We start from the raw sequence: 227,578 nt of genomic DNA, 5'->3' as shown, positions 1-227,578 counted from the left end.
TATATCCTTTTCATGTAAATAAATGATTATCATGTGATCATTGAAAATGTATTAAAAGCACTAATTAATTTCTAAAAAAAAGAAAGATTGGGAGAAAGGGGAACTATCTAGGTAATTTAAACAGCTGTGACAGGCAAGATTTTGTCCTTGCTATTTAATTTTTCTTTCTTCTTTTTCTAAGTCTTTAAATGAGAAACCCTCTCTGCATTGTTTCATGCTGAACTCTTTTGTTCCATTTGGAACTTGACAGGGTTTCTGTAGCTAGTAGCCAAATGCTTACAATAACATGTGTTAGTCACTCAGTTGTGTCTGACTCTTTGTGACCCTATGGACTGTAGCCCGCTAGGCTCCTCAGTCCATGGGATTCTCGAAGCAAGAATACTGGAGCAGGTTGCCATTTCCTTCTCCAGGGGATCTTCCCAACCCAGAAGTCAAACCTGGGTCTCCTGCATTGCAGGCAGATTCACATACAATAACATAGCTCAGTAGGAAAATAATGTGATGGACATTGCATCTTAATCACTTACCTATTTGAACCAGAGACCTTAGGAAGTACATAAATTACCAAACAGGAAAATTTCCTAACTGGTGATCATTTCCTACTTTTTCTCCTCTACAGTGAATATTTAGCCCTTCTGACATGATTCAATTTCCATTTCTGGTGGGCCAGAAGGAAAAACTATGTGCCCTGCTCAACAGTTAAGACTTCAGAGTGCATTCTAAACTAACAGTTGTAAATCCCAGACCAATGCCTGAATTATCTGGGTTCTTATTTTTCATTTATACCACTCACCTGCCAAAACAATAAAGTACAGTAAAACTGTATTTTTCAGAACCCTTAGGGGAGTTCCTTTTGGACACTGAGGCAGGTGCTTACACCTCAGTTTCTTTAGCTCTAAATGAGGCATCCTTTGTGTGAAGCAAGTTGAAGTAACAGCTACACCAATACAAAGTAAGGTGTTCTTTCTACCACTGAGGTTTTGAGGTAATCAAAGCCTATTTCTCTAAACACCAAATATTCTTTAAAAAAAAATTTAGAATAATGGTCTTTCTTTACCACAATATGAAACACATTGAGCACAATTACACATTTTCCTGATGACAAAAGAATTTTGTTACACGCGAGGCATAACATAATAGCATGCTACAATTTTGTGATGATCAGAGCTCCTTTGCTGAATACAAAGGTCCTTAGAACTTGAGTTGAAATACTTTAACCTGTTATCTTTTATTACTTTTATGAATTTTCAGGTTGTCTGCTCTCACGCCTGTATCCATAGCCGCTCTTCATCACCTTCCCTTTGCTTCTGTTTTGTAAACTTGATGTTGAGATAACCAAGCAGGTTAACACTGTAAGGAAAGAGTATATGAATATTGAAGGAGAATTTAAGAATATTTCCTGTGTAAAGTATTACTTACACTTTAGCCCTTAAACTTTTGACATGTTGCATCCTTTTATGTTCTCCTTACTCTTCTCAGCTAAATTCTCAGAGTGCACATTATTGATTCCAGATAGACGAGGTGATGCTTGTATGTATTTAATGACAATACGAAATGTAGTGGTTACAAAGATGGTCTCTGAAGTCACAGAACCCTGCTTGAATCCCATTGCATCACTTAACTAGCTTTGTTACCATGTTCAAACTGCTTAATCTCTCTCAGCTTCAATTTCCTCATCTTCCTACCCCCTTCTGATGTCTATGTCAGAAGCTTTCTCTGTCTCCTTTATACTTTAATAAAACTTTATTACACAAAAGCTCTGAGCAATCCAGCCTTATCTCTGGCCCGGATTGAATTCTTCTCCTCCAGAGGCCAAGAACCCCGGCGTCTTTGCGTGATTCAGCAACAACCTTTCAGTTGGATGGCATCACCGACTCAATGGACATGAGTTTGAGTAAACTCTGGGAGTTGGTGACGGACAAGGGGCCTGGTGTGCTGCAGTCCATGGGGTTGCAAAGAGTTGGACTTGACTAGGCGACTGAATTGAACTGAACTGAGAATGGGAAGAATAATGTTACTGTTGTCAGAGGATTGTTGTAATTTTTACATGAAATAATGTGTGCAGAGCACTTAGCACAATGTCTACCAGAAAATAAAATGGTATTATAGCTATTATTTTGCTGTTTTCTGAGGCCACTGTTATAATATTAATAGAATCAGTATCAGTTCAGTTGCTCAGTCATGTCTGACTCTTTGTGACCCCAAGAACCGCAGCACACCAGGCCTCCCTGTCCATCACCAACTCCCAGAATCCACCCAACCCCACATCTCGTCCTCTGTCGTCCCCTTCTCCTCCTGCCCCCAATCCCTCCTAGCATCAGGGTCTTTTCAAATGAGTCAGCTCTCCGCATCAAGTGGCCAAAGTATTGGAGTTTCAGCTTCAAAATCAGTCCTTCCAATGAACACCCAGGACTGATCTCCTTTAGGATGGACTGGTTGGATCTCTTTGCAGTCCAAGGGACTCTCAAGAGTCTTCTCCAACACCACAGTTCAAAAGCATCAATTCTTCAGCGCTTAGCTTTCTTTATAATCCAAATCTCATATCCATACATGACCAGTGGAAAAACCATAGCCTTGACTAGATAGACTTTTGTGGACAAAGTAATGTCTCTGCTTTTTAATATGCTGTCTAGGTTGGTCATAACTTTCCTTCCAAGGAGTAAGCATCTTTTAATTTCATGGCTGCAATCACCATAAAACTGTAGACATGGTAGCAATTTTTTTAAAAAAAGAAAGTATAAACAACTTTGATAATAAAATTTTAAACTTAAGCCAAATGGACTATTGCCTAGGAAAAAAATCAGCTTACCAAACTTTCAGAGGAAGAAATAGTTTTAAACCCACTAAAGAAATTTTAAAAATTTAAGGGACTTTCCTGGGAGTCCAGTGTTTAAGAATCCATGTTTCCACCACCGAGAGTGTGGATTCTATCCTTGGTTGCAGGACTGAGATCGCGCACATCACATTTGGACAGTTTGGTGATTTCTTATAAAACTAAACATACTCTTAACATATGATCCAGCAATCAACTTTTTGGTATTCACTTAAAGTTGTTGAAAGCTTGTCTCCACACAAAAACCTGCACATGGGTGTTTATAACAGGTTTATTCATAATTTCCAAATTGATTGGAAGCAATCAAGATGTCCTTCCATAGGTGAGTGAATAATCTGTGATAATCCAGATAATGGAATATTATTTAGCACCGAAAAGAAATGAGCTATCAAAACTATGAAAAGGAGGAACCTTAAAAAAAAACTCCTAAGTAAAAGAAGGCAGTTGGAAAAAGCTACCGATAGATTCCAACTGTACAACATTCTGGAAATGGCAAAACTATAAAAAATCAGTGGTTCCAAGGGTTGAGAGGGAGACATGACTAGGTGGAGCACAGAGGGTTTTTAAAGCAGTGAAAATACTCTATGTGATACTATAATGGGAGACACATGTCATACATTTTCTCAAACTCAAGGAATATACCACCAAGGAGTAAATCTTAAACTGTGGGCTTTGGGTGACAATGGTGTGTCAATGAATGTTCGTCAGTTTAATAAACATACCGTTCTGGTGGGGGATGCCAGAACTGGGGGAGACTATGCATGTGTTGGGGCAAGAGGCCTATGGGATATCCTTGTGACTTCCTCCCAATTTTGCTGGGAAAAACTTCTATAAAACAACAAAAAATTATTTTAAAGGGAAACACTGCCTAACTCATTTCATGGGGTTGTTGCTGTTGTTCGGTAGTGAAGTCATGTCTGACTCTTTGTGACCCATGAACTGCGGCCACCGGGGTCCTCTGTCCAGGATTTCCAGTTGAGAATACTGGAGCGGGGTGCCACGCCCTGTTCCAGGGCATCTTCCTGACCCGGAGGTCAAACTTGTGTCTCCTGTGTTTCCTACATCAATAGGAGGATTCTTTACCACTTGAGCCACCTGGGAAGCCCTGTTATGGGGTTAATATAATCCTTAAGTAGACAAGTAAAGTGCAAGAAAGAATGCTTATAAATCAAACTCATTTATGAGTATAGATGCAAAATGTCTGAACAAAATATTAACTAATGAAATCAGGAATTAAACACAGCTTAAAATGACCAAATGGAAATTATATGATAAATGAAAATTTGGTTAACTATTTAAACCAGTAAGCATAACAGTAACAAATTAAAAGAATAATTTAATAAGTGTAGATTAAAGAAATGCTATAAAATTAAACAAGATAAATATTTAAAAACTTAAATACAAAAAATAAAACTTTTAAAGCATTCATAAATTTTAAAAATATACTTTAAAAAGACAGGTAACAGAAGTGATAAAAGTCAGAAGAAAATAGAATAATATATTTAAAGTGTTAAAAGAAAATAAATATATTTCTAGATTCAGCAAAAATATTGGTGAAAAAATGAAGGCAAAAATCAAAACTTTGGATAGCAAAAACAGAAAATTGGACACCAGAAGACATGTACCAGTGGAAGTACTAGTGATTTTTCAGACAGAAGTAAAATGATACCAGGTCTAATCATGAAAATATAAGAAATGAAGAACAATTAAAAGAACAAATATAAAAGTAAATTTAAATGAATAAAGCCAAAAGTTACCCATGAACAATCTAAGTGGCCATCAATAGATGAATGGATAAAGAAGATGTGGTTTGTTTATATAATGGAATATTATTCAGTCATAAAAAGAATGAAATAATGAATCATGTCATATGCAGCAACATGGATAGACCTAGAGAATATCACACTAAGTGAAGTAAGTCAGAGAAAGACAAATACCATAAGATATCACTTATAGGAGGAATCTAAAATATGACACAAATAAACTTATTTACAAAACAAAAGTTAAAGAGAATTAACAAGGAGGACTTGATGTATCAGATATCAGAAATTACATACAAACCAATGGCCATTAAGAAGTGTAGTATCATTGTAGGAATATATTAATAACAATGGACAAATAAAATACAAAATACAGATATTAAAAAACTTGAAAGATGATAGAGTGGGACAGAGTGGCACATCAGTGGGATAAGAATGGAGTATCAGTACATACACCTGAAAAAAATCAGTTTTCTGTACAGAAAATAAGGAAACAAATACCCACTTGACACATTTACCAAAAAAAATCAATCTAAGGTAGACTGTAAACTTAAATGTGGAAGGCAAAGCTATAATGCCTTTACAAACATTTATAGGATCATATTTTAATAACCTTGGGTTAAAGGAAAATCTCTTAAGACCTCAAAAAGAAAAATATCAATAAATTTTAATTAAAATTAAGAACTTTTCTGTTCCTCAAAGCACATCATAAAGAGAATAGAAAAGCAAGGTGTAACTTTGAAAAGAAGCTTGAAATTGACAAAGGATGTAAACCTAGAATATATAAGTACTTCCTAAAAGGAATGAGAGGAAACAAAGAGCAATAGAAAGAAACGCAGGAAAGAGAATGTAGATGTGACCTCAAACCACTGCTTTGAAATGTGTATATTACCATATGTGAAAGATCGCCAGTCCAGGTTCAACGCATGAGACAGGGCGCTCAGGGCTGGTGCACTGGGATGACCCAGAGGGATGGGATGGGGAGGGAGATGGGAGCGAGGGTTAGGATGGGGAACACATGTACACCCGTGGCTGATTCATGTGAATGTATGGCAAAACCAATACCATATTGTAAGGTAATTAACCTCTAATTAAAATAAATTAAAAAAAAACCACATTAAGAGACAATTGAGTCCCTTAGTAACCAGGGAAATCAAACCACAAGGAGAGATCATGTCACTCTCAACCACTGGGAAAAATGTTTAAGTCAGTGTAGTCTAAGTGTTGGCAAGAAGTGTGGAATAACCAGTACTCTCGGCTGGTGGGGTGATAATTGGTATAATCACATTGGCATCACCAAGCAAGTTTGAACCTGTTCATATTTTACAACCTAGCAATCTAATCTGAGATATATATGCTGGAGAAACTCTTACATCAATAACATATCTCAAGGCACATACAGTAGTGTTTATAATGGCAAAAAACAAAACTTGAACCCATATAAATACCCATCGACAGTAATGTAAGAAATTACCATATAGGTTTATTACAGAATACTGTTACATGAAGTACAGATACCCACATGAAAGTGGATTAATCTGAAAAACAGTGTTTAAACAGAAAAGAAAAAATTAAGTATGAAATAATTCCACTATATAAAGTTATAAGCAGGTAAGCTAAACAATATACTATTTGGTGATGTAGACTTATGTGGTAAACTTATAAAGAAAAGCAAGGGAATCATTGGCCAAAAAAAGTTCTAAAGGGTAGTTATCTTTGACACCTGGAGAGATCTTCAGTGATGGGCTCCAGGGCTTCTGAGGTCTGGTTGTGTTCCATCTCTAAGTCTCAGTGGTAGGGACATAGGTATTTCTACTGTTATTATTTCTCTGTAAACTACCCACGTATCATATCACACAAAAAGAGAAAAAAATGTGTATTTCACAGTTGCCAAAACTGTGGGGAAAAAAAAAAAGCAAAACTATTTCAAAAAAGAAATAGTGAAAAGAATACAAAAGAAATTTTCCCTCAATTCTATGGAGTATTTCATGGATTCCAAAGCAGAATTATTCACATTCCTTGCATTTGTCTGGGTTAGGTTTTCTGAACTCTGGATCGGGGAAGCCATGGAGCATGTATGCTGGATTAACATGTTTCTGAACTGGGAATTTTCCTCCACAGTTGGAAGAATGAAGAGAAGCACAGAGTGCTGTTTACCACACACCCTGAACAGTTTTGGCAAATAGAGGGATAAGAAAGAAGAATGAGATAACAGATTATGAAGAAAGAAAGGCTGTGTAGGAGGCAACATATAGAAAAACAAGAAATTGGCATTTGGAGTCTCATAAGAAATTACCTGGTTGGGGATAGTAAAAAATGATGTTTCTAAGTATGATGAGAAGAGTCATTCAAATTCTGGTGATGCAATTTGCTTCATTCTTCTAACACATCTGACCTTTAGCAATTCATTGTTAAGGCTTTCCCCTTAACTTTTAGTTTTTAGATTCTGCATTTCAATTCCTGATGCAACTTTCTGTGTTTGCTAAATTGCTCAGCAGATTCACACAGCATTGCCTATGTTTGGTCTGAGCTGGAAATGATAATGAAGCTGTCTGTACTTCCTGCAATCATGAGATAGTTGATAGGGATAATTTTTAAGCAATTAAAATAGAGAGGGAATCAAGATCACAAATGCAAGAAAGCAGAAGCTTCAAGATCCTCTAACAGCTTTTTTAACTCTCTGAAATATTAAAACCCTTGGAACCAACTTTTGTTCCTTTCTCATTCCAAACTCATAGCTTTCTTTCTGTTTCTCTCTTGGACTCCAAGTGACTTTTTATTCCCTCACAATTGTTACCATCTTGTTATTCAAAAACTGTCATAAAGCTCAGCAGCGTTCTCAGACAATAAAGGCAAATAGCCAAGTCTGGACTTCCATGATCACTCAGATCCCTAAAGCAGTCCCTCTTTGTCTGCTCAAGGACAGAAGAGGGAAAAGAGCCTTTAAAATCCTAGCCCTGCAACTGGACCATCTTAGAGATACAACAGACCCTAAAGATCTTCTAGGTTCATGCTCAAAGTAGGATTTTCTCTCCCAAGTCTTAGAAGAGGGTCTTTGGCTTCAGCTTTCGACTAGAGACTTGTGGTCACAGGGAACTTGGTACTCCAAAAGACAGTTTGTTATACCGTCTGAGTTGTAAGAAGATTCTTCCTTATATGAGCTGTTAACTCATCCACTGGGCTGGGTCTGACATCTAGAAAGACCCATTCTTCATTTAATCCTTAAAATATCAGAAAATAGCATCTCCTTTTCAAACCATGTGTCCTGAGAATCTTCCTTCTCTTTCTTTCTTTTTTTTTTTGACTTTTATATTCAGAATGTTTTTTTTTTCCATTTATTTTTATTAGTTGGAGGCTAATTACTTTCAATATTGTAGTGGCTTTTGCCACACATTGACATGAATCAGCCATGGATTTCAAGAGCCAAATACTCCTGCTTTCGTTGACCATTCCACTATTGATTACGTTTCAGACCTTGCTGACACAGTTCAGACTGTGCCTCTTTGGAGGTCTGACTCCTGGGTGGCAGCATCCTTTTTGATGTGAGAGGCCCAAACTGAACATGCTCGTGCTAAGTCCACTATAGCTGTGTTCGACTCTTGATGACCCTATTGACCGTAGCCCACCAGGCTCCTTTGTCCATGGGATTCTCCAGGCAAGAACACTAGAGTGGGTTGCCATGCGCTCCTCCAACGGATCGTCCCAACCCAGGGATTGAACCTGCATCTCTTATGTCTCCTGCATTGGTGGCAGATTCTTTACCACCAGCACCACCTGCACATCAAAGCATACTCCAGATGTGGCCCAGATCCTGGGAGAACTAAGTGATTTATTTCCCCTTTTGCACTCAGCTTCCTAAATCTTGTTAGTCCTGATAGCAACTATATCAGATGGGAAACATAAATAATCAGGAATTAGAGACTAGCCCTAAAGAAGGGTTGAATGTAACAATGCCACAGGTTACAGGGCATCCATCCGAGATGTGAGGAGAGAGATCTCTGGGTCAGAGGACTGGTCACGAATGTAAGAAGTTAGGCTCTTTCTTAGTCTTTTACCACGGAGGAGCTCCCATCTCTGCTTCTCTCCTCTGCTCTCCCTCTTAACAACGTGGCCTCTTCCAGCCTTTTCTGTTTCCTTGTAACTCTGGCTTGCCTGTGCTCGCTCCACCCTACCCTGAAGCCAACCTAACCCAATTTCTACACAGCCTTTCATTTGAAGTGCCTCTCTCCCCAGCACCAGCTCAGTGTCTCTCAGACTGTCACATCCACCTAATCACATAGAGATCTTTAAAAAAATGCGAAGAATGGTTCACTCAGTCTAGGGAAAGGAGTGTATATTTTAAAGTTCCCAGCTGACACTGATGCTGCTGACCCACAAATCACATTTGGAGAAGCAAAGCAATCGGGATGCAGCTGATCCAGTTTCTTGGTTCCCAGTTCCTGAGAGAGGTAATCTGATTATCCTTGTTTAATTTTTGGTTTGTTCACCCTGGGTCACACTGCTCCAATTAGCCACTGGCAGGAGAATAGATGGTCATGATACAGACACAGCCACCTTGGTTGACCCTTTCACCAGGAGCTGTGGGTAGACTAATTCCAAAGGCCAGAATGCAACTATGGCAACAGTCAACTCGATCCCCAGGTCATTTTTATATAGATGGTTCACTAAGCCAAACTTTACATCTTGCCCTTGTATAATTTTTCTAATGGGAAAGACTGTCATTTTCAACCTAATTGGCATGGTTCTGATTTCCTTTAAACCCTGTCCATGTCGCTAACTTAAACCTGCTTTTGATGTGTGGGGCTTACACCTGTCAAGTTAAAATACTCTAAAAAAGAAAAAATTATCAGCTATTGTCTTAAAATAAATGTTCATACTTTAGATTCTATTCTTCTGTCATTTCTTTGAGATTTTGGAAGGAGACAAAGGCTTCCTCTCATATCAGATATCTTAAAGGAAACCCTTTATGTTGCATTCTTGATCTTTGTACCAGGCCCTGAATTTGGTGCAATCTTGAAATTACAATGGTCAAATGTCCCTCCTCAATAGCCTCTCATGGCCTGCATGGCCCTTCCAGAAGTCTGTGAGTGTGATCTGTAAACAGTGCAGATAATATCCAGATGGAAACATTGTCATTCAGAATGAAAACCTACACCCAATACCCCCACCCACAGACCATGCAGAAAGCTGACTTCCCCACTACATAAAAGATACTGGAAACCATGTCAGCATTTTACTTTTGCTCCCTAATCTAGATGCTTCCTCCTTGGCAGTGATACTACAGTGCTTCAGTATTCCAATTGGCTCTGGAGTCTCTTTAGTCTCTAGTACAAAGGTAGTTTCTAGAGACTGAAGTACTTGAGTGAATGTGCAATGGAGACGTGATGATGAGACAGAAAATGAGAAAGTTCTCTGGCACAAGACTGCAGAGAGTAACTACGTGATTCTACCTTGGGGAGCCTAGGATGAAACCTTATAACCGTTCATTTCAAGCCATTCATTTCAAACCTTATAACCGTTCTGACAAGCTTGGCTTGTCAGAGTTGGTTACTATCATTCATTCAGTTAAAAAACAAACAAATAAAGAAAAAACTAGTCCTAGAAAAACCATAAGATCCAGTTGGGGTTTGCAAGAGGTCGTCCATAATTCAGCAAATTGGCACATTAATTTAATTAGAAACTTGGCTTCCTTTCCATCTCTTCAATTTTGTCAATTAAGAGGCATAGCCACAATGGATGGATTCATTTGGGATGCAAAGAAAATCAAAGTACTCTGGGAGATTTGTTAGGCCAAAAAGACACTCACCTGGGACCACCGTAGAGATCAATTTTCAAGCCTGTTAAAAATAAATGGAAGCGTCTCTGTGTGAATCTGTCAGTATCAGTACCACTGCATTATGCATGATCCCAGCCGTGTTCATGGTGTGTCTGTTTATCACATGGTTTCAACAAGAGTTTTCCATCTTTACCAAATGGGAGATATCAAGACCAAATCCATAGTTTCCTCACTCTGATTTTCTTAGTAGGGATGTCTCTCTTGTTTTTTTTTTTTTTTCTTTTTAGCTATCTGCAATTTATCTTTGGCCATAGCTGCAGAGGTTTGTCCTCTTCCCATAGGAGGCAATTTTGAAGGCTTACAGTCTTAATATGCTCCATAATTTTTCTTTTTGTATCACTGTCATTTTTTAAAAATTTCAAATAAACATCATTAGTTTGTCTGAGTTTATCTCATCTAGGTAGTTAATAAGTATAACTTTCATGTAGATATTATAAGAAGAAACATGGATCTGATTCCTACCTTCTATTAGATTATACACAGATATAAAGTACATAGCAATGAGGGTTTCTTCTTTCTTAATAGCAATTAATTTATTCCTTTTAGTGCTAGATAATGTAAAATGGAAGCTTGCATTTGAATTACAGTTCTAATAAACAGTCCTTATTATTGCCTAATTAGAATAATTTTGGCATTTTATAGGCTTTGAGGTTTTGGATTCCATAGCAAGGCACAAGCCTATGTGCTATTTTTTTTTCCTTCACAAATTTAATCTATGCTAATAGCTATTAAAACTCTTTCAGACTGATGAATATTTGTCTTTGGTGCTTCTCTTAATCAAGATAGTAATTGTATGGCTTTGAAAAATAATCATTTTATTTATTCTGCCAAGCTCCAGATCTTCCATTCTAATTTGGTTTATATTAGCTTGCTCTGCTGTTCTGGCTTTCTTAGTTTATTTTAATGAAGGACTACTGTTTCAACCTTGTGAATGGCAGTCATTAATTTGTCATACAAAAATATTTTAGTCCAAATCAATACTGATTTGGGTTGTTATTGCACTCAAGTATTTGATGGTTGCATACTACAACTTAAACAGTATCTCAGGCAATGGTTTAAGTGGTGACGCTTACAAAACTTACCAAGTTCCATAATGGTCGGCTTTGATTTTTTTTTTCCCATGCTGTTTCCATTTGTTTCCTTGCTAAGTTAGAGACATATTTGTGCAGTGACCAAGACTTCCAAAAGCCAAATCCCTCTCTTTTCCTAAAGAATGACTTTCCTGCAGGAAAATAGAGCTCATTTACAAAATTTTAGTCAGTTGTTCCTTTGTTTCAGAAAAGCTTGGAAAGGAGACAGATTGGAGGAACTGTGTAATTTTTGACATGAAAAGTGGAGACATGGATATGAACCTAAATCATAACTTTCCCACTCAGTTTATAGGCTTAAACAGAGCTGAAAAAAATGTTCTTTTGCAAATCTAGATGTCAAGAAAAAGCAAATTTCTGCTCCAGCGGTGTTTGCAGGCTCCGAACATGGACTACTAGAAGGAGGTGAAGTGCTTTCAAGTGGTAGCTAGGTGAACTGTTTTAATGGTTAGGTATTTACTTTTCATTCAACATTTAATTATGGAAAATTTTGAAATGCAGCCAGTTGTAAAGAATTTTACAGTGAACAGCCATAAACCTGCCATTTCGATCCTCCACTAACATTTCACTGTGCTTGCTTCATCACATATCTAAACTTCCAGCCACCCCTTGATGGAGCCATCAATTCATCTTATTTTTAATGCATTGCAGACAGTGGAGCACTTCTCCTAAAACCCTTCTGTGTGCAGGTTATTAATGAGAGTTCAATACTTGCTTAGGGTTTCTTTTTCCTTTCTTGTTTTTTACATTAAAGATTTTTTAAATTTTATATTGGGGTCTAGTTGATTTACCATGTTGTATTAGTTTCAGGGGTATAGCAAAATGATTATACATATACACATATGTATAATATATACATACACATATATACATATATATACATACACATATATACATACACATATGTTATACATATACACATATCTGTTCTTTTTCAGATTCTCTTCCCATACAGGTCATTACAGAATATTGAGTTGCATTCCCTGTGCTGTGTATTAGGTCCTTGTTGATTATCTAGTTAGTTAATTTTTCTGTATTATAGTAAAATTTACTGAGTAGACAAAACGATTACATACGGTAACACAAACTCCTGTAAAAATACAGAATCACTGCAGAAAGCTCCCTTTAGCCTGGTCCTGCTTCATCTCGGCCCACCCTCATCTCCAGGGAAACACTGTTCTGATTTTTTCACCATAGATAAGTTTACCTATTCTAGAACCTAAAGTAAATAGGATCATGATATGTACTCTTTTGTGTAAGACTTCTTTCACTCAGCCTAATTTTTTATTCATCCCTATTTTTCTGTGCTCATGGGTACTGTATTCCTTTATGTTGCTGAATAGTACTCTATTATGTTAATACACCACAGGTTGCCTCCATTCTCTTATCTGTCTCCAGTTTTTAACCATTATGAATAAAGCCTCTATGATCATTCTTATGCCAGTCTTTTTGTAGAGATATATTTTTATTCTCTCAGGTAGGATTCTAATTCTAGGTGTATCTTTTAGTTTTATAAGAAACTGATATTTTTTCTAAAATGGTTGTACCATTTTGTATTTCCACCAATAATGCATGTGTGGTTTGGCTATCCTTCTGTCAGTCTTTTCAGTTTTAGCTTTTCTGGGTGGTACCTCATTGTCAGTTGATTTCTCAGGTGCTTATTTGTAATATGTTTTAGGAAATACACTTCACGTTTAAGATTATGTTTAATATATTTTATGTTTTGTTGTGCTGGAGAAGACTCTTGAAAATCCCTTGGACAGCAAGGAGATAAAGCCAGTCAATCCTAAGGGAGATCAACCCCAAATACACATTGGAAGGTCTGATGCTGAAACTGAAGCTCCAATACTTTGGCCACCTGATGTGAACAGCCAGCTTATTGAAAAAGACCTTGATACTGGGAAAGACTGAAGGCAAAAGGAGAAGAGGGAGGCAGAAGATGAGATGGTTGGATGGCATCATTTGATCCAATGGACATGAACTTGGCTGAACTCCAGGAGATGGTGAGGGGCAGGGAGGCCTGGCGTGCTGAAGTCCACGGGGTCGCAAAGAGTCAGACATGACTTATCAACTTTACAACAACAAAGGAAGAAGGCAATTAGAACAACATAATTTCAGGTAAGTCATGCTGGTGTCCAAATAGTGAGTCAATTTAAGATCGAGTTCAATAAAAACACCAAGTAAATAATAGTTGAGGTGGTGTATGGGTATGGAAAATTTGTGAACGAGTGAAGCTTGAGAAATACTGTTACAGAGCATCTTTTTTCAGACTTCCTCTATTTCCAAGGTTTTTTTTGATTGAGTCAAAAAATCAACATGTAAAAATCTTTAAGAATTTTTGTCACCATTACCCACTGCAGAGTCTTTGAGTTCTGTGATTAATTGAATTCTATGTAAACCTAGGGAGAAAAAGATTTCAGGCATCACTCTTGCCTTTGAAACCATGCTTTAAACAGTCTAGTTGTATAAAACGGCAATAAAAGAAAAGTGTTATACAAAGGCAAAATAGCAAGGTAGATATTAATATCCACTGAAGCCAGCCTGCTGGGTTTGCCCCTCAGTTCCACCACTTACTAGCGTGTAAACTTGGCAAATTATTAACTTCTCTGTATTTCAGTTTCTTCATCTATAAAATGTGGTTGATAATAGTAACAACTTCATTTGACATTGTGAGGAATAAATGAGTAAAAACATGTAAACAGCATATAGTAAGTATCATAAGGGTGAGATACTATTGTTTTTGTAGGAGAATCAGTCAGCCTAAAGAAGGGAAAGGTTCCTGTATGCCAAGATTATTCAAATGAGGGATGAGGCAGGGAAGTTAATATCTCTAGAAAGCAGAAAGCTCTGTGCCTTCAGGCAAGGGCAGTATCTTATTGTCAGTCTCCTTTCCCCTTTTTGCTCTTTCTTTAGGTAATAGTGAAGTGAAGTCGCTCGGACATGAAGTCGCTCAGTCGTGTCCGACTCGTAGTGACCCCATGTACTGCAGCCTAGCAGGCTCCTCCGTCCATGGGATTTTCCAGGCAAGAGTACTGGAGTGGGTTGCCATTGCCTTCTCCAGGGATCGAACCCAGGTCTCCCGCATTGTAGACAGAGGCTTTACCCTCTGAGCCACCAGGGAAGTCACGGCCCCCTTGTGGTCATATATCCAACCATACTTTGGGGGGCATTTCATGACCATTTTGTCCCGCATTGCTGGGAAGGCTCGTTCCCAGTTCTAAAGAAGGTTTTTGTCGTAAGACACTCAATGTGCTATTACTGGACCAGGTCTTAATAGTCAAAGATCTCTGGACACCTGTCTTCTAGTTATGGTCCAGGAAAGTATTTCCTTTGTTGCATCTTTTCATACCTAGAGTTACCCTGTTACAATCATTGATCATGTATCAAACTATTCATTTGATCAACTGCTTCAAGTCTAGCCATCATTTCCGTTGGAGGCTCAGACATATACTTGGTAATATAAGAAAGAATAATCTTGTGAAACAAGCAAAATACAAATGATATATTAATAATATTAGTGGAATTAAAAGTAAATATTTTAGCCATGAGCCTCCCACACCAGTTTTTTTTTAAACATCGTCAAGACTAGGGAATGAATCACTTAAAGCAGAAATCTGATTTTTCACATGGTTCAAATGTGTTACATTAAAGGATTTATCAGGTATGAAAATACAGCATTCAATTTGAATTATAGAGCAGATATCTCCCTGAGATGCTGTAAGGTGTCAAGGACCTTGCAGTTGCCTAGCACTGCCTTTCTCATCATAGAGACAGAATTCAATAGGTTAATAACCCGGTTACTATCATTTAAAGCTTATGAAAGTTGTTATGGCTTAAATATGGTCAATTACATCCTCCAACACCATTGAAGACACACACACACAAGCTGCTAAGCGGTAGCCTTTCTTAATTCTCAGCATGGGTAAGGTTTAGCCCATTTCTTGGCCTTGTGACCCAGGCCTGGCCAATCAGCATTTCTCATGCCTCAGTTGACATTGACTGGTTCCAGAATGGACACTTGATCTCAATCAGGATAATAAGACTCTCTCCTGGGATTTCTGCTGGGAGTTTGTTGAGAGAGTTTGTGGTTTGGTTGGTTGCTAAGTTGTGTCTGATTCTTTGTGACCCACCAGGCTCCTCTGTCCATGGGATTTCCCAGGCAAGAAGACTGGTGTGGGTTGCCATTTCCTTCTTCAGGGGATCTTCTTGGCACCCCACACCCCCCCAACCCCGGGACTGAACCCTCACCTGCTGCTTGGCAGGCAGATTCTTTACCACTGAACCATCAGCAAATTCCCTGAGATCGAGTTCTTCCCTTTGTTTTTGCAGAGATGCTGAGCTGAGAAGACATAATGATGGTGCAGCTGGGAGTCACCCCCAGGGGAAAGCCTGCCAGAGACTGGATCCCACAAAGAGAAATGCAGCAATTGGGAGAAACGTCTTCCCCATTAGGGCCCTGACTTTGGCCTTTGCTGGGAACCCAACTTTCTCTCAACTTCTGCTGTTCTTACAAGTCTTCTACCTTTGGGAGAGGAGGGTCCCTGTAAACAACTGCCAGAGATTTTTTTCTTTTTTGCTCTCAAACTTTGCTTTAAATTGTTGGTTAATAGATCTGCCAGTCATTTTCTTTTTAAATTCCTCAGGCCTTACTGTTTCCCACATACCCTAAATGCCTAGCTCATTGAACCAGTTAGTGCACAGCTCTCCACCTGAATCTCATTGCAGTTCTCCACAGGTTAAAGTCTCAGCAATCACCCTGCCCGAGAACTAGCAGCCTTCCCCCGCTCCCACCAGTGAAGCGAGCCTCTGTTTCAACCGGCCAGGTAGGGAGGCAGAGCGTCCACCCTCGGCATTGCTTCCTGGGGCCAAACGCAACACCGGGTTAGATTCCCCAGAAGGAGCCTGCTTGGGGTTTCCTGTTCTGGTTGTTTGTTGGAAGAAAGCTTTCTAGAGAAGAGGAGAGGAGGCAGAGATAGGGCAGAGCTAGAGACCGGCTTTCTGGTGTGCAAAATCCAGGGCAGGAATTGCCCTGAAGGATTCATCCCTTCCAAGGTGAGAGGACCGCTCTTTTGTTTCACCTTTAGTCAGTAACTGATGGTTGTCTGGCTTTTCGGTTCACAACCCCCTCAGTACACACCCAGAGAGGAGTGGGAAGCTCTCCACTGAGTTGTTATCAGCTGTTGAATTGAATTTCTAGGCCCAGGAAGGAGCCTGCCTGGGGTACTATACCAAACAGATACTTAAATACCTTGTGTGTCTCTGTAAAATCCTCTCTTGACCAGAAATGCCGTAGGTCCCGCCAACCAATCCCCAAACGCCCAGACGACTCTGGACTGTACTTATTTCCCTGTTCGTTCATCCCAGGTTAACTGTGTGGCCCAGCCAATCATATATTTTCTGTTTTTCTCTTCCTTTACCAAAATTTTTATTTTTTTTTTCTCTGAAAGCATCCCGCCTTCTGATCCATTTTGCAATTCCTCAAGTGGAGACGGTGCCCTGACTTTGTTTATGTCACTGAGACTATTTTCCTTGGTTATGTTTTAACACAGTGACTAGGGGCCTGGGTGGGCCAGGTGGTAAAGGCAGCAGGGCGCCCATCATTAGAAAACTGTTATCCAATGACGTGATGGATAATATTATGGAAAAGGAGTTTGTAGTTTTACAACCAGAAAGTTCCCCAGTTTTATAACTACAAAGTTTCCCTTTAACTGTTGTTGTGAAACTGACACTAGTTTTTTCCTCCTACTAAAGGCTATATTTTCCTTAATGTTAAACAGTGTCCAAGTGGAACAGTCTTTTAATTGGAATGGGAAAAACAAGTGAATTTATTAAACAGAGTGTTAATAAAAAGGTGTATTGTAATAATTTTTTCTTCCCATTCCCCACAGGTCTCCCGACGAATTCCCCCACACTCCTTTCCTAAGCTTGCCTGTCTGCTGGCTTCTGCAGTAAGAACACTTTTTCTTTTTTTTTTTTGGTCAGCTATAATCCAGGCAAAGGTTTTCCATTTGGTGAATTAATCCCCTGTCTCCTGCTTACAGCTAGCTAAGAAGGATACAGTATCACATTATATATTTACCAAAATACATGCTTCAATATGTGAACCAGAATTAACATTTTGGGTAGAAAAATCCATTTTGTCTCAATCATTTCATGGAAACACCTGAGAAATTGCTTTTCTGAAAGCTGCTGGGAAACCTCCAGAGTGATCTATTAAACCAGAAATGTGAATCTATTTATAGTTGACAAGCAAATACGTCTCAGGCATGTTCTCATAGTTTCAAGCTACTCTGACTAGTCCTCACAGCAGAAGAGGGAAAAAAAAAGTACTTTTCTGAAGGTAACCCTAATTTTTTTCCCACATTCGGCATACGTGAAGGAATTTAGGGGAAATTTTGCATTGAGTGAAACCCATTTATAAATTTTTCTTATGAAAATATTATAACAGTTGTAGCAATCGTGAGGACAGGAAGTGCTCAATCTTTGTTGAGGAAATGCTCAATCTTTGTTCAAGGCATTGGTTGTGAGAATTAGAAGTGAGAGCTGCTGAGGTCTGTGGTGTAGGACGAGTAGCCTGAAGAAATCCTGTTAAAAAGAGAGACTTACACATTTCAGTGTAAGTTTAAGGCCACAAGTAGATAATGGCCTTTCAGGGGGAAAAAAAAAAATCCACCAAAGAAGTGGATTGCTTTGCCTGCCAGGAGACAGAATGTTTTAACAGCTCTCAGGAGAGCAATACTGGCTCAGCAGTGGTTTGATTGATCTGCAACTGGATAGGCACTAACTTGAAGAAAGTGTTCTAGAAATATGTGGAAGTTATGGTTTCTCTATTGGACTGCCTTGAAAATTTAACTGTCCCCACAGGTGCTGTATAATCTGTGAAAATGTAGTGACTCATGAGCTTTTGGTGGTGGGTGATGAAGGGTGATGGTGATATGTTGAAAGAAATCACAGTTCTCTTTTTTTGGTCAGGAATGGCAGCTTGGTTTGATGCATACTAGCCAATATTTATTGAGGGCTCAGCCTGTACCAAACACTATCTCAGAACTTAAATGTATTTGCTTATGAGGGATGTACTTTTTAATGTATATTTATTTTTATTTATTTGGCTGCTACAGGTCTTAGTTGTGGTATGTGGGTTCTAGTTCCCTGACCAGGGATCGAACCTGAGCCCACTGCCTTGGGAGCTCAGAGTCTTAGCCACCAGGCCACCAGGTACTTTCACCACCCAGATAGATAAGGAAATTGAGACAAAGAGAGGTTAAGCAACGTGCCCATGGTCACACAGTTAATTAGTGATAGAGTAAGATTTCAGTCCGGATAGTTTAACTCCAGAGCACATGCTCTTTTTCTGTTTTGCTACACAGCCTCCAAAGGCATAACCTTAACCAGGAGGAGGCATTTGTAGGCTTATATCATTCAAATTACTTTGAAGAAAGGCAGTGTCTTAGCAAAAAGGTTGAGTGAAGAACTGGATTATTTTCTGGTGAATTTAGTCAACCCTATTTGGCAACCCATATATTTTGAAAAAGTCAGGTTGCGATGATGGATGGTGTCTAAGTTCTCAATTACTGGGGTTTTTTCCCCACCCATTTTCCTAAATTCTTCATTTTATTGTATCGATTGGGTTTGTACCAACTAAAAAGAACCAGAAGTGCGGTGATGTAAATGAAGTCGCCTGGATCTGACTTTGAGAGTGTTTCTCTTTGCTCATGTGAATTTATCGGATTTTTGAGGGTCAGAGACTTGTGCATAATCAGGGGCCATAGTTCAAAGAGGGACTTCATGGGAGCCTAGGATGCTCGCTTTCTGGAACAGAGCTCTTTCCACAATGGTGCCCTGTGAACTGAAGAAGCTGAAAAGTAACAGTGCTGGTGATAAGGCGTCTGCTGACAGAGGCAGACTCCAGTGGTGAAACTGTCCTGTTGGGAGTCTCCGGGGCCTTTCAGCCATTCCTCTGGGGAGGAATATGTTTGACTCGGGTTTACTCTCTGCTACAATAGATGCCTGACAATGAGGTGGCTGGGGCTGGTTCTGATGGTGATAAAGACAAGCTGGCAACCAAAATGAGAATAACCCAGATTTATAGCTTGAAAACCTTACCCCAACCCACAGTGCAAAACAGGAGACTATCAGCTGCCAAATGCCTAGGGACTCAAGGGATTTGATATCTCCCGAAATTAGACCAATTTCTTCTTCTTGTATCTTGAAGAGATCATGATACTGTAATCCTACCTTTGACAGTTGGGGAATAATTCAAGTGTAATTAAAGTCACAGGAAAAGTATTCTATCTCTAAAAATTAATTTAAAACATCACAACCCGAAAGACTGAAAGTGTTTCATGTTTCTAAGTATATAAATATTTATTGACTAAATGAATGAGTGTTTGCTCTAGCCAGTACTTTACATCCCTGGCTAATCTTTATTTTTATGTGAAATAAAAATTTAAAATTATGCTCAAAACACTTCTTTTAAGTTACTTAACTAACATTTAATGGAAGAACTGCCAGTTAGTATTATTTGCATAATAGTTTTTGGACTGCTTCGTACAATTTCTTTAAAGTCTTGACTAGCTTTTTGTTAATAGTGAGAGGACACGACTCATGCCTTAAGGTTTACATGCATCTAATATTCTGTGCAATTAAGTTTCTGCTTTTCTATTCAGCTCACCTTGTTAGATGGGGATAAAACTATCTTGTACCAAATTAATGGGAATATTGCAGAACCAATGACGAAATGCCCAAAGTGCTTGGATAATCTTACTTGTGTGCCTGGCGATTATTATATTAATTAAAATGTCTTTTGTGAGCAGCACATAAATGGGTTTTTAGTCTTTGAAATAAGTTGATTTTCAAATTGATAACGTAGTTAAATTCAGCTTCATTTTGAAATGTATTTTAGAGTAGAAAAACATTGGAACTTCCCCCCACTAAGAGTAACTGTGACTCCTTAGAGAGATGGTTGATTCTGGATCTGGGTCAGGAAAAGCACCGGTGAGCTTGGGACTTTCTGTTTTGGCCGAAGGAGAGGAAGCTCTCAGAGACTTCTGAGGACATGCTACGGGGACACAGCAGCAGTCCCAAAGGGCACTCACCGCCTAAGATGGGACAAGCTGAGTAGCCAAAAGAGAATAATAACTACAATTGGTTAAAAAATCTGGAAAATATAAAAACCTGTGAGTAATAAAGATAATGAAAATAAGAGAGTGAAAGGGAAAAAAAGATCTCAAAACTCATTTGTCACCTTTGGAAGTCATGGCTGCACCAGACAGATACTCTGAAGATCATTTAAGGATAGAATTAAGAATTTATCCTACCTTTAGTTTCTGACATAAATTGTATTTTAGAGGCCTGAATTACCTGAGTTGATGGAGAATGATTATTTTTTATTTTCCTTTATAGCGTATTCCAAGATGCTGAATATAATTCCCTGTGCTATACAGGAGGACCTTAATGCTTATTTTATTTGTAGTACTGTGTATCTGCTAATCTCAAACTCCTAATTTATCAGTCCTCCCACCCACTTTCCCCTTTGGTAAACATAAGTTTGTTTGCAATGTCTGTGAGTTTGTTTCCATTTTATAAGTAAGTTCATTTATATCAGTTTTAAGATTCCACATGAGAGTGATATCACAATATTTGTCTTTTTCTGTCTGACTTCCTTCACATAGTATGATAATCTCTAGGTTCATCCATATTGCTGCAAATGGCACTTTTCATTCTTTTTTATGACCAAGTAATATTCCATTTTATCTGTATATCTATATACCTCATCTTCTTTATTCATCTGTTGATGGATATTTAGATTGTTTCCATGTCCTGACTGTTGTAAATAGTGCTGCCATAAACATTGGGGTGTATGCATCTTTTCGAATTAGAGTGTTCTCTGGATATATGTCCAGGAGTGGGATTGCCAGATCATATGGCAACTCTATTTTTAGTTTTTTAAGGGGCCTTCATACTGTTTTCCATAGTGGCTTCACTAGCCTACTTTCCCACCAACAACAGTGTCAGAAGGTTCCCTTTTCTCCACACACTCTCTAGCATTTGTTATTTGTAGATCTTTTAATGATGGCCATTCTAATTGCTGTGTGGTGATACCTGCTTGTAGTCTTGATTTGCATTTCTCTAATAATTTGTTGATGTTCAGTTGCTCAGTTGGTTCCAACTCTTTGCAACCCATTGGACTACAGCATGCCAGGCCTTCCTGTCCTTCACCATCTCCTGGAGCCTGGTCAAACTTATGTCCATTGAGTCAGTGATGCCATCCAAGCATCTTGTCCTCCGTCGTCCCATTCTCCCCCTGCCTTCAGTCTTTCCCAGCATCAGGGTCTTTTCTAATGAGCTGGCTCTTTCCATCATGTGGCCAAAGTATTGGAGTTTCAGCTTCGGTTCTTCCAATGAATATTCAAGATTGATTTTCTTTAGGATTGACTGGCTTGATCTCCTTGTAGTCCAAGGGACTCTCAAGAATCTTCTCCAACACCACAGTTCAAAAGCATCAATTCTTTGGTGTTCAGCCTTCTTTATGGTCCAACTCTCACATCTATATATGACTACTGGAAAAATCATAACTTTGACTATATGGACCTTTGTTGGCAAAGTAATGTCTCTGCTTTTTTAATATGCTGTCTAGTTTGGTCATAGCTTTTCTTCTAAGGAGCAAGTGTCTTTTAAGTTCATGGCTGCAGTCACCATCTGCACTGATTCTGGAGCCCAAGAAAATAGTCTGTTACTGTTTCCATTGTTTCCCCATCTATTTGCCATGAAGTGATGGGACCAGATGCCATGATCTTCATTTTTTGAATGTTGAGTTTTAAGCCAGCTTTTTCACTATCCTCTTTCAATTTCATCAAGAGGCTTGTTTGTTTCCCTTCATTTTCAGCCATTAGGCTGGTGTCATCCGCATATTGGAGGTTATTGATATTTCTCATTTGCATATTTGAGATTATTGATATTTTCCCCAGCTATCTTGATCCCAGCTTGAGCTTCATCCAGTATGGCATTTCACATGATGTACTCTGAATAAAAGTTAAGTAAGCAGGGTGACAATATACAGCCTTGACATACTCCTTTCTCAGTTTGAACCAGTTCGGTTCTAACTGTTGCTTCTTGACCTGAATACAGGTTTCTCAGGAAGCAGGTCAGGTGGTCTGGTATTCCCATCTCTTAAGAATTTTCCACAATTTGTTGTGATCCACACAGTCAAAGGCTTTAGTGTAGTCAAGGAAGCAGTAGAGTTTTTCTGAAATTCACTTGCTTTTTCTATGATCAAATGGATTGTTGGCAATTTGATCTCTGGTTCCTCTGCCTTTTCTAAATCCAGCTTAAACATCTGGAAGGTCTTGGTTCACATACTGTTGAAGCCTAGCTTGGAGAATTTTGAGCATTACTTGTTAGCATTTGAGATGAGTGCAATTACGTGGTAGTTTGAGCATTCTTTGGCATTGCCTTTCTTTGAAATTGGAATGAAAGCTGACCTTTTCCAGTCCTGTGGCCACTGCTTTTTCCAAATTTGTTGGCATACTGAGTGCAGCACTTTAACAGCATCATCTTTTAAGATTTGAAATAACTCAGCTGGAACTCCATCACCTTCACTAGCTTTGTTCATAGTAATGCTTCCTAAAGCCCACTTGACTTTGCACTCCAGGATGTCTGGCTCTAGGTGAATGATCACACCATTGTGCTTATCTGGGTCATTAAGATCTTTTTTTGTATAGTTCTTTTATGTATTCTTGCCACCTCTTCTTGATATCTTCTCCTTCTGTTAGGTCCATATCATTTCTGTCCTTTATTGTGCCCATCTTTGCATGAGACGTTCCCTTGGTATCTTGAATTTTCTTGAAGAGATCTCTAGTCTTTCCCATTCTATTGTTTTCTTCTATTTGCATTGATCACTTAGGAAGGCTTTTTTATATCTCCTTGCTATTCTTGGAAACTCTGTATTCAGGATGGGTATATCTTTCCTTTTCTCCTTTGCCTTTAGCTTCTCTTCTTTTCTCAGCTTTTGTAAGGCCTCCTCAGACAACCATTTTGCTTTTTTGCATTTCTTCATCTTGGGGATGGTTTTGATCCCTGCCTCCTATAAAATATCACGAACCTCTGCCTATAGTTCTTCAGGCACTCTGTCCATCAGGTCTAATCCCTTGAATCTATTTGTCACTTCCACTGTATAGTCATAAGGGATTTGATTTAGGTCACACCTGAATGGTCCAGTGGTTTTTCCTACTTTCTTCAGTTTCAGTCTGAATTTGGCAATAAGGCGTTCATAATCTGAGCCACAGTCAGCTCCTGGTCTTATTTTTGCTGACTGTACAGAGCTTCTCGATCTTTGGCTGCAAAGAATATAATCAAGCTGATTTTAGTATTGACCATCTGGTGATGTCCATATATAGAGTTGTTCCTTGTGTTGTTGGAAAAGGGTGTTTGCTATGACCAGTTTGTTCTCTTGGCAAAACTATGTTAGCCTTTGCCCTGCTTCATTTAGTACTTCAAAACCAAACTTGCCTGTTACTCCAGGTATCTCTTGACTTCTTACTTTGCATTCCAATCCCCTATGATGAAAAAGGACATCTTTTTTTTGGTGTTAGTTCTAGAAGGTCATGTAGGTCTTCATAGAATCATTCATCTTCAGCTTCTTTGGCATTAGTGGATTACTGTGATATTGAATGGTTTGCCTTGGAAATGAACAGAGATCATTCTGTCATTTTTGAGAGTGCACCCAAGTGCTGCATTTCAGACTCTTTTGTTGACTATGAGGGCTATTCCATTGCTTCTAAGGGATTCTTGCCCACAGTACTATATGTAATTGTCATCTGAATTAAATTCACCCATTCCAGTCCATTTTAGTTCACTGATTCCTAGAATGTCTATGTTCACTCTGCCGTCTCCTGCTTGACCACTCCCAACTTACCTTGATTCATGGACCTAACTTTCCAAGTTCTTATGCAATATTGTTTTTTACAGCATCAGATTTTACTTCCATCACCAGACACATCCACAACTGTTCATAGTTTTTGCTTTGGCTCAGCCTCTTCATTACTTCTGGAATTAGTAATGTTGATCATCTTTTCATGTGCCCATCGACCATCTGGATTTTTTTGTTTTGGACTATTTATTTGTTTATGACTATTCAGGTCAGGTCTTCTGCCCATTTTCAATTAGACTATAGGGTTTTTTGGTTTTTTTTTTTTTTTTTGGTTGATGAGTTGTATGAGTTTGTTGTATACTTTGGAAACTAAGCCCTTGTCAGTTACACCATTTTCAAAAATTTTCTCCCAGCCCATAGGTTGTCATTTCATTTTGTTTATGGTTTCTTTTGCTGTGCAAAAGCTTGTAAGTTTGTTTAGGCCCTATTTGTTTATTTTTGCTTTAATCTTTATTGCCTTGGGAGATTGACCTAAGAAAATAATGGTATGATTTACATCAGAGAATGTTTTGCCTGTTTTCTCTTCTAGTTTTATGGTGTCATGTCTTTAAGCCATTTTGAGTTCATTTTTGTCTATGGTGTGAGGATGTGTCCTAATGTCATTGATTTACACTTTGCTGTTCAGCTTTCCCAGCACCACTTGCTGAAGAAACTGTCTTTTCTCCATTGTATATTCTTACCTCCTTTGTCAAATATTAATTTACTGTAGGTGTGCAGGTTTATTGCTGGGCCCTCTATGCTATTCCATTGGTCCATATATCATTTTTTGTGCCAATGCTAAACTGTTTTTATTACTGTGGCTTTGTGTTATTGTGTGAAATCTGGAGGATTAAGCCTCTAGCTATTTTTTTTCCCTAAGGATTGCTTTGGCAAGTCTGGGTCTTTAGTGGTTCCATATACATTTTAGGATTACTTGCTCTATTTGTGTGAAAAATGTCATGGGCAATTTAATAGAGATCACATTAAACATGTTGATTGCTTTGGGTACCATGGCCACTTTAACAATATTAATTCTTTCAATCCAGGAACATGGATATCTTTCCATTTCTTTGAATCATTTTCAGTTTCCTTATCAATGTTTAATAGTTCTCAGTGTATAAATCTTTCCCTTCCTTGATCAGGTTTATTCCTAAGTGTTTTTTTTTTTTTTTTGGATGTAATTCTAAAAGGGATTGTTTTTAGTTCCCCTTTCTGATGTTTCATTGCTAGTGTAAAGAAATGCAAGAGATTTCTATGTGTTAATCCTGTGTCTTGCTATGTTGCTGAATTCATTTATCAGTTCTAGTGGCTTTCGTGTGGAGTCTTAAAGGTTTTCTATATATAGTATCATATCGTCTGCATACAGTGACAATTTTACTCTTCCCTTCCAATTTATCTTTTTAAATTTTTATTGAAGTATAATAAATTTGCAATGTTTTAATTTCAGCTATAGAGCAAAGTGACTCAATTATTCATATGTATGCATTTTTTTGGTATTCTTTTCCATCGTGGTTTATCCAGGATACTCAATATGGTTCCATGTGCTGTACAGTAGGACATTCTTGTTTATCCATTCTATGTACAATAGTTTGCATTTACTAACCCCAAATTTCCAGTCCACTTTTCTCCAACCCTCACTCCCCCTTAGCAGCCACAATTCTGTTCTGTACGTCTGTGAGTCTGCTGCTGTTTCATAGATAAGCTCATTTGTGTCGTATTTTAGCTTTCACATAAGTGATACCATATGATACTTGTCTTTCTCTTCCTCCTTACTTCACTTGGTATGATCATCTCAAGGTCCATCCATGTAGATAAAAATGGTATTTCGTTCTTTTTTATGGCTGAGTAATTTTCCATTGTGTGTGTGCTGTGCTGTGCTGTGCTTAGTCACTCGGTCATGTCCAACTGTTTGTGACCCCACGGACTGTAGCCCGCCAGGCTCCCCTGTCCACTGGGAGTTCTCCAGGCAAGAGTACTGGAGTGGGTTGCCATGCACTCCTCCAGGGGATCTTCCCAACTCAGGGATCAAACCCAGGTCTCCCGCATTGCAGGTGTATTCTTTACCATCTGAGCCACCGGGGAAGCCCAAGAGGGTGGGTGGCCTATACCTTTTCCAGGGGATTTCCCAACCCAGGAATCAAACTGGGGTCTCCTGCATTGCAGGTAGATTCTTTGCCAGCTGAGCTACCAGGGAATCCCTGTGTGTATGTGTATGTATATGTACATATATGTGTGTGTGTGTATATATATATATATATGTATACACATATATATATAACATCTTATTTATCCATTCATCTCTCAAGAGATACTTAGATTATTTCTGTGTCTTGGGCATATATTGTCAATAGTGATACTATGAACATAGGGATGCATGTATCTTTTTGAATTAGAGTTTTGTCCAGATATATGCCTGGGAGAGGGATTATTGGGTCCTGTGGTAACTCTACTGTTAGTTTTTTAAGGAGACTGCATACTGTTCTCCATAGTGACTAGACCAATTTACATTCCTGCTAAGTGTAGGAGGGTTTGATGGCCATTCTGACTGATGTGAGGTGATACTTTATTGTAAGTTTGATTCTCTAGTAATTAACAATGTTGAGCATCTTTTCTTGTGCTTATTGTCCATCTATATGTCTTAGTTCAGTATTCTTTTTTTGGAAGGTATATACTTTTATTTTAACCATTGTGTTACAAGTTGTAACATTATTTATATTGGATTCTGAATACAAAACGTCCCTGTGGTAGAAATCTTAACTTCTTATGCCTGGTGCAGTATAATTGTCAAGTGGTACTGTCTACCAAAAAAAATACAATAAAAATTGAAATATGAAAAAAAAAATCTGATAATGGCAATCCTTCACTAAACTTCATTGTGATAAAATTAGTATCAAATTAATCCATTTTTGATTGCTTAAAAAATTCTCAAACTTTTTCAGCAGTAGTACTTAGTGTTGTCAAATATCATAAGACTTCTTAGGCCATAACCAGTTTTGCACTTCAAATATTTCAATAAGAAATATGTAGGGAAACAAAGTGCTTTTTGTTATTGTAATTTTGTTTATTCTGCTTCCATGTAATATGTACCACATAAAATTGTGGTAGTTGTAATCTGTAGAAATTGCCATAATGTGTGTGACATTTAATTTCTGTTCATGAGCAGCCAGTTAGCACAAGGATCCTTTATTTTATTTTTGTGTAATGAACAATTTGAAGATTCCTTTTTATCTTTATCAAAAATAATTGAATTTATACTTCTACTAAAATAGAAAGATGGATACAAAAACTAAACCAGAGAAGAGTGGATACAATTCTATCTTTGTACAATGAAAGCCATATGGCTTTTTCAGTGAGGGTGAGCAAAAGCACAGTTTTAGAGTTTCACATAGGAAAACCACATTGGGTCAAGTATACCTGACTGACTTTGTTTATTTTCTCTGTCCTTTTATCCTTGATTTTTATTTTATATTGGAGCATATTTGATTAACCATGTTGTGTTTTAGGTGTACAGCAAAGTGATTCGGTTATACATATACCAGTATCTATTCTTTTTCAAAATCTTTTCCCATCTAGGTTATTACAGAATATTGAGTAGAGTTCCCTGTTCTATACAGTAGGTCCTCAATGGTTATCTATTTTACATATATTAAGTTGAAGAGAAGTGGTGATGGTGGGTACCCTTGTGTTGTTTCAGATTTCAGCAGAAAGCCTTTTAGCTTTTCATGGTTGAGTATTATATTGGCTGTGGGCTTGTTATAAATGGCTTTTATTATGTTGAGATGTGCTTCCTCTATACCCACTTTGGTAGCAGTTTTTTTTTTTATCATGAATCAACGTTGAATTTTGTCAAATGCTTTTTCTGCATCTATTAGGATGATCATATGGCTTTTGTCGTTTCTTTTGTTGATGTGGTGTATCATGTTGATTTTGCATATGTTGAACCATCCTTGTGAGCTTGGAATGAATCCCATTTGGTTATAGCATATAATCTTTTTTATGTGTTGGATTTGGTTTGCTAGCATTTGAAAATTTTTGTGTCTATATCCATCAAAGATACTGACCTTTAATTTCAGTTTTTGCTATCTTTGTCTGGTTTTGGAATCAAGGTGATGGTGACTTCATACAATGTATTTGGGAGTATTCCCACTTCTTCAATATTTTGAGTTTGAGACTGATAGGTAAAAGTTTTTCTTTGTATGTTTGGTAGAATTTGCCTCTGAAGCCATCTAGATTTGGATTTTTCTTTGTAGAGGGTTTGTTTTCTCTTGTTTTATTTTATTTTTCTAAATTACAGATCGTAAGAATTGGCCTGCAATGTGGGAGACCTGGGTTCCATCCCTGGGTTGGGAAGATCCCCTGGAGAAGGGAAAGGCTACCCACTCCAGTATTCTGGCCTGGAGAACTCCATGGACTGTATAGTCCATGGGGTCGTTGGACACGACTGAGCAACTTTCACTTTTCACACATTTTACTTCTAGTGATCAGCCTGTTCTAATATTTTCTTGATTCAGCTTTGGTGTTTGGTATGTTTCTAGAAAGTTGTCCATTTCATCTAGGTTGTAGAATTTGCTGGTATATAATTATTCATAGTATTCTTTTTTAAAAATTTTTTGGTATTGGTTGATATTTCTCTTTCATTTCTTATTTATTTGTATTCTCTCTTTTCCTTATGGTGAACCTGGCCAGGGGGTCACCCTGTCAAAGAACCAACTCTTGATTTTTATTGACTTTCTTCTATTTTGTTTCCTGTCTGATCTTTATTATTTCCTTCCTCCTACTGACTTTAGATTTTGTTTGTTCTTCTTTTCTAATCATTTTAGGTGGTAGGTTAGCTTGTTGATGAGATTTTTCTTGCTTTCTGAGGAAGGCCTGTAATGCTGTGAACTTCCCTATAGAAACTGCTTTTGTGCATCCCATAGATTTTTTATGGATGTGTTTTGCCATTTGTGTCAAGGTATTTTTTAATTTCCTTTTTGATTTCTTCACTGATCCATGAGTTTTTTGGTAACATATTGCTTAGTCTCCATGTAATTGTTTTTTTTTTTTTTTTTTTTAAATTTCATGCTGTTGTGGTCAGAGAAGATACTTGAAATAATTCCTATACTCTTAAATTTGTTGTCATTTGTGCCCTAGTATGTGGTTGAAAAGTGAAAGTGTTAATCGCTTAGTTGTGTCCTACTCTTTGAGACCCCATGGACTGTAGCCCACAAGGCTCCTCTGTTAATGGGATTTCCCAAGTAAGAGTACTGGAGTGGGTTGCCATTCCCTTCTCCAGGGGATCTTCTCGACCCAGGGATCAAACCCAGGTCTCCTGTGTTGTATGTGGTTAGTCCTAGAGAATGTTCAATGTGCATTTGAAAAGAATATGTATTCTGATTTTTAGCATGCAATATCCTAAAAATATCAATTTAGTCCAGCTGTTCTATTGTATTATTTAGGATCTCTGTTGTCTTTCTTATTTTCTGTCTAGAAGATCTGCGCATTGATGTGAGTGCTGTGTTAAAGTTTCCTACTATTATTGTAGTTCCATCAACTTCTCCTTTTATGTCTGTCAGTATTTGTTTTATGTATTGGGGGCTCCTATATTAGGTACGTATCCCTGGAGAAGGGCATGGCAACCTCCTTCAGTATCCTTGCCTGGAGAATCCCATGGACAGAGGAGCCTGCCGGGCTGGGGTCCATGGGGGCACACAACTGAAGTGACTTAGTGCGCGTGCACACACACACACACACACACACACACACACACACAAGGTGCATGCATATTGATTGATAAGTGTAAAATCCTCTTCTTGTATTTATCCTTTTATCATTTTGTAGTGTCCTTTATCTTTCTTTATGGCCTCTGTTTAAAGTCTATTTTGTCTGCTTTGCATATTGCAACCCCTGCTTTCTCATCATTTCTGTTTGCATGAAATATCTTTTCCCATCTCCTCACTTTTAATCTATGTGTGTCTTTTGCCTTAAAGTAGGTCTCTTGTAGGCAGCATGTTATATATAGGCTCTCATCTTTTTATCCAGTCTGCCACTCTGTCTTTTGATTGGAGCATTAATCCATTGACATTTAAGGTAACTATTGATAAATATGCATTTGTTGCCATTTTAAACCTTGTTTTCCAGTTGATTCTATATTTCTTCTTCTTTTCATTTTTGTAGTTTGATTTTATTTTATTCTTAGGTTCTCTTTTTGGCTTTTGTGAATCTATTGTATGTTTTCAATTTGTGGCTACCCTGTTTTTTAAGCATATGAACTCCTTCCTGTATCTTCTTACCTTAGACTGATAGTCATAAGGCTCAAACACATTCTAAAACAAGAATCTACATTTTGTTACTCTCCTTCTCCATATTTTATGATTTTGATGTCCTCTTTTATATCTTCATGTTTATCCTTTTGCTGTTCCTTGTGTTTATCTTCACTTTCACAAATAGATTATTTTTTCCTTTTAAATCTATATACTGGCTTAAGTGATTTACTTTCTAATTGTGATTTCCTTTTTCCTATATCATCTTCTTTTCTATTTAGAAAAGCTATTTCAATATTTCTTTAAGGATAAATTTAGTATTGCTATATAGTCTTTTAGTTTTTGCTTATCTGAGAAATTCTTTCTTTCCTTCTATTCTAAATGATTATCTTGCTGGGTAGAGTAGTCTAGATTGCATATATTCCCTTTTCAAGAATTTGAATGTATCTTGCCATTCCCTTCTGGCCTGCAGTGTTTCTGTAGAGAAATCAGGTGATAGCCATATGGGGATTCCCTTGTAATTGACTGTCTGCTTTTCTCTGCTGTCCTTAGAATCCTTTCTTTAACTTGCTATTTTTATTATAATGTGTCTTGATGTGGTCTGTTTGGGTTCGTCTTGTTACCCTCTGTACTTCCTGTATCTGGATATCTGTCTCCTTTAGGTTTGGGAAGTTTTCAGCCAGATTTCTTCAAATACATTTTCAAACACCTTTTATCTTTCTTATCCTTCTGAAATCTTTATTACGTGTAAATTGGTAGGCTTTATATTATCCAATAGGTCTCTCTTATATTGCTTTCATTTTTTCATTTGGCTTTCTGTCTGCTGTTCTGATTGGGTGATTTCCATTATTCTATCTTCCAAATCACTTACCCATCCTTGCGCATTATTCATTCTGCTATTCACTACCTTCAGCTCAGCTTTCATGTCAGCAAATGAATTTTCTAATTTTTCTTGGCTCCTCCTTCTAGCTTCTTTTTACAGTAATCTGCATTTATGTTGATAGTCTTTCTTAATTCCTTCAGTATTTTCATTACCTCCTTTTTGAACTCAGTGTCTATTAGACTGAAGAGGTCTATTTCATTGTTTGTTCCTTCGGGGGAATTCTCTAGGTCTCTTAACAGAGAGAGGTTCCTCTACTTCTTCATTCTCCTTGTATTTCTCTTGCTCTGTGACTTTAGGGGAAGTAATTATCCACTGTAGTCTTGGAAGGCTGTTTATACGTGGGAGCGTCCCCGTGTAACTTGTGAGGATTTAGTATTTTGGGGGCAAGGGCTGCTTTTAGTTTGGATGCCTGCTGCCTCCTGTCTTAGTGTGAGCTGGCTATTATCCCCTCGATAAGGCATGTGCAAGCATCAGAGCCTATGCACACTCCCAGAGCCCGCGCTGGGTAGGATCTGTGATTGGTGCCAGCTTGGGGATCCTTAAGCGGCGGCGGCAGCCTGGGCATGCTCCTGGGAAGGTGGGGGCAGTGACTGGAGCGCGCTATGGTCTCTCGAAGGCGGCTGCCTGTGCCTGCCTCCGGAGCCCATGAGGGCAGCGGTGGCTCATGCCCGCTCCTGGTGATCTCCTATTGCCTGAGAGCATGCGCATGGGGAAAGAAGCTTCTATGACAGTACCACCTCTCTCCTCGTGTGCCCGCTAACACTGGCACTTTGCCTCTCTGGCACGCCCAATGTTCTTTCACATACACCCTCAGTTGGCACACTCCAGCCCCTTCAGGCTGTCTCTGCAGAGCCAACCATGGTCCTTTTCCCAGGTCTGACCCCTAAATCCTGAGCTTCAGCATCCAGCCCCCACCTCCACTGGCAGACAAGCGACTCAGCCTGGAGAGTGCCGGGCAGTGGTCCCAACCGTCTGCTCAGGTCACTCTCTGATTTTCCTTCCTCAGACTGATTGCTGTGGTCCCCTCCAAGGCTCCAGAGCTCCACCTTCATCCAGGCTGATCTTCCCTCCAGCAAGGGGTGGGGGGAACTTTCCTCCTTCACGGCTCCCACGCTGGGGCACAGGTCCCATCCTGATTGCTTTTTCTCTTTTCTCTTGTCCTACCTCGTGATGTGGAGGTTTTCTTGCCCTTTCAGAAGTCTGAGGTTTTCTGCCAGCGTTCGGTAGACGTTCTGTAAGAATCATTCACGTGTAGATGTATTTTTTAGACGACGTGAGCTCCATGTCCCACTCCTCTACCATCTTCATTGCTCCCTTCTCTTCCAATTTGGCTACCTTTTATTTCTTTTTCTTCTTTGATTGCTGAATCTAGAAGTTCCAATACTACGCTGACTAGAAGTGCCCTAGTATGGACATCCTTGTCTTGCTCTGATTTCAGTGGAAAGGCTTTCAGTTTTTCACCATTGAGTATTAGGTTGGTTGCGGGTTTGGCATCAATAGCTTTCATTTTGGTGAGATGTTCCCTCTATACTCACTTTAATAAGGTTTTTAAATCTTGAATGGATGTTGAATTTTAAGAAGGGATTTTTTTAAGCAAATATTGTATTTATTATCTATGACTGAAAGATATATTCCTGATTTATTATCTCCATATTCAAAAAAAATTTCAAAGTAACAAAGTAAAAGTTTTATACACCATACAATCCTGGGTAGGGTTGGGCTCAGGGGACCAAATTCATTGTTCACAGGGTGGGCAGAACCCTCTGCTTCCAAACAATGTTTTGAGTTAGTTTAGATTTCAGCTCTGAGTCTTGGTCCCAGGCTTGAAATCACAGAAAGTTAGGGGCCGGAATTACTCAGCTATAGGGGTGACCTTCTAGTTCAGACATGAGGAGAGGGCTTCCTGGAAGGGACCAATGAAGCCTCTGCAGCAGAAATAGAAGACAAGGGCAGAGGGCCCGGGACTGAACCAGAGGGGCCCGGCGTGGAGCAGGGGAGGGTGAGACGCCCTCTCACCGTTTCCCTGCGTTTACCCGTGCATCTCCACTCAGTCGAACAGGGGCTGCATTAGAGCAGCAGCAGTTAGTAAATCTGATGTAAAAAAAAAGTTCTCATAGCCTCCAGAATTTAAGGACAGGGCCGAGGAGGATCCTTGATTGGACCCAGGAGAACCCAGGACGCCAGCATCTGCAAGCCCTTGATGATTGAGGTGGCCCAGCCAGTGGGCCCAGCTCCTGGAAGGCATGGTCACGTTGTTTTACAGGGACAGCCATCAACTAGGTCTGACGGGCCCGCACAATGACACTGGATTGGGACATAGAGACTCCACATTGCTCAGGCCATAGGGACACAAGGCAGATGCCCTTCTTGATGTTGGTGAACGCATGCGTGATCCAAAAGGAGAAACTCTCTGCCACCAGATGGGAAAATGTTTATAAAAAAGTGATGCAGGATGGCATAGTTAGCGTCTAAAAGTTTGATGACTAGCTGATACAGATGGTCACTGACTTGTTGTTCTGTCCAGCAGCGAGAGACACAATCCAAATCTTTGCACTACCCAGGAGTTCCGGCCACTAACCCTCCTTCTTCAAGTCTTACATTTCTCCCTTGTACCAACACCTGTAGGCAAGGCAGTAGCTTGCCTCCCAAGAAGCTCCTGGCCTGACGCCCAGGTTTTCCCCCTCTTCCTCCTAGTCATTGCCACCATTTGGCATCATATGGCTACAGAAGCCTTCTTTGCCCATGGAGTTCTGGATGAATTTGCATCCATTGTTTCTGTACTCACAGAAGCAGCCCAGGATGCAGGGCCTGGGGTTGTTGTTGTCCTGAGTGGGGTGGGGGCGGGGGGACAGACAAGTGTTGATGACGGGCCACAGCTTGGCGTGGTTATAGGGCAGGATGTTCAGCCACATGTCCTGGGTGTCCACTGGGGGCGCCAGTACCAGCATATCTGGCGGCATTGCCAGAGCAGCATGCTTGGCGGCAGGTAGCTCAGCATCCCACTCCAGTGTTCTTGCCTGGAGAATCCCAGGGATGGGGGAGCCTGGTGCGTGCTGTCTATGGGGTTGCACAGAGTCAGACACGACTGAAGTGACTTAGCAGCAGCAGCAGCAGCAGCAGCTCTTTTTAATCCCCCAGTGGAGTAGATGATTCAGGCAACTATTATCAAAATGGATGCCCAAAGGATTAGGTTGATTGAAAGGTTTATTGTTGGACACCACTTAGCAAATGAACAACTCTTTGTGACTCCATAGACTGTTCAGGTCAGTTCAGTCACTCAGTCGTGTCTGACTCTTTGTGACCCCAGGGACTGCAGCATGCCAGGCCTCCCTGTCCATCACCATCTCCCGGAGTTGACTCATATTCATGTCCACTGAGTCAGTGATGTCATCCAACTGTCTCATCCTGTCTCCCCCTTCTCCTCCTGCCCTCAATCTTTCCCAGCATTAGTCTTTTCCAATGAGTTGGCCCTTTGCATCAGGTGGCCAAATGATTACAGCTTCAGCATCAGTCCTTCCAGTGAATATTCAGGGTTGACTTCCTCTAGGGCTGACTGGTTTGATCTCCTTGCTGTCCAAGAGACTCTCAAGAGTCTTCTCCATCACCACAGTTTGAAAGTATCAATTCTTCAGTGTTCAGCCTTCTTTATGGTCCAACTCTCATATCCATATCTGACCACTGGAAAAACCATAGCTTTGACTATACAAACCTTTGTCAGCAAAGTGATGTCTGCTTTTTAATGTGCTGTTTAGTTTTGTCATAGGTTTTTCTCCAAGGAATAAGTGTCTTTTAATTTAGGGAACTGTATATTTGAAAGATGTCAAAATACTAGCCTATAGTATAAGGGGGAAAGAGGACATTAATCTCAGCCTCTCCAAGAGTAGGATATGCAGGCATTGCATGCCTCCTTTGAGAAGCAGTATCACACATGTGTGCATGCTTGGCCGTGTCTGACTCTTTGCAACCCTGGGACCATGACCCACCAGGTTTCTCTGTTCATGGACTTTCCAGGCAAGAAAATTGGAGTAGGGTACCATTCCCTACTCCAGGGGATCTTCCGGACCCAGGGATCAAAACCACATCTCTTGTGTGTCCTACTTTGGCAGGTGGATTCCTTACCACTGTACCACCTGGGAAACCAATGACATATTCTTGCCAAAAATAGCTTGAATTGAATCAAACTTTAAGATTTTACTTTTCTAAGTAAGACAGAGAAGGAGAAATATTGTATGACTTCCCTTATATGTGGACTCAAACAAGAAATAATACAAATTAACTTACGAAACAGAAAGAGACTTAGAGACTCACAGACTTAGAGAATGAACTTAAGGTTTATGGGGGGAAAGATGGGGAGAAGGGATTGTTAGGGAATTTGGGATGGACATCTACACACTGCTATGTTTAAAATGTGTAACCAACAAGAATCGACTGTACAGCACATGGAACTCTGCTCAATGTTATGTGGCAACCTAGATGGGAGGGGGAGAATGGATGCATGTATATGTACGGCTGAGTCCCCTCACTGTCCACCTGAAACCATCACAACATTGTTAATTGGCTCTACCCCAGTACAGCCGCAGCCCTGGGCTTCCCAGGAGGCACTCGTGGCAAACAGCCCACCTGCCAATGCAGGAAAAACAAGAGACTCAAGCTCAATCCCTGGGTTAGGTTAGATCCCCTGGAGTACAAACTGGCAACCCACTCTAGTAGTCTTGCCTGGAGAATCCTGTTGGCAGAGGAGCTTGAAGGGCTACAGTCCATGGGGCTGCAAAAGAGTTGGGCATAACTGAAGCAGCTTAGCACATACCCCAGTACAAAATAAAAAGTTAAAAAATTTGACTTCTCGCTGATAGGCAAAAAAATTTGACTTCTCGAGGGATAGATGAATAAGCTAAATGATGCCACAGTAGCAAACAGAAAAATCTAGAATGTTGGATTTTTCATAGGACCATTGACCCTGTTTCTTTATAAAGCACTCAGCATGAGAAAAAGCAAGGAGAAGCTCTCTGAACAAAGGCATTTTGGAGATAGCCAGGGATTTTGAAAAAATGGCTTGCATATTAGATGGTTATCAGAAATTATTAGTAATTTTTCTAAGTATCACAATATACTGTGGCTATGTAAACAAATACCTTTTCTTAAAGCAGTGATTCTTGAAATATTTAAGAATAAAATATCATAATGCCTGCAATTTGCCTTAAAACAAATATGGCAGATATGGCAGATGTTAATAAATGTTAAAAATCTAGGTGTTGAGAATATGGGAGCCTATTATATTATTCTATTTTTATATGTGTTTAAAAGTTCTTATAGTAAAAGGTATTGTGAATGGTTCAGTTCAGTCCAGTCACTCAGTTGTGTCTGACTCTTTGCGACCCCATGGACTGCAGCACACCAAGCCTCCCTGTCCATCACCAACTCCTGAAGTTTACTCAAACCCATGTCCATTGAGTCGGTGATGCCATCCAACCATCTCATCCTCTGTTGTCCCCTTCTCCTCCCATCTTCAATCTTTCCCAGCATCAGGGTGTTTTCAAATGAGTCAGTTCTTCACACCAGGTGGCCAAAGTATTGGAGTTTCAACTTCAGCATCAGTCCTTCCAATGAATATTCGAACTGATTTCCTTTAGGATGGACTGGTTGGATCTCCCTGCAGTCCAAGGGGCTCTCAAGAGTCTCCTCCAACACCACAGTTCAAAAGCATCAATTTTTCGGTGCTCAGCTTTCTTCACAGTCCAACTCTCACATCCATACATGACCACTGGAAAAACCATAGCCTTGACTAGACGGACCTTTGTTGATAAAGTAATGTCTCTGCTTTTTAATGTGCTGTCTAGGTTGGTCATAGCTTTTCTTCCAAGGAGCAAGTGTCTTTTAATTTCATGGCTGCAGTCACCATCTGCAGTAATTTTGGAGCCCAAGAAAACAAAGTGTCTCACTGTTTCCACTGTTTCCCCACTGTGAGTGGTTGGGCTCAATAAAATCTTTATGAGTTAAGCTCTAAGGAGCAGCCCAAAATACAGAAAAAATGAAAAATTCTTTTAAAAAATAAACATATATATGTAAATGTGGGATATTTTGATAAGAACCAAAATAGCTTTTCAGATATAGTAAGGATTTTTCTTGATAAACAAACAATTTTTATGTAACAAAAAAGAAAAAAGGACATGTAAACAGGTTCTAACATCCTATTTGTTAGGGATGCTGACTTTATTCTAGTTTCAGAGCTGTACATTGGATAAATCCACTAAGTAAAACTGCAATTTTGAAGAAAAACCATGCTGTTATAATTAAAATGCAGTTACTGTAAAATAATTGCAGATTAATACAGAAATGTAAAGTGCACAAAAATTCTAGACAAAGAGAACCCTTTTCAGTGGCATTATACATTATTATTATATTTAATGGCTATATAAATTAAATGAGGTTTAAATACTTCCCACAGTTCAAAGCCAAATCCATGGTCTAAAACCTCAAAATGCCTTTAATCTAGTTCAAATAGACAAATATGCCTCCTGGCACAGGGACAAGTCTTCTTCATAAGAATTCATTGCAGACACTTAAAAATGGAAGTTTTATTTGTGAGCTTAGAGGAATAAGTCTACATCTAATGATGCTTCTAGTGATCAATATTTCATTCACTACTTTTGAATGATAAGTACATGTTTAATTAGCTTAGAATTATATGTAAATTCCAGAGGTTTAGGGCCTTTTGAATATGATAATCCTTTGGGAGAGGTCTGTATTCCTGGAGTCAAGTTTCTTTTACTAGAAAGCTTCATGTAAAAGCACACATTTGTTATTGACAGACACACCCACCAGAGCCATGATACAGGAAGGCCATTCTGTTTGTGTTGTATTGAGAGCCCTGGCAACTTTTCACTGCATTATGCTGAAAACCTAATATTAAAGCTATGCATCACAAGAACTCACCTCTATCTCCTCAAGAATTCTTTTTGCTATGATATTCATGCTAGAAGTGAGCTGTGGAGCAAAATGATCTTTTAGGACAAGTTAGAATAGTATCTGGGCACAAATACGGGGTACTCAGATGAAAGATTTTTTTTTCTTCTTTCTCTCAAGGATCTTGGGTGATTAGGAATGGATATCAAAAGCAGCAAACAAAAAACAAACCATGACAGAAATGTCAGAAAAAACTTTACATTTACCCTCATTGACTTTTTTTTTTTTAACCTAGCATCTCATTCCATTTTAACCTGGAAGATATTTTGGTTGTTTGTAGAATTCATTATAATAGTAAGACAATGAAGTTATCTAGACAAACTTTAGGAGGATCACAGTGAGGAAAAAACAGAGGTTCATGTATTTGTGGACTTCCCTGGTAGCTCAGCTGATAAGGAATCCACCTGCAATGCAGGAGACCCTGGTTTGATTCCTGGGTTGGGAAGATCCGCTGGAGAAGGGATAGGCTACCTGCTACAGTATTCTTGGGTTTCTCTGGTGGCTCAGACAGTAAAGAATCTGCCTGCAGTGTGGGAGACCTGGGTTCAGTCCCTGGGTTGGGAAGACCCCCTGGAGGAGGACATGGCAACCCACTCCAGTATTCTTGCCTGGAGAATCCTCATGGACAGAGGAGCCTGGCGGGCTTCATACAGTCCATGGGTCACAAAGAGTCGGACACGACTGAGCGACTGAACTGAACGTTAGCTAGTATTTATTGAGCAGTTGCTATGTGGCAAGTACTATGCTAAGGTCTTACATGGATTATCTCGTTAATTCTTCACAATAACTTTGTGGTAGGTATCATTCTTATGCCCATTTCACAGATGAGGAAACTGAGGCACAGGGTAGTCAAATAACTATCTCCAGGCAGATGGCAGAGTTAGGCAACTTGATTCCAGAGCCTGTTTTCTGAAGTCCTAGACAAGAACTTTTGCTAATCAAACCATGATATTGCATGAGATTTAAAAAATTTCCACTGGAAAAAGCAACTAATCTAGTGGCTCAAAACACAGTTCTGCCTCTTTGTAGGTATACAATGAAAAAGGACAAGGGCTTTCCCAGAGCACACAAACATTTACAAACACATACAGCACACAGAGGAGAAAGACAGAGATCTAAAATGCTGTTTACATCCACAGCTGCAACTAACATTTTTTTTTTTTTTTCATCAGTTCAACAAATATTTAACTCCAAGGCACTGGAGTTGCCAGGAAGGACGGGAGAACTTGATTCTTTGTGCTATAAAGCAGCAGTCCCAACCTTTTGGGCACCAGGTACTGGTTTCATGAACACAATTTTTCCACTCGAGGATGATTCAAGTGTTACATTTATTGTGCACTTTAATTCTATTATTATTACATCAACTCTACCTCAGATCATCAGGCATTAGATCCTGGAGGTAGGGGACCACTGCTGTAAAGATTGTAATCTACTGAAGTCAGATTTTTCAACAGTCCACAAATAACAAATTATATATTTACGTGGTGATTAGGCATACAGGGTAGGAATGCACAGGCAGAGATATGAGAACTCAACACAGGTGCCCTGACCTCTACTTTCCAGGCAGATGAAATGTGCACATGAGAAGGCCATAAGTCAGGGATAAACAGAGAAAGTCTAAGAAATTGTCATGACTTTGTGCAGTTTGCCTGTTTAATTCAAAAGTTGATTTTCACTAGAAAGGAAAGGACTTGTTTAAGTATGTTTTCATTATTCAGTAGCTCAGTTCAGTTCAGTCAGTCAGTTGTGTCCAACTGTTTGCGACCCCATGGACTTTAGCATGCCAGGCTTCCCTGTCCTTCTCCCAGAGTTTGCTCAAAACTGATGCTCATTGAATCGGTGATGCCATCCAACTGTCTCATCCTCTGTCTCCCCCTTCTCCTCCTTGCCTTCAATCTTTCCCAGCATTAGACTCTTTTCCTGTGAGTTGCCTTTTTTCATCAGGTGGCCAAAGTATTGGAGTTTCAGCTTCAGTCCTTCCAATGATTATTCAGGGTTGATTTCCTTTAGGATTGATTGGTTTGATCTCCTTGTAGTCCAAGGGACTCTCACAATTCTAAAGCATCAATCCTTCGGTGCTCAGCCTTCTTCATGGTCCAACTCTCACATCTGTACGTGACTACTGGAAAAACCATGGCTTTGACTAGATGGACCTTTGTTGGCAAAGTAATGTCTCTGTTTTTAAATATGTTGTCTAGGTTTGTCATAGCTTTCTTCCAGGGAGCAAGCATCTTTTAATTTCATGGCTACAGTCACCATCCACAGTGATTTTGGAACCCAAGAAAATAAAGTCTGTCACTGGTTCCATTTTTTCCCCCCCACTATTTGCCATGAATTGATGGGACAAGATGCCATGGTCTTAGCTTTTTGAATGTTGAACTTAAAGCCAGCTTTTTCACTCTCCTCTTTCACTTTCATCAAGAGGCTCTTTAGTTCCTCCTTGTTTTCTGCCACAAGGGTGGTGTCATCTGCATAACTGAGGTTATTGACATTTCTCCCGGCAATCTTGATTCCAGCTTGAACTTGATCCAGCCTAGCATTTCACATAATTTACTCTGCATATAAGTTAAGTCAGCAGGATGACAATATACAGCCTTGGCATACTCCTTTCCTAATTTTGAACCAGTTCATTGTTCCACGTCCAGTTCTAACTGTTGCTTCTTGACCTGCATACAGGTTTCTCAGGAGGTAGGTCAGGTGGTCTGGTATTTCCATCTCTTTAAGAATTTTCCACAGTGTGTTGTGATCCACATAGTCAAAGACTTTACTGTAGATAATGAAGCAAAAGTAGATTTTTTCTGGAATTCCCTTGCTTTTTCTATGACCCAGTGGATAAAGGAAATTTGATCTCTGGTTCCTCTGCCTTTTCTAAATCTACCTTGTACGTCTGGAAGTTCTCTGTTCATGTACAATTGAAGCCCAGCTTGAAGGATTTTGAGCATTACCTTGCTAGCACGTGAAATGAGTGCAATTGTGGGGTAGATTTAACATTCTTTGGCATTGCTCTTCTTTGGGATTGGAATGAAAATTGACCTTTTCCAGTCCTGTGGCCACTGCTGAGTTTTACAGATTTGCTGGCATATTGAGTTAGAACACTTTCACAGCATCATCTTTTAGGATTTGAAATAGCTCAGCTGGAATTCCATCATCCACACTAGTTTTGTTTGTAGTAATGCTTCCTAAGGCCCACTTGACTTCACATTCCGGGGTGTCTGGCTCTAGGTGAGTGATCACACCATTGTGGTTATCCAGGTTATTAAGAGCTTTTTCATACAGTTCTTCTGTGTATTCTTGCCACGTCTTCTTCACGTCTTTCTGCTTTTATTAGGTCCCTACCACTTCTGTCCTTTATCGTGCCCATCTTTGCATGAAATGTTCCCTTGGTCAATGTGCTTGCGTTTCATTTTTTGCAAACTTGGCTGGATGCCTGGGCTGAATTTAAGTCCAGGCAGAGATGCCTGGACCTGTAGTGGGGACAAATAATGGGGAGCCTGGAGAAGACCTGGGAGGCTTCTAGAAAAGGAACTCCACCTGTGTCCTCTGCTAGACTCAGAGATGTCAGGGCAAGTCTAGGGAGCAGAGGTGGTAGTCACGGGAGTCCATTTATAGTGGGGCAGAGGGCCTTCTGGGGATAATACTTCTCCATGTAAAAGGAGATCCAATGAGCTCAACCCAAGGGTCAGCTTTGCCCCTGGCAGGAGAGGAAATAGACATTCTGATTCAGTGCAGTGGCCATTTCTCAAATCCATTCTTCAGTTCCTGGATGCATGTCTGGCTGTTAGGTGATAGAGAAGGGGGTGATTTTTCTCACAAAGCACATCTAACCGAGGGAAAGAGGCATCTTGTCCCACTGCAGACCAGAGGGCGCCCTGCTTCTCTGAAGGACAGCGGAGGCCTTCTGAGAACCGCTCCACCGGGCCAGGCCAAGAGGCTGCAGGGCCCAGTGGACAGATGCAATAGCAGCTGGGCTGGCTGTGGATGGCAGGGAGGTGGGGTGGGAGTGACCACATAGCAGAAATGCCTGACAGAGGCTGAGACTCCGCTTGGTGATTTCTAGAATTAGATGCAAGGGACTTGGCAGGAAGTCAGAGGTCCTGCATCAGTGGGAGCTATAAACCAGCAAATAATTTGCCTCTACAGGCCAGTGAGTCCGGGGGAAATTCGGCTTAGGTGAAAATAAATGAGTTGCTTGGTCGCCTAAGTCAGTTTGGAAGCTCAGTAGATTTATGTTGTATAGATTTGATTATACTAAAACCAAGTTGAAATAAGAACTGCTTCTGATTAGGAGACAAAGTGCTCGTTTTGCAAAAATGAACTGGTATTTTATAGTAATTCACACAGAGCTATGAGCCGGACGAGATGCAAGCATTGCAAACCTGTTTGCCTTCTCTTTGTAGAGAGATATTGGCTGCCTGAAGAAACACCCAGTAGAGTTTTCATAAATAAAACATAGCAGAGCAACACCCAGGGGGGCAGTTTTTCCCTCTAGTATGAAAGGAATTAGTGTAGTCATAGAAAAGGAAGCTATGTATGAAACCCCAGCCTGCAGCACACGGTTTTCACCCTGGGGGGCTGAAAATACCACAGACTGCAGAATCCAGTAGTGAGATGGCAGGGGAGGTGTCAGGAGGGGCCGCCCCGCGGGTTTAACCCTGAGGATGCTGGGTTGTTTTCTGAGAGCCTATGTATGTTATCTTTTCCATATAAATACGTCTTCTATAATGCATATATTTTCCCTGGTGGCTCATATGGTAAAGAATCTGCCTGCAATGCAGGAGACCTGGGTTCAATTCCTGGGTCGGGAAGATCCCTGGGGAAGGGAATGGCAACCTACTCCAGTATTCTTGCCTGGAGAACCCCAGGGTCAGAGGAGCCATATATAAGTAAGGTGGAATAGTAATGGTTACATCCTTCAACTATTACATAGATAAAGAATGAAAAGCAGAAGGAAATGTCAAAGGCTACAGAGTGAACTGGGTTAGTGAATTTCACCTGATCTAATCCAGAGCTTCTCATCTTGCCTGGAGCCCTTTATGGTGACACGGGGGATCACAGGGATCACAGGCTGAGGGGAGAGCATATGTGTGACTACAGTTTTGTGGGGAGTGGGGTCAGTTGGTGCAGCCCACCCCTCCCCGCACAATGGAAACCCCTGTGGTCACCAGTGCTTCTCAGCAAGACCTCCCTGTTTAGTCTCAGGACAAGTGTTTGGCAATAAACGAAACCTTGCCCCAGATCTGTGAGGCCCAGAGATTCATCAGCAACAGACCAACCAGTGGGGAGCCCTTTTAATTACTTTGTACTGACCATGCATTTAATACCTCATTATGGCCCCAATTAATTTCATTCATGTTGCAGAAACAACCAAGAGTGGTCATGTTGCTGAAATACTGTATTCTGAGCCTATTCTTATTTTTCCATCCCTAGGAAGCCTGCTATAGCATATTCTTGGTCTTGAAGTGTCATAAGTACAGCATTTTTGCTAGATAGATAGTGATATAAAATGCTCATGTTTTAATGTGCGCCATATTCATTTCTGAAGCTTGTATACATTATATGAGACTGTGTTTCTATCAGAAGCTACTTGATAGCACAATCATTTGTATTGGGGTTCTGAGACTGCTACGAAAAAGAGAAACACCTCTAAGGTTTGCTTCTGGTTTTCCTTTACACACTCTATTGTTTGTTGTTATGAGTTAATAAAAATGACTTTCTGTGCAGTATAGGTCTCCCCCCAACCCCATCCACCCATTTTGACCTGAGTTAAGAACATACATTGAATGAGTTACAAATGGGAAGTTTTGTCTTAATTTATTCTGAGATGATGTGAAAAGAGAGGCGTGGTCATAGCAATTTAGCTATAGAGAAACTTCATAAGTAACAGGTTCTTGGTTTTAAATATAAAGGCTGTAGGGACGTTACTATTATACACATTGTAGAGAAAAACACAAACGTGCAGCCTGAAACATGCACAATAGATCATACAAAAACATTAGGAGTTGAAGGCCAAATTGCAGGAGTGGGGAGTAGACAGCTGTGCTCCCCTTGCAAGTCATGGGTGTGTAAGTGATGCACCACCCCTCCTGGGAGGTGGGTGCTACGTTTCCTGTTTCCAGAACATTCTGTCCTGGAACTCTTTGTCCAGTGACATGGCACCATGCTTCCTAGATCAGGGCTGAGCCTTGGAATTCCACTCATTTAGACTTCTTTGAGGAGATTATGTTCACATCTTGTTCCTTCTACTTCGGTGACATTTGATCTAACAAACACATTTTCCCCAGCCTGTTAAACAGGGATCCAACTTGGACGACCTGCTCGGACATGTCAGTTCTGGAGAATGTGCTGCGTTTCACCCTTGAAACACTATGGGAGGGCTGGTCACCTGTGGGATTTTGATCAGAAGTATCTGGCACCCACATCATTCCCGGGCTCTGCTTGAGAACTGGGGAGTTTCAGTGACTCTCCTGTGTTCCATGAGCACGCTGGAAGGCCTTTCTGAGATTTCTAAGTAGCCCTTATGGATGCTTCCTTTGCACTGCCCAGAAGAAGAAAGAAAAGAAACCACAAACAGTTTGGTTTTAAATCAAAAGTTATGATTTTATTTTTAATATACCAGGAAAAAATATTTCTTTTAATGTCGTGAAATCAGCACTTGAAAATAACAATTCCAACATTGCTGTGATTTGCTCTGTGAGGCTTATATGGGTGGGCTTTTAGTTGAATAGAGGCACTGGGTCCTCTAAGAGGCGGAATCTTCCAGTGGTTTTCCAGGTAGCAGTAAGCAACCTCCTGCCTGAACATGCCCAGAGAGCAGACCTGTTTGAATTGACAGGCTTGGGCAGCACTATGAGGCTACTTCTGGAGCATTCTAGGGTTCTGTCTTCTGGGAAAAAGTCTCCAGTGACACCAGGCATTGAGAGAATGACAGTGTTCAATACCAGCATGAGTCGGGACCTTGAAATCCTGGCTTAAAAGTGTTGCAAAAATGGCCTGTGATTTATGCAACCGGTTTCTTTAACCAGTTGCTTCAGGAGCTGTTTACTACAATGTAGTTTCGTGTTTGGATTTCTGTGAAGTGTATGTGATGCGAAGACTTTTACTTGCCCAACATGAAATCAAACTGCCATTCTTAAGACTTCCCCAGCCCCCCTGAACTCCACCACGGATATGTTCCCACTGTCTGTCTCTTTAATGCCAGAATAACTTGTTTCACTTTTTTTAAAAAAAGTATAATTCAGGAGGAAGGGAAACCTGGGGCCTATTTTTCCTTCTCTGTGAGCCCTGAATTTTCAGAGTATCTGAGGATGAAGCAAGTAACTTGGTGATTCAACAGACCTGTGAATAGTCTTTGATGCTCTGCACAGGGGTACCTAACTGGTCTCTTTAGCTGTGGGTTTTGCCATATGGCTCAAAGATGTTTATAATTGGCATGTTACAACTGACATTCAAGAAAATGCTATAACTACAATGATTCTTGTTTTGCTTAAGTATTGGGTACCAGCATACAGAGGCTGTTGGTTCACTGCAAGACTGGGACCTAACACTTCATCCTGATTGTCAGCGCAAAATAGAGTATCATTGCTTTATCAGCTCTCACTTTAATATGTGTGCAACAGAGGCCAAACCCTGTGGTGCATTCTTATCAAAATCTCTTTTGGTTGGTGACGGGTCTGAGGCACAAAGAATTGGTTCCTGTATACAGATAGAAAAGGGACAGAATAACAAATTAAGTTACAGGAGACAATGACTCACAGCATGAAAATAGGCTCTACTACCATCCTGAATTGATAGCAAAATATTTATTATTGAAAACAAAAAGATCGGACCACTAGACTTTCATCATAAAGCTCTCACACAATTGTACTTTTCAGGATGGAAACATTTTCAGGGAAAGAAGTGTCTAAGGGACAGGCACAGACCAAGCGCACACAAGTCAAAGCACTGAACTCAGGGAGGTGGTCTGTTTGACCATCTCCACTGTCCTGACAGCCCTCTCCGAGTCAGCACATGACCAACCCAACAACTATGTTGAAGATTCACTCATTAACCAAACTGGGGGGGGAAAGCGTGCTGGAGCTTAGTTGTGTCTGAAGAAAGGCTGTTCTCTCGTAATAGATAGCAACCTGAGCTTATTTCTCCCTGGTAACCCAGCAGTCTGGAACCAGACCAGACTTGTGGAGTATTCTACTCCAGTGTAGTTTATTCCAAGTGCTTTGTTGTTCTTAATGTGACAGGTTTTATCTTATGATAATGATACCACAGCTGATTAAAAAAAAATTTTTTTTTTGTGAGTCTCTTTCCTAGAAGTGTTCTTCCATCCCGTTCTGCAAAAACCCCACTCAGTAAAGTTCCAGACTCAGAGCCACATTAATAGAAATGATGGGGATATAATTTTTTCTTTCCCCATCAGCAACGTATATGAATGTATTGTCCCTGTCCCCTCATGTTTATAGCAGCGTATAATTAGAAGGTTTTCCCTAGTGGTTCAGACGGTAAAGAATCTGCCTGAAATGGGGGAGATGTGGGTTTGATCCCTGGGTCGGGAAGATCCCCTGGAGAAGGGGGACAGATGGTTAGAAGGATGGGAGTAAACTAACTGGAATAATCATCTCAATACATGATTCTTGAATATAGTAGTGGCTCTGTTCTCATGAGCAAAATTAGAAGGTCCAGATAAAACCTCCTGATCTATGAATAGAGCATTTCTCACTAGAATGTTTTTCACTGCAAACTCATAGACTTGGGTTGATGCTCAGACCTTGTGTATCAAATTGCATGTATTTATGTCTGAAATGAAGATCTGGTTTAAAAAATTTTTTCAATCCAGGAATGTTTTCATGATACTGGAATTGAAGTACAGTGGAAAATCTTCAATAGAAAGGAAATCTATTGCAGCATAGTGGGGCAGCTATAAAAACTTGCCTGCCTAAGTTTTTCTGGAATGTTATGTGAAAGCAGGATTATCTATGTGGCAGTCAATTCTCTGATAGGCTTCAGATTTGCCAAGGGGTAGTGGTCCAGCCTCATATCTTAATAGAATTAATCACTTAAGCTGAGATGTTAAAAACAGTGTGTTGAACCTATAATAGCAGAATTTCAATTTTTTTAAAGGTGTGATTTCCCCCCCTCCCATGATAAACATCGGAAATGCCTTTAGATATATTTAACTAATTTTAAAACTATTTATTAGACATTCAACCTGTAAACAAAATTTCTAAATTACTTCATAAGTAGACACAAGTATGAACCTGTACCAAGATGAAAGTGCTTTGGAAGCATCAGAATCTGTTTAAGGTCTATGATTATTTCCTTATTCTAACCTGCATTAAAGGATCACTGATAAATCAAGGATTAAATCATTAAATTAAATCAACCAAATAAGCTCTAACTGTCCTTCAGTTAAATTCAAGTCAACTGTTATTTGGCCTTTTCCTTATTATTCTGCTCATTTTCTGTTATAAGAAAAAAAAGCTTATTGCACAGTATCATGTATTTTCAAAGCTCAAAATAACACTTTGCATCCTAATAATCTATTAGTTGTTATAGCAGGACTTGTCTTTTCAGTCTATGTCAGTTTTTGCCCTAATAATACATTCCTCCATCAATGCATCTATGAACCAATGTCAAGACGTCATAGATTGTTCACAATAATTTAACACAGACATAACAGCTTCTCTTCCCTGCATACAGCCCACCCTCCATCCCATCAGTCATGACTTGGTTTGCACGGATTCTGTTCATGGTTCAGACCATTCACACAGAATGGAATAAAACTTTATTCTTTTCAATTCCACACATAGACGAGATGCTGATAAAGCCCTTGTCATCTCTGACAGAGAAGCAGAGCAGCTCTGTTTCATGAATGACAGCACAATTAAAGCTAAAATAATATAAAAATAATTTGAAAAATCCCTTTTCTGTACACACCCAAAGCAAGAAAGCTAAACGGCTTCTTTTTCTGCTAGCCAGAAAACATGTTTCTATTTATTTGGGCTTTAAAGTTCAGTGGACCTCACCTCTGTGTGTATATGTGTGTGGTTATGCATGTCTAATCTATGCAGTGTAGTAGCCCCTAATTTTTATCTAGTTTGTCTAATCATTAAGCTATATAACCAATTAGAATACTATTATATCACATTGAACAACTTGACATAATTGCTTCTTTGAAATACAGGAATGTTTACACATTTATTTGGCTTGTAAAGGACTGAAATATTACAGATATTATAGTATCTAGCCTTTTTTTTTTTAAAGAATATGGCTCTTAATAAGTTGATTTTCTGAATTCCAGAGCATAAGTCCCTTTTCAAAAAATTTCTGAAGCTGACTCAAAGTAGGAAGAATGTCTTCTGATTTGGCCAAAAATATGGTGAATATTTTATATCCTTTAAAATTTGAATAAGTCTTTAAGGGGCCCTTTGTGTGTCAACTGTTCAGCCCAACTTGCCATGAAGTGTGTTTGTCAAAGTATCTCTGCTTGACCAGCAGAGGGCACTTTAAACACCTCTGCATTGCTTCAGCAAAGGCAGATGATGCAGAAACACAGTGTTCACCCAAGATCAAGGAGAGCCCTGTGGGCTGCTGTGTGAAATTCACGAAAATATAGAAAATATGGACTGTACCGCAGGGTTTCATTTGGAAAGTTATGTGTGGAGTCAACTATGGAGGGGCGTACTCATTGTCTCTCATATTGATCTTCGGCTCATTGATCTTTCCCAAGAACTTCGGTACAGGGCCGCAACTTTTTACAGGTAAGAGTCTATTTTTCAAATAATTTGGTTGAGTTGTCTGTTTTCTATTCTGTATTTATTCTTCTGTTTGAAAGCCCAAGGCAACTGAACAAAGGATGCTGTGTCCTACCTCATTTAGGGGTAGGAGAAAACTATCAGAAATGCTGAGATCGGAGCTGCCCTTTCAGGAGTCGGGCTGCATTGCCTCCTTCCTCCCGGGGAGAGCCCTGGGAAAATATTGTGCCTCATTTTGTTATGGTGAACTCACTAGACTAAGGCTGTGCTATGAAGGGGAACGAGTCTTTCTTTTAGCTGAAATATAGTTTATCATCTGTTTTCTCAGGAGGTGATTAAGACATCTTTTCTCACGGGGGCTACAGCCAGTAACCTTTCTTTAAAAGTACTTTCAATTTTGCAAAAGCGTTATTCTAGATATACACCCCATGTCTCTTCCGTTTTTACTTTTTCTGTTGGCTCCAGTTTAGTGTCAAAAGAGATTAGAAAGGATTGTATGTATGTGCTCACGTGGTTTTTAAGTAAACTTCTTTGATCCTTAGAGAAATTTAACACTTAGTAAACTCATTTTTTCCATATACTGTTAATAGCTTGTTTGCCTTCTCTCTCTCTGCCTCTGGCCCACTTTGCTCTCATTTGTCCTAGAGTTGACAGATAAAGAGGGAATGGGGTCTTCCAGCAGCAGTCCTTTGAGATGGAGGTGTACTCAGTGAGTCCTCACCCAAAAAGGATCACTAACTTACTGGGTTAAGTCAACCTAATTATCCCTAAGCTGCCTTGGGTTGTGTGTTTGCTCATATGTCTTGTTTTGTTTTAGCTGCACCATTTGTGATTCCTTGTGCCATTTTCTTTTGTCTGTTGTTTTTCTTGATGACCCTGAGCTACGGCTTCCTCCTCAGTTCCGACACTAGTCAGCCTTCCTGGCTTTCCTCATCTTGCTGCCGATGTAGGCCTCAAAGAAGAAGTGGCAGAAGAGCACAAAGTAGCTGAGGTACATGAGTGAGGACCAGAAGATGTTCTGAAAGTGGGAGTGACACTGGTCATGCTGCATCCATTGGAAGACCAGGTAATTAATGACACAGCCCATCAGCATCTGAACGATCTGGGACAAGGTGATGAACATGGCGAACTTCCGGGAGACGCGGAAACCCGCCGCTCGCAAGGCATAGTAAGAGTACATCACAGAGTGCACGCCAAAGTTCATCGTCATAAACCAACCACCCCCTGCGACCATGTCCTTGTAGGAGTACCAGGAGTAGAGGAGCACAGTGATGTGGTGGTACCAGTGCAGGAAGATCAGCTTCTGCTTCCTCAGAATAATGAATATTGTATCTCCTGGAAGACACAAACGGAAGTGGACGTGACTATATATAGCCCCCGACTATACCCCGTATCAAGAAGGTAAATGGACTTGTGCCTGCGGATGAGATGGATTTGGGTTAGACTTGTGGACTGATATTTACTAGCTCGGGGACCCTGGCAGGTTATTCATCCTATATTCTCGTTTCCTCATCTGTAATATGGAGGCAATAGCTTGGAATTATCTGAGGATTAGATAGGATACAAAACAGGCACATGGTAAACACTCCATAAATGTGACTTTCAGAAAAGTGCTTTGCACACCAATCATATTTTTGATTTGGAAGGGACACTAGTAAGTATATTGTCCATTTCCAATGAGGCTGTGCATTTTAGGAAATATCACCTCGAAGAGAGTCAAGTGATATTCGTTAATCAAGAGAAACAAATTTGAATTCAAGTGCCCAGTAAAATGTTCTTAGGCCGCTCCGGAGTAATAAAACCACTTTTCTCTGGTACATGACAAAAGTACTCTTTAAAAACATATCTTTGTGGGTTCCCTATAAAATGTGAAGGCTTGACACATGGAAATTAGAAAAGTAAAATTTAAACAAAAGGCTATTCCTGGATAAGAGACAAGATAGCGGAGCAGGACTTGAGCTCACCTCTTCTCACAAAAACATGAAAATCACAAGTAACTACTGAGCAACTGTTGACAAAAAAGATACTCTATATCCAAAGACAAAGACATCACACCAGTTAGACTGGCCATTATCAAAGAATCTACAAAAAATACCTTTTTAGGCTATTTACATATAAGTAATAGTATATAACGTTTGCCTTTCTGTGTCTGACTTATTTCACTCAGTATGACAATCTCTGGATCCATTCATGTTGCTGCAAATATCAATAGTTTGTAATTTTTTAATGACTGAGTAATATTCCAGTGTGTATATGGAACTTATTTACAAAACAGAGGTAGAATCACAGATGTAGAGAACTAGGTTACGGTATGTATGGTTACTAGGGGATACAGTAGGGGAGGGATAAATTGGGAGACCAGGATTGACGTATATACACTACAATATATAAAAGAGATAACTCAGAACCTGTTGCAGAGCACCGGGAGCTCTACTCAATACTCCCTAGTGGCCTATATGGGGAAAGAATAAAAAAAAAAAATTGATATCAGTTATACAACTGATTCACTTTGCCGTGTACTTGAAACTAACACAGCACTTAAATCAACTAGACTCCAATAAAATTTTTTAAAAAAGTCTACAACCAATAAATCCTGGAGAGGGTGTAGAGACAAGGGAACCAACCTGCACTGTTGGTAGAAATGTTAAATTGGTACAGCCACCATGGAGAACAGTATGGAGGGTCCTTAAAAAATGAAAAATAGAACTATCCTATGATCCAGGAATCCCCCTCCTGGGCACGTATCCAGAGAAAAGCATGACTTGAAAAGATGCATGCACCCTAATGTTCATTGCAGCACTATGTACAACAGCCAAAACACAGAAGCAATGTGAATGTCCATCACAAGAGGGATGGAAACGATGTGCTACATACATACAATGGAATATTAGTCATAAAAAAGTGAAATAATGCCATTTGAAGCAATGGATGAGAGATCATCATACTAAGTGAAATAAGTCAGAGGAAGACAAATATCACACAATATCACTTATATGTGGAATCTAAAAAGTGATACAAATGAACTTACTAGCAAAACAGATTTCAAAAACAAACTTATGGTTTCCAAAGGGTGGGGGAGGATAAATTAGGCATTTAGATAATCAACAAGGGCCTACTGTATAGCACAGGGAAATCTACTTAATACTGTAATAATTTATATGGGAAAAGAATCTGAAAAAGAATGAGTATATGTATATTTATAAGTGAATCATTGCTATGTACCTGAAACTAACAACATTGTAAATCAACTGTACTCTAATATAAATTTTGAAAAGTTAAAAGACAAAAACAGAAAAAGAACAAAAATTATCCTCTGTATTTACTGAAGAGGATAATAGGTATTATTTTGGTAGCAATGAATCAAGTGATAAAAAACTGAGAATGACACCTTCTTGTGGAATTAACCCTGAAAATGCTTTACAGGATTATCCAACATCTCAGTAACATTAACCCCTTGAAGAAAAAGACTACTGTTTCTTTGGTCTAATTCTCCCATCTGAGCTATTTTGGCTACCCAAAGGACCACTATTCATATCTAAGGTAGAGAATTTATATTATAGAAGCAAGAGTGTGCTCATGTAATAGATGCTCTTTGTCTATAATGATTCTCTGAAAAGCCTAGGGATTCTGAAAAATATACTTTAAAACACTTACATAAAAATAGATGAAGAGCAGGCACAGTAACAAATACACCCAATTCCATTAACAAGTACCAAAAAAAAACAACAACAACAACAACAAAAAAGCAACAACAAAACACTGGGATGTGGGACAGAAGCAGGATTTATGTGGCAGGTGCTTCATTTTCTTTCCTATCTTTGTGGTTTTCAGGTATGAGAAAAATCAGTATCCTTCATGACCTTTGGTGACGTCGACTTCTTTTTGTATAACAAGGATAACTAGGTGGTCCCTCTTCTTACTCTGAAATTTAATTAACCACAAGGGGAATTAGTACTTACCCTTGTCTTATCCCTTATTCTTCAAGGATGCCCTAAAACATTGGGTACAAAGGAAGGTCAGACAATGTTGGGTCTTGGAAGGACTTAAGGTTCTGATGGGACCTTAAGTAAACAGAAGATAAGATTGATGGGAATGTAAATTGGTACAGCCATTATGAAGAACAGAATGGAGGTTTCTCAAAAAACTAAAAGCAGAGCTACCATATGATCCAGCAATCCCACTCCTGGGTATATATTCTGAAAAGACAGAATCTCTAACTCAAAAAAGCACATGCACTTCAATGTTCATACAAGCATGACAAACAACGTAAGTGTCCATCAACAGATGAATGGATAAAAATGTGATATGGCAACCCATGTCAGTATTCTTGTCTGGGAAATTCCATGGACGGAGGAGCCTGGTGGGCTACAGTCCATGGGGTCACAAAGAGTTGGACAGGACTTAGCTGCTAAACAACAACTACTATTACACACACACGGGAATATTACTCAGCCATAAAAAAGAAATATTGCCATTTGTAACAACATGAATGGACTTAGAGAATGTAAGTGAAGTAAAAGACATGCGATAATGATATCACTTATATGTGGAAGCTATAATATATGCAAATGTATTCATTTACAAAACAGACTCACAAACATAGGAAACAAACTTATGGTCACCAAAGGGAAAAGTGGGAGCAAGGCATGGGATAAATTAGGAGTTTCATTCCAATCCCAAAGAACGGCAACGCCAAACAATGTTCGAAGACCCATACAATTGCACTCATTTCACATGTTAGCAAGATTATGCTCAAAATCCTTCAAGCTAGGCTACAGTAGTTCATGAACCAAGAACTTCCAAATGTACAAGCTAGATTTAGAAGACAGAGGAACCAGAGATCAAATTAGATCTGGTAGACAGAATGCCTGAAGAACTATGGACAGAGCTTTGTAACATTGTAAGGAGGTGGTGACCAAAACCATCCTCAAACCAAAGATATGCAAGAAGACAAAGTGGTTGTCTGAGGAGGCCTTACAAAGAGCTGAGAAAAGAGAAGCTAAAGGCAAAGGAGAAAAGGAAAGATATACCCAACTGAATGCAGAGTGCCAAAGAAGAGCAAGGAGAGATAAGAAAGCCTTAAGTGAACAATGCAAAGAAATAGAGGAAAACAATAGAATGGGAGACTAGAGATCTTTTCAAGAAAATTAGAGATACTGAGGGAATGTTTCATACAAAGATGGGCACAATTAAGGACAGAAACAGCAAGGACCTAACAGAAGAAGAAGAGATTAGAAGAAGTGGCAAAAATACACAGAAGAACTGTACAAAAATGACAGTTAATGACCTGGATAATCATGAATGGTGTGGTCATTCACCTGGAGTGTGAAGTTAAGTGGGCCTTAGGAAGCATTACTACAAAGTGAGTGGAGGAGATGGAATTCCAGCTGAGCTATTTCAAATCCTAAAAGACGATGCTGTGAAAGTGTTCTAACTCAATATGCCAGCAAATCTGTAAAATTCAGCAGTGGCCACAGGACTGGAAAAGGTCGGTTTTCATTCCAATCCCAAAGAAGGGCAATGCCAAAGAATGTTCATATTACCGCACAATTGCACTCATTTCACATGCTAGCAAGGTAATGCTCAAAATCCTTCAAGCTAGGCTTCAACAGTATGTGAACCAAGAACTTCCAGATGTACAAGCTGGATTTAGAAAAGGCAGAGGAACCAGAGATCAAATTGCCAACATTTGCTGGATCATAGCAAAAGCAAGGGAATTCCAAAAAAACCCATCTACTTCTGCTTCATTGACCATGCTAAAGCCTTTGACTGTGTCAATCACAACAAACTGTGGAAAATTCTTAGAGAGATGGGAATATCCAACTATTTTACCTGCCTTCTGAGAAACCTGTATGCAGGACAAGAAGCAACAGTATTATACATGGAACAATGGACTGGTTCAAAATTGGGAAAAGAGTAACTTAAGGCTGTATATTATCACCCTGCTTATTTAACTCATATGCAGAGTACATCATGCTAGGCTAGATGAATCACAAGTGGAATCAAGATTGCCAGGAGATATCAATAAATTTCAGTTATGCAGATGATACCACTTTAATGGCAGAAAGCAAAGAGGAACTACAGAGTCTCTAGATGAAGGTGAAAGAGGATAGTGAAAAAGTTGGCTTAAAACTCAACATTCAGAAAACTAAGATCATGGCATCCGGTCCCGTCACTTCGTGGCAAATAGATGGTGAAACAGTGTTAGACTTTATTTTCTTGGGCTCCAAAATCCTGCAGTTGATGACTGCAGCCATGAAATTAAGACATGTGCTGCTTAGAAGAAAGCTATGACAAACCTAGGCAGTATTAAAAAGCAGAGACATCACTTTGCCAACAAAGGTCCATATAGTCAAAGCTATGGTTTTTCCAGTAGTCATGTATGGATATAAGAGTTGGACCATAAAGAAGGCTGAGCACTGAAGAACTGATGCTTTTGAAGTGTGGTGCTGGAGAAGACTCTTGAGAGTCCATTGGACTGCAAGGAGATCAAATCAGTCAATCCTATAGGAAATCAACCTTGAATATTCATTGGAAGGACTGATGCTGAAACTGAAGCTCCAATACTTTGGCCACCTGATTGGAAGCAGTTCATGGGGTCATAGAGAGTTGAACACAACTTGGCTACTGAACAGCAATGGGATTAACAGATACACATGCTATTGTATATAAGGTAGATAAACAAAGATTCACTGTATAGCATGGAAAACTGTATTCAATGTCTTGTAATAAACTATAATGGAAAAAAAATTTAAGAACAAAAAATCTGAATCACTTTGCTGTATACCTGAAATTAACAAGATTGTAAATCAGCTCTTCTTCAAGAAAACATAGAGTCAGTTACTATGTAGGGAATATGAAAAAAACAAGAAGAAAAAGCAAACTCCAACATTATTACTTGTTTGTTTAGAACAGAAAGAAAGAGTTTCCAGCTGCTGCATTTCTGAACCTTTTATAAAATTTTCTTCAAAGTCTTCTCTAGTGTGAGATGCTTGACATATTAAGCCTATAAATGTCAAACAGACTAATAATGATCAATGGTGACAGTAACTTTCAGCTATATGTTAAGGGGACACAACTAGTGTTAGGAGACCTGGCGTGTCTACTTATTTGTGTGAATCTGTGCTATTTTTGTGTGCTTGTCAAAGAACCACTATTTCTGTGTAATTACTACTCTGTGCCTCCCCTTCCTTCTATGGACTGTAACGTAGACATGGGAATTTCAACTTATCTTTGTTCACAGCAGAAAGAAGGTAGAATTTCCAAGGAATTGTATGTTAAAGGCAAATTTATTTGTAATTGAGATTTTGAGTCTCCAAGTATTAACTAAAATAAAAATAAAGCCTGTACAATATTCAAACATAATTATTTGCCATAAAATAATGAGCATTTTATCCTTTTAAATTCCTTAGACTTAATTTTACCTCTGTCATCACCTTTATATTAAAACTTTATTGTCTAAAGAACAGTCTGAGTGGGAAGAGTGGTAGGGGACAAAACACAGATCATGAGAATGGGCTAACCACAGAAGCTACAAATCTGGAATGGAATATTGTATTCTTCCTGTCTGAGTGGGGGTCTCTGGCTTGATATAAAACATACCAGGTGTTTCCATTTAACATGGGGAGGTGGGGGCAAAGATCATGCCATGAGATCTTCAAAATGAAATTAATTTAGATACACATAACAGTTTTTCTCAGAAGAGCTATGCAGGGTGATCAGATGGAGAAAGAAGATGAGGCACTTCCAGTAATGGCCCTAAGTCTCTCAGGAGTAGCATTCCGAATCCATATCAAAGTTACTGTCCCCAGGCAGGCCACCAACCCAGAGAAGGGGAGTTTCCCTTGAGTGAGGTTCTAGAAAGGATGCCCTGAGACCTCTCAGGGTTCTTCTGATATCACAGCTGAGATGCACCAGTCATACAGCTCTGGGGATTATGAATTATTTTTTCTCTGGGAAAAACCACACAACAACCCATTTAATTTGTTGTGAGCCAAACTTACTGATAGCATTCCACATCCAGGCCTATCAAAAGCTACAGAGTGGCTGAGAAATGTAAACAAGATATTGAGACCGTGAATGCAGTGTCAGCCAACCAATCTTTCTCGGGCAAAGGTCCTGCAGGCATTACGGAAGAATTTTGGCCATGTATCAGCAGTGGATCTTTTGACTCGTGAATGTTTTGGCCATGTCACGTATTTTAGCTTCCTCTGGTTCATGTTCTCTACCAGTCTAACCTTTGGTTTGGCTATTTTCAGTCAAGAGCCCGCCTGAAGCCAGATCATGGTGATCCGGGAGCTAAGTGTCCCTCCCGGACTACGCCTGCTGCCCACGTGTTGTCAAGTGCAGCTCTGGAGACGCTCACGAGCCTGTGGAGGCCCCAGCCAGCAAGAGGTGGCGCGCCCACTGCGTGTGTGGTTTGTTACAGATGGCTGCGCCCCTCTTCGCAGAGTTAGCGGGAGCTCCGCTGAGTCAGAGTTTCAAAAACAATGAGGAGCTCAACTGAGCAAGGACCTAGACTCAGGGCAGATGTTTCCAAGTTTTAACAAAACAAAATCTCAGCAGGTTTTAATATAATTCAAACAGTAGTCAGTCAAAGATTTTGGCACACAACGCAGGTTGGTGGCTCTCTTCCCCTCACTTGTTCCAGTAGACCGTAGCTCTGGAATTCACTGAAATGAGCGCATTGTTCTCTGCTGAGACAGAAAGCTCTTCTTGCTATTAAAAGTCCAGTGAAGGGGGAATGTTAGTGTTTAATGGGCACAGAGCTTTCAGTTGGGGAAGATAAAACTTCTGGAGGTGGATGGTGTGATGGCTGCACAATGCCAACGCCCATAATGCAGCAGCCCTGTCACCTAGAAATGGCCAATTTTACATCTGCTTTGCCACAATAAAAAAAAATACTTTAGTGAAAACTGCAGGCATGCAGGTTTTTTGGGAGTGGGAAAATAGAGTTTTCAGTACTGAACATGGAAGAACTGTTCTTTTTTCTCTCTCAAGACCTTTTCTTTCTGGTATACATTAGGAAGTTCAGAATAGAGAACTGAAGGCAGAACTGGGGACCTAAAAAATAAGAAAAATTCTAAATAATTCAAATGAATAAAGCTTTCTTAATTAAATAGTAGCGACAAGGTTTTCTAAGAGTGAAAAACAGGGAAGGAATTTAACTTCCCAAACCAACAAAAAGCCACCCAAAGCACACATGTTCACTAAATTAGGTGAACTGGTTTAGGATCTATTTTGATGAAGCAGTTTACCTCGTGAAGATAATTATCAAGTAAGATCCAGGATATCTGAAAGGGAATAAGTCATATTTGAAAATTGAAAAAGGGTACTCAAGACTGAAAACATCTGTATAATGGATCTGAAACCACATGAAGAGTTGGTGTCACACACTACCCTCATTAAAGAGCCGCATCGAGTTTAGGATTTATCTTTCAACTCTTTAGCCCACTGACAGCCCTTCAATCCCTTGTTTGAACTATGAAGGAATGGATTGTTTGATATGTAGCCTATAAACTGCTGTGGTGAATGAGGCTTCTCCAGGCAAAGTGATCATCAAGCCAATGGCATAAGGAACTAGAAGACAGCTCCTTTGGGCCTCAAGAGGCACGTCATCTCCTTTGTGAACAGACACAAACTAGGGGAACCCTTCAGAAAGACTCAATAGCTAATACTGCAGGTAACTGATAATGAAATTACAACTTCCAACCCTTTTATCAGGAGAAACAGGAGATGGAACGCAATCTACAAATGAAAATTTTGAACTAAATAAGCCAATTCTTAATTACAGATCAAACATTAAGAAACCCAGAGGATGGACAGGTGTCCCCTAAGGATGTGGGACATGATCCTGTGAGATGCTAGCCAGCATGGCTCATAGATGAACTCAGATCTTTTTATCACTGGTGGCTCCCTTTTTCTGGCAACAAAGATATTTTCCTAGGGAACTGTGCCTGTGTTAAAAAAAAAAAACCCTTGCTACTTGATTTTCCACTGTGTTTGTTAACTTGTGACGCACATATTCAAGAGTTCAAGTTAAGAGAGTTCAAGTTAAAGCAAAAACTGTTAGGAATCTACCTATCTATCCAGTACCAGAATTTTGGATTAATTTCTAGAAGATGAATTATATTTCTCTAAGGCCTATTTCTTCAATTGATTAAACAACATCAGAAACTAACCCTTAATATTTTGTGAATGAGAACATGAGGATACCCAAACAAAAGGCTGAATGTCCTAGTCTGTATCCAAACTCCAGAGTTGAACATATGCTTCGCTATGAGACTGGGAAATAGCTGTGAGGCAAACTTTCCCCGATATTCTAATATTAGTTCAGCTGTTAAAAGTCTCAGAGAAGGGGCTAGGTAGATGTTCTTAGCCCCTGGAACTGTGCTTCCAGTGAGGCTTGGATCCATGCATGTTCTATATAAACTCTTTGGCTCTTGATACACACACAGTACAATTATTTAAAAGGAGGGAAGAGAACACGAATAATGGAAGTTAGTTAAGAATGCAAATTCACTTATTGTAATTTTCCTGCAACCAATAAAACAGGACTTTCAAATGATTTCTTTGTTCATTTTTCAATAAATATTATGGGTGTGTAACTACAAAGGGGTGAGGGTGGGGGAGGAAATGGAAGGAGAGAAGACACTCACCTAGTTCGGGTGCTTTGCTTAGCACAAATGCATAAGCCCAGAATTTGCTGACAGGTCCATTGTAAAAACCCTGGTCACAAATTGAATGCTTCAGGCCTTTGGTCATCACACTGTACACCATATAAGCACCAGTTCGAAGAGCACCGAATATACTTCATAATGAAAAGAGAAAAGAAACAATATTCAGGAAAATAATTTCATGTCTGACATTAACCATTAGTAGAAGACTGCCATCGGCAGGAATAGGCAGAACTGCATCACAATCATTTGCATTTACCCAGAAGCATTTAAAAATGTTTTGTTAACAAGAGCAAGAAAACTACTCAGAGCTGTATTCTGAAGGCCATGCCATTTACTCTTCATCCATGTTCCAAAAAGAGCTCATGGAAAAGGGGACTAGATCCAGGGCAGGATCTCAAGAACTCCAATTACCTTAGTGTTTCAACTCGAGAACTATCCCTTGGGGGTGAGAGGGAATTGGCTGAAAACTTTTGGAATTCTCTCAGTTCTGTCCTTTGTCCAATCATTCTCCAAACCCCTTGCCTCTGTTCCCTTGAATCTCTCTAATCCGTTTTTTTCTCACAGAAGCCAGAGGAAGAAGGTTTAGCTCTATCAATCCTGCAGCCCACCCAGGCTCACACCCTTGAGCTCCCAGAACTAGGCCCTGACACTGCATCGCCACTGTTCTTCAGCGTCCGGTAACGGATTTGCCTCTGCATAGCCAGAGGTGCTCCAAGTGCCGAAAACGTGAGACCGTTGGTTGAGAAGTAAACTCACATATGGACTTGTTATCACGGAACTGCTAAAGAAACAGGAGAGCTCTGGAGTGTGTTGGGCTCAGTAATGTAAGCGAGAATGAAAGGTCTTGTCGACTGGAACACACAGCCTTCATCATGGTGTGAGTCCCATAGACATGTGTCCCAGAGTTCACAAGCCACGTGCATGAGTGAAAGGAGAGCTGACTGATCACGGGAGACATGTGTTTGCCCATCTTTTTTTCTGGCAGCATTCCCTTTTAGGTTCTAAAGTCAGTTAGCATAGAAAGCAAACTTATGGTTACCAAAGGGGAAAGGGGTTTGGGGGAGGGATAAATTAGGAGTTTGGGATTAGCTGACACACACACTACTATGTAAAAAATAGATAAACAACAAGGTCCTACCGTATAGCACAGGGAACTACACTCAGTATCTTATAATAAACCATAATGGAAAATATGAAAAAGAACTACATACACACATATACATATACATGTATGTATAACTGAATCACTTCAGCATTTAAGTGACACTCAATGACACTTCAGTGTCGCTTGACTAAGTCATTCCACTCAGCTACCCCATCCACTAGTGAGAACTAAAGGCCAGCTTTGCATAGAATAGAGGTTATGAAGTTGAATTCTTGGCAACTGCCTATTAATTAAGTGAGGACTCTATAAGCAGCTTCTCTAATAATATACGGCCTACCGTGCGAAGCGTTGACTCATTGGAAAAGACCCTGATGCTGGGAGGGGTTGGGGGCAGGAGGAGAAGGGGAAGACAGAGGATGAGATGGCTGGATGGCATCACCGACTCGATGGACATGAGTTTGGGTAAGCTCCGGGAGTTGGTGATGGACAGGGAGGCTTGGCGTGCTGCGATTCATAGGGTCGCAAAGAGTCGGACACGACTGAGTGACTGAACTGAACTGAACCTTAAACAAAGTTACTCTTTCCAACATATAATACCATTCTGCACAGGATTATTGGTATGATTTTACAGTTGCAGAGCCCTGTTTAATCCTTCAGCGTTTTCCTGCTGAACACAGAATGTAACCCCCAACTCCCTAACAGAAACCACAAGGCTCTGGATGGCCCCTCCTTCCTCACCCCTGCATCCTGCCACGCTCCTCCTGCTCCTGTGAGCCAATCACTCCAGCACGTTCTGATCCTTCCAGTTTTCTGCCTTAGCACCTCTGCATATGATATTTCCTCTTCTTGGGGAGATTTTTTCCTGTGTTTCCTTGAAGGCTGCTCTTCTCACTCTCTTATCTCAAAGAAATGTCCCCTCCTGGTGGAATGACCTAAAAGCCTTTAGGGTCAATAAACTTGTCCCGATTTGAGAATGGGGAGTTGGATTTCATTGGTACTGTCAAATAATGGAGAATTTTCTGTCTTATCCTGAATTGATTTTTCATGTTTTGTCTTTATTCCACCAGACGATGGCTAAATTTCATATGAAAAGTTGCCACCATCACCAAATTATTAGCAAATTGGGGACTGATTTGCTGCTGTGGAAGGTACTACGCAAAAATGCATATGGCACTTCCGCTGAGCATCCAGAGAGATGTTCTGGTTGTCTATTCAGGGGCCAATTCCCTTCCTCCTCCTCCATGTGAAAAGAACCCTGATTTTGTCCAGGTTCTCCCAAATCACGATTGCCTCCAGGAAGGTGGTCTTATCTTCAATTTAGGAGTAAATCCTAATTACCTAAGCAAGTTTTAGTAATCCTATTTCCCTTTATCACAATGACTTGTTAGGTGGACAATGACCCGATTCTAATCAATATGATGTGAGGAGAGAGCTTTCTCACAATGACTTGTTAGGATGGACAATGACCCAATTCTAATCAATACAATGTGAGGAGAGAGCTGCTGGGGGCCTTCTGGGGAAAGTTTTCCTTGCTCATTACCACATACTACTTGGAAGAGCAGCAGACAGCTTACCACCAGGAGGAAGGTCCCTTGAGGATAACGTTCGCTCAGAGAGGATTGCAAAGTATTACTCCAAGGTGTGACTGCCCTGCTGAATGCACCAGTCTTTCAGTGACTTTACCACAAGACTTCTTGGTTTGGGGATAGAGCTTCCTTACTGTATAAGCCACTTGGAGTTTTGCTTTTTATTTAGACCCCAGAGCATCCTACTTTCAGGAAACTTCTGAACACTGGTTAACCTTTTGTGGCTATCAAATATGTCTTGGTCACAGATACTGCTGGTAAACTACCTACTGTATCAGTTAGCTGGCTTTCATAGACAGATACATCAATGGGGGATACATCAGTGATTTCTACACCAGCTGAAAGCAAAGAAACACACACATGACCCACTTTCAAGATGTATCAGTCCCTGCTCCTGAGGCCCCAGATCTGTGACTTTTCTGAACAATCAACATGTTGTAGAGACTGTGTCTTTCCCTCTGAGCCCAGTCCAGGACACCCAGGAAGCAGAGCCCTGCCTCCACCACATTTTGCTGCTAGACTATGTGCTTCAGACATGATCATAGTAGATCCAAGGAAAGGAGTTTTGGAATAATGACTTTTTTATCTTCCTGAGTTTCAAAACTCACTGTAGTTTAACTATACCCCATATTCTAAGCATTGGCACAGCTATTAATTCTTTCACTTGTTAAATACTCATTGGCAATGTTCTAGGTGCTAGGGTGACAAGAATCAGTACACTAACTCTGGCTGCTGCTAGTAGTCCTGGAAGAGGAGGTGGCATTTGAGTTAGGGTTAAATAGGTATCCAGGCTCTGAGGGGAGGGCACGAAGGGGAGGTCATTTCAGAGCACTGCAGAATTCAAAGTTTAGGTCTCACAGTGACCCACAATATTACTGGCAACAAGCCTATAGCTCATCTTATTGTCCCATATCTGGACATGCGCCTCACCCCCTAAGCTCTGAACAATAAGGCTGACTCAAAACAGAGGACAGTGCATTTTTCAGGGAAACCCTCAGTGCCAGCCGTCGGGCGCATGTGTCTGAGGGCAAAGGCGCTTTGTTGTGATGTGACAATGCCACTGCTGGGGAGCCGTCAGGGAGCTGCTTGGCCAAAGGGGTGATTGTTATTTGTGGGAAACCAGTACCTCTGCCCCTGGCATATCTCAGCCACCGTATGCTTTGGAACCAGGCAGCTTTCTGTTATAACTGGGCACAGGGTTCTTAGACTGGCAGACTTCGCCAACACGTACTTGAAGGGAGGAGACTTTTTCCCCTCCATAATTTACATCATCTTCATGTGATACAAGAGACAAATATACGGCTTATGTCTGGCTATTCCCAGTCCTTACTCATACTCATGGCAGACAGTACTCACCAATCTTGACACGCTTTCCAGGCCACACGCCTGGACCACTGTGAGCCAATACCCATAGATTTGAGTTGCAAATTCCAATCACAGTGCTCTCCTTAGTTTCATGACTGGACAAATTACTTAACCTCTCTCAGTCTTCATTCATCTGAATTAATACTTAATTTGTAAATTAGTTCTATAAATTTTATAGGACAATATAAGTAAGGTATTTAGTTAGCACACAGCCTCTTGTATGTAGGTGCTGAATAAATATTATACTATTATTATTTAATTACTATTTATTGTCATTGCTGCTTTACTTCCTCTGGCCTTCAGTGTTGAAAATCACTTTTAACTTTCCCCAGTTAAGGCTAAATGTCCTTAATTGAAATTACCCTAAATGAAAGTCAAGGAAATTGATAAATGGAAAATTTGATTGGCACTGATGATTATTCATGTTACTACGTGTTTTATTCTTAAGCGTTATGAGCATTTTCCAACAGGAAGAAGAGATTGTTGGTATCGAAAAGCTCCCGGTTCATGCAAAATTTACCTTTCGATCAGATGATAAAGATTCTAAATCTAGGGCTTCAAAGAGGCTAGAAAAGTATGGGCCATTATATTTAGTGGGGGCAGGTGACTACATACATCATCACACCCTTTTCCCAGCTGTAAAGTCACACCAGCATCCTTTTTTTTTTTTTTTTAAAGAAATACATCATTTTTCTTGCCCAAGTCTAGTTTTGATTATAACAATTAATGGAAGAGGGGAGACCTCAGTGGAGGGTTCCTGTCCTGCTTCAGCTACTGGGTCCTAAAGACACAATGCAGGAAGGAGATTGGGAAGAAACCACAGCCCTGATTAACTAAGTAAGGTGCTTCTTCTCAATCAGATGTTCTAGATTTCTAGCCCAGAAAAAGCCTGTTTCATCATCATCACCATTTGCCACAGCATGTAATCAAGGAGGTGCCAAGAATGCCCACTGGACTCCTACTGTGACACCCGGGGATGGAGATGGGAACCTTCTATTTTGTACTGTACACATGTTTCTGCATTGCCTGACCACTGGGAAGCAAGCTGGTATGAGATGGACAATTTAAAAAATACATTTTAAAATAGGCACCTACTTACAAAACTGATACGCTGAATAATCACGATGGTACTAGCTTGCAACTTCTTAGTATGAGACTGAGATACAATACTACTCCCTGATCTGCCTGTGGATGACACACGGGCACTGGTGAAGAAAGACCGACTCATTCATTGAATCAACATCTATGTCATCAACATCCATCAAGTATCAGGTATTATAATCCATTGGGGCAGGGAGAGACTCTCTATAGCTCATTATAGGTGGTAATAAATATGTAAATAAACAAATATATATATATTATATAAACAGATTTCAAATTCTGACAGAAACAACTCATGGTATAAACACTGGAGTCCCTTCTAAAAAAGCTTGAGCAATATAGCTAATCTTTCAAACCCACGCTGTGATCATGAGGTCTCACTATGTATTTACCTGAGAAAAAGTTGAATTAACTGTATTCTAATCTTCCAATTTTAGTTCCTTCTGGAAGTCAAAGTGAAACATCTCAGTAATGACTATTAGAATTCCAGAATTCTACCCTGAGAATAAGGAGCCTTGGGTATAAATCATCAATAATACTTTCAATTATTTCTGCATGAACACTAAGAGCTAATAAAACCACTTTTGCATTGCTTCCTTCTTGGCCCTCAACTTAAATGTATTTAGGGATCAAAACAAGGTTTCTCAAGGAATTTTTATTCTACAGTGCCAACACCCTGGCCTCCCTTCCCCTGCCCCCCCACCCCCTGCTAACTCAATAACCAAAGGTGCAATCCCTTCCAGTATTGAGCAACAAAAATGTTTCATTACACTTGTATCTTGTAATGAGGAAAAAAAAAACTATAAGATCTTATCAGTTGTCAAAAAGTGGGGATGGCTGATCTCACAGCAGCAACTTTATAAACATGGGAGAGGCCACTGATTTCCCTGATGACAAACTTTACCTGCCATTAGACTGTCTTAGACTCTGACAACTGTCCTAGACTCTGACAGTCTCCAGAACAGGAAGAATACTCAATGATCCCCAAATACGTTAAAGCAAATCAATGAGAACCAAAATATTATAGCACTTGTGACAGGGAATGAAGGCCTCTCCACATCAGTATCTTGTCTCTATCGACAACCCACCTTTCCACACTTGAGGACATGTATCTGTAATAGAGAATGTCTCCTTTTGTTTGGTCTAGACTGCTCCTTGCTATAAACACATTTTCCAATAACAATATAACAAGTCAAAGTCTGAAGCTTTTTTTTTTTTGTCCAATAAACAGGCAGTTAAATGGGGATGTATTGGATTGGCCAAAAAGTTCCTTCATATTTTTCTGTATGATACCATGGAAAACAACAATGAACTTTTTGGCCAACCCCACACATCATAGTTTTCAAAAATTTATTTTATTTTCTCTACTCCTCCTCCACTAACAATTAAGAGTGCACAATTTCACTTTTTACTGAGTGGTCATTTCTAGCTGTGACTGATTGATCTTGACTTGGATATTTAGTTGCATATCTCCATTAGAAAGTTTGAAGTTTCTTGTGGATCAAGAAAGGTGATGTTAAAATTGCATAATGTAATGAATATATATATATTTCTTCTTGAAAAAAAAATGCAAGAAGGCAAAGGAGTTGTCTGAGGAGGCCTTGCAAATAGCTGAGAAAAGAAGTAAAAGGCAAAGGAGAAAGGGAAAGATATTCGTAACTGAATGCAGAGTTCCAGAGAATAGCAAGGAGAGAAAAGACAGACTTCTGAAGCAAACAATGCAAAGAAATAGGGTAAAACAACAGAATGGGAAAGACTTGTGATCTCTTAAAGAAAATTAGAGATACTAGGGGAAAGTTTCATGCAAAGGTTGGCACAATAAAGGACAAAAATGTCAAGTACCTAACAGAAGCAGAAGATATTAAGAAGACATGGCAAGAATACACAGAACTGTACAAAAAAGTTTTTAATGACTCAGATAACCATGATGGTGTGGTCACTCACCAAGACCCAGACATCCTGGAGGGTGAAGTCAAGTGGGCCTTAGGAAGTATCACTATGAACAAAGGTAGTGGAAGTGATGTAATTCCAGCTGAGTTATTTCAAATCTTAAAAGATGAAGTTGTTAAAGTGCTGCACTCAATATGACAGCAAATTTGGCAAACTCAGCAATGGCCACAGGACTGGAAAAGGTCAGTTTTTATTCCAATCCCCAAGAAAGGCAATGCCAAAGAATGTTCAAACTACTGTACAATTGCACTCATTTCACATGCCAGCAAGATTATGCTCAAAATCCTTCAAGCAGGGCTTCAGCAGTACATGAACCAAGAATCTCCAGATATACAAGCTAGATTTAGAAAAGGCAGAGGAACCAGAGATCAAATTGACAACATATGCTGGATGATAGAAAGAGCAAGGGAATTAAAAAAAAAAAAATCTACTTCTGCTTTATCGACTATGCTAAAGCTTTTGACTGTGTGGATCACAACAAACTGTGGAATAGTCTTAAAGAGATGGGAATACCAGACCACCTTACCTGCCTCCTGAGAAACCTGTATGCAGGACAAGAAGCAGCAGTTAGAACTGGACATGGAACACACACTGGTTCCAAATTGGGAAAGGAGTATGTTTGTCCAAGCTGTATGTTTGTCATCCTGCTTATTTAACTTATATACAGAGTGCATCATGTGAAATGCTGAGCTGGATGACTCAGAATCTGGAATCAAGATTGCTGGGGAGAATATCAACAACCTCAGATATGCAGATGATAGCATTTTATTTAATTTTTTAAATTTTTTTATTTTTTAATTTTTTTTCCAATTATTTTTATTAGTTGGAGGCTAATTACTTTATAATATTGTAGTGGTTTTTGCCATACATTGACATGAATCAGCCATGGATTTACATGTGTTCCCCATCCTGATCCCCCCTCCCACCTCCCTCCCCATCCCATCCCTCTGGGTCATCCCAGTGCACCAGCCCTGAGCACTTGTATCATGCATCTAACCTGGACTGGCGATCTGTTTCACACTTGATAATGTACATGCTTCGATGCTGTTCTCTCAGCACCCTCGCCTTCTCCCATAGAGTCCAAAAGTAGATGATAGCATTTTAATGTCAGAAAGTAAAGAGGAACTAAGGAGCCTCTTGATGAAGGTGAAAGAGGAGACTGAAAGGCTGACTTAAAACTCAACATTGAAAAAACTAAGACCAGGGAGTCTGGTCCCATCACTTCATGGCAAAAAGATGGGGAAAATGTGGAAATAGCGTCAGGTTTCATTTTCTTGGGCTCCAAAATCAACACCAATGATGACTGCAGCCATGAAATTAAAAGACACTTGCTTCTTGGAAGAATAGCTATGACAAACCTAGACAGTGTATTAGAAAGCAGAGACATCACTTTGCTAACAAAGGTCCGTATAGTCCATGCTATGATTTTTCGAGTGATCATGTATGGATGTGAGAACTGGACTATAAAGAAGGCTGAATGCTAAAGAATTGATGCTTTTGAACAGTAGTGCTGGAGAAGGCTCCCAAGAGTCCCTTGGACAGCAAGGAGACTAATCCAGTCAATCCTAAAGCAAATCAACCTCTTAATCTCTTTTGGAATATTCCCAAATTACTAGGACAGCAATAACTCCAGTGCTAAGACAAATAGCACTGACCCATTAATTCCATTGCACAGTCTTAAATAGAGTTTGCAACTGAATATTCTATTGGAAGGATTGATGCTGAAGCTCTAATAGTTTGGCCACCTGATGTGAAGAGCTGACTCATTAGAAAAGACCCTGATGCTGGGAAAGACTGAGGGCAAGAGGAGAAGGGGTTGACAGAGGATGAGATGGTTGGATGGCATCACTGACTCAATGGACATGAGTTTGAGCAAACTCCAGGAGATAGTGAAGGACAGTCTGGTATGCTGCAGTCCATGGAGTTGCAAAGCATCAAACACAACATAGCGACTGAACAACATATATATATTCACCAAAATTGAAACTACACACATCTTTTGAAACCTAGCCATTTGGGACAACATGGGTGGACCCTGAAGGTGAGTGAAAAAAGTCGGACTGACAAATTCCACATTGTTTCACTCATATGTAGACTATGAGAAAACTAATAAACTAACAACAAAATAAATGAATAAACCAAACCAAACAAAAAACCATGTAGATGCAGAAGAGAGAGTATTGATTACCAAAGAGCAAAAATGGGTAAAGGGGATCTACTCTATGGTAACAGATACTAGAAGTTTGCTGGTGAGCAAGCTGTAAGGTAGACAGAAGTAACAATGTTATGTATTAGGTTGGCCGAAAGGTTCATTTGAGTTTTTCTGTAACATCCTGTGGAATAATCTGAATGAGTTTTTGGCCAACTCAGTACCCATGAGCTCCTCTGGTGGATCAGATGGTAAAGAATATGCCCGCTATGCAGGAGACTCGGGTTCAATCCCTGTATCAGGAAGATCCCCTGGAGAAAGGAATGGCAACCCACTCTAGCATTCTTGCCTGGAGACTCCCATGGACAGAAGAGCCTGGTGGGCTACAACCCATGGCGTGGCAAAGAGTCAGACACGACTGAGCGACCAACAACTTTTGATATCCATAAAACTTGTAAAGTATTATGAGCCAATGTTACTGCAATTTAAAAAATTGATTAAAAAAAAAGATGGCTAAGATGTAATATAAACATCTCAATATAACAAACATGAAATGATTAAATTAATTACAATGAAATCAATATAGCAATAAAATATACCAGGTACATTTGCCTTAGGTGTTGACATAGAAGAGCTCCAGGATATGTGGTGATTAAGTGAAAAATATAAGGAACAGAACATTCTACAGGATGATCCAGGTTGTATACATTTAAGAAAGGTTATACATACATAGACTGTGAGTTGTAAAAATAAATACGAAGGTAAGCCACATGAAACCAGCTTCAGTTCTGGCTGACAAGTGCTTAACTAGATGGTGGCATAGTATTTCACATTTGAAGAAATTTATTGAGTCCCTACATTATGAAATCTGATTTTCACAACAACTTCATGTGGTACCACTATGGTGTGGTATGTAACCTTCATGGTTACATAGACAAAGAGAGAAATGGGCATGGAGAAGAACAGGGGACAGGCCTGAGATTACAGTTACTAAGTAGCAGAATCTTCTGACTATGGCTCCAGTCCTTTGCCCTTTACCCAGACCTGACCCTGCACTTGCCAGTAGGCTTTCATTTAGTATAGTGGTTCTCAAGTTGACTGGACATTACAATCACCAAGATGCATGCTAAAACAATTCTAATATCCAGGACCATCTCATTCCAATTCACTTGGCATCTTGGATGTGGAAGCACCTATGAGTGCTGGCTCTGAATTAGGGCTGTCCTGGAGACTTCACCCTGCAGACCGCCTTCCACTCCCTACTCCATGAACCTTTGGATGAAGCCGTCCAGGTAACTGATGAAGACAGATGCCTGTCTCTGCATCACTGCTGTCCTAGGTGAGAGCGCTTCTCCCTGAATTTCACCACTGATGGGATGCCATCTAACTCATGCCTGGGTGAGTGGAGACTTGCTCATGACTAAGGTTTATTGACTTTCACCAACATATGGAAAGAACAATGTGCTGATTCCTGGACTTTTAAGATGGTAGCAATGAGGTAAAGTCTTGCCATTAGTGACCCAAATTAAGTATGGCAGAAAATTAAAGAAAGAGACTTGAATGAACTAAAAAGAACCTGAAAATAAATGTGGGCATAGTAGAAATTAATGTTGAAGCAAAAAACTCCCCAGAACTACAAAAGTGGTTACATATCTTGTTTCTACAGAAAGCTTTGTTCCTTTGAGAAAATTCTTAATCTCTTTTGGAATATTCCCAAATTACTAGGCAATGATAACTCCAGTGCCAAGACAAATAGCATTGACCCATTAATTCCATTGCACAGTCTTAACTAGGGTTCGCAACTGCAAGAAGAAACCAAACTTTTTTTCCACCTGAGAGATGATTAATGAAAATTTCATTGGGAGAATACTTGAATAATGATATATAACATTATTTGTATAAATGGTCTCTCCCTTGACCCAAAAATTGAAACAAAAAAGAAAGAAAGTGAGGAGGGAGGAGAAAATTAACTATGATGGCTCAGCTTTCCACATCCTTAAAACTGGGGACTAGGAATGTCTTTTAGGATTTGGGCCCTAAACTTATGTGAGATCATGTTTTACCCATAAGAAAGGGAGGAGACGGAAGCCATAAGTTTCTGCTCTCTATGTGCCCAATTCCTTTTGTCGGGCTGTTCTAAAAATCCATTAGATAAATGGATGCATGAAATAAAAAGAATTGCAACAAGGCAAAATGGCTGTGAGGAGGCCTTACAAATTGCTGAGAAAAGGAGAGAAGCTAAAGGCAAAAGAGAAAAGGAAAGATATACCCATTTGAATGCAGAGTTCCAAAGAATAGCAAGGAGAGATATCAAAGACTTCTTAAGCAAACAGTGCAAAGAAATAGAGAAAAACAACAGAATGGGAAAGACTAGAGATCTCTTCAAGAAAATTAGAGATACCAAGGGAATATTTCATGCAAAAATGGGCACAATAAAGGACAGAAATAGCAAGGACCTTACAGAAGAAGAAGAGATTAAGAAGAGGTGGCAAGAATACACAAAAGACATGTACAAAAAAGGTCTTAATGACCTGGATAACCATGATGGTGTGGTCACTCACCAGGAGTATGAAGTCAAGTGGGGCTTAGGAAACACTACAAACAAAGCTAGTGGAGGTGACGGAATTCAAGTTGAGCTATTTCAAATCCTAAAAAATGATGCTGTGAAAGTGCTGCACTCAATATGCCAGCAAACATGGAAAACTCAGCAGTGGCCATAGGACTGGAAAACATCAGTTTTCATTCCAATCTCAAAGAAAGGCAATGTCAAAGAATGCTCAAACTACCACACAATTGCACTCATTTCAATACTAGCAAGGTAATGCTCAAAATCCTTCAAGCTATGCTTCAACAGAACATGAACCAAGAACCTCCAGATATACAAGCTAGATTTAGAAAAGTCAGAGGAACCAGAGATCAAATTGCCAACATCTGCTGGATCATCGATAAAGCAAGAGAATTCCAGAAAAACATCTACTTTTGCATTATTGACTATGCCAAAGCCTTTGACTGTGTGGATCACAACAAACTGTGGAAAATTCGAGAGATGGGAATACCAGACCACCTGACTGTGAGGCTGCGCCATGACAGGCAGCCTAGATTAGGAGTAGGCCTGGTTTTCCAGGGTAACATGATTATCAGGCCACCTGGAGCCAGCCAATCAATATGGGCCCAGTAAGGAAAAGGGAACCTATCAGGGGAAAGCTGAAAAGCCCGCAAATGCCCAAGTTTGAAAAAAGCGCGCAAAGGTTTGAGCCAATAAGGTTACTTTGCAAACATGTAACCAATCCACTTAAGCCAGCTACCAACTGCTTATGCACACCTTATAAATTGGGTAACAGCTCGGGCTCAGCGCTTTCTGACCCTACACCACTGCGTTGGTTGCGGCAGTGAGCCCTGACTCGAGTCAGCAATAAACTTCCCTTTTTTGCGAGTTGCATTGTCTTGGAAGCCTTCTCTCTTCCCGCTCGGGGATTCCGGACATCGGACATAACACTGACCTGCCTGAGAAATCTGTATGCAGGTCAAGAAGAAACAGAACTGGACATGGAACAACAGACTGGTTCCAAATTGCACGGTCACAGCCAATATCAACACCAGAGTTAAGAGACTGCCTGATAAATGACTCAGCACTTGCAGCTATAAATTGAATCCATTTATCACTAAAGGTGAAGAATCAGTGATGACTGGTTGAAGGAAAGAGAGAGAGAGAGATAAACATCAGTACAAATGTCTTGGGATAGGAATGCTACAAAGCATGAGAGGAGGAGGATGAAATCAGAACTCTTCTCTATAATATACTATATATAACTATATGTTATATATATACTATATATAACTATATATAAGTGAAGTTGCTCAGTTGTGTCCGACTCTTTGTGACCCCATGGACTGTAGCCTACCAGGCTCCTCCCTCCATGGGATTCTCCAGGCAAGAGTACTGGAGTGGGTTGCCATTTCCTTCTCCAGGGGATCTTCCCAACTCAGGGATTGAACCCGGGTCTCCTGCACTGCAGGCAGATGCTTTAACCTCTGATCCACCAGGGAAGAGTCTGTATGTTATAGGATGTATCAAGTTTTCATTCTTGTTGTTCAGTTGCTAAGTTATGTCCCATTCTTTGGGACCCCACAACGTGCAGCACGCCAAGCTTCCCTGTCCTTCACTATCTCCCAGAATTTGCTCAAACTCATATCCATTGAGTTGGTGATGCCATCCAACCATTTCATCCTCTGTCATCTCCTTCTCCTCTTGCCTTCAATCTTTCCCAGCATGGGGGTCTTTTCCAATGAGCCAGCTGTTTGCATCAGGTGGCCAACATATTGGAGCTTCAGCATCAATCCTTACAATGAATATTCAGGATGGATTTCCTTCAGGATTGACTGGTTTGATCTCTTTGCTGTCCAAGGAAGAGTCTTCTCCAGCACCACAATTTGAAAGGATCATTTCTTCAGTGCTCAGCCTTCTTTCGGAGAAGGCGATGGCACCCCACTCCAGTACTCTTGCCTGGAAAATCCCATGGACGGAGGAAGCTGGTGGGCTGTAGTCCATAGGGTCACTATGAGTCGGACATGACTGAGCAACTTCACTTTCACTTTTCACTTTCACGAATTGGAGAAGGAAATGGCAACCCACTCCAGTGTTCTTGCCTGGAGAATCCCAGGGACGGGGGAGCCTGGTGGGCTGCCGTCTATGGGGTCACACAGAGTCAGACACGACTGAAGCGACTTAGCAGCAGCAGCAGCCTTCTTTATGGTCTTCATTACAGAATCATAATGAACTCGACCATTATCCACAAACCCTCTTAGCAGTTTCATAAAAACTTCAGATTAAGGAACCCATTGGTATTCTTACATGTTAATATCGAGTTCATAATCCTTACTTGAACACTGAGACAAGAATCTGCCACTCAATGTAAGTAAAATCATTGCACATATATCCCTTTACAAAATTTTAATTTTATCATATTGTTTCTACCTAGGTTTATTCATTTAAAAATACTACTACCTTTTTATCCCTCACTGTGTGAAAGTTCCTATGATCTGCTGACGAAAACACACAACATTAGTAGGGGGAAAAAAAAAAGTTCCTAGAGATTTAATCCATCCAGGCAGCTGATTTATTTCAAAAGAAGAAACAACTAACTAATTCTCCCATCAGAATTGCTAAAGCTACGAGACAGGGACAATATCAATGGTTGGAGAGAGTGGGGAGCAACTGGAATTTTCACATGCTGTTGGTGAGAACTTAAATTGGTACAAACTCTCTGAAAGACATTTAAGCCAAACCCTCTGACTGAGCAGTTCCTCTCTTAAGTAAAAACCGAATAGAAATGCCAACATAGTACACACTAAAGGACAGGTATTCAAATGTTCACAACAGCATTATTCATAATATCTACACAGTAAAAACCAAATGTCAACCTACCAGAGTACAATAAATGAATAAATGAAGTACTATAGAGTAATGAGAACAAAACAACAACTTCTACATGCAAAACACAGATGATTCTCACAAATGCAATGAACGAAAGAATCTGGACACGTAAGGATATACATTGTGTGATTCTGTTCATATGAAGTTCAAATACAGGCAAAGACAGGTTGGTAGTTACTTTTGAAGAGATAACAGCTGGGAAGGGGCACAGAAGGAAGCTTCTGAGGTGCTGATAACATTCTACACTTTGACTGGGGTGGGGATTACACAAGTGAGTTCACTTTGTTCACAAAAAATCATTGTGTTCTACATTAATTATTTGTGCATTTTTCTGAATATATATGAATATCTCAAATAAAAAGGCTTACAGAAGAAAAAAAAAAAAGTGACCTGTGAACTGATGGAAAGGAGCCACTCTGGCCAAGACCTGGAGAAGAACGGGACAGGGACAGACGGCAGAGCAGGAGTGAGCTGTGCGTGCTTGTGGAGCGAGGCTGGGGGGTGACGGAGGCAGGAGGGAAATGTCAACAGGTGGGCAGGGCCCAGCGCCGGGAGGGCCTTGGAGGGTTTCATACGGCACAGCGATAGTAATATTAAAAATCAACAATAAACATCATAAAAAGTACTTCATTCTAACACTGATGGATTTTAAGCAAGGGAGTGACACACCTTTGATTTACGTTTTTAATGATCACTCAGACCACTGTGTGAAGAAAAGACTATAATACAATCAAAGACAACCACAATACTTAATGTAACATTTATAGCTAATCATAGGGACTTCCCTGGTGGTCCTGTGGTTAAGACTCCACTTTGCAATACAGGGGACTCAGGTTCGATCCCTGATTTGGTAACTAAGATCCCACATGTCTCAAAGATACTAAGCCTGCAGGCTACAGCTAGGGAGTCTGTGAGCCCCAGGTGTATCACAAAAGATCCATAGTGACTCAACGAAGATCCTGGGTGTTGCAGCTAGGACCCGACACAGCCAGATAAATAAATAAAATTTTAAAAAATAGATAATCATATATAAGACTAATGTGTAATTATGAATAATATTAAATAATTTATCATTATATAAGAAATCACCAGGGAGAACATTTAAAAGGATATTATATCTCTATTTCCAAATGAGAAAGGCAGTCACCGCAGACATGAACAGCAAGTAGCAGACAAATCTGTATTCCTAAGAGGACACCCTGGAACACTGTGAGTGGGGCCAAATAACAAGGAAGAAGACTAAGATTTCTGACCTGATGAACAAGGATGGATAATGATGCTAGGTACTTAGCTAGAGAGGACTCGACCTAATAATTAACTTATCTGCATGTTAATTAAGTCATAGTGGGGCATGGGCAGAGAGGAAATCCAGATCTCTGTTGAGGGACATAAGACATGAGATGCCTACCATATGCACATCTAAGTGAAGATGAAGTAGCTTTAGATGAAAGGAAGTTTGTAGTCTAGGGAAGAGATCAGGGCTGGACACTTCAATATAAGAGTCATCTGATATTTAAACATGGGCTGCATAAGGTGAGATCCCTTAGAGAGAGAACTGAGGGGAAGAGGGGGAAGAGAGCACCTAATTGGCCCTAGGACACTTTGACTTCTAGAGGTCAGAGCAGAGGGGTGCAATGGACCACTGCTGCAGAGGGAATGAGGAAGCCACTGGAAGGTCCGCTGGAGCTATCACCTGAGCAGAGAGTTGCCCAATGAGGGTGAAGGCAAAGCTTACTCCCTCCATTGAGCCTCGTAAATAGGAGGTAATCAGGTCACCCTGACTGCAAAGTTTGATAAACTTTATTAAAAAGATAAATAATTAATTACAGCATATAGACTTTAGAAAACTCAGGAAGTAGAGAGGAAAAGACCAATCATGACCCTATAAACATAACACAATGGTTATAATTTTTATTACCTTCCAGTCTTGTTCACTTTCCATTCATGGTTGAGCTTAGAGTACCTAAGCAGAGCAGCCTACCTAAGTACATTTCCAACTTATCATCAGCAATTTTCCCATGTTGCTACCAAGACTTCCTGAAACCCCTATTTAATATCTGTATTACACTGCATGTTTGCACTGTAACTTACCACTCCCTTCTTTCTTTCTTTCCTTCTATATTGCTTATTTAAGTGCCAATAATGCTGCCATAAACATCATTATAAAGGAAAACTCTCCTTGTTTGACTTTATTTCCTTGCAATTATATTCCCCACGGTGAAATTTTGAGTTCAGGGACTGGCTGTGAACATTTTCCATTAAACAGATTCAGGTAGTGTTGAGTTTGAGGCCAGATGGGGCAGCCACGAGAGAAAATGCAGACTGATAATGAAACAGGAACTCAAGACTTGGCAAATCACGTGTGCATGTTGAGCAGAGGGAGGTGGGGTAGAGAAACCTGAATTAGGGAGAGATTTCCCTCACAGGAAGTCATAGTGGAGGTCTGAGACACTGTTAGGGGGTGGCTGGCTTTGCCTCCCCTGGCTCTGCCAAGACAGCTTTCGGTCAACCAGGAAGCTGATTGTGATATAACGTACCTGAGTGAATACTCCATGGTGCCGGAGAAAGTCTGTAGAAAGGCAGAGGCACAGTAAGACATGCATGAGTAAGGGTCAAGTGTGCTGGAGTTGGCAGTCAGTCTGCCACCTCTGTAGGGCAGCTCACCACACACTGAACATCTTCTGAAAGTCTTTTGCTGTTCTATTGCCCGCGTGTGTGTAGGTCTATGTGTGTGTGTAAGGGGAAGTTATTTAGATTTGGGGTTAGGGGATAGGGTGATGTCTCAAGAGCCCTGAAATTACACAGAAATTTTAATGACAGTAAACCACGGAGGTTGATAAAAATGCAGATTTCCAAGCTCTACCACCAGAAGTGCCAATTTAATAGCTTTGGAGGAAGACCCAGAACCGGGAATTTTTTATAGACATTCCGGATGTTTTGATGCAGTTTGAGAAACAGTCGTTTCTCCTCCTTCCCTGGCTCGTAAGATCATATTCCCCCTCTTACGTAAGCGACTCACAAAGCCTTTCTGGAATGAGGATCTTTATTTCTGATTTTCCCAGTTATGTGAGCAGCATGGCATTGAGCAGACAGTATGGGTTTTTGAGTTAGACCAACTAAATGTGGTCCTGTCACCTATAAGCCATAAGGTAAATTTCTTCATCACTCTAAGCAAAATAGCAACGTAGATGCATTTTACATGGATTTGGATCATGACATTGTGAAATACTGATGTATTATAGGATATTAATCAGGCTGTACCTAATATGTGACATTTGAAGGAATACGAATGCCACATCTAAAATACACTCAAGAATCAAGCAATTTCAAAGCTGGTGGACCTGATTTAAACTACCTTTACAGTGTTGCCCACGGGAGCACCAAATCAATGAGGAACAGAAATACCCACAGCTTTGGTAATTTTCTTCTGAACCATTCTTTCATTTAGGTGCCTCAGAAGTCTTAATGGTGATTTTGGTGACTACTGGGGCTGTTAGTTTAACAATCATTGTTGCTAAGTTATAGCAATGCTATCTGAGTAGTCATTAAGTGGAGGCTAGTGGTAGAACAGAAAAATGTGTTAGCAATCAAGAACTTTCAAATGAAGAAACAAAAGTTAGATATGATGAAAAATTACTCTTAGGTATATATTTGTTGTGTTTAAAATTATTCCTATGGGAAAATGCTTTTGAATTATGAAAGTTCTAAATTTGAAATATCCAAAGAACTTATCTCATCTGGAAAAATGTGACCTCCCTAGGATAGTATTTTCTGTTGTGAGGATGAATAGTGTAGATAAAGTACCCAGCACATACCATCTGATCTGGTTATTAGGTTTGGAAATTTAGAGCAAAACCTATCATTTCTTCTCAATTCTAAACAAAGGGGATCTGTTGAATTTAAATCAGGGTAATCTTTAAAAATTTTGGAAAATAAGGAGCTTTCAGGACAATAAAAATTTCCCACTCAACACTGGGATCTACTTCTGTTCACCTGCCCCAGCAAAGGGTTTCATGAACTACCTAAATAAAAGTCCCAGTGAAGCCTGGTTGAAAGTCTCAGCTCTTCGATTATTAAGGTAGCCTAGGAATCGATAATGAATCTGATTTCCTCTCTTTCTATTGTCTGTGGTTTTGACTGGATGGTTCTCTACTTTGCGTTCTGTTAGTCAAAGCAAAAGGACCACTTTTGAGAAAATTGCTCCTTAGAAATATTCTTTATAAAATCCAGTCACTATTTTTATACCTTGGCCCACATTTCTTTCCTACTACAAGACCAGGGTTATCTGAATAGCCTGAAAACTTGGCAGTTCTAGAGGGTAATTATCCTCACTTTTGGACTTGATCCAATACAGGAAACAATAAAAGACTTCCGGAAGGTTTTGCAAGCCCAGCTGTCTCTGACACTTCTCATTCTGCAAAAATACTTGGATGAGTTTCTTAGCACACCTGTCACTAATGTCACAGCAGAGACACTCACCCTTACCTTGTCAGTGCAGCTACTTAAACTGCAATAAGAAATAATCATTTAAAACTTACGGTGGGATAGAGGAGGAGTTAATTTTTTAAAGTAGCTCCTATTTTTTGGTTGGTTTTTGTTACAAAATACTTTTAATCAAAGTGATTTCTACTAGTTTTGTTTTGTCAAAAGTGCTCATTTTGTCCTTAAAAATCAGTCACTTTGGTTCTAGTCTTTCCTTTTTCAATAAAGATTTAAAAAACTACATGGTTTTATTGACTTTAAAAACATTTTAAATTATAAGCCTATTTAGGATTTATAGAACATCTCATAGGGTTTTGCCCAGAAGTTTCAAGGAAACAAAGAGGCAGCGGTACAGAAGCTTATACAACCTTTGGTCATTTCTACTCAAAGGCTTCAGTGGAACTAAGTATGGAGTTTGTTTTCACCGAAGCCAACATCAGGGTTTTATGGCTTGTGTATTTCATGAGAACAAATATTACTTTCTGTCCAAATGCCAAGTGCAGCAAGAGCAAGTGAAAGCAGGAGGACTTACTTGGGTATACTGGTGTTTTAATGTAGAGACTCTATTATTTAACTTAGCCAGAACTTTCACAACAGATTTCCTTTTCCTCTTTAAAATAAAAAAAAGTGAAGTCTTTTTTATTTGGGTTATTCAATTTTTTCCCTTTCTGGCAGAAGTTACTTTGATAAATATTTCAAGTGATAATCATATATTTAGGATAAAGTGTTTTTAAAAAAATTTAAAAAATTAACAGTTCAGTCTTTTCCTCATGAAGAAATAGATGTTCAGTCTTTTCCCCATGAAGAAATAATGGACACCGTGTATGAAAACATGCATTTGGTTGAATATAAAACTCTACAAGGATGCCTACACACCTGGTGGTCATTTCTACTGGCAGTGTCGCAAATGGATCACCTATATCTCTGCATTTCTCAATAATTGAAATCACTAACAGATCATGTGCCTTTTAAAAAAAATTTTAGATGCAGGCATTGGGTGCTAACATTGTTGACTCTATGGGATTCTTGCCCAATGAGAACTTGTCGTTAGATGGGCCAGCTTTTCTCCTCAGAGCTGCTCATTGTTCTGGTGTGTTGTCATTGCATCAGGACAGCAAGTCATGAATATTACCAATGTAGCACTCCTACCCAAAGGGCCTTGGGCTACAGGAAGAGCACAGTCATGGTGATGAGTATGACTATGAGGAGGAAGACAGCAGTCATTTGGCCCAGAGGGCAGTAGGTTCTTAGATCGCAGCAATTTTCTTTGTAAAACACAATAGGCTTTAGATTTATTGCCTAGCAGTAAGCATGGGAAGATTACTTAAACCTCTCTGAGATTCGGTTTCCTCATTTGTAAAAGGAGAAAGCATATACCTCAAGGCAGCTGTGAAAGTCAGATCCCTGGCTGGGGAACTAAAATCCCATATACCACAGGTCATGGCCATTAAAAAAAATGTTAAAAAAAAAAAAGTGGATATGGGTGTACCTATGGCTGATTCTTGTTGATGTTTGACAGAAAACCACAAAATTCTGTAAAGCAATCATCCTTCAATTAAAGAAATAAAATGGCAAAAATAAATAAAAAAGTATCGGTTCTCAAAAAAAAAAAAAAAAAGAAAGAAAGAGAAAAGAAATACACAGGCAGGAAAATGGGTCTTTGCTTTAACTTTTAATGACTTCAAACTTTAATCCTATTCTCCTCAATGCATTTAGGGAGAAGTCCTTAAGGAGTGCAGGAAATGTCATACATTTACATCCTAGAGGTGTCAATCAGCAGATTAGTGAATGCTCAAGGGCAATTCCCTCACTGCTCGGGTGACAAAAGATGGGTTTGGTCTCAGCAAGAATGTAAGTGGTGGTAAGAATATCTTGAGAAGTGTAGATGCAACCTCCTGGGCCAGGCTGTCCATTTAAAATTGGAAAAATTCTAGACAGTTTTTCGTTCTTTCTTTCTTATTTTTTTTTAAAGAAATTTTAATTATATTCTTTTTAAAGGCAAAATTTTTATTTTACTTCCTCAGCACTTCTTTCCTGATCTCTGTGTCCTTGACCTGGATCTTTTTGAAAAATTTTTTTTTCCAAGTCAGTATAAACTATAATTTAAAGCTAAACCCTTTCAGAGAACCCGAATCCCTGCCTCCTGCATAAAAAAACTCTGAATAGCTAACGATTCATAATTTCTTCAAGTGATAGCTGATTCTCTAAGCTGTACTGATGAGTTCTGCTATGGGTTAACACATATATACCGAGAATCAATGGACAGTTTTCCCCAGCTACTGTAATCACCCTGCTCATCTGCTTCTCAGAAAAAAAGAAAACAAAAAGTCACCTCTCTGTCCACCATGGTGTTGTTAATAATGAAATAAAAAAGAATAAAAGAAAATCGTGCTGTTAGGAAAATGCAGCATGAGAGTTATGAACTCTTATGCCCCAAATCAACCATTTGAGTCATATCAATTTGTTTCTAAACCCCAGGACTCTGAAAACTGTAAAGGAAATAGTGGATTGCAATGAACACAGTGAGGACTGCTGGGGTACCACAGCCTCCACCACAAACCACCATCCAGTCCTAAGTGATGAGAAGGCATCCAATAGCCCCCATCAATTTTCACTCAAGAATTGGTAAAACAAATGGCAGGAATTGAGTTCCACGGAGCACCAGCAGTTGGCAGCATGGACTACAAGACACGTTAGTTACCAGGGAGTAAACTGGGTCCTTCGATCACGTGCAAAATCAAGTGGGATGTGGGCAGCCCTCAATTTTACAGCATCATCAAAAACAGGTGAGCAGTTACTATTTGGAGTTCTTGGTTGACATACAGAGAATAAACATTGATAACTTTCATGAAAGGACTGCTGATACTTTCAAGATGGAGGTCAGAAGTCTCCTGCAAGAACTATTTCATATTTCCATTGATTCTGACAGCTGTGGTTAACCCTAGCATGAGTCATCCATTTTTCTTTCCTGAGCCCTCATCTCCTGTCTTTCCCATACTTCACTCCCTACTCACACTCATGCCTTGAGAAGAAGAAGTTTTCTCTCTCCATATTTCAGTTAATTCTGCACCAACAGGCCTTTCCCGAATAAGCTTCTAGTACGTTTCCCTGTTATTCATTTTGTTTTCTTCAGCCAGTCTACAATTGTGGTTACTGTAGTTACTTCATCTAAATAAGGATGTCACGTCACCTGGTGCACTCTAGATTATGCAGTTAGGCGATTTTATGAAAAGTTAGGTCTGAAGTCTTTTGAGGATTCAATTTTTTGTTCAATATCATACATTTTTTAAACCCTACTAAACAAGGATTCTTTAAGAATTTGTGAGGTTATACTGCAAGTTTATAAGCAAAGTAATCCTTAACTCAGCTTTAACTCAAAATAATCCTTAACAAATGATTCAGAGTTATAACACTTCTATCCTAAATTACTGTGAAATCTCTTCAAGAATACTCATGTTATTTCTCACACAAGTTTCAGAAAAGCTGTTATTCTAGCTATTTAAATACTAATTCCTTTTGGTAAAATGATTTAAAATGCCCTATGTGTCACTGTTTTATGTTGTTCTAGCACCTGTAATACAGACATATTACTGAAGTCCTATTTTCATCCAGACTGAAATATATTAATTGGATTACACAAAATTAAAATTATGAGGAAAGGATCTCAAGCTTAACATTATCGAGAGGGCATGCATCAAAATATTAATAGCAATTATCTGTGGGTTTCTGAAAGGAAAGGTTTTGTGTTTGTGCTTTTCCACAGTTACCAGTTTTACGAACAGAGAATTCTCACTCTTATAACTATAAAAAATCATTTAATAAAACAATGATTACTGGATCCCATTTCCAGCTGTAAAGAAGCAAAGGTTGGCAGGCAGACTGTAGTTCTGGGAGCAGGAGGCCACGGCCATCTGGACTCATTAACTTGCAGCTCCCTTCATGTACACGCTGGGGACAGTCTAGATCCTCTCATAATTTACAACAAACTGTACACTTTTTTTCCTATTTGGACCAGATCATGACATTATGAGTTGATTTTTCCCTTAATCTGGAGCAGCAGAGTGACCTGCAGGTCCATGCCATCCCCAAGGAAGAGGCCAAGGCTCTGCCTAGAGCCCAGATTCCACCTGCAAAGCAGGGTGATGTTTGTTCTCTTGGCCTTCCTCAGAAAGCACCTCTTACAGCAGCTCCGAATCCTCCCCTATAATGGACATCTTAATTTTTTTTTAAAAGCAAAATATTAAGCATTTAATTAATCAATCTAATTACTATTTTCTTAGGAATGCTGGAAAATCCACATTGTTCCCAGAGGCAAGGGAAAAGCGCAAAAAATACCCTATTTCCCTCTTTGGAAAGAAGACTTTTCAAAAAAGGCAAGGAGACTTACTAACAACTATTTACAAATCTCTTTTCATTTCCTTTTTTCATTTGGAAAAGCTATTTTTTTTCAATGCCTAGGTGGACATTAGAGACACAGCAAAAAAAATCAGACAAAATCCTTCCCCTCATGGAACTCAGAGTTGAATTACAGATGAGAAGGAGCAAGATTAGCAATACACATAGTGGCTGGAAGGTGATCCGTGTCAAGGAGAAAAGGAAAACAGGACAATGAGGAGTGACACTCTAAATGTGCGGATCACACTCTAAAATGGATAGTGTGATTTTAGACAGGGAGGTGGGAAGGTGAGATTTGAGCCAAGGTCTGAAGGAGGCGAAGGACAGGCTATTAGAATGATGGGCAGTGAATGTTTCAGTCAAGGGAGCGGCCAGTGTGAGGTCGGAGGCAGCGGCCTTCTTAACAGGTTTGAGGAAGAACAGAGCTGCCACTCTGGCCTGAGGGATCGGAGAGGAGGCGAGGTCAGGCAGGAACAAAGACAATTCTGTGTACCACTCTGCAGGCCTCTGCAAGGCACCTCCAACTCCAGGACATCAATCCTGGATTTCTTGAAGCACATCTGTACTGTCACAGGAGAAGCCTGATGATACCAAAGAAAGACTCAACTGGGGTCTGTCTGCGGCAGTCGATACAAGAAATACAAAGGATGAACAAGTGCAATGAATAAAAACGTTGATTACACATGACTGGAGAAGTGGCCAAGTGTGAGATTTTTATTCATTAATTGAGAAGTTGTGTGCATGCCAGGGTGTTCCAGGAACAACCAGACACAATTCTGGCCCCAAGGAACTCACATGGCCCCTCAGAGGTACACAGATAAGGTGGCATATAGCCTGGCTAGGTGACCATGAGCAACAAGGTCAACAGAAGCTGCGATATGGGCTGAGATGATCAGAGAATCCTTTACAGAGAAGACACTCTAAAATGGATAATACTTAAAGGAAAAAAAAAAAAAATGGAGGATGAATGGAGAAAGAGGAGGGATAATGGGCTCAAAGATATGAAGTGAGCATGGGCAAAAGTATTTTTTTGGGGGGGCAACGATGAGACAAGTGTTGGCTTGAATGGAAAGTTTGCATAGGGCAGTGGTGAAAGATCCGTCAAAGAAAGATTAATCTTTGATGGGCAGTTTGAAGTGTCAACCTAAAGACAGAGGCATTTCAATTAATGCTTAAGCAGGGAAATAAGTAGGATATGTAGAGTAGCTTTGATGGAGAAAGCGTTTGGGAAACAGGAACTGGTGGCTTGCAATACTAAGATGTGAAGTGATGAAGGCCAGACCAGGGATTCCAGCATGGAAATGGAGATGAGACAGCTACTCAACATATTTAAGAAGAATTTTATAACTCAGAGGAGTTTCTGGACACTAAGGACACTGGATATTCAGAATCCAGCAACCGGTGAGTCTTTAAATACAGCCTTTGAAAATAAACAAGCCAAACCAAATCAGTATTGTTGGTTCTAGCTGTTCCTTCTGTGGTGGGCTTAGCTTTACATCAGTAACAATATTAGGGCACAGGGGTGGGGTTGGAGCAGTTATATGACCCACGGGAACCATTTAACAGAGGGAGAGGAGTTACAGATGGAGGAAACTTCCTGCTATTCAGAAATATCTTTTTATTGCAACAGTAGATTATCATATGATGCAACTGACTATTGATTTACAGCTTTATTGTCTATGACCAGGTTTATCAGAGTATTTTTAAATGATATCACCTTATGATGATTTTTCTCCTAAGAGATTTTTCTCCAGATCCTTCAGTCTCCCATTCATCGGCAGATGAATGGATAAGAAAGCTGTGGTACATATACACAATGGAATATTACTCAGCCATTATAAAGAAGGCATTTGAATCAGTTCTAATGAGGTGGATGAAACTGGAACCTATTATATAGAGTGAAGTAAGCCAGAAAGAAATACACCAATACAGTATACTAATGCATATATATGGAATTTAGAAAGATGGTAACGATAACCGTGTATGCGAGACAGCAAACGAGACACAGATGTATAGAACAGTCTTTTGGACTCTGGGAGAGGGCGAGGGTGGGATGGTTTGGGAGAATGGCATTGAAACATGTATATTATCATTTGTGAAACGAATTGCCAGTCCAGGTTCGATGCATGATACGGGATGTTCGGGGCTGGTGCACTGGGATGACCCTGAGGGATGGGACGCAGAGCGAGGTGGGAGGGGGGTTCAGGATGGGGAACACATCTACACCCGTGGCTGATTCATGGCAATGTATGGCAAAACCCACTACAATATTGTAAAGTAATTAGCCTCCAAAAAAAAAAGAAAAAGAAAGAAAATAAGCAGTAGTTATGAATAAATTGAGTTTATTCATTAAAAAAACAAATCAAATCAAATCTATAAAAGATGAACTGGATCAGTAAAATCTAGATGAGTTCAGTATATAGCCTTCTATTGCACACCTTCATTATCTCATCCTTTAGAATTACCGGTATGAATACGGCTGTTTTGTTTTGAACATGGAATACAGCTACCTGGCACCAAGCTCATGAGCTGAAACGTGAAACCCACACTCCATCGGGTTATTTGACCACAAGTCTCAAACCAGCTTCATCTTCCCAAGAAGTGACATGGTCTCCAGCATTCACTTAGACGGCTTAGATAGTGAAGAATCTGCCCACAATGCGGGAGACCTGGGCTCGATTCATGAGTTAGGAGAAGATACCCTGGAGTAGGAAGTGGCAACCCACTCCAGTATTCTTGCCTGGAGAATCCCATGGACAGAGGAGCCTGGTGGGCTACAGTCCATGGAATCACAAAGAGTTGGACACAACTGAGCAACTAACACTTCACTTTAGAATTCAGTGACTAGTTGAGCTTTTATTTTTGAATGACTTGAAGATGTTCACTAGGAAAACAGTGACAAATTTTGAAAAATTTTAAAGGGTTATCAAAAAGGCATCTGGTTTGAATACTTTAAATTTGAGTGACAATATGTTAAATGTTTGGGAATATTATGGACAGAAGAGCAAATTTCAGAGAGGAGAGAAATACTAAAAATAAAGATTTGTTGGGGCAACTTGGCAAATGATAGTTGGAATTTCCCCTTTTTCTGTTTTATTACGCCAACTCAGTTCCTCAGTGGGTTATAACTAGATTAACCATTATCTTTTACCATTCAAAGTGGGTCACTGCTGAGAGTGAAAGGGGAGCTATTAATAATTATGCTGAGACAATGGGTATAAAACTAAGGTTACCCTGAGCAAGCCAGGATGTATGGATTTTAGTTTCTTGGTTCCACTTCACTTTAAAGGATGGAGAGATGCCATTTCTTTTTAGTATTGCTCTTGCTTTTTCAAAACGCGTCAAAAGTGATTCAACTAGTGTCACAAGAAAACAACCAGAAGAAAGGTCCCCAAATGATCCTTCCAGCTACACATACACAGTGAGCTCAGAAAACAGAAAACCAAAAATGTTCTTAATTTGGACTTCACGGTGGTACAGTGGATCAGAACCTGCCTGCCAAAACAGTGGACACAGGTTTGATCCGTGGTCTGGGAAGATTCCTCATGCCACAGAGCAGCTGAGCACACAGGCTGCGACTACTGAAGCCTGAGTCTAGAGCCTGTGCTCAGTGACAGGAGGAGCCACTGCGAGGAGAAGCCACGTGCCACCCCTAGAGAAAACAGCAGCAGCAAAGCGCGGATGAAGACCCAGAGCAATCAAACATAAATAAGTAATGTACACATCAAACCGCTTCCCGGTGCTCACACAGTCAAGAGTCTGCCTGCAGTGCAGGAGACCTGGGTTCAATCCCTAGGTCAGGAAGATCTCCTGGGGAGGGAAATGGCAACCCGCTCCAGTATTCTTGCCTGGAGAATCCCATGGACAGAAGAGCCTGGCAAGCCCCAGTCCACGGGGTTGCGAAGAGTCGGACACAACGGAGCAACTAACACAACTGACTGAGTGACTAATTAGAGAAAACAGCAGCAATGAAGACCCAGAACAAACATAAATAAATAATGTGTATATAAAGACCATAAAGAAGGCTGAAGACTGAAGAATTGATGCTTTTGAACTGTGGTGCTGGAGAAGACTCCTGAGAGTCCCTTGGACAGCAAGATCTAACCAGTCAATCCTAAAGGAAATCAACCCTGAATATTCAATGGAAGGACTGATACTGAAGCTGAAGCTCTAATACTTTGGCTACCTGGTGTGCGAAGCCGACTCATTGGAAAAGATTCTGATGCCAGGAAAGATAAAAGGAAGGAGGAGAAGGGGATGACAGAGGATGAGATCGTTGGATGGCATCACTAACTCAATGGACATGAGTTTGACCTAACTCCAGGAGATAGTGAAGCACAGGGAAGCCGGAAGTGCTGCAGTCCACGGGATCACAAAGGATAAGCCACAACTTAGCAACTGAACAAAAACAATATACAAAAAACCATTTTAATTCTAACTATAAATCTGCCATTATTGTGGTGTGTGTTTGGATCAACAGGGCTCAAAGTTTGTGTTTTGACATAAACTTGCTTTATTTAATGTACACTAGCATTTTGTCAGAATCTTGTAAAATGACTACAGTTGCTAGCTTTCCTTTAAACTGACTTCTTTTCATTATTTCCTTTCAACTTAAAAAAAATTTGCTATCCATACTTGTATCGAACAGTTTTTTTTTTTCTTATTTAACTTTTTCATAATAACAAGGTCATACAAAATCAGGGCAAGCCTCCCGCAGACCCTCTCTGATCTCACTGGGCTCCCTGAGTCCCCAGAAAGAACCACTAGCCTGAACTTTTGAAATGTTGTTTTAATGTTTTACTATACACGTTAATAAATACAACGTAGTGTTATAATTTATGGGTTATTAAACTTTTCACAAAAGGTATCACATTGCCACAATTATTCATCAGCTTGCCTTTTTTTGCTACTCAGTATATGCTTTCTAGAAATATCTTCTGCTTTGTTACATTTGGCCTTTTGATGTTGTGTCTTTAAAAATGTGAAGTTTATAACCTGTTGTTGAAAAACTAGGAGTTTTTCCCCATGACATTTATAGTTTATGTATTCATTTCCTTCATAATATTAATATCACTGTTATCATCGTCTGTAATGTTCTCTGTGGATTAAGAGGGACCACTTCTGGAAACCATAACAAAGCACTAGATACAAGGCGTGTGAGTATAAATTCAGTTCTGAAATTTGTTATTTTCAATGTTTCATGACTTTATAGGTCAATGATGTACTTAACTCCTTCAATATGGGTTTTTAAAATGTCATATTTTTCTCATCTGAACAGTTTCAGTTGGTTTTATTATATATCTGTTTCTTTAAAAATAAGGCAGTTGCCAATAATTCTTCCAATATTAAATACTGATGGGTGTATAAAACCACAAGTAGATTTGACCAAGTATCATTCATGTGCATCTTTGCTCTGTTAAACACAGTTTTCTGAATGTGTCCTATGGTATATATAAGCCCTTTGTTCATGGAACTCTTACTAAAGAAAAAGTAATTTTCTATTCACTTTGAATATATTTTATACTTAAGCGGAAGATGAAACTCAATGACAAAATAAAAATAAGGCCAGGAAATACAAATGAGTTTCAACAGAGAAAACTGCTGGATAATAACATGGCAAAAAGTCCAACTGTAAAGTGGGGATATCTGGCTTTGAACAAATAAAGCCTAAAGCAATTGAGGCCAGAGTGAGTCACCAGGAGACAGGAATAAGTAAATTTGAAGCAGGTGTGATACTGGTGTCTACAAATATGCAGCACAAAGTAATTAACTTATTCTAATGTGCACGACTAGACACCTGTCCTTTGATCTGCTCTGGGTCAGAGACCTAGAAAAAGGCTCCTTATTCTGCCAGTGAGAAGAAAACTCTGCCAGGCAGAGACCTGGTAAAGACTGCTTGAATCGGAAGCATGCACATCTGCACCCAATCTAGAAGGATTTAAAGTTATTAAATCAGTACACAGAAAGTCCTTTACAAACCAACAGAAGTAACCCTGCTGAGATGCCATAGCAACATGATTTAATGACTCAGGAAGAATGGGTGGCTGGCACCTTGAAGGGCTTGAGGCTGTCTGCCATAAGCAGTAATCTCAGGATTTACTAGTCCAAGTTACCAGAATTTTTTTCAGCATTTACCCTAAGGAAATATCCAAATATCTAGGGCCAAACGCCACCTGGAATTGTCTCATCAAATAAGAAAATGCTTATCCTTGGGTTGTAGGTTGCTATGTCCTAATCTTATCCGTAAAGACTGATACAGAAGCTGATGGCTTGGGTCTAAAAGGGGAGGCATGGCTTGAGGTTAATGGGAAGAAATTTTCAAGAAAACCCCAGAGAAGTCATTCTTCAATGAAATAAAGCCATGGTGGACCTGGGAAAAACCTCACTCGATCATATCCTATCTACTCCGTCAAAACTTATGACAGCCTTCAATAAATTACAATGTATTTGACCTATATGAAAACTGCTGTTCTATTCAGTCAAAATCCAAAGATAAAGAAAGAAAACATGCTACAGGTAATGCTCACCAAATCCTCTAACACCCCCTTCCTCCTTCTGAAACAGAGCAGTAAAAAGGAGGGGTTTCTTTTTGCTTAGGGAGCCTACATATCTGATTTAATTTCCATCCAGTTGTCTCAGTTCATGAGTAAACACAGTTTGGGGTATCCGGAAATAAGTCTAAGCTGGGTCTCTAGTTACTGTAAGGGAGTTAACAGGCAGGCTTGAAAAACTGGGGAAAAGACATTTGTTTTAAGCAGTAATATACATTAAAAAATCTTTTCAGTGATTTTCCAAAAGCAAAATCTTACTCTTCTCTCCCTTATTTCTAATTCCTCTAACAGTAAAGTTAGGTTCTCTCTCCTCTTTTTTCCAAATCCATGACATCCTATTAGTGGCAAGCAGTGGCTCTTAGGGTCCTACATAATTGCATGCCATCTCACGCAGGAATCTCTTGTGTAAGGACTTTACATACTTATATATTAAACACCATTTATAGGCGAATTTGAAAATTTGTGAATTATAGTAAAATAAGAGTCATAATTTTCTACAAACATATTCTTATAATAACATTATTATTCATAAGAATAAGAATATAAGGTTATTTTATTAATATATGACCTAGATTGGAGAATTTTTATTAATACTCATAAAAACATTTGTCTGTGAGCTTATTTTTTTTATGCTTTATATAAATTTTTGATGCTTTATGTCAATTTCATTCAAAAGCTATTTGGATTCTAAAAGAGCAAATATCACTTGAGATTCTCTAAGCTGTGTATGAGATTGTGTATGCATGTGTGTATATTTTAGAAAATGCTGTAAATGCAGTAAAGCACAAAGAATAATAAACACCCAATATCCAGAATTGAGCTGTCAACATGATGCTTGTTTCGTTTCTCTGAATAAGAAGACAAGGCATCACAAGAAATTTAAATCTTTTTTGCTCTAGATTACTGGTTCACTAAAACCAATCTCTATAAGCTCTGAAATTTTTTCTGCTTATTTTCCAGTAAATAATGGGCATTTAAAAACCTGTCTCCTCTCCCTTTCCATAGATGTAAGAATTGAGTATATTTTCTTCTATTATCTTTTTAGATATTTTTACAAATACTTAAATGCATTAATGAACAGCATATGTTTTATGTCTAGGAGTAAAATTTACATAAACATTCCATTAAAAAATTCATTCTGTATTTAGCCTTTTCATTCAATGCACTGTTGATCAGAATTAAGCACAGAGAAACCTTAATATACTCTTCCTAACATGGGACCATGTTCAATTAATACAACCACAGAATTCCATTATAATATTTCCAAATAACTGATTAGAATATTATGATCAATTTTTATATGATCCAAGACAGTCCATGCTTGGACACCTTTCTGTAGTTTCAGCTTTTAAAATTTTATACAAAATTTTATACATGGCTCTGAAGAAAGTGAACTAACCGATAGAATTAAGGAAACTGAAGATGAAACAGGAACTTGTCAATCTTAAAAAAGATGGTAGTGTTAATGACTATTGCATATGTTCTATCGTGTAAGTAAGTACTGACCTTGGGAACCTGGGTTTTGGCATAGGAAGAAGGAGAAATATATTAAGTAAAAACTCTCTAGTCATAAATATGAATCAGAAGTATGAATACTAACTCTGGATACATTCTTTCAAAATAACGAATAATTTTCTATTTCTGCTCTCTGAGAGGCCTAAAAATAAGAACTTAGTGACAATCACCACTAGTACTTAGAGTTATTTCTAAATACTATCTCCTTCTCCCAAAAAGGAATTTGGGATCTTTTGAGAAATGACTGATTCCAGTTCTGGACAAGGATATGCCAACATGTTTGGCCTGGAATGGCTTGTCATTCCCACCCCCACCCCCAATCACATACACACCCCAAAATACACACACATACACAAAATCAAGCTATGAGTACTACTCAGGATGGGGAAAGGATTCAGGAGCCAATCTGAAGGCACTCCCTCTGGTCAAACAGGGGTTAACTTAGCAACAAAAAGAATAATAGCATTGGACTACGATACATCAAATCCAAATTCACCTCACACTCACTGACATGTAAAAAAGTATAATTCTGTAACTTCATAATGATACTTAAAAACACCCATTATTATTCAAATGCTAAGTAATCAAATTAATTTTTTTGAAACTGCTAAATATGACCAAAGAATCAAGTATTTATCCTTGCCTTTGTTTCACTAACTTGTTATAAAAAGTCCCATTAAATCTAAATATAATAAAATTTCTAGCTCTGTTGCCTAACAAAGAATACAGGGTTTCAGAAGAATGCAATCAGTAACATCCTGTCTGGGGGAAACTCTAAAAGAGAAACAATTTGGATTATCTGATCAATGGATTGGAAGTGAAAGGAAGGATAAAACCTCTAAGTTAAATCAACCAATGGAAAAGTGTGGACCCGTTTGGGTGAGGATTCTTTACTTTTTTTTAGGTCCTTATCAGTTGACTATTTTATATATAGTAGTGTGTATATATCCATTGGGTCAAAATTTTAAAAATAAATTGTAAAAAAAAAAAAAAAATTGAAACGACTGGAGAAAATGGGACACTCAATAAGAAAGAATTATTACTAATTTAGGTGAGATAATGACACTGACCAGTCTAGTAAGGCTACTTAACTTTTAGAAATGGTATCATTTCATTCAGAAGTAATTGAGTCTGTAATAGTTCCCAATAATTTGGGTCAAGGAAGTAGTTGGTGGGAATACAGATGAAACAGTGTTGATAACTGCTTAAGCAGGAGAACAGGTACATGGGGGTCCCTGGACTTTCTTCTTCCCTCTTATATGTGCTAAGGTTAAAAAAAACAGAAGATAAAGGTTCAGGGGATGTTGAAAGATCTATAAAATGCTGAAAGGCATCATCAAGATAATTTTTCCTTCAAATATCAAAGTACTTAAGGTGAGACAGACTGTGAACCTTCAATGTAAATAAAAATGAAAATGCTGCTTTGTATTAGAGAATGAGGACCTGATACATATGAAACGGAAGGAGTCTTTAGTGATCGGTTCAAATCCCAAGTATCTCCCATGTAGTGCCTTATGAAATGCCCCAAAATATAGAGTGCCTGCAGTAGCAAGCAGATCAGTGTTTCAGATGCAGGAAGCCAGCCTGATGGAAATGTGCAGATCAAAGTTTCTGAAAATCCTTTTCCTACCTGATCATCTTTAAAAAGCCTTAAGTGATGAATGAGGCTTTTAATGATTTCATGTATTTCTCCTTAGTGGTGCATGCTAAGTCGCTTCAGTCATGTCTGACTCTTTGCGACCCCATGGATTGTAGCCCGCCAGGCTCCTCTGTCCATGGGATTCTCCAGGCAAGAATACTGGAGTGGGTTGCCACGCCCTCCTCCAGGGGATCTTCCTGACCCAGGGATCGAAGTCCGTGTCTACTGTGGTTCCTGAATTGCAGGCGGACTTTTTACCCCTGAACCACTGGAGAAGTAGAACTGTTAATGCGTAATACAAGAAAAGTAGAAATACTCCTATATATTAGAAAGAATAGGTTTTTATTCTGTAGCATATTTATATCTGCTTCCCTACCCGCCCCAAGCCTAGTTATCAACCTGCTTGTTTTGACAAGCAAAACACCTATTCTAGGTGCCTTTGTTAGCACTGTAGTTAAGTTCTGGCACCTGTTTGGATACCAGCTGTGTGCTAATTCATCTTATGATTGTCAAATCACCAAATATTACAAAACTAGACATGTTCCTTCAGGGTTCCAGGAGTGTGTCTGTATGTTGGCTGGCAGATATTTCTGGAGAGACCAGGCCTGATCCTGACCAGCCTCTATGACGAGTTTTGTCTGATGCAAAGTAAGACCTGAATGCATAAGCATATGCCTGTTAGTCAGTTCAGGTGGAGGATGCTTTGGGGATATGGAACAGAAGCATTCTCTGGTCCAGCGTCTCATTAAAAGCCCAAAAGTCACTTTTGACTATGTATCAGTCAGTAAGCATATGCCCACCCCACCTGAACACTGCCATACCCTTCCCACAGTTTACTGTTGCAGCTTTCCATTTACCCCCACATCAACATTTATACGCCAAAAAAAATGGAACTGATGTAGTGCTTCCAGTCCTAAGACATAAACTGAGTTACCGCACAGTTTGGACAAGAGAGGAGACGGCTTCTCAAAATGAACAGAGGGTTCTCAAAATGAATAGAGCATGGCAAGCTTGGCTGCAGGAAGCCTTTCTCTCGGGATGTGGTGTTATTTCACATCCTTAATAATAAACAATATGAGATGCAGGATTAAGCATTGTTGTCTTTCAGCTAATCTGATGAAATAGATGGATTTTATTTGGAAAATGGAAAAAAAACAAAAAACAACCTACCTGAAGACTGCAAGGGTCAGAGACCAGAGCACTAATGGCTTCCTCAGTTCAAACTTCGCCCGTTTGTTCATTAGGTGCCGACCACCAAAGACAAAGGCAGCATACAGAGCCGAAAACAGGAAAGATTTCTTCCTATGAACAGGGAGAAAAACAAAATCTTATGAAATAAAGATCTTTAAGCAATTTATCTTTATTCTTTAGAATTATATTTATTCACCAACTTTTATACCACTCTTCTCTTCGAACTCACTGAAAATATACTCTTGGGAATGTGCCCCCTTCATTGAAGAGAGATACTTTGGTCCATTTGGCAACATGGTGGCTATTGACTCCTCCCCTGATAAAGTAGGCCATGCAGGCTAACTCATGTCAGGATAGATGTCTTTTCTTTTGGGGCTCTGTAACTCTAAATATTTCATCAACATGGTACTGAAGCACAAAAAGAAACATTTTTACCAAGAGAATTAATTTTCAGAGTTTGTTGGACAATTCAGACAGATTAATTTAAAAGGACCATTTTATTGGAAATAGAAAAACTAGGTGACAGACCTGTATCCTAGGACAAGAAAGCCTTTAAAAATGGCATCTTCCTAATAGACTAATGATACTAAAAAAGGATTTTGGAGAAACACTTAATGATTTAAGACACTAAAATCAAGCTACATGAATTATGGCTCCCAAAAGATGGATTCCTGACATCTTCACCAGGGAAGGCAGGTATTAAATTTCAGTATAATCATTAATAATAAGCCTAATTGTCAGACATCATACAATACAATAGGAAGAACACAGAACTTCTTACAGTACAGTGGCCTAAAACCTTGAGGTTGAATCTCATCAAATATCTGATTTTTCTACCTGCTATAGGAAAGATAGGGGATAAAGCCAAACTGTGAAACATTCTGTTGTAATTCAGTCACTAAGTTGTGTCTGACTCTTTGCAATCCTGTGGACTGTAGCCTGCCAGGCTCCTCTGTCCATGGGATTCTCCAGGCAAGAATACTAGAGTGAGTTGCCATTTCCTTTTCCAGGGGATCTTCCCCACCCAGGTTTTGAACCCATGTCTGCAGCTTGGCAGGCAGATTCTTTATCACTGAGCCACCTGGGAAGCCCAGGACATTCTGTAGGACAGCTGACTTTCTTTCTTCAAAATGTCAGTGGTAAGAAATCAAAATCTAGGGCTGTTCTATATTAAAAGCAACTTGAGAGACATAATTAAATATAACATGTTGAACTTTTGGGGATCCTTATTTGAACAGACTGTTTTCTTTTTAAAAAAATCTTTAATAAAATCAGAAAGTTATCAGTCATAATTTTAAAAATTCTTATCTGTTAATATTTATGGGTGAAATTATGTCTTGGATTTGCTTTAAAATACTCTAAGAAACAAACAGAACTGAGGCAGTATTAAGAATGGAGAGATGAAAGGGGATTTAAAAAAAAAAGATGGAACACATCTTATGTGGAACACATCCACATAAATGGGTGTCTTCAGCACCCATTTATGATTAAAATGCTTCAAAAAATGGGCAAAGAAGGAACCTACCTCAACATAATAAAGGCCATATATGATAAGACCACAGCAAACATTATTCTCAATGGAAAAAAGTGAAAGCATTCACCCTAAGATCAGGAACAAGACAAGGGTGCCACTTTTACCACTATTATTCAACATAGTTTTGGAAGTCCTAGCTACAGCAATCAGAGAAGAAAAAGAAATAAAAGGAATCCAGATTGGAAAAGAAGAAGTAAAACTCGCTGTTTGCTGATGACAAGATACACAGAAAACCCTAAAGATATTATCAGATAATTACTAGAGCTAATCAGTGAATTTAGCAAAGTCTCAGGATACAAAATCAGTACACAGACATCACTTGCATTCCTATATACTAACAATGAAATATTAGAAAGAGAAATTAAGGAATCAATCTCATTCACCATTGTAACACAAAAAAAATAAAATATCTAGGAATAAACTTACCGAAGGAGACAAAAGAACTGTATGCAAAAAATTATAAGCCACTGATGAAAGAAATCAAAGATGACTTAAACAGATGGAGAGATATTCCATGTTCCTGGGTAGGAAGAATCAATATTGTGAAAATGACTATACTACCAAATGCAATCTGCAGATTCAATGCAGTCCCTATCAAATCACCAATGGCATTTTTCAAAGAACTAGAACAAAAAATTTCACAATTCATATGGAAACACAAAAGACCCCAAATGGCCAAAGCAGTCTTGAGAAAGAAGAATGGAGCTGGAGGAATCAACCTTTCTGACTTCAGGTTATACTACAAAGCTACAGTCATCAAGACAGTATGGTACTGGCACAGAAACAGAAACATAGACCAATGGAACAAGATAGAAAGCCCAGAAATAAACCCATTACTTTGCCAACAAAGGTCCTTCTAGTCAAAGCTATGGTTTTTCCAGTAGTCATGTATAGATGTCAGAGTTGGACTATAAAGAAAGCTGAGGGAAGAATTGATGCTTTTGAACTGTGGTGTTGGAGGAGACTTGAGAGTCCCCTGGACTGCAAGGAGATCCAACCAGTCCATCCTAAAGGACTGGTGCTGAAGCTGAAACTCCAATACTTTTTGGCCACTTGATGTGAAAAACTGACTCATTTGAAAAGATCCTGATGCTGGGAAAGATTGAAGGCAAGAGGAGAAGGGGATGACAGAGGATGATTTGGTTGGATGGCATCACCAACTCAATGGACATATATTTAAGTAAACTTCAGGAGTTGGTGATGGATAGGGAGGCCTGGCATGCTACAGTCCGTGGGGTCGCATAGAGTCTGACACGACTGAGTGACTGAACTGAACTGAACCTATGGGTACCTTATTTTTGACAAAGGAGGCAAGAATATACAATGGGGCAAAGACAGCCTTTCCAATAAGTGCTGCTGGGAAAACTGGACAGCTACATGTAAAAGAATGAAATTAGAATGCTTCCTAACACCATACACAAAGATAAACTCAAAATGGATTAAAGATCTAAATGAAAGACCAGAAACTATATAAAACTTAGAGAATACATAGGTAGAACACTGGACACAAAGCAAGATCCTCTATGACCCACCACCTACAGTAATGGAAATGAAAACAACAGTAAATAAGATTAAACTTAAAAGCTTTTGCACAGCAAAGGAAACTATAAGCAAGGTAAAAGGACAGCCCTCAGAATGGGAGAAAATAATAGCAAATGAAACAACTGACAAAGGATTCATTTCCAAAATATACAAGCAGTCATACAACTCAATACCAGAAAAATAAACAACCCAATCACAAAGTGGGAAAAAGACCTAAACAGACATTTCTCCAAAGAAGACATACAGATGGCTAACAAACACATGAAAAGATGTTCAATATCACTCATTATTAGAGAAATGTGAATCAAAACTACAACGAGATGTCACCTCTCACAGGTCAGAATGGCCCTCATCAAACAGTCTACACACAATAAATGCTGGAGAGGGGGTGGGGAAAAGGGAAACCTCTTGCACTGTTGGTGGGAATGTAAATTGATACAGCCACTATGGATGGCGGTATGGAGATTCCTTAAAAAACTAGAAATAAAAGCACCATACGACCCAGCAATGCCACTCCTAGGCATATACCCTGAGGAAACCAATACTGAAAAAGACACATGTATCCCATTGTTCACTGAAGCACGATTTACAATAGCTAGAACACGGAAGCAACCTAGATGTCCATCGACAGATGAATGGATAAAGAAGTTTTGGTACATATACACAATGGAATATTACTTGGCCATAAAAAGGAACACATTTGAGTTAGTTCTAATGAGGTGGATGAACCTAGAGCCTATTACACAGAGTGAAGTAATCAGAAAGAGAAAGAGAAATATTGTATACTAACACATATATACGGAATCTAGAAAGATGGTACCGAAGAATTTATTTGCAGAGCAGCAACGGAGAAACAGACATAGAAAACAGACTTATGGACATGGGGAGAGGGGAGGAGAGGGTGAGATGTATGGCAAGAGTAACATGGAAACTTACATTACCATATATAAAATCGATAGCCAACAGGAATTTGCTGTGTCTCAGGAAACTCAAACAGGGACTCTGTATCAACCTAGAGGGGTGGGATGGGGAGGGCGATGGGAGGGAGGTTCAAGAGGGAGGGGCTGTATACCCAGGCTGATTCATGTTGAGGTTTGAAAACAACAAACTTCTGTAAAGCAGTTATCCCTCAATTAAAAAATAAAGTAAAAAAAAGAACTCACATTTCAGGAAATACCTACCCACCAACAAATACTTTTAAAGAACTTGTTTGTTTTTGAAGAGTGTTTTATCAACATAATGTATGAAATTAGGAGAACAACCAAGAGCTCAGGCATTCTAAGCCAAAAGGCAAATTCAAGAGAATCAAGTTTTAAGGACAGTTGAATCTAACAGAACTTCACCCATTTTTACTACTAAATTATCTAAGAATCCATAGGAAATTTTCAGCTAACGTCCATCTTCATTTGTGTCAAATAACATAATAATTTTTTAATTGGCTTCCTCATATATTAGTAAGCTGATTATTTTTCAAACTTTAAGCTTTTTATTTTGTATTGGGGTAGAGCCGATTAGCAATCTTGGGGCAGTTTCAGGTGAATAGTGAAGGGACTCAGCCATACACACACATATCCATTCTCCTCCAAACCTCCCTCTCATCTAGGTTGGCACCGGACTGAGTAGAGTCCCATGTGTTACACAATAGGTCCTAGTTGTTACATTGTTATTTTTAATGAAAATCTAAAAATGGTAATTTTTAACAAGTCTAAAATATTTTCAGAAAAATAAATTTCAGAAATAAAAAAGATAAAAAAGAAAAAATAATGGAGAGATGAAAGGAGAGTAATAAAAAAAAAGATGAAACACAGGATCTTATGAGTCCTTTTTTCTTTTTGTTAGGTTTAGGTGGGACTTTTAGTCAGTAAGGTCTAGGTAAATAGAATAGAATCTGCAAATCCTGCACATTTATTAGTGTACCAAGGAGAAGTGAACAATACTATCGATAATGCCATAAAGAACAAAACCACAAAGTTTTCGTAGAGTACAATTCAATAGAAAGTAACAGAGGCCATGTATTACAAATAACTGAACAAGTGAGTACTTTCTGATATGATAAAGCAATGTTTCTTTTAAAATGGGTATTCCTCACTCAAGGGCTGAAAAATAAGTTCCGAGATGTAATACAAAAAGAAAAATGCATTCACCCAAAGAGCATTACTTGTAAAGGGCTTTGTATATTTCCCCCAATGACTGTCACGTATTGCTGACTCATAAGAGACCTTATTGTTCACACAGCGTCACTCTTCTTCCAGTGATTGCAAGCGATTGACTTCGTGACCACCACCAAATAAAGTGGTGATTTCTGAAATCAACTGGTAAATAGATTTAAATAAATCACTTCCACCGAGTGTCACAAACTCTTGGAAACATACGACCTGGCACAGACTAGTGCTTAATAAATGTTTGTTGAATGATCATGATCGTGTCACATTGAATTTTCTGATAAGAGAAAATATAATTAATGTACTCAAGCACACGGAAGCTCAGAGAACACTGAGAAGATCAACAGTTGTGGCCCAGATGGAAAAGAACCTGCCTGCAATGTGGGAGAGCCAGGTTCGATCCCTGGGTTGAGAAGATCCCCTGGAGAAGGGAATGGCTACCTGCTCCAGGACTCTTGCCTGGAGAATTCCATGGACAGAGGAAAAGACTACAGTCCATGCGGGTCACAAAGAGTCGGACAAAACTCAGCGACTAGCAGTTTCACTTTTTCACTTTCCCTTTCCCAATTAATGTCTTAATAACTAAAGAATAAAATATTTAGAAGAAAAAAAAAAAACAAGATCCATTTTCTTCCTCCAGAAAGAAAGAGACTATTTCTGTATTTCAAAGAGAAGCAGAAAAGTGAGACAATTTTACGGAAACTGTTAACTATTGAATATTTGAAGAATAAAGCAGTTTTGGCCATAAATACATTTATTGCTTTACTCCTTTGAAGTTTGAAAGTGTATGGCATTACTTTAAAACTCAGAATCACTATCTCTACTTATGTGCACATAAGGATTCACTCAAGAAAAACAAGATTTATTAAGTTAATGTAGACAGTAGTAATAAGCAAAAGCATATGTTCTTTTCTAAATGAAAGGTAATGATAAGTGACAATAATCATAATATTATGATTTAAGGAGTGATTCCTGGGGGTAGAGATGGTGCTAAAAAGCTCTGGTATTTAATTCTCTTAACCATCCTTAACGTAGGTAAGACATTTTCTTCATGTTATGGCCAAGGAACCTGACTTAGAAATTAAGTAGCCTCAGTCCTATGGTAAGAAAAGTTTATCTGCTGTGTTATAAGAATTCCTTAAATCCCTTTATAGAACTACAAGGCTACTGTGTAACTTTGTAGCACACTGTTTGTAAAAAGATGAACAGGAATCTCTACACCTTTGTTTCAACTGCCACATTTTCTGGGCAGTGGGAAGTCTTTGATCCAAATCCTCTTCAGAATGAATTCACTATATGTATCACTGAAACTCTTCCTTTCAACGATTTATTATTCTTTCTCTTGCTCATTCACTCTAATTCCAAGTTCAGTTATAGTTACATCAATTATATTACTCACAATTATGAACCAACTTAAGAATGTCTACATGATCCTATCATTCTAGCCTAAGGGAAAAATAATGGGCCCTGAAGAACTAACCAAAGAATAAAAGTCTTCCCCCTATATTCTTTCCTCAAATTTCTTCAGTTCTAGAATGAGAATTAGTCCTAAGGTACTGCTAGGTTCCTGGCCAGGGCTGTTCCCTTTTTCACGTGTTTACTAAAGATCTCTTTGTGAATCTTCAATTCCACAGCTAGGGCAACCAAGTTAATCACTATAAACATGCAGAATTTGAGAACTGTGAGGGACAAATGTTCTTGTTCTACAGAAAAGGAAATGAGGTGGAGAGCGCTGATGACGTTGGTCGTTCAGGGTCACGTGGCTGCATTCACACATATTGGTCAAAACTACCAAAAATTGAAACGGCTGTGATCAAGCAGGTAGGTAAACAAAAATCAATTGTCTAGGCTCTATCTGGGTCCCAGGCAGTCAATAATGAGTGCTACTGCTTCAGTTGTCTCTGACTCTCTGTGACGCTATGGACTGTAGCCCACCAGAGTCCCCTGTCTATGGGGATTTTCCAGGCAAGAATACTGGAGTGGGTTGCCATGCCCTTCTCCACTAGTGGGAATCACTAGTTTTCCAGGGGATCTTCCTGACCCAGGGATTGAACCCACATCTCTTAACGTCTCCTACATCGACAGGCAGGTTCTTTACCAACAGTGTCACCTGGGAAGCCCCCAGTCAATAAAAGGAACTGAGTATAAATAGTGTAATAAAAAACAAGTTACTTATTGTATCCTACATAAATCTTCCACTGTGGTGAAATTTAAATAATGTTTTGGCAACAATGGATGGACTTGGAAGGCCATTATGCTAAGTGAAATGAGACAGACAGAAAGAATACTGGATGATATTACAAGGAATCTAAAAAATACAACAAAGTAATGAATATAAGAAAAATGAAGCAGTCTCACAGATATAGAGTACTACTGGTTAACGGGAAAGGAAGGGGAGGGGCAGTATAAAGGTGTGAGGGTAGGAGAAATCAACTGTTGGATGTAAGATAGGCTACATGGTTGTATTTTACACATGGGAAATATAACCAATGTTTTGAAATAACTGCAAAAGGAGTATAAACTTTAAAAACTGTAGTAAAAATGAGTAAATACACAAAAAATAAAAATGTTAAATAATGCTTTGAGTTAATTTAGAACTAAGTTTAGGGTTCTGGTAAGAGGAGGCATCTGAGGAAGCATTAACTGAGTAAAAATTTATCATTCATAGTCGAATGTTATGATTTTTCCACTTTGCTAGAAGAGAATTGCTCTTTAGCCAAAAGGGTGATTTAAGTGGATTAAAACTGGATTTCCATCCTGGTATCTCTTTGGTAAAGTTTCAATTACAGTCAAGATGAATAATGACTTGCCCCAGGCCCACTTACTATTTAATGTGGATAGATGACTTCCCTAAAACTTCAACAGTAATCCAATAATACTTCATATTCTGACAGACCTCCATAGATGGGTATAATGGTAACACTGCACTGTTTTACCACCAGATAAATAGAAATTTCTAGATGGTATGGACTCTTGTTTAGTAAATGCACTCAAATGCTCAATCATACAGCACAATCTTTAGCTGTAGGTACTTCAGTCCAGTTCAGTCACTTAGCTGTGTCCAACTTTTTGCAACCCCATGAATCGCAGCACACCAGCCCTCTGTGTCCAGAAACAAATCCCGAGTCTACCCAAACACATGTGCATCAAGTCAGTGATGCCATCCAGCCATCTCATCCTCTGTCGTCCCCTTCTCCTCCTGCCCCCAACCCCTCCCAGCATCAGGGTCTTTTCCAATGAGTCAACTCTTCACATGAGGTGGCCAAAGTATTGGAGTTTCAGCTTCAGCATCAGTCCTTCCAATGAACACCCAGGACTGATCTCCTTTAGGATGGACTGGTTGGATCTCCTTGGAGTTCAAGGGACTCTCAAGAATCTTCTCTAACACCACAGTTCAAAAGCATCAATTCTGTGGTGCTCAGCTTTCTTCATGGTCCAGCTCTCACATCCATACATGACCACTGGAAAAATCATAGCCTTGACTAGATGGACCGTTGTTGGCAAAGTAATGTCTCTGCTTTTGAATATGCTGTCTAGGTTGGTCATAACTTTCCTTCCAAGCAGCAAGCGTCTTTTAATTTCACAGCTGCAATCACCATCTGCAGTGATTTTGGAGCCCCCCAAAATAAAAGTCTTCACTGTTTCCACTGTTTCCCCATCTATTTCCCATGAAGTGATGGGACCAGATGCCATGATCTTAGTTTTCTGAATGTTAAGCTTTAAGCCAACTTTTTCACTCTCCTCCTTCACTTTCATCAAGAGGGTTTTTGGTTCTTCTTCACTTTCTGCCATAAAGGTGGTATCGTCTGCATATCTGAGGTTATTGATGTTTCTCCCAGCAATCTTGATTCCAGCTTGTGCTTCTTCCAGCCCAGCATTTCTCATGATGTACTCTGCATATAAGTTAAATAAGCAGGGTGACAATAGGCAGCTTTGATGTATTCCTTTCCCAATTTGTAACCAGACTGTTGTTCGATGTACAGTTATAACTGTTGCTTCCTGACCTGCATACAGGTTTCTCAAGAGACAGGTTAGATGGTCTGGTATTCCCGTCTCTTTAAGAATTTTCCATAGTTTATTGTGATCCACACAGTCAAAGGCTTTGGCATAGTCAATAAAGCAGAAATGGATGTTTTTCTGGAACTCTGTGGCTTTTTTGATGATCCAGCAGATGTTGGCAATTTGATCTCTGGTTCCTCTGCCTTTTCTAAAACCAGCATGAACATCTGGAAGTTCACAGTTCACCTATTGGCGAAGCCTGGCTTGGAGAATTTTGAGGATTACTTTGCTAGTGTGTGAGATGAGTGCAATTGTGCAGTTGTTTGAGCATTCTTTGGCATTGCCTTTCTTTGGGACTGGAATGAAAACTGACCTTTTCCAGTCCTGTGGCCACTGCTGAGTTTTCCAAATTTGCTGGCATACTGAGTGCAGCACTTTCACAGCATCATCTTTCAGGATGTGAAATAGCTCAGCTGGAATTCCATCACATCCACTAGCATTGTTCATAGTGATGCTTCCTAAGGCCCACTTGACTTCACATTCCAGGACGTCTGGCTCCAGGTGAGTGATCACACCATTGTGATTATCTGGGTCGTGAAGATCTTTTTTGTACAGTTCTTCTGTGTATTCTTGCCACCTCTTCTTAATATCTTCTGCTTCTGTTAGGTTCATACCATTTCTGTTCTTTATCAAGCCCATCTTTAAATGAAACTTTCCCTTGGTATCTCTAATTTTCTTGAAGAGATCTCTAGTCTTGCCCATTCTGTTGTTTTCCTCTATTTCTTTGCATTGATCGCTGAGGAAGGCTTTCTTATCTCTCCTGGCTATTCTTTGGAACTCTGCATTTAGATGGGAATATCTTTCCTTTTCTCCTTTGCTTTTCACTTCTCTTCTTTTCACAGCTATTTGTAAGGCCTCCTCAGACAGCCATTTTGCCTTTTTGCATCTCTTTTCCATGCGGATAGTCTTAATCCCCTGTCTCCTGTACAATGTCACGAACCTCCGTCCATAGTTCATCAGGCACTCTGTCTATCAGATCTAGTCCCTTAAATCTATTTGTCACTTCCACTGTATAATCATAAGGGATTTGATTTAGGTCATACCTGAATGGTCTAGTGGTTTTCCCTACTTTTTTCAATTTAAGTCTGAATTTGGCAATAAGGAGTTCATGATCTGAGCCACAGTCAACTCCCAGTCTTGTTTTTGCTGACTGTATACAGCTTCTCCTTCTTTGGCTGCAAAGAATATAATCAATCTGATTTCGGTGTTGACCATCTGGTGATGTCCATGTGTAGAGTCTTCTCTTGTGTTGTTGGAAGAGGGTGTTTGCTATGACCAGTGCGTTCTCTTGGCAGAACTCTATTAGCCTTTGCCCTTTGCCTTTGCTTCACTCCGTACTCCAAGGCCAAATCTGCCTGTTACTCCAGGTATTTCTTGACTTCTTACTTTTGCATTCCAGTTCCCTATAATGAAAAGGACATCTTTTTTGGGTGTTAGTTCTAAAAGGTCTTGTAGGTCTTCACAGAACGGTTCAACTTCAGCTTCTTCAGCATTACTGGTTGGGGCATAGGCTTGGATTACCATGATATTGAATGGTTTGCCTTGGAAACGAACAGAGATTATTCTGTCATTTTTCAGATCACATCCAAGTACTGCATTTCGGACTCTTTTGTTGACCATGATGCCTACTCCATTTCTTCTAAGGGATTCCTGCCCACAGTGGTAGATATAATGGTCATCTGAGTTAAATTCACCCATTCCAGTCCATCTTAGTTCATTGATTCCTAGAATGTCAGCTTTCACTCTTGCCATCTCCTGTTTGACCACTTCCAATTTGTCTTGACTCATGGAGCTAACAACATTCCAGGTTCCCATGCAATATTGCTCTTTACAGCATCAGACCTTGATTCTATCACCAGTCACATCCACAACTGGGTGTGGATTTTTGCTTTGGCTCTATCCCTTCATTCTTTCTGGAGTTATTTCTCCACTGATCTCCAGTAAGTAGGCATTTAATACTTTTCATACTGTTCATGGAGTTCTCAAGGCAAGAATACTGAAGTGATTTGCCATTCCTTTCTCCAGTGGACCCACATTTTGTCAGAACTCTCCACCATGATCTGTCCACCTTGGGTGGCCCTACATGGCATGGCTCATGCATTCATTGAGTTAGACAAGGCTGTGGTCCATGTGATCAGATTGGTTAGTTTTCTGTGATTGTGGTTTTAAGTCTGTCTGCCCTCTGATGGAGAAGGATAAGAGGCTTATGGAAGCTTCCTGATGGGAAAGACTGAGGGGGAAAGTGGGTCTTGTTCTGATGGGCAGGGCCATGCTCAGTAAATCTTTAGTTCAATTTTCTGTTGATGGGTGGATCTGTGTTCCCTCCCTGCTATTTACCTGGAGCCAATCTACATGGAGGTAATGAAGACAATGGGGACCTTCTTCAAAAGATGCCATGCATGTACTGCTACACTCAGTGCCCCCAACCCTGCAGCAGGCCACCACTGACTCAGGTCTCTGCTGGAGACTCCTGGACACTCACGGGCAAGTCTGGGTCAGTCTCTTGTGGGGTCACTGCCCCTTTCTCCTGGGCTAGTGCTATAAAGAGCAATACTGCATATGAACCTGGAATGTTAGGTCCATGAATCAACGCAAATTGGAAGTGATCAAACAGGAGATGGCAAGAGTGAACGTCAACCTTTTAGGAATCAGTGAACTAAAATTAAAATGGACTGGAATGGGTGAATTTAACTCAGATGACCGTTATATCTACTACTATGGGCAAGAATCCCTTAGAAGAAATGAAGTAGCCATCCTAGTCAATAAAAGAGTCCAAAATGCAGTACTTGGATGCAATCTCAAAAGGACAGAATAATCTCTGTTCATTTCCAAGGCAAACCAATCAGTATCAAAGTAATCCAGGTCTATGCTCCTACCAGTAATGCTGAAGAAGCTGAAGTTGAATGTTTCTATGAAGACCTACAAGATCTAAAATTAAGACCCCAAAAAGATGTTCTTTTCATTATAGGGGACTGGAATGAAAAAGTAAGAAGTCAAGAAACACCTGGAGTAACAGGCAAATTTGGCCTTGGTGTACAGAATGAAGCAGGGCAGAGAATAATAGAATTCTGCCAAGAGAATGCACTGGTAATAGCAAACACCCTCTTCCAACAACACAAGAGAAGACTCTACACATGGACATCACCAGATGGTCAATACCGTAATTAGATTGATTATATTCTTTGCAGCCCAAGATGGAGACACTCTATACAGTCAGCAAAAACAAGACTGGGAGTTTACTGTGGCTCAGAACATGAACTCCTTATTGTCAAATTCAAACTCATATTGAAGTAGTAGGGAAAAGCACTAGACCATTCAAAATGAAAGAAAGTGAAAGTGAAGTCGCTCAGTCGTGTCCGACTCTTTGCAACCCCATGGACTGTAGCCTACCAGGCTTCTCCGTCCATGGGATTTTCCAGGCAAGAGTACTAGAGTGGGTTGCCATTGCCTTCTCCAGGGGATCTTCCCGACCCAGGGATCAAACCCAGGTCTCCCACATTGCAGGCAGACGCTTTACCCTCTGAGCCACCAGGGAAACCCCAAAGCATTCAGGTATAACCTAAATCAAATCCCTTATGATTATACAGTGGAAGTGACAAATAGATTCAAGGGATTAGATCTGATAGATAGAGTGCCTGATGAACTATGGACGGAGGTTCGTGACATTGTACAGGAGATAGGGATCAAGACTATTCCCAAGAAAAAGAAATGCAAAAGAGCAAAATGGTTGTCTGAGGAGGCCTTACAGATAGCTGTGAAGAGAAGATAAGTGAAAAGCAAAGGAGAAAAGGAAAGATATTCCCATCTGAATGCAGAGTTTCAAAGAATAGCAAAGAGAGGTAAGAAAGCCTTCCTCGTGAACAGTGCAAAGAAATAGAGGAAAACAACAGAATGGGCAAGACTAGAGATCTCTTCAAGAAAATTAGAGATACTAAGGGAACATTTCATGCAAAAATGGGCACAATAAAGGACAGAAACAGCAAGGACCTAACAGAAGAAGAAGAGATTAAGAAGAGGTGGCAGAATACACAAAAGAACTGTACAAAAAATGTTTTAATGTCCTGGATAACCATAATGGTATGGTCACTCATGGAGAGTGTGAAGTCAAGCAGGGCTTAGGAAGCATTATTACAAACAAAGCTAGTAGAGGTGATGGAATTCCTGTTGAGCTACTTAAAATCCTAAAAGATAATGCTGTGAAGGTGTTGCACTCAATATGCCAGCAAATTTGGAAAACTCAGCAGTGGCCACAGGACTGGAAAAGGTCAGTTTTCATTCCAATCCCAAAGAAAGGCAATGCCAAAGAATGCTCAAACAACCGCACAATTGCACTTATCTCACAAGCTAGTAAAGTAATGCTCAAAATTCTCCAAGCCAGGCTTCACCAATATGTGAATCGTGAACTTCCAAATGTTCAAGCTGTTTTTAGAAAAAGCAGAGGAACCAGAGATCATATTGCCAACATCCGCTGGATCATTGAAAAAGCCACAGAGTTCCAGAAAAACATCTATTTCTGCTTTATTGACTACGCCAAAGCTTTTGACTGTGTGGATCACAATAAACTATGGAAAATTCTGAAAGAGATGGGAATACCAGACCATCTGACCTGCCTCTTAAAAAATCTGTATGCAGGTCAGGAAGCAACAGTTAGAACTGGACATGGAACAGCAGGCTGGTTCCAAATTGGGAAAGGAATACATCAAAGCTGCCTACTGTCACCCTGCTTATTTAACTTATATGCAGAGTATATCATGAGAAACGCTGGGGTGGATGAAGCACAAGCTGGAATCAAGATTGCTGGGAGAAACATCAATAACCTCAGATATGCAAATGACACCACCTTCGCAGAAAGCGAAGATCTTAAGAGCCTCTTGATGAAAGTGAAAGAGGAGAGTGAAAAAGTTGGCTTAAACCTCAACATTCAGAAAACTAAGATCATGGCATCTGGTCTGATCACTTCATGGCAAATAGATGTGGAAACAGTGACAGACGTTGTTTTTGGGGGCTCCAAATCACTGCAGATGGTGACTGCAGCCTTGAAATTAAAAGACGCTTGCTCCTTGGAAGAAAAGTTATGACCAACCTAGACAGCATATTAAAAAGCAGAGACACCACTTTGCCAACAAAGATCCGTAAAGGCTATGGTTTTTCCAGTGGTCATGTATGGATGTGAGAGTTAGACTATAAAGTAAGCTGAGCACAGCATAATTGATGCTTTTGAACTGTGGTGTTGGAGAAGACTCTTGAGAGTCCCTTGGACTGCAAGGAGATCCAACCAGTCCATCCTAAAGGAAATCAGTCCTGAGTATTCATTGGAAGGACTGATATTGAAGTTGAAACTCCAATATTTTGGCCACCTGTTTCAAAGAGCTGACTCATTTGAAAAGACACTGATGCTGGGAAAGACTGAAGGGGAGAGGAGAAGGAGACGACAGAGGATGAGATGGTTAGATGACATCACAGACTCAGAGAACATGGGTTTGAGTAGACTCTGGGAGTTGGTGATGGACAGGGATGTCTGGTGTGCTGCAGTCCATGGGGTTGCAAACAGTCAGACATGACTGAGCAACTGAACTGAACTGAACACTATTCAGATAGTGATTGAACAGCCCCGTTACAATAGTTATAGGGCTTCCCAGCGGTGCTAGCAGTGAAGAACCCACCTCCCAATGCAGGAGACATAAGAGATGTGGACTCGATCCCTGGGTTGGGAAGATCCCCTGGAGAAGAAAATGGCAATCCACTCCAGTATTCTTGCCTGGAGAATCCCATGGACAGAGGAGTGTGGTGGGCTACAGTCCATGGGGTTGCAAAGAGTCAAACTCGACAGAAGTGACCTAGCACACACAAGTAACTAACCACCCAAATAAGGACCACCCAAATGCAATACAGGTATGCTTGTATATACGCTTTCTTCCCCTTTTATTTCTGTCAGCGTGATTAATAAAAATTAGTCCATAATTAATCAAAACAATAGATTTACCTTTTATCTTCAGAAATCTGGATTTCTTCATAATGCTATATTGTTCCAAAACATTCCTACATGTTTTTCCTATTCTGGCCTATTCTGTGTACCTGTTTATGATTCGTATTGATATTTACTGTTCTATCTAACAAAACTTCTTAATGAGTGTATGTGTGTATATACATATATATATATTCAACTTTTTTTCCTTTTAACTCCTGGGATTACACTGAAACCAGCACTTAGTAGCTTGAGTCTCCCATCAAAATCTCTGCCAGATGACTTGCACTCCTTTGGAAGTCAGACAGGTTTGAAAATGGTGAAACTTTCATGTAGGTAGCATTTCACACAGGATAATTGCTAATGAACCCCATGAGGAGATGACCTGAAGCCTCTTTATATCAGTGATCTTGTTTTAATGGCTACTATGTTTGTACCATGGAGAAGGAAATGGCTAACCACTCCAGTGTTCTTGCCTGGAGAATCCCAGGGATGGGGGAGCCTGGTGGGCTGCCGTCTATGGGGTCGCACAGAGTTGGACATGACTGAAGCGACTTAGCAGCAGAAGCAGCAGTATGTACGTGTCAGACATAAGGAGTTGTGAAAAAGAAAATTATGCCGTGAGGGAGAAAAGGAACGAAAAGGAGACCTAAAAAGACCTCGGCTAATCTATCTGGTACATAGAAAGTTTCCACCGTCTAAGCCGAAGAGTGTGAAGCCCAGAAAGTATGCCGCTCAGTAAGGCCACATCTCCTTTAAGATTTCTCCTTTAGTTCGGTTGCTGATTCAAGTCATAAAAATAATTCAAGGTTCTGAAAGTAATTTTAGGACATACATGAATTGGAGACTGTAAAAATCAGTGAACAGAAACCTCAATTAAATAGAGTCAGGAGACCTGAAGGGGAAATTCCCCTGTCCCACGACCATGTCTGGTCTGGACTGTTTTTCATGGTCTTTTCCAGTGCTCAGAGTTGATATCTCATGGCAGTTTAGCTTTTGTATCTCTGATAAGAAACCCTATGGAGCACTGTTCATGGGCTTTTTCCTTTTAGACCTGAAGGGGAAATTCCCCTGTCCCGCGACCACGTTCTGTTTGTTGTTTTAATCGCTAAGTCGTGTCTGACTCTTTTGCAACCACATGGACAGTAGTCTGCCAGGCTCCTCTGTCCATTGGATTTCCAGGCAAGAATACTGGAATGGGCTGCCATTTCCTTCTCCATGGGATCTTCCCTACCCAGGGATCAAACCTGCGTCTCTTGCATTGGCAGGCAGATTCTTTGCCACTGAGCCTCCAGGGAAGCCCCTGTGACCATAGCAGAGACCAACAGGAAAAAGAACGACTTCTCTCTTTTCCTGGCAACAACACAGTCAATGACAAGTCATGGATTCTGTTTATTATAGCCCTCTCCACTTCCTTATAAAAGCATTCTTCTTTCCTTGCATGTGGTTCACCACGGTTGTAACACCCTAAATGGCAATTCTCTGCTGATCCCCAATAAATTAATCTGGAGAAATATCTGGTCATCTATTTGTTTGATGTTCACCACGGTTGTAACACCCTAAATGGCAATTCTCTGCTGATCCCCAATAAATTAATCTGGAGAAATATCTGGTCATCTATTTGTTTGATGTCAAACAAGACCCAGAGACTGAAGGGAATATACTGCTTTCTCCCCGACAAGACACTCAGGGGATGTGTACTGTGTTTACAATTTGATGAGGGTATAAAAGGAGGTTTTCTGGTGAGGAATCCTGAAATTATGCACAGTTTAGCCAGGGCTGGACTGTGTCACTTTCTTGAGAGTTCCACCAAGACTTCAAGCATTTTTCTATATTAAAAATGATGGAAAATTTTCAGCAGTTTTTATCCTTAAGTAAATTGTAACTGGGAATTAACTCTGTGCCCAGAAATTCTGATAAATAATTTTGTGAATCATGGAGTATGTCCGTAACTAACACAAATGGTGACTTTATAATTGCAAGACAGGACCCAGCACATATTGTGTGACTTCTGATTGTTGAGTTGCAAACACCTCTGCTTCTCATTCTGCTTTCCCCTCAGATGCTAATTTAAAGATCACAGGTTCTCTTTATTTAAGGTGAGAAAACCATTTTTTTTTTTAATCATTCTATTGTCAAAGTAGGTCATGATCAAAGTAGTTACATTAATACAACGGATTCAATGACGCGGTCATATATCCCTTTCCAGGGAAGAGCACTCCTCTTAGGACAGACCTGTTGTAGAATGTTGCCTGTACATTATCTGTCAACATCTTTTTTCCCTTTGCTACCAAAAAAAAAAAAAAAAAACCCACCAAACAAACCCAACTTGTTAAACTGTTTTGTTATTTCCTTTTTACAGTTGGAAATAAGATCTTTGAGGGAAAAATACTTTCAAAATGTGTAAAACACACACACACACACAGCCCCCTTAGAAATGCCACCTCTCTAATACGTAAATTGGTAAGACACCAATTAATTACCTTTGTTTCCCTAAATATTTTCACATGTTGATGAAAAATGCTGACATCTATCCATCCATTCAAAATTTAATCATCTTTTGCATTTGCAGTGTGGTTAGCATGCCATTGAACGGTTTAAAAAAAAAATTCCTTTTGGAGAAGGCAATGGCAACCCACTCCAGTACTCTTGCCTGGACAATCCCATGGATGGAGGAGTCTGGTCGGCTGCGGTCCATGGGGTCGTTAAGAGTCAGACACGAGTCAGCGACTTCATTTTCCCTTTTCACTTTTATTAAAAAAAAAAAAAAATTCCTATGGAGGAACAAATTCTGCCTTTGACAGGAAAAAATGTGTTGGTGCTTTGAGGTGGACCCTTAAGGCTTTGGCTGGATGGACAGAGGCAAGAGAACTTGGGTGGGAAGAAGCAGTGGTGTTTGTCATGAGCTAAGCCGGGAGCTTATCAGTCGCTTTGGAGTGGAGAAAGCTAGTTTGGAAATAAAGGGCAAAGTCAAAGTATGTACAGTTCTGAAAACAGCAGAGCTAACTCTGCCTGCATTGTAGCTCAAAGTTGCAACAGGTTTTAAGGCAGGTGGCGACTAATTTGTTACCATTAATAATTACAGTACCAAAATTTGTGGCTTAATTTTCTCTCCTTTCCTCCTTCTTAACATATATAATGTGACTTGGATGCAAGAAGAAGGGGGGGGGGAAGAATGATGAATAGTGATTCCAGAAAGAGAGAGATTGAGAACGCTGGTTTAAGTCGTGGAGAGCAATGAAAGACTTGGAGATGGGAGGGGGCAGAATAAAAAAACCTCTGACTGTGTGGATCACAATAAACTGGAAAATACTTAAAGAGATGGGAATATCAGACCACCTTACCTGCCTCCTGAGAAACCTGTATGTAGGTCAAGAAGCAACAGTTAGAACTGGGCATGAACAACAGACTACTTCAAAATTGGGAAAGGAGTACATCAAGGCTGTATATTGTCACTCTGCCTGTTCAACTTTCATGCAGAGTACATCATGCAAAATGCCAGGCTGGATGAAGATCAAGCTGGAATCAAGATTGCCGGGAGAAATATCAATAACCACATATATGCAGATAACACCACCCTAAATGGCAGAAAGCAAAGAGGAACTAAAGAGCCTCTTGATAAAGGTAAAAGAGGAGAGTGAATAAAGCTAGCTTAAAACTCAACATTCAAAAAAACGAAGATCATGGCATCCGGTCCCATCGCTTCATGACAAATGGGGAAACAATGGAAACAGTGACAAACTATTTTTGGGGGCTCCAAAATCACTGAGGATAGTGACTACAGCCATGAAGTTCAAAGACACTTGCTCCTTGGAAGAAAAGCTATGACAAACGTAAACAGCATGTTCAAAAGCAGAGACATTATTTTGCCGACAAAGGTCCACCCAGTCAAACCTATGGTTTCTCAGATAGTCGTGTAGGGATGTGAGAGTTGGACCATAAAGAAGGCTGAGTGCCAAAGAATTGATGCTTTCAAATTGCAGTGATGAAGAATACTCTTGAGAGTCCCTTGGACTGCAAGGGGATCAAACCAGTCAATCCTAAAGGAAATCAACCCTGAATATTCACTGGAAGGACTGATGTTGAAGCTGAAGCTCCAATACTTTGGCCATCTGATGCAAAGAGCCGACTCACTGGAAAAGACCCTGATGCTGGGAAAGCTTGAGGGCAGAAGGAGAAGGGGATGACAGAGCATGAGATGGTTGGATGGCATCACTGACTCAATGGACTTGAGTTTGAGCAAGCTCTGGGTGACGGTGAAGGACAGGGAAGCCTGGTGTGCTGCAGTCCTTGGGGTTGCAAAGAGTCAGACACGACATAGCGACCGAACAAATACAACAAAGAATTAAAGAAAAGATAGGCTCACAGAGAAACTTGGTGTTAATTACATCTATTCTAGTGGGCAGATGTGGCTGAACTTTAACCCTAGTACTCTAAATTAGTACATTCTGGTATATTCCTCACAACCTATATTGTCAGCATCTGTAGCTGCAGGAGTTACAGAAGCATGTGTATGAACTGAACGATCTTTAATGAATTGTTCCTCTTCACAGGCATTATCCGATGGGACCTTTTTAAATTATCAGTTAAGAATGGATATCCTCCTGTTCTGAGAAAATTTTTGAAAATGGGTAGGCTAATCATGGCATTATTTCAGTCAAGCTGTGTCCTGAATTGTCACATAGAGTAAAGGTCAATTTTAATCCTAAAGTACTGCATACTTGAGAGATACAAGAATATTTTTGTTTTGGAAGACATGGTTTAACCTAACAAATCAGAAAGAATTAATGTCAGAGTTAGCATCAAAGATTTTTGAGGACAGTAAATAAAAGAAAAAGAATTCTTTGACAAAGTTTTCTTATTTCCTTAAAAAGGGTAAACACATGCCAAAACCTCTGAATAACACGTTAGCCAAAAATGTATCAGTGGTTTTAATTAGACACATCTCCTCCCATCTTACAATGCTAACCTACAGTGAGCTCTGCATTGACAAAACAATTTCTAACTTCTGTTTTGTTTGCAAATATTGCTCTCAATCATCCTGATTCTTTGCTAATGATTGTCACTTCAAGTTAGAATTTTCAAATAACTGTCTTATATAATACATAAGCTACTGATACTAGTCATGGTAAAATGTTAAACTCTAGCGGCCATTACCAAAAAAACAAACAACAAAACACAGTACATTCCTAATGGCCATTACCAAAAAAACAAACAACAAAACACAGTACATTCCTAATAGGAGAGGCACCAAGCAGAAAGAGAATCCAGAAAGTAATTTCATCAACAATTCAGTTTCATTGTGCTAAAGCCCTTAAAGAAATGCCCTTTGTTCTAAGAAAAAGAAAGCTTTCATCTTAATTTCCAATGAAGAAATGCTCACTTGTTGGTTATTTTAAAGTATAATAATAAAGATAACACAGAAAGCATACTAGAATTCTGAAATGACTATTAATTAGAAGCAGTTGAGGGACACTCCTGTGAATAAACTTTACCTCTCACAGGCTTAGAACCTACCAAGCAACATAAATGAGGTATTGATAATTTTTTCCCCCTGAATATAAACTTTTCTTGGACCAGAAGTTGTACAATGTAGAATTATGGGTGTGTATCAAAGCTGCAAGCTTAAAAAAAGATCTTGTCATCCACTTAAATGGCCAGCTGACTATAGAAATATAGAATATCTAAAAAATAAAAATAAAATCAGAGTCAAACTAAAAATGTTTCCTGTTTGTCTTTATTCTGAAGAAGCCCTGAATGTTCTGTGGATAATAGATTTATCTCAGCGCTGGAGACTAAAACCAGAAATGAAAAAACACTATGAAAAGCATATGACTGGGAGGGGGAATCGGGATGGGGAACACATGTAAATCCATGGCTGATTCATGTCAATGTATGGCAAAAACCACTGCAATATTGCGAGGTGATTAGCTAATAAAAGTAAATGGAAGAAAAAAAATAAAAATTAAGAAAAAAGAGAGAGAGGAAAAAAAAAAAGAAAAGCATATGACTGTTCACAATGGAATGGAAACCGGATTTCAGGTTTACAACATTAATCCAATTCAGACATAAAATGTTCCCATTTTTAAGTCAAAATGACAGCCACACAGATAACTACATATTGTGAATTGTGAAGTTGCTCAGTCATGTCTGACTCTTTGGAACCCCATGGACTGTAGCCTACCAGGCTCCTCAGTCCATGGAATTTTCCAGGCAAGAGACTGGAGTGGGTTGCCATTTCCTTCTCCAGGGCATCTTCCCAACCCAGGGATCGAACCCGGGTCTCCCGCACTGCAGGCAGATGCTTTACTGTCTGAGCCGCCAGGGAAGCCCATAAATAAGCATAAATGTGCCAAATCTGAGAGCATTTTCTCTATACTCAAGGAGGAACTGTTTGAACTGAAAGGTGATCCATTTCTGTTAACTGCCCCCTTATATTTACAAAGAGTTTTAGTTGAAAGGACCTTCTGTACAGCACAGGGAACTCTGCTCAATGCCCTGTGGCGGCCGGGACGGGAGCGGAGTTTGGGGACAGTGGAGACGTGTGTACGTGTGGCTGAGTCCCTCTGCTGCTCACCTGAAACCATCACACCATTGCTGATCAACTACACCCGAGTACAAAATGACAAGTTAAAAAATGTTTTTTGTTGACATTCATTGCTTCAGGCAACTTTAAAGCTGGAAAATACTCTCAAAGAAAACATTACGTTTTCATGTTAACTACTGGGTGATTAAATATACCATTGCATCAACTTTCTCCTGGATATAAATTTTGAAAGGGTACCGGACAGGCAATGAGAAAATATGCCCCAAACACTATTTCTGGATTAGGGAGAAAATAAGTCAGCAATAATAAAGATTACTTCATGGTCTAACTCATGGACACCTTTTTGTCACCAGATCATATTTACGTAAGAAATGAAGCCTGAGTAAAAATTAGCAATGACAAGAAGAAACAATGACATATTAGCAAGGTTGCTGTAGTTGTTTTTTGTTTAGTCACTAAGTTGTGTCTGACTTTTGCGATCCCATGGACTGTAGCCCGTCAGGCTCCTCTGTCCATGAGATTTCCCAGGCAAGAATACTGGAGTGGGGTGTTACTTCTTTTTTCAGGGGATCTTCCTGATCCCCTGAATGCGGGATTGAACCCGCATTTCCTACGTCTCCTGAGCTGGCAGGCAAATTCTTTACCACTGAGTCACCAGGGAAGCCCATTGGCGAGGTTAATGGACATATTTTCACCCATGAGATACCACCCACTTATCCAAGCAAAGACTATCAATTTCATTTTACTCTTGAAAATAATAATAAGGCAAGATTTTAATTAGGCTATTCACACTGCTACCTCAAAATCTGAATGCTCATTCAGTGACATAAGATAAGGCCCAAGGACACCAGCTTTGAGAAGGCTGGTCCTCAAGAAAACCTGCCTTACAAATTGGACTGTATTACTTTCCTACTGTTGCAGTAACAAATTCCCACAAACTTAGTGGGTTGAAAATGATCTTATTTATGATCTTAAATGATCTTATCTCATTTATGATCTTATAGTTCTGAAGGTCAGAAGTCTCCATTGCGTCTCATGGGATTAAAATCAATGTGTTCCCAGGACTGCATTCTTTCTGGAGGTTCTGGGGGAGATCTGCTCCCTTGCCTTTTTGTGTCTCCCCAGATACTCCAGACTACTCTCCTCATCTTAAATTCCTAACCTTACTCACACACGCAAAGTCTCTTTTTGATCTGTAAGGTAACATAGTCAACACTTCGAGGGATTAAGACATGGACATCTCGGAGGGACTATTTTCATCTTACCACATGGATTATGCTGATTAAGAACAGAGTCTAAAGCCCCTTTTCTATTGTGACAGAGAGGAATCTCCTACAGATGGCAAACCTTTCACCTTTATTCTTGGTTTGCTAGATCCAAAAGTAGTCTCTTCTCTCTAGCTTAAGAAAGCATTTTAGAATTCACCGGGCTGAGAGTCACACTGTTAAGGATTGTTCTGAAACGACTCATGAATATAAAAATTCACAACTTGAATTTGCATTATTACTCCTTGGAAGGAAAGTTATGACCAGCCTAGATAGCATATTAAAAAGCAGAGACATTACTTTGTTCACAAAGGTCCGTCTAGTCAAGCCTATGGTTTTTCCAGTAGTCATGTATGGATGTGAGAGTTGGACTATAAAGAAAGCTGAGCACTGAAGAATTGATGCTTTTGAACTGTGGTGTTGGAGAAGACTCTTGAGAGTCCCTTGGACTGCAAGGAGATCCAACTAGTCCATCCTAAAGGAGATCAGTCCTGGATGTTCATTGGAAGGACTGATGCTGAAGCTGAAACTCCAATACTTTGGCCACCTGATGCGAAGAGCTGACTCATTGGAAAAGACCCTGATGCTGGGAGGGATTGAGGGCAGGAGGAGAAGGGGACGACAGAGGATGAGATGGTTGGATGGCATCACCGACTCGATGGACATGGGTTTGGGTAGACTCCAGGAGTTGGTGACGGACAGGGAGGCCTGGCGTGCTGCGATTCATGGGGTTGCAAAGAGTTGGACACGACTGAGCAACTGAACTGAACAAATGACTTATCACATACCATTAATACCATAAATGGACAAGGCACCAAAGATTAGGATTTCTAGTGAAATGTGCAGTTAGAAATTAGTATGTATTCAGTTTATCCCAACTGTCACAGGTTCTAAAGTGCCATCTTATACTATTTTTTAACAACAAAGTTTATTTGGCTTGTGACCACCCTCTGAATTTCAATTTAAAAATATATACTATAGGAACTTCCCTGGCGGTCCAGTGGTGAAGATTCTATCCTCCCATTGCAGGGGGCATAGGTTCAATCCCTAGTTGGGGAACTAAGACCCCACATGCCACCTGGTGTGGCCAAACAGAAAAAGCAATTGAACTTGTTTCTATGGCATATTAAACAATCTTTTGTTTAATATGCCATAGAAACACACACACTACAGGCTCCATCAAGTACATTTTCCTATCACAGCAATCCATTTGTTCTAAACTTTAAAATCCCTAAGGAAGAGTTTTCATCTTGAGTGGCCTAATGAACCACAGCATTTGACACAAACGGTAGTCCCTTCTTTTCTGCAACACTTTTTCCACTTGATTTATGGTACACTATATTCTCTTGTTTCTTCTTCAACTTCACCACCTGCTCCTTGGCCCATTCTCATTTGCTAGCTCCCTCTTCATCTCCCTGGATCTTTAAAGTTTGAAGGACTCCCAGGGTTCGGTCTGTGGACCTCTTTCCTCTTCATCCACACCAGTGGTTCTCAGAGGTGATGACACTCTCCTGCAGTAGGTATCTGACATTGTCTGGAGACAGCCACACAGCTGGTGGGCTGACTGCTCGCAGCGGGTGTGTAGAGGCCTGCTGGGTGCTGCATGGACAGCTGTTCACAACAAGCACTGTCCACACCCAAGGTCAACAGTGCCAAGGCTGAGAAGAAAGACATAAAGAGCCCAGGAGCTGGTGAAGGACAGCGAAGCCTGGCGTGCTGCAGTCCATGGGGCTGCAAAGAGTTGGACATGACTGAGAGACTGGACTGAACTGAAGAACAGAGAAGTTGAAACATGTAAGAGTGCATGTTGAAATGTGATACAGCTTCCAAAATACAAAGTGTTTGTTGCTTAGGATGACAGTCACTTATCCTTCAGATACCCTCGGGCTAAATTGCTTCAAACCAATTCCAAGCACTGAATAAGCAAAGCACCTGGTTTCAAATCAGCAGTTCCATTTAAAATCGAAACTAAAAAAAAAATAAATAAATAAAATCGAAACTAGAATAGAACCACCAATTTGGAGCAATATTTCCCCACACTGCTCTAGAATTATGTTCATTTCTGCCGACAATCAAGTCATGGGAAGCCTGGAATGACCCATTCTTACAAACTATACACCTGTTGTGATGTTTCCCTTGCCAAGAAGGTCATCCAGGTTGCATTTTATAACATTTCTCCAGGCAAGAAAAACAAATAACCTGAAATGAAGAACAGTAACCGCCAAGACAACTTCCTTTTGAAGTAGAATTTCAGGTATTTCCATTCACCCCAAGTATAAAAATTCGACGATGGCCAACACTTTCCTAGCCCTGGCAAGGGTAATGCTGTAAAAATAACATTAGACTCTCAGGACTTGATAGTCTAAATTTGATCTAATATGTTCTTAGCCAATTTCTTCTAAATCAAAGTATGACAATTTGATTGCAATAAAGGTTTCCGTGCTGCAACCTTTTTAAAATTAAGATAACTCTATTTTGTAAACCTTAGAACTATGTAAATAGGTACTATCATATGCCAAAGAATGCCAATTGTAATGAATAAAATGAACTGCACTGTTTTCTAAATCTTAGAACAAATTATTATTTTTATTAGCCACACTCAGGTGTTGGGTCCCCTGCATTTCTGCCATGTTGAGAGATATTGATCCTCCCCTGATGATTGTGTACCAAGCTGAACGAGTCAAACAGGAAGCTGCTCTCTATTACGTGTGTGTTATCAATTTCTACAGGGGGAACCAGAATAAAACCTGCCAGAGAGTGGCCAATACTGGTTTAGGAGCTTTTTATCTTTATATCTGTGTTCATCCTTTCCCACAGACACTTTCACTTTGCTTTCTTTTTTTTTTTTATACCCCCTTCAATTATAGGATCAAAGCTAGGAACAAGGATAAAAATTTCTCTGGGGGAAAATGTTTAATAGAAAAATCTCCAGGTCTATCAAACATAGAAATGAAGAGCACAGCTCCCATCTCTCCAGAAAGTGAAAAGAGAATTTGTCTCGTTTCTAAAGTTTCTTTTTACTACTGGGCTGTAAGACAAGAATAACTTCTACTTCACTTGCATGGCAGGTGAATCCTGAGACATGACTAAGGTACAGCTGGGATTTATCAAGTATGTGTTCTGAGAAAAGAAGATTCTTAAAATAGCAATTCGCCCAGAGCACGCCTTTCTTCAATCAGACAGTTTCAGAAGGAAGTAAAATTTCTTAAGGGGACACACATGTATATGACTCATGGTTTCTTTGAAAGCTGGAAGCTTGATGGGTCTTCCCATGTTCCCAAGAGCATTCCCCTCAGGAATGTGCATTATGAGAGACTGAGTCCTTGAGATTATTCACAGTGGCATGCACATGCTGTGTCAAGAAAGCCATCACTCTAAACAGTAAACCTCAGCCTTTGCTTTTCTTATTTGTGAAGGCCAATTTAATAAGCAACAAGATTTGGGAGAAAGAATATTCTTTACTTAGCTATGTTTTCACAAAAGGTCCACCCTCCCCCCACCAAAAAAAAGTAAAAAAATGATTTGGCAAGCTTACTCCTTGGAAGGAAAGTTATGACCAACCTAGATAGCATATTAAAAAGCAGAGACATTACTTTGCCAACAAAATCCATCTAGTCAAGCCTTTGGTTTTTCCAGTGATCCTGTATGGATAAGAGAGTTGGACTGTGAAGAAAGCTGAGCACCGAAGAATTGATGCTTTTGAACTGTGGTGTTGGAGAAAGAGTTCCTTGGACTGCAAGAAGATCCAACCAGTCCATCCTAAAGCAGATTATTCCTGGGTGCTCATTGGAAGGACTGATGCTGAAGCTGAAACTCCAATACTTTGGCCACCTGATGCGAAGAGCTGACTCATTGGAAAAGACCCTGATGCTAGGAGGGATTGGGGGCAGGAGAAGAAGGGGATGACAGAGGATGAGATGCTTGGATGGCATCACTGACTCCTTGGACATGTGTTTGAGTGAACTCCGGGAGTTTGTGATGGCCAGGGAGGCCTGGCGTGCTGCGATTCATGGGGTTGCAAAGAGTTGGACACGACTGAGCAACTGAACTGAACTGAAATCAAAATACATCCTTCAGTCTAAAGCATTTTTTAAACAATTTGAGAAATTCCAGATGCTTACATGCTAGGTGTGTGCGTGTGCATGCACAGTCATTAAGTCATGTCCAACTCTTTGCAACCCCCATGAACTAAGAATACTGGAGCAGGTTGCCATTTCCTTCTTCAGGGGATCGTCCAGATCCAGGCATTGAACCTGCAGCTCCTGCATCTTCTGCATTGGCAGGAGGATTATTTACCACTGAGCCACCTGGGAAGCCCCACCTATGTGCTATAACGACATTTAAACACCAATAACATTAAACACCGACATTACCGTGGGTGTTTACTGAGCACCCACAGTAAATCTCTAGTACATGAATTTACTATTCCACAATAGACACAAAATTGAATACTGGCCTAGAATGCATATTTGTGTACTGCTCCAGACCACTAAGATGGAATATTTGGTGTAAGACCACAAGATTCAATTTGGTAAGTAATAATAACTTGTTTAACTGCGCACTTACTACATTCCAAATTCTTAGTGTTCCAAGGATTTGTTATACAAAATGTCTTATTTACATTTCAGAGAACATGTCCATTTTGCAGACAAAGAAACTAAAGAACAAGATTAAATAAAATGTATAAGAACCCAGAACTTTTCAGTGATGGTGCTGGGACTTAAACCAAGGCAGCCAAGTATTAGCCCAGGGCCCTTAACCACTACACTGGGTTCCTATCCAAAATATTAGACTACTTCCTCTTTGGTTCTTTCAAAGGTAGTATATCATCACTTTTTCTAGTTCTCCATCACGCTACCATTCACAAATGTAAATAATCACTTACTCTTGAAATCCACTTGTTCTTCAAAAAAGTATTCCTTTTAAGTCATATTAACAAGGTTATTAATTTCAATAGAGAGAAATAGCTTGAAGAAGATAAACTAAAACAGTGCCTTTGCCTAAGAGGTCAAAGTCTCTAGAGAATGCATCTCAAAAAGCCACCGCATGCTAGAAGTTGACTCAGTTTGATGTCTGCCTACTTTTTTTCATATGCTGACAGGCATATTCCCTGGATCTCTTAATGGTTGGACATACTTCGGGATTTTACACAATTCTCCACGTGATTGCTTTGTAATCTGTGGCATAATAATTGTCTCCTTTGTGTCCTCCTACTTAGAATGATGTACTCTGTAGTTCTAGCTGTCCAAAAGGACATGCTGTATTCCTGTGTTTTGGATCTTAAAATCTAGTATTCAAAAATTACTGAGGACAAATGTACAAGACTATATCTAAGGAACATAAACATTAAATCATACAGATTTAATGGTCCCATGGTCCCACGGAAGATCCCACCTGCTACAAGAATTGGTACAGTCAAGTACATGAGTAAATAAATAAGTTTTCACAAAAGAAATAAAGGATAAAGTATGTTAGAAGATTATACATATGGTGGAAGGAAGAGAAAGTAAAAGCAGTGTGCAGGAAAAACAAAGCAGGAAGTGAGGGGCAGACCACAGTTTAATAGGGAGGCCAGGGCAGACGCACTGAGAAGGTGAATTTGAGCAAAAAAGAAATGCAGAAAGGAAGTGAACCCCTCTGGGAAAAGCTGTGTAAGGCTGAGGGAAAAACCAGGGCAAGAGCTGTCTTCCGTGTTTACTTTTACCAGGTTCTGCCAGTTCTGCCTTTGGAAATTTCAAACCTGGGATATCCTTTGGGCATGTATCTCTAAGTGTGTATCTGAAGAAGTAATTCTGCTTCTTTAACTTCTCTTGTAAATATAGCTATGTTTGCATAGTCATAAATATCATTCAGAAAGAATGAGCATAAAAGTATGTCGACTATGGTAAAGAAAGTTATTAATTTATGTAAACAAATAATATTTAGTTAGCAAATAATTATAATTGAAAATCTGAGTGCCTAAAAAAATCCCTAAACTTTCGAGTTTCTGATTTCTTGTAAATTAAGGTAGTCTGTAGACAAAAGATTCTGAGGTACCATGGTAGAATCTTAAATTAAGACAGATCTAAAACAGCTTGACACTAGAGATGAATTTATTTAATCTTTCTCATAAAGAAGATATATGTTATTCTTTCAGGATTTCCTCCTGCAAACCCAAACCTGAATATACAAAAGCAAAGGCTGGTTCTTAAAAAAAAAAAAAAAAAAATTGTCAAGATTATTCCCCAACTAGAGACAGAATTTGATTTTCTGAGAGCACATTAATTCTGCTTCACTGGCAAAATGGCTTTAGGTCCAAGTAGCAAACAATAGGGGTAATAATTCCTGACAAGGACAAGGAAATAAGTTTTCAGTTTTCTTCCTGAATCAATGGGGGGAGGGGCAGGGGAGGGGGTTGTAGGACATAAGTGACTTTTTAATGTATATTTTTCTAAATGTCCTTTAAGAAGCAAAGCCCAATGGTACTGTAGAAATCAAAACTTTAGAAAAAGAGGCAAATGAGTAAAATATGACTTTAAAGCTAAACAAAGGAACTAAGTGAATTTCTTTTAAAATATACCAGAGCAACTATTTCCATTTTTTTTTAAATTTAGGCTTTTTATTCTAGAGCTTAAATGAGTTGCAGTTAGGTTTTAAGTTTTCAACCAAGTAATAACACAATATAGGAGAAGGCAATGGCAACCCACGTCAGTACTCTTGCCTGGAAAATCCCACGGAAGGAGGGGCCTGGTAGGCTGCAGTCCATGGGGTCGCTGAGTCTGACGCAACTGAGTGACTTCACTTTCATGCATTAGAGAAGGAAACGGCAACCCACTCCAGTGTTCCCGCCTGGAGAATCCGAGGGACGGGGGAGCCTGGTAGGCTGCCGTCTATGGGGTCGCACAGAGTCGGACACGACTGAAACGACTTAGCAGCAGCAGCAGCAGCAGACCAGATGAGTGAGTGAGTGGGGATAGCATGGGCAGAGAGAGAAACCACATTCAAGCAACTATAAGAAATTTAGCGGGCTTGATCTTCAAATTCCAAGAGAAGGTTTTGAGAGGTTTGAGCTGACAGCTCAAGAAATAGGTAGAAGCAAGAGTATGAGGGCTCTTATAGATTATGTTAAAATGTTTCTTTTTAATCCTAAGAGCAATGGGAAGCCACTGAAGACTTTAAATAAATGAAGTCAATATGCTCTTATGTGTGAGATGTAAAGATTGCTCACTGATAAGATGAGGGCAGGAGCCAGGTTTTAGATAAGGGCAAGTCCTGGAGCTGAGGATAAGGGCGGAGAGTGCGGTATGGTTTTAGAAAGTCTCCAGTCAACATTCCAAGTTGGGGAGTCATTTCATAGGAACAGATAATATGGTCTAACGCTCAGGGTAAGGAAGGGTGTATGAGGTTAGTCAAGTGACTTCTGCAAATTATTTTCACTCTACCCATCTATGAGTATAGGGAACACAGCAGAGTATATTATTTCCTCATGGTTTTGGTGCTCATCATGATCTTGGCTATAAAATTATGCTCCTTCCTATAATGTGTCAAACAATGATGTGTAATGATGTCAGGACTAAAAAAACATTCACCCATTTTCCTAACCAACTAGGCAGAAACTTGTAAAGTTCTAAGTTCACGTGGAACACACTTATGAAGATCTAATACATAGGTGACTGATTACCAAGATTTTGTTATGAATTTTATATTCATGTCTCAAAAGTAAATAAACCTTTTTAAAGTACAGGTTTATCTTGCTTTAAACAACAGATTCCCCAGAAAATTGTTCAATTGTACAATCGTATAATTATATAGAATTGTATAATTGTATACATTATTTTAAACTATTTTGAGAAACTTTGGGGAGCTTCCCTACCGAAGAGGAATTGAATGATTACCTGTAAAGATCAAACCTTGTTATTGTATTATATATTTTCTCAAGTGAGTCACATCTATAATGGATTGCTCTAGCTTCTCGCCAGCTGAGAGGAGAGAGTGTCGCCAGTGTCATTTCCTGCAAGGTCCCTAAGTCTCTGAAGAGATGCCCCAACACCAGGGCAAACATTATAGTGAGTGATGTGCTCTGCAGACGGCCTCTGATTGGAACCCTAGTTTCAGTGGACTGCATCCTTAGGGAGGTTGTCTGAGGATGGTGGTATGACTGAGCTGCATATGCCCTTCTCCCTGGTTCCCTTCCAGCAAATGGTCTAGGGCTAGTCACCTGATGGAGTTCTGGCAATGATGCAAAAGTAGAAGTGGCCAGATGAGACTTCTGGGTTTCCTGCTTAAGCGGACATGCCCCTTCAGAGTCTGACTGTTCTGCACTTCTTTCCTGCCTGTCACAGAGCAGATGCCTGGCTGCAGCCATCTTACAGCCATGGGAGAGAAAGCTGGCAGCACAGAAAAGGTGAGATAAGCTTGGTTTTCAGATGGCATCACTGGGCTGCTTTATCAACTCTGGATTGAGTGCTCCGGATTTCTGCTGAATGAAACAAGGAAACCGCTATACTTAATTAAGGTTCTACTTGTTGATTTTTCTGTTAGTTTCCAACATACTCTTAATCAGTACCCTGAATTTCTATTCAAACTTCTCTTTGCTACTGACATATGTGGAATTCTGTGGCGAGCTGATGACACTGGGTGGGAACAAGCAAGCTGTTACCTCCAAAACATAAATGTTTATATAGTGACATTTGTAGAGCCTCCTTATTGAAAAAATGCTGGGCTACCTGATCTACAGCGTTGTTACCAAAAAACAGCAGGGAAGCAAAACCCCCAAACTCTCTACATCCTGCCAAGGCATTTTGGCCACAATTACCTTCACTTAGTTGAGCTTGACTGGTCAAGTATTAAAAATGACTGAGCCCTGAATGCTAAAGCAGAAGAGATATACTGGCACAAGGACATAACTTTCTAAAAAATCAAGAACCAAATGTTTTATGGACAATCTGGGGCAAATTAAAGTTATGCAATAGTAAGCACTGCGCAAACCAGCCAAAAGCATTAGCCACCAGGGATTGGAAGGTTCTCTTTGCACAAACATGTGAGCTAAAGTTAACAATAGCTACCGGCTATTGTGCAACCTGTCTGGCAGACTCCAGGATCTTCAGACTAGTTTATAAGCACAATAAATCTTTATAGGATACCAAAGACAGCAAAGTTATACTTACGCATGTTTATATTCATATTGGCACTTAAAAGGAATAAAAGTTGGTAAGTACATATTTCTGTTCAAGGAAAAAATATGAGTTTAAACATCACAAGAGACTTCTCACTCCCACTCGTATATAGAAGTTCCAGCTGCACTGTTTTTCAGTTTTCTTTGTATATAACAAAAATTTCAGTTAAGGGAGCTTCCTAAGCATTAATACTATACTATGTGTAGGGGCTATATCTGGACATTGAACTCAAAATGATGGAACACATAAAGTGTCTGCCACAATGATTTTCAAATTCCTATAAGTCCTCTGGAGCTACGCCCAGGAATTTGAATTTGCACAGAGAGAAGAAAGTGGGTTCCAGAGAGGTGAGACCAAGTGCTTATGTAATTGAATAAGAGTCATCTGGCCTGCTTAAATCTAGTTGTGTGGATTATTTCATTTGAACTGTTCAAATTATTTATTAAACAGGTTAGAACTGACCACAGGACTTTCAAATCCCCAGTTCATTTTATGACATAAACTTCTAAGAAATCAAATGGTTTTTTAGAAACAGGATGAGTATGTATAGAATGATCAGCAACAAATCCAAGTTACTACAGTATATGTGAACTAGTAAAATATAAGCTCAAAGGCACCAGCTGATTGATTTAAAAATATTTGTTGAACACATATGTTCATAAAAATTATCTGGGGGATCTGTTAAAAAAACAAACAAAACCAGAAATTCTGACTCTCTGGGTCCTATGGGGGAGAGGAGAGCCCAACAACGTGAATGTTGACAATGGCCAAATGAATCTGACCCAGGAAGGCCTGCAACCTCCCTTTGAGGAACGCTAGTCTATACGCTTCTAGATGCCAGAAATACAAAGCTCAGACTGTTCAGACTAGGGAGAGACACAAAGAAACAACAATTTTCCAGTGCCTTCGAAGTATTCAGAGGGAGTGAAGGCATACAACGGAGTGCAGAAGTGAGACTGTGCTCCCTTGTGAAATGAACTAGTTTTAAAAGAGTGGAACAGCAAAAGGAGGGAGGTAAGTGCTCAGGCTGAAAGAAACACAAGCACTGAGCGAGGCTCATTGGAAACTGAATGAGTTTGGAAACGAGGCGGGAGAGTTGGGAAGTGGTGTCCTGAACCACCTTCCTGTCTATGTGGGACTTGTGTGAACCTCTGAAGGCACAGGAGGCAGCTGAGGGTTGACGCACGAGGGGCAGAATCCAATTTTTAGAAAGCTCGCAGGCCATAGTCACACAGAGGACACCTGGGAGGAATGCAACCTGATGGAAGCAGAGAGGCCCGGGAACTGCAGTTCTTCAGAGAAGAAGCCAGGACTGGTGAAGGCAGGTGCATGCCATTTGGAAGATGGGAACCCAGAGTAATCATTCCCTATGTGGACTGAAGTGAATTCAACAAGCAAGGAAGAGATAGGTCTTAGCAACTAATCTAATGTGGCTGTGCTCATCACTCGGGTCATGTTCAATTCTTTGCAACCCCATGGAGTGCAGCCTGCTGGGCTCCTCTGTCCATGGAATTTTCCAGGCAAGAATACCGGAGCGGGTTGCCATTTCCTTTTCCAGGAGATCACTCCAGCCCAGGGATCAAACCGATGTCTCGAGCGTCTCCTACATTGGCAGGTGGATTTTTTTTTTTTTTTTAACCACTAGTGCCACCTGGGAAGCCCTTAGCAACTAATCTAATGTGGGGAGGAAGGCAAAAAAGAGAGGTTAGGTGATGGTTCTTAGGTTTCTGGTTTGTGTGACTTGGTAGCTGGTGTTAGTTTTGTGGGTGGGGAGTAAAGAAGTGACATTTTAATATTTACTAATAAAGAGAGTTAATAAGGTTGTGTGACTTGCTGGTAGAGATTAAAAGAGACCCATAGGGCGTGGGACTTAGAAATGTCTGGGCTGGTTTGGTATCTATTTGGAAGCCATCCACGTCTGCGTGGTGATGGCTGAAGTCACAAAACTGGATGAAGGTCATCCAGGGGGAATGTCCTGAGAATCAAGATAGAGACTAACTGGGAGGGAGGGAGGGAGGGATAGTCACTCAGTCGTGTCCAACTCTTTGCGACCCCATGGACTGTACCCAGGCTCCTCTGTCCATGGGATTCTCCAGGCAAGAATACTGAAGTGGGTTGCCATTTCCTTCTTCAACTGAGAGGGAGGTATCACATTTAAGAGGGAGGGGAAAAGAAACAAGTAGGGAAGAAAAAGAGACAAAAGGTAAGAAGGAAACCTAGGAGTATCATGGGAAAAAGGTCACAGAAGAGAGAGTCAAGTGTCCCGGGGCAATCAGGACAGGTAAGCGTTGATGGAGTGTTTCAAAGGCAAGCCAAAGGCTTGCCTCTCTAGGCAAGGATCATTCATTTCTTCAAATATTTACTCAAGTCCCCTGGGTGCCAGGTGCTGGAAAGATAAACCTCAAGGACAGCATCATCCTACTTTGAAAGCATAACAAAAGCATTTCCATTTCCTTATAAATGTTGCACTTTGTAGATGTGAATGGAAGTTGGATTAGTATGCAAAGCACTGGGGGAAACTGCATGTGGGCCAACAGCAGAAAGAGGTGAGGTGACATGCTTCAGAAGGAAGGAGTCTGAGATGAAAGTGGGGACAGGAAGAAAAGGCCCTGCAGCATTCCCTCCTCATCCTGAGCTTTTCTCTGTTTAACCCTGACTTAACTCTGTCTTAATGATCGATGTCTGCCTGGGGAGCCAAGTCCTCTGCTGAGAAGTCCTTATTTCCCAAAAGACTCTTTTGGTATTGCAAGAAGAAGAATAAGATAGGAAAGAGTTAAACTCACCAAATTTAACTGAAATGTTTCTGAACTACATTTCTGAAACCTCACCTCATAGTTATTTAGCATAGTGCCTTAGTTTCGTTCTCTTTTTTCTTTTAAAATAAAACAAGTCTATCAGGTTTTTTAATTACCAAAAAACTTTTTTTTAAAGAACTTTTTGACTCTGTGCTTGTGCCTTTCATACTTTGACCAGGATTTTCTGTTCCTCAGTAAGGAGAGTGAGCCTGACCCAGTCACAGACCCATTTAGCACACATGGACCCACCACTGGGCCTGCGGACATGTTTTTTCACTTTAGGTAACCTCTCAAGAACTTCAGGTCTCAGGGCATGAACTTCTCAGCACATGCCACATACAGATTTTGGTGCTTTCCCCAATCCTCTTGGTATAGAAGCAAGTAATTCTACTACCAGCGGTTCAATACTGCCTACCTTTATTAGAGGTTGTATTTCAGGAGAGCCTGGTGTGTCAAGCTCGGGACTACCATGCTGAACACCTCTAAACACCAGTCCTGGAAGGGCTCCCACTTGTTAAAATGACTCTGCAAACTTAACCTCTAAGCCTCTAAAACAAGTTGTTGGAAACCCTGTTTTTATACCTTTAGAAAATAAGAACACATACCATCCATACTTTAGCAAGAGTAAAGCCTATGATTATTTCAGTAAAGGAGAAGGTAGGAAGGAAGAAGAAAAAGAGGTCTGAAAAGAAAACCTTATCACAGAAACATCCAGTCTTCTGGGATTGTCATTTAAAGAGCTGTGGAAATCCCATAAACTTAGAATTATGCTCTTTCCTTCTTGGCTGGAAGCCCGAGGACACAGGTCAAAGTCTGGTAGGGAAAATGGCACCTTTGGAAATTTTATGGTCTGGCATTATATAAAGGTCAAGAAATACAACAAAACTGGTTTCTTTGCTTTCCTTAGAAGACTGGAAATCAAGAGAACTTTTGGGTTAATGTAAGTACATTTTAGTTACTTTCAGCACTAGAACTCAGAGGTTCCTTAACTCTGAGTTTATATTAAATCCACCTTGGTTGAGTATAAACCTGGCACCAGCTGGCTGCCTTTAGTCTGCACTTTATGGCTGCCTCCCCTTAAAAAAGTTCACCACTCTAATTTCTTTGGTGGTATGTTGGAAAGCAGAGGGCGAAGTCAATCCAAAATGGAGCAAACAAACTCACCTTCTACTCCCCGGCGAGGAGGACATTTTCAGTGCTGTGGGTCCACTTGCCCATGCACAGTACAGGGTACCATCACCAGGGTGTTGTGAAGAAAAGGGTGGTTCACGTAAGGTACCAGACAAGGAGTCTGGGGCAGCCAGCCTCTAAAAGCCTGAGCTCCCCATGGGTTCCAGCAAAGCACTTCTGAATGCAAGGTGAGTGAGGGGTGTCCCAGGGCAAGCGGTCAGCTCAGGCACAATTCTCTGATTGGTGGATGGTGAGGTAATAGGGCGGCGTCACAGGACTTAATGGGTCTTAGGTGCCAGGAGGTCTTGGGGCTGCATGCTCACGGTCATTAAGTAGTTAATTTCTTTCACTTGGTGGTAGTTTTCACCTCTGATGTGCATCAGACGGTATTATCTAAGCACCTCTGAGAGGAACTGAAGCAGAGGGTATGGGGGAGGAAGTCTGTCCCGAGAAGGCCCTACAGGGTCCTGCTCGATTACACGAAGAAATATTACCACTGACCAGGTTTTACAAGTTATTTTGACAACACTGGAGTCAGTTAAGCTGGTGCTTCTAGTGTTGGGCTTAGTCGCTCAGTCGTGTCCAACTCTTTGCGACCCCATAGACTGTAGCCTGACAGGCTCCTCTGTCCATGGGGATTCTCTAGGCAACAATACTGGAGTGGGCTGCCATGCCCTCCTCCAGGGGAACTTCCCAACCCAGAGATCGAATCAGGATCTCCGGCATTGCAGACAGATTCTTTACCAGCTGAGCTACCAGGGAAGCCCATGCTTCTAGTAAGTCTATCTAAATTTAAAAGGTAAAAACTAAGAGTCACTATTAATCAATTTCTCTTACTTATTAATAGAATCTATTTTTTTAACCATACAACAATAAAGCGACCATAAATTCATTTGGCACTTTGCAATTCACAAAACATTTCTACTAACATTACACAGATTCCTCGGCAACCCACTCTGAGACAAAAACAAATTTGTGGAACTAACACAATTGGCAGTGGGCTCACACATGTCTGGAATTCCCAGGCAGTCAGCTGCATGTGTTCCCCTTTTCATTAATTTCAAAATAATAAGACTTTCAGCTTCACTTATATATTATGGCAGGTTTTAATCGTATGTTATCACCTACCTTATTCCTATGAGACCAAATCATTTGCCTTTTACAGGTAAGAAAATGGAGGCTCTTTAAAAAAAAAAAGTTACTAATAAATGACTAAGAAATAGAAGATCTATGATTAGAAAAAGTATAGTTCTTTCCTCCATCCCACAGCTTCTGCCAAGTCATTATAAAAATGCGCAGGGAGGTTCTTATCCTTTGCTGCTGGGTTTCTCAAGAATGGTAACCCACTTTAGTAACACTGCATGCTCTGTAATTTACTACTGACAAAGCTACTACTAGAAATTTACTAGTAACTTTTAATTTGGTAAAACATGACTAATAAAAAGCAATCCAACACTAACCTCTTCAGTACCTCACAGTTGTAAGGCAAGCTAGTTTTATGTTTGTGGATTTGTGCTAATGATAATATATAATGATAATATACAGATATACAGATCACTAATTCCCCAAATATATATTGAACACCTATTCTCTGCCAGACCCTATGTGAAGTGCTGGATACACAGTAGTGAAAAAAGATGGGCACTGCGTTCTGTTGAGTAGGGGAGAGACGTTAATCAACAGGTAAACAAAAATAACCTGGTATGGTGCATTTTGAAAAAAAAAATGAGTACTAGGAGTTGCTTTTTTTTTTGGCCACACTTGGAGGCATGCAGGATCTTAGTTCACCGACCAGGGATGGAACTCATGTCCCCTGCAGTGGAAATGCAGTCTTAACCACTGGACTGCCAGGGGGGCCCATGAAAGATTACTGGGAAAGACAGTGTTTGAGGGTGGGAAGCTCTTTTAGATGGAGAATATCTCAGTAGAGGTGGCACATAAATTGAGATCACAAAAATGAGAAAGAGCTGGCCTTGAGAAGCATGGAAGAATATTTAAGGTAGAAAGAAACACATGCTGAAAAGTCTGAAAACTAGAGTTTCATTCGTATAAGGGGCTCAGAAATGGTCACTGTGTGGGTCAGACAAGGAAGTGTTAGGGAAGGACTGAGATAAGCCTGGAGTCCTAAGCTGCTTTGTGTCTGCTCAGGCGCACAATACCGTCCCACTCTGAATGTAGCCTGGCAGGCTTCTCGGTCCTTTAATTGCCTCGAGGCACCGGCTACCCTACTACTTGCCTTCAATTGACTACACTTAACTGCGTTGTGGCTTCCCAGGTGGCGCTAATGGTAAAGAACCCAGCTGCCAAAGCAGGAGATGTAAGAGACGCGGGTTCAATCCCTGGGTGGGGAAGATTCCCTGGCGGAGGGTATGGCAACCCACTCCAGTATTCTTGCCTGGTGAATCCCATGGACACAGGAGCCTGGTGGGCTACATCTATGGGGTTGCAAAGAGTTGGACATGACCGAAGCAACTATCACTTTCACTTTCAACTGCCTTGTAATCCAGAAACTATCCCTGATTAAGCAGATAAAGCTAAAAATATAATATCAAAAGACTACCTAGACCAAGGACCCAAGTTTCCATCTTTTTAATAAAGGTTTATATCAACTTAAATCAAGTAGTATATCTCAAGGTGGAAGGACAGGGAGTGAGATTATAGGGACTTTCTTTTTGTGTATATTTTTTAAGTTAAGGAAATAAACAGCAAAATTAAAAAATTCCTTTTGCTTTTAGGAAAGCCTGGTTTTAAGAAGAATTTCAGCTGGTTAAATTTTGGAAGTTTAAAGAAAAAAATCAAATTCAAGAATGTTCCCTGGACCTGAGCCTATGCATTTTTATTTGAATAAGAATTGAATATGCATTTTTATCCCCTTGGGGCCCTGGAATGTCAATATTTTACATTTCAGGGATGGGCAGACAGCATAGGTAATCATGGTGACCTCAGTAACACTTTCCGTTATTTAAATCAGTCTTCTTTCCAAAGTATTTTTGCTGTTAAAGATGACTCTTTTTTTTGGCTCACAGATATATTTTTAGAGAACAACCATGCACATAAAAATTCTTCCTTTTGCTCTGGTGGATCTGGACTTTTTCTTTTATATGTCTACTCTTTTATCTCTTTTTAGAGGCGATGGGGAAGCAAAGAAGAGAATGGCTGTATAGTTGACCCAACTCTTTCTCTTTTTCTAGTTCTTTTTTTTTTTTTGGCTGTGTCACTCGGCATGCAGGCTCTTAATTCCCCAACTGGGAACAGAACTCAAGTCCCTTGCAGTGGAAGTGCAGAATCTTAACCACTGGATGACCACAGTTGGCCCAACTCTTTCTATTAACAGTGTTTTAACTTGAAATTTTTCAGTGTAAGGTTAAGTTTTTTTCTTCTTCTTTTTCAGGTTAACTCTAGTCCCCTTCCTCTTTTGCAGCAATAACAATCTCTAACAACTGCAACCATCTTACTGTGGCTGAACTTTCATAGCAAAGAATCTCAGTGTTCCATTGGTTACAAACTGTTTTGTCACATCTAAGTGTCTGACAGGGTTTTGTCCTGCCTCTTCCCTTCTGGAAGGGCAGAACACCTTACCTAAATTGCCCTTAAATTAGTCACATTAAGCATCGCTGGGGAAGGTTTGGGATTGCTGAGTCAGCCCCACTGGCTTGGTATCCCTCTGCTCCCTGCACACGTTCATTGTCTGTGACTCCCCTAGTCCTGGGCTGGGGCTGCCAGAGACAGGGCCGGACACACTTTCACTCAGTGGGTGCTTCTCCCGTGTCCTTTATTCCCCATGGCACTTTGGAGGTCAGGCTAACACTTGTCTATAAGTCCCAAACTTGACTTTGCATTCCACAGAAAGGTGGAGAAGTTGGGTCTCCTCCCACTTTTTCTTTTTACAAGAAGATAAGACCAGAGGAAGGCTGTACTGTCTTTATTTCTTGTATTTCATACAATTGCAATGATCAGCTGCTTTATGTGCCTCACTTTTAAGTTTTTGTGCACTCAAGTATCAAATCAGGACTAATCTCAACCACTTCCTCTGCTAAAGAGAACGATTTGTTGATGCTGAGGGTCTAGTTCTTTTTAATGTTTTGGATCACTTTTTGCCTTCAGTTCTGAGCACTGTTTACTTGTAACCAAGAGATGATATTTTTGTGAATTTTTAAGATTAACAACGAATACTCAACGTTTTGACAATATCTGAATGATAATAAGTATGTTCTTATAGTCCAACTGCCTTCAGTGACTACTTGTTAATTGCAACCAAGGATAATATTTCTTAATGAATATGGTGAGGTCTTCAAGAAGTGCCTAAGATTTAACAACACACAAACAATACCGTGTGTAAAGGTCACCTCTTGGATACCATAAAAACACCACAGTAAACTCTTCCAGAATGATTAGTTTTTCTAATGTTTCTTAGATAACCTTTTAATTCTGATCTTAACAACCAACAGGTAAAGGTACATTTAACAACTTATTGAGAGCATATTATATCAATACCCTGCTCTTGGCTCCAAGAAAAAGGCAAAGCCTTATGCTGCTTTTCTGCAAGTGGTTTGCAACCAATTGAATAGCTTACAGTTTAAACTAAACAATATAGACTTAAATAAATTGTTACACCCAATTTACAGACTATTAAAATGTTTGCTTTTTTAATGGCTCACAATGACTATTAAAATTTCTCATTCACTCATTCTCATACCTCTTTGTTCTGAAAACACTCAGTCCAGGGGGAACTAACTCACTTTGAGGTATAAATGAATGAATGATAGTTCTCATGTTTAATTCTTGAAAGTTGCATGGTTCTCAGCCCTGGAGCACATTAGAATCATCTATAGAGCTTTAAAAAACACAGTATTTGAGAACTGCCTCCTAGAGAATCTGATTTGTCTAGGGGTAAGAGAAAATGGTATCTTTAAAAAGCTCCCCAGGTAACTCTAATATTCAGCCCCAGCACATGTGAAGGATACTCACAATGTACCTGCGGAATACAACAGAAACAGCATTTCCTGGGGCCACCTACTCAGAAAAGGGTCTATCACATGATCACAAGGAGGGCAGTAGAAGGAGTGGGAAGTCTGAAGGTGACTGATAATTAACCACATGGAGGGGAGTGGTCCTTATCTGGAGAGTCACTATGATTCTTGCAGAAATATTCAAATTCTACTAGTATGAATTCGTGTTTTATTAATCTAAAAGAACCTTGTGATGCTTTGGAATTTCAGGTAAAATGTTTACAAATATGAGAAAGTCAGCTGGTGTGAGAGACTATACAATAAAGCAGAATGACTACCATATAGATAGCTTAGCCCCACTGTAGTAGCTTCACTTTGCAACTTTCCTGTAAGCTGGTCCTGCGCTTCTGATCATATTCCTTTTGTCCACTTTTGAACTTGCAGAATACCCCCAAATGGCTCACATTTTTTTTCAGTGGGAAAGTGCCCTGTAAGCCACAATGGCCACCCGTCCATGTCTGTCCACTTATTACTTACTGTCCATTTACTATGGTCTCTTTCCAGTTTTTATCAAATGCCAATACCCATTGTGTTCCATAGTCCAGTGGGGCTGGCAGACAACCAAAAGGGAAACTTGATATTTCCTAGCCGCCACTGCAGAGCACTTCTCGCCACTAAAACTAACTGAATGGAAACTTGTTCGTGATCTGAATTTATATAATGGCAGATATCTCATGTCCCCTCTTTGAAGTCTTCTTTAAGTTCCAAAGATTAGAGAAGCACTTTGCTTTTTCCTTACTGGTGGGATGCCTTTTTCATACAGATATCACAAAATGACTGATTCTGAAATAAGCAGCTCTTCTCTCTAGTAGAAATAGAATTTTTCATATGCAATAAGATATCTCCTGATTGAATTCTATAAAGAGGTATTCCCATTCCCATACTACCAGGTTTCAAAATTTTTTCTTAATCACAAAATAAGTTTTCACATTCCCAGAGTTACTATTTCTGCTATGGCAAGTGAGGAAGACACTTTTTAGTGGGTTGTGACATAGTATTATTAGAGCTGGCTGGCTACACTCATTTACCTGGGAAGTAGCTTACTCAGTCTGGAGAATTTAATCCCCAGAATAAATTGTGGTACACATATAGTTCACACTGTCAGTTTAACTATTTTCTGCAAATTTCTTGCATGGATGTCATATTTTTAAAAACTTACCACTATAGGAAAAGCGGTACCACTTAATTCATCACATGGATGTGATCATATCAGTTTACAGATGAGGAAATGGGCTTGGTGCTCATAAGGCCCACTAAATTGTAGGGGATACTGCTGGAAATGGTCACATGCTTTTCTTGCTGTTACCCTCTTCTTACTATTTCCCAGGCCTGTGTTCAACAGCAAAGGGACTAGGCTTCAACAATCAGAAAGGTTTTGATTCTCGGGTGTATGTTTTAAGAGTATTAACAGCATTCCTAATTTTATACTCCTCCAGGTAAAAAAATTAAAGTGTGTATACTTTTGTTTTTTCTTTTTAACAAAGGCCCCTGTCATGTATACTGTGAGAATACAGTAGTGCCCCCCATCCCTTACCTATGCTTTCACATTCCTCAGTTTCAGTTAACTGTGATGAAAATATATATATATTTTACAAAAATATTACATAGAAAATTCCAGAAACAGACAATTTGGAAGTTTTAAGTTATGTGTGCCATTCTGAGTTAATGCCTTTTCATATCACTTGACTAGGAGCTTTTTCCTGTGTTATTACCAGCACTACGGCATACACATTTTTCAGTATAACATCTTCAAATTGTGATTTTACCTTTTGGAAAAAAAGCAATGCTAAATCTTCTAAAAAACACTACTATGACTTGCTGATTCTTCTTCCCACCCATTCCCCTCCTCCACCCCTCAGGCTACACAGCATGACTTATACCTTTGTCAACATACTAGGCTCTTAAATCTACCAGGTAAAAGCTAACTAATACCCAATCTCTGTTCTATGTACCTAGAAAGTCAATAGTTGCTGTAGACTGAATCAAAACATTGTGTGAGGAACATCAAACACCTAATCCCAAGATATGGTGAGGATACATCATTAAAAAAGAAAACAAACAGCCTCATTTGACCTAAGTAAACATGGCATATCTTATCAATGCCAACTCAAAAAAAACAGAAGTGGAATTTTCATACAAACTAGACTCCAGTGCTGTTTTTCATTTATCTTAAAATAAATTTTTTCTATAAGTATAAAACAATAAATATATTATGCTGAATAATATGTTGTATTATATAAAACAAGTTTTTCATTATTAGTTATTCTTTAATGGCAGGTCAAAAAATTCCACGCTCTGGGTTTTTTTTCCTCTGGTTTCACATTTTGCATTTACAGAGTAAATTCAAACCAAGTTCAGAAGAGAAACACTAGGTTGTATAGAAATAACCCATCCCAAGAAATCTCAGCCATTTCTTAGGATGACTAAGAACTTTGCTACTCAAAGTGACAACCATCATCACCAGCACCATCTGTGATTAAGAATCTGTATTTCTACAAACTGACTTCCTGAAATAGAGCAATTTGGATTCACACTAAAGTTTGAACAATACTGTATTAGAAAGTTCAGTTTTCCATTGAGAAAACAGTAATGACAGTAGGAACACAAGTGACTTTCATAAGTTCAAGAGTGGTCTTGAACAAAATCTGTCAAGTGACTGACATAACAATTTTAAAGCAAAATACTTCATCTGTCATATAAGGGCATGCTCCATGATGTGCTAAATACTAGTAATACACAGTCTGTCAGTTTCTATTACAGGTGAAATAACCCACAAAATTAGGTGGTTTCCTGCATTTTGACTCCACCCCAATCTATAATTCTTATGGATTATTTACAAGAAAAGGAGAGCCACATTGAGTAGTTATGAATATTTTAGATACTGGAAAAGCCATCTTCTACTGCAAATCAATAAATTTGGTCAGGAAGCAACAGTTAGAACTGGACATGGAACAATAGACTGGTTCCAAATAGGAAAAGGAGTATGTCAAGGCTGTATATTGTCACTCTGCTTATTTAACTTATATGCAGAGTACGTCATGAGAAACGCTGGGCTGGAAGAAGCACAATCTGGAATCAAGATTGCCGGGAGAAATATCAATAATCTCAGATATGCAGATGACACCACCCTTATGGTAGAAAGTGAAGAGGAACTAAAAAGCCTCTTGATGAAAGTGAAAAAGGAGAGTCAAAAAGTTGGCTTAAACCTCAACATTCAGAAAACTAAGATCATGGCATCTGGTCCCATCACTTCATGGGAAATAGATGGGGAAACAGTGAAGATTTTATTTTTTGGGGCTCCAAAATCACTGCAGATGGTGATTGCAGCCATGAAATTAAAAGACGTTTACTCCTTAGAAGGAAAGTTATGACCAACCTAGATAGCATATTAAAAAGCAGAGACATTACTTTGCCAACAAAGGTCCGTCTAGTCAAGGCTGTGGTTTTTTCAGTAGTCATGTATGGATGTGAGAGTTGGACTATAAAGAAAGCTGAGCACCGAAGAATTGATGCTTTTGAACTGTGGTGTTGGAGAAGACTCTTGAGAGTCCCTTGGACTGCAAGGAGATCCAACCAGTCCATCATAAAGATCAGTCCTGGGTGTTCATTGGAAGGACTGATGCTGAAGCTGAAACTCCAGTACTTTGGCCACCTCATGTGAAGAGCTGACTCATTGGAAAAGACCCTGATGCTGGGAGGGATTGGGGGCAGGAGGAGAAGGGGACGACAGAGGATGAGATGGCTGGATGGCATCACCGACTCGATGGACATGGGTTTGAGTAGACTCTGGGAGTTGGTGATGGACAGGGAGGCCTGGCGTGCTGCAATTCACGGGGTCGCAAAGGGTCGGACACGACTGAGTGACTGAACTGAACTGAACTTACAGTATATACATATAATATTATACTGGCATTAAAATCATTAGTCCATTTCCAATATTTTGATGACAAATATGAACATGTTATATGAATACTCTTTCCCCCACACAGGGAACCTGAATAACCACCAGTGGAGTGACGAGCCTCTGAAAGTACAGATGACTCAGGAGGCCCTTCCTCGGGAGTCAGATGTGCACTGCTCTCTCCAGCCTTCCACTGTCACCAACCTGCAGAAACGATCTTAATGACATATAATGAGCCAGGACGGATGCAAGTGTGTGTCGTCCTGCTTGGGTGTCACAGGGGAGTGACCACTGTCAATAAAAACACAATGTGTAGCTAAGTCTTTAAGCAGATTTTTGTGTTGAAGAGCAGAACTATTTCCAGATACAGCAACCGTCATCACTACAAAGAGGACATTTGCCAAGATATACATTGGTAAAGAAGGAAATCACAACACTTCAAAAGATCTGGTAAAGAAGGAAATCACAGCACTTCAAAAGATCTAACTGTAGAAGCCAGAAACCATTGGTTGTTGAAACCCTTCTTATCTTGTTATCTTGTCTATTTGGTCTGACCTGCGCCTTCACTTTCAACACAGGCTCCCAGGAATATATTAAAATCCTCATCCTTAGAAGGCTGGTATCCAGCATGCTACAATGTAAGAGGTCCATGCCAGATGGGAGATGAAATGAGGCAGGAGAGCAATTGAGGTGGAGGGGAAAGGTGTCCTTGGGCCACAGATCAGGCAGACAGAAGAACAGGCGGGAGATGGAGAGAAGCTGAGCAAGTGTTTCCAACCAGAGTCCAGTGCTGTTGTCCATTTATCTTTACATTTTTTCCATAAAATTTTTTTGAAATAAAATACAAATAATAAAAAATAAATATTTTTCCATAAATAATATGTTATATTATTTTCACACAAGATATAATACAAGTCTCCCAATTACTTCATTAGTTCAAATACTCTTTAATGGCACTCCTGAATCTGTGGATAAGGTCAAAATATGCCAAGCTCTGGTTTCATGTTTTGTATTTCTAGAGTAGTTGCAAAGCAGGTTCAGAAGGAAAGATTTCAGTTTAGAGCTAGGTAGAGAAATAATGCATTCCCCCCAAGTAAGGAAGAATAAAGAGAGAAGAAAAAACTGATCAAAAAAACATTGTTTACCAGCTGCTAAATCCCAATGCCCACTCCGCAAGGTGAATCCTGGCTGGAAGCCCCCTAACTCAAGGCACTGATGACTTTCCCAAGATGAGCAGTTTACCATAGTAAAGACTTCTGCTTTGGTTGTAGAAAAGAGGTAAATCAGTCTATGGACATCTGGGTGATCACAAATCAGGACAAAGACAAGACAGAAAAAGACAACTATTAGAGACAGAAAAAGATTTTGGAATGAAACAGATATGGGTTTGAATTTTATCAGGACCACTTTCTGTTATCTCCCTGTTAGAGTATCTTCCTAAGACTAGACATTTACCTGCCTACATAGAATAATTTCCATTTAGAAAAGACCTACATAGAAAAACATGTTATAAGCACATCAAAATTGATAAATGAATTTGTTCCCTATAGACTTTAGAGAGTTTAATACCTTCTTAATCACATTCTTGGTTGAATTCTTACTAATTTCTTTAAACTAAGGACATCAATGTAGCCAGTGAGCAATTATGTTGTCAGAAAGTAAAAATCTGAGTGGGAACTGTTTCTTCTTTTTTGCATTATATTCCATATACTTCCAAAATAACTGTGAAAACACATGCACTCAAGTTCATACAATATTCTTATTCCTGAATTGCCAAATTTAAACATAGAGGCTTCCCTAGTATCTCAAATGGTAAAGAATCTGCCTGCAATGCAGGAGACCTGGGTTCAATCCCTGGGTCAGGAAGATCCCCTGGAGAAGGGAATGGCAACCCACTTCAATATTCTTGCCTAGAAAATTCCATGGACAGAGGAGCCTGGCAGGCTATAGTCCACGGGTTGCAAAGAGTCAGACACGGCTGAGCAACTAACACTTTTTTTCTTAAAACACAGAGGCAGCAAAAATTAAACTCATAAGTTTAAAGTTCTTGGCTGGTATAGCCTGATCTAGATTTGTTTTTCATGATTCTCCATAAATATCGAAACATACTGGTAATTTCCATATTATCATATGGCACTAAATGATCTGGCAAAAGAAAATCTCTTATTCATCACCTGTCAATAGCCAGTTTCTAAAACTGATGACTTCTCAACAATAAGGAAAATCAAGCAAATATTTTCAAAAGTCCTCCAATTTGTATTTTACAAAACTAAAAGATATTTAAAAATCTTAAGGGCTTCACTGGTGGCTCAATGGTAAAGAAACCACCTGCCAATGCAGGAGACATGGGTTTGATTCCTGATCCAGGAAGATCCCACATGCTGGAGATCAACTAAGCCCATGTGCCACTAATATCGAGCCTATGCTCTAGGGCCTGGAAACAATTACTGAGGCCACGTGCCACAACTACTGAAGCCTGTGTGTCCTAAAGCCCGTGCTCTGCAACAAGAGTGTGTGTGTGTGTGTGTGTGTGTGTGTGTGTATGAAGTCCCTTCAATTGCGTCCAACTCTTTAGGACCCTATGTGGACTGTAGATCCTCGGTCCATGGGATTCTCCAGGCAAGAATACTGGTGTGGGTTGCCATGCCCTTCTCCAGGGAATCTTCCCCTTCTAAGGATCGAACCCACGTCTCTTACATCTCCTGCACTGGCAGGCAGGTTCTTTACCACTAGTGCCACTTGGAACACCCCAACAACAAAACTAACCATCACAATGAGAAGCCTGCACACCGCAACTAGAGAGTAGCCTGCAACGGCAACAAAGACCCATTATAACCATAAATAAATAAATACAATTTAAAATAATTTTCTAAAAAAGCAGAATACTTAAAACATCAATTTGACATGATTTAAATGACTTTAGATATTAATTCACTATATGATCCTTTCATTTCTATAATTTAATCTTATTTGACAATACATTGATAATTTAAAAATAAAAATATATCTTTAAAATGAAACTAAAATTCTTAGCTGGATTCTATACCTCTTATTTGCATAACTCCCACATGAAAAGAGAGGTTTCGAAGTCTTCTACCATTATTGTAGTAATGAGTCACCAATGAGGCCAGTATTTGGGTGGGAATGATAAGATAGGTGCTTGGTTGTCTCAAAAGATTTACATGTAATTATTTACAGAAAGGTTTTACTAACTAGAGCAATAATGAGATTTGAAATACTTTCCATTCCTAAGAGCCAGTGCTCCTGGGCCATAAAGAAGTCTAGAAGGCAATCTAGCATCATAATTGAGAGACTCTGGAATGAGAGATCCTGGACTTATTACTTGCTTCTGTCACTTACTAGCTACACAGTTTTTAGCACATTACTTAATCTTGTAGCTTCTCAGTTTCTTCATCAGTATTAAAAGGAAATAATTAGTCTTGGTTGCCTAGGAGTACTGTGAAGATTAACTTAATGAATTCTGCTGGCTGCATTTACTAATCAGCTAATAAATATTAATCTTAGAGAAGCTGTAGCAGTCAACAATAAGAAGTGATTACCTGAAACTATGAACATCTCTAAATTCTAAACTGTAATGAAATTCTAGTGGTAAAAAGAAAGTTCATCTAACACATGTGTCAACTAGAAACTGCCCCTGCCAAAGGCATTTGCCATCTGCCTCTGCAACTGAATCCTGCGCTGCTGCAGCTGCTGACCTTTGACACACCTGGAAGGGAGTTCAGGGTGGAGAGTGAGGCACACACCAGGGAAACTGGTGGAACAGGTCTCTCAGTTCCTCAGTCCAGTCACTCAGTCGTGTCCGACCCTTTGTGACCCCATGGACTGCAGCACGCCAAGCCTCCCTATCCATCACCAACTGCCGGAGTCCACCCAAACCCACATCCATTGAGTCGGTGATGGCATCCAACCATCTCATCCTCTGGCATCCCCTTCTCCTCCTGTCCTCAATCTTTCCCAGCCTCAGGGTCTTTTCAAATGAGTCAGCTCTTCACATCAGGTGGCCAAAGTATTGGCGTTTCAGCTTCAACATCAGTCTTTCCAATGAATATTCAGGACTGATCTCCTTTAGGATGGGCTGGTTGGATCTCCTTGCAGTCCAAGGGACTCTCATGAGTCTCCTCCAACACCACAGTTCAAAAGCCATCAATTCTTCGGTGCTCAGCTTTCTTTAAAGTCCAACTCTCACATCCATAATGACTACTGGAAAAACCATAGCCTTGACTAGATGGACCAGGTCTTTAGATGGTTAGATATTTTCAGGAACTGATTTCCTAATCCAATCCTTACATCTCCTCATATCTAGAAAAGCAGTAAATCCCTTCATTGTGCCATGAGCTATCCTCACAACTAGCAGAAAACCTTCTGTAAAAGAAGTTCTTCAACTCCCCCTTCAACAAAATCACATATTAATATATTGACCTTCCTCCACAACCTCCGGAGCAGTCTCTCAGAGCTATCCGAGGTGCTGTCTCCCAGGCTGCAGTCCTCATTTTGCCACCAACAAAACTGAACTCGCAGCTCTCACGTTGTGCATCTCTTTTTAGTTGACACATCTTAACAATAAAATGAATATTACATGAGAAGTACTCAATTCTAAACAGTGGACTCCTATTGATTTGGCTCTTGGAACTCCCACACCCTCCAAAAAATATTTTTACAGCTTCATACTGTTTGGATTACATCATCCCTGTCCCCAAAATGGACCTTTCTCTTTGCAGATCTTTAACTGAAGACACCATCTAAGAGGAAACTGCCGAGGGGAAAAAAAAGAAACCTGTCACAATGGATTCTTTTCATCTATTTTCCTGGCATTAGTTTACAGCTGTTATTGTCACATTATTATGGTTATAAAACCTTTACCTGCCAGCCTCACCTCTCCACCACCCAATTCAGGATCTCCCTTGCCTAGGGGAAAAAAAGCAGGATTCTCTCAAGCACAGAAAAATACCTTTTTTTTTTTTCCAGTAAAAATACAGACAGTGCCTTTCTGCCAGACAGTGATTGATTCCCTGGCACCAGCTCTTCAAATTCTGAATATGTTTGAGCATATGAAACACCTGGAGATCTTGTTAAAATGCAGATTTTGATTCAGTGGGTCTGGGGTGGGGCCTGATATTCTGTGTGTGGAGCAAGCTCCCCAGTGATGTTGCTGGTCCACACACAGAGCCAGGTCCTAAGTAGTGAGGATTGTGACAACTAGGTCACTATAGTGTATGTGTGTGCGCACGTGCGTGCATATGCATGTGTGACATGGCTAAAAATATTTCAGAAATTTTTAGATGAAGAAGGGGGAAGCACTCACTGCACTGTCCTAGAAACCTTATTTCAAGATGAGCACTTGGTTCTTCCAAATTTGCTTTTTCAAATTGATAAAGATTTTTTTTTGTCTCTCAAAATAAGGCTCTCAAACCTAGGTGAGCCCTCCATAACTAAAGACAGTGGCCTGCGAGGGAGCAGAGGGGACACAGTAGTTAATGAACTACTTCTCAGATATTCCCATGGTCACTTTTTAACATCATGATCCGCCTATGTCTCTTAGGTGGTCAGGGCGCTGACAGACATGAAGAAAACTACAAACAGAATGTATGTGAGGACAATTTCCAGATGCCATAAGATTTTTCAAATTTATTAATAATAATAGTAAACTATAACTTTGGTAACTTTGTGAAAATGATACGATTCTGTACAAAGTAAACAGCTAGTCTCACTTTTGAGACCTTATTTAAGGCCGTACTTAATCTCTTACACAAAATTTTTATCTTTGAAATAGAATGACAGCATTAGCCACCTACCTATCTTTCTTGAAGGCTTTAAACCTTAAGAGACAGTGGGATAAGTTCACAGTTAGTTATTAGACAGTGAGGTGAAGTTCAGTTGATAGTGGAACAAAATGAGAAATATCCTAAGGGTGGCAGTTCTGAAGAAGCTCATTTGAAAAAAAAAAAAGAAACTTATTTGATGATATGAAATCCAGTAGAGTGGTTGGTTACGTGAATGGTGCCATATAAGGGAAATAAAGTGTAAAAAATGCTTAAGATTCATAAGCTGCTGACATATTTTATTCTCCACGTAAATCTTAAAAGAAGACAGCTTTTTTATGTTTCAAAAATTAAACCTTTAAATCTTATGCTCCCATGTAAAAAAGGAAGTGAAAAGTATTATAATCTAGAAAATTTTAGGGATGATTTTACAGATTTAAACAAAACTAACAGATCTTTGTTTAAAATGGGATCCACTGAACTTTGCAGTGCCATTCCTGAAATAACTCTAGAGATAGAATAATGGGCTGTTTCTTACTTTGTAGTTTCTCAATGCAAAGTAAGCAGCTTTACAGAGCTTAGCTGTCTCCACTGACCTAACAGCATTCTTTACCTCATTTGCAATGAAACAGAAATAGTTTTCTCTCCAATGGCAATTTTATACCAAGGCATAGACTGTCTATTAAAAATCATGTTTCCTCTTTTGTTCCGAAAAGTTCAGAAATGTTAAAAGTTCCAGGCATTGTGTCGTCAATATTAATGTCTTGCTGCTGCTGCTAAGTCACATCAGTCGTGTCCGATCTGTGCGACCCCATGGACGGCAGCCCACCAGGCTCCCCCGTCCCTGGGATTCTCCAGGCAAGAACCCTGGAGTGGGTTGCCATTTCCTTCTCCAGTGCCTGAAAGTGAAAAGGGAAAGTGAAATCGCCCAGTCATGTCCAACTCCCGGCGACCCCATAGACTGCAGCCCACAAGGCTCCTCCGTCCATGGGACCCTCCAGGCAAGAGCATAGTGTCTTCCTAATTGCCTCTCTCTAGGAATTTTTAAGGCTATCTCTGTCATCAGACCCAAACTCTGCCTGAATTTCTTATCAGCTGCCACCTTTTGTCTTGTACTGTCACCGCTGGGTAGAGGAGGGGGCTTGGTGTGCAGGGAAATTAAAAAGGAATGGCAATGTAATGGCCAAGACAGAGACGCCTATGTCATGCTGCTCTCCAGCTAGGAAACTCCGTTTCTTATTTGTAATTACCTTGAAGAAGAAATGCTATTCCGGCTGCTGTAAGGCCAAAAATGTGGTAGAAGCAGAAACAACAAAAGCCTTTCAGAAAGACAGGGCTGAGTCAAAATCCTACCCTTTTGAGTTACTAATTCTGTGATGGAGCCCCAGCTTCTTCATCTGTAAAATGGAGAGAATCTCTTCCCTGTAGCATTATTCTGAGAATTAAATAAGTAATACATTTTAAGCACGATGGGCAATTAATTTACTTTACTAACCCCAATAAATTGCAGCAAATTTTGGGCACAACTTATAACAAATTTTTAAAATTCCTTGAAAATATAATGTTAAAGTATACATTGAACATGTTTACATAGACAAAAACTAACTTTTACTTCTTAGAAGTTTTCAGATGATAAATCATTATAATTGCATGTATGGAACCAAATCTTAATCCTAATACATACTAATGACCTTGTGGTTTTAGAAATCCTCTTACAATTAAGTCACACATATTTATTAGTGTGTTAACAGTATTGACATATCATTTAAAACATTATTTAAAAATATAGGCACCAAAAATGATTAGCCCTGGGATCTGAGGGAATGGAAAACTTTCCTATCTTTAGTAAAAGATTTTGTTTATAATAAAGGAAAAAAGAAAATAAAAAAGATAACTATAAAATCTACTGAAAATATTTAAATGCATTTTATTTCAAATCAGATAATATATTACAAAATCAAAATTTAAAAACTTAAGTATCAGGATTTTACTACACTATAAGCATTTGTTGGGATATTTCTTTTTACTCTAACACAATTTCAGTTTTTTCAGAGAATAAGAAAGAGAGACCCATGTTGTCCTGGTTCATATACTCATATCTAGAGGCATGGCAGGATGGCTACATTTTCCAGGTAGATTTTAAATAATCAGAATTACTTGGGCAGATAAACAGACCTCATGTCTCTAACATCTTCCTACGTATAGGTTCTCATTACCTTATCTCCTGGGTAAGGTTTTAAACCTAATCTCTACCTCCAGAGATGCTAAGGTGACTTTGCATGGTGACTGCAAAATCTTTCCAGGTGATTACAATGTGAGAAATGCAAGTCATGTGAAAAACCAACTATGCTAAATAATAAAAATGGCTACGAGGCAGTACAGGAATAGTAAAGCACAGGAGTGTTAAAAAAGACACGAACAAATGTTCTCTTAAGAATAGTGCCTTAGTGGGCATACCTCCAAATATGCCTGCTGTCTTCTCTTTAAATATCTGTTCAGAAAGATTTAAAAAAAAAAAGGATAGAACAAGAAGAGGTAGACAAAAGAAAACCAGAACCTACTGGAAAAGGAGGATTCCATCAGAGCCACCTTGAAAACGCAAGAGATGGGTAGTTGTTACTGAACTTGCCATATTTGGTGAACTCTGAATATTTGGGAAGTTCAGATGCTTTCAGGAGTGGGAGGCGTGTCAGGAAAGATAACAAGTGACCTGAAATTAGGATGGGATTCTCCCCGAAGGAGAGAACTATACAGAGGGTGTAATGAAAGGAGGGGCGTTTCTAAGACACTTCCTTGCCTGACTGTGCTGTCTAAAATCTTACTAATGTTCGTGAACAGAAAGCAAAGGGCTCCATTATGCTGAATTACATACTTCATTTTCAGGAAAGGAAGGACAGGAGAATGGAATTAGTTTCTCTAAGCAGTGAGCTTTGTACTTCCTTGGTTAGTTAAAGTTAAAATGTGATTAATAAATGTCTGCCTTGAAACAAAATGTATCAAGACACAGCATCCACACCCAAGCCCAAAATTATTCCTCAAAAGACTCTTTCAGATGGTAGCCTGTGGCTGGATATTTGTGGCTACAGGAAGCCACAGCCAAACTGGTAAAAGATGCTGTTTCCTCACTCACTCAACTGATCTGTCTGTATCAGCCTATGCAACTGGCTAATCACCATCATTTGGACCTGTTTTTGGAAGACTTGGACAGGGGGACAGTCCAAGAGCATAAGGCCAGCCCCCCTCTCCCCCGCCTCGGTTTCCTTGCAGCAAGGCCAGAGCCCAGAATTAGTGAGAGGTTTGTGAGAGCAAGGCCCAGACATTTCATCTATCCTAATACCAACCTCACTTGTTCCCTCCATAATTTACTGCTAACTGAAGCATAACAGGAACATCTGTACACAGTGACTGACCATTGGACAGATGGTCCTTAAGTTAAGTAACAACTTGGAATATGCAATGTGAAGCAAAGAAAGCCAGATGCCAAATAATACTACATAGTATTGGGGAGGGGGGTGGTGACCAAATAATCTGTAATATAGTTCTTAAACATATTTTATCTTTAGAAAGAAAACCAACAGCAATTCAATAAACACTTACTGAGTACCAGCTCCCTCAAGGAATTATGTATCTGCTGTGGAAGATATAAGAACACCCTCTGGAGTTACACATGTTGAATTAGCCATTAGCCTAAATGACACTTTTTGTCATTGCATGCTAAGTTGCTTCAGTCCTGTCCTACTCTTTGCAGCCTTATTGTTTCATTATACTAAGTAAATTTTTTAAAGGAAAAGAAGTAAGAAATATGTTCATGATGCTAAGAAGTGAACCAGAGATCAGTGCTTAGTCTTTTGACATCTAATCGCAAATTTTTTTCTAGGAAAAGGATGAATTAAACAAATACATATAAATAGTAACCAAATACTCAGTTACTTTATATTTAAATACAAAAGTAATCCAAAATTCATGGATATAATACACTGAAAAATAAGTTTGCCAAATCAGTTAATTATGCTTTCATACACAGCTTAAGAAACTTATTATGTTATTTTCTTGTACTTATTTACAGTTTATTGAATTTATTAATGTGAATATTACTTTAAAAAATCCAATCATAGTATACATCCCTATATTACTTTATATTATATAAGGGTGCATTTTTCCATGGCACTACATATTTATCCATGGCCACAGAAATAGAGGACTCCACAGTGACCATTGTATACAGGGTCCATAATTTAAGTAATCCCATTTTGAATATCACAACAAATTTTAAGCCAAACATGAGGCAATTTATTTGTGCCACCTGTGGAATCAATCTGCACATTTTCTTCAGTTGGGATCTGTCTACTGAGACAGAAACACACTTTGATGAAGGAAAAGTCCACTCTCGTTAACATCTTTCTGGACCCCTAGCACACCATTTATCAAGAAGCAGGACAAAGCAGAACAGCCATTCTCCAGTTGGTAACCAAGAAAGTCGGATAATACACAAACAGCTAACACTAATGTGACTAAACAACCAGTCACGACTCACAAAATCTTAGCCTCAGCTCTAACACCAAACTTACTTTTCACAGTTGCTTTATTTTATCTATTCTATTCACAATGGACTGACTTTGTAAGTTTTTTCATAGTTTGTCTGTAAAACAGAGGTAGTAGTGTACCTGCCCAGGATGATGGTAGTATTGGAATACTGAACACTATTTCAAAATCATTTTCCTTTATTCATTTAGCCAGCAAACTTTCATGGAGTGCCTACCACAACCAGCACACACCCAGGGGAGCAAGACAGGCAAATCTTCTACTGTCATGGGATTTATAATACAGGGAGACTGCCACTCAATAATATATATGAAGGCAATTTTAAAAATTGATGATTACTTTGCTTAATCATATGAAAAAACACAAATGTTTTTCAATTTAAGCAGTTGAGATTAAAATTTTTACCATAAAAATAAGAAATGCCCAGGGGTAGGAAAAAAAGAGAAAGTCAAGTAATACAGAAATGATGCAAAATGAAAGCCAAGTCTCCTTCCCTTTCCCACTGACTCCCAATTCCACTCCTTGGATTTTTATGCATGTTTGTGTACTAATATATGCATACATGTTTTTTAAAAGGTGTATCTTAATACTATCGTATATTTTGATGTTTTTCACTTTTGGCAATGTATCTGAAATCTTTTCACATCAGCAGGAGTCATTACCTCCATCTTTTTAACAGTTCATAGAGAACATAAAATTACCCTCAAAAATGACTCCAAAAAGTATAGGAATTTCTATCCTTCTACCAAAATATTTTCCCACACTCCCCAGGCATTGAGAGTGGGGAAAACTTTTAACCTCTCATAATCTACAAGATGAAAGTTGTATCTCATTGCTGTTTTCCCCTCTTAAATTGGCACCTAAAGCAAACACTAAAACAAAAATTAAATATTTTTTTAAACAATACAATGGGGATTTGTTTACCACTTTGCTCCACATTAAATACAAACACATAAAACACACACAGAGGCATGTACTATTAAATGCCATGATTTCTTATCATTTTAACAATGTGTGTGGTGGATCTTCCCATCAATGAAGCTTGACCTCACTTTTTCTGCAGCTCTGTAGTATTTCATGGCTTCAGTGTGCCCTTGGAAAGCACACAGAATGCCTTCAATTGTTTGCCATTAAAAACAATACTGCAAAGAACATTCTTGCACCTGCAACATTGTATACATGTATACAATGTATAAGGGCGGCGGCGGGATCCCAGTCATGGGCAAAACAAACGCTTTTAAGTTGAAAAGTCTTGACAGTGTCTAAAGTTCTCCAAGATTGTAGCCATTGACCGTCCCACCAATAGTACATATGACCGTCTATTCTCCCATACCCTCAACACGCTGATAGTGATCCAATTTTAAAATCTAGTTCCTTTGACTCTTTGCCTGGAGTCTTTTCCTCTTACCTGTCCCCTCACTAACCTGCTCCTGCCATCCCGGCCCCTTGACAGATATGTGACTTTCCTGCCAGACGGAGCCTATTCTTGGGCCCTTCCCTCATTCCAGCATCTCAGAACCTGCATAGCTTACCCTCATTACCTTATAATCTTTACTCAGATACTATCTTTCCTAACATTCCTGCCAAACCAGACCTTCCAACTGTTCCCAATTCCTGTCTAAGCCATCCTGCTTCACTTTTCTCCACAGCACACATCACTATCAGGCACGCTAGATATAAACCAGAAATATGCATGGTTAACTTATTTTATCTATCTCTTACTACTAACATATAAACTTCATAAAAAGAAAGTGAAAGTCACTCAGTCATTAAAATCACTCAATAGCATTAAAAATGCTATTTCATTAAACAATCTGCACAGTTATGCCATTTTACTAGGTTTAATGCACATCAAATGCATAGTAATGAAGCTTCAGATATTTTAAATGTATTCAAATTATCCAGTCTAGTCTGCTGTTACAATACTAAAAGCATGCATGTTGCCCATATGTTGCTACAACATGTACTGATTTTGGAAACATAATATTTTCTATAGAAAGTGTAACTAGAATGGGAAATAACAAATGGATTCATGTGAAATACCAAGAAGGGTGATGTACCAAATGAAAAGTTTAGGAAATAGGTGGACAAAGCAGGGAACGAATCTCATTAACTCACACACTGACTCCTTTGAGGTATTTTTTTTTTTTTTTAATTATTTTCTATTCAGTAGGTTCTTATGCCTTATTGGGAAACTTAGTAAGATGGTTTCTCTGACAACGGAGATTGATGGTAAGATATAATTCATATTATTACAACCAGCAAAGGATGATGCTATGTGAAAGAATACCATTCCCTCTTAAAATAGTGGTAGCAGTGTATAATGTACACCATCAGAGATGGCAATTTGACAATATCCGTCAACATTTTCATTGCAGTTTGTTCCGTGTATATCTTACAGATACACTGTATCTCAAATAATAAAGGATTGGAAGTAACACAAATGCCCATGTAATGAAACAATATACAGCTTTGAAAACATACAATGCAGAAGCTCCTTTTTCACTGAAATAAAAACAATACATGTATGTGTATAGAAAGTAAGTTTAAATAGTAGTGCTCAATGAAGAAATGAAGATGTAGAACATTAGGTATAGTATCCTACCACTTATGTATCTAAAATTAGAAAATAGAATATATTTGCACATTCTGTATTTGCAAATTCTCCTACTCACTAAAATTTATTTCTGCCCTCCCCTGAAATCAACACCCGGAACACTCTCAGCATCACCTGTGGACATGTACAGAGTGGCAAAAAAAATCGGAGTCACGTGACACCCGTGCCCAGCTGAGGTAGAACGAGACAAAGGACTCTCTGCTTCTAATTTTAGCTCTCGCGCTGTCAGCACGTGTCCTTTCCAGGTCTTAGCACCCTGTCTTTTGCATTTCTGTGTTTTGCTGATGTTTTCTTTAAAACGGCTCCCAGTGCTAATGCGCTGCCTAGTGTTCCCAAGCAAAGCTGTGATATGGCTTCTGAAGAAACTTCATGCATCAATCAGAGAGTCACTGGCTGGGTTCACTGTTAATGAATGAACAATATATATTAAATAATATGTATTTAAACAGAAATGCATACAAAACAAAAATATGTAATGATCAAAGTATATATTGATCAAAGTGAGGAGAAGCTCTCAGGAACCAAGTCCTATATTTTCCCTGATGGCATTGGTTCTGTATTAGCTAATTCAGTGTTTGTGGTGATTTTATAGAACATAGCTACCACCAGTAATACATCCCAGGTGGTACTAGTGGTAAAGAACCCACCTGGCAATGCAGAAGATGTAAGAGATGTGCGTTTGATCCCTGGGTTGCAAAGATTTCCCTGGAGAGCAACCCACTTCAGTATTCTTGCCTGGAGAATTCCATGGACAGAGGAGCCTGGCAGGTTACAGTCCATAGGGTCACACAGAGTCAGATATGACTGAAGCGACTTAGCATGCACGCACCACCAATAATGAGAACTGATTGTATTCATAGTTGCTTTTACATGCAAGACCATGAAGATATGCTGGTTATCCACAGGAAGGGGCATTGTGAATTAAAAATGGATTTATACCCTTTTATGGACTTCCCAAGTAGCTCAGAAGTATAGAATTCTCTTGCAATGCAGGCGACACAGGTTTGATACCTGTGTTGGGAAGATCCCCTGGAGAAGGAAATGGGCAGCCCATTCCAATATTTTTGCCTGGAGAATGCCATGGACAAAGGAGTCTGGTGGGCTACAGTCCATGAAGTCACAAAAGAGTCAGACACGACTTAGCGACTAAACAACAAAAAATCCCTTTACATTGAACACACTTTCCAATAAGTACCCTTGTGTACATTTTTTATTTTATACCATGCCTATTTTAAATTATTTTTTAAATGAATAAAACTAAAGGTAAAAAAAATTAACTAAAAGAGTGTTAACAGTAAAAGTTCAACAACTGGCTTTAAAGGCTACCCAGAGTAGAATTATAAAGATAATAGACAACCAAATACCAAAATTCCCTCAACTTTTGACTCAATACAGCTTTAATGTGGTTATTTCAAGGTGGTATAACAAACCATTTTACTGAATATATTTAGCTATTTTGGACAATTTTTCCCCAGAAAAAAAAAAAAATTTTTTTTTTTCCATTTTTCCCTCTGTCTCTCACTGCCATAAATATAAAATAAGGGATACTGAAACATGCCTATTTGGACTCTAAAGACAAACTGATTCATATTTTGGTTAAGGAAATATCTATTGGCAGTTTCTCCAGCTCACTTAACATGTTATAATGTCTATTCTTAAGTCACCAGAGTTCCCTCATCAAAACAACTCCTTCAGGAGCTTTTGGGGAGAGGAGTGTGTGTGCAGGCACCTTTCTTGAGGACTTGCTATGCTTCTGATTTTAGCAGGCATAAATTTGTTTTCTTAAGATGAAAACTTCACAGCAATGAATGTTTAACCACTGAAATGAATGGAAATGATATAGAAACACAAGCTCAGACTCTAGATTTACATACCATATTGATAACTTATTTTCATAGGATAATATATTTTCAGGTACTTGAAACATCAGGTTCCCAGGTGACATTAGTGGGAAAGAACCTGGCTGCCAATGCAGGAAATGTGGGTTTGATCCCTGGATCGGGAGGATCCCCTGAAGGAAATGGCAACCTGCTCCACTCCAAGGAAATGGCTCCAGTCCAAAGGAGCCTGGGGGACTATAGTCCATGGGGTTCAAGACTCGGACACGACTTACTGATTAAATAACAAGAACAAATAGCTATTGAACTTACTGTGCCTTGTGGCAGGCTTGATTGAAAGGCAAATCTTACCAAAATTAGTATAAAATGCTATAAAGATGATAATACAAGTCACAACTAACTTTATTAAGAGAGAATCTGCCAGAGCTAAATAGGAGTTTAGGGGTTTTAAATGCAAATGGAAGACTTAAGGGGTTTAAAGGCAAAGATTAAAACCATTTCAAAAAACTTAAGTATTTATGAAGGTGGTAGGGAATGTGGAGCTTTCTGGGTAAGTTTTCAAACCAGGGAAAACAGATGGACATTCCAGGCGACAGAAGTAAAAGGAAAAGATGGGATGGAAACACAAGGGAAGTAAGAAGTGCTTCAGTCTGCCATGACCATAGGAAAAAGAGGGAACTAACTTAATACAGAAATGGTGAGTTGAGGTCATATTGCAAAGAATCTTGTGTATCAGGTTGAGAAATTTGAGTCCATGGTTAGGAAATCTGCAAGCAGTGAAAAGGTTTTAGACAGACTTGTGATACAATGTTTCTGAATGCCTACTGAGAAGTTAAAAAGAAGTGTTGGATTAGGAATCCTGTTGTTATATGGAGAGCCAGGCAAAAATAAAATGGTGGTTCAAGACAAACCAGTAAAAGCTACCTTTTACAGAGGGTTTATAAAATGCTGCGCATTTGTAAAAGGTTTACACACTTTATCGAGTTTAATTCTGGCCAAAACCTCATTTGATTACCCAAAATTCACACTGAGAAATGAAGACCCAGGGAGGTTAATGAATGTGCCCAAGTTCAGCAAGTGAAAAAGAACTAAAGAGCTTCTTGATGAAAGTGGAAGAGGAGAGTGAAAATGTTGGCTTAAAGCTCAACATTCAGAAAACTAAGATTATGGCATCTGGTCCCATCACTTCATGGGAAATGGATGCGGAAAGAACAGAAACAATAAGAGACTTTATTTTCTTGGGCTCCAAAATCACTGCAGATGATGACTGCAGCCATGAAATTAAAAGACACTTGCTCCTTGGAAGAAAAGCTATGACCAACCTAGACAGCATATTAAAAAGCAGAAACATTACTTTGCCAAAAAAGGTCTGTCCGGTCAAGGCTATGTTTTTTCCAGTGGTCATGTATGGATGTGAGAGTTGGACAATAAAGAAAGTTGAGTGTTGAAGAATTGATGCTTTTGAACTGTGGTGTTGGAGAAGACTCTTGAGAGTCCCTTGGACTGCAAGGAGATCCAACCAGTCCATCCTAAAAGGAGACCAGCCCTGGGTGTTCATTGGAAGGACTGATGCTGAAGGTGAAAGTCCAATACTTTGGCCACCTCATGCAAAGAGTTGACTCATTGGAAAAGACCCTGATGCTGGGAGGGATTGGGGGCAGGAGGAGAAGGGGACGACAGAGGATGAGATGCTTGGATGGCATCACTGACTCAATGGACATGGGTTTGGGTGGACTCCGGCAGTTGGTGATGGACAGGGAGGCCTGGCGTGCTGCAGTCCATGGAGTCAAAAAGAGTCGGACACGACTGAGTGACTGAACTGAACTGAACTGCACTGAAATTCAGCGAACCAGGACGTGGCAAATGGCAAAGGTGGATCCGGAACTCAGTGTGCCTGCATCCACAGGATAGACTATATACTAGGCCACAAGACAACCTTCCAAATAGTTTAAAAGGTTGAAAGCATACAGGGTATATTCTCTACCACAAAGGAATGAAATTAGAATGAAATTCAAGAAAGAGGTGCCAGACAGTCACACACTGCTTCTTTAATGACACATTCAGGGAAAGGATTAATGGAAAACTGCATTTATGGCATGGGTATGATAACCCAGGCACTCGGTGAATACTTAAATAATTCCACTATCACAAGTCTGCCATAGACATGCCATGAGGATTTGTTGAAAGACAGAAAACAGGCTGGAAGGCAGGCAGGTAGGCTGTTTGTTTTTGATGAAAGCAAAGATTTCCGAAAAGTAATACTGTGCTTGGCCTTTCTTTGAATTTAATTTTTATGTTTATCCTAATCGTGTCAAATACATAAACTTGTGCAACAGTCTTGGCCTTTTTTCTGCACAAAGAGAACTGACTTCCAACCAGTTGGACAAGCAATACAGACTGCTTGGTGTCTGCAAACAATGCTAAATTAAAGGCAACCTCTCCAACAGCCTCTCAGAGAAAGTGGATATGAAATAAGAATGTGATTAAAGCAACAGGGAACCTGTTTTAGCTGAAACATATGATGTTGTCATTGCAAAGGTCAAAATATTTAAGTATTGGCACTTGCAGATAGCTCATCCTAAATATGATTTGGGCTTACAAAAGAAGAGGGCACTTTTACCGTCATGTTCCTACCTGATTTGTGTGTTTTTCTTCCCCCTCCCCTCCCCACCCCCCGGGCCTACTGAAGTCACTGCAATTCCTAAGGCTGGTTTCCAAGTTGCCAATCTACCCGCACATATCTGACCTCATTCCTCAAAAAACCTCAAGTAAACCTCAGTCAGGCAGGGCTGAGTCTCCTTGCAGCTAGCGATGCTTATCAAATCCTTCATTTTAATGTCACTGCAAGAAAGAGTAGGTGGGAAAGAGTTCGGCTTGTCCAACTCACAGAGACAAGGGAGGGCCACGCTTTACCTGTTCTCCTCGACGTGTGGGGCTGTAGCCGGTTGGGAGCATGGGTTCCAGTCTCGGGAGGTGGGCACGCTCAAGATTGAATCCCGTCAGTCACTCACTTGCTCTGGGGCAAAGGTGAGCCAATGACTTCTTTAAGACTTGCTTTCCTCAACTATAAAGGAACAATTACAATGTATTCCTGCCCAGACTATCAGGGGGATTTATGAAATAAGGTATGTGGAAGTTACCAGGTAACATCTGCTTCAAAAAACCAAACACTTACCCATGCATTGGAGAGAAGCCAAGATGGATTTCTCAGGACAATCAACTCTACATTGTCTACTTGCACCCTTTGGCCTCACCAGGGCAGGTGGAAAGAGGGGTGGTCCTCTCTAAGCAAGGCGATCAATTAGACTTTTCTACCTTCCTAACTAATTATCAACAAGTGATCCACTTTTCAATATACCTGGCCACTTCCCCTGTCAGTGACACAGAGTTCCAGTACTCCTGGGACAGCTTATCAACACAGCCTGGCTCAGAGCCCATCTTCAAGGAAGATACTGTCAGCATTATCCATTCCCCTGGCGACTGAATTCTAGCCTGTTCTCTCGTGAGATTAGGAAATGCCTTGGGCCACATGAATCTGGGTCCTGGGCTGCTGTGTTCTTTGGTATCATATCACTGACCTTCTTCCAAACATTGCTCTAGGCTTTGTTCTAGGACATTGCCTTGTCCTTATCTTACTGCCAAAATCATTTAAGTCTTTGGAGCAATAATTAGATACCTGGATGCCCTCCTCTTTTCAAATTCTGTGTTTGTACTTTTGGCCTGGCTAGCAGAGAGCAGCTGAACACTGCCTCTTAACCTCAGACCTCTGTACACAGTCATGGCTGGCATATTGGAGAACATGGGGTTGGTTTTCTCTTGCTACCACCTTAAAAGTAAATGCCCAGTTCTCCTTTTTGTCAATCTACCTACAATAAAAGCTTTCAAAGCTCCTGCCTCTAAAGTCCCACTATAGTGATTTTCTTTTCTATTTTCTATAATTCCTATATTCCAGCACTTGAATATTTGCTCTGCTATATGACACCTACCTATATTTTGCATGGACATTTGCCTTCCTGAATGGATTGTAATTCAAATAGATAGAGATATTTACAGAGGATCTAACACTCATAGGACACTGCCTTCTTCTCTCTCTTCTTGCCCATCTCCTGCATGTCACACACACTCTGATCTTTTAGTAATTACCAGCTGGTTTGATCCAAGAACAGATGGATCAGCCTGGATGCACATAGCTGCTGAAGAGCAAGACCTCTACAAGTCTCTCCAGTAGTAAAATATTAGGTGCATTGAGACAACTATTGGTTCCCTGGAGTAAAAACTTAACCCTGTCTTCAAAAGACAACCATAATTAGAATTTTGGTACATACACAGGTAAACTGTAACAAACTAACTGTACTAACTATGTATATGTATGTATGCAATGTGTGTTTTACAAATTGGCCAGACTGTTTTGTAGGCAGGTAATTTTTCCCTGTAACATTATATGATGTACATTTTCTACCAAGATATATTTCTTAGTAATGTAACTTAAATGAGTATATAAGTATCTATAAAGATTTTTCTGGGGTTTTTTGAGGCGGGGGAGGTAGAGGACCCTTCTATCAGACTGTTCTTGACTACAATTGATCTCAGTCAAGTACATACAAGGAGATCACTGATATAAATTTTTAATAATAATTACATATATATACATATGCTTATTTTGTAGAGTTATTTTCTTAGCCACAGAAGAACAGAATGCCTATTTCAATGTTTAAGGCTAATTTAATAGTCTGCACAAAACTTTTTGAGGCCTATGCTGCTGCTGCTGCTAAGTCACTTCGGTCGTGTCCGACTCTCTGCGACCCCATAGACGGCAGCCTACCAGGCTCCGCCGTCCCTGGGATTCTCCAGGCAAGAACACACTGGAGTGGGTTGCCATTTCCTTCTCCAATGCATGACAGTGAAAAGTGAAAGTGAAGTCCCTCAGTCGTGTCCAACTCTTCACGACCCCATGGACTGCAGCCCACCAGGCTCCTCCGTCCATGGGATTTTCCAGGCAAGATACTGGAGTGGGTTGCCATTGCCTTCTCCATTTGAGGCCTATAGGTGCTGACAAATATCAGTCCAATTAAGGAAGTTCTTTCTTGTATTTTTGGTATAAAATTCTAGATTTAGTGCTTGATTCCAATTGGAAAGTCCAGTAAGGGAATTTTTTTTTTAAGATTAGTGTTCAGTAGAAATTCTGCCTTTGTATCGCTATAAGACCACAGCCCAGAATATGTGAACACAGTATAGATTACCAAAAAAAAAAAAAAGAAACTCTTCAAGAGTGAATAAGCATATTCTATAAGTAATTTTAGCTTCCCAAGTGAGCATTATATTGCTATAAATTACTGGAATAAGAGTCCAATCCAAAAGATACAACCACAATTATTACCAAAACTCCTACTTCATACAGTATACTTCCAGTGATCTGGACTTTCCTAAACAAAATGAATGAAGCCCACTCTGTCACCCATCCCGACACTTTTAAAACACTGTCTTTGGAAATGGTTTCTGTGATTTTCCTAGTAAGTGCTGAGGTTGCAGGCCAGTGGGTAGCCTCAGCCTACCAGGCTGTGAACCCACCTCTGTGGACGCCCATTTCTGTAGGAGTCTTTGTGAGTTACTCATCCTCTCTGTATCTGGGGTTCCTCAGCTGCAAAATAGGCCCTGTCACAAAGTGCATTTTGTAAAGCGGAGGCTTAGCTGAGTCAGCGTTCATAAAGTCCATGTTAGACCTGGGATAGGCTCTCAATAACTGTTAGTTAACAGCTTTGTTGGGCTTCTCAGGTGGAACAGTGGTAAAGAGTCTGCCTGCCAATGCAAGAGATGTGAGTTCGATCCCTGGGCCAGGAAGATCTCCTGCAGAAGGAAATGGCAACCCACTCCAGTATTCTTGCCTGGAAAATTCCATGGACAGAGGAGCCTGGCGGACTACAATCCATGGAGTTGGACACAACTGAGCACACACACACATAATACCCTTATTAAATGCCCAGAAGTCTTCAAATGACCATTACTCACAAATTCTAGCAAACACAATTTAATCACTTTCCACAATCATAAATCCAATTGATAAGGATTAATTGTGTATGTTTGTGTGCGTGTATAGGTGTGTTTTCAATTACCCATCCTTCTCTCCCTAGTTCTCTCTGGATTCTCCCTTAGAAAACCACAACAGTTTTCTTTTGTCCCTTAATTATCTCCTTTAATAAAATTTCAAATCTTGAGCTTTAAAGGCATGCTTTGTGATACAAATCTGAAAAGACAAGTTCTCTGTATGTATGAAGAGACGCCTTCTCAGCATTCTGCGAAAAAGTATTTTCACTGCTAAGCATAGCTGAGTGCTGCCATTATAAATCAGGGTCATCCAGGACAGTACAAACACTTGAACTCTGGATGTTACCTCCTATAGTGGAATACAGTTGATCCTCATTATTGCAAGTTCACCTACTCATTAGAATTTATTTCTCACCCCCACACAGTGCTTTCATGGTCATTCATGGTCATTCACAGAGTGGTGAATAATGCGAGTGGCCCGATGCCTGAGTTTCAGGCTTAGGTCAAACAAAGTAATGCTCTGCCTTCTTATTTCAACTCTCATATCATAAATAAGTGTCCATTTTTCAGTCTACTTAGTGTCACATGTCAGAGAAGGCAGTGACACCCCACTCCAGTGTTCTTGCCTGGAAAATCCCATGGACAGAGGAGCCTGGTGGGCTGCAGTCCACGGGGTCGCGACTGAACCACTTCACTTTCACTTTTCACTTTCATGCATTGGAGATGGAAATGGCAACCCACTCCAGTGTTCTTGCCTGGAGAATCCCAGGGATGGGGGGAGCCTGCCCCCCCATAGGCTGCCGTCTATGGGGTTGCAGAGAGTCGGACACTACTGAAGTGACTTAGCAGCCACAGTTGTCACATGTTCTGCATTTTTGTGCTTTTTTGTTGGTGATTTCCCTGTTAAAAATGGTCCCCAAGGCTGAAATGCCATCTCACTAGTGTTCCTAAATACAAGGCTATGCTGTTTTACAGAGAAATTCATGTGTTAGATAACATTCTTTCAGGCATGAGTTATGGTGCTGCTGGCTGTGAGTTCAGTGTTAATGCATCAACTATACATAAATAAGGTGTAAAATAAGGTGTCTTTAAACAGTAACACTGGAGTAGGAAATGGCAACCCACTCCAATATTTTTGCTTGGAAAGTTCCATGGACAGAGAGGAGCCTGGTGGGCTACAGTCCATGGGGTCACAAAGGGTCAGACATGACCAAACAAGTGAGCGTGCAAACAGAAACACATAAAACAAAGTTATGTGTTGACTGGTTGACAAAAATATGGCCAGAAGCTTGCAGGAACCTAACTCTGTAATTTTTCTAGGAATAGAATTTGCCAATTTAGTGTTTCCAGTGACTTTATAGAACATATCTAGTCAAGTAATGAGAATCAACTGTACCACCTATAAGGAAAGTGGATAGAGGTAGACAGTACTAATTCATTAAAGAACTCAGTGGAGTTAGTTGATTAGTTGAGTTAGTAACTTAGTTGGTTACTGAGTGATTACCTTCCCTTTTGTAACCAAGGACTCTGCAAGGCTTTTAAGTCTTGTTACAGTGAGACAGGAGTTTCCTCCATGGCTCAGAAGGTGAAGAATCTGCCCACGGTGCAGGAGGACCAGGGTTCGATCCCTGGGTTGGGACGATCCCCTGGAGAAGGGAATGGCAGCTCACCCCAGCGTTCTTGCCTGGAGAATTCCATGGACAGGCAACCTGGTAGGCTACAGTCCACGGGGTGGCAAAGAGTTGGACACAACTGAGTGACTTATACAGTGAGACAATGAACCTATGTTGCCTGGAATATGGGGCCTTTTCATCTGAACTTTATGTTATCTAGTGCAGAGGAAGTACCTGAAAACTAACACTCACGGATCTCCCAAACCCGCTTTTCCTGAGATCCTAAGTACAAGAGGAAAAGCAGCATTCAGAGCCACCCTGACTTTTCACTGGTTCATGGGATACCTTCCAGCAGCCCTGCGCTGAGTCATCGCCAGGTCCCGGTGAGAAAGCAGAAAAAGCCCAACCTGCATAACCATAGTAGTGTGCTATTTCATCCACTGACCTCATCTGCTTATCAGATGTATTCAAATAGCACCTCTGACCTGCTTCCCTGCCTCCACAACAGAAATTGCTGGGTGTGACTCAGTCAAGTGTAAGAATGAACACCAACAGAGAAAGGTGAACTTGGGCCTGCCGAAGCTCAGGAGCAGGCCATCACAGAAGCAGGCAGATACAGTAAGGACAGCAAAAACCCAGATAGAACCTGAAACACTGATAACATGATTAAGCTACTGAATGACCACAGAGTCTTCCAGCCAGAGCTACTCTTACAGGAAATAACTGAAAGTTTTATGTTTTAAGCCACAGTTAATTATAATTTGCTACTTGCAGTTAAAAGCATCTTAACACTGTTCCTTGATTGGTGGTTTGTTCTACACAGCGAACTTATTCTTTGGATAAGTGATTACCCAAAGAAGACATAATCCATGAAGAAAATAACCTGAAATATACTGCATATTTATTCTACAGTATAATAGAATAAATGGTTTTAATGCTATTAACCATTTTAATGCTATTAACCAGTGTAGTCTTTGCTCTTTTGAAAACAGTGACACATGTCTCCTCAAGCTTTTCCAGTCTCACCTAGAACACTACATTAAAGAAACACAATTATCCCACTTAACAATTTGGTGAAGAAAGTATTTAAGAATAGGGAAAAATGTTCCCTCCTTTATCAAGGAAAAAAAAAGTCAGGTTACAGAAAAACAGGGTATGAACTCTATGAAAATATTCTTGCTAAAAATATAAAGGTGGATAATGGAAAGAAAGATGTTTAAAAAGATTTATACCAAAATGTTTATCTAAAGGTAACTTTTACTCTCCTATTTTTTCTTGTGTTTCCTAAATTTTTGACAATGTATAATTTCAAGTTACTTGTACCAGGCCTATTCACTGAATGAAGAAACTAAAACTACAAAGAAACTAAAAAAAAAAAAGAAAAAAAGCCACAACTTAATAGGAGTTTATTCCCTTAAAAAGTGTTTGTGACAATACACATATTTATCAAGATGCATCCTAATACTTTTCTACATAAAAATCTTAATAAAAAAGTAAAGATTTTATGTATATCTCCTAATTCTAGGCCTCCATACACATATAATTTGATGAAAAACAATGCATATGCAAACTTCAGGAACTAGTGTGGAAATATTAAATCTTTAAACTCAGCTGAACTCATGAGAAAACAAGAGTATTGTTTTGTATTTTCAGGTGGAAAAAAAGCAATTTAAGCCAACTACTGAAGACAACTGGCATGCTATTGATGGTCTGACCCAAGATCAATGAAAACACAGTTTATAGCAATACTTGGGTAAACTAGTATATTCCAAATGTTCTAGACTTGGAATATAAACAGGGCATTTGGAGCTGTTATACTGTAACCACCTAAGGAAAATAGTTTAAATCTATTAGAGCACATCTAGACAAGATAGACTATAAACATAAAAGAGACTATGTATTCTACTCACTAAGAAAAATTTTATCCTGAAAGGAGTATACAATTGCACCATTTTTCATTAGAATCTATGTTCCAGTGAGTCCCTTGGACAGCAAGGAGATCAGACCAGTCAATCATAAAGGAAATCAACCCTGAATATTCACTGGAAGAACTGAAGCTGAAGCTGAAGCTTCGGTACTTTGGCTACTTGATGCAAACAGCCAACTCATTGGAGAAGACTCTGATGCTGGGAAAGATTGAGGGCAGGAGGAGAAGGGGACGACAGAGGATGAGATGGTTGGATGGCATCACCGACTCAATGGACATGAGTGTGACCTAACTCCAGGAGACAGTGAAGGACAGGGAAGCCTGGTGTGCTGCAGTCCATGGGGTTGCAAAGACTAAGACACAACTTAGCAACTGAACAAGGACAATATTTCAATGTGAGAAGGTAGGATGAGCATAATTCACCAGCTTGAGTCCCTATACCCTTTCCCTTCAGCATTGCTGGGGAAACAAGAGGCTCTGGATACCAAATGTTTTGTGGGGAAGAAACAACCTCCTCAAAACTAAGCTTTTTGTTCCTCAGCCAAGAAATAATTCTCAAAAACACAGTTGAGTCTTTTTTTTCTGTCCAGTTTATTCTGTGCAGATTTCCATTGTGAGTGTGTTAGTCTCTCTATGTAATAATGCAAGTTTTAAAAAGCAGCTCTCTGGTTTGCTGAACTATCCACATAAATACCACCAATACAAGCCTACATAGCAGCTGCAGGATGTTGACCATTTCTTATCTGCCTCAGCAGAACTAAAGGAGGGATAAGCATCAACATTGGCTCAATTAAAAAAAAAAATCCAATAATTAATAAAGATTTCTTTGTAAAAGTACCACGATATTCATATCATATGGCACGGAAATGAAAGCCTATTTTCAAGATAAAGTATAAATAGATATCAAGTGTTTAAAATATGTGAAAATTTGTTTGAACATTAAAAAATTTATCCAAGTTTATAATGTGAAAATTTCTGTTTTAATGTTTTACAAAGTCAAGGACAATCGTATAGCCTCATCCTCTACCAGTTGGAACTGTATCTACATACTCAGAGATTGTGCCAATCAGAACACCGTATACCCAATAGGCTGTAATTTTGGTATTAGACTCATAAACATGTTGCTCTAGAATATGAAATGATGAACAATTTCTTATGCTTTATTTTAGAGTAGTTGTCAAATTAAAAACAATTTTTTTTCTCCATGATAGGAAAAAACTTGCCTTAAAAAATTACCTGAAAAGGAATAAAAGTACTTTTTCTTCTAATGTTACAGAAGTCATAAATGTTTAGCAAATTTTAAAATTTACTTCAAGAAATATTATTTTTTAAGGAAAGTTAACGCTCTTTTAGAAAAATCAAGTCTAATATACCTAACACATATTAAGTATGCAGTATTTTCCTTATAGTGAGTATTTTCTTTTTTGCTCCTTTAGAATATTTCTAACTGTATTTCTTGTTTTCTTGTTTCCAAAAAGAACACTTAAGTTGTCTGGAGTTTAAGTGCAGGACTTTTTCTAAATTTACAAAAGGTAAAACCAAAATCTCATCATTAAATCAATTACAGAAATTTTGTTACAAACTATATCCCATAGGATTTGGAGCCATTCTCCTCCACCCTCTTTTCTCTGCTCCAGTGACCTTTTGTATGCTGACTGAGCAATGCAAAGACTTATGGAAAAGGAACACCAAGACTTCCTAGACACAGCGAACTAAAAACAAAACATTACTTCTCATGTGCTCACATGGAAATCCCTGTTTCTCTCTTCTAAGAGGAAATACAGAAGAAGCAAGCGTTCAAAGCAATGCCCCAAAGTGATTAGATCTCTGCAAGGCAATCCTGTGCAAAAGCTCTTCTCACTTAGTTCCCACCCAGATCCCTGGTCCCTCCTACCGGACCAGACATACCAGATTCTCTGGCTCCACACAGGCTGGCCTCTGGACTAGACTGGTCCTTTCTACCCCTTATAACCTTCACTGCAGAGAGTAACTAAATCCTTCCAGCGCCTCTAAATCAGACTCCGTCTCCCAGGCAATGGGCAGTACTGGAGTATTTGTTAATGATATATCCAAGGTACGTGTGCACAGTCTATTTCCAGATGCCACAAGGTCCCTGAGCCAATTATTCTATTGTTTTTTGCTCTCCAGAGGCAGGTTTATGTTTAACCTTTTATTGCTGTTGGATTAGATGACTCTTGTCCCTGGGGAACCTTTGCCCTATTAGATACATTCCTGAAACCCAGACGTAAAAGTTGTCATGTTCAAGTCAAACAAGTGTCTGTTATAACCTTCCCTTAAAGAAGCAGGACCCTTACTACTAACAACAACAACAACAAAAAAAAAACCAAACTGTCTAATTTGGAATTGGAGAGAGAGAAATTTATTGTGACCTCAATCAACAGTATGGCTTCAGTCAGTTCAGTTCAGTTGCTCAGTCGTGTCCGACTCTTTGCGACCCCATGAATCGCAGCACGCCAGGCCTCCCTATCCATCACCAACTGCCAGAGTTTACTCAAACCCATGTCCATCGAGTCGGTGATGCCATCCAGCCATCTCATCCTCTGTCGTCCCCTTCTCCTCCTGCCCCCAAACCCTCCCAGCATCACGGTCTTTTCCAATGAGTCAACTCTTCGCATGAGGTGGCCAAAGCATTGGGGTTTTAGCTTCAGCATCATTCCTTCCCCAGTATGACTTACCTCTACCTTAATCTGATGAAGTACATTTATGTGAAGTAAGAATGTGCATTTTTGTCCTCACAAAATGCTTTTATGTTTAAGTATGCTGCTTAATGTTTATTAAAACATGTAGTGGTTTTTCTTTAAGTAATTTTTACTTTATATCGGATAATACACCATTGTAAAATAAAGCCTGTCTTTTACTATGAATATATTGTAGTTAATACAAAAAATGAAAAAATAAAAATGACCAGTATGCAAAATCTCACCACCCTACATATCCAGAATGTAATATTAAAAAAATCATGGAAAACTGGAAGAGCAAAAAGAAAAATAATAACCATCATTTTATACAACTACTTTTTACTATTTTGGTATTATTTTATTCTAGATTTTTTTTTTCCCTTGTGTCTATAATCCCACCTTCCCTACCACTTTAAGCAAACTTTTGACTTCTTCCTGATTGGAGTATTATTATTTCAAGAAGGTACTAGTCAGTCCATAATTTACTTAAGGACAACATAAAGAGATATTGAACAATAATACATCTGAGATTGAGTAACAGCCGTGTGCATTCATGCATGACTTTCCTGGTGGCTCAGGGGTAAAGATTCTGGCTGGCATTGCAGAAGACAGCCTGCCAATACAGGGTTTGGTCCTTGCCTCAGGAAGATCCTCTGGAGAAGGAAATGGCAACCTACTCCAGAGCTGCCACGTAGAGAGGAGCCTGGTGGGCTACAGTCCATGGGGTTGCAGAGTCAGACAGGCCTTAGCCACTAAACAACAATATCCATGCATACCTGCTTTCATCTAGTCCACACACAGTGAGGGCAACTACATGCCAAATTCTGTGATAGGCACTTATTTCAAAGACAGAAGAGAGAAAAGTGAAAGTCGCTCAGTCAAGTCCGACTCTTTGTGACCCCATGGACTGTAGCCCACCAGGCTTCTCTGTCCATGGGATTCTCCAGCAAAAATACTGGAGTGGGTTGCAATTTTCTACTTCAGGGGATCTTCCTGACACAGAGATCGAACCCAGATCTCCTGCATTGCAGACAGATTCTCTACCATCTGAGCCATCAGGGAAGCCCAATACAGAAAAAAGAATACTAATCTATTTATGAGCCAAATGCCAGCAGACCACAAGAAAAGTAGCAACAGATTTTGATGGGTGGGGAAGAGAAGGGATTTGTATTTGAATAGGCCTGGGAGAAGGGCTACTTCAATAGGTAACATTAGGAAGATAATCTTGGAGCTGGATTTTGAATGACCTTTCAAATCAATCAGGAAAATCTGGATTTATCCTACAGACAGGGGGAAACCACTGAGAATTTTTTACCATAGGAGTGACAGGAGAAGGCAGAGAGCTGGGGTAGGAAAGTGAGCAAGGAGAGATGGAGGTAGGAAACAAACGTAGTGATGGGGGCCTGAAGGAGGTGACTGGCAGTGGAAACCACTGAGAGAAAGCAAATTGAGGGCCAGATCACAAAGGTCTTCGTTGTGCATTAGAGATACGGAGGGATAGCAGGGTGTTGGGCAGCTTGATATCCTGGTCCCAGGGAGCTGACAAAGTAGGCAAAGCAGGCTGGAAGAGGAAGAGGCGTCCAGTGTGTGAAATCAACAACCTGAGAAGACAGACCCAGAGACTGAGATGAAATCAGCAGTTACCAGGGCAGCGCTCCTCGCTGACACAAGCTTCAGCTGGGAAGATCTTTCCCAGCACCTGGGCCCCACTGTGGACCCGTCAATTCTGAATCTCGGAGATGAAGCCCATACATGTGTATTCCGAGGAAAAACTCTCCATGTGACCCTGGCCCAAACACCTGGTTAAGGATTGAGGACACAGAGTGCAGTTCTCAAACTTTTTTTTTTTTTTTTTTTAACCCCCAAGCTACGCTTTTGTCGGCAGTGAGCCCAGTAATTATAAAGAACTGGAGAAGAGTTGAGCACCAACCAAAGCAGTATAATCACAAACAATATCAGCCATCATGAAATACAGTTTCCAAAAGATGTTTCTGCAAACAAGAAAGCAGGAACAGTCACTGAATAGCAACTACAACTAAAGACGACCCCGGTGGCTCAGGGTTAACAGAGAATCCTTAAAATTTCCAGAATGTCATATACAATAGGAGCTTTGTAATGTTCCCAAGCACCATGTGGCAGGCTTTTCAGCAGAAGACTAAATTAGAAGTCCCCCCTCGCCCTCTGCACCTCTAATATAGGCCTACTCATTTTAATGTATAAGTGTCAACTTTGAGCAAGTTTTTTTTTTTTTTTTTTTTTTTTTTTTTTTTTGAGCAAGTTTTAATATATTTCTGAGGAATTTCCTAGTAGGTAACATTTAATTATTCAAAAGTATAGGAGTTCTAATTTTTTATTTTTTACAAGTATCCATGTGGATTACCAGAGGACTGCTGATGATATTCTAAAAAAGAAAGCCTAGAGAGGAGATAGGAGTCATTTTCAAATGCATCCAAGACAGTCACGCAGATGTGAGAATAAACTACAGCTAGTCAGGACTAGGAGGATCATAACTTTCAGGCAGTAATTAGAACAGTCTTCTAATAATCAGAGCCACCCCAAGTAGAAAGGAGCTTCCCGAGAAAGTTCTCAGGTTCTTTCAGTGGATGACCAAGTAAAGAATAAGGAAGTGCTTTGCCCAATTAGAGGCTTCCTGGTGGCTCCGGTGGTAAAGAATCCGCCTGCAATGCAGGAGACCCGGGTTTGATCCCTGGATTGGGAAGATCCCCGGCAAAGGGCATGGCAACCCACTCCAGTATTCTTGCCTGGGAAATCCCACGGACAGAGGAGGCTGGCGGGTTATAGTCCATGGAATTGCAAAGGTTCGGACACAACTGAGTGACTAACACTTGCCCAATTAGGAGACTAGCCCTAATGACAACACACACACACAAATGCTATCAGCTATAACCTTCTCTATAGTCAAGAAAAGATCATTTAAGACATCACCTGTGTCTCTCCTTCTTGCCCCAAAAGCAAAGTAAAAATGAACAATGATGTGAGGCATAATGATAATAGTTCTTCCCCCTACTGATTAGACCATACATTTTGAATGTTAAGCTGTTCTGAATTCATAACAACCAGAAACAATATAGGATGAGTACAGCTGAGTCTTTTAAATGTATCAGTGTGGAATATGGACCATTTTTTTGAGCTAACAATGAATGAAACCATGGACTAGAATCTTATGCATTTCAGATTTGTTGTCCATTACTCAATAAAAAGATAAACCTATCTTATCAAGTCATGAAATATTAAAACTAGCCCATCCTCATCTTATTTATTCTATCTCTATTAAAAATTTTAACTTACAAAGGAAAAAATATTAAATGTCTGAGGCAGTACATAATTTTTCAAACATCTTTTAGGCGGATGTCAGCAAAAACATTTGAAGAATCCTTTAATATAGAAATTTTAATTAAACCACCTATTTTTTTTTTTTCTGATTAGGATCACAATGTTCCTTGATCTCTTAATCTTCTCTTACTTTTAGAGTCAGTACCAAGTGTTGCAGTCATTTGTGGGACCATTTTTCACAAGGACATGAGTTTTTACCTACAAGATTTCCTACCTATCAGACAATAAAAGAAAGCAAACATAACTGCTCTGAGAACTTAAGCCAAAAAACAAACAAGCAAAAAAAACAAACTGTTTCATTTCATGGATTGCTGGAGCATTCTCCAAGTCAAAACTGCTAGTGTTAAAAGCACAAATTCCAAGTAGCTACAATACTAGGTCTTAAAGAGGAATCACTTTACAGTGGATAGGGTCCCAGTGGTCAGGCCACGTATGAGTTAAGTATTAGTAATAACAGGTTAATTATAAAACATCTCTAATAGCACGGCACATTTTAACTGTGCTCTCATCACAAAGAGAGCTCAAGATGCCCACTGCAATGTCAACTCCCGGCCTAGAAGGAGAGCTGTTAGTTTGTATCCCCAGGAGTTCCAAAGTAAAATTTGAAATTGGGCCCCTTACACTGGAAGGCAGGAAGAAACCAAAAAAGAAGGCAGCCGCTCGAGATGGGTAGGTGGCAGGTAGTAAGCAAGGGACTTACCTATCAGGCTAGTCTAGGGCGGCTGCCCACAAGAGCTAAGAGTCCATATACTGTCCTTAATGAGGCTCACTGTGCATATCATCCAGATGATCTCAGCAACACATCACCCTCTCAAGACTGCATCCCTGAAACGGCTCCTCTGTGGGAACGGCGGGCAAAACACATTCCAAGCGCAGGTGAGGCGTGAGGAGCCTTGATTGCCCAGGGCTGGCTTTCTGGTCAGCTGGGGGCCATATATTCTTGATGACCTCCTCTAATGTCAAGAGGTCTATTTCTACAGCGAAATATTAGAAATTTAACATGCTCAACCTAACATATAAGGGAATGGTTACCTAAATTAAAGTTCAAACAATACAATGCTAAATAGCCACTGAAAATTATACCTATGGAGAGGAGAGGTTTCAGTGACATGAAAAACATTTACAATGTAAAGAGGAAACGAAGCAACATATAAAGTTGTAATGAGGCAGTAGGTGAATGAAAACTATCCAGCGCAGTCCCTGGCATATAATAGGCAACTCAGTCCATAGCTGACATGCACTGAAAGATCTAAAGTATATAAAAATCTTAAAAACAAGGCTGAAAGAAATGTGGCAAATAACAGTTGTTCCCTCTGGATAAGAATTAAAGGTGTTTTCTTTCCGGAATCTTTATGCTTTTTAACATTTTCCTTTCTTTTTTTATAATAAATATTTTTAAAGTCAGGAAAAGGATTTAAAACAAATTTTTAAAGAAACCCAACAGGCTCTCTTTATTTCTTCACACTGTAGGAACTGACCTTTAAGAACAGGGACATCTCCAAGTCATATGTATGGGTGTGTGTGAGTCTGCGCATGCATGCATGCTAAGTCGCTTCAGTGTGTCAGACTCTTTGCGACCCTATGGACTGTAGCCCGCCAGGCTCCCCTGTCCATAGGATTTTCCAGGCAAGAATGCTGGAGTGGGTTGCCCTCCTCCAGGGATCCTCCTGACCCAGGGATCCAATCCATATCTCTTATAGCTCCTGCATGGGCAGGTGGGTTCTTTACCACTAGTGCCACCTGGGAAGCCCATATATATAAATACAGACATAAACATATATAAATATACTCTTTCCCCCTGCTGACAGGCAGTATAACAGGCAGAAACACAAGCTTGGCGTCTAGAACCACGCTGAGTGGACAAAGCGTGGAGCATAGAAAAGCAGACAGGAAGTATGCTTTCTAAGAAATGTTCCAAGTCTGTGTGTCATGGTTTGAGATGAAACTGAAATATTTTATGACAGAAGCATTATTAAAGGTGACATGGCTTTCCACAATTTTAAAAGGACTGATAGATTTTGATTAAGCAATATCCCGAAAGTAATAATTCTGCATGATTACAGTATCTATATCTACATAGGGCAATTATAACATTAATAGTGCTTTTTGTAGTTATTCTTGCCTTAAGTGTTCAGGATCCACTTATTGAACAACAGGAAACAGACACTGTAAGATCCTAAACTAAAAACAGCAGATTTCTCCCATGTTGACAGTGCTGCCAAGTTTCCAAGCACATTTTTTAATTGATTGAATATTTATTCTAACACAAACAGGGGGACGATTAAGGCCTGGGTGACTAAGCTTTGGTCAAGGCTGGAGCCTATTTCTCTTTTTTTTCGTCCCTACCTACAAATTCCAACCTGTGAAACTTCATTGGGCCTCATTTCCTGTTGTTTAAAATCAAAAAGACAATACATCAAAGGGTGGTTGGGAGGATTTAGTCATTAACATATATAAAACATTTTAAAAGAATGCCGGCAATCAGTAAATGACCATGTTCTCAACTATTAGTATCATTACTTCAGAATGAAGAAAACTTACCCTCCTTTCTAAGATCTTTAAATCTATGTCAAAAAGTCATAAAATTGAAAGGAAACTACAGACCTTGATATTTAGAGTAACTTTTTATAGTGCTTCCTACCCTCTTATTGTAATGATAACCACTGCTATACCAGTGCTTTTAAATGCTTAAGGCATCCATAGACTTCAAGAGAAATCTCACACATTAAAAAAAAAAAAGAAAATTTCAGGGGTAAACCTTTTCATCCGGCTTTCCTCCATCAGCCACCACCACTGCCCACCCCACCACCTCACTGAGACTCCTAAAACAAGATCATGAAATTCTCAACTTCAAAGCATTCAATTCAACTGAACCCACTTCACCTGAAAACGTCAATTACCCCAACTGGAGTGAGCTGAGTATCTTAAAAACTTTTAAACCGTACTTCTATTATAAATAGAAGGAGCCAGGCAACTGGGACTTGAGGGTTTCTCCTACTACTACCTATATTGGAGATTTTTAAAAATTATTGACTGCGGTTAAATCCAAGTACTAAATGTTCAAATTCTGCAGTTTTAAGAAATTTACTAAAATAGTATTATTTAGCTTAAAAAATTGACAAAATATTCAAATTAGGACCTATTTTGCAGCAAATTTTAGAAAAGCACATTGGGTTCAGAAAGATGCTTCTATTGCTGTGTTTGTTGCACCAGGTAGCTTGTGGGATCTAAGTTTCCCAGCCGGGGACTGAACCTAGGCCCAGGGCAGTGAAAGCGTCAAGTCCTAACCACTGGGCCTCCAGGGACTTCAAAGGAAGATGCTCTTCTATTAGCAGGAAATACACGAAAAGTGGGGTACCAGTTAAGGGGTACCAGTTTTCATTTTTTTAAAAAGTCACTTTAACATAGTTATGTGTATTTACAGGTTTGTGTGTACATATATAAACATATACTTTTCTAAGTAAATGTATGGACATGTGCATTTCGTTAATCTTGCCAGTCTTCAAAGAACGATCTTGCGTGCTGCCCATTAAGCGTTAATAGTCAATTCAAAAATTCAGCCTCACAAAGGCTGTACTTTCATCAGGCAGGATTGTTTGGGGTCAAGCCCTGAACATTATCCTGCTTAAAAACCTGCCAAGGGAAAACAAGTCAAGGGGAGCAAAAGGAGCCTCTGGGGCCAAAGGCAGGACAAGAGATGGACTCCTGGGGGCCCGGGGCAAAGGAGGGGCTCCAGGGACCAGAGGTGCTTCCTGGGGTGGGAGGATGCAGCCGCAGTGCCTCCCCCCTCCCTCTCCCACACCAGCTCCAGGCTGGCCTTTTCTTTTCACCCCTCTCCTCCACTAAGAACCTATGACACTGGCCACATTCCTGTGTCCCCTGAATGTTCCCCACTCTTCACCCCTTCCTTTTGTGCAGACCCCATTACAATAAATTTTAAATAAAATCCCGGGAAAAAAAAAATCAGTCTCAGAATTTAAATGATTGTTTAAAAAAGAAAAATTAAGGGTTGAGCAAAAACATCTGAAAATTATCTTTAAGAAAATGAACCTTTCATTTGTACATTATTTGGGGCACGCAGGTTTAAAGTTAAATTTTAGAAAGTTCACAGTGGGTGACTGACTCAACAAAAGGGTTCCCAAAAATACCTGTCATTCTAATATACTAAGATAAATAACCTTGAAACTTAAAATCATGAGTACTCAGTACAGAAAGAAATCATGATAAAATTGTAAGCTTGATGACTTACAAAGCTTAGATGATGTAAGCTTAGATGACTTACAAAGATCTGTGATTTGGGATGCTTTTTGCTCAATGAACTTAAAATTACAAATCCATTTTTTACTCTAGGGCAGTCTTCTTTCAAAAAAGGATTTATCTTATAAAATTATTGTAAGTTAAATACAGTTAAGGATGCTGTTTTTTTTTTTTTTTTTTGGCTGTGCTGGGTCTTCATGGTTGAGCGTGGGCTTTCTCGTTGTGGAGAGTGGAGGCCACTCTCCAGCTGCAGCTCACAAACCTCTCACTATGGAACGCAGGCTCAGTAGCTGTGGCACACAGGCTCAACTGCCCCATGATATGTGGAATTTTCCTGGATCAGGGATCTAACCCGTGTCCCCTGCATTGGCAGGCAGACTCTTAACCTCTGGACCACCATGGGAGTCCGGATGCTGTTATTTTAAAATTCTGAACTTTACATGTTCATATCTGCCTGTATATACCCACAGAAGAAGGAAAGTTGCTCAGTTGTGTGAGATTCTTTGTGATCCAATGGACTGCAGCCTACCAGGCTCCTCTGTCCATGGAATTTTCCAGGCAAGAGTACTGGAGTGGGTTGCCATTTCCTTCTCCAGGGGATCTTTCCGACCCAGGGATTGAACCCAGGTCTCCTGCATTGCAGGTAGACACTTTACCTTCTGAGCCACCAGGGAAGCCATATACTCACAATCAGAATACAAATAAAGAAATAAAGTTATGAGCCTTCACCTTTCAATAAAGCCATGTTATAGTTTCATTCAGGTTTCCTTAGACTATCAACAGGAATATCTGTGATATGGGTAGCTTTCCTAAGGTAAACTTTTCCAGATAAGTGTCTGTGCTCTTCTAACAAAGATAAATGTAAATAAGTGGAGCAGATGGATTTGAAGGTAAGAATAAAAACAGAAAGCTAAGGCAAATTTGTGGACTGTTGTCTGCTTCTTATTAATAAAAGCCAGCTCAGCTCACCTGTATTCAGACATGAAAAATTAAGTGAATTGTAGCAACAACTTTTGGATAACTCATCTCAGAAAGTGTTGGACATGAAATATCCAGATCATTGAACCAAATATGAATTCTTGATATGCTGTACTCTACTTTACTTTGTTGGCTTAAGGCAGGTCAGATGGTTATTTATGCTCTCCAAAGTATTTCTATGTCTCCTTCCACTCTCAAACTTTCCCACAAAATATTCTCCTTAAAGATAAACAGGCAAAGCAACTCTTGGATCTAGAGAGGATTGACTTTGTAATTAAATTCCAGTGTGATCCTGACACTTAGAATTTACTATCATCTAACATTAAAAGCACCAAGGAGTCGTGTCTAGACCACAAAATTTAACTTCCAATTTAACAAGAGGCCGATGTAAACATTTTATCACCATATGCATATTTATTACTAATGCGAATATAGAGACAGATAGTCATAAAATAATTTACATTATTTCTGGAGAATATTTCTGGTTTCTAGAGAAACCAGACTGCATGAATAAAAGTTCTTCAGTTCAGTTCAGTCACTCAGTCGTGTCTGACTCTTTGTGACCCCATGAATCGCAGCACGCCAGGCCTCCCTGTCCATCACCAACTCCTGCAGTTTACTCAAACTCATGTCCATCGAGTTGGTGATGCCATCCAGCCATCTCATCCTCTGTCATTCCCTTCTCCTCCTGCCCCCAATCCCTCCCAGCATCAGGGTCTTTTCAAATGAGTCAACTCTTAGCATGAGTTGGCCAAAGTACTGGAGTTTCAGCTTCAGCATCAGTCCTTCCAATGAACACCCAGGACTGATCTCCTTTAGAATGGACTGGCTGGATCTCCTTGCAGTCCAAGGGATTCTCAAGAGTCTTCTCCAAGACCACAGTTCAAAAGCATCAATTTTTCTTACACAATATTATTTGCTAGGATCACAACAGAGATCACATTTTCCTTTGTATACATTTTTTCAGTGTTCTCATTCTTAACCTAGTGCACAAGAGGCCAACATCTCAAGTGCTTTCTAAAGCTTATTGAATGAATGTTAAGTTCCTCACACTTAGGATTTTCAATTTTAAGGCTAATATGAACTGTGATTCTCCAAACTAAATGGCAAAAACACAGTGGATACAGTGTGGACACAGTCGTTTCCTAGACAGCTGACCAAATCTGTATTGATTAAATGAGACATTGTGGCCTTTTCTGTCTTATGACCACAGACAGTACTGTTTTTCAGCCACTTTTCTTACAAAAACATGCAAGTCACAAGGAGGATTTTAGAGATCAATGCAAAGCAATTGTCACTACAGGAAAAACAGCCTGAAGTGTAACAGGCATTAGATGCTATATTTTGAGTAAAAATCTAACACAGGCTTATAATACTTTTATGTTTTTTCATATTGAAATTGTATGTTACCTTCCAAATATTTTGAGTAAAAATCTAACACAGGCTTATAATACTTTTATGTTTTTTCATATTGAAATTGTATGTTACCTTCCAAATCTCATATCTAAGAAAAAACAAAGATGTGCAATTTCTTTTTAACAGTGTTTAATTTTTTCCTTAGTAAAAACCAATCTGTGGATAGTTTCCTTAGCCAGACAGTATTTACTTCTAAAAATCCCTGCAGTATCTTATAAGCCTACAAAATATAAAAACAAGAAAATCTTTATAAGCATTACCACGGGTGGAAAGAAAGTCAGAAAAACACACAAAGCAGTGAAAGGCTGGATGTGAAGGATGCCAGAGGGGAGCAGCGGGGGAGGGTTTCGTGAGGTTCTAGGCAAACCCTGTGATGACGTCACCTCACATACAGAATGTTTCAGCAGTCAGCACAGGCCTCCTGCTTTCCTATTGGTGAACACCGTGTCAGCCGACATCAGAAGATAACCATCATTGGTCAGACAATTACAACTGAAGCAACTAGCATCCACCACGGCTAGCACAGACCTGGCAGGCTGCTGAGAAAGAGAAGGCAGAGCAGAGTCCGGCTGCCCTTCTCAGTCAATGAATTTTATGTCACCTTACCAATCCCTAGGCGATTCTGCCCCCTTTCCAGCAGACCTAATAAATGAAGTCAGCTATTTGTGAAAACAACAGGTAAAGGCCAGACATCTCATAAAAGAACAAAACGCCTCTTATTTTCAATGCTGTAAAATCACAAGGGCTTTTCAGTGTCAAATCAGAACTTAAAAATATTGTTGAGCTAAAAACAGGTATTTTCCTCTACCTCATGCAATATACTCTCATTTACCAGATAATACTACCCAGGATATTTTTTAATTGACATATAAAGATGAGGCTCAGGGTGATTCTCCAAGGCATACTTATTACTCTGCATTTTTCCATAGTTTTTCTAATGCATTATATGTGAAACTATTTGCTAGAAAAGTAAAATGGTTTATAGTATTTATCCCATGTCTAAAACAATGATTCATAAATTAATGAATCACTGAGCAGCAATAAACTTGATAAATTTGCCTCAGTTGAACTCTTTAGTTTATAAAAACACCACTTCAAAATAAGGGTCCTATTACATTAATAAGTAATAAAGTAATGAATACAGATTATAGGATAAGTTTAATAAAGTGAAGTCGCTCAGTCGTGTCTGACTCTTTGTGACCCCATGGACTGTAGCCCTATCAGGCTCCTCCGTCCATGGAATTTTCCAGGCAAGAATACTGGAGTGGGTTACTATTTCCCTCTCCAGGGGATCTTCCCGACCCAGGGATCGAACACGGGTCTCCCACATTGCGGGCAGACAGTTTCCCATCTGAGCCACCTGGGGAGCTTACTCAAGGGAAGGCCAAGTTTAATAAAGGCCTTCTTAAACCATATTCAAAGGTAGTGCAGACAGCACCCTAACAAAACAACACTCCTGACCTTCCTTACAATTCTTCAAAACACAGTGAGTGCAGCTTAATCTTTGAGAGATAAGTTATAACTTAATTCTGTAAACTGAGTTTTATTTGAGGCTATGTCTAGGGAATTTTTAAGGACAACCGAAAATAATTTGTCAAAAAAATAGAATACAAGCTTCACAACATAGTTTTTCCTCCAGAAGCTATTTCAAGTCATCTGTAGTTAATGAGTCTGGCAAACGCAAGACCTTGTGCTTCCTAAACTTTCTCTCTCATCAAGAGGGTGTAAGCCTTGGTTAACAAGGGAAATGAAAAGGAAAACCTTCATATTCTTATACACCTAGTTCAAGACTTTTTGGCTGTTGACATTTTGGGAGAGGTTTATAAAATGGGCACCCAAGGATCCTGGGAGAAATGCATACACTCTGGGATAAAAAAAAAAAGAAAGCAAGAAATTAGGGTCAGAGAAAAAAATCAGGAAGGGGAACCCCTAATATGTGACTATGGCATAGTATTCAAAACTCAAGGGAAGGCCAAGCATGCTAAGGTTCAGGTAGCAGTGCTGGCAATAAAATAGACATCAATCATCACCTTAACTCACTAGTCAAGACTTTTCCCCAGCATCTGCCCTGTACAATGCGTTCTTCAAGGTGTATTCAAGAGCGGAATGAGAAACATTCCCTGAAGAGATGATGGTCTAGTAGGAGGCACAGAGTGTGTTAGTCACTCAGCCATGTGCGCGTCCGACTCTCTGTGACCCCTGGGACCGCAGCCCGCCAGGCTCCTCTGGCCCTGGAATTCTCCAGGCAAGAATACTGGAGTGGGTTGCCATTTCCTTCTCCCAGGAGGCACAGACACATCTAAATACTTACGCATATGAATAAAAGCTAGGAAAGATACTGCCAGATGAAATGTACAGAAAAAGAGCTAAGAGTGGTAAGCGTCCAACAGGAGACGATAAATCGATGCATTTTTTCCTATTTTCAGTCCCCAGAGGGTTAGGCCCTGTTTGATTAAGGGTGTATTGGTTCGTCAATGGAGAAAGAGGCGGGAAATGGTACCAGGTGGTGGAAGCACAGAAAGTGGCCCCGGAGAAAAGGCAACAAGAGAGTCTAAGAGGCAGTATCCACCGCAGAGGGGCAGGGAGTGAACTCGAGCAGCCGGCCCGAGGGGAGGCCAGTTCCGGAGGGGCAGGTTCAACAAGGGTGCAGCAAGTTGGAGACTGGTCAGATATTAGGAAACACAGAGAGCGCAGGGCCGACGGAGATGGACTAAGCGGTGTGACCAGACACCACGACAAACAGTTGCAGAGACCTTTGCCTTTTGCTGGTCCGCCGCGCGGCTCCCGGCGCCGGCCTCCCCAGCCCCCGCCCCCGCCCCCGCCCGGCCTGCAGCGCCACCCGCTACGCGGGCGGAGGAAGTGCCTGTAGAGAAGGTCCCTTTGGAGGGGCCCGAGGGAGGCTAGGCTTCCCCAAGCGCAGAGGCCTTAATTGTCTAAACTCCTACGGGATCGAGCCTCCCGGTGCACAACCGTCTTCCGGACCCACCCTCGGCGCTTTCGGCCTCGGAGGCCCAGAGCGCTGCCGCACCTCCCAGCCTTCCGAGCGAATCGCGTGGCCCTCCTGGCTTCCGGCTGCCGCCCTCAGGCCCCCGCGCCCGAGGAAGCCCCCAGCCACGCCGCAGCAAGTGTGAGCGCGCCGGGCCGCGCGCCGCGCCCGCCCCAACCATCTCGGCCCAGCCGGCGCGCACGGCGCAGGGGGCGGGCCCGGCCCGGCTGAGGCCGCAAATGGCCAGCTGGTCCCCGGCAGGCCGGCCGCGAGGCAGGAGGCGGGAGCGGCGGCCGAATCTCCAGAGAAGTTGAGCCCCCATTCCCGGGTTCCGGCGCAGAGCACCCAGCCGCCCCAGCCTCCAGGCGCGCTAGCGTCTCCGGTTTCCCATTGATGAGATGGGGGAGGGAAGGCAGGTCGTGAGGGCGCCGGGGGCACGCGCTAGCGCACGCGGCCGGCGGAATCCCCCACCTCCCGAGAGCCCCCTCGGCCCGACCCTCTCCAACAGTATCGAGGAGGCTGCCCGCAGCTAGCTGCCCAACTGGGGCTTGCCTTGGGCTTTCTCTTCACTGATCGTCAGACACGGCGTTAAGGGGGGGCGATTCAAGAATGTCTGCCACAGCAGCTCCGTCTACAAGCAAGAAGCGAGATGAACATACACACCCTCCCCTGTTAAATATTGCAAGGTGACACGGGATCGCTTCCCACACAGGGATTGCCAAAAGGGCTGCCGGAGGAAACACAGTTAACAAGAAAGATGCTTTCCCCGGTTAGAAGTTGTGTGGGAAACACTCCCCACCCCCCCACCCCCAAGGACTCTGCGGACCCAGGGGTTTTTAATCTGTGTCTCAACTCCAATCAGCAGCTTCCCACTGAATTAGAATCGAGTGTGTCCAAAAGGCGTTTCCATAAAACAAACTTAATAATGGCGTGGCTCCACTCACTCGGATTCATTCATTTTTATTACTGTTTTCATTGTCCCCTCCTCCCCCACTCCCCGCCTCCGTCTCTTCATGAAACTGGAAAGGGATCCGCGTGGGGGAAAAGGGTCCAGGAAAGGAGGAATCTGACTGGGGAGCAGCAAAGAGGAAGACAGCGAAGTACGAGCGCTGCAAGGAGAAAGGAAGGACAGACAGGAGCGATGGGGAAAGGGCGAGGACCAGAGAGCAGAGGACGGCGGACGGGAGAGGGTTAAACAGAGCCGGAGACCGGGTCCTCCCTTCAATGCCTTTCACACAGTTCTTGCTGGAGGCCAAGCAAGAAAACCCAAATCTAGAGGGAAGGCAGGAGTAGCACAGGTACGGTCTGTGGCGTCTCTCCCGCCTTCCCTGTCGCACTCTATGTACACATGTATGTTCTATGTTATATAATCTATGTTAAAGATGCATGTGCAGCCACGGTTCACCCAGGGGCACCCACAGACTCACGCGCTTCATGCAGCCCCAATGTCTCCTGCACCGGGGAGACCCGGGAACTCAGCGATCCGCTCCCACTGCCCGCGGTTCCTCGCTCCATTCACGCCCCAGAAAGGGAGTACCGACATTTAAGGCACACCGGGAAAACGCGCGGGGCTCCTGGGGACAGTATCACACGAAAGCATCACCTACCAGTTTTCCTGCATCCACTGGATGGCTTCATTCTCGTTGAACTGCTTTTCGAATTCATATTCTTGTAGAGTCAACACTCTCATGTTCACTGGGGCTGATCTTCGGAGTCGCTACGTGTTCTCTACACAAAATAAAAGAATCTGTAAAGCGCTAGATTTCGAGTGCTCTCCAGTCTGTTTCCCCCACCCACCCCCCAAGGTCTTCCCCTCGGCGGTCGGTCTCCGACAACCGGTTTCCCCCAGCCTCTCTCAGCTACAGTCGGGGTTGAGCATTGCCTGCGCCTCGGCTCGCAGCTCCTCTCTCCGGGACTCTCCTCCTCCCGGCGTCCGCATCCACCGTAGGAGGAAATGAATGCCTTGCGGTCTTAGTGCCCGCACGTTTGTCCATCACCCTTTTTACTTGTCTCTGGGGAATCTCCTCCCCCTCGTGCGATCCGACAAATTTTAACCCTTTGCGAGAGTGAGCGAGACCTCTAGCCCCGGGGGCAGTTTTGTTTACGTAAAGGTGACTAGGGCAGAGGAGGAAGGACACGGAGGGGGAGGAAGTAGCCTTGAGGTCATCCACAACGCCCAGTCCCGACCTCGTGGGCCGCCAAGCCTGGCCTTTAAATGAAGTTTCTGAAAACCAAGCGAAGCCCCAGGGCGAGCTTAGCACGTAGTCTGTGTGTAAATAATAAAACCTGCCCGCTTCCTCGCCAAGAAATCCAGGCAAATTTGCGCTGAGATGCCACGTGAAACGAACGCATTTTCTGCCTCCTAGCCCCCGGCGCCCCGTCCAGGTCACTCACCGCCGAGCTCTGGCTTTGACTCAGGGTAACTTGGGGCCGGGTCTGCGGAGCCCCCCTATCACGTGCCGGCTGGGGATGCTGTGGGCGGAGGTGGCAGAAAGTCGAGAGTAACTAGAAGCCAGAAGAGGAGGAAGGTTAGGTGGAGGCTTTGGATATGGGAAAGGGTAGAGATAGTGAACTGAAACAGAGTGGGTAAGGAAGTTCGCAGATAGGAGAACTGGACCAACTGGTCCAATGCAAAAACTATTTACATGCATAAGAAATTCGCTTTATTTATTTTTCGGGTGTAGGTGGAACGGAACCACCTTTGAGGAGAGGGTTAAATGTACTATTGACCCCTACTGATCTCCCAGTCTCACACCAATGTTTTAATCTCAGTTTCCATATACACCCTCTTTCTTTTCTCAGAGGGAAAGTATTTTTTTACTCTGTTCCTCTCTCCACTCATTCCCCACAAGTTAAGAAAAGTGAAATGGGACATAGAGGCATCTAATAATATACACATGTAATTGTAAGCTTAAAATATAATAACAACCTGTGCTTTAAAAATTAGGTGGACATTAGGACCAGGAAGAAAGTTCTCTTTCTCTGCACCTCCCCACCTCCAAGGCAGACCAAAGAGGATATTTTCATTTAAAGTCGAGTGCCTGGAACTACTGAAAACTGGAAACTGTGAGAAACATCTCTTTAAATAAAGAGGCTATAATAAAAAGTTAGAGTTTTTTTTTAAATCCAGTGTGTATATATATATATATATATATATATATATATATATATATAGAGAGAGAGAGAGAGAGAGAGAGAGAGAGAGAGAGAGAGAGAGAGAGAGAGAGAGAGAGAGAGAGAGAGAGAGAGAGAGAGAGAGAGAGAGAGAGAGAGAGAGAGAGAGAGAGAGAGAGAGAGAGAGAGAGAGAGAGAGAGAGAGAGAGAGAGAGAACCCGCCTGCCAATGCAGGAGACATAAGAGACATGGGTTCAATCCCGGGGTCAGGAAGATCCCCTGGAGGAGGGCATGGCAACCCACTCCAGGATTCTTGCCTGAAGAATCCCATGGACAGAGGAGCCTGGAGGGCTACAGTCCATCGTGTCACAAAGAGTTGGACACGACTGAATTGACTTTGCAGGCACGCGTGCACACACACACACACACACACACACACATAAATGGCAAATTAATTTATAAGTTGATGCTCCCAAATATTCCATACACAAACTTTCCTCATCTCTCCATTTAAGGGTTGTTATTCTAGAGACTTCTGCAGCAAAAATCTGAGTAAATCTGAAAGTACAGCTAGGCCAAAAGACTTAGTCCTAAGGTGGAAGGTGGGTGTGGCCTGATAAGATCAGGATTTTAGCACTGCACCTGGGCATGTGAGTAATCAATAAATATTTGTAAAATGAAGTGATTTAAGTAGGTGAAAGAAGGGAGGCATGTTTCGGTTAGTCGCTCAGTCCTGTCTGACTCTATGCGACTCCACTGAGCCCACCAGGCTCCTCTGTCCATGGGATTCTCCAGGCAAGAATAGTGGAATGGATTGCCATGCCCTCCTCCAGGGGATCTTCCTGACCTAGGGATTGAACCTCCTCTCCTGCATTGCAGGTGGACTCTTTACCATCTGAGCCACAAGGGAAGGCTCCTAAAGAAGTGAGAAAAGTGACAAAGGAAACAAGGGTGAGAACATCCAGCAAATATTTTGCTATATGTTGCAAGGATAAGTGCTACTTTTGCCTTAAAAAGATCCCATTTTTAAACCAAGTGTTATTCTCACTAGGCATCATGTCAATTTTAAACTAGTATGAGAAATTTTTATTGACTTACTATGTTGTCTGTTATTACCTGTTTATTTTCTGGAGATGGAGTTGGGGTTTTGTTCTTAACAGTGTCTGAAGAAAAATTACAATGGGAGGTAATTCCCTATTTGTTGACCTTTGAAGTGGACAAGAACCAAAAAATGGTAAATTCTTGACAGTATTATGTGTTTTTAAGAGTGTTCAAAACAGACACTGTCAGTGGTAGTGAAAACTGGTGACTTTACCTGGAAAGCAATTTGGCAGCCTATTTAATCATTTTAAATACACTATCCTTTGACCATTTATTTACAAGATATTCCTTGAGCCTGTGCTCTGCTGAGCTCTTGGGAGTCAGGGGAAGAAGAAAGACAGGACTCCCACCCTTTTGGAGCTCATATTCCAGAGAAGACAAAATGATTTCATGTAAGGTGACATTCTAAGATTAAAATTAAGTACCAGCATCTGAAGAGATGGGAGTGCTCATTTAAACCCTGAAGGCTTCACTGAGAAGGTGACTATGAGTCTTATAAAAAATTAAGACACAGAAATCTCAGTTAAATAGAGCTGAGAGACCAGAAGGGGGAGCCCTCCTGCCCCGCAACCGCAGCAGAGCCCAACAGGAAAAAGAAGGACTCCTCTTTTTTTCTGGCAACTGAATCAATGAAAAACCATGGTCTCTCTTTATTACGCCCTCCCCACTTCCTTTTCCCCTCTATAAGAGTGTTCTCCTTCTCTTCCTCTGTGGTGACTTGCACATGGCTTACCACAGTTACGCACTCTGAATTGTAATTCTCTATTAATTCAGAATAAACTCATCCTTACTGGAGTAATAATCACAAGTCTATTTGTTATAGGTCAGTAGTTGAAACCACAGTGACAAAGAATAACTAACTTTTGCAGAAGCAAGAGGAAGTACAAACACTCTAATGTACGGGATGAGTTTGTAGGTTGGTGTGTTTCCAGGTCATAAGGAAGGAATGACTAATAGGTTGGAGAGGTGGGCATGAGCCAGATCTTGGCGGACTGGCAAATCAAGATGAGATAACTGGATTAGAACACTTCAGTATTCTTGCTTGAAAATTCTGTGGACAGAGGAGCCTGGCAGGCTATAGTCCATAGGGTCACAAAGAGTCAGACACGCCTGAGCACGTACACACATTAACTGCAATGGGGTGAGGAGACATTAAAAGGATTTTAGATAGAGAATAGCATGATAATTCCTAGTAATTCCATTACTAGGAACTTACTCTGTGGATACACTCATAAACACACTTTAGATATATGTATAAGATATTGTTCAGCACTGTTTGTAATAAGAAAACATTGGAAATAATCAGGGGCTAACTAAATGATGGTTAATATTAATTAGATGATGGCAAACCCTTGCAATAGAATATTTTAAAGCCTTTTAAAAATAAACGATTCTGTTGGTTGCAATATTCAGAGAGTTTCCAGAAATATTTTTAAGGAAAACTAAAAAGCAAGGCCCAGGGCATTTTGTATTGTGATATATTTAAGAAAAACATTTACAAATGTACACTTTTGTGGGGGTTGGAGGGAAGAGTTTGTTGGTGATGTATATGTTTGGGGAAAGACCCGGGAGCAAACTAAAGAGAGTTCCTAGTGTTTATTTATTCACAGTATTTGAATTTTATGATGTATTTGTATTTCATTTTAAAAAAACAGTCAACAGGAGTTAGCTGAGTAGTGAAATAATGGATTATTTTTCTATTAGAAATAAAATATTTTAAATGATGATTTTTCTACATTTATTTTATACTGCAAAACACGTACTAAGACCTGGCTATTTGTGTAGATTATTTTTTTTCCTGCAAGGGGGCTATAGAAGCTTAGGAGAAATGGAGAAGGATGTTAGGAAGGTGCCCAGCAACACCACTAGGAATTTTTATGAAAAGATTTATTGTGTCTGTTTCTAACCCATAACCAGATAGGTAGTTAATACTGAATATAAATAATTGGGGCTTAAAAAATAATAGCTAATCGACATTTAGTAGTAAAATTCTCAAAACTAGTTCAGAGAGTAAGGCATACTTTGAAAGACAAATTTATTTACAAAGATGAATGACAGCTAAACAAAAGATCTGGAGTTTGGTCCTGACTCTATTCCAGACCTGGCTATTGGGGAAGGTACATTGATCCTTAATTTCTTTCTCTATATGTAAAATAACCACTGGGCTGCATGATACCAGCTTAAAATTTCACTGGTTGAGAAATATGATAAAAGATGCTTACCCCTTGGAAAGAAAGTTATGATCACCCTAGACAGCATATTAAAAAGCAGAGACATTACTTGGTCAACAAAGGTCAGTCTAGTCAAGGATATGGTTTTTCCAGTGGTCATGTATGGATGTGAGAATTGGACTATAAAGAAAGCTGAGTGCCGAAGAATTGATGCTTTTGAACTGTGGTGTTGGAGAAGACTTTTGAGAGTCCCTTGGACTTCAAGGAGATCCAACCAGTCCATCCTAAAGGAGATCAGTCCTGGGTGTTCATTGGAAGGACTGATGCTGAAGCTGAAAACTCCAATACTTTGGCCACCTGATGCAAAGATCTGACTTAGTTGAAAAGACCCTGATGCTGGGAAAGATTGAGGGCAGGAGGAGAAGGGGACGACAGAGGATGAGATGGTTGGATGGCGTCACCTACTCAATGGACATGAGTTTGGGTAAACTCCAGGAGTTGGTGATGGACAGGGAGGCCTGGCGTGCTGCAGTCCATGGGGTCACGACTGAGTGACTGCAGAGTTACTTTTACATTATATTAAGGTTCCCACACTCTCTCCATATATGTATGCATATATGTGTTTGTATGTATTAATGATGGCTTCCCTAGTGGCTCAGTGATAGAGTCCGCCTGCCAATGCAGGAGACATGGGTTTGATCCCTGGGTTGGGAAGATCCTCTGGAGAAGGAAATGGCAACCCACTCCAGTATTCTTGCCTGGAGAATCCCATGGACAGAAGACAGGCAGGCTCCAGTCCATGGGGTCACAAAAGAGTCAGACATAACTTAGCGACTAAACAAATGTATTAATGAGCTGGCTGCTAGGAAACTGCGTTTACTCTTGATTTTTCTGTTAGTAGAAAATAGCAGATGCATGGAAATTTATAATGAATAAACTTCTTTTAATTAGAAAGAAATACCTAGACCCTCTCGGATCCTCCCTCTGATAAATATTGGTCCAAACTATAAAGGAGACCTTGAAAAAGGCATGAATCTCAGTGAGTCCCTTTCCCACCACGATCCAACTTTAACCTGTCAGAGGCATGTGGCAGGACAGTGGACCATAGCTGAGTCTTCAGACCTGCAGGGCAGTTACTCTCATGTAAGACTGAGGAGGGCTTTACCGTCTTATGACTTGGCCTAAGACAGTGAATACTAATTAAACTCCTAAAGACTGTCTTTTCAACGTGTTCCACAGCAAATAGCCTAAAAGGAACAACAACAAATCTTCAAATATTTTGATTATAAGGAAACTCTGAAGAGTATTTCTATCTGGTCTCAGTATTAATAGTTGTGTCATCTTAGGTACTTGATTTGTTATCAAGAATAATGTGAATTATGTTTCCACTGTTAGAAAAATTTGGAGGCAAATCTGGGACTTACCTTTGTAGACCTTTTTACCTTAACATAGTACACATTTTTAACCTTATTCCCATCTCCATCTTGTAAGCTCCACCCTTATTTTTTCTTCTGTTACTTGTTTTTATGATTGTATTGTATTTTACACATCATTTTGCTGTATTTTATATACAACAAGGAAGGAAAAGAATGCAAGGAAGGAGGAGAGAGAGGGAGGGAGAGCTGGAGGGAGGTAAGGGTTGGAGGAGAAGACCAGCCAGCCCCAAATGCAGGCATAGGGAGACTTCGCAGGAGTCATTTCAGCTCCTGTTAGAGGAAGGATAAGGAAGGGAAAACTGTAGCACAGGGGGAGAGCCCTTGACCTATTCTTAGAAGGCCTGAGTTCTTTCCTGATGGTGGTGGTGGTTTAGTTGCTAAGTCATGTCCGACTCTTGCAACCCCATGAGCTGTAGCCTGCTAGGCTTCTTTGTCCATGGGATTTTCCAGGGAAGAATACTGGAGTAGTTTGCCATTTCCTTCTCCAGAGGACCTTCCTGACCCAGGGATCAAACCCCGGTCTCCTGCACTGCAGGCAGATTCTTTACTAACTGAGCTGTCAGTTTTTTCCTAGCCTGAGTTTTTTCCTAGCCCTGCATTAATTAATTTACCAGGTATCTTAGGCAACTCCCTTTCACTTTGGTGGCCTCACTTTTCTCCTGTAGAATGAGGATTATTGAACAGTTAGGTGTCCTCCACTTGTCATGTTTTATGGTTCTTAGTAGGAAAAGGAGGAAGAGGGAAGGCCGAGTTTGGCCATCCGCACTGCAGATGGCCAGGCTCACACCCATGCCCCCACCCTGGCCTGACCATCTATGGTTCACATTCTCTCAGTGCTACAGGCATTCACAGCAGCAGATTCCTCTCCAACAGTTCTACTTTGAGCCTGGGGTCTTTCTCAGTTAGACCATGTAGAGAACTCTTATAATGGTTCAAGTATCTCAGGAGAAAAATTGATGCTTTTGAACTGTGGTGTTGGAGAAGACTCTTGAGAGTCCCTTGGACTGCAAGGAGACCCAACCAGTCCATCCTCAAGAAAATCAGTCCCGAATATTCATGGGAAGGACTGATGCTGAAGCTGAAAGTCCAACACTTTGGCCACCTGATGTGAAGAGCCGACTCATTGGAAAAGATCCTGGTGCTGGGAAAGACTGAAGGCAGGAGGAGAAGGGGACGACAGAGGATGAGATGGTTGGATGGCATCACTGACCCAATGGACATGAGTTTGAGCAAGCTCTGGGAGTTGGTGAAGGGGTCGCTAAGAGTCAGACACGACTGAGTGACTGAACTGATTGAACTAGGAGAAAAAACTTTGGAAGAGATTGAAGGATGTTTAAAGTGGGAAAATAAGGTGACCTTGAGAAAAAAATATCATCCATAAAATAAGAGTTTCCAAGAAGCCAAATGAGTAAAACAGTTCCCCAAATGTGGGATTTCCACAATCATGGTGCTTTATTTATGTATTTGGCTGCACGGGGTCTTAGTGTGGCACTTGAATCTTTTGTTGCAGCACATGGATTCTCTTGCTGGCTTCCCTTGTGGCTCAGCGGGTCAAGAATCTGCCTGCAACTCGGGAGACCTAGGTTCGATCCCTGGGTTGGGAAGATCCTCTGGAGAAGGGAAAGGCTACCCACTCCAGTGTTCTGGCCTGGAGAGTTTCACAGAACTGCACACTCCATGGGGTCGCAAAGAGTCGGAAGTGACTAAGCGACTTTCACTAACCTCTGTAGCTGTGGCACAATCTCTTCCATAGTTGCAGCACCAGTACTCTTGCCTTGGGCCTAGCTGCCCCAAGGCAGGTGGGATCCCAGTTTCCTGGACCAGGGTTCGAACCCACGCCTCCTGCCTTGCAAAGTGGACACCCATCAGACCGCTAGGGAAGTCCCCATGCTGATTTATTAATGTCTGATTCTTTGTTTGAAGTTCTGTACTTTAAACTTTTGAAGCTTTTTTCTTTTTTAAGATCATATAATACCTGTTATAAAGTCTAATGATTTCTGGGGTGTTCTGAATTTGGATCCAGTCTTTTTTTTTTTTTAATGGAGAAGGAAAGAGTGGCTTTGTTCCTTTGCCAGGCAAAGGGGGAACACAGTAGGCTAGGGTCTTAAGAACTGTGCCCCCACTCCCTGGTGAATAGGGAGAAGTTATAAGTCAGGCAAATGTATGTGATAAAGATTAAGGCAGTAACAAGTCTTGTATTCCTCTTTCTTCTACAATGTTTCAAAAGGTTGAGGTTGCTGACAAGATTAGGGTGTATGCAGAGTCTTAGGTGGTCCAATCTCCTAATCTTGATGAGCTTCTCATGTTACTTTAATCTTGCCTTAGGTGGTTTCTTGGCTGCTTTGGGTGTACTTTCTAATCACCGAATTTTTAAAACTGAAGTTTTAATCAAGATGGGGCGCAAGGAAAAATAGGATTATTGGAGACAAATTAATAGGAAGGGGATTAGACATAAACATATCCCTGGTGGTTCATCTGCCTACAATGCAGGAGCCAGGTTCGATCCCCAGGTCGGCAAGATCCCCTGGAGAAGGAAATGGCAACCCACTCCAGTACTCTTGCCTGGAATATCCCATGGACAGAGGAGCCTGGTAGGCTACACCATGGGATTGCAAAGAGTCGGACACGACTGAGTGACTTCGCTTTCTTTTCTTTAGACATAAACAGGGCTTCCCTGATGGCTCAGTTGGTAAAGAATCTGCCTGTAATGCACGAGACGCCAGTTCAATTCCTGGGTCAGGAAGATCTTCTGGAAAAGGGATAGGCTGCCCACTCCATTTATTCTTGGGCTTCCCTTGTGGCTCAGCTGATAAAGAATCCACCTGCAATGCAGAAGATCTGGGTTCAATCCCTTTGGATCCCCGGGTTAGGAAGATTCCCTGGAGAAGGGAAAGGCTAAACAGTATTCTGGCCCAGAGAATTCCATGGACTGTATAGTTCTTGGGTTCACAAAGAGGTAACGGACACGACTGAGCAACTTTCACTTTCTTTAGACATAAACAAGAGTTACAAATTGGCTTGAAAGACGTTTGAAAGCAAATACACTGAAAACTTTCCAAAGCCATAGAAAGATTTGAGATCAGTGACACAAGGGATTCTGTTTGCAGCATCAGTAGGAAAATTCAGAAAAACAGAGCCTATACTCATTTCTTTCTATATTGATGTGGACATTTGCTGTCTTGGCCTTTCCTCTTTTGGTAACTGCATCCCACTGCAACTTCGGGGAGCTTTTGTTACTGAGTCCAAGCTCCTACTGCTATCTGCATGACAGGTCAATAAATCAAGAGATGATTTGTTGAAGCAAGGAATAGAGACTTTATTTGGAAAGCCAACACACCAAGAAAATGGTGAACTAGTGTCCCAAAGAACTGCCTTCCCTGAGTTAGAATTAAGGCTTTTTTTTTATGCTCAAAGGAGAAGGCGTAAAGTCCTGGTTCGAGCCAGACTCTAGAGGGGTTGTGTTAATATCTTACTTTCTTCAGCCAATCACAGGTGGGCCTGGTCAGGATGTTTCCTGTGAGCCAAACAAAAGTATTTGAGCTTAATGTTTGTATATCTGAGCCATTATGTATGATTCAAACTTACAGGCAACATCTCTTTCATGATTAATTTGTAATAGAATACAAAGATTCTTCCCTATCACACTTTGGGAAACCCCTTAATTCCACATAGATCCTGTCAGACATGGGGCAACACATTTCTCTCTCTTACCTCTATTTCCTTCTCTGAAAATGAGGATTAAATACCGTACAGGGTTAAATGGATAATCTATGTAATGTGACTAGCATAGTGCCTGGGACAATAACAGCATGATATTCATGTTATGAGCCATCCTCAAGTCCCTGTAGAACAACAGAGGTGTAGAAGACTACCCAGGCCAGCCACTTCTGTGCTAGAAATGGGGACATACTGATGCCTAGAGGGGTTGAGTGGCTTTTGCAAAGGCATTTGTTCTCAGAGCCTGTTCATTTAGAAAGAGTGAAAGCCTCAGACTAGAAATCACTGGTGCTCATGACTTAGCAAACTTTCCACCCAGAGAACACCAAACTGAGCTTCAGCTATGATCTGGGAGAGCAACCGCCACTCTGTCAATGTTCGTGACCTCTGGGGCCACTGGGTGCATTTAGATCCATGAACTCCACAAACATTACATTCTTTACAAAAAGAAAAACAGGGGCTTCCCTGGTGGCTCAGTGGTAAAGTATCTTCCTGCCAAAGCAGGAGACCTGGGTTTGATTCTGGGTCAGAAAGATCCCCTGGTGAAGGAAATGGCAACCCACTCCAGTATTCTTGCCTGGGAAATCCCATGGACAGAGGAGCCTGGTGGGCTACAGTCCATGGGGTCACAAAGAGCTGGACATAACTTAGTGACTAAACACAACAACAACAAATTAGATGGTTAGCCATAAGTCAGATCATTAAGGAGCCTGTGGGTCTTTCTGATCTTAAGGAATGTGGACCTTATTATTTATACAGTGAGGCGCTTCTGAGGAATTTGTCCACAATGGAGAGAGATAAGTTTTGCAATTTTGAACAATTATAGAGTCAAGAAAGCATTATGGAGAATGGATTTTAAAATAATAGACTTGTTTGATAGAGCAATTGCACTGGTCACCTTAGCTGCCCTCTCCACTGACTCACAATCCCCTGCAAATTTGCCAGACGTTCCTGCCCTACAGCCTCTATTCCATCTGGGGAGAGCCTGGGAAGAGGCAATCCTATGAGAAACTCATAGGTTAACACTTGATTAAACAAATCTTCTAGTTGCTCTGATCTCACTAAGGACTTACCAGCCTAAGGTAGTTTTTCTCTCTAAGCCTTCTCTCTCCAATGTTGTGAAGTTCTGTTGGACCTACTTGCGCTTGTAGGTCTCAGAAGATGATGACCCTCTGCTTAGGGAGCCTTTCAGTCCCTCAATGACCAGAAGAAGAGGCTCATCTGCTTCCCACCAATAAGTCATTTAGGAGCAATGCCTCCCTTCAACCCAGAGGAGCTCAGACAGACACAAAGGTCTAAGCCCAAAGAAAGGTGACTTCATTGTGTTTCTATTCTGAAGTGTTTTGAAATGATTCTGCCAAAATCCAGTAAATCTCTCTTGCAGTGTGGCAGAATGAGGAAATGCACAAATGACCCTGAACTTATAAGATTCTTACCTGGCTTGAAAAATACCCATATTTCATCCATGTAGAATTCATCCATATCTAAGGACACATAGGTGCTTTCCTGGGATGACGGTAAGGCAAAATAATTTGAGCAGAAGAAAGAGTGGACCTATAAGTTATAAGGGGCTTCCAGTTTGGACTTTCTACCATACAGTACTGCGAAACAGCTTCAGTTTACTGAGTGCTTAATGTGGCATTATGATAAGCAGCTTGCATTTATTATTTCTCTTAATTCTCACAACCAACTTGTATTATCTTCATTTTACTGATCAGGAAATTGATGTTCAAAGAGATGAATGACTTACCTGAAGACACAAACTTGGGAAGTATGAGATTTGGTATTCTTACCCAAGACCTTCAGGCTCAAAAGACTATGTTTTACATCTTCCATGAACATGTATGCTAAAAATGTATTTCTCACTTATTTATTTGCTCAGTTAACATTCACAGAGTATTTGCCAAGTGTGGAAAAGTGTTCTAGATACTGATTTTTTTTTTTTTGAGATAAAGGGCTTCCTCTGCTGCATCTGAGTGATTTGTTATTAAATCTCCTCAAATAGGCAAGACCAGTGGTTGCCAAGCATTTTATTGTACACTTCTATTAGTAAGATAAAAAAGATAATTAGTGAGCACTCCCTTCATACACATTTATTTTTTTAAAAAATCATATACAGGTACCACTGGTACATATCATGTTCATTTTATAAATTATTAAAAATATCAAAATTTAAAATAAAATGAAATATAAGCATAAATTAATTTTTTAAATTAAAGACTTAACACTTACTTTATGCAAAATAAATGGGTATTGCACATCCCACCATTGGAGACTCTGAACCAGAATGTGAAGCTCATGACATTTCATACATTTCTCTTGAAGAATTCATGATCCAGTAGGTATACGCTCTGCAGTGCATGTTGTAAAGGGAGCATCTAGGGTTACCTGGGAAAAATCAACAAAGGCTTTATGAAACAGGTGACATTGCACTGAATCTTGGAGGATGGGTGAGAGTGATGGCAAGTGAAAGAATAGCATGCGCAAAACCATGCATTTGTGAAGGCCTCGTGTATGGGAGGAGAATAAAAATTTTAGCGTGTAATTAGAACCTTGAGTGTGGGGAGAAATAAAGTAGTGAAGTGGTTTGGGGTCAGATAATGAAAAGTTACTTGTGTGATGCTATACTCTTGGACTAAAGAGTACCTTAGGTACCTGTTACCTTAGGTAACAGGGAAGCATTGAAAGTAAGTGGAAAGAGTTGGCAAACTATTACCATGATCTGGGGGAAAAGATATAAAAGGCATAAACTGATGCAGTGGCAGTGGGATGGGAGGAGGAAATGGATCCAAGAACTGTAACTGAATTTGGACAGGAATGGCTTCCTTGTTGAACAGGTGTGGGTAAGGGGAAGAGGGAGAAATTGAGGAAGAAACCTGGGTTTCTACTAGGATTAGAGTGGAGAGTGACTTCAGTGGTGATAAGGGAACTTGTGTCCACTTTTCAGCTGTACTGTAGACTGAAGAAAGTGCAGCCTCTGGAACCAGAAGAGGCCTAGGTTCAATCCCTGGGTCAGGAAGCTCCCCTGGAGAGGGAAATTGCAACCCACTCCAGTATTCTTGCTTGGGAAATCCCATGGACAGAGGAGCCTGGCGGGCTACAGTCCATGGGGTTGCAAACAGTCAGACACGACTGAACGATTAACACTACTACTGAAATCAGAGCACCCAAGCTTAAATCACCACTGAGGCACTATCTGTCCTGTGTGAGCTAAAGCAATGTGCTCCGTCTCTGACTCACACTCACATCTCCACAGCTCCTATACACTGGGGCTCCATAGCGTCTTTGGACAAAAATTGCCTTAAGCAACTGACCTAGTAGGCTCTAATATTTCAGTTGTGAAATACTTGTCCTGTGACTATTACAGTAAATCACTGTAAACCTGGTTGGCTTAAAACAACAGAAATTTATTTCTCACAGATCTAGAGGCCAGAAGTCCAAAATCAGTGTTACTAGGTCAAAATCAAGGTGTCAGCAGGGCCACGCTCCCTTCGGTGGCTAGAAGGGAGAATCTCTTAGTTCTTCCAATTTTTGATGGCTGCTGGCATTCCTTGGTTTGTGGTAGCATCACTTTTATCTTTGAGGCCAGTATCTTCAAATCTGTCTTCATATACTTTTCCCCTCTGTATATCCATGTTAAATCTCACTCTGCCTTCCTCTAATAAGGATACATGTGATTGCATTTAGGGCCCACCTGGATAAACCAGGATAAGTTCTCCATCTCAATATCCTTATTTTAATCAGATCTGAAAAGCTTTTTTTTTTTTTTCATATAAGGTAATGTTTATAGATAAGGATTAGGACCTAATATATTTGGGTGGCTGTTGTTCAGCCTACCGCAGTACTTTATTTAGTATTTGTAGAGTTTTCAGATTTTATGTGATGCAAGCCAGAATGCCTTTCTTCCTGGATTTTTTTCCCCCCATAGGAGAGAATGAATAAATTTGAGGAAAGCACAGGTTTTAAAATACTTTCAAGATCAAATGGCACTACACAAGTCAGATTCTTTTCCTTTCCTGTAACATCAAGCAGTTGGAAATTTGGCAATGTGTCGCCACAGATTATGAATAAATGGAAACTGTATGCTTAATAATTTCATTGATATTCAAAGTTGCCAGGTAACACTACTTGCATTTCCTCTGCTTTCAATAGAATAGATTTACTTAAAATAGTTTATTTCCCATAGCGGGCAACTTCCATCATGTTTTTCTGGCACTGTATAATTTTAGAATGCACAAATACAATATATTAGGACAGTGATACAATGTCTGTGATAGATATTGAAGAATGGCCTGCTAAGGTCCATTCCACTCTCCTATTAGAATGTCTTTATGTAAACTTGGGGGCTCTCCCTTGTGGCTCAGCCAGCAAAGAATCTGCCTGTAATGTGGGAGACCTGGGTTTGATCCCTGAGTTATCCGGTCCCATCACTTCATGGCAAATAGATGGGGGAACAATGGCAAAAGAAACAGACTTTATTTTGGGGGGCTCCAAAATCACTGCAGATAGTAATTGCAGCCTTGGAATTAAAAGACGTTTGCTCCTTGGAAGAAAAGCTATGTCCAATCTAGACAGCATATTAAAAAGCAGAGACATTACTTTACCAACAAAGATCTGTCTAGTCAAAGCTACAGTTTTTCCAGTGGTCATGTATGGATGTGAGAGTTGGACTATAAAGAAAGCTGAGCTCCGAAGAATTGATGCTTTTGAACTGTGGTGTTGGAGAAGACTCTTGAGAGTCCCTTGGACTGCAAAGAGATCCAACCAGTCCATCCTAAAGGAAATCAATCCTGAATATTCATTGGAAGGACTGATGCTGAAGTTGAAACTCCAATACTTTGGCCACCCAATGCGAAGAACTGACTCATTGGAAAAGATCCTGATGCTGGGAAAGATTGAAGGTGGGAGGAGAAGGGGACGACAGAGGATGAGATGGTTAGATGGCATCACCGACTCAATGGACATGAGTTTGAGTAAGCTCTGGAGGTTGGTGATGGACAGGGAGGCCTGGCGTGCTGCAGTCCATGGGGTCACAAAGAGTTGGACATGACTGAGCAACTGAACTGAACTTAACTGATGTAAACTTGAGACTGGAAAACTGAAAACTATGTTGACCAGTCTCCTTTGCATCTGTAATCTGGATGCAAGTTAGGTTCTATCTATTAGACGCAGTCATGACACATTTGGAAGGAAGAAGGTTGTGGGGAAAAAACCTCTTTTTCCCTGCCATATACGGCATTCTCAGTACTTCACTTCTCATGTGTAGGCTTTTTCACTCTAAGCAATTTTTAATTCATTATAGACACCAACTGGGTGTCAGAGTGGAACTCGATTCTGACATTACCTGGAGATAGCATCAGATTCCACAGGTGAAAGGGCTTAGTCCTGTAAGACTCCACCCCATGTCCCCAGTTCTGATGCCAATCTTAAGTCCAGGTTATCACCTATGCTTTTGACATACCTGCCACAAATAGGAGGTTCCTCAACCCCTCCATAGGTTTAATATTATGCTATAATGACTCAGAGAACTGAAGAAAATATTTTCCTTACTAGATTGCTAGTTTATCATAAAGGTTTCAACTCAGGAACAGCCAGGTGGAAGAGATGCATAGGGCAAGGTATAGCAGAAGGGCACAGAGCTTTCCATAGTCAGGGGATGGCTGATCGTTCCCTTGGCAACCAGCCTTTATCTTGAAGCTAACCGAAAGTCACGTCATTGATAAAAACTCAGGTGTGATTGAAAGGACCTTGTTATGAATAATAACAATACCTTTATAATTATTTTAAATTATTTATTTTTTGTCACGTGGGGTCTTTGTTGCTTCACTCAAGCTTTCTCTAGATGCGGGGAGCGGGACTTCTCCGGGTTGTGCGCAGAATTATTGTTGTAGTTTCTCTTGTTGTGGAGCAGAGGTTCTCTATGCAGGGCCTTCACTAGGTGCAGCACGGGGGCTCACTGGTTGCAGGGTGGGCTCTAGAGCATGGGCTCAGTAGCTGCGGGGCACTGGCTTAGTTGCACTGCAGCATGTGGAATCTTTCCAGACCAGGGATCGAACCCGTGTCCCCTGCCTTGGCAGATGGATTCTTATCCATTGCGTCATCAGGGAAGTCCTATCATCCTTATCATTAAGGAAATTCCAAGGGTTTTAGTAGCTCTGTGTCAGGAATGAGGGCAAAAGCCAAATATTTCTTCTAATAAATTTTTTTTTAATTATTTATTTTAATTGGAGGCTAATTACTTTACAATACTGTAGTGGTTTTTGCTATACATTGACATGAATCAGCCATGGGTGTACATGTGTCTTTACAAGTCAAAATATTACAAAGGTGGCTAGAAGCCATTTTCCTGCCGGTTTTGGCTCTTCTCTTATAGCTGGCAGATATTTCTGCGGCAGTTTTCCAGGGTCTATTCTCCTGCATCCTGGCTGTCTATGCATGTGCAACACAGGCAGCAATGACTTTATTCCCTTTTTTCCTGTTTCCCCATTTCTGGGTTACAGCTGCAGTGGTGCACTCGAAACTCAATAATTCCAGTGGTGGCCCAGAGATAGTAGCTCTTCCAGCATATAGTTCTGTCATTTCTAGGACTCATTCTTAAAAAAGACTCAGCCTAGAGCCCTCTGCATGAATTATCCCCAAAATTTTGTCAGGACCTAATTCCCTGTATTCAGTTCCTTTCTACTTAAAATAACTACAGTAATTTGAGTGTGTGTTTCACTAAATACCAACTGACATTAATTATCAAGTGATGTGGAAGTGAATGGAGATCAATCCAATTTCAGTGTGTCTTTCACTAAATACCAAGTGACATTAATTATCAAGTGATGTGGAAGTGAACGGAGATCAATCCAATTTCAGGATTCTGAAAATTTAGCCCTATTTTTAGGAAACATGACTTCATTCCTTCCCTGATGTGTCTCCAATTTTCTTTTCATTTACAAAGCTCCGATTAAAATACAAGGTGACATATAACTTCCAACTTTCCAATAATAAAATCTCTGTTTCTTTTCTTCAAAACATATAGTGAAAGAATTCTCAAGAAAAAAGAAAACACATGATAAAGAAGAAAATATATGTTATGGGTATTATGTATTATATGTAGCATTATGTGTCAGTTAAAGCCAGGTCAAATGTTAAGATTGTCAAAGCTGAGATGGCTTTTTGATTCATTTAAAACACTATCAGCTGATCCTTGAAATAGTAATTATTGGTTTTAATTATATCCATTTACTGATAAAAATGTTACAGTTTTCTGTTTGTTTTAGGCTATGACAGACGGTTGACTAAATATTGAAAATATTCTTATACCTAATAAATAGCAGAAGAGTTTAAAATATGGTCTTAATCATCAGGCTTTGAAATACGCTGAATAATTTGAGAGTCTCTAGAAGTTTCCTCAACTACAAATGATCTTCATTATAATTTTTGGAACATCAGCATTATCAATTACTTTGTGCTAAACTTTACTCTTTAGATATTATGCTGGTGTGTGGGGGCAGGCTAGGGATTAAGGCAACTCTAGGTATATTTATGTTGAGATGCCAGTAATTGTTCAGTTTAGATAAGACTGGTCTCAGAACTAATAACTAAGGGAAATTTGTATGTAGTTGAACATAAAATTGGATGTGAAAGCTAACCATCAGTGTAGAACTGGAGTGTCAGAGGCAGGTCAGCTTCTTAAGTATTGGTGGGTAACAAAATGAAAATTTAAATTCGGATAGTGGAATGCTAAAGCACTGAGGCCTTGAAACAAAAGTGTTGAAGGCAAAAGTTCCAGAATTTTGTGACAAATTTTAGGTCAATGGATAAAAAAATACCCTCAATATTTTTCCTTCCCATATGCATAGCAGACATTGCATATTGACCAACCTTCAATTCTTCTAAATTGAGTCTTCAGTTCTTCTAAATATAACACTCTTAGCAGCCACTACCAATAAATAGATGTAAGAGGATGTGGCAGGAGCTTCTGATTTCCTACCCAACAGCTATTCTTCTTCCTTTCGTCTTTAGTAAAGAGCCGATCTCCCATGATAGAGGATGAAAATATAACGCCAGATACTTAGGATTCTTGGATTCTCCAATTCAGTTCAGTCACTCAGTCATGTCCAGTTTTTTGCGACCCCACGGACTGTAGCACGCCAGGCTTCGCTATCCTTTACCAACTTCCAGAGCTTGCTCAAACTCATGTCAATCAAGTCGGTGATGCCATCCAACCATCTCATCCTCTGTCATCCCTGTCTCCTCCTGCCTTCAAACTTTCCCAGCATCAGGTCTTTTCCAATGAGTCAGTTCTTCGCATTGGGTGGCCAAAGTATTGGAGTTTCAACTTCAGCATCAGTCCTTCCAAGGAACACCCAGGACTGATCTCCTTTAGGATGGACTGGTTGGATCTCCTTGCAGTCCAAGGGACTCTCAAGAGTCTTCTCCAACACCACAGTTCAAAAGCATCAATTCTTCAGTGCTCAGCTTTCTTTATAGTTCAACTCTCACATCCATACATGACTACTGGAAAAACCATAGCCTTGACTAGACAGTTCTTTGTTGACAAAGTAATGACTCTGCTTTTAATATGCTGTCTAGGTTGGTCATAACTTTCCTTCCAAGGAGTAATCATCTTTTAATTTCATGGCTGCAATCACCATCTGCAGTAATTTTGGAGCCCAGAAAAATAAAGTCAGCCACTGTTTCCACTGTTTCCCCATCTATTTGCCATGAAGTGATGGGACCGGATGCCATGATCTTAGTTTTCTGAATGTTGAGCTTTAAGCCAACTTTTTGACTCTCCTCTTTCACTTTCATCAAGAGGCTCTTTAGTTCTTCTTCACTTTCTGCCATAAAGGTGGTATTATCTGCACATCTGAGGTTATTGATATTTCTCCTGGCTTTAGCATAGTCAATGAAGCAGAAGTAGATGTTTTTTTGGAATTCTCTTGCTTTATCTATGATCCAACAGATGCTGGCAATTTGTTCTCTGGTTCCTTTGCCTTTTCTAAATCTTGATCTAAATCTAAATCTTGAACATCTGGAAATTCTCAGTTCACATACTGTTGAAGCCTAGCTTGAAGAATTTTGAGCATTACCTTGCTAGCATGTGAAATTAATGCAATTGTACAGTAGTTTGAGCATTCTTTGGTATTGCCTTTCTATGGGACTGGAATGAAAACTGACCTTTTCCAGTCTTGTGGCCTTAAACTGAAATTTTCCAAATTTGCTGGCATGTTGAGTACAGCACTTTAACAGCATCATCTTTTAGGATTTGAAAAAGCTCAGCTGGAATTCCATCACTTCCACTAGCTTTGTTCATAGTAAGGCTTCCTAAGGCCTGCTTAACTACACTCCAGGATGTCAAGCTATAGGTTTGTGACCACACCACCTTGGTTACCTAGATCATTAAGACCTTTTTTTGGTACAGTTCTTCTATGTATTTCTGCCACCTCTTCTTTATATCTTCTACTTCTGTTAGGTCCATACCATTACTTCCTTTATTGTGCCTATCTTTACATGAAATATTCTCCAGGTATCTCCAGTTTTCTTGAAGAGATCTTTAGTCTTTCCCATTCTATTGTTTTCCTCTCTTTCTTTGCAATGTTCACTTAAGAAGACTTTCTTATATCTCCTTGCTATTCTTTGGAACTCTGCATTCAGATGTGTATAACTTTCACTTTCTCCTTTGCCTTTCACTTTTCTTCTTCTCTCAGCTATTTGTAAGGCCTCCTCAGACAACCATCTTGCCTTCTTGCATTGCATTTCTTTTTCTTGGGGATGGTTTTGGTCACTGCACCCTGTACCGTGTAATGAACCTCTGTCCATTGTTCTTCAGGCAGTCTATCTACCAGATCGAATTCCTTGAATCTATTTGTTCCTTTCATGGATAATCATAAGGGATTTGATATAGGTCATACTTGAATGTTCTAATGGTTTTCCCTCTTTTCTTCCATGTAAGCCTGGATTTTGCAATAAGGAGCTGACGACCCGAGCTACAGTCAGCTCCAGGTCTTGTTTTTGCTGACTGTATAGAGCTTCTCTGTCTTTGGCTGCAAAGAATATAATCAATCTGACTTCAGTAGTGACCATTTGATGATGTCCATGTGTAGATCTGGAATATTAACCTAAGGCAACCACACTGTGCTGGTCTTTGCCAGATACACATGACTCAGCCATAGGCATACAAATGTCCCTCCCTCTTGAATGTCTCTCCTACTCCCCACCTTACCCCACTCCTCTAGGTCATCATTGAGCACTGGATTTGAGCTTCCTGTGTCACACAGCAAATTTCCATTGACTATTTAAATTTGCATATATTAATGTACATATTTCATTGTCACTCTCTCAGTTTATCCCCTCCTCTCCTTCCCCCACTGTGTCCACAAGTCTGTTGTCTACGTCCGTGTCTCCATTACTGATCTACAGATAGGTTCATCAGTACCATCTTTCTAAATTCCACATATATATGTTAATATATGATATTTGTTTTTCTCTTTCTGACTTACTTCACTCCGTGTAATAGGCTTTAGGTTCATCCACCTCATTAGAACTGAGTTGAATGTGTTTCTTCTTACAGCTGAGTAATATTCCATTGTGTATATGTACCACAACTTCTTTATCCATTCATCTGTCAATGGACATTGACGTTGCTTCCATGACTGAGCTAAGGTGAACAGCCCTGCAATGAATATTAGGGTGTGTGTGTGTGTGTGCGTGCATGCGTGTGCTTAGTCATTCTGTCATATCTGACTCTGCAACCCCATGGACTGTAGCCCACCAGGCTCCTCTGTCCATGGGATTTTCTAGGCAAGAAGACTGGAATGGGTTGCTATTCCTCCAGGGGATCTTCCCGACCCAGGGATCGAAGCCAGGTCTCCTGCGTTGCAGGTGCATTCTTTACTCTCTGAGCCACCAGAGAAGCCTGAACACTGGGGCACATGTGCCTTTTTAAATTATATTTTCTTCAGGGTACACGGGCAGGAGTGGGATTGTTGTGTCATACGGTAGTTTTATTCCTATTTTTTTTAAGAGGGAAGGTTATATATTCAAGTCCTCAAATTAAGCTTTTTTTCCCTAATTGAAATAAAACTTGAACAAATCCTTTTTGGCCTGTGGCAATCACCATTAACATTATTCAGGGCTTCAAGTGGAGCAAACAGAAGTGTAGTGTGATTGGAAAAAAAAGGAAAGGAAAGGAAGGAGAGTCATTGAGCTTGTTCATTTATTTCCATTTTGTTCTCTCCCACCTCAGTGCCCTCATGTGCTAACTAGAGATTCTGTTCTATCTGCTATTGGTTTTTACTGTTGTGCAGTAAGCCCGTAAAATGAATTTCCCAAGAGTCATTCACAGATAGATTCTCTCTCCTATCCTTTCTCCCATAGGCTCAGTATGTCTACATGCTCAGATCTGGAGTAGGCAATGTCTCTTAACCTTTAGATTGTAAAACTGGACTGGATTATTATCTCATTTCCTTCCAACGGTACCATACCATAATTAAGTACAGCAGGACTGAGCTGGTTCACTGCAACTGGCAAGCTTGAAGTTGAGTCTCACAGGAGTTATACTAAATTTTATTAATGAGAACTTGTTTTCTCTTTCAGTACTGAGACCTGTTATAAAAATTTCCCACTTTATCATCTCATCTGTTCTATAGTGAAATAAATAAAAAGGTAGTGAATTTCACCATGAGTCATCTCTATAAAAAGCTCTTTAATTTATGGTGAAGATTTCATCATCAAAATTTCAAAATGACCTGGAAAAAAAATATTGTAGGGTGTTAGGCAAAAATTATAACAGTTGCATTTTGGTGTTGAAATTATCTGACATTTTTTTTTCCCTCTGATTTTACAATAGTCTAGTTTGGGTGAAACAGTATTTTCTACCTAAAAAAATTCATACTTAAACAAAAAGATGGAGTTGAGATGTGTCAGTAGGGAAATGTTTATTATTCTATTTTTTAAAATGCTAGGTTCAAATGTCTCTTTCTAAAATCAGTGCTGACTCTGACCCACAGTTTTCTAATGTTATTGAACAGGCTTCCTCACAGCAGAACACTTTGGGTGAAAGAAATGGTCTTTGATAAAAGAATCCTTGAGATTTAGCTTGAGAAATTTGAAAAGGCCTACTTCACATGTTTGACAAAGGAGATCTAGAATTTTTTGTTTCATGAAGCATATAACTTTGTGTTGAATGCCTGTGTTTAAGGATCTCTTATGTTCTGAATGCCTCTTTTTTAAATTGAAATATAGTTGACATACAATATTATGTTAGTTTCATGTGTACTACATAATGATTTGACATTAGTAGACATTGTGAAATGATCGACATTACAAATCTAGTAACCATCTAGAACCATCGACATTACAAATAACAAAGTTATTTCAGTATCATTGACCTTATAATTTCTATTACATCCCTGTGATGTGTTTATTACATCACTGGAGGTTTGTAAGTGTTAATCCTTTCCACCTATTTCATTCAGCCCACCTTCCCCTCCTTTCCTCTGGCAACAACCTGTTGGTTCTTTGTATCTATGAGTGTGTTCTCGTTTTGTCTTGTTTGTATTTTTTGTTTTATTTTTTAGATTCTACATATAAGGGAGATCATGATGTATTTTTATTTCTCTGCCTGACTCATTTCACTTAGTGTAATCCCCTCCAAGTCCATCCATGTCACTGTAAATGGCAAACTTTCTCTTTTATGACTGAGTAGTATTCCATGTTCATACACATACCACCTCTTCCTTCTCCATGCATCTGTTGATGGACAGTAAAGTTGCTTCCCTATCTAAGCAATCATAAATACTGCTGCTATGAACATTGGGGTACATGTATCTGTTACAATTAATGTTTTTATTTTTTCCATATGTATACCCAGGAGTGAAATTGCTGGGTCATGTGGTAGTTCAAGTTTTAGTTTTTTGAGAAACCTGCACCAATTTACATTAATTGGTGCCTGCCCCAATTTACATTATCACCAACAGTGGAGGAGGACTTTTCCTTTCACCATATAATTGCCAAATAATTTCTTCTTTGTTGTCTTTTTGATGATGGCCATTATGACAGGTGGTTTTGGTTTGCATTTCCCCGATGGTCAGTGATGTTGAGCACCTTCTCAGCACCTGGTAGCTATCTGTATGTGTTCTTTGGAGAAATGTCTATTTAAATCCTCTGCCTAATTTTTAAGCAGATCATTTGTTTTTCTGATGTTGTGTTGTGTGAGTTCTTTGTATATTTTGGGTATCAACATCTTGTCGGACATGTCATTTGCAAATATCTTCTCCCATTCAGTAGGTGGCCTTTTGTTTTGCTTGATAGTTTCCTTTGCTATGCAAAGCCTTTTAGTTTGATGTAGTCTCATTTCTTTATCTTTGCTTTGTTTTCCTTGCCTGAGGAGACAAAGCCAAAAAACTGATGTCTGAGAACTTAACTATTTATGTTATCTTCCAGAGGTTTCATGGTTTCAGAGATCTTAAGTGAAGTCTTTAGTCTATTTTGAGTTTATTTTTGTTCATGGTGTGATAGAATGTGTTCAGTTGCTCATTCGTGTCCGACCTTGCAACTCTATGGGCTGTAGCCTGTTGGGCTCCTCTGTCCAAGGGATTTTCCTGGCAAGAATACAGGAGTGTTGCCATTTTCTCCTCCAGGGGTTCTTCCTGGCCCTGGGATCAAACCTGGGTCTCTTGCATTGGCAGATGGATTCTTAACCACTGAGCCTCCATGGAAGCCCAATAGAAAAGTCCACTTTGACTCTTCCACACGTAGTTGTCCAGTTCTCTAAGACCATTTATCAAAGAATCTGTTTGTTTGATTTTTCTCTGTTTTCTATTCCTAGCTCCTTTGTCATTGATTAATTGCCCATATAAGAGGGGTTCATTTCTGTTCCATTGAGCTCTGTGCCTGTCTTTATGCCTGTACCAGACTGCTCTGGCATCCCAGTACCGGTGCCACAGGCTGTTGGGCAGGCCTGGGCCCTAGGCCCCAGGTGCTGGTAAAGCTAAAGGGAGCATTCCAAATTGCCTAAACCAGTGTCCTCAGAGTAGATCAAGCTCCCCAGAATGACTGGCACCAGTGTTTATGTCTCCAGGATGAACTCCAATTGCCTCTGCCTCTTCGGGAGACTCTCCAAGATCAGCAAGTGGGTCTGCCCCAGGCTCCTTTCAAACTACTGCTTCTGCCCTGGGTCCTGGAGTGTGTGAGATTTTGTGGGTGCCCTTTAAGAGTGGGGTCTCTATTTCCCACAGCTCTCTGCCTCTCTGGAAAGTAAGGCCCGCTGGCTTTCCAAGCCAAATATTCCGGGGGCTTATCTTCCTTGTACAGGACCCTTGGGTTGGAGACTTCAGTGTAGGACTCAGACCCCTTGCTCCTTGGGAAGAGGCTCTCCAATTCTAATTTGCAACTCCCGTTTGTGAGTTGCCCATTTGGGGTTATGGGTCATGACTATATCTCTGTACCTTCTACCATTGCATTGTGGTTTTTCCTTTACATCTTAGGTTGCATAAGATTGAATTTTCTTAATTATAATTTTTTTAATACCATGATTGTTTATTGGGATAGATTCAATTTGCATGAAGTTTTAGATATATTTCCCGAGATGGGTTAGTCTCAACTATTCAGGCAGGTTTGGAGTTGATGTGGCTCAGGTAAAAGAGTTAGACGATCTGAGTTCTATTTCTAAGTACCATGGCTTGGGGGTTGGGGTAGGTGAGAGACAAGTCAGCTGAAAGCTAACCGCTCCTTTCACTAAGCAGTATACATTTTGCAGGTATTTTTTCTAAGCTGCACAAAAGTTCCTGTGGGCTAGCGGTGGTCATGGCTGCATTGTTGAGGGGAAGGCAGGAGGTCAGTGTTGTCCTTGATGTTGTCAGGCATCCACTGGAACAGTCATCCTATCTGGCCTTTAAATGAAGGTCTATGTAATTGCCTCAGTTCAGTTCAGTTCAGTCTCTCAGTCGTGTCTGACTCTTTGTGACCCCATGAATCGCAGCATGCCAGGTCTCCCTGTCCATCACCAACTCCCGGAGTTTACCCAAACCCATGTCCATTGAGTCGGTGATGCCGTCCAACCATCTCATCCTCTATCGTCCCCTTCTCCTCCTGCCCCCAATCACCCCCAGCATCAGGGTCTTTTCCAGAGTCAACTCTTCACATGAGGTGGCCAAAGTACTGGAGTTTCAGCTTCAACATCAGTCCTTCCAATGAACAGCCAGGACTGATCTCCTTTAGGATGGACTGGTTGGATCTCCTTGCAGTCCAAAGGACTCTCAAGAGTCTTCTCCAACACTATAGTTCAAAAGCATCAATTTTTTGGCGCTCAGCTTTCTTCAGAGTCCAATGTAATTGCCTAGTTGTACCTAATTCCCATCTCCATGTGCCCTCCATTTTTATCACTCTCTATGTGCTTCTCTGAGGAGCCATGTAAATCATCCAGGCTGTGTCGGAGCATGGGGAAGCCTAAGGCGTTGTCTCCATGGGTAGGCGTGCCATGCAACAACTTTTCCTCCAAGGCTATGTCATTTCCACAGGCTCTGCCTAAACAATGGGAGCTGGTTTCCTTTCCTCCCAGAGACCACCAGCCCATATAGGGGTTTTGAATTCTTCCTAGAATTCAACCCAAGAACTCGAGGGCAAGCTTCCTCTTTCTGGGACCCTTTAGATGTTCTGTTACCACTTCTGTGTTTCCATTGCAATAAGATGGAATCTTCTTTTAGCCTGAGGACTCCTTTGTACTTTATAGAGGTTGGAGATTGACAGGGAGTAGAGTGAGGATGGGATATTTTCCTCTTATGTATCAGATAGTTTCCCATTTATATTGTATCTGTCATGGCTCTTTGTTGGTTTCCAAACTGCCTAAGTTTTAAAATTCCAAATTTTAAATTAAAAATGAAATCTTTTAAGAATAAAATCTGTTAATTTGTTGATACATCCTCTCTTCTAATCCAGGAAGTAGAACAATCTGGTTGTCTGATGGTGGTGGTAGTTTGTGTGTGGGGAGGCAAACGGGAAATTAAAGAAGAAAATATTGAGGAATGGGGGTATAAGAATATTTTAAATTTTAAAATATGAAATAAAGTTTTTTTTTTCTTGTGTTCCTCTTGTTGGTCCTAACTAAGGCCCTCAGAGGCATTATTTCCCCACTTTGAATAATGCAGCAGCCCTTTTAAAGAGAAAGTCATTTTTAGAGAAAGTCATTTTAAAGAGAAGTCATTTGCTTTCCTGGTGGTCCAGCAGTTAAGACTCCATGCTTCCACTCCTGGGAGCACCAATTCACTCCCTGGTCAGGGAACTAAGATCTCACATGCCACTTTGTGGCCAAAACGTAAAAGCAAAAATAACTAAAAATGAAAATCATTTGGCACATCCCTAAGAATATATCTGTGCATTAGTTGCACTGAACTATAGTTGTGAAACTGTGCCTCCAGAGAAGGTTACTTAAGGGTTGGACAGCAGTTTGTACTCATCATCTCTGTATGGCCAGGGTTCCCTAGGATGGAGCCCTCGTTGTTTTCATGAAAGGGCTTTAAAGTCACAGTGTACATACAGGTGATGACTTTGGGGATGCATTCTCTTTCATGAGAACTAAGTCGTGATGGGGTGAGGGCATTATTTCTTTGTCTCTCTTCCAGTTGCTTTGCCATGAGTTTGAAGGGAAATGGAAACTATCCTGCTCTGTGATCATTGTCCTCTTCTTTTCTGACTGCCCCTTAATTCTTTGGGATCTCTCACTTTTAGAAATCTGGAGAATTAAAGAAAGTCTGGAAGTGTTTCTTATTGGAAAAAAGTTTGGCTATGTGTCTCCTTTTTTAAAAAAAATGTCTCCCCCTTTTTTCTTGAGGTATAATCTACATGTAATGAAATGCACAAATCTGAAGTGAACAGTTGGAAGAATTTTTGCCTACATATATCCACATGCAATGACTACCCAGATCAAAATAGAAATATTTCTGTTACTCTGGTGGTTTCCTAATTACCCTTCCTAGTCAATACTTTCTCCCCCAGGTAGCCAGCACTGTGATTCCTACCAGACCTTTGGTGGACTCTGTGGCATTACGTGGGCATTCTCTTCTGACAGCAGGTGAAGTAAGCTGGTCTAGATTGTTCCTCTAGCCCATGGAAGGAGTGAGTCTCTTGGCATTGTGGAAGAACCCCAGCTTTTTTGTTTTGTCTCTTGGCACTCCTCTGCCACAGCTTTTTGTTAGTCAAACTTTTCCCTCTGGATTGGAAAAGTTTGAGATTCAGGTGCTTAAGAAATAGGGGTCAATTTGGTTATTTTGGCTTGCTTTGGATCCTGGCCTTAGCCTGCCATTGAAAGACTTGCCTTAAACTGACTCAGGGTCTCATCAAATATCCCCACTTTGCCCTCCTCCTACTGAGATGCTCAGACTCTGTGCTATTTCTTACCAAGGTAGGTAAAAGCTTAGCTTGTCTTTTCAGCAGGTTGTCTTAGTGATATTTTAGGGAACCAGGCTTCCCTGGTGGCTCAGATGGTGAAGAATCTGCCTATAATGTGGGAGACCTTGGTTCAATCCCTGGGTTGGAAAATCCCATGGAGGAGGGCATGGTAACCCACTCCAGTATTTTCCTCTGGTCCAACCCCATGGACAGAGGAGCCTGGCAGGATACAGGCCATGGGGTCACAAAGAGTAGGACATGACTGAGCGACTGAGTTCAGTTCAGTCACTTAGTCATGTCCAGCTCTTTGCGACCCCAAGGACTGCAGCACATCAGGGCTTCCCTGTCCATCACCAACTCCCAGAGCTTACTCAAACTCATGTCCATTGAGTCAGTGATGCCATCCAACCATCTCATCCTCTATCACCCCCTTCTCCTCCCACCTTCAATCTCTCCCAATGTCAGTGTCTTTTCTAGTGAATCAGTTCTTCGCATCAGGTAGCCAAAGTACTGGCATTTCAACATCAGTCTTTCCAATGAATATTCCAACTAGTCTATGCTAAAGGACTGAGAGACCAAGCTTACACATAAAAGGCCTTCCTTGAACATTCTTATTAAAACTGCAGCCCAGTTTTAATTCCTGGAACTTTATTTCTCCCTTCACTGCATTAATATCCTTCATAGCCCTTCTGGGTTTTTTTTTTTTTTTTTACTATTTATGTGCTTAATGTGGTTCTACTAGAAAAATTTCAGTCCCATGAAGGCTGGCATTTCTGTCTCAAAGTCCAGAACAGTTGCTGTACCTAATAGATTGTCAGCTTTTATTGTTGAATAAATGGATATTATCTAATTACTGTGAACACAAATAACTTAAATCCCAAATTGCATTTTGGGCAGACATCTTCAATCATTTAGTTGACTTCAGTTAGGTTCAGTTCAGTTTAATGGCTCAGTTGTGTCCGACTCTTGGTGACCCCATGGACTGCAGCATGCCAAGCTTACCTGTCTATTACCAACTCCTGGAGCTTGCTCAAACTCATGTCCATCGAGTCAGTGATGCCATCTAACCATGTCATCCTCTGTTGTCCCCTTCACCTCCTGCCTTCAGTCTTTCCCAGCATCAGTGTGTTTTCCAATGAGTCAGTTCTTCACATCGGGTGGCTAAAGTATTGGAGTTTCAGCTTCAGCATCAATCCTTCCAATGAAAATTCAGGACTGATTTCCTTTAGGATTGACTGGTTTCATCTCCTTGCAGTCCAAGGGACTCTCAAGAGTCTTCTCCAACACCACATTTCAAAAGCATCGATTCTTTGGCACTCAGCCTTCTCACATCCATAGGTGACTACTGGAAAAATCAAAGCTTTTATTAATTGACTTACATCCAACAAACCTGTGTGAGTTTTCCTCATATTAAAGAAGGTCAAGGAGGATATGTGGAAGCCATGGTAGGATTCTCTTATTGAGATTTTTGTTTTTATGACTCTGTCACTACTGAAGAAACATGGTCTGGGAGGTTTCTAGCTAACATAATCACATGGAACTTGGGTTTTTTGTTAGTTCATTTGTCTTTGGTTGCATAATCTTATAATCATTTTCTGAGGGACACGCTGGACTTATCCATAGGAACTCTATCATCCCATCTCCACATCCATTCAGGCTGGCCTCTCATTCACCAAATTGATTTAAACAAGACAATGTCAATCAAACCTTCTGATTACTCACATCAATCTTTAATTCCAGAGTTCTCTCAGTAAAAACTCCTTTGTGAGAAATGATACCCATGCCTACTGGATACACTATCTCTTCATCCTTTTGGGTATTATTAAATTTACTAGTCCTGAATCTAGCCAGATCATCAGCAAGATTTTTCTTAGAGTATCCTTATCACTCCTGGCTACTTTTACTGAAATAAGCTTTGATGTAACACTTTCACAAGACTCAATAATAGAGACATACACACACACACACACAATGAGAACTCACTAGTGGGGGAGGGGGTGGCAGCAGTCCTAAGATGGTGGAGGAATAGGATGGGGAGACCACTTTCTCCCCCACAAATTCATTGAAAGATCAATTTGAATTTTGAGCTAATTCCACAATACAACTTCTGAATGCTGGCGTAGGACACCAGGCACCCAGAAAGGTAGCCCATTGTCTTTGAAAGGAGGTAGGATAAAATATAAAAGATAAAAAGAGAGACAAAAGAGTTAGGGATGGAGACCCGTCCCGGGGAGGGAGTCATGAAAGAGGAGAACTTGGGTTCTCCAGGAAACCTTCTCACTGGTGGGTCTGTGGGGAATTTTTGATTCTCAGAGGGCAACATAACTGGAAGGGAAAAAAAAACAAAATCCACAGATTATGCGCCTAATTGCAGCTTTCAGTGGAGAAGTAGCCCAGGCGCTCGCGACTGCCACCAGCAAGCGGGGTCTCAATAGGGAGGCGCAGGCTGCATTGCTTAGGGTAAGGAATGGGCTTGAATACCCCAAGGGCAATCTAAGGGAACTAACTTGAGATAGCAACCCAGACTGTGGGATAGCAGAGAGAGGGGAAAAAAAAGAAAAAGAGAGAGAGAGAACTTTCCTGTGAAAAGCTCTAACCTAAGACACTGGCAGGCCTGCTCACAGAACAAAGGACTGATTGAATACCAGAGGAGAGCTAGCTGGCTGTGGACTGGCCCATCCCCCGCCAGCCAGAGGCAGAGAGGCAGGCGGGTAACAGCCAGAGCTGGAAGGCAAGGGGCAATCTCGGCCCCTGAGCCAGCATCCTCTACCAAACTGCGAGCAGGCTCCCAGTTGCTAACCAAGTCTTCCTGGGATCCTGGACGGTTGACATCTGCCAGGAGGGTCGCAGCCAGAGATCAGCTCCGCAGAAGAGATACATGGCACACCTGAGATGGCACTTCTGCTTGCACCCAAGAAATCGAGTGGCTGGGATGGGAGAGGTGATAGGATGCACTGCCCACCTGGGGAGAGTGCGCTCGGCAAGCACCTGGTCACCTGAGCTGCTCGGACCTGGGAAGGGCACCAAACGCAGGCCCAACTGAGTCTATGCCTTTGTGGAGTACCTGAGAAAATGAACCTGAGCAGCTTAGACCTGAGAAGTGCACACAACCCAGGGCCTGCTTTAGACAGTTCCCTTGCAGAGCAACCTGGAGCTTAAGCAGTGTAGACCAGGAAAGAACACACACCGTGAGTGGGGGAAAACCCAGTGTGGCCCAGACACTGCGAGCGCTCCCCACACACGCCAGTGGTATTTGTTTGCAGTTTCCTCCCTCCCCACAGTGCGACTGAACAAGTGAGCCTAAATAAGTGACCACCTCTGCCCCCTTCTGTCAGGGTGGAAATTAGACACTGAAGAGACTTGCAAACAGAGGAAGCCAAAATAAACAAGAAGAGAGAACCACTTTGGAAGTGACAGGTGCAACAGATTAAAACCCTGTAGTTAGCACTGACTACATTGGAATAGGCCTAAAGACCTTGAGAAGAAGTCTAAGCTGGAACATGGGACTATCTGAAACTGAACTGACTCCACAATGCCCACAACAGCTCCAGAGAAATTCGTAGACATATTTTACTATTATCATTCTTTGAATTTTTAAAAAAATTTTTAAGTCCTTTATTACTCCTTTAATTTTCATTTTTTATAACCTACTATTACCTTGCAAAAAAAGACCCTATTTTTAAAGCAAGTTTCATATATATATATTTTTATAATTTTTATGATTTTGTTTTTGTTTTTTTTTTAATATTGTATTATTGAGAGTTTAACCTCTACTCTAGATTTTTAATCTTTTCTTTTTGGTATTTGTTATTGATTTTTTACCTTTAAGAATCCAATCTTCAGTATCCATTTTTACTTGAGTGTGATTACTGGCTTGATTGCCCTCTCTCTCTTTTGACTCTCCTTTTTCTCCCCCAGGTCACCTCTATCTCCTCCCTCCCCCTTCTTTTCTCTACCCAACTCTGTGAATCTCTTTGGGTATTCCAGGCTGTGAAGAACACTTGGGGAACTGATTACTGGCTAGATCTGTCTCTCTCCTTTTGACTCCCCCTCTTCTTCTCCTGGCCACCTCTATCTTCTTCCTCCCTCTTCTCTTCTCTATGTAACTCTGTGAACCTCTCTGGGTGTTCCAGGCCGTGGAAAGCACACAGGGAATTGATTACTGGCTAGATTGCTCTCTCCCCTTTTGATTCCCCCTCTTCTCCTCCTGGTCACCTCTATCACCCTCCTCCCTCTTCTCTTCTCCATGTAACTCTGTGAACCTCTCTGGGTGCCCCTAACTGTGGATAATCTTTTCTCCATTAACCTAGATGTTTTATCATCTGTGCTGTATGGATGGAGAAATCTTGAGCCTACTGTAAGAATATGACTGAAAGCCAAAGGCAGGAGGCTTAAATCCAAAACTTGAGAAAACTCCTGACTATAGGGAAGATTAACTGACAAGAGCTCATCCAAAAGCCTCCATACCTACACTGAAACCAAGCTCTACTCAAGAGCCAACAAGTTCCAGAGCAAGACATACCAGACTAATTCTCCAGCAACACAGGAACATAGCCCTGAGCATTAATATACAGGCTGCCCAAAGTCACACCAAACCCATAGACACCTCAAAATTCACTGTTGGACACTTCATTGCACTCCAGAGAGAAGAGATCCAGTTCCACCCACCAGAAAACTGATGCAAGCTTCCCTAACCAGGAAACCTTGACAAGTCACTCGTCCAACCCCACCCACAGGGAGGAACCTCCACAATAAAGAGAACCACAAACTTCCAGCGTACAGAAAGGCCACCCCAAACACAGCAATCTAAATAAGATGAAAAGACAGAGAAATATTCAGCAAGTAAAGGAACATGATAAATGCCCACCAAACCAAACAAAAAAGGAGGAGATAGGGAGTCTACCTGAAAAAGATTTCAGGATAATGAAGAATAATGATAGTAAAAATGATCCAAAATCTTGAAAACAAAATGGAGTTACAGATAAATAGTCTGGAGACAAGGATTAAGAAAATGCAAAAATGTTTAACAAGGACCTAGAAGAAATAAAAAAGAGTCAATCAATAATGAATAATGCAATAACTGAGATCAAAAACAGTCTGGAGGGAACCAACAGTAGAATAACTGAGGCAGAAGATAGGATAAGCGAGGTGGAAGATAGAATGGTGGAAATAAATGAAGCAGAGAGGAAAAAAGAAAAAAGAATTAAAAGAAATGAGGACAATCTCAGAGACCTCTGGGACAACGTCAAATGCCCCAACATTCGAATCATAGAAGTCCCTGAAGAAGAAGACAAAAAGAAAGGCCATGAGAAAATACTTGAGGAGATAATAGTTGAAAACTTCCCTAAAATGGGGAAGGAAATAGCCACCCAAGTCCAAGAAACCCAGAGAGTCCCAAACAGGATAAACTTAAGGTGAAACACCCCAAGACACATATTAATCAAATTAACAAAGATCAAACACAAAGAACAAATACTAAAAGCAGCAAGGGAAAAACAACAAATAACACACAAGGGGATTCCCATAAGGATAACAGCTGATCTTTCAATAGAAACTCTTCAGGCCAGAAGGGAATGGCAAGACATACTTAAAGCAATGAAAGAGAAAAACCTACAACCCAAATTACTGTATCCAGCAAGGATCTCATTAAAATATGAAGGAGAAATCAAAAGCTTTACAGACAAGCAAAAGCTGAGAGAATTCAGCACCACCAAACCAGCTCTTCAACAAACGCTAAATGATCTTTTCTAGACAGGAAACACAGAAAAGGTTTACAAACTCGAACCCAAAACAACAAAGTAAATGGCAATGGAATCATACTTATCAACAATTACCTTAAATGTAAATGGGTTGAATGCCCCAATCAAAAGACAAAGACTGGCTGAATGGATACAAAAACAAGACCCCTATATATGCTGTCTACAAGAGACCCACCTCAAAACAAGGGACACATACTGACTGAAAGTGAAGGGGTGGGAAAAGATATTTCATGAAAATAGAGACCAAAAGAAAACAGGAGTACCAATACTCATATCAGATAAAATAGACTTTGAAATAAAGGCTGTGAAAAGAGACAAAGAAGGACACTACGTAATGATCAAAGGGTCAATCCAAGAAGAAGATATAACAATTATAAATATATATGCACCCAACATAGGAGCACTGCAATATGTAAGGCAAATGCTAACAAGTATGAAAGGGGAAATTAACAGTAACACAATAATAGTGGGAGACTTTAATACCCCACTGACACCTATGGATCGATCAACTAAACAGAAAATTAGCAAGGAAACACAAACTTTAAAATGATACAATGGACCGGTTAGACCTAATTGATATCTATAGGACTTTTCACCCCCAAAACAATGAATTTCACCTTTTTTCTCAAGTACACACGGAAACTTCTCCAGGATAGATCACATCCTGGGCCATAAATCTAGCCTTGGTAAATTAAAAAAACTGAAATCATTTCAAGCATCTTTTCTGATCACAATGTGGTAAGATTAGATGTCAACTACAGGAAAAAAAGTATTAAAAATTCCAACATACGGAGGTTAAACAATACGCTTCTGAATAACCAACAAATCACAGAAGAAATCAAAAAAGAAATAAAAATATGTATAGAAATTAATGAAAATGAAAATACAACAACCCAAAACCTATGGGACTCAGTAAAAGCAGTGCTAAGGGGAAGGTGCATAGCAATACAAGCTTACCTCAAGAAACAAGAGAAAAGTCAAATAAATAACCTAACTCTACACCTAAAGCAACTAGAAAAGGAAGAAATGAAGAACCCCAGGGTTAGCAGAAGGAAAGAATTCATAAAAATTGGGGCAGAAATAAATGAAAAAGAAACAAAGGAGACCACAGCAAAAATCAACAAAGCTAAAAACTGGTTCTTTGAGAAGATAAATAAAATAGACAAACCATTAGCCAGACTCATCAAGAAAAAAAGGGAGAAGAATCAAGTCAACAAAATTAGAAATGAAAATGGAGAAATCACAACAGACCACAGAAATACAAAGGATCATGAGAGACTACTATCAGCAACTATATGCCAATTAAATGGACAACTTGGAAGAAATGGACAAATTCTTAGAAAAGTATAACTTTCCAAAACTGAACCAGGAAGAAGTAGAAAATCTTAACAGACCCATCACAAGCATGGAAATCGAAACTGTAATCAGAAATCTTCCAGCAAACAAAAGCCCAGGACCAGATGGCTTCACAGCTGAATTCTACCAAAAATTTAGAGAAGTGCTAACACCTATCCTATAGAGGAAGGTAAACATCTAAACTCATTCTATAAGCCCACCATCACCCTAATACCAAAACTAGACAATGATGCCACAAAAAAAGAAAACTACAGGCCAATATCACTGATGAACTGATGAACATAGATGCAAAAATCCTTAACAAAATTCCAGCAAACAGAATTCAACAACATATTAAAAAGATCATACATCGTGACCAAGTGGGCTTTATCCCAGGGGTGCAAGGATTCTTTAATATCCACAAATCAATCAATGTGATACACCACATTAACAAATTGAAAGATAAAAACCATATGATTATCTCAATAGGTGCAGAGAAAGCCTTTGACAAAATTCAGCATCCATTTATGATAAAAACTCTCCAGAAAGCAGGAGTAGAAGGAACATACCTCAACATAATAAAAGCCATATATCATAAACCCACAGCAAACATTATCCTCAATGGTTAATTGAGGATTATGAAAAATTGAAAGCATTTCCCCTAAAGTCAGAAACAAGACAAGGGTGCCCACTCTCACCACTACTATTCAACATAGTTTTGGAAGTGTTGGTCACAGCAATCAGAGCAGAAAAAGAAATAAAAGGAATCTAGATTGGAAAAGAAGAAGTAAAAATCCCACTGTTTGCAGATGACATGATCCTCTACATAGAAAATCCTAAAGACTCCACTAGAAAATTACTAGAGCTAATCAATGAATATAGTAAAATTGCAGGATTTAAAATTAACACAGAGAAATCCTTTGCATTCCTATACGCTAACAATGAGAAAACAGAAAGAGAAATTAAGGAAACAATTCCATTCACCATTGCAACAAAAAGAATAAAATACTTAGGAATAAATCTACCTAAAGAAACAAAAGACCTATATATAGAAAACTATAAAATACTGATGAAAGAAATCAAAGATGACACAAATAGATGGAGAAATATACCATGTTCATGGACCAGAAGAATCAATATAGTGAAAATGAGGATACTAACCCAAAGCAATCTATAGATTCAATGCAATCCCTATCAAGCTGCCAATGGTATTTTTCAGAGAACTAGAACAAATAATTCATAATTTGTGTGGAAATACAAAAAAACCTCGAATAGCCAAAGCAATCTTGAGAAAGAAGAATGGAACTGGAGGAATCAATCTGCCTGACTTCAGGCTCTACTACAAAGCCACAGTCATCAAGACAGTATGGTACTGGCACAAAGACAGAAATATAGATCAATGGAACAAAATAGAAAGCCCAGAGATAAATCCACACACCTATGGACATCTTATCTTTGACGAAGGAGGGAAGAATATACAGTGGAGAAAAGACAATCTCTTTAACAAGTGGTGCTAGGAAAACTGGCACTTTTACAACCACTTGTAAAAGAATGAAGCTAGAACACTTTCTAACATCATACAAAAAAAATAAACTCAAAATGGATTAAAGATCTAAACGTAAAACCAGAAACTATAAAACTCCTAGAGGAAAACATAGGCAAAACACTGTCTGACACAAATCACAGCAGGATCCTCTATGACCCACCTTCCAGAGTAATGGAAATAAAAGCAAAAATAAACAAATGGGAGCTAATTAAGCTTAAAAGCTTTTGCACAACGAAGGAAACTATAAGTAAGGTGAAAAGACAGCCGTCAGATTGGGAGAAAATAATAGCAAATGAAGCAACTGACAAAGGATTAATCTCAAAAATATACAAGCAACTCCTGCAGCTCAATTCCAGAAAAATTAATGATCCAATCAAATAATGGGCCAAATAACTAAACAGACATTTCTCCAAAGAAGACATATAAATGGCTAATAAACACATGAAAAGATGCTCAACATTACTCATTATCAGAGAAATGCAAATCAAAACCACACTGAGGTACCATCTCATGCCAGTCTGAATGGCTGCTATCAAAAAGTCTACAAAAAATAAATGCTGGAGAGAGTGCAGAGAAAAGGGAACCCTCTTACACTATTGGTGGGAATGCAAACTAGTACAGCCACTAAGGAGAACAGTGTGGAGATTCCTTAAAAAACTGGAAATAGAACTGCCATATGACCCAGCAATCCCACTGCTGGGCATACACACTGAGGAAACCAGAATTGAAAGAGACACGTGCACCCCAATGTTCATCACAGCACTGTTTACAATAGCCAGGACATGGAAGCAACCTAGATGTCCATCAGAAGAAAAATGGATAAGAAAGCTGTGGTACATATACACAATGGAATATTACTCAGCCATTATAAAGAAGGCATTTGAATCAGTACTAATGAGGTGGATGAAACTGGAGCCTATTATACAGAATGAAGTAAGTCAGAAAGAAAAACACCAATACAGTATACTAATGCATATATATGGAATTTAGAAAGATGGTAATGATGACCCTATGTGTGAGACAGCAAAAGAGACACAGATGTAAAGAACAGTTTTTTGAACTCTGTGGGAGAAGGCGAGGGTGGGATGATTTGAGAGGGTAGTGTTGAAATGTGTATATTATCATATGTGAAGTGGATCGCCAGACCAGGTTTGATGCATGAGACAGGGTGCTCGGGGCTGGTGCCCTGGGATGACCCTGGGGGATGAGATGGGGAGGGAGGTGGGAGGGGGGTTCTGGATGGGGAACACATGTGCACCCGTGGCTGATTCATGTTGATGTGTGGCAAAAACCACTACATATTGTAAAATAATTAGCCTCCAATTAAAATACATAGATTAATTTTTTTAATTGAAAAAAAAAAAAAAAAGAACTCACTGGTATATTTACTGTGGGGATGATGTTGAGAACATCATCTACAACACACCTAACTATCAACCCTTCACAAATATCCATAGGAAAAAAAAGCCATAGTACCAGAAAAAAGCTATGCTTGTTTTGTGCAACAGGCAGGCTTTGAATGTGTACTCTATTCATGTATTTTATTGATTTCTTTCTTTGCTTTGGTGGCTAGGAAACTCAAAGCTAAATCTGCTCCTTACCTTCAGCAGCTGTGTAAGAATTTTTGTAAATTTTATTTTTACTTTATTTTACTCTTCCTCCCATACTCCCCTTCACTTTGACTCTTTTATCTACTTTATCCAATTTAATTTTATGTCTTTTATCTGTTGTCTCAAATTATTTTCAGATATAAGTATGTGGGCATAAGTTAATAAATAAATTAAGCACTTAATATAAGGATTTGTTCAAGAAGGATGGTTTTTTAATCTTAACTTTCTGACTTGTCCATACCTTTTATTTTCCTGTCTTTTTCTTCTACTAACTAAAATACTACCCCAGAGACCAGTTATCAAATGTAAAAAATGCACAATATGATTAATGTCATTTAGAAAACCATACAGAATATTTAATTAATACATAATTGCTTTATTTAAATGATATACAGGGTACTACAGTTGATTAACTAGTTCTTTTTTCTTATTAATTTTACTAAATGAAGTAGCTGTTAATAAAATATTCAGGAGGTCAAGTCAACATTCATGAAGCATCATATTTTACCTTTAAAGCTTTGTTGTCAGTTATCAAACATAAATAGAGTAGTAAAAATGAGTCTAAGAAAAATAATTTAAAAGCTATCAACATGGTAATTTATGTTAGACATTTAAACAAACCCTAACTATCCATGTCAATAATAAATGACATATAAATACTTAAAAATTCTTTACTGTGTTTCCCCTCCAAAACTATCTTCTGGAGAGTTTTAAGCCTATTGGACACTTTTCTAGACCTAAGTGCCTCAGAACACCTACTTCTTTTCCATTTCATTCCCTGGTCTGCTCAGAATGGGTACTTTGGCCTGTACCAGATGGTCCTGTAATTTTCAGGCTGTAGCTTTTAATTCATACAAAATTGTCTTCAAACAATGTCAGAGCTTGAGTTACCTTTTGGGGTTATATCTCTTTCTTCCCTATAGGGGAGCTTCAATCTGTGATCCTCTGAGTGACTCAGATGAAAGGTTTTTCTGCAAGTCTCGAAATATGTTCTAAGATCCCGAATTTAAGACCAGGATTCATGGAAAAACTGATTCAAGATATCTGTTTGGATGATGTTTCTGACAGCAAAGAAAGGATAATGAGCATTCAGTTTCTCTATTTGGGACCAAGACTATCCAGATCTCACTCCCTTTGAGCACAGTTTTTCTGTGCATCATTTGAAATTGAGAGACAAAAGGGGTGGAAAAGGGTCAACTGAAGCCCTTTTCCCAACTATTGCCCTGAACAGGGATATATTTGACAAACTATGAATGAAGGTGTGCCCTTAACAAGCTTCCCAGGTGGCGCTAGTGGTAAAGAACCTGCCTGCCAATGCAGGAGACATTAAGAGATGTGAATTCAATCCCTGGGTCAGGAAGATCCCCTGGAGGAGAGCACAGCAACCCACTCCAGTACTCTTCCCTGGAGAATTCCAGGGACAGAGGAGCCTGGCGGGTTACAGTCCACAGGGTTACAAAGAGTTGGGCAGGACTAAAGTGACTTAGCACACAGGCACGTGCCCTAACATTTTGCTAAGTGAGATTTGAAATTCAGGAGTGATAGGGCTAAAGATTTCTCTTTACAACAGAAAGGATGGTGAGCATGTGTCAGTCAGAGTCCAATCAGGAAAAGAGAAACCACAGCAACTGTTTTAACAAAGACAATTTAATGTGGGGGGTTGGTCAAATGGGAAATGGAAGGGATACAGATAAAACAGATAGTAACTTCAGGAAGTAGCTTCATTTTTAGTACTAGAGAAACAAAGGGAAGAGATTGGGTTCTCAAGAAAGTTAGACACTTGGAGCAAGGGCCCTCAGAACTGCTTGCCTGGTGGTTACCTCTATAAGGGGCCTGATATGAGGTTGGATCCAAGAGGTGGGAAAAACCTGAAAACTGGAAATATCTGCTTCTGGAACGAGCTGTGCTACTTGGGTAAAGAGCCATACTAGGGTGACCCACAGAGCAGTAGAAAGCAAAAGGGAAATGGTGAATTCTTTCTCCTTTCTCCTGCCTTCTGGTCGCCCTCTAATTTCTCCTACTGGTGAAACTTTCCTCTAAAAGGAAACCATAGAAGTATTTGCAGAAACCCAGTCTCAATATCACAAAGATAAAGGGGCCAGTTTGAAGCTGAGGGACAATAGATTAATAATTGATAGAGATGCTACACTGGGATGAAAACAGGAAAAAATAATCTAATGACTGGATTGTAAGAGAGAAACACTGGGAGCTGGAGAGGAGATGATTGTAAATAAATATTCAGGAAAATCTGTACTAATTGACAATAATTTGGATTAGGTTTGTGTTTTGAAGTGTTGTGATAAAGCACTGTGACTTTATCTCAGTGAGCATGGGATGGAAGCCTAGTCTGTCTAAGAGGACCAATCACTCTGACTTACTTGTGGATAAACAAAGAAAGGTAAGGCATAACTAAAAGAGAGCCATTAGGGCTTCTCTGCTTTTCCAGTGGTTGGGAATCTGCCTGCTAGTGCAGGGGACACAGGTTTGATCCCTTGTCTGGGATAATCACATGTTTTAAGCCCATCTGCCACAACTACTGAAGCTGAATGCCCCAGAACCCATGCTCCACAACAAGAAAAGCCACTGCAATGAGAAGCCCGTGAACTGTAACCAAGAGTAGTCCCAGTTCGCGGCAACTAGAGAAAGCCCAGGCACAGCAATGAAGGCCCAGTACAGCCAAAAAAAAAAAAAAAAAAAGTAATAATAAAATTTTAAAAAAACAAAAGAGCAATCAAATAAAAAATCATAGAAATGAAATTTAATAGCTCCTCAAAAGATTAGATACATTCTTTTTTTTTTTTCAAAGTTAAAAGTGACCCAAAAGAAGTAGCAAATTCCAGTTGCCCAGTCTAAAAGATGATAAGTGAACCAACCATTCATTCTAGACATATTCATGAAATGTTTCTGTATTGAAACAAATAATTTAATAACTACCTTAATATGTGATCTGACAAAAAATCTCTTTGGTCCTTTCTTCTTATTAGTAATACATGAGTTGAACTAAATGTATTCTATCCTCTTTTAGCTTTTAAATGTTCATGCCTATTAAAATGACTACCTTTCCCCCTGAATCTGGTATCTTAAGTATTTATAGTCCAAACCCAGCAAACCAGAGATTCTCCTTTAGTTTTGATTTTATCATTCCCAAATCTCCAGATAAGAGAATTTAATTAACTGCAGTGGTAGCAGAGATTATGAAGGTGATGAGTTAAGAAAAGAACACATGACCACCAAAGAAAGAATCACATTTAATTATCTAGTATAGCAGGCTCTATACCATTTTCTCCTATTAAGACAATATATTCAGTGTTTAAATAATCACAGGTATTTGAAAACTTTTCAATAAGATGACTAGAAAGAAAGATACAAAGCTATTTTAAGAATCAACTCCTGAACGTTTGAAATAGAAATTCTGGACAGAGGAGAAATCCCATCAGGGTCCTGATATCATCTGCTTGCTTAGATCATCACTTGTTTGCCTTAAATCACTATTTCTTAAAACCTGAGAGCCATGAATATCTGAAACTACATCTGCAGACTCCAGTATGACAAATCTATTTTAAGTCGTACATGGAATCACCAAAAAATTGGTGAAGAGTTTATCCTGATGACCTAGCAAGAGTCAGTGCAATTTTCTGTATTGTCATGGATGAGTTATTGATTAATTACTTAGTGTCTTTTTGTTGGTGTGGAGGAAATGACAAAAAGAGTCAAAGATTACTTCTTTTGCTTTTGTGGATGCTCAGCCAGCTCTTTGTGTTCTGAGTATGTCAGGTCCACTGATACTAATCAAGAGTGTACTGAGTGGGGAGTGAAAGGAAGCATCTGCTTTGCTAGAATAAGACAAGGATATGGGTTTACCTTGGAAAGAGGGTTGGATTTATCAAGACTAGAAGGACTGAAGGGTTGGTGGTGGTGGGGTTGGGGGGGGCGGTTCTGTGGTGATCAGTGCACTGGACTGATGGAGTTGACTGTGTGGATGCCTGGGGACTGGGCACTCACACTGTTCCCTTGGTTGGATAGCAAAGGTCCCACTGGTGAAACTCGCCTCAGTGGGCGTAGACACTGCTCACTGATTCACTGATCTTCATCTGAACCGTGTAGACTTGGACAATAAGCATCTCAGCAGTGACAACATGGAATGAACATCAGATCTTCCTCACTTTTACCAAATTATAGAAATATTAGGGGTCTTGTACAATTTTAAAGGAGGGGTAGGGTCCCCAAACTGACCAGTACTGGATTTCCTCCCAACAGGTGCTGTTAACATCTAGGGACATCAGTGCCTGGACAACAAATTCACACCATAACATGGTACATTACCTGCTGAGGGGAACAGAGTCTAATCTAACAGGTTATTGTAGAAAAAGCTTTTTACTGAAAGCTTAAAGAAAAAAAACCTATCCATAATTATTTCTAAGCCCAACATATGTGGCTAGTATGATATATTAGGCACATAAAATTAAAAATTAATAACAATAATCATAACAGAACATTGTGTTTCACAAAATATTTTCACAGTGATCATTTCTATCATTTTCACAACAATTCTATAAGGTGGCATTGCTCCTCATCTATAGGTCAGAAAGTTGAAGCTCAAAAAGTTACTGAAGCTACTTTGCATAGGCTTAAAGTAAATAAACTCATGAGTTAGGTTCTATCAACTATATGCCTTCAGACCCAATACTATTAAAATCCTTGCTTTACAAGTAAGAAAGCTGAGGCTCCAAAGGGTGAAATAACATTTCAGAGGCCCCATAACCCCTTGAATGTGGCAGAATCAGGATCAAGGTCTCTAAACTTCACCACTGTAATAAATTCTAGACACAGAGGTGAAGGGAAAAGCTGTTCTAGGAGAAAGAACAGCTTGTATGAAGGACTGAAGTGAGGAATGTATTCTGCTTCCTCCATCAACTTTTTATTCTGAAAATGTTTTAACTTGGAGACAAGTTAAACAGCTTGATGAACATTCTTCTCTTAGATTCCCACTTTTTTTTTGGATAGGAAGGTAGGGTTTATTGGTGGGCATGGGTAAGGAGAGGAGAGACCCAAGGTTCTCATGAATGCAGGGCCTGCCATCTGTCCAGAGGGTCAAGATTAGGGATATATTTGACCCCACAGCCATCCAGGATGAGCTGCTTTTCTGCCACCATGTTTTCAATTTTCGTATATGTGCGGCTGAAGCGAGCACTGCCACCATGTTTTCAAATTCATCCACATTTGATTTAGTAAATCCCCACTTCTTGGAGATATGGACCTTCTGGCAGCCAAGGAACTTGAACTTGGCCCTGTGGAAGGTCTGGCCTCAACCACAGGCTCCTTGTTCTGCAGCTTGGTGAAGATGGACAGTATGACTTTGCCAGTGTGGACCCTGGCCACTGTGTCCTGGGGCTTTCCAAAGGTACCACACATACCTGTCTGGAGCCTAGACTGGGGACAGCATGCCAGTCATGACTGTCCACTGGAAAGAGTTGTCTCCAAGGTCCCTTAGGGCAAACTGTACAGGCAACAGGCTGCATACACTACCAAGAAGGCTGCTCTTTGCAGTCATTGCACACTGGGCGCCCATGGGGAAAAGAGCGTAATCTGCTTTATTAAATGCAAATAGATTCTCACTTTTAACATTTTGCCACATTTCAAAATAAGTTGCAGATATAATGACATTTAATCTTTGAATATTTCTGACACCACACTTATGGCAGAAAGCAAAGAACTAAAGAGTCTGTTGATGAAAATGAAAGAGGAGAGTGAAAAAGTTGTTTTAACGCTCAACATTCAGAAAACTAAGATCATGGCAGCTGGTCCCATCACTTCATGGCAAATAGATGGGGAAACAGTGGAAACAGTGACAGACTTCATTTTTTTGGTCTTCAAAATCACTGCAGATGGTGACTGCAGCCATGAAATTAAAAGACACTCACTTCTTGGAAGAAAAGCTATGACCAACCTAGATAGCATATTAAAAAGCGGAGACATCATTTTGCCAACAAAGGTACTTATAGTCAAAGCTATGGTTTTCCAGTAGTCAGGTAAGGATATAAGAGTTGGACTATAAAGAAAGCTGAGCACCGAAGAATTGATGCTTCTGAACTGTGCTGATGGAGAAGACTCTTGAGAGTCCCTTGGACTGCAAGGAGATCCAACCAGTCCATCCTAAAGGAAATCAGTCCTGAATATTCATTGGAAGGACTGATGCTGAAACTGAAACTCCAATACTTTGGTCACCTGATGCAAAGAGCTGACTCATTTGAAAAGACCCTGATGCTGGGAAAGATTGAAGGCAGGAGGAGAATGGGATGACAGAGGATGAGATGGTCGGATGACATCACCAACTCCATGGACGTGAGTCTGAGTAAACTCTGGGAGTGGGTGATGGACAGGGAGGCCTAGTATGCTGTAGTCCATGGGGTCACAAAGAGACACGACCGAGCAACTGAACTGAACTGTACACCCTCTTAAACTTCTTGTAGAAAATTTGAACTTGAGTTTTGAAGAACAGGAAGAACATATATTAATAAAAAGAGAATGGACACATTATTATATGACAACCTTAATCACTACATGGTGCTACCATACAGAATAGCCCTGATTTTCTCAGGGTCTAATCAAGACAGGGAGGCCTGGCGTGCTGCGATTCATGGGGTCGCAACGAGTTGGACATGACTGAGCGACTGAACGGAACTGAATCAAGATAGTCTTTAGGAAGCAACAATTATTTTACCTTTATTTTAATCAGTGTGAGTGTATTTAATTTACATACAAGGTTGCCTTTGATTTCCATAATAGCCCTTGGAGATAATTAAGATAGTTATTTTTAAAAGTCAAATGATGAATTTGAAATGCTACAAAAGTTATTTTTTCCCCAGGTCTTTTGGTAAATACGTGAACAAGCCAGGTTTATGATTCTGAAAAACATTCTTCCAGATTTTTCCAGCTTCTGCAAATACATACTTTGCATCCAAAAAGGAATCCTATGAACTAGGAAATTTTGGTTCAGTTATGTTTCTAGATGCATGCTCCTTGGATGACTGCTCCCTTTCTTAAACATTTGAGTTTCTGCTAACTTGTAATATATTTTACGCTGCAGTCCTTGAACTGATGTTATAGCCCTATTGTACGTATGAAATGCATTCTCCTCAGCTCCTGTGGCTGTCAATACAATTGGTTCTTGAGATGTCCACAGCCAGCATGACAGACATGATACCCCACCTTTGGATTTTTAACAGTTCTGAGTAGCTTTCTGGATATATGTTTTGTACATAGGTGAGAGAAAATTGAACATATATTTCTAAATTTCTGGGTGATTATTTAGAAGTGAATATGAAGCAAGAGATACCTGTATGTGGGTCAAGAAGCAACAGTTAGAGCTGGACATTGAGCAACTGACTGGTTCAAAATTGGGAAAGGAGTATGACAAAGCTGTGTATTGTCACCCTCCTTATTTAACTTCGATGCAGATACATCATGCAAAATGCCAGACTGGATGACTCACATGCTGGAATCAAGATTGCCAGGAGAAATAGCAACAACCTCAGATATGCAGATGATACCACTCTAATGGAAGAAAGCAAAGAGGAACTAAAAGAGCCTCTTAATGAGAGTGAAAGAGGAGAGTGAAAAAGCTGGCTTGAAACTCAATATTAAAAAAACTAAGATCGTGGCACCCAGTCCTATCACTTTATGGCAAATAGAAGGGGGAAAAGTGGAAGTAGTGACAGATTTTATTTTCCTGGGCTCCAAAATCACTGTAGACTGTGACTGAAGCCATGAAATTAAAAGACACTTGCTCCTTGGAAGGAAAGCTATGACCAACCTAGACAGAATATTAAAAAAGCAGAGACATCATTTTGCCAACAAAGGTACATATAGTCAAAGCTATGGTTTTCCAGTAGTCAGGTAAGGATATGAGAAAGCTGAGCATCGAAGAACTGATGCTTTTGAACTGTGGTGTTGGAGAAGACTCTTGAGAGTCCCTTGGACTGCAAGGAAATCCAACCAGTCCATCCTAAAGGAAATCAGTCCTGAATATTCATTGGAAGGACTGATGCTGAAGATGAAACTCTAATACTTTGGCCACCTGATGTGAAGAGCTGACTCATTTGAAAAGACCCGGATGCTGGGAAAGATTGAAGGCAGGAGGAGAAGGGGGTATCAGAGGATGAGATGGTTAAAAAGCATAACTGACTCAATGGACTTGAATTTGAGCAAATTCTGGAAGATAGTGGACAGAGGAACATGGTGTGCTGCAGTCCATAGGTTTGCAAAGAGTTGGACATGACTTAGGGATTGAACAACAAAACAACAAATGAAGCAACTACTCAATGAATAGTTAGCATATACATGAAAAAAATATTTCAGCATAAGCAGGATGGTTAGACACTTGTCAGAGAATCTGATCTCCTGTGTGCTTACAAAGACTCAATGAATACCTCATGTTCCTGCAATTTAACCATGTGTCTTAAAATAAAGATATAACAAACCTAATGTTTCCTTTCTAATTGCTATAGATATGTGATGATAAATAGGATTCTTTTCAGAATTTTCTGAGGACCTGATAAAATAGTACTAAGAAAGGTACATTCTCCTCATATTTTTCTGAATTAGGTAAGAGAAATATAGTTTTGTGGGGTTTTCTTCTTTCATTTTTGGAGGTTTTAGTGAAACTGAGTCCTGGTCATGAGGGCCAATGAACTGAGAGCAGAGAGAGGTAGAGAGAGGTATTGAAATGACCCAGGTTTCCAGAGTTCTCACAATCACAAGTTTTCTAGGTCGCTGTAAACTCAGATAACTCTGATTATGATATGCCTCTGGTTATACGATCATAGATTTTGCTAATGCTATACTTGAATGAGATCTACAGT

The 227,578-nt window shown here is 40.1% G+C and overlaps 1 protein-coding gene and 1 non-coding gene across 3 annotated transcripts; both read right to left on the bottom strand.

Moving 5' to 3' along the window:
* Positions 1-46,279: 46,279 nt before the first annotated feature.
* Positions 46,280-181,965, bottom strand: ELOVL6 (ELOVL fatty acid elongase 6). Of its 2 annotated transcripts, none has more exons than XM_043870731.1 (5): positions 181,947-181,965; positions 181,160-181,280; positions 94,379-94,510; positions 59,916-60,067; positions 46,280-50,592 (listed from the first exon to the last, which is right to left on the bottom strand). In XM_043870731.1, the coding sequence occupies exons 2-5, from the start codon at positions 181,240-181,242 to the stop codon at positions 50,165-50,167; spliced, it is 795 nt and encodes a 264-aa protein (XP_043726666.1). In that variant the 5' UTR covers positions 181,243-181,280; positions 181,947-181,965; the 3' UTR covers positions 46,280-50,164. The 2 variants fall into 2 exon arrangements, with proteins under 2 accessions (XP_043726666.1, XP_043726665.1); XM_043870730.1 differs by lacking the exon at positions 181,947-181,965 and adding an exon at positions 181,435-181,564.
* A 42,221-nt stretch (positions 181,966-224,186) lies between these two features.
* On the bottom strand, positions 224,187-224,321 carry LOC122673647. The gene has a single exon (XR_006334769.1). It is a non-coding gene; the product is annotated as a small nucleolar RNA SNORA70 (small nucleolar RNA).
* Between the last annotated feature and the right edge of the window lie 3,257 nt (positions 224,322-227,578).

This window comes from Cervus elaphus, chromosome 17, assembly GCF_910594005.1.
Source record: "Cervus elaphus chromosome 17, mCerEla1.1, whole genome shotgun sequence".
In the NCBI taxonomy this organism is placed as follows: Eukaryota; Metazoa; Chordata; class Mammalia; order Artiodactyla; family Cervidae; genus Cervus; species Cervus elaphus.
This window is presented reverse-complemented; position numbering and strand designations above follow the sequence as displayed.

What these genes read in the sequence shown, in the direction of transcription:
- ELOVL6 (XM_043870731.1), bottom strand. Translation starts at nt 181,242, where the DNA reads ATGAGAGTGTTGACTCTACAAGAATATGAATTCGAAAAGCAGTTCAAC. An exon ending in CAGTGGATGCAGGAAAACTG is followed by an intron (nt 94,511 to 181,159) that starts GTAGGTGATGCT and finishes CCCTGTTCATAG; the next exon opens with GAAGAAATCTTTCCTGTTTT. An exon ending in AAGCAAAGCACCCGAACTAG is followed by an intron (nt 50,593 to 59,915) that starts GTGAGTGTCTTC and finishes TGTGTCTTCCAG; the next exon opens with GAGATACAATATTCATTATT.